General features: G+C 35.1%; 7 protein-coding genes and 1 long non-coding RNA gene across 16 annotated transcripts; 3 read left to right on the forward strand and 5 right to left on the reverse strand.

The window, feature by feature from the left end:
• Nucleotides 1-1,627: 1,627 nt before the first annotated feature.
• Nucleotides 1,628-29,473, reverse strand: LOC126966478 (sorting nexin-13-like). 3 transcript variants are annotated; one of them, XM_050810554.1, is made up of 23 exons: nucleotides 29,261-29,473; nucleotides 29,072-29,180; nucleotides 28,763-28,977; nucleotides 27,907-28,130; nucleotides 26,758-26,910; nucleotides 26,006-26,178; nucleotides 24,671-24,787; nucleotides 23,509-23,623; nucleotides 21,523-21,648; nucleotides 19,828-20,045; nucleotides 18,268-18,335; nucleotides 17,404-17,447; nucleotides 16,164-16,259; nucleotides 15,956-16,069; nucleotides 14,944-15,077; nucleotides 13,541-13,753; nucleotides 10,991-11,087; nucleotides 10,819-10,898; nucleotides 9,700-9,818; nucleotides 9,206-9,274; nucleotides 8,238-8,344; nucleotides 7,250-7,363; nucleotides 1,628-5,995 (listed from the first exon to the last, which is right to left on the reverse strand). In XM_050810554.1, exons 1-23 carry the CDS (start codon nucleotides 29,371-29,373, stop codon nucleotides 5,889-5,891), a joined length of 2,925 nt encoding a protein of 974 aa, XP_050666511.1. In that variant the 5' UTR covers nucleotides 29,374-29,473; the 3' UTR covers nucleotides 1,628-5,888. The 3 variants fall into 3 exon arrangements, with proteins under 3 accessions (XP_050666511.1, XP_050666510.1, XP_050666512.1); XM_050810553.1 differs by lacking the exon at nucleotides 16,164-16,259 and adding an exon at nucleotides 16,612-16,776; XM_050810555.1 differs by lacking the exon at nucleotides 16,164-16,259.
• Nucleotides 29,474-30,579: 1,106 nt separating this feature from the next.
• Nucleotides 30,580-32,265, forward strand: LOC126966562 (uncharacterized). The gene is made up of 2 exons (XR_007729751.1): nucleotides 30,580-30,770; nucleotides 31,836-32,265. It is a non-coding gene; the product is annotated as an uncharacterized LOC126966562 (long non-coding RNA).
• Nucleotides 32,266-39,201: 6,936 nt separating this feature from the next.
• LOC126966535 (protein rogdi) lies at nucleotides 39,202-53,354 on the reverse strand. Of its 2 annotated transcripts, none has more exons than XM_050810668.1 (7): nucleotides 53,174-53,354; nucleotides 53,031-53,102; nucleotides 52,783-52,914; nucleotides 51,878-52,035; nucleotides 49,988-50,108; nucleotides 49,013-49,222; nucleotides 39,202-45,701 (listed from the first exon to the last, which is right to left on the reverse strand). In XM_050810668.1, exons 1-7 carry the CDS (start codon nucleotides 53,207-53,209, stop codon nucleotides 45,633-45,635), a joined length of 798 nt encoding a protein of 265 aa, XP_050666625.1. In that variant the 5' UTR covers nucleotides 53,210-53,354; the 3' UTR covers nucleotides 39,202-45,632. The 2 variants fall into 2 exon arrangements, with proteins under 2 accessions (XP_050666625.1, XP_050666624.1); XM_050810667.1 differs by having other exon boundaries at nucleotides 49,013-49,234.
• An 18,347-nt stretch (nucleotides 53,355-71,701) lies between these two features.
• LOC126966476 (TBC1 domain family member 9) lies at nucleotides 71,702-100,025 on the forward strand. Of its 3 annotated transcripts, none has more exons than XM_050810548.1 (20): nucleotides 71,702-72,014; nucleotides 72,090-72,256; nucleotides 72,381-72,548; nucleotides 73,401-73,497; nucleotides 74,070-74,333; nucleotides 75,314-75,572; nucleotides 78,786-78,988; nucleotides 80,947-81,073; nucleotides 81,796-82,075; nucleotides 82,158-82,351; nucleotides 82,621-82,815; nucleotides 84,339-84,488; nucleotides 85,770-85,958; nucleotides 89,826-90,005; nucleotides 90,086-90,294; nucleotides 92,382-92,479; nucleotides 93,830-93,994; nucleotides 95,228-95,337; nucleotides 95,760-95,894; nucleotides 97,034-100,025. In XM_050810548.1, exons 1-20 carry the CDS (start codon nucleotides 71,971-71,973, stop codon nucleotides 97,094-97,096), a joined length of 3,297 nt encoding a protein of 1,098 aa, XP_050666505.1. In that variant the 5' UTR covers nucleotides 71,702-71,970; the 3' UTR covers nucleotides 97,097-100,025. The 3 variants fall into 3 exon arrangements, with proteins under 3 accessions (XP_050666505.1, XP_050666504.1, XP_050666506.1); XM_050810547.1 differs by having other exon boundaries at nucleotides 71,703-72,014; nucleotides 80,935-81,073; XM_050810549.1 differs by lacking the exon at nucleotides 93,830-93,994 and having other exon boundaries at nucleotides 71,705-72,014; nucleotides 80,935-81,073.
• Nucleotides 100,014-105,906, reverse strand: LOC126966509 (tissue alpha-L-fucosidase). 3 transcript variants are annotated; one of them, XM_050810623.1, is made up of 6 exons: nucleotides 105,810-105,906; nucleotides 105,146-105,419; nucleotides 104,846-104,981; nucleotides 103,843-104,450; nucleotides 102,478-102,836; nucleotides 100,014-101,164 (listed from the first exon to the last, which is right to left on the reverse strand). In XM_050810623.1, the coding sequence occupies exons 2-6, from the start codon at nucleotides 105,408-105,410 to the stop codon at nucleotides 101,072-101,074; spliced, it is 1,461 nt and encodes a 486-aa protein (XP_050666580.1). In that variant the 5' UTR covers nucleotides 105,411-105,419; nucleotides 105,810-105,906; the 3' UTR covers nucleotides 100,014-101,071. The 3 variants fall into 3 exon arrangements, with proteins under 3 accessions (XP_050666580.1, XP_050666579.1, XP_050666582.1); XM_050810622.1 differs by lacking the exon at nucleotides 105,810-105,906 and adding an exon at nucleotides 105,498-105,641; XM_050810625.1 differs by lacking the exon at nucleotides 105,810-105,906 and having other exon boundaries at nucleotides 105,146-105,491.
• Nucleotides 105,622-107,534, forward strand: LOC126966632 (zinc finger BED domain-containing protein 4-like). Its single transcript, XM_050810794.1, has 3 exons — nucleotides 105,622-105,647; nucleotides 106,005-106,120; nucleotides 106,628-107,534. The coding sequence occupies exons 1-3, from the start codon at nucleotides 105,622-105,624 to the stop codon at nucleotides 107,236-107,238; spliced, it is 753 nt and encodes a 250-aa protein (XP_050666751.1). The 3' UTR covers nucleotides 107,239-107,534.
• A 4,632-nt stretch (nucleotides 107,535-112,166) lies between these two features.
• On the reverse strand, nucleotides 112,167-116,003 carry LOC126966537 (uncharacterized). 2 transcript variants are annotated; one of them, XR_007729742.1, is made up of 3 exons: nucleotides 115,594-116,003; nucleotides 113,786-115,133; nucleotides 112,167-113,751 (listed from the first exon to the last, which is right to left on the reverse strand). XR_007729742.1 is itself a non-coding variant. In XM_050810671.1 (2 exons), the coding sequence occupies exons 1-2, from the start codon at nucleotides 115,918-115,920 to the stop codon at nucleotides 114,678-114,680; spliced, it is 783 nt and encodes a 260-aa protein (XP_050666628.1). In that variant the 5' UTR covers nucleotides 115,921-116,003; the 3' UTR covers nucleotides 112,170-114,677. The 2 variants fall into 2 exon arrangements, 1 of the variants encoding a protein (XP_050666628.1); XM_050810671.1 differs by having other exon boundaries at nucleotides 112,170-115,133.
• A 3,708-nt stretch (nucleotides 116,004-119,711) lies between these two features.
• On the reverse strand, nucleotides 119,712-163,097 carry LOC126966534 (polycomb group protein Pc). The gene is made up of 3 exons (XM_050810666.1): nucleotides 162,954-163,097; nucleotides 161,942-162,343; nucleotides 119,712-122,851 (listed from the first exon to the last, which is right to left on the reverse strand). Exons 2-3 carry the CDS (start codon nucleotides 162,008-162,010, stop codon nucleotides 122,087-122,089), a joined length of 834 nt encoding a protein of 277 aa, XP_050666623.1. The 5' UTR covers nucleotides 162,011-162,343; nucleotides 162,954-163,097; the 3' UTR covers nucleotides 119,712-122,086.
• Nucleotides 163,098-282,524: the final 119,427 nt, after the last annotated feature.

Genomic DNA, 282,524 nt, shown 5'->3' on the forward strand with positions numbered 1-282,524 from the left:
TGTCTGTGTATTGAAACAACTTGTGTGACTTTTGCCGAAATTGATACCCATACAAAGGAACTTTAAGGACACTTCCACTTGTCGACTCTATTCCGTGTACACACACTACTTTATATAATTTTTTAACAATTGATTATGACAAATCTAAATTGTGTCATTTATAAGAAGGTTGTGGGACAGAAGCGGAACTCCTGCCTTATTCGCTGTGTGTTTGTTTTTAGAACCCTTCCCATCCCTCTATCACTGCAAATCCGAAATGTGTTAATGAAAAAAATATTTTAATTTCCCAATAAAAAACATCTTACAGTGGTTTTGTAACATGCTGTTGATGGACTAGACTCATTTAACATTTACGGCGTTATAAATAAACTTGGTATGAAGTTATACCTTTTAATTTCCCAATAAAAAACATCTTACAGTGGTTTTGTAACATGCTGTTTATGGACTAGACTCATTTAACATTTACGGCGTTATAAATAAACTTGGTATTAAGTTATACCTGAGAATGAACCAAGAATATGTAAAATGTTGACTATATCTATCGATGACAACACAGTTAATACAATGATAGTTCTAAACTTTTACGAATGTCAAGAAGCCTTGCAAATAAACGCGGGAAACATTATACGTTCGAATAAATCAATCATAAGCAAAATGTAAACATTTTGCGTCTTTTTGGATTATTAACAGGTATAATTTTGTACCAAATTTGTTGTTGTGAAAGCCAAGAACCAACAATTTACCTACTTTAATTTTTTAGAGTATAAAATACTGATGGATACTGATTTTATAAATGATAATGAGAAACAGATGATATATGACGTTTAATGTAAGTATAAAACTATAAAATATTTAATATTATTAGAAATCTAATTTCATTTATTGACAATTTTATTCTTGTTTACTGACACCAAGAGACTTATTAATAATTAAGTATATCGAAAGAAAATTGCCAATTTAAATCCTTTTTGGAACCTGGGAAAGCAGCTTTTTTCCATTCTGCATGTATTTGATTTATCAGGTTTAGTTTATCTTTTACTTATCTTACTCCTATTTCTTCAAAATGGCTTTTGTAATACTTTTGAATTATTCAAATCACTGTAAATTGATTAATTAAATTGATGATTTAAAAGATGATTTGATTAAACTTTTATTACAATTTTGTACTTAGTAATTTTTAAATATATACTGTAGAATAAATTGTCATTTTCCTGAAGCCAGATTGATCTCAGCTGACAGATAAAAAAAAATTAACTAAAAACTGACTTCAAAAACACTACTCCAAAACAATAGATATATAGCACTAAAAAGTATAAAAATAATTGCGTATTTTTAAGCAATCTAATTAATTAATCTAATTCTAGTTATTGTTATTTTGTGAATGCGTGTCGTTCCGCCGCGAATCGCTCTCCCCTCTCGGCTCCTCATGTCGCGCGACTCAAGCACATCTCACCTATAACTATGTATCTAGTTACATATCTTGGCTGCCATCGACAAAAAAAAACAAATCAATATCACCACTCAACCGATATTCACCAACCAAAATACCACCACTAAATCCACTTTGGTTCCAACACAAACCTTCATGTTTCAGAATAAATTGGGGTTATAAAAATAAAAAATATCATCAATTTGAACGTTTTATTTTAATATTCGATAAGTTACTTACAGTTATTACAATAAATATTGGCATACAACTCAAAGTTGTATTGGAATGTTTATTTTATACGATGCATTCATATTAGGCACATTTTACTTTACAATTTCGAATTTATAGTAAATATAAAGAAAATTATACTAACTTTTCAATATATATGAAATATATAAAAATGAGTCTGTATAAATTTTGTGTGTGGCTTATTTTTAATAAAAGATTTACAATTTCATATTAAAAATAGAAATTTAAAAAATTACACTATATTATGTCAAAGGTTACAATAATTATATTTCATGTAAATAATTTTGTTTCGTCTAAATTTCAAAGGCGTTACTTCTTTACGATTATAGTATTGGGGAAAAAAACATAAATAGATTTATATGTCGCGAAGTAGAATTTGAGTTATGTCTGTATACGTTGCTATACAAATTAAATAAATGTAAGAAGGTAAGTAAATTTTAATTTCAACGCATGAGGATTTAAATTAGACAAATTATGGATTTTTTTTAACGAAAATCTCCAAAAATTTTACGCTACCCTCATTTAGACATCAAATAAAGTTTTTAAAAATATGAAACGAGAAACAAATGTATATTCATGTTGAACGTACATGTTATGTAAATAATTAAAAAAAAAACTAAATAAACATTGAATAATCTAATAAATCGCCGATAGGGAAGTTATTTGTTTGTTTTTTAGTTTGCAAAACATTGTAGCCTGTTACAATTAATTATCTACAAAATACATATGAAACATTAAACATGTATTGAAATATTTTCCTAATTAGGTACGTATTATCACATTTTATTAACCTATCATAATTTACAGTTGGCAACATTAATTTTTAAATATAGTAACAACAAAGATCTTAAATGTCTTCTGGGTTGGCTAAATGGGCTTGCACTTCACGCCATCAGAAATAAAAAAAATGCTCTTTGGATCTGGTTTTAGGGAAACGTAAAACTGATTCTTTAATTATAATAAACTTATAAGGTATATTAAACTTGGTAAAACGAAAATATGATAATTTGATTATGTCGAAGCTTTTGTGAACTTGTCTCATCAAAATTAATTCGTATATAATCGAATACAAAATAAATTATGTTTAGAGCAAAATTTGTTGCTTTTTATCTATGTAATAATCAAAATAGCTTAGATAATTTATACGTCTAAATAGAGCCTCTTGCTGTTAGACAACCAATGAAAGATGGCCAGGTTTGTTACTTAGTGTGCGTGACAAGCTACGTCTTACACTCGCGATTTGAATGTCACTTTGTGTTAGGGTACGTGCATTGCTCAAAATAGAAGGTACTGTAAACCTCTATTTTTTCGACGTTTTCACAGCTGTCACAGTATATCTATTCGTTTGATCTAAGCAAAATTAAAATAATAATAACCCATGTGACAATGGAATGTCAAAAGTGACATGATTCAAAATGTCGTCTGTAGTTCTCCTATTGGCCATGTACATTTTAGATCTTTATCTACACCCATACTTTAAATCCTCTATTAAAGATTCTGAAACAGTTAGCTTATTGCCAACATTAAAACACCCAATGTTCTAATAACCATTACATCACCCAAAAGAGTGTTGTAATGTTGTACTGAATTTCATAACAACACTCCTATGTTTTTTTTATCCCTTCATGCACAAAGAGTTTCAACTTACAGCCACATTCTTATTGCTCGATGCGTGGTATCTGTATGAATTTCAAAAAAAGAACATTTTCGTTTACGCGCGCTCCACACTGCCAGAACGTCGCGCGCTTAAAAAAAAATAGTAGGTTATTCGAAACCCCGCCATTTTTCTTCGATATTTTTATTGTTTTGTTTACAAAAAATGAGCGATTCATTTTAAACGCTGCAAAAGAACATTATATTCGAGTGAATTTTAATTATTGCACTATACAAAATGTAAATTACTACTAAAATAAATAATTGTTTCATTAATACTTATTTTATTTGTATATAATCAGTAACGAATGATTTAGGTTACTATTAGGACTGGTGTTTTAAAGTTAGCAGTAAGCTAACTGTTCCAGAATATTTTAGAGGATTTATATTCTGGGTGTAGATAAAGTCTTGTATGCAACTGTTAATAAGTAGGTATTAAAACACTCATGTGATACTATTATCACACTCGGCTTCGCCTCGTGAGATAAATCCACATTCGTGTTTTAATACCCCTTATTACACAACAGTTGCATAAATAACTATTACCGCACTGTACATTCTACTTTATACAATATATTAAATCTACTCGAAGTCTCTTCACGCAATACTTTCAATAACTACCACAATAGACGGTATCTTTAAAAAATATTACATATTGTTTAGTACAATTAGAAATCAAATGCATGTGTTAATACCAAAACAATAATATTATAATGACTTGACTGATGTTCACGTGTTTTGTCTTTTGGTAAGTTTTTTATGATGTTCAAATACAAAAAAAAACTAGAATGAATTACATAATATTCATTCGAAATCATATTTTATACTGTCGCATATAGAATAAAGTTTTTAAAAATTCATAATATCAATTTAAAAAACTTCCTAAGCTACGAGAGTCTTCATACATATTTGCCATTTTTATAATCAAAATATAATTTGTTAAAAGGATCTATTTATAATTATTAGAGCATAAAAGTTAATGGAAAACATAAATACAATAAAAAAATTGTTCATCATCAATATCAGAAATTCATATTATTAAAATTCATAATAATAATAGAAATCACTTTGATCAGAATAAAACCTACAATATACTAGTGCTCGAGAGAAGAACATCTCTAACGGAGATACAATCAAGAAAGAAGAGGAAAGCAAATCTATTGTTATCACTGACCTCTACTATTAACCACTGGGCTGGCGGATGTCAAAGTGCTCTTGGCCTGTTTGATATTTGCCATTTTGGTGCTGTTGGACATAGCGAGAGTCTGCGGTACTAAAATAATTGATGACGACCTCGGCTAACCACTCATCTATGATGGTGGGAAACTAACAAAAAATTATGTACTTTATTACGCTGAGTCCTCAAGTTTAAATAACACGGAAAACGAACGAAAATTAGTTCTCTGGACGCTCGCGAGTGACGCTTCAAATAGGCACAAAAAATTGCTGTCAAACATGTGGAACAGCCTGTCCAGTGGTATTTATACGGGTCAGTGTTTGTTACTGTAAAAAGTCAGTCACTCTTGGCATTAGCTCCTTCGAATTTTAGATATTAAACCACTAGCTAACGCACACATTGACAATTTAAAATTATTCACGCGTTATCGGGCTGTCAGTTGATGTACACGCTAGTATATTCTAACTCTGAGAACAGAATTCTAAAATAATGATCCGGTCGTCCTCAACATGTAACATAAACATGTTATTTATCATTTTGTAACATTAGCACCAAATGTTATTACCATCACATTAAACCGGACATACATACATGTATTTCCCTCATAGAGATCCGTGAATGGACATTATATAATAATATATGTATATAACATAGTGTGTTAAATTTTCGCCCGATTCAAAATTAACGGCTACTCTTTGATGCGGTCCACAATTATTAACCTTATTTATACCAGACCACGTTGTTATCAGTCTGGTTGTGTCCAGTAAGTCTACTACAAACATGGAAATTAGTTCTCAGGCTCCCAGGCGCAGTTTGTTTAGGCAGTTATATGATAGTAACTGTTCGTTCCATAATGATAAAAACCCATAAAACAAATATTTCTTAGATAATATATACGTCAAGATAGAGTCTCTTGTTGTCAGACAACCTATAAAAACAGGCCAGGTTTAATACTTTAGTGTGCGTGACAAGCTAAGTGTTACACTCGCGATTTGTATGACACTTTGTGTTAGTGCATTGCTCAAAATAGAGGCTAACTCTAAACTCATGTATTTTCGACGTTTTCACAGCTGTCATAGTCTATCTAGACGTATAGATGATATAAGAAATATTTATATTACCATCCCCTGAAGGCCTAATCTTCTATTTCATGACCTTTACATAGGCAACGTCGTGTAGAGTTCCTCGTTCCTTATTTATTATTAATTATAATAAAATATAACAAAAAAATGGTCACAGAATCACATTGATTCACAGCTGGGGTTGAACGATAGCTACCGCATAATAAAACATAATATGATGATACCTCTAGTACCAAGGCAGCATACATTCATAAAATTATTACAATAACATCTTTCAGTTTTAGATTTGGAATACCAACTAAACGTTAACAGATTTCTTCTGTGGGTTCACTCGAGGTGAATTAGCATACAGTTTCTTGAACAGTTCTGGTATGTTATTGTCGGGGAAAATATTACACAGTGTAACTGAAACAAATGTATATAAATATAATTTCAAAACGGAAGTTTCCAAATACCTTCTTATAAAATACGGTGATTAAAAATAGTGCAAGAAAGACCAGAAACACTCATATCGACACATCAATCATCATTCGATATGACAGCGCCGAGGAAATTTTGATTTTACCAAATTTATTCGCACGACACGCCACGAGTTAGGATATCATCCATCTGGATGTGTGGGCGGTCCTCCACAATGCGGTTTTCAAGGAGCTTTCTTCCTCGTACTACTAAGCTGTGGAATGAGCTTCCTTTTGCGATTTCGGGACGATACGACATGGGTACCTTCAAAAAAAGCGCGTACACCTTCCTAAAGGCCGGCAACGCTCCTGAGACTCCTCTGGTGTTGCAAGATAATGTGGGCGGCGGTGATCACTTAACACTAGGTGACCCGTACGCTCGTTTGCCCTCCTTTTCCATAAAAAAATGGTTTAAGGTCAGCTATCATTTACCGTGTATCTTGTTTATATCTTCCTTTGATTGACATTTAACGAGAGTGGATTTTAAAAATCACTAGGAATAGAACCACTACATGAATCATATTAAACATACTGTTACGTGCCAGGGTTCGGAGAACACCAGCATAATTCCGTAAATAATTTATTACACGGTTCAACACTAATACTGAGTTAAAGCGACGGCCGCCTTATTGAAGGTAGCTACTGAGAATCAGTGTTGGGCGATACCCAACTAATATGCTGAGTAGCAAACCTTTTTGGGACATAACACTGCAAAACCACCTTATTATGTTGATATAGAATAAGCCTTACTTTTAGTTACTTACTTAGTTTTTAATGTATGTTAGTATTAATTAGATTAGGCATACTATATTAATTTTTTAGATAAGTTTTTTCATATTATTTGTAATTATATTTTGTAAATGTTCACGTGTATTTGTAGTGTTTGTTCCAAATAAAAAATACTTACTTACTTACTTACTTACTTAAATAACAGCTACTAGTTATTTCACTTATCGCATAATATGTTCACTTTATACTCAGCTACTGAATTAATCAATTTGGCCTCCTTAAATAGGTACCTCCTAAGGATTATTCTCAAATGATATCAGTGTCTAGGTGTTTATATCATTATCGAACTTATTGTGCAAGTAATAGGTCGAGATTCCTTTTTACCGGTAGGGACCTAACGAATTCTCGCGAAAATTTGAGGCAATAAATGAATTTCATAGCAATAATAATTCAATATGACAAACTGAGTTACCTTCCAAAAGTACGTATATCAATCGCCTGTTGATTTCTTGCGTTTGGAACAAGTCGAAAACTGTGAGTAGACCTCTCCGCGCCGCGTCGGTACCCACTATGTGTTTGAGATCATCTGAAATTTTATAATAATATAAATACTACCGTTCGTAAGCACAAGAACTAGGGATGATGAAGAAGAAGGGATGTTATCAAACTTAGTCCATATTGCACAATGTACACTTAACATTTGCCATTATTGATATTGATTATATTAATATAATAAACCGCTCTGCGAATCAATTATAATAATTAATTTAGTGTAGTTTTTAGGGATGTCTGCCGAGGCGCGGGTGGGTTACTTTTATACAACAATGCGAAAACGTTACACGTCCTTGATACGTAGGATCCGGGGCAGCCGTAAAAGTATTCAGAATTCGTCCGCAAACCGATTTGACGTAAAAAAATATATAATGTTGATTTTTGCTGTTATTATTATCGAAATTGTCCAACTATTATGACTTACTGACTTATTTATAAATTCCAATCCTGTTATGTGACCGACCCAGGTTAGTTGAATAATTAAATAATAAAAATTTGTGAACGGCAATGACTGCCTCTGTAAGCTATAGTTCTCGGTGCAAACTCATATCATATTATATATCAAATACCTATATAGTCCCGTTGCTTTTAGATTATAAGAATTTGCGCTAAATTATGACGTCATAGCTTTCATTTCAAACATATTGAAAATAATATTTAGATATTTTACTACTATTTAACGATTTTATTCAAATTTGATCGAAATCGTACGTTACAATATTTGACAGATAGAGGTTGTTGACATTCCTATTCATATTAGAATCATATTGTATATACGACACTGCGGAAAAATTAACAGAGACCTTCATTCAATACGTGTCGCATTAATTCAAACTCAAGAATATTTTGAGCGTTGGTTGATTGTATTCATTAAAATCGGTAATTACAATATCCAGTAACAGATTTACCTGAAGCAGCTGCAAGGAGTGCCACTTTAGCTGCGACCCTGGTGCGCGCCTTGGTCTGTGAATCCCTCTCATTGGAAACTGGGTTGTTGCGATTTGTTAGCCATTGTCTATAACAGTTATTTATTAATAATTAGAAAGACAATCGCAAAATTATAAAATTAATGTACAAAACCAGAATGCCCAAATAGGTGGGCAAAAAAGAAGACAAGACGATAGGAATAAAATTGTGATAAACAAGAAAACAAAAGAGGGAGAGTAGTTTTATGTGGCTATAAGGCTGATTAAAAAAGAGATGCTAAAAGATGTAGGCTGTTTTTGTCAACTGACTAACAAATCTACAGAAATGAAATACGAATATGGCTCTACAATGCCGACATTAAATAAACACACGGGTAGAACTTGGTACTTAACCGTTATCATAATTCACCTAAATAAATCAATTTTCTATATCATTTCGAAGAAATCTAGTAGCCACGTGCTAGCGTAGGCACTGACACCTACTTCGTGTCGTCTTATGCGACCACGCATGGGTGATTAAAATTTTGTTTCTTAAATATATAATTTGTTTGAATGAAACTTCAAAATTTCAATTAGTAACTTGAAATTTTAGAATTATTTTTTCACGATTAAGGTTAGAGATTCAGTTCTACCCGTGTGTTCATTTAATGTCGCCATTATAGTGTTATGTTTAATTTTTTTAATGGATATAATGCATACCTAATTATCTGGACAAAATACTAAGAAAATTAATTTAATTGCAAAACGACAGAACAATTTCTTCCTTAACAATAAAGAAATATCAACAGAGCAAGAAATTTTACTTTACAACTTGCTTGTAAATATTAATAGTTGTACGACAAACGTAATTTCTGGTCTCCTGTTGAGTTATTGCTCCGGCAGTGATCACTTAACATCAGATGACCAATACGTTCGCTTGTCCTCGTCATCCATAAAAAAATTGTACTCACTTAAAATATTTCAAATACTGGACCACGTTCCGCGGCGACGTTAACGACGAGACCAGTTCTAGAACCTTCCTGTCAAGCAAACATAATATTATTTATTTCATCTAAAATATAGAATACGATTTGAAGAAACATTCGAAACCTCCGAATACTTCGAAACTAGTCGGTACCCGCATAGCCATAAGTTACCAACACAGCCCAGATGGCTGCGAAATTGAAGTGGCAGTAGGCAGGCACATTGTTCGACGGACAGATGGCCGTTGGAGCAATAAAGTCCTCGAATGCCGACCACGTACCGGAAGAGGTAGTGTTGGTAGGTCCCCACAAGATGGACCGACGATCTGGACAAGGTTGGAAGATAGCAGCACAAGACCGATCGTCATGGCGATCTTTGGAAGAGGCCTTTGTCCAGTAGTGAACGTCTTATTACTTGAAAACTTGACTAAAACGTGAGTAAATCCAAGTAGTTTTTAATAAAATTAGCGTAAACAACTCACTTATTAACGCGGTCTGCGATGAGAGTCCTGACGGGCGCCAGCAGACGTCTCCTGAGCCACAAGCCCCTGATTCCTAGGACTTCTTCAAGTAATTTTAGTGGAACACTTTCGTCGCCATCCTGTCAAAATTCTTAATACAGAATTGATACAACAGGTGGGATGGCAAGATTAGCAACCCAAACCTACCATAGGCGCACAGTAGACTTCTAGTTGCGTTAAATAGCCCGTGAATACCTACCTACCATACCTACCTACAGCATCGAAAGTAAAATTGTTTGTGTTGCTCAAAGTAAAAATTTTAAAAGTTTTTGATAGTTTTTGACAAACACTTATGAAATAACCTCAAATGACATTGAAAATATTATTATATTTTAACCTACGAAATCTATTTTTTTTAATGGAGCGTATGTAACCTGGTGTTAAGTGATCACCACTGTCCACATTCTCTTGCAACACCAGAGGAATCACAGGAAAGTTGCCGGCCTTTAAGGAAGATGTACGCCCTTTTTTGGACGGTACCCATGACGTATCGTCCTGAAAACACCGCACAAGGAAGCTCATATGAAGATGAATTGAAGATACAAAATAGTTGTTTCACCCTCAATATGTCTTGGAATATTCTTAATGCCATCAAAAACATAACCTGTAAAAAAACAAATCTCACAACTCAGTTTTCCTACCGTAAAAAGTCCCGAGAGATTTAAGGGTCCTTCTGTCATAAGCTATTACATATTCGGCTAACCTAACAACATCTTATAATGACTATATCAATATTAAAAATCCTTTAGGCTTCAAATTTCAACCAAAACAAAGTTATAGGGGGTCGAAAATGGCCTCAACTGCTGTGAGGAAAGGATGGAACGGCTTGATTTTGCTTAGATTGGCGGAGAGAGATACGAGAGATAATCACCGCATTATATTCTCATCAGAAAGTCGCGTCAGTTTCAGAATGTTTATGTTACTCATTTGTTTTCTTATTAAAATTTCCGTGGGGATTTTTAATTTCATTTTAAATAGAATACAACATATATCACAGTAGGTAAGCAACGTTGCAAGCAGCAAGTAGTATTACTATTACTCATATTTATTTACGTTAAAATAAAGAATGAAAATACTTACATCCTGACCTTCAGCGGAACTGTCACGGGTAATACTGTCAAAACTCCCGCCACTTTTACCCTGAAATACCTTTGATATGCCTACAATTGATTTGAAATTATTAAGATTAATAAAATAGTCGACCAAATACAATGAAATTACTTTGTAAATAATCTATATTGTATACAATTACCATCCATGACACCGTCGACAGTGTTCACAAACTGATCGGGCATGCTTTTCAGTGTCCTCATTCCAGCTTTTATAGAGTTTACTAATAATGCGTCGATCTAAAATCATTGACAGTTTCATCATAAGCTATGTATTAGTTGTTATAGTTAAGGTTTAGGTCAAATTTAAAGTTAACTGCAACACTGACTTTAACATAGACTACGGAATGTGTTGCACCATCGTATTCCTTGCCATAGTTAAAGTTAAAAAGCGAAATATCAAGTCAATATCGAATATTGATTTGAATCATTTGACAGGTCGCTATTTAACTATTTAACATTAACAATAGCTTTAACTGGCGAATATTGGATGATTGCGGTTAACAGTTACAGTTATGACGTCATCTAAAAATTGTCAAATGGTGCAACACTCTTTTTACTTAACATTAACTTTATCACATCCCAAAGTAAAAAGGACATGAAGGGAAAGTACATTAAATATCGAAGATAGGCTATTTTACTGAAAGAAGATTTTGTTATTTTTAAAAGTTAGTATTACTGCATTCAAAGATTTTCTAAAAATTACTTGCCTCGTCTGGGAATCGAACCGACTGAAATGTAAAAAAACACACCCCTACTTTTATAATGCCAATCGAAAGAATGGCCAAAAACTAATAACTCTTCTTAAGTAACATAATCTAATGGTGTAAGGTCCGGGGATCTGGCCGGCCATCTAATCGGTCCATTCGTACCAATCCAAGTAGGAAAACATTCATTTTACGTTGTTCCTTTCTTTTAAAATACTATGTTACTTAAGAAGAGTTATTAGTTTTTCGCCATTCATCCGATTGGCATCATAAGAGCAGAGGTGTTTTTTTTACATTTAAGTCGGTTCGAATCCCCGACGAGTCAAGTAATTTTTAGAAAATCTTTGAATGCAGAATTACTAACTTTTAAAAATAACATAAAGCCTTCTTTCAGTAAAACAGCCTATCTTCGATATTTAAGGTACTTCCCCTTCATGTCCCAGAACTTTGGGACACCTGTATACATACAGTGAAATCGTAGACCAGCTGTCTTTGTGCATTAAATATTTTAGATTTACATAGATTAATATGCAGCGCTTGAAAATACATAGATTTTTTGAAAAATTGCTTGTACAAAATTGTTGTAAAAATTTGTTGTGCCCATTAACCTCAGAAACGGCTCAGTCAATTTGAATTCTGTTTCCGCTGATGTAAAGTGTTGTAAACTCTCTGTATCATTTGATAGTTTCACTGCGATCAGTTCACATAAAATCAGTTAACTTAACACGCCTAAGTCACTGTAATATAACTCACATAAAAGGACCATAGATTCTAAGTAATTCTTAATTTTAAGTCCAATTTGAAATAAAACATCTTTATGATTAAGAAAGAGCAAATGTAAAATAGATACATAAAAAAATATATTTTTTTAAGTTTTATATATCTCAAAATCAAAATTAGCGATCTGAGACTATTAATTCAATCCATTCCGTGCTTTTGGCATTTCAATTGGTACCGTATTTGGAGCGTTCTGAATCTAACTATGGGTGACGTTTTGATATTTTTAGATTAGTATTTATATATTATGTGAGAGATGAGCGTTTTTTTTATACTATATGGATTTGAAAATTAGGATTAACCTTTGAAATGCAGATTCAGGATTACCTACGTCATGTAAAATTTTATATACATAAATAAAATAAAATCTAGTTGATAAGTTTTCAATCTTGTAAATGTTACAAATGCACTTAAGTATGAAGCTTTGTAATTTCAGTTGATAATCTACATGTGAAGGCTCATAAGTGGCCCTTACTTGATTACCCCTAATCTGAATAATTAAAAAAAATGTTTATATGAGAAAAATGTAACCACACACCACACATGTAGTAAGGCAATGTAGTGCTCAGGTATCTTGAAATACCCAAAAATTTTGAGCGGCACCGCAGCTGCGCTCGTCACTTTAAGACATAAGATTAAAACATGAACCACAATAGCTCAGATATATCACTAGTTACAACGCTCTTCAAACAGAAACACAATAATTCTTTCACATTACTGTTTCACGACATGACACCTTTACAGTGGTTCCCACTGGCCTCTATTATATACCACTGGACTGGCGGCTGTCAAAGTGCTTTTCTGCCTGTTTGATATTCACCATTTTGGCGCTGTTGGCCATGTAGCGAGAGTCTGCGGTACTAAAACTAGTGATGACAACCTCAGCAAACATCGATAGATGGTGGAAAACTATTTACAAAAAAAAATGTGTACTTTATTACGTTGATTGCTGAAGTATAAATAACACAGAAAACGAATGAAATTAATTATTCAAAATGCAAAAATATTTCAGTGTATTTTACGTTCCTTCGCAGCCATTTGTATTATACATACCTACTTCAAAATTAGTTCTCTGGACGCTGGCACAAAAAATTGCTGTCAAGCATATGGAACAGCCTGTCCAGTGATATTTATACAGGTCAGTGGTTGCTCCCCTGAGCAACCAACAATACAACTCTATTATAAAAAAACTTAGAGTAAAATTCTTACAGTGTTGCCATGCCTCTCAGTTTGTATCTCCGGACTCAGAAACCCTCCCAAATACTCTGGAGACAGCAGAGTGATGTACCTCGCATCCCTCGCCTTTATCGTCAGACTTTGTAAGTAACTATTTAACACTCGTTTGCGACTTTCGAGAACCGTTCTAGACGTATTTTGAAATGTTTTCTTTGCGGGGAACGGCAGGTTTGCTAGTTCAGGCCACTGTAAACAAATTATTTGTCCGTTTAGTCAATAGTTATATAAAATATCAGTCAATATTGGATTAACTCAGCATTTAATAGTTTTTTTTTAATTAGTTCATCTTTTTTTCTATACCTAATATGTTACGGTCACAGCGCAACTCCCGCACGCGCCCATCACCCGGGTCACACTATACTATATTACGCCGAGGAAGTAAATGGGGCTCCACTAATAAAAAATATATATTTGACCGTACAATAGAGACGAGGGGAAGAGAAGCAGAGGCGTAGGTCGCAGAAACAAGCCTTGTCTGCGCAACATCCGAGAGTGGACAGGAAATGCGAGTGCGGCAGAACTATTTCACTTCGCGTCAGAGAGGCACACGAAGCAGAAAAAGATCGTAAATGATCTTATCTCCTTCTATTCTAGCACGCAGTGCATTGGGTTCGAGCTCCCGCACCTGTGAAGTATAAATTCGCCCTCCATGGCCTCCGCCGCGCTTAGCTGGAAAAGCTGTTGAACTACCAGCATAGAGGAGGTTTTAGGTGGATTTAGATGAGTCCGTCATATGGGCCCCGCCTAAAAGCGTAAATGTATTTTTCTTCTCTCGAAGAAAAAAAAAAACGGGGCACGACACCTTCGGCCAGCAACTAAAGACAACAACGCATTCACGAGACTTCGCCTTCGGGAAGCAGACCTAAGAAGCCCTACGCCCCTTACGCCTAACCATACAGCAGTCCAAGTACAGACAAAAACAGCAGCACACCCCAGCTTCAACACCTTATAAAAGTTGTAATAATACCTACAGCTGCATTATACACCTTCGACACTAGGAAGGATTTCAATGATTGAAGATGACAATGAAGAGCTACTCTTCTTATCGGGGATCCACTTAGGATACTTGGTGAACGGCTTGATCGATTGTAGAGGGAGTGTTCCGAAGAGCTTCGAAATTGCCTCCAGTGCGCTATAAGCCACAATATCATCCTAACGCTCTGAACTTGTTGCAGTCCTTCACCGAGAACTCTCTTGCGGGGTCCTTCCAGGTTGATACGACATGTTTACATTCAAAATAAGATTTCTAGATCTCTTACCAATATCTATTCCACAGAAAACTGTGTCCGCTGAGTTCTATTTTTGGGTTTGTTGTTTTCTACAATAGAAAAGAAAATTATAAATACATCAAATTGACATAATAAGGTCTTGATTACCTTCTCTTTGACAGCAGAGTGCAAGTCATAAAAGTCACTGTATCTCCTATATATATGCCACACTTCATTGTCCGAGGCTCTAGTGACAGCTATTGCGTAGATACCAAACGTCCGCCCCTTGTCTTGTACTAAGGCTGTTTTGAAAATGAACAACATAATAAATGATAAAGTATACGTATTCATGTATAATTAATGAAAAACTTGTAACATAATAATTATAAATATAACATGTAGCAGCTGAAGAATTACTCTGCTTGCAACAACGGCACGTTTAGTACGGTATAATTTGGATAGATTTTGATGATCTCCTTCACTACTCCATGGAAGACAATTACTTCAGTTCTGGATCCAGATGGAGGGAGTAGTATACATAAGAAAACAGAGTTGTTTTCTGTCAATACTAAGGTTACTGAGACTCGAAGATTAATTTTTATGAGAAAAATTGACGAGAGAAAAAGACGTTCATTTATTGATGGTCGATGATACGCCTGATACGATTCTGCTCAAGTTACTTAAAAATCCCGAAATTCGTAGAGGAATAGCACTTACGATCGTCACTTTAAGGCACAAGATGATAAGTCTCCCTTCGAACCGAAACACAATAATGGTTGCACATTACTGCTTACAACAGAAAAAAGTGCCGCTGTATCGTACATCCAGTGCAAAGAAACCTCCTAATAATAAAAAACTCTTAAAATTAGTTAATTTTTCCACCACCGAAAATTACGTCAAATTGCTAAATTCCACCGCACGTTGACGTCTGATATTCTACAACCACGCGTTTTGAAAGAAATTTCTTGCCTCGCACAGCCACATTATGGAATTAATTACCGGCTGCTGTTTTCTCGAACCGATACGACTTAGGGATCTTCAAGAAAAGAGCATACTCCCACCCTCAAGGAATCTCTTAACACCTGTTGTTGCGAATGTTCATGGGCGGTTGCCTCACCACTTCCCATCCCTTGAGCCTCTTGCCCATTTTCCCCCTCTTATATATATAAAAAAAACAAACCTGTCTCAATAATATATGCGGTTAATGGTGACAAGAAATTTTTCGCACTCTGGCTTATCTCAGAATGTGAAACTGACAAGTTACTCGAATTGGCCGACGAAAGATTCGATGCTCCTAAAAAAATAAAAATAAATATTGCTTAAATCTTTAAAAACTAGACCAGCTCGGAGCTACCATATTTTGCTACACTACGGCAACTTCTACTAACCTACATTCTCATTGAGCATTTTCTGGGCGAAATTGCCTACAATGTCTGACCGGGACCTATTATGCCTCGAACCAGGTACTGGCAATACCACGTCACCTGGAAATTACCACTTGCGTAATGAATAATAGCTTAGTATGAAAAATAATGAATATAACTACTCTCATTCTACATGCACAACTATCATTATGATCTACTCTGAATAATACATTAATTATAACACATCAAGGCATTTCAACAGATAAAGAACCCACAGAATATACGTGCAATGGATACAGTATTTGAACAGCACGACAAAACTGTTGTGATTGGATTGAAATATAAAATACATAATACAGCTATTGTAAGTAAAAAGCGGTAAATATTATTAATTGTTAAAATGCTTGATAATTAATATATTTTATATAAGTATATGTGTACTAAATAAATACAGTAAATATAATAGCAATACCGCTGGCACATTTAGGCATAGTGTGGTTCTTGTTTATGGGTATACTTCGTGTGATTGAGCGGGGAAAGGTGAAGGATTTGGTTGGGGATTCATATCTGTACTTGGACTTTTGGAATAGTTTTGGCAATCTATTGAAACATGTCTTCATGAGTTTCTTGCATTTTTCTGTAAGCATTAGTGTGGTTAAAAGATATTAGTCTATTTATTTGTCAAATTATACTATGTTGAAAATAATAAGAGCGTAAAGGTGTGATGGTTTATTCGCGCCACACGCCGAGCGCCCTGACATAAACCGTAATCGTTTATCAAGGCAAAAAAAGTATGAAAATAAGATAAAATATAATAAAAAATATATTAAAGTACTTAACCTTATAACATTTGCATGGTAATACAAACAATTATTAAATCCGGCTTGAATTGATTCAAAGGCCTTTAAGACCAATAATAAAACTTGGCAGGCCTTGTCATACTCGATTAAATGTCATTTCTTTCGGCAGCGTCGTTGGCGGCTAATTAAAATATGGCGAAAAAAGATTGAATACGATACCTTTTATGATTATAAGTGTTATATTTGACCTATATGAAATATGATTTGATTTGGGAAAAAATGGTTCCAGAGATTACGGGGGAGCTCCTATAAAGATAAATATTATATCCATAAAATTAAGTAATCTTATGGTATACAAATACTTTTCATTTAAATAATAAATGCGCGGGTTTTGTAATTTGACATATAAATAGATAAATGCCCTCTTAAGCAACATCGAGCGTCTAATACACAATGCATCTTACCCCCATATTTCTTGCCATCACTCTTAGCCTCTTTTTTTAAGTCGCTGCAAACAGAAAGGAAGGTATTTAGTACACAAAGAAAAAAACTTAAATTTCGGTTTGGAGGCGTGATTGAATGCCTGATATTAATACCGATTGTTTGAAGTTCAAACCAGTAAGAGTACAACTCTTACTGGTTTATTGACTCAACGCTTATATGAATTATTGTTTAACTTAATAATTTTCTTACTAAAACTTATTTAAAATAATTCATCGTAATTTGTTAGATGTTACATCAGTTGTCAATGCTAGGTAAAACGTAAAAAAAGACGAGGTATTAGAAAAGCCTTCCGGGTGGGGGAAAGGCTCATATAAGGCGATGTCTCACCGACTTCCGGAGACCCCGTCCGTTGCAATGAAAAAGCTATAGTTCTTTCGGCAAGGGGAGGTGTTTAGTCGGTAGTGAACTTCGATTTGAGTACGACACATAAGCCCAGCTTTCGGCCTTAGTATGTTTTCTTCCTCTTGAAAACTCGACTTGGGCTGAAGCTGTAGTTTGTCAGTGTATTAAATAACGCTGTCGTTGGTAATATAAAAGATTGTGACGTGAGCGATACTGAAATAATTATTTTTTCAAAATCAAACAGTTCCAGAGACTTCATTATGCATTATAATACGCACACTTTAAGTAGTGCTGTCGCGCATCTGAGATAAATTCGGGCGTTGACCTCAAACTACCTGTCTCATTCGCTCGCGTATCACCGTCAGGAAGACGCGGTTTAATGCATATTATAAATATAGTAAGCTCATGGGTCTATATCGATATCAATTCGTTCTGGTTCTGTATGAGATTTAATTAATTAAATAGTATTAATTATTACTCACCTAGGACTTTTAACGGTACTATCGTTTTCACCATCCATCATAAAGTCGGATTGCCATGTCGGATCTTCCTAGAAAAATAAGCCACGATATACTTTTGTATTTCGTAATATTATATAACGCCTATATAAGACGTTTCCTCAAACGTTCCTCGACTCTATTCAACCTCAGTCGAAGAAATCAGCATTAATTGTAACAAAAAATACTCCACTTACACTCCTTCGACTCTACGAGCCAACTATCAAACTCAAGGTACGTATCGACATACCTTAAGATCAATTCGAGATTTAAAACCGTGTTCAATAATTGTTATTTCTATTTATTAAAATCCAGTTATGGTTTTCCATTTTTTTTTTATATTTATTTAAATGCGATAATAAGTACATACAGTTATCTAATTTTACCGGAATGAGTTCGTTATTTTTAGAACACATATTCATGTGTTATGTTATATGGATTCCCATTGACGACCTACATAGCCCAGTGGTTAATGAGCTAGAGGCCCTGCCTACTGAGCTAGAGGTCCCGGGTTCGAATCCCGGTAGGTGCAAACATTTATCTGATGAATATGGATGTTTGTTTTCGAGTCATGGATGTTTACATGTATTTATTTATGTTTAAGTAAGTATATTGAATTAAATATATCGTTGTCTTGTAGGTAGCCATAGATAGTACAGGCTAGGTATGCCTAGTTTGGGGCAAGATTATTTGTAAAAAAGTGTGTCAATATTTATGTATTAAAAATTATATATTTTTTTATTTAAGACACCTATTACTTTTATTCAAATTCAAATATTTTTATTCAAAATAGGATGTGATATCACTTATTAAAAGTCAAAAAACCACCACCCATTCCAAAATGAATGCCTCAGACCTGAGAAGAATGGGCGCAACAAACTCATTGGGCTGTTTTTTTCATCGAATAAATATGTTTACAAAGTAATATTGTACAATTAAACTTATTATTTAATAGCCTGAGGGCGGTCACTTCATTCCCAATCCTAGTATTTACGCTTCGAAATTGTTATTTAATACACCAACAGAAAACTTTTTGTTAAAAACCTCCTTGATGCATTTGGAGGTTACCTATATGCAGAAGATGAAAAAAAACACTAGTGCGGAAACTAAAAATCTCCGCTCTCTATACATACATGGACAAATCTTCTTTTGAATGATGACGTTCTTTATCCACTATTTATTTAATTTACCGGAGGATCCTTGAGATGCGTTAAATATTTGACTAAGAATGGTTTTGCAAAATTTCTTCATATATATATTATATATCAGTTGTATTTGAGTCGAGGAACTTTTAAAGGTAATGCAAGTTAGTAAGTAGTCTCCAGTGGAATCGTTTAGGATTCGGAGACTTTTTAAATAGAGACAGAAATATAAGACAATTCAAATAAACATTTTCCGCATTCGCCAGTCAACCCGCGTTCATAGCTCTTGCATCACTGCTAATTTATCGGAGGTCAGCATCGGCCCAAATCATGAGAAATATCCCGTAAATGACTATTAAAACGAATAGTTGTGTTTTAACAGTTTAATTATATGTGCACTTACTTCTAAAGCATCACAAACACATTTCTGCACTTCATCAAAGCAGGCGGGCGGGTTGTTGGTGAATTCCTCTCCCTCGGTGGTGATCTTCCTCACCATGTCGGCGTGGCAGCTCTCAGGCACGCCCATCACCGACCTATTGGGCGCCAAATACATGTCGCAGATCTCGAGCGCCGAAGAGCGCAGATTGTCGATAACTGCTCTCGAAGTCTGAGGTGCATCTGTACAGAAATATTGACTCAGTTCAGTTATTAGGAATATAACACGCGATACAATCCATTTAAACCTAACCCCTACAAAGCGCAGGTCCGGCCACACATGGAGTATTGCTGTCATCTCTGATCTAGCGCACCCCAGTATCAGCTCGATCAATTTAACCGCGTGCAACGTAGATCAGCTCGAATTGTGGGGGACCCAGTACTCTGTGAACGGGTGGATCACTTGGCGTTGCATAGAGAAGTCGCTTCATTGTGTGTCTTCTACCGCATTTATCGCGGGGAGTGTTCCGAAGAGCTGTTTAACCTGATTCCTGCCGCCGAATTCCACCTTCGCACAACACGCCACAAGTTAGGATATCATCCCCACCATCTGGATGTGTGGCGGTCCTCCACAGTGCGGTTTACAAGGAGCTTTCTTCCATGTATTACAAAGCTGGGTAAGCGACATGGGTATCTTCAAAAAAAGCGCGTACACCTTCCTAAAAGGCCGGTAACGCTCCTGTGATTCCTCTGGTGTTGCAAAAGATTGTAGGCAGCGGTGATCACTTAACAACAGGTGACCCATACGGTCGTTTGTCCTCCTATTCCATAAAAAAAAACTCATCAGAGTAGCTGTAGTATAAAGCATCATGAAGTAGTATAAAGCTTTTAAACTAGGTACTGCGATATGACAGCTCTAGGTATATTTTTATGAGAATAAGGGACGAGACCAGCAGGACGTTCAGCTGATGCTAATTGATACGCCGTGTCTATTAAATTGCAGTGCCGCTCAGAATTCTTGAAAAACCCAAAAATTCTGAGCGACACTTCAATTGCGTCACATTAAGACATAAAAAGGCATAAAAAAGGGATTTATTTTCTCAAAATTGATACCTTTGGAATTCTTTTTGATGTCATTTCTAATAACTACTAGATAATACTACCGCTTCGGAAACAAATGGCGCTCTGAGAGAGAAGAAGCGGCGCAAGAAACTCTCCCAGCATTCTTTTTTTGCGCTCTTTTCAAAAGGTGTTGAGTCTCAATTGCCCAGTAATTTCACTAGCTATGGCGCCTTTCGGACAGAAACACAGTAATGCTTACACATTGCTGCTTTATGGTTGTAAAGACGAGGTTGTGGAACCCATTATCTAGCCGACATCCTGTGCAAAGAAGCCTCCCACTGGTAAATACCCTTAGTTGCCTCTTACGACACCCATGACCTGGGGCTTCCCTATTCTCCTTATACCCCGGGGAAGCACAGGACAAAGCAGAGTAAGTCCAATTGCGCAATTAGGTAAGATTGCACAACCTAAAACAATTGAGTATTTTATGGATCCTACTAAAATTATTAACCAGCAATCCTTACTTCTCTTGTTATGTTGCTATGAATATCATTACATTGAGCAAAAAGACTTTTGACCTGATGTTTACACATATATATTAACTTTTAATAAACATACTCTGTATGTATATTTATTCCATTAAACTTGTGATACATACCAGCCTCGTTCATCTCAATTTCCAACAAGTACTGCGCGTTTGATCTCCAAGCAGCGGTTGCTCGCAGAAACTTCAACGATCGCAACACCTCCTCTGATACTTTGTCTGCGTTCGCGTTGTTGGAATCTGTACATGTTGAAATATTTTAGAATAGTATATTATGGTACCAGTGAACTAAGTTGTTAGTTGAGTTAGTGAACAAGGCTGTGGGTTGCAACCCTTGGACCTAAATCAGCCGAGTGTCTAGAAAGCAAGTTGCTCACGAGATTCAAACGCATTTTTCAACACACTAGCGAGCAAAAAGCAAACATGTACCTATTACATAAATCGTTTAAACAAATATAAACATTAGGGGATATGGCGCGAAAGTTTTTTCTTTTGCACGCGCCAAATGTAAGGTGATTGATTACATATAGCCATACAGCCTACTTTCAGAATAGTGAATTATAAATAATTTAATAACAATAAATGTTTTTCGTCTTAATTAAAAACACATTTATTTATTGCAAAAATGTAAATGGATTTTCAGCGGCATAAAACCTCTTTGTTGATACAAAAAAAAACTGTATCCCGGTTAAATTAAAAATGCTTTGCTTACTCTCATATAATTTGCAGTTAGGTGCTATATTAACTGTGTAGCCATTATCATATTATGCACTAGTGTGTAATACTATCATGCACGTGTGTGGTATAGTTCGGCTTAAGGCCCTAAGAACGATGTAATAAAGCTAACTTTATGCGCAAGCAACATTATTTTTATCACATACCTTAATAGGATGCAGCAGCGTACAATCAAATGCCTGTATTATTATTAGACAATTGTATAATTGGAAGGGTAGGAAGTGGCTTGCTCGATTGATTAGACGCATTTGACATATCGTGTGGTGGCGCGACGGTCGCATATTAACGAACAATACACGAGGTACATAATACTAGCGTATAGACAAAGAAAGTGTGCGAGAGAGAAGAATATCTCTTACAGAGATGATATTGATGATAAACCATGCACAGAAGCCCGAGATGACCGCTTCCTGGTGAACCAACTCTTATGTCAAGTTGTTGAAAAAATAACCCCTTATCGTGGAGGCTCAGTCATGTTTTGGGCAGCGATTAATGTATTGGACCGTACGGAGAACCGCATTAACGGTTCTTGGAGAAAATTTGATTTTTATGAACGATAACGTTCGCGCTCACCGTTCTGGCGATATGGAGGCGTATATTCAAGAGGTATGGAGGGATTCGTCGTTTGGAGTGGTCAGCTCGCCGTCCCGACCTCAATCCCATAGAGCACATTTGGGATGTTCTAAATCGAAGAGTAAGATCGGTGCAACCCGCTCCGCAAAATATCAGGGAGCTAAGGAATGTATCCTAATAATTCTATAATCATGGTTTCCACGGAAGATCAGCGTTGTGGATTCTTTCGAAACCACAACTATGCTGAGTTGGGGGCCCATTGGCGTCATTAGATCATAATTAGAATAGTATAACTTTAAGAACTATTATCAGAATGTATAATGACGTCAATAAACATTTTTTCTTTCTTTCTTTCTAATTGCTGCGCTATGGAAGCGCATTCCACAAGAAATAATCATATCAGCGATAGCCTGCCCGGATGAATACAAGTTGTCATTTTAGCAAAAGGGGGGGACCATTGGTTTTTAAACCTTTACTTTTTATTTTTATGTTAAAATAAAACTTAAGTTTTGAGCCTGATTTTTATTTAATGAACCAACGCAACCAGTTCTTTAGACTCAGGTATCATTTTTATTAATTCCATCGAAATGTAATGACGAACGAACATACCGACGAATTGAGAACCTCCTCCACTTTTGAAGTCGGTTAAAAATTATCAATACCCATTTTACATGTTTTCTGGCAAAATAAAGGATTTGTGATTGTGATTTGTGATATAACTAAATAAATAAAATTTGTACAAAACTCTGAAAGTAATGTTTTTTTTAATAAAATAATTAGATTCTAAAATACCTTCCTGGGGTCCTAAGGTGGCTCTCCTGGCTTGTATAATTCTTGTTAGATACTGCAACGATGACAGTTTCTGTCGATCAGGTAGCTCCCACTCACCGGCGCTGTCTCTTGAGTGCTATATAACAATAATATGTACAGAACCCGGCACAAACCTTGAATTATATGCAAAATCAATCTGTAGACAACGAATTCTAATGCAGATGCTATACCTCTGGTGTTCGAAGAGAGTATGGTTGACGGCAATAACTTTAAATCAAATCAAATCAAAACCACTTTATTCATGTAGGTCAAGGAAATGACACTTATGAATGTCAAAAGTTTTCTTTTCTTCGGAAAGATATAAGCTTTAATAAGAAGAAGTGGCAATAAAGTCATTCCCACTCTTGTAAATCAACATTTACAGCTTTATCTTTTTACAAATTATTACAGTAACAATATACTTATGTAGAGTAATGCAACAAAAATACTCAAACGTCAAATACTCAAAGTATTACACGAGTAAGTAAAAAAAAAATTAATGTAAATTAATACGTAAAAACAAGAGTTATTGAGTACAGTAGATGCATTAATCCACCCACACCGTAAATAAATAAACGTATTTTGCGAGCATTTTATTATTATCAGGTGACCAGTGCTCCATTTGCTCTTTCATAAAAAATTTTTGAAGCGAGGCGTTTTTCCTGAATTATTCAAATTGAAATATCAACACATAAACCAAACAGATCTTTTTTATTTTATGCAAAAATTATGAAAAAGATCACGGACGAGTAAAAAAAGAAGGACTCCGCGCCGTGATATTAGCAAGTGAAGTACCGGTATGCTAGTGTGTGTGCGGTTACGAGGGATACTAGTTATACAATTTTTTCTCCCTTAAATAATCATATATGGCCTCAAATATTTATATAGTATCGTTTTTACATATATTCACAACGCACGACGGCATTTTTAAAATATTTTATTGAGACGCAAACTGATCTGTCATAAACGATGACAATTCTCATAATGGCCGCCTATCGGCCTGTAGTAGTGTAAGTGTGTGCGTGGGGCTATGTATTTACACGTTAAACGGCCTGTTTTGGTTCTACACTGTTATGTAAGGTGACACTTTAGTTTTTTACTAGTCCGTGGAAAAGGATATTAAAAATTAAAAAAAAATACTAACTAGTTTTTGTATGTCTTTTTGAACCAGTTCCAATGTGGCGTCCAACTCTTCAGCGTCACTATACGTTCTTATAATCAAGAGAAATAACTCTGAGGAGAGGCACGAATCCCGGCAACACTAGAAACAATAAACATCAGCTGTTATTAATAAACGCAGTGTAAAATTACTCCAAGTTTAAAATTACTTAAACCTATCAGGTAATTTTGTAGTGACAAAGGTTAAAGACAAAAAGTTGGAATAACTTTACTTCGAGTTAATTTATGACACAGTAATATTATAATAGTTTTACTTCATTACAAAACTGAAATCACTCGAGAGCAAACTCTGCACAGGCTTTCCTAGTGAGCCATCCAGAGGAATTTTGTATATTAAAGGTGCCTCTTTGTTTTACTTAGAAAAGTTTTTAAAAATAATATTTTTATTTTATAATATTTTTTATGGCATTTCAATGCAACATTAAATTAAACAAAATTAAATGAAAATTGGTAGAAATTTCAAAAATACATCCAATAACATTTAAAATCATTTTAGATTTGGAACACTTAATATGTTGGAAAGGTTAAAGAAAATGTTTAAGTTTAAAACACTTGTAGCTCTTGACTTCTTGTCGCTTGATTGGAAAATTAATGAACAATAGGTATGACTAAGTAGTGTTTATTTTAAGAAATAGTTAATAAGTCTAATATGTTAAGGGTTATTTCGTGCATTTTAGCTGGTGAGGCTAGCATGAATGGCCTTAACCAAACAAGGATTATAAATGTTTTATTCACAGGTCTAGCTTGATGTTTATAGTGGCGAGAGAAGCGCAATTGGTGTTTTTTTAATAATAACAAAAAAATTAAGTTGAAAAAGCTATACAAAAGTTAAAATATGAATATTACACACAAGTTTTTAAATATGGTAAACGCCTAAATAAATTATTTAATATAAATTTTTGATTTACATTACATAGATATATTTAACTCTTAGATTTATTATTAACTTTAGGCTTATGTTCAATGACCATTTCTTATATAAAAAAATTAACATAAAGATTCCACAGTAAAAACGAAATTAGTTATATATTTAACAATGATAAAGGAGCATTGATCTACAGTTATACAAAAAACTTTTTATGTGTGTTACTTGTTTATTAAGTTAAATCAAATCAAAATCACTTTGGAATTGACACTTCTATATGTCAAAAGGTTCTTCAAAATTTACCACCGCTTTGGAAAAAGCTGAGCTATAATGAGTAGAAGTTACAACGAACTGATTGCCACTCTTTTAAATTTACATTAACAGCTATTTACAAAATAATTAATTTATTTATATAAAGTAATGCTAAATACTCACAGTTCTTATGATAGCTCTGTTAATAATGTCTGGGTCACTCAGCATGTTTATAACAGGCCGCAACACAACTGCTGATATCAATTCTATAGAGAAAAGCTTCAATGCATGACACTTCCATGCATCCTCTGGTGCCACTAAATATAGTATGGCTTCGGAGACTTCGCATAATAATGCTATAAAAATAAAAATTCTTAAATATTTCTGATAAACAATCTCTAAACATAAAACATATAAAATCTAAACATTATAGATTTGTCAGTACTGATACATATATTTATATAACAACTTGGGAATGGAGCAACTACCCTACTAAAATAGGCTATTTTATTAATAAGTGTTATTCTAACAAAGTTTTACTAAAATATTGTCCAAAATGTTAAATAAGAGGCACAGAGACGGTTGTCAAGGGGGATTAGTTAATGTTCTTATTGTTTTGTTTCTAGTACGAAATGAAATCGTAGCTGCCTGTAATGTCTATATCATATATAAATAGACGCTAAAAAGCAAAAACATGCACCTTGTGTTACATTCTTGCTAAATTTGGACTAATTCGTACTAATAAGTACCTTTTGGGTTTTGCCCAAACATATTGTAATACAATACTGAACTACTTTGTAGAACACACAACCAGTATTATTTAAAATGTAGTTGTTACTTTATTGCAATTTAAGAATCCTGAAAGATATTCACCACAATAATTATCCCTTAATACATCATGTAACACTGTATCATACACTGAAAAACAAACATACCATATTCTTTTTCAGATTCTGTGCAAAATGTGTCTCTGCATATCTGTTTATTTTCCATGGCACATTCCAAATCAAAAAACATATCTCGCAAATTGTTACTTCCTATGTTTTCAGAGCTGCCATAGAATTTCGACTTTCCAACCGATTGTGCATCTAGACAAAAAGAAGATTGGAGTTAACAAATCTTCATAAAAAAGTTAATACACAATTTTTACATAAAATAATTTATTGAAAAAGATATTTGTGAGAAAAATCTAAAGTTTATAAAGAACTTCAATCTGCTGTTTCACATGAAACCTTGATCTTCAAAAAAGGAGTGTGCTTCTTCAATACATGCCAGAAGTTATAACTTCATTATGGGAATATTAACAATATGAAATGCACATAATATTTTTTTAAGGAAGAGGATGACAAACGAGTATACGGGTCACATGATGTTAATTGATCACCGACACCCACATTCACTTGTAACACCAGAGGAATCACAGGAGTGTTACCAGCCTTTAATCAATGTGTACACACTTGTATGTAGGTATCTGAAGGCTCAGCTTGGTTGTATGAGTAAGAAAGCTCTGTGGAAGAACACCACTCATGCAGATTGTGGGACTGCTATTTGAATTCCTCTTCCATAAAAAATTCTAATACACCCATCCAATACAACCGGTAGAATTGCTACTCAGGATTATTGGTTCATCCAAAATTCATAGTAGGACTCCTGATTGTGCTTGTTACTTTTAAATTCATATTCATAAAGTGCTAACATTTATAATGCACATCATTATATTATCCTAAGTCAAGTCTAGCCGACTTTAGCTAAACTAGTGTAACATAGCATATGGGAGCTAAGTATCTTTCAATACCCACTAAATAATGTTCTCAGCACACCTGATATAAAGAAGCTTCACTTCATAAATCATGTGGTTGTCTCAAGGTTATAAACACTTGCAATTTCTCCTGTGGTGCAAGAGGTCATCGGTAGCAATGATCACTTACCTCAAGCCACAGGCTGACTTAAATCTTTTGAAATAATTTTTGTCATGCAAATACAGAAATAAGAGTTAGTGCTTTTATTGCAGGATTGGTCATGACTTGGTAGACTGACATTACAAATTTACATTTAATTAGAAATTAATTATTTCAAGAAAGTACCTGGAGACCATGACAAGTCAGTTTCACTTTTATTCCTGCGATGAGTTCTTCTATCATCACCTTTATTCGGACTCAATTTTGCTGTACCATTAGCAACCTCTTTGGCACTCAATAATTGAAGATGTTTTAATCTTACCCTTGACTGTTTAAATAATTTTAGATGTGATGTGAGTTCCTCAGGAAATTTTGTTGAGAGTAGATAAATCCAGTCCACACACTTTATTCTAGAAATTATAGCAATTTAAATTTTATTAAATACTTATTAAAATTAATATGTTATGTTGGCAACCTGCAAAGTGTTCTAATTAAAGAGCTTGTTGGTTGTTTGAGGCAAAAAAATCTATCAAAATTATGAATTTATTTGTCTAACTAAAATGGCTGTACTCACAGTTCGTCAGTGTTATGATTATTGACCCCAACAAAATGGTCCCAAAAATTATTAATAAAAATACAGTAAAAAATTTAAAAGAGTATATATATATCATTTTTTTTTAACATTTAGTAAGTGATAATTTTTTGGCTCAGTAAAGATGTGTGCCATTAATACAGTGAGATAATTTAGATTAATTGTTGTTTGATTCAGTAATAGTGGGAGAAAAAGCAGATGGCATTTGGATAATAGCAATAAATTTAAAGTGATTAATGAATTATGTTTTTGATTAAGGCTAGAAACACTCCTGTGAATCTGGTGACTCTCAAGAATCTGGATGAAAAACATGGGCAGATGTGAAGACTTCAAATCTTGTGACCCAAATGCTTCTTTCCCAACTATTCGATTACACTTGCAATACATTTTCTCTGGATTCGCAAGGAATATTAGTACTAAAAATATTTTATTCAAAAATATATTAATAACCTGTTGGCCAGTTTAGCACTAATTTCCACAACCAACTGTCTGATTGCATGTGATGTGAATTGCTGGTCTTTTGTCAAAACTTCGTACCAATTAGTTACATAGTCATTTATTATAATAGATATAATTTCATTCAAGAATGAGTCCACAGTTTCACTACCTGTTATTCTACTATCAAACTTAGGTGGTAGTTCTTCAGTTTCAAACAATTCAAGAACCTGGAAATAGATTTAAAACATAAAATAAAACAATATGATAAGTTTAAAAAAAACTATAATTTGAAATGTCAAAAAATAAATATTTCATAATTACTTTTTGGGGATACACTGGAAAGTTGTTATATTGAAGTGGATCCAGACAATCAATGTCTGTTGAGAATATCTTCTTTGGATCAAAACTAAGATGTAAAACTGTAACCACTCTGCAAATGTATACATAAATTTAATATAGCATATTTATATTATTCACGTTGCGTCTTTAACAATAGTACTAGAAACTTACCCGACTATAAATGAAACTATAAAAGCGAGTAATGCGAAATATAAACCAAAGCCTGCTAAAGCTATTGTTATGACGGAAATAAGGCCAAACCAAGACAAAACTCTATACGCCATCACAACAAAATAAATAAGGCGACATCAGATCGACAAATACATAAAAATAATCCACAAAAACAATACACAATTTATTCTTGCAAAACATAATTTTTCAACAATCAACAGCTGATTATTTTTGACATTGACAGTTTAGTTGACAAGAGTTTAAGACTTGCGTTCCGATTTACGATTGATTTCCAAGCTTTTATATGGATCTTTAATTAAGATTTTACTAAAAGGAAAAAAGCTTTAAAACGGCAAGAGAAATATGGCTTGTGATTAGTTATTTATTGGTTAGTAAATATGTTTAATCGCTACATGCTCTACTTCAGACATATCACTGAACTTCACTCTCCGACCTACTGACTACTTTCTTCACCTCTAAAAGAGATTACCAAATACCACATTGTCTGAATACGAAGGTTTTTTTTTTTTTTAATTTATTTAGTGGCACGGGATGCAAGTCCATAGGCCAAACTTATTACTAAGATAACAAAGTTAAATTTTTCCTATAGTATTTACAATAAATTTGTACAATGGCTTGTATAACGATAAATTACACAAAATGTCTTGTAAAGTGGAAGGTGTCGTTTGCATTTTCTTCTTATCATCCAATGTTATATTTTGAATGTCTGCTGCTAAAATTAAACGATGAAAGTTATACTGTTGACAATTCATGACCATATGTTCTAAATCAGCTGTGTTATCTGTTGTACAGTGTTTACATTTACTCTCTGATTCTGGTATTATCTTCAGTTTTGCTAGGTGTGCCGGGGTTCTACAATGACCAAATCTCAATCGGTTTATAGTGGTAATAAAATTTCTATTATTGACATCCTTGTGTTTGTGATACCATGGTAAAAGCGGCGGGGTCTCTTGTATTTTAGTGTACCATTTTCCTTTTTCTCTGCTAATAAGTGTCCAATAACTGTGCCACAACTCTCTCAACTTTGTTTGTAATGTTTCATGATAGTCTGTATAAGGAACTTTTAATACTTTGCTGTGATCTTCATCGAATTCACCTCGGGTTGCTTTATCCACCACTTCATTACCAGAAATACCACTGTGGGAAGGTACCCACTTAAATGTAACAGATTTGCCACTATTCTTTAACTCTAATATAATTTTAGTAATATCAAATAAAATATAATTACAACATTGCTTACTTGACATATTGTCCAGAGCTATAATACAGCTTAAGCTGAATAACCATTTACAAACTTTGCCAGGTATTCCAATGGCTGTGAGAATCTCAATTAACACTAAAGGATTAACATTATCAAATGCTCCATTAACATCAAGAAAGGCGCAAACTGTATGGGAATGGTTATGAAATGAGTTTTTGATGTCTGAAATTAAGGATGTAAAGCTTTCTGTGGCACTTCTACCTCTACGAAAACCAAACTGCTCTTTAGGTATGATGTTATTTCTTTCACTATAATGTTCTAGTCTAAACTTTAACATGCTACAAATAATTTTCCTATACATGACGATAATGAAATGGGCCTGTATGAGTTGCAATCATTTGCTGGTTTATCAGGTTTAATTATAGGGATAACACACTGTGTTTTCCATGAATCGGGGATAATTTCTGACAGCCGTAAGTGGTTATATATTTTTAATAAGATAGTTAAAGCATTAGGGTGAAGGTTCTTTATTAATTTGTATGTTATGCCATCAAGACCTGGTGTGGTGTCTTTCCTAGATTTGAGAGCAGTTTTAAACTCTTTCATAGTATAGGGTTCAGTAAGAAAGTAGCTATGAAGGTTACCAGTTGATTGAAACAGTTGATTGAACTTTTCTGTGTTTATATCTTTTTCAGGTGGAGAGATAGGTGCTAGCTTATCTAGAAAAGAAGGTATCCACTCATCATTTATTGGAGCTTTTCTGTGTGAGATTCTTTTAAACCTCCGAATGTAATTCCAAATCTTGCTAACTGGTGTATACCTATTAAATGAGTCACATAATGAAGTCCAGCCTGCCTTCTTTTTCTCGGATATTTACCTTTTTTTTTTGTGCATCAGCTTTTTTGTATTCAATATAATTATCTATTGTTGGAAAATGTCTATAAAAGGCTAATGCATTTTTACTTTTAAATACTGCCTCAGAACACTCATTATCCCACCATGGAACCGGTTTTCTAATTTTATAAGATTTTGTATTATTTGGTTTTTTAAGTTGAGGAATACAGTCTTGTTTAATGTTGTTTAAAATGTAACAAAATTTATTGTAAAGATAAATTGAATCTTGTGATTCTAAGTTTATTTTATTGAATGCTTTTTCACTTAAAGTGTGATATTTGCACCAATCTGCCTTACTATATATAAAGTGTTCAGTGGGACTACCAATTTCATATTTTTCAATTGATGTTTGAATATCTGTTATTGTAGGATAATGGTAGCTACCCATTGGGTCATTATGTACTTTCCATTCACATAAAGGGGCTATATCAGGACTTACACATGTTATATCTATTGCAGATGGATTATGACTTATGGTACCTACTGTGGTTGTAGAACCTGTGTTAAGAATACAAAGATTGGACTCATCTAATAAATTGAAAATATCATTTCCCCTGGAGTTTGAAGAATTACAACCAAAGGCAACATGATGTCCATTAAGATCACCTGATAACATTAAGGGTTTGGGCAAGTTATCTATAATTTGCTTTAATTTCTTGCATTTAAAACGACCCCCTCTTGGAGGACTATATGCACACAGCATGGATATTTGGCCAATGTTGAGTTTTAAAATAATTGCAACTGTTTGTAAATGGTCATAGTATGGTGTTTGAATAACTTTATATTTATATGAACTCTTTATCAAAATAGCTACACCTCCATGACCATTAGGTCCGTTTTGAAGTATTATATTATAGTCTGGTATATTAAAGCAACTGTTTTCTTTCAACCATGTTTCATTTAACATACAAATGTCTATATCCTGTTCAAAAAGGAATTGTAGTAATAAAGGTTTTTTGTTTTTAACACTTTGAATATTAAACTGTGCTACTGTAATGTAATTCTTTATATTTTGATTATTTTTATTAGAGCTATGATCCATATTATAATAAATTTTTCAAGAAAATATCTCTTATTCTATTTGTTGTAAGAGCTTCATTACTAGGTGAGTTGGCTAAAGAAACTAATGATTTCACAATGGCATTGAGAATAATTTCATTGTTTGCTATTTTTTCTAATTCTGTTTTATTATTTACTGCTATAGTGTCTCTTTTATTTGATGAGTTAGTATTTACAATAGACTTAGGGTTATTTACATTTTTTTCAATGGATTTAGATTTAAGTGCTGGAAAATTTTTATCATCTAAAGTATTGCTTCTTATAATAGATGCAAATGTACGGTTCTGGTTTAATATAAGTGTACGTTTTTCTTCTAATTTCTTTAATTTTATTGGACAGTCCCTTGAAATTGCTAGGTGAGCCCCTCCGCAGTTGATGCAACACATGGTATCCATTGTACATTCTTTGTATAAATGACTGCCAGCACAAGAGGAGCACATTTGTGTGCCTTGGCACACTTTGGCTGAGTGATTAAACTTAAAACACTTGAAGCATTGAATTATTGGTGGAATATATGTAAAAACTTGGTATCGAAATAGATTTAAAAATACATATTTTGGCAAAGTTGTTGAGGAAAAAGTTATAGCTAGTGTGGTCATTGGTGTTAACTTTTTATTCTCATCTTTCTTCATGAATCTTTTAACTGATATTATGTCTGCATCTGAAGTGATATTTTGATATATATATTCATTGGACATATCAGTTGGCACAAATTTGATTAAACCCACCTTCTCAACCAGGTGGGCAGGTATGAAGGCTCTATATTTATATTTTGTTAGAAAACTGTCGTATTTTAAAAAGCTGTTTGCTGCAGCAGCTTTTTGAAAAGTTACAGCAATTTTATATGAATTTATTCTGAATACGCTCGTTATGCCTTTCACATTTTCTGTAAAGAGTTGGGTAAGTTTTATAGGGTTTTTATTACCCAACTTTTCATCGTCCGTTGATGTAACATACACGGTATAGTCACTGTATGTGACATTTTCTAGAAATAATCTAGTATAATTTCTTTTAAAGTAAATTTTATACTTATCGTTATTTCTCTCATCTCTCTCCGAAATCCGCGCGTATTTTCTTTTTTTGTCCGAAGACTCCCCATCGCCATCTCCATCACTTTGAGACCCCATTCGTAGATTGGGATAATTAATTTACCAAGAAATATGAATTTTATTTATTAAGAAATTTTAAAATGACCGCCTTGTTTGACTTCCCGCCAAAAAGTCCTACGAAGGTTTTTAACCAGTGTGTGTTGCCAGTGATGTCTTCCAGTACGGAGACGTGATGGATAACTATGGGCCTGATGAGAGCTCATGATCGCTCAGAGGGCTATGCTCGGAGTATCTCTACGAGATCGAATCAGAAATAAGGAGATCTGTAGGAGAACCACAGTCACCGACATAGCCAAATGATTGTGAAACTGGAGTGGCAGTAGGCAGGGCACATAGTTCGACGGACAGATGACCGGTGTGGCAGAAAAGTCCTCGGATGGCCATCACGTACCGGAAGACGCAGTGTTGGTAGGTCCCCCTGACAACATGGACCGACGATCTGGTCAAGATCGCCGGAATACGTTGGATGAGATCTTTAGAGAAAAGGAATTTAAATTAAACGGATCTCTTTCACGTATAAATTTTGTAAAATATAAAAACAAAGAATGAACGCTTTTTTCCATCTGTTTAATAAATAACCAATAACCAAAAGAGGCAACATTAGTGTCGCTATATCAGATCTTCTCAAAATCTAAGTACATCTTGGTCTCTTGCTCTATATTATATTCATTAGTCAAAATTAATAATCGAATTTTAATAAAGGTCAACATTTACATGACGAATACTCCGATACATACACTTTCAATATACTAGCGTATGGACCACGTGACAATCCGAATGCATGACCAATTCTAATTTATCAATGTGCGTCAACTAGTGGTTTTATTTAAACTACTAAGTAGCTAATGCCAACCGTGGCTGATTGTTTTAAACTTATCAATCAAAATCGGTCACAGTAACAATAGATTCCCTTTCCTTTTCTATCTTGGCGTATCTCCGTTAGAGATGTTCTTCTCTATCGCACGTTTTGTTTGTATATACGCTTTTATATTGTAAGTCAGATATTACCGTTGTAATGAGCAGGTGATGCCACTAAACACCGGGCGAACCATCTGAATATGTTTTAGTCAGTTGTTCCATCAAAAACAATACAATTATAACTTCTTGTACCTACCACACCTTCCTAAAAGCCCGGCAACGCTCCTCTGGTGTTACAGGAAAGTGTGGTGCGGCGGTGATCACTTAACATCAGGTGACTCGCTCAACTGTCCTCCTCTTTCATAAAAAGAAGTACCAATTTGTACCTAAATATCACTAAAACAACTTTAACAGTATTGAATACGTTTATTAAAACTACAACACAATTACAATAATTATTGAGTTAACAGTTACGATTATAAAACCTAAGTAGACAATTTATTGTCAAAACATTAAAACACAAACTTGCATGCATTAAACTGTATACAACAAATACCACCTGAAAATAAACCTTTACAGAAACGGTCAAATAATATAATTTTGCGATTAGATATTATATCACTGTAGGTTTGGCCACTTATTTTGGTTGATAATAGTGTAATATATATTATTATGGATCAAGACTGGATTTAGTGCTCGACCGACGGTGACCGCTGACTTCGATCAAGCGTAGCGCGTACCCGTACGTGTGCGTGACCATTAGTGCACAGCTGACAACAAACTTGTTTGAATGTGTACAATTGCGAAAACAAAATGAATCCATTTGTAACCTCTTTAATATTATGTGCGTACTACTTTCGCAAACGATTACGGAATAAATGAAGGAGAAGATATCATGTTTACCCAATTATTATAGACCGCTTAATTGAAGTATAATTTTGTACAAACTACAACATATTCAAAATTGCGAAAACACGAATTTTTGATAACGATATTACGCACGTGCGTACGGTCGGTTGCTCTCGGTCGGCCTCATGATAATACACTATATACCAGGTCGGCGCTGAACTGAACGCGCTTATTTATCGTCATTCGTCAGCGCAACAGCGGACCGGCGAGCTCGACCGACGATTCTCGCCAGCGCGACGTAGCTGTACGCGCGTAGCAATTCATCAGCGCGGGTCTGTACGCGATCATGTTTTCATTGTTAAAGCTATGCTAGACCGACGTCAGCGCCCACCGTCGATCGAGTACTAAATACAGAAGTTCAATTTAATCTGTGGTTTAATAAAGTTGTCACACGAGACACCACACGCACACATTATTCGGCTTGTACATCATGAAAATATCTTTTATAGATGGGGATGGCCAGACTTAGAATAGGTATTCTAGCGTATATAGTCCACATGATTTGTGACCAAAATACATTTGTCAATGTTTGCATTAGCTAGTGATATAATATACAAAATACTAAGGAGTTATCAAATTATCAACCGTGGCTGACTGTTTATCGGTTATAGTAAGAGTAGATTCGCTTTCCTCTTCTATCTTGCTGTGTCTCGTTAAAGATGTTCTTCTCTCTCGCACTCTTTGTTTGTCTATACGCTAGTATATTGTAAGTCTGTGCATGACAGAGAATCTCATTGTTTATTTTTTTAAAGTTTTGCAATAAAGCACCCTTTTTATCCAACGTTATATTCTCACATTACAAAAAGGCATTCAATAAGCCGCGCAAATTAATTAAAGGCTTGATTTTGCACGTGGTTCAGCATCTAATTAAACGACTAACAAATAATTATAATACGCATTTAATAGTCTAAAATTGGTCGTCATCCGAATGAGCGAGGGTTAGTGATAGGGTTGACATAATTCAATGAGAATTTTCAAAAGATACATAAAATTCAAACATTGAACTTTATTATACTTAAGTATTACTTAATCATTTGAGATACAAGATAAACAATGAAAACAATGCACGTCACTCTCGAGGGCAGACTATTGTAGAGTTGTGTGGCACGATGTTAATTGTGGCAGTGAAGGCTGTTTTACCATAGAATATAGTGCTTTGCTGTTTGTGTGAATACCTGTACCTACATTATAGCACTGACTTATAATATACAAGGTTATATAGACAAAGTATGAAGAAAGCCTGTAAAATAAAACATCTCTTACAGAGACAGCTAGATAGAAAACGAATCTATTTTAATTGACAAGTCGTAAAAAGTCACCACGCGTGGTATTAGCTCCTTGGTATTTTAAATACCAAGCCACCAGCTAACGCATATATTGTGAAATCAAAATTTGTTAGGCATTATCGGGCTGTCAACGCTAGTATATACGTTATAGGTACATATTGTAATTACATGTAAATACAAATATTTTGAGGTTTTATATACTTAGTTTATTATATAACTCATTTTTGAGTTTATACAAGGTACATAAATTAATAAGCAACTTTAGTACGACCAATCAGACAACTGGAAACCGATCGTAAAAGTATATCTATATTATATATTTAAAACTGTTATATTTTATTCCAATCAATAGAACATGCTATATATTTTATTCAGAACCAAGTACAATATTATATTGAATCAGGAACTTTTATTAATCAATTCTTACTTTATATTAACTCCACACTTGCTGCCCGCGGGGCAATTATTTATATATATATATATATATATATATTATATCGACGTATGTAGCTATATAAAATTTAAAACAATAATATAATATGATTTGAAACATTTATCTTGAACATAGTTATTACTAATACTCACGAAATTATATTGTTTAATTGACGCCGGCGATGCGATATTCGAGAAACATCCATTCACGTATAACAATAAAGTATATTTAATTAAAAAGAGCGCAAAAAAAAGAATCTGGGAGAGTTTCTTGCGCCACTTCTTCTCTATTCTAGTATATTAGAATTGACATCAAAAATAATTCTAAAGGAATCAATTTTGAGAAAATAAATGCCTTTTATGCCTTTTCAGGCTTAACTAAACGAGAGTAAACTATGAAATTAAATTCCTTAGGCAGTATTTGAATTTTTTTTTTTATGAAAATAAGGGACACGACGAGCAGGATGTTCAGCAGATGGTAGTTGATACGCTCTACCCATTACAATGCAATGCCCCTCAGGATTTTTGAAAAACAACAAAAATTCTGAGCGGCACTACAACTGCGCTCGTCACCTTGAGACATAAGATGTTAAGTCTCATTTGCCCAGTAATTTCACTAGCTACGGCGCCCTTCAGACCGAAACACAGTAACGCTTACACATTGCTGCTTCACGGCAGAAATAGGTGCCGTTGTGGTACCCATAATCTAGCCGGCATCCTGTGCAAAGGAGCCTCCCACTGATGACATGGTTCCTCTGGTGTTACAGGAGAATATGGGATCTCTTAACATCAGGTGATCTGTACGCTCCTTTCTTCACCTCTCCCATAAAAAAAATGGAGTATCTCAAGTGCTAATAATTAATGAACATTCACACAATTCATGAACCTTGAACTTAACAGTAACCTTTGATTCTGCCGCGAAGCAGTCTGCAACGTGCAAAAATTTATGAACAATGCGGAACTCGAACCCGCGACCTCTCGCGTTCCCTGCGACTGCTATGTTTAGTACAAGGTTATCAACTGTATGTTAGATCCTGAGAGTTGAATAAGACATATACATAGATTTATTATCGATACGTCACTCGAACGGTTGGATATTTTCTTTATGGAAAGGAGGACAAACGAGCTTACGGGTCACCTGGTGTTAAGTGATCACCGCCGCCCACATTCTCTTGCAACACCAGGGGAATCACAGGAGTGCTGCCGATTTCCCGAGAGAGACCTGCATGGCCCGTGTACACGGCATCACCAGTGCTGTTGTCTGCATATCAATGATATGTTGGACACCTCCAATATAGCGTTCATGGGCTTGGTATCCGGGCAATAACTGTTGATAACGACCTGTATGCTGCGCCCAGTGAGGAAGTTGGAGGTCCACTTGCATAAGTTCTCGGGAAGCCCAAATGATGGAAGTTTTGTGCGAGAAGCACCTTGTGCCATACACGATCAAAGGCTTTCGCTATATCAAGGCTAACTGCCAGGCCTTCTCCCTTGCTTTCGATAGCCGCCGCCCATCTATGTGTTAGGTATACCAAAAGATCACCTGCCGATCGACCATGGCGAAAGCCGTACTGTCGGTCGCTGATCAACTGGTGACCCTCGAGGTATACCAAGAGCTGGCGGTTCATTATGCTCTCCATGATTTTGGAGAGCAGGGAGGTAATAGCTATAGGCCTGTAGTTTGCCGGATACGAACTGTGTCCTTTTTTGGGATCGGATGGACAAGGGCTGACTTCCAAGAGTCAAGGACTATGCCTTTTGTATAAGAGTGCCGGAATAAACGCGTTAGCACGGGCGTCAACTCAGGGGCACACGTTCTAAGCACGATTGGAGAAATGCCATCCGGCCCGCTCGACTTCCTGACGTCCAACGAAAACAGAGCTCTCCTAACAGTTTCCTGTCTGTACTGTACTTCAGGCATAGAGATCTGACACTGCGAGATGGTCGGCGGTGTTTTTCCGTTGTCATCAAGAGTCGAGTGGAAGAGTTTTATAACTTATAGCAAACCATATCACGATAGTGTGACCGCAACATCAGTCATTAATATAATTCATTACTATACTAGTATAAACAATTTATGACGTTCAAGATTTGTTAATATAACTATAAAGTGTGAGTAAAGGCTTTATTTCCAGGTTCTATAGCTGCAATAAAGGAAGAAATGCGCATATATAGGAAATAACAAACATATAATATTATGTAACTACAACCTAATTTACAGATTCTTTCGAAAGATCGCATTCTAAACATATGACTTTATATATTATGTTCGCATGTTAAATAAAAACGAGAAAACACTACTTAACACAGCAATATTAATTTTTAAATACTGTATTCTTTGGAGGTAACTCGTAAAGAATCGATTTTCATATATTATTATGGATACAATCACACAAAAGGGAAGTCGATACAATGTCCTTCTTATTAACACAATATATTATGCACAGCTTGTACCGAATTGCCAATGCACTTATGCAATAGCTTAATTGTTATGTAGGTAGGTTTAGTTTTTAGTATAATAGTTAGTTTTTTAGTATAATTAAAAAAAAGTGCACGCTTATTTCATGAAAATCGTTCATACTGAGTACAAGTCGAGCGTGAACACGCAGTATTTATATTATACTTAAACAAATATAAACATTTAACGTATACAAATTATTGCTGTCGATTCCACCTGTGTTTCCTCATTAATATCGAATAACATTAACAAGAACAACTTACGTTTATACATTTATTAGTTGACAATAGGTTTGACATTAAAATGTTCTTTACGAACGTTAAAAGTGATCGTAAAGAATTACAAATTCATCACGACTATTTATTTAAACTTTAAAGAGATCGTGACTGTTTTAAATATTTCAAAAGCGTAACTAAATAATACTCGAAACTTATTTAAAATCGAAAGTATCACCAAAATAACAATAAAAGGATAGTTACGAAAAAACTAACAATTAGAATCTGTCCCCCGCTATATTTAAAAAAAAATATGTATCCCTCTATAATAATTGGTAGGTAGTATAATATATATGTACAGAATATATAGGTATTATTGGTAGGTCAATATCCGAAATAGGCAGTCTCTGCTACGCGAGTAGAGAGAACGCCTTTACAACTCTTGTACAAACTGGACTTATTTTTGCAAAACTTCGTCCACTAAATTAGGTACTTATTAGACGAAGCTTTCACGTTGTTATTAATAAAATTACCTTACATAAAAATACAAAATAATTTGTGATAACAATGACTATGAGTTTTGTACCCGATACTAAAGACAATGCATTATCATTTCATGGTTAACAATTTAATATAAACGCTACTCGGCGATAGTAGGACAAAGGATTTTATTACATTTTTAGATAAAGAAATCGATGTGGCGACCTTTTTTGAGTGAGTTAGAAACTTTTGCAGTAAATGAACAAAATACATACATACATAATGATTTATTTCTTCACAAATTGCGCATTATTGATTCTACCGAACGTGGTGAATATTATAATATTGTCTGCTTCATTTTAAATTTATCACATTATAAATAAATAGGTACATATTTAATCTTCTTGTCAGTATTTGCGAAACATGAAGAGCAATATACTATTTCTCTATAGACGTCGGCATAGTTATTAAATATATTGTACACGAATGATTTTTGGTGTAAATTATAATATGTAAATTATAAATAAAAATCTCAATGAACTTGTCATTCGAACAGAATATCATAAAAATAAAATGTAAAAGCTTATTATTTTAAATGAAAAAAAAATTGACGCATCAAGATTTGAAAAGATAATTAAAATGAATGCAAAAATATAAATACAGACAGTTATAATATGAATATAATGTTCCTAAAATAAGCATTTTTGTCATATAAATGTCACGTCTACTAAAGTATTTATAATCTATGTATCACTGATGAGTGATTAGAAACGTCAATATCACCTTTAACATTGCGGAAGGGCGAAAGTTGATAAATATATCGTTGCATTTAGATTTAGATATCAAAACTGACAAGTTCAGAGAAGTTAAAAATTAAGTATTAATTCATCTTTCTTTTTTTTATTATAGAATGTATTTACCATGTATGTGTACATGGAATGTACATTTTTGTGGATGTCCTTTTCATGTTAATTACTTTATTTGTTATCTCTGCTTTTTGGTAATACCACCTTCAATCGTCATGTACCTAATACTTTTTTTTAATCACAGTTGCCAACTTAATGTTTTTTTTGTCACTTAAATACTGGTTAATCTTACCTATACATAAAATTTATTCAATTAATTTATCCTCTTTGGGGTTATTGTGGCTTTAGGATCCACCACAGAGCAATTTGATATTTGACACCTGATGGTTAAAATAATAAGTGCCTATATAATTTATTTTACTTCGAGCCCAGATAATAATAATGAAGCAACGGCTTCATACAAAACTATATTTAATTTTGCTTGAATTGGTAAAATCAATGTTAACGATAATAATAAAAATTTCAAATGTTGTACTTTGATGTATTCAATAGTTTAAGAAAGGCCATTTTTTACGAAATAAAAAAAAGCAATTGTGTGGTTTTATGAAACCACGATGCAAGTGAAGCTTTTTTCACAAAATAAATAGGTATTAATATCAGCATAGAAAAAAAAAACAAATTTAATATTATGCTTTACATTTAAAAAACAAATCTTTATCAAGTGTGTGGGGTTCGAACCTACTCTTCCACCCGAACGCATTTGCCTTCAATATTATGAGAACTATAGGCGCCGCCCGACCGTCACGCGACATGCGACACACAGACGAAAAAGTTTGAGACGATGTAATAAAAGTTTCACTTTAAAATTAAAAGGATAAACGTTTTTAAGAAAAAATATATGATGACAATATGATTCTAAAGAATGACACAGTTTCGATTTGAATATGGAGATGAATCAAAATATTATATTCAATGAAAAAATTGTATAAAATTCAATTAAGTTTCCAACAGAAACAGCAATGACGTCACGCTTCAAATTGTCATCACTGCATCGCATGAAGATTTGATTGGGTAATGAATGTAACATGTAACCTATTACCGTGTTATCATTGACTACTGAGGCGTTACGTGATCAACTACGCCCGCTCTCGCGTCTATCTCAAAGTAGATTCATAAAAATGTATTTCAATTTTTTTTGCATATTATTATAGTTTTGTTTTTGAAAATATGTCATAATACCTAATCTAAATGACATGAAAGGGCAGTGTGATTGTAGGTATCTTAGATACATATTATTTTTAAAAATTCAATATTAACCTGCAAATTTAAAACAAGTAAACAATAATAATAAGTAAGTATTTCGTTTGTAACACTTTTGACAACAAATTATGAGTCAGACCTTTGTTACATTATTATATGACACTTCTGGTAACTAATGTGACATTTATGAGACAAAATCTTAAAAACAAATCATCATCTTAAATAATTAATTTATATGTCTAGATACAACCTCACGCTGTTAGACAACCGGAGAAAACAGTCCAGGTTTGTTACTTTAGCGTGCGTGACAAGCTACGTCTTACACTCGCGATTTGTATGACACTTTGTGTTAGTGTGCGTCACTGACCTCTACTATATACCACTGGACTGACGGCTGACAAAGTGCTTTTGTGCCTGTTCGATAGTCGCCATTTTGGCGCTGATGGCTATGTAGCGAGAGTCTGCGGTACTAAAACTAGTGATGACAACCTCAGCAATCATCGATAGATGGTGGAAAACTATTTACAAAAAAAAATGTGTACTTTATTATATATATCTATCCTTGAAGTATAAATTACATGGCAAACTAACTAAATTAATTCAAAATTCAAAAATACTTCAGAGTATTGTACGTTCCATTTGTATTTTAAGTCAAAATTAGTTCTCTGGACGCTCGCGAGTTGCGCTTCAAATAGGCACAAAAAATTTGCTGTCAAACATATGGTATTAGCCTGTCCAGTGGTATTTATACAGGTCAGTGGTGTGCGTGTATTGCTCAAAATAGAGGTTAACTGTCAACCACATGTTTTTCTTTTACATCTGTCAAAGTCTATCTAGACGATTAAATGATATCAGAGTTTCATGTTAACTGATAATGTCGCCAGCTATATTAACACCAGGTTTAAAAACAGAGCACGATCGTTATAACTATCTATTGTTAATTATAATATACATTAATATACTTATAACATAGTCAACAAGAATATCAACAATGGACTCGACACATATTTATTTATCAATTGAACATTCACATTGAACTGGTGCTTACTCAAACTGATTTAAGAGCATTAATATATATTTTACTTTGGTGTTTAAAAGCCAATAGATGTTACGCTCATTTTCTACTTTGGACCTTTTAGAGCCAGAAAAATTGTGTGTGATAATTTATAGATTTGGGTTGATATTTTAATGTCACATGTGTACTATCGATAAAATTGATTCATGGCCCATTTTGCTGATAATACTTTGAAATCATAAAAACAGGTTAATTTCCACGAAAAAGATTGTATGAAAATTGGTGGACTGTGAGTGCCTAATAAAATGATAACAAATACTCAGTAAATTTATGTTCAAGCTAATTTCGACCTACTATTATGACTGTAGAAAAATGACATTTAAGCTGGGTCACTATTCAATTTTGTCGATAGTACATGCATGTATTTTGGGATAATTTTGCATTAGGCAGTAAATAAGTAATGACGTATCACATTTTTATCAATTTATTGTTAGTAAGTGCTTTTTTGATAACTAGGTCCATTTGCATTGGCGTATACATTAACTCAAACTGACACAGAAACGCAATGCAATCTGTACTTCACGGCTTGACAATTTATTAGAAATAGTATTCTAAATGACTTTCATATCCGTCAAATAATTCGTTATTAAAATGATTTACCAATATACCTTTTATGCAAAACATACTAGGCAAGCATAAGACACAAAGAAGTTGAAAAATGTATAGAATATACAGATGTCCCAAAGTTATGTTATAAGGACATGAAGGGAAAGTACCTTAAATATCGAAGATAGGCTATTTTACTGAAAGAAGACTTTATGTTATTTTTAAAAGACTTCTGCATTCAAAGATTTTCTAAAAATTACTTGCCTCGTCTGGGAATCGAACCGACTGAAATGTAAAAAAAAAACACCCCTACTTTAGTAATGCCAATCGAAAGAATGGCCAAAAACTAATAACTCTTCTTAAGTAACATAGTATTTTTAAAAAAAGGAACAACGTAAAATGAAAGTTTTCCTACTTGGATTGGTACGAATGGAACGATTAGATGGCCGGCCAGATCCCCGGACCTTACACCATTAGATTTCTTCTTTTGGGGATACGTGAAAGATATGCTATACAAAAAACAATACTAGAACGTGGGTGAGTTACAAACATAATTGTGCCATATCATATCGAGTATTCACCATAAAATTATGATAAGATGATAAGAAAATCAGCAGCGGACTCATTAAAAGAATGAATGAATGAACTCATTCAAGATTTTTTTTTATCATTTTATGGTGAATACTCGATATGATATGGCTCAATTCTGTTTGTAACTCGCCCACGTTCTCGTATCGTTTTTTGTATAGCATATCTTTCACATATCCCCAAAAGAAGAAATCTAATGGTGTAAGGTCCGGGGATCTGGCGGGCCATCTAATCGGTCCATTCGTACCAATCCAAGTAGGAAAACATTCATTTTACGTAGTTCCTTTCTTTTAAAATACTATGTTACTTGAGAAGAGTTATTAGTTTTTGGCCATTCTTTCGATTGGCATAAAAGTAGGGGTATTTTTTTTTACATTTCAGTCGGTTCGATTCCCAGACGAGGCAAGTAATTTTTAGAAAAATCATTGAATGCAGAAGTACTAACTTTTAAAAATAACATAAAGTCTTCTTTCAGTAAAATAGCCTATCTTCGATATTTAAGGTATATCCCTTCATGTCCCATTACTTTGGGACACCCTGTATAGGTCACGAGGATCTCGAACACCTAATATGTTTTGTATCACAAGGCAGTAAGTCCCATTATTAAGTAAACACCAGTCCCTAAAAAACATAAGCTCTTACATACCACTCAATCTTCACATAAATGAATAAACAAATTTATACAGCATTCTGGCCCGTATTCCTGAACCAATAGGGTCGACCTCAATTTTTATCGACGAGTACCTTTGTATTGCCGTATTATTCAATCCTTAGTTAATTTATACGTCTAAATAGAGTCACATGCTGCTAGACATCTGATAAAAACAGGCCAGGTTTAATAATTTAGTGTGCGTGACAAGCTATGTCTTACACTCGCGATTTTGTATGTCACTTTGTGTGCATTGCTCATAATAGTGGTAAACAGTCAACCTCAATTTTTGTAGACGTTATCACATCTGTCACAGTCTATCTAGACGTATAAATGATCTAGATTCAAACACTCAATTAAATTTGAGACAGTTTTGGAATACGGGCCTTCAGTCAACCTTTCCAATCAAATATCTCCAACATAAAACTAACAGACTAAATGCATCGCTACAAAATAAATTAAATTTGTAAATATTGACTTGCACATATAAATTATCGAAGTTTTAATAAATATTCACTTGTTACGTTTAATTAAATACCATGGAAGCAGATCTTGATCCAACCGTGAAATCCTTGTACTGCGAGAACACGCACAGCTAAAAAAAAACAAAAGGTTAATAAAAATATACTGGTTACATTATCGCTGGACCCGACGTAGATGACATCACAACGTCGATTTGTTACGGTGTGCAAAACGAACTTTACTAGGATATCTATCTTCTATATATATAAAAAAAATGCTGTTCGTTAGTCTTATGTAGACTGATAAGTCATAAGTTTGAGAGTGACAATGAAGTAGGTACATAGACTTAGAATGCAAAGAGTTCGTGCACATCGAACAGCCATATTATTGTCATTCGAGCTGACAAAACACCTGCCGGTGAACACACAAGGAGGTTTAATTCAACCACCATTGACGAAGTGGCTGTTGTTATTGTGAGAGAAAAATTACAATCTAAAGCAATTATTCTTATTTCCAATATTTGTTTTGTAAGGACATATTTTCTCTTATTGACAAATTCATAAAAACATTATTTTGTTTTTTATATACAGAACAACGTCTGTCGGGTCAGCTACTTATTAATAAATTAATAATTATTAATTTTTTTGTATAATATATTGATGTAAAGGTGTTCTGTTGTGATTATTATTATAATGATGACAGATCAATGAAAGAATCAGGGTTAAGTAAAGTAATATTTTTTCTGGCAGTACTATTATAGCGACACAGAACAACAGAAACTACGGAACTATTAACAACAAAATTCAAAACATAACAATGAAAACTTCGAAAATAAAGCAGTGATAGCATGAAAATATCACGACATGTACCTAACGGTGATGAAACTGCAAACCGTACTGACAATACTGGACGAGGAGTTGAGAGGGGAACGGAAGGGGGCTTCACGATCCAGCTAGGTCCATAGATAACGTGGCCGTGTGGTACTTTTGCCGATCTATTTAAACTAGACCTCGATATACAGGGTTACAGGAAAAGTCGACCTAGATCCGTTAAGGGCGTGTAGTACACATCATTTCTGAATGATTTCACTATGGAACCCCCCATCCTAAACTTAACCGTTTTCGAGATATTCGAGTTTTATTTTTTTTTATGAAAATGCCGAATTTTTCGGCTATTGAATTGAATTTTTTTTACTCTTATGATTATTTTTTAGGTTTTTTACATGAAGAATGAGATGCTTAATGACCTCAATGACTGAAATTGCACGTAAGTTAACTAAATAGGTCATTGTAGACGATCGAAACTTAAGAAAATAAGTACAAATTATATATATATATATATATATATATTTTTTTTTTCTGGATATCTCGTTGTATTTAAACTCATAGAAAAAAACATAGTTGAAAAGGTTCAGGTAGTAGGTCTAACGGGTCCCTCGGCTATTGTATATTGTATATAATGTGTACACATAATGTTAATACATACAAATATATAATGCTCGTTTAGAACTTTGTTTAGATAACCACCCTTTTCTACTTATATCACAGCGTTTCATCGTGTGTTCGTCACAACTGTAAATATATTTGTGGGAGGTGACAAAAATTTCAAAAGTTTAAGAAAGGTAATTGATACTCTCTTCTTCAAAAATGTTGTCAACCCTGTCAGGTAGGCAAACATCGAGCGGCTCTTTTTATTCGTATCTGATTGACTTTATACCGCCAATATATTGCCGTCAAAACCAATACACAACAACCTTATCATTAATAATACTGATAACGTGTTATCACTTGAATTATATCATATTACGTTAGTTTCACGGCTTTCGTGAAATGAAGGTCAGACTTAGGTACCTTTTTTTTTATGGAATAGGAGGACAAACGAGCGTACGGGTCACCTGTTGTAAAGTGATCACCGCCGCCCACAATCTCTTGCAACACCAGAGGGATCACAGGAGCGTTGCCGGCCTTTAAGGAAGGTGTACGCGCTTTTTTTGAAGGTACCCATGTCGTATCGTCCCTGAAACACCGCACAAGGAAGCTCATTCCACAGCTTTGTAGTACGTGGAAGAAAGCTCCTTGAAAACCGCACTGTGGACCGCCACACATCCAGATGGATGCATGTCATCTGTTGGTACCTATACTTCGTGCCCACTACCTACTCATCAAAATTAGTTCGCACATGTATAGAAGTAATAATAAAAGTCTTTATTCACCGACCATACCACATTTTAACTTATAGAGGTATACTACTAATAAAACATATTTTCTTAAATCTTTATAAAATTTAAAAAATATTAGTTCAGCAACCACGTTATCTTTCAACATAGGCGTGTAAGTTTGCACAATCATGTAAAGAGTATTTAAACATTTGCATGTCATCTGTTGGTACCCATACCTAGTGCCCACTACCAGCGCTGTTCTCTTGTCTATAAGATTTTATGTAAATAATGCTCATTTTAAGACTTGCATGATTTTTCTTTCCCTTCATTCTTATGCAAATAAATTATTGTCATGCCATTAGATTAATTACGTAATACGCCCTGGCTATAATAATGCAGAGCTGCTCAGGTTTCTTGCAAAACAAAAAAGGTTTGAGACATACCCCCTTATTCATAATAGTCTGCTAACTTAAAGCATTGCAAATTCTCACTCTGTCTTCTTCTATTGACCTTAGTCAGAATGAGAAAAAACACTCCTTAGCGGCTGTTTAAAGTTAGCGGACCATTATGAATAAGGGGGATAATGTATTAAGTACCAGTAGGATAGTAATTTTCCTACCTTCCTTCAAACCAAACACAAACAGCACTTGCACATTACTGCTTGGAGGCAGAAAAGGCTCAGCTGGGGACCTCCCATCTAGCAGGCATGCTCTGCAAAGCCTCAGAATATTTTTTTTTACAACCATACTTACAAACCCATACATTTAGTATGGGACTTATAGAAATGTCATTGTATCACACAACCAGGATGTCACTTCGAAAACAAAATTTGTACTTATTAAGAAATAAATAATATTATTCATTTAAAATATAGTTTTATTACATTGTTACATTAATAAACAGTTTCTTAACATCAGAAGTCAGTACTAAGCTGAAATAATATTTTAGAATATGGACCTCAAACCTTTCTACTAAATGTATGGGAGTGTTTAATACCAACATTTTGGATACTTCTTGTTTGATTTTAAAAAAGTTATTGATGTCATCTTACTTTTTACGTAACATACGTATTTTCATTTCAATATCAGGATAAAGTTTTTTGATATTTTGTAATAGTTAAGGAATAATCGCATGGTCACACTTGGCGATAACATTACACCCTGTATATTACACCAAAAAAATAAGTATTATTTATTCCTTATCAACATGTTTAAGTAAGGTGGTTCACATGTAATGCAGTTATTATTAGCACAGTTGTATTACAAGGTCAAAATTACGCTTCATACCTTATCTTTAAGCTGTTGACACATATGAAGGGCAGCTGTCATCATAAACAGCACATCACTGAGCCAGGGCACGGCACAGTCCGCTTGGCATGAATCAATCCTCATTGTGCCGTGCACTGAACTTATATGGTATGCCACAAATATCAACTTATGTGATTGCAGGTAAAAGGATATCGCTAAATCCTCAGGAAGATTTGGTGATAGAGCTTTCTGTAAAGAATCCTGCATTTCAAATTTATATGAAGAATTTATTTAATAGATTCTGTAGACTACTTTTTGAAAAACACTATTTATCTTCACTTAGGTGATCCTATGTTAATTTTGATGATGATGGTTTCTGTTGCTGTTTCACGGTACACATTCCTTATTAAGCAGGTATTTTATTTTATGAAAATAACGGACGAGACGAGCAGAAAGTTCAGCTGATGGTTATTGATACGCCCGGCCCATTACAATGCAGCGTCGCTCATGATTCTTGAAAGACCCAAAAATTCTGAGCGGCACTGCAATTGCGCTCGTCACCTTGAGACATAAGATGTTTAGTCATTTGCCCAGTAATTTCACTAGCTACGGCGCCCTTCAGACCGAAACACAGTCAGGTTTACACATTACTGCTTCACGGCAGCAATAGGCGCCGTTGTGGTACCCAAAAAGGTAAGGTACTTCGTAAGCAGCAACTGTTACAAAATACTTTGGAAGGTGTAATAAATCAACTGTTGTTTTTGTTTAATACCAACAATCTCAAAAGCCAATTAGAATTTAGAATATTAATACATTATTATCAATGGAGTTTAATTAATAGGTTTTTAAGAACAAGAATTTACATTTGTTAAATATTTGTGTAAGGCATTACTTCTATATTTTAACTGAATAGAAAAATTTGCACACTCGCTTATATATAAGTAATCAGTTTGTTAAACGAATAACTAGTAGTATATTAAATTTCACTAATGTAGCTTAATCTAATGTGCTCACCATATTTCTACTCTTCATGAGTTCATCAATTGCTTTCTTTTTAGGTAAAACTAATGCTGTACGAGCCCTTTGCAATGACCCAATTAGGCACTGTATTATATGTAAAACCTCTTCTGATGACCTGTGGTGTGTAAATAGATTTATATAAGCACATAGTATAATGATATAGATAACTTTCATGAATTCCTAGTATAGTAGCACCTATTTAAGTGTAACCTGGATAATTTGAAAACCACCCAAACCCAAATAATGTTTGTATTCCTTCCCTCTAAGCCCTAAAACGTCCATTGATGGAAAACTATCCCCTCTATAGGTCGAAATAATTATTAGTGAATGCATCAGTAAATACCACACATATTTTCCCTCTACTACTCAAAAATTAATATGACCTCCATATTTAGAACATGTTTGTTTAACAACCTTCACAACTCAATTATTTGAAACGAAGAACCTCTTTAGCCCAACAAAACGACTTTAAAAATAGGTAAATCATTGTTTCTTAGAAATTAATGTAAAGTAGGAATTATATTATATAGGTTATACACTAAAGCAGGTATATAATATAAAATTATTTATCCCTAGCAATAATATGCATGTTTACAGGTGTCAGGTGTTTGATTTCGGTACTTATCATTGTTATTGATTGCATTTGAACTTAGTGATAGATTGATTTATTTTAAAATTGCAAAAAAAAGTTTACTATCTGTGTAAATTTTAATTTATTTCACTTCTTTATTACTTTCTTATTTAACTCAAAAATTTTATAACATGAATTCATTTTCATCTCACTTCAAGTTCCACTTACAGAGGTTCTCCTGTAATTGGGTATTATTATTTTTGTAATACTTTTTTTTGGTGTGTTACAAAAAAGTTATCAGAGTGAATTTTTATACTAACCAAATTCAACACTTTGAGCCGAGTTGGTTGATTGAGTTGGTCAATTAGACTAGGTATTTATTGCCATACTACAGCTACCATAAGCCTCTTGTAACCAATATTGTCGTCTGAACTAATCGATGAAAATTAAATAAATAGCAATATGATTTGTAAAATAAAAAAAATCATTTATTTGTACTTGTATTCAAATAATTTAATAATATTTAACTAAATTATGTGCTATGTATAATAATTTTATCGATTATCTTTGGTTGTATTTAATACCTGTCTTAGTGCAATATTGTTATTTCTACAAACATAGCACAAGAATAATTTTTATTTAAGAATTTTTGTTTATTTACACCAAATTGTATAAGTACATCAGACATATGTTTAGTTTTAGTTATATCTTTAAAATGATTATTTTACTAGAGTACAAAGTTGGGTAAAGATAATTTTCATGAATTCGAAGATTTATTGAATCGAGTGATATATATTGAGTTAGCCAGCAACTTTAATATTTTCAGAGCCTATTTTTGTTCTAGTGATAAAACATTTTTTTGTCACTTAAGTAACACTATAGGTATATTCAAAATTAATATCTTATGCATTACATTAATAAACAGTTTAATACCAACATTTTGGATACTTGTCGTTTGATTTTAAAAAAAGTTATTGATGTAATTTTACTTTTTACGTTACATACGTATTTTCATTTCGATATCAGTATAGTTTTTTGATATTTTGTAAATAGTTACGGAATAATCGCATGGTCACACTTGACGATTATTACATCCTGTATATTACACCAAAAAAATAAGTATTATTTATTCGTTATCAACATATTGTAATGCAGTTCTTATTAGCACAGTTGTATTACAAGGTCAATGGCAATCGTAAGAATATTTCAGAATACATATAATAATTTTGGTATGGCTTCAGATTACTTTATATTATTTGTAGTATAATATACCATCCTATTTACAGACATGGTATGAACGTTTAATAAATTACCTAAAAACATAATGTTTATCGACATTATCAATATATCCTATTGCTTGTTGCAGATGGTTTGCAGCATCCTGTATTTGCTGAAGCTTCCATGGTCCATCTTGGTTAATTGATGTTCGGCAGATTGTATGCATTTGCCTGAGAACTTTGAAGCTGATGTCCTGTTTAAAAATATTAGATTATATTGTAGTATTTAAAGCATTTACTGCTGCCATTTTCCTAGTGTGATTGTACAACCATATAAGACCTTTCCACGATAAGCAATAACATTTAATAAAATTTATAACCCAATTAAAAATTGAATATTATTTTATTGAATTCAATGCAATATTATAATGATCAAAAAACAAAAATCTAGTGTTTACCCTAATATGCATAATAATGAGATCCTCCAATTAAATATATTTAGCTGTTAAATTAAAAGTAATTATGCAAGAAAGGGACAAAACAGTTTGATAGCAAACATATGTTTAATAAAAGGGGAAGTATAAAATAATTGTAAGTTATTATTTTCCTAGTAATCTATATTACATGACATTAAGTATATAGCAAATAAATATTATGTAACTTATTAAGGAAAAAAATGTGTATGATATTTTATAAGATGTTCATAATCTGCAAGCATTATTTTTATATAATATATTATATTATGTAAGTATATAGAATATATCTAGAAATGGGATTCAATACCATTTAGAAGTAATGGGCTGTTTATAGTTAATTGGAGTGTAGTCTGTAATAGTAGAGATAACTTAACACCTGTACTTATTGGTTCTAGTGACTTTATTAACTGTTAAACAATCAAGGTCTATGTGAACAGACAACATAATATCTAATGATGTCTATACTAGATATGGGAGATTACTGCATAATAAAAAACAATTTTTTTTACATTCATTTATACTTACAGCATGTGTTATACTGTCTCCTGTTAGAGTTACTATACATTTCAGCTGTTCTGGTTGGGAAGTAAGAATAAATTTATCCTGTTTTTGTCCTTCATTTCCATACAGTGGAACTGGAAATCTGTGAGCACATTCCTGAAATAAAACTATATTTTATTTAAGAACCAAATCGGCAATAAATTTTAAAACAATTGAATAATCATTCATGTAAGTGTAGTAGTACAAAAAATGCTTTTGTTTCTATAGCTTACCACAAGTACCGTATGTAGTTGGTGTAAAATTGCGTGAACTTCTTCACGAAGTACCCATTCAAATTCCTCTTTCTATAAAATAGAAAAGAAACAAATTACAAAAAAAAATAACAAGAATTATTGCATAGGATTGATTGAAGTACCAAATTGGCAGCCTCCTCTTTTTCGTTATCATTCATTGCAACTCTGTTAAGGAATAAAATGGCCAATCAAATATCCACAACCGTTAAATTATAATATAAATAGTTAATTGCAGCTAAAATTGAAAATAATAACTTTTAATCATACTGGATAATTGGTATCACAAATCACAATTATTGAGAAATGACAATTCGACAAATGAAATGTCAAATGAGTGAAATGTAAATGACAATAAATGTCTTGATTGCTGATAACCTTGTGTTAACTGACAGTGATAATCTCAGAATAGGTAATAATAGTCTTGATATTCTAAGGTTATTATATAACTGAATGACGTTCTTTACAATATAGGTAACTGACTAACAAGGAAACGACAAGTGACAGAATATTGTAGACAATTTGCCGCCCACTACAGACAAAAAAGAGGCACATTTTCTTTACGTACGGTAAACATAAAAGTATAAATTAGTATTTTTTTGTATGTAGTTACTAACATAAGAAGATTTAAGTATTAAATTGTCATGTTATACTGAAATTTTCAAAGATTTTGCATAAGTATATTATCGCGTTACCTATACATTACTGTCTTCAGTGGTTTTAGCCTTGCAATAGAACCTAGTACATAGGACCTAAGGCTGATCTATAGAGCGAACTTAGACTTTGCTCAACCTTTACATACATAAAACTTACCTGAGTGTGATAAAACGCGTACAAGATTTTTGCATTGGGCTGTCTTAGCGTAATTACATTATAATTTCTGCTGCTGACAAATGACTATAGAAACAAAACCAAAGATTATGCTTAGCTAATAGATATAGAGCTCAGCTTAAAACTCCAGAAACTTCGTGACTACTAAGGAATTTGTGAATTGATTTTAACATACAATGAAAAAAAAAATTTTTAATTTTTAATTTTTTTTTAATGATTACATAATAGAATAAGAAAGTGGTGGTAATTGTTTGGTGATAGCTTCATAGTGTTTTCCACTACAGCTTCCACAAATCCAGTCTAGCAGATGTCTTTGTACTGAACTCTTTAACAATGTCAAACTTATTCAATTAGGCTAAGCGTCAGTCGCACAGAACACTTTTACTCTAACGAGGTCAGTCGTCGTCACAGAAAACTATTATCGAGTCGTCACCGAGGTATCACCGAGGAAAGACACGATTTTTGTGTGAGTTACGTGGTGTGTGGCCCAAGTGCATAAGCGATGGCGAGTAACCTTATAACCTTATAAGTGAACTTCTGAATTTTTTTTACAGAATAAGGCCGATGTTCTCGATGAATTGAGCATTTAATACAAAAGTTGTGTTTCTTGTTTTTCTGATAACGAGATCGAAACTGGCAAGAGAGTTCTTTTTGAAAGCACAGAAGGAACAGCAAGAATTATACAAAGTAAAGGAGAAGACAAAAATAAAAATAATCTTAAAAACATCTTCAAAAGACTTAAATAAAACGGACCTGACGCTGCAACCAAATTTTGTTACTAAGGACTTAAACCGCCTACCTCCCGTTACATTCGATCATGTCGAGGCTTCTGAAAGACCTCACTGCCCTGAAATGCAAACTCCAGGATATCCGTAGTGAGACTAAGAAAAGAAGTAGCAAAAATTTACGCGGACATTTCACAGGTTCTATATTCCATTACAAAATCAGACCAGCGTCTGTCTTCCAAGGCAAGTGAATCTACTAAAAAGCCTACGAAAATCATTTTAACACCAACAAATAAGAATATTCAATCGCCTGTATTTGTACCACAAGGTATACGTACAAGTTCCGTTGAAACTGTGTACACGCCGACCTATCGTGCTATCAATAAGGGGAAAAATCAATTATGTCTCCACAGTACATAATTGGTAGTTAGTCGTTTACTAACATTTCCAATTGGATGTGCTTAAAGGTCTTTTAAAAAAGGCAAATAAATTTGCCATTTTGTTTCACAGAAATGAGTCGTAGCATGATTTTTATGCTTCCTATTATTTAATCATAGAAATAGCTAGAGAATAGTTAATCTGAGCTATATGAAAGAACAAGATAGTAAGACCAAGCTCACGAACGATCGGATAGTCCGTTCGTGACTATCCGTTCGTTCGTATCTATCCTACCACCACTAATATATATATAATAATATGTTCTCCTGGTGTCTATGTAGTAATACGTCGTGCGCTTGGAGTCAGAATATATTAAGGTATACTCGCGCCATACTTAAGACAATCTCTTCTTTAACTATGATCGCCTGGTACCAAAACATTTTATAGATATTTTTATATTATTATTTATTATATTTTTAGATATTATGCTTCCTATCTCATTATCTCCCATGTTTTAAATATTATGAATTGGTGTGACTGTTCTTTTTACTGTCGCTTTTTCGTTTCATCGACTTTCAAATCACAACGATGATAAAGAAGTTTTCACTCCAATAGTATGCATATTTCTGTCTCATTCTTTGCCGGCTTCATCCTACACATTTTTGTATTTGTGTCTCTTACCTGTCTTTTTTTTCCGTTGCATCCGGTTTGAAATCACTACGATTCTAAAGAAGTTTCACTTCAAAATCTTGGTTTTATTTTTACACCATACACCCTTTATACTGTTCATTTCTTCATATTTCATATAAATTATATAGTCAAACAGTCCTCAGTGTCGTTAACCTAGAAACGTTGTTTGACATTAGGTCATAGGTGACCAATAGATGACAATCTTTTTGATGGTCACGACGTGGTCGTAAAAATTACAAGCAATTTTATTTTTCTTTCCGTAGTGTTTCGTAGTAAAATTAAATATGGTTTATCCTCATGTTCTACGCGGATTGTACACAGCGATAGAAAAAGTGTTTTGGTCCAAAGAAATTATAGCTGGGTATTAAAATCACTACAATTATTTGACGTATAGTGAAATTTCAAGTTATTAAATACTTTTGTTTTTATAGCAAGTCTGGGAGACACATGAAGTTTCCATACACGTTTGCTGCTAAAGCCGCGCAATTTCCTTACTTTTTCTATTTGAAAAATAATGCAGTATGCATGTATTACCCGCTTGGATTTATAATATCATTTTACTTCATTCGGAAAATACATCTTATCGTCAATTCTGAAGAAAATAAACGGAGTTGGGCCGAAACACAAAGACGTATTGCAGAAAAAGAGCAACATCACTAATCAAGTACTAATGTTTAATATTTCCTTAAATTACCTAAGCATTTGGTGTTATACATAAATTATTTTGTTTTATTATACCCATCCCAAGTCATTGTGCATACACAATATCAATTTTATTAAGTCGATATCGTCTAAGAACAAATATTATAACCTCCCGTGAGCTGCAAAGTTGTAATAGAGCAACGGAGGTATCTTATTCCTCTTACAAAGTACTCCAACATAATGTGTTATTTGGAAATAATGTTTAATGAATCTGCATTTCAATATGTCAAACTTATTTTCCAGATTTAAATAGTATAGAAAACACTTAGGTATTTGTCACAACCCTAAAATTAGGTACCTATCGTCAATCCATCTACCAACAGAAATGTTTGCCTAGATGGATAGGAAAAAGTGATCATCAAAAAGTTCCATAGATGGATTATTGAAATGCAAAAAGTGATGAATGTATAATGAAATCAATATCAGCTCGCTAATTTAAGTCTGTGATTAAATATAGAAATCTGCAGTTATTAAATCAATCTCAATTACACAAATTGTTCATACAAGTGCTTTTAACTTTCAGAAGGCTTAAGGTCTTCTGTTTATTTAAACTGAATGAGGTTATTTAAGCGCCATTTTGATTGAGGGCTGTACTAGTTAGTCACGATAGACCTCAAAAATTTATACTTATATGTACCCTTCGCACATATTTGAGAGGACCTGGCAAGCCACGCCGCCGTTATTAACGCCATTTAAGTGAGCTTGACATATATTATTATACTCTTTGAGCTTGACCAACCGTTTTATAGCACCCGCATGATAACTACAAAATATAAATAAAACACTTTTTAAAGGTTTATCACGTGTTTAATGATCCATACATCAATTTGAATGTCCTGCTCGTTCCGTCCCTTAATGTCGTAAAAAAATTATCACCACAATGTACCGACATTTTTAATGGGTCCGGCTTCTTCCTTTATTATTTTCCAAGTCGTTTTTATACGTTAAAATTTTTAATTACTTTATCTACTTATATGCCTAGACTTGGTAACAGAACAATCGTTATTATTTTTTTTAGAAAATCATTGAATTATCATCATCATCATAATAATCGGCTGGAAAACTTCCACTGCTGGACAAAGGCCTCTCCCAAAGATTTGCACGACGATCGGTCCTGCGCTGCCCTCATCCAACGTATTCCAGCGATCTTGATCAGGTCGTCAGTCCATCTTGTGGGGGGCCTACCAACACTTCGTCTTCCGGTACGTGGTGGCCATTCGAGGACTTTACTGCCCCAACGGCCATCCGTCCGTCCAATTCAAATTCAACTATTTGTATTCAAAATAGGATGTGACATCACTTATTGAAAGTCAAAAAAAACTACCATCCATTCCAAATGAATGCCCCAGGCCTGAGAAGAACGGGCACAACAAACTCAGCGGGCTTTTTTTTCATCAAAATATGTTTACAAAGTAACATTGTACAATTTAACTTATTATTTAATAGCCTGAGGGCGGCCGCTCCATTCCCATTTTGTGATATCATTAAGAAAGTCATTTATATTAAAGTAACATTTACCACACAAACGTTTTTTATCAATTCTTTTGAATAACGCAATACTTTTGTTTTGAACATTTTCTGGCATCTTGTTGTAAATGCATATACATCGCCCCACAAAAGACTCACGAACTCGACTTAGCCGAGTAGTAGACATTATAAGCTTATGTCTGTTCCTAGTGTTAACATTATTGTTATGACAGTTTCTAGCAAATTCACTTATGTGCCTATGAACATACATTACATTATCAAGAATATATTGAGATGCAACAGTCAAGATGTTAATTTCATTGAATTTTGCTCTCAATGATTCTTTAGGACCTAGGTTATAAATAGCGCGAATAGCCTTCTTCTGCAGCACAAATATTGTATTAATATCGGCAGCGCTGCCCCATATCAATATACCATAGGACATAATACTATGGAAATAACTAAAGTATAGTAGTCGCGCCGTATCTATGTTAGTTAATTGTCTAATCTTTTTAACCACGTATGCTGCAGAACTAAGTCTGTTCGCCAATTCTTCAATATGTGGCCCCATTGTATTTTGGAATCCAGAGTAATTCCATGAAATATAGCAGATTCCACCGGTTTTATCACCTCTCCGTTTAACAAAACACTTGCATCAACATTTTTGACATTTGGTACGATATCGTTCACTTCGTCATGCATATCTTGGTTCCTTTTCACTTTGAAAATCAGTGAAGTGTCGTCCGCAAACAATACTACCTTATGTTTTTCTCTATAAGATTATGAAGATCATTTATATAGATAAGGAACAGGAACAGTCCGAGAATAGACCCTTGTGGTACCCCCATACTGAGAGGAGTCCCAGGAGATCTCCTAGCATTCACGTCAACCTTCTGAAATCTATTGTTTAGATATGAAATCAGAAAATCGAGTGCAGTTCCTTTTATGCTATAGTGACATAGCTTCCTGACCAGCGTTGAATGTTGAACACAATCAAAAGCCTTAGATAAATCACAGAAGATGCTAAGTGCATTCTGCGATTCCTCCCAGGCATCAAAATTATTCTTGATAAGCTCAACACATGCATCAGTTGTTGAATGTCTCCTAGTAAAGCCAAATTGTTTCAAATGAAGTAACTTATGAGAGTTAAAGTAAGTAAGCATTGGGCTTAAAATTATTTTTTAAACAGTTTAACAAGGGTTGGCGAAACTAACACAGGACGATAGTTATTCGGGTTAGAACAGCATCCCGATTTAAATATTGGTGTAATTTTACTATGCTTCAGGAGGTCAAAACAATTATTAAAGACAATTGCAAGATATGGTGCTATGTCATCAATTATTGAACTTATTATTATAACAGAAATGCTCCATATATCAGCAGTTTTTTCATGTCTAGAGATTTAAAAGTTTTAATTAATTTCTCCAGAGCCAACAATCCTAAAATTGAACTTTGTTGACATTCTCTAACATTTTCCAGAAGAAGTGACTCTGCAACACTAGTGGAGGAGACAATAGTGTTTTTGATAGAAACTGGAATCTCAGAAATAAAATTCTCAAAAGCAGTAGCAACATCCCGCTGAGATTGAATTATTGTATTGTTTATTGATAGATTGTATTCAATGTTGTGGATCTTCCAGATTCCTAGTTCATAACATTCCAAGTCATCTTTATTTTATTTGGTGCATTTTTAATTATTATCAGGAAGCGTACATTTCATGCCGATGACAGACGTATTACGCCAAGCTACATTTACATCTCTTCATTTAATTATGCGTGTTATTCAGATATAAATTAATTAGTTATAATTTATACCTAACTAACGCAATGACGTTCTATACGTATGGACATATCATTCGTAGTCTGACAGTGGAACGGCAAAAGTGTGCTTAAAGAGAATGTAAGCACAATTTTCTATTTAGTCGTGTGTCAACTGTGTGTCAATCAACAGGCCCATGTGTCAATCAATTAACGACTCAAAAAAAAGATTGTGTGACTTATCATCGGTAAGGTTATTTTATTTATATAAGATTCATATGCAAAAAGCTTAAGTAATTTAATAAAAAATATGTTTTAATTTAATATGGTATTAATTATTGACAAGTCCCCAGACAAGACCCGCTTGTCAGAATGAGACAGATGAAAGGACACAGTCAGAAATTAAAACAATAGAGTCGCACTTTTTAACCGACTTCAAATAAGGTGGAGGTTCTCAATTCGTCGGTATTTTTTTTATGTTTGTTACTTTCGACTGGGTGAACCGATTTTGATAATTATTTTTTTATTTGAAAGCTGATGTTTCCATGTTCTATGTTACTAAAATTAGATCTATTAATTATTAAATTTGTAAAAATATTATCAATACATGTGGCACTAGTACTAGTAGAAATTATTCTTGTTAGTTCCTTAATGTTATGTTAGAAGTTTATGTTCTAGCACATAAACTTCTTTTAACGATTCTTTTGAATTTCGTAAATAATTTGTTCTGAACAATTTCTCGGATCTTGTTGTAAAAGTACAAATTATATAGGTACCTCTTAAGTGATATCTTTGAGTTGTGTTATAACCTATGATTTCGTGACATTTTGTTATTTACCTACATAGAGTACCTATGAAGGTGGGGAACATGAATATTTATTTGTACTCACAAATAAATATTCATGTTCCTAGATATATGGGTAAGGTAAGGTTTCATAAATTCCTGTTCATAAAAACATTTAATTGGATAGATAGTCAATTTTAAGAAAAAAAATATACCTATCTGTAGTATTATATAGGATGGTTTTTTGAGGCGGTGATGGCCAAGTCGGAAACTACGAGACTTACAGAAATGTCGTGAAAGGAGCAATGCCCACGATTTATAAGTAATCAATAACTGCATATTTTGTTTTTGAAAATTTCTTGAACTTTTGACGAAAATCGACCCGAATGATTTTTCAAGAAAATTACATCTTGTCCTATTGGACCAATAGACTCTGTTGGTGATAAGGATCGATCTTTGCAAATAATACATTTATTTACATTATATTAAATTAAAATTAAAGAAATTACCAAATATTCGGCATTATTATTTTTACATGGAAGAAAACTCACCCCCTATTCGAACTTTTTGTTATAAAATCTTTCTTTTTTTGTTGATATTCTATCTAGGGTAAGTCCTGTATCAAATGCGGTAAGGTTATTAGAAAGACGTATAAACGTATGCATTGGAGTCAACGAAAACAATTTTGACCAACTTATTGTTAGTGCCAATCAGACATATTATGTGTGTTAAAAAAACTACCGTTGAGTGCTATATATTATTATACTCTTTGGTTGAGTGCCAATCAGACATATTATGTCTGCTTGGCACACAACGGTAGCAGATATTTTTTCGTTAAATATACACAGAGTAAGATAAGCTGCACGATATACCACAAGAAAGGTAATTTAACAGACTATAAAAGTAAGAATATTTAACTTTAAAACTTTATCAACACCAACAAATAAGAATATTCAATCGCCTGTATTTGTACCACAAGGTATACGTACAAGTTCCGTTGAAACTGTGTACACGCCGACCTATCGTGCTATCAATAAGGGGAAAAATCAATTATGTCTCCACAGTACATAATTGGTAGTTAGTCGTTTACTAACATTTCCAATTGGATGTGCTTAAAGGTCTTTTAAAAAAGGCAAATAAATTTGCCATTTTGTTTCACAGAAATGAGTCGTAGCATGATTTTTATGCTTCCTATTATTTAATCATAGAAATAGCTAGAGAATAGTTAATCTGAGCTATATGAAAGAACAAGATAGTAAGACCAAGCTCACGAACGATCGGATAGTCCGTTCGTGACTATCCGTTCGTTCGTATCTATCCTACCACCACTAATATATATATAATAATATGTTCTCCTGGTGTCTATGTAGTAATACGTCGTGCGCTTGGAGTCAGAATATATTAAGGTATACTCGCGCCATACTTAAGACAATCTCTTCTTTAACTATGATCGCCTGGTACCAAAACATTTTATAGATATTTTTATATTATTATTTATTATATTTTTAGATATTATGCTTCCTATCTCATTATCTCCCATGTTTTAAATATTATGAATTGGTGTGACTGTTCTTTTTACTGTCGCTTTTTCGTTTCATCGACTTTCAAATCACAACGATGATAAAGAAGTTTTCACTCCAATAGTATGCATATTTCTGTCTCATTCTTTGCCGGCTTCATCCTACACATTTTTGTATTTGTGTCTCTTACCTGTCTTTTTTTTCCGTTGCATCCGGTTTGAAATCACTACGATTCTAAAGAAGTTTCACTTCAAAATCTTGGTTTTATTTTTACACCATACACCCTTTATACTGTTCATTTCTTCATATTTCATATAAATTATATAGTCAAACAGTCCTCAGTGTCGTTAACCTAGAAACGTTGTTTGACATTAGGTCATAGGTGACCAATAGATGACAATCTTTTTGATGGTCACGACGTGGTCGTAAAAATTACAAGCAATTTTATTTTTCTTTCCGTAGTGTTTCGTAGTAAAATTAAATATGGTTTATCCTCATGTTCTACGCGGATTGTACACAGCGATAGAAAAAGTGTTTTGGTCCAAAGAAATTATAGCTGGGTATTAAAATCACTACAATTATTTGACGTATAGTGAAATTTCAAGTTATTAAATACTTTTGTTTTTATAGCAAGTCTGGGAGACACATGAAGTTTCCATACACGTTTGCTGCTAAAGCCGCGCAATTTCCTTACTTTTTCTATTTGAAAAATAATGCAGTATGCATGTATTACCCGCTTGGATTTATAATATCATTTTACTTCATTCGGAAAATACATCTTATCGTCAATTCTGAAGAAAATAAACGGAGTTGGGCCGAAACACAAAGACGTATTGCAGAAAAAGAGCAACATCACTAATCAAGTACTAATGTTTAATATTTCCTTAAATTACCTAAGCATTTGGTGTTATACATAAATTATTTTGTTTTATTATACCCATCCCAAGTCATTGTGCATACACAATATCAATTTTATTAAGTCGATATCGTCTAAGAACAAATATTATAACCTCCCGTGAGCTGCAAAGTTGTAATAGAGCAACGGAGGTATCTTATTCCTCTTACAAAGTACTCCAACATAATGTGTTATTTGGAAATAATGTTTAATGAATCTGCATTTCAATATGTCAAACTTATTTTCCAGATTTAAATAGTATAGAAAACACTTAGGTATTTGTCACAACCCTAAAATTAGGTACCTATCGTCAATCCATCTACCAACAGAAATGTTTGCCTAGATGGATAGGAAAAAGTGATCATCAAAAAGTTCCATAGATGGATTATTGAAATGCAAAAAGTGATGAATGTATAATGAAATCAATATCAGCTCGCTAATTTAAGTCTGTGATTAAATATAGAAATCTGCAGTTATTAAATCAATCTCAATTACACAAATTGTTCATACAAGTGCTTTTAACTTTCAGAAGGCTTAAGGTCTTCTGTTTATTTAAACTGAATGAGGTTATTTAAGCGCCATTTTGATTGAGGGCTGTACTAGTTAGTCACGATAGACCTCAAAAATTTATACTTATATGTACCCTTCGCACATATTTGAGAGGACCTGGCAAGCCACGCCGCCGTTATTAACGCCATTTAAGTGAGCTTGACATATATTATTATACTCTTTGAGCTTGACCAACCGTTTTATAGCACCCGCATGATAACTACAAAATATAAATAAAACACTTTTTAAAGGTTTATCACGTGTTTAATGATCCATACATCAATTTGAATGTCCTGCTCGTTCCGTCCCTTAATGTCGTAAAAAAATTATCACCACAATGTACCGACATTTTTAATGGGTCCGGCTTCTTCCTTTATTATTTTCCAAGTCGTTTTTATACGTTAAAATTTTTAATTACTTTATCTACTTATATGCCTAGACTTGGTAACAGAACAATCGTTATTATTTTTTTTAGAAAATCATTGAATTATCATCATCATCATAATAATCGGCTGGAAAACTTCCACTGCTGGACAAAGGCCTCTCCCAAAGATTTGCACGACGATCGGTCCTGCGCTGCCCTCATCCAACGTATTCCAGCGATCTTGATCAGGTCGTCAGTCCATCTTGTGGGGGGCCTACCAACACTTCGTCTTCCGGTACGTGGTGGCCATTCGAGGACTTTACTGCCCCAACGGCCATCCGTCCGTCCAATTCAAATTCAACTATTTGTATTCAAAATAGGATGTGACATCACTTATTGAAAGTCAAAAAAAACTACCATCCATTCCAAATGAATGCCCCAGGCCTGAGAAGAACGGGCACAACAAACTCAGCGGGCTTTTTTTTCATCAAAATATGTTTACAAAGTAACATTGTACAATTTAACTTATTATTTAATAGCCTGAGGGCGGCCGCTCCATTCCCATTTTGTGATATCATTAAGAAAGTCATTTATATTAAAGTAACATTTACCACACAAACGTTTTTTATCAATTCTTTTGAATAACGCAATACTTTTGTTTTGAACATTTTCTGGCATCTTGTTGTAAATGCATATACATCGCCCCACAAAAGACTCACGAACTCGACTTAGCCGAGTAGTAGACATTATAAGCTTATGTCTGTTCCTAGTGTTAACATTATTGTTATGACAGTTTCTAGCAAATTCACTTATGTGCCTATGAACATACATTACATTATCAAGAATATATTGAGATGCAACAGTCAAGATGTTAATTTCATTGAATTTTGCTCTCAATGATTCTTTAGGACCTAGGTTATAAATAGCGCGAATAGCCTTCTTCTGCAGCACAAATATTGTATTAATATCGGCAGCGCTGCCCCATATCAATATACCATAGGACATAATACTATGGAAATAACTAAAGTATAGTAGTCGCGCCGTATCTATGTTAGTTAATTGTCTAATCTTTTTAACCACGTATGCTGCAGAACTAAGTCTGTTCGCCAATTCTTCAATATGTGGCCCCATTGTATTTTGGAATCCAGAGTAATTCCATGAAATATAGCAGATTCCACCGGTTTTATCACCTCTCCGTTTAACAAAACACTTGCATCAACATTTTTGACATTTGGTACGATATCGTTCACTTCGTCATGCATATCTTGGTTCCTTTTCACTTTGAAAATCAGTGAAGTGTCGTCCGCAAACAATACTACCTTATGTTTTTCTCTATAAGATTATGAAGATCATTTATATAGATAAGGAACAGGAACAGTCCGAGAATAGACCCTTGTGGTACCCCCATACTGAGAGGAGTCCCAGGAGATCTCCTAGCATTCACGTCAACCTTCTGAAATCTATTGTTTAGATATGAAATCAGAAAATCGAGTGCAGTTCCTTTTATGCTATAGTGACATAGCTTCCTGACCAGCGTTGAATGTTGAACACAATCAAAAGCCTTAGATAAATCACAGAAGATGCTAAGTGCATTCTGCGATTCCTCCCAGGCATCAAAATTATTCTTGATAAGCTCAACACATGCATCAGTTGTTGAATGTCTCCTAGTAAAGCCAAATTGTTTCAAATGAAGTAACTTATGAGAGTTAAAGTAAGTAAGCATTGGGCTTAAAATTATTTTTTAAACAGTTTAACAAGGGTTGGCGAAACTAACACAGGACGATAGTTATTCGGGTTAGAACAGCATCCCGATTTAAATATTGGTGTAATTTTACTATGCTTCAGGAGGTCAAAACAATTATTAAAGACAATTGCAAGATATGGTGCTATGTCATCAATTATTGAACTTATTATTATAACAGAAATGCTCCATATATCAGCAGTTTTTTCATGTCTAGAGATTTAAAAGTTTTAATTAATTTCTCCAGAGCCAACAATCCTAAAATTGAACTTTGTTGACATTCTCTAACATTTTCCAGAAGAAGTGACTCTGCAACACTAGTGGAGGAGACAATAGTGTTTTTGATAGAAACTGGAATCTCAGAAATAAAATTCTCAAAAGCAGTAGCAACATCCCGCTGAGATTGAATTATTGTATTGTTTATTGATAGATTGTATTCAATGTTGTGGATCTTCCAGATTCCTAGTTCATAACATTCCAAGTCATCTTTATTTTATTTGGTGCATTTTTAATTATTATCAGGAAGCGTACATTTCATGCCGATGACAGACGTATTACGCCAAGCTACATTTACATCTCTTCATTTAATTATGCGTGTTATTCAGATATAAATTAATTAGTTATAATTTATACCTAACTAACGCAATGACGTTCTATACGTATGGACATATCATTCGTAGTCTGACAGTGGAACGGCAAAAGTGTGCTTAAAGAGAATGTAAGCACAATTTTCTATTTAGTCGTGTGTCAACTGTGTGTCAATCAACAGGCCCATGTGTCAATCAATTAACGACTCAAAAAAAAGATTGTGTGACTTATCATCGGTAAGGTTATTTTATTTATATAAGATTCATATGCAAAAAGCTTAAGTAATTTAATAAAAAATATGTTTTAATTTAATATGGTATTAATTATTGACAAGTCCCCAGACAAGACCCGCTTGTCAGAATGAGACAGATGAAAGGACACAGTCAGAAATTAAAACAATAGAGTCGCACTTTTTAACCGACTTCAAATAAGGTGGAGGTTCTCAATTCGTCGGTATTTTTTTTATGTTTGTTACTTTCGACTGGGTGAACCGATTTTGATAATTATTTTTTTATTTGAAAGCTGATGTTTCCATGTTCTATGTTACTAAAATTAGATCTATTAATTATTAAATTTGTAAAAATATTATCAATACATGTGGCACTAGTACTAGTAGAAATTATTCTTGTTAGTTCCTTAATGTTATGTTAGAAGTTTATGTTCTAGCACATAAACTTCTTTTAACGATTCTTTTGAATTTCGTAAATAATTTGTTCTGAACAATTTCTCGGATCTTGTTGTAAAAGTACAAATTATATAGGTACCTCTTAAGTGATATCTTTGAGTTGTGTTATAACCTATGATTTCGTGACATTTTGTTATTTACCTACATAGAGTACCTATGAAGGTGGGGAACATGAATATTTATTTGTACTCACAAATAAATATTCATGTTCCTAGATATATGGGTAAGGTAAGGTTTCATAAATTCCTGTTCATAAAAACATTTAATTGGATAGATAGTCAATTTTAAGAAAAAAAATATACCTATCTGTAGTATTATATAGGATGGTTTTTTGAGGCGGTGATGGCCAAGTCGGAAACTACGAGACTTACAGAAATGTCGTGAAAGGAGCAATGCCCACGATTTATAAGTAATCAATAACTGCATATTTTGTTTTTGAAAATTTCTTGAACTTTTGACGAAAATCGACCCGAATGATTTTTCAAGAAAATTACATCTTGTCCTATTGGACCAATAGACTCTGTTGGTGATAAGGATCGATCTTTGCAAATAATACATTTATTTACATTATATTAAATTAAAATTAAAGAAATTACCAAATATTCGGCATTATTATTTTTACATGGAAGAAAACTCACCCCCTATTCGAACTTTTTGTTATAAAATCTTTCTTTTTTTGTTGATATTCTATCTAGGGTAAGTCCTGTATCAAATGCGGTAAGGTTATTAGAAAGACGTATAAACGTATGCATTGGAGTCAACGAAAACAATTTTGACCAACTTATTGTTAGTGCCAATCAGACATATTATGTGTGTTAAAAAAACTACCGTTGAGTGCTATATATTATTATACTCTTTGGTTGAGTGCCAATCAGACATATTATGTCTGCTTGGCACACAACGGTAGCAGATATTTTTTCGTTAAATATACACAGAGTAAGATAAGCTGCACGATATACCACAAGAAAGGTAATTTAACAGACTATAAAAGTAAGAATATTTAACTTTAAAACTTTATCTGTGTAAAATACGACAAGCCGTCAAAATGCGGTCAGCCGTAAAAATGATCTGTAGCAGTCGATTTAAAAATTCTTTTTTGTATTATCTATGATGTTTTAGTTACTATTCTATGACTAATTAGTAACTTTGAAGTATGTTTTAGTTATAAAAAATTACTAAATTCATTAGTAATAATCGAAATGTAATCTGTAGGTAAATCTAAAAAAATCATAAAAAATGCATGACAGCCCTACTATAAACGAAATTTGTTTAAATTACGCAGTATCTATTGTTTATGTAATCTAACAAAGCGCTAGTTTGTTTAATAACAAAAGCATTGACGTTCGTTTTTATAAACAAGCCGAAACACTTCAAAAGCAATAAATTTTATTGTAACACGAGCCCGTCGAAATTGGCGTCGGTAACGCGCGGCGGCCTAAGACGGGTATGGGTGCCACGCGCTTTGTGACAGCTTTACCACGGATGGGATGTAAAAGTGAGATAAGAAAAGCAATTTGTAAATTTTTTCTTTTTGCTTTCATTATTGGAAAAACAGTTCTTTGCAAAGTTTGATCCTAATCAGCATTCAGAGTCCATTGGTCCAATTGTAATATTTGTGTGCGTTTGCAATCTCGCTGTAGTCGATCGTAGGTGACATTGGTGGTGTTATTGTTTCTATTCGACTTAATGCGTCGGCAATAATATTGTTTTTTCCACTGATGTGTCGAATATCGGTTGTGAATTCACTGATGAATAATAATTGGCGCGTTCGGCGTGGCGTTTCATTTGTAGTATGTGTTTTATTCATAGCGAATGTGAGGGGTTTGTGGTCTGTGAATATAATTAATTCACGTCCTTCAAACATCTTACGGAAATGTTTCACTGACTCATAGACGGCTGAGAGTTCTCTGTCATACGCTGAGTAGTTCTTCTCCACCTCTGAGAATTTCTTTGAGAAGTAACCGAGTGGTTGCCAATTATTTTCTATGTATTGTTGTAGGACTGCACCTACTGCATTGTCAGACGCATCGCAGAATATTGCGATAGGGGCATTATGTGATGGGTGAGCGAGTAAGGTAGCTTTGGATATACTATTCTTGCACTCTTCGAATGATTGTGATGCTTCGTCGGTCCATTCAATTATTATTTTATCACGTTTCTTGACATGGTGTAGGTAAGCGTTTAGCGGAGCTTGTATTGATGCAGCATTCGGTCACGATAGAAATTTAACATGCCTAGAAATCGTCTTAAACCTTCTATAGTTTTCGGTTATGAATATTCGGTAATGGCTTTAATCTTCTCTTCTGGTGGCTGTATACCGTTTTTTGATACGATGTATCCAAGAAATTTGACTTTCGTTTGGCCTAAGTTACACTTCGCGGAGTTGATAGTGATACCGTTTTCTTCCAATCTTCTAAGAACTGTTCTTAGGTGATCAAGATGCTCAGTCTCGTTTGCTGAGGCTATGAGCAAATCGTCGATGAATGGGAAAACGTAGTCTAATCCACGGAGCACTTCGTGAATAAATCGCTGAAATGTTAGTCCCGCATTCTTCAGACTAGGACACATGCGAGGAAATTTGAATTAACCCATTGGTGTGATGATAGCTGTTTTCTCTATGTCCTGTTTCCTGGTCTTCAATTGTTGGTAAGCGCGGTTGAGGTCGATTGTGGAGAATATTGTTTTGCCAGACAGATGATGGGTGAAGTCCTTGACTCTCGGCACTGGATAACGGTCGGGTTTGGTTATGCTGTTCAATCGTCTATAATCACCGCATACCCGTATAGCGCCATTCTTCTTAGGTACTATATGGAGTGGTGAAGACCATGGACTTTTACTCGGTCTGCAGAGTCCTTGTTGCATCATGTTTTCGAATTCTTTCTTCACTATTTCATAACGATGAGGTGGAATGGGACGAGCACGGCAATGTAATGGAGGTCCTTGTGTTTCAATATAATGTTCCACGTTAATTTTTGGCGATAATTGCATCGATGTTAATCTCGTGGTACCGGGGAATTCGGCGAGTATCGCGTGGTACGGGGCCTGTATATCGATACTTCGTATTGTGGGTGAGGTCGTTGACATTATTGGCACGTTGACTTTAAGACTTGTGACGGCATCAATTAATCTACCTAATGGCACCTAATACTGGTTTCGTGACGTCAGCTACAATAAACTTCCACTTGTATGGTCGACGGAGGTTGAGATCGAGTTCTAATGTTTTCTCACCATAAGTCGACATTGTTGTATTGTTTGCAGCGTACAATTTAAATGGTAGAGGCGTTGCTTTCAGGCCTATTTTTCTTGGTAGGACGGATATATTAGCACCGGTATCTACTAAGAATGACATCTTTGTTTTCTTGTCTGTGACAAAAAGGCGGTATGAAGTGTGAAGGACGCCGGGTTCCGCCACAGCTAACGTCCGTTCTAGTTTCCCGATGGCTCTTTCTTGAAGCTGCAGGGCGTAGTACAACGTCGTGCTTCACTACCAAATGCGATGGTAATAGCAGTAAAGTATTGGTGAGCTATTGAGTGTGCGGGAACGGTGTTGTGACGAAGTTCTATTGCGAGATGACGAGCGAAATCGGTGGCGATAATAGTGTTGAGATGGCCTTGACTTGAATTCGGCGACTTCTAGTGATAGTTTTCGTATCTCGTTAATAAGGAATTGTGTGTGATCTATCTGATTTGACGTCAATGATTCTGGACCTAATGCTGGTGGCTGGCTGGAGACGGCTGCTACCTCCTGGATTTGCTCCATCATCGTGTCAGCAAGCAACGCTAGTTCCTCCAGAGCGGACGTGGGCTGACAGCAGCTTACTCCACATCATGCGGAGGGTGGAGTCGGTAACCTTGTCCCTTGCAAGGTTACGCATGCGTCGCAGTAGCTGTGAAGGCTTCTGGTTTCCAAGCTCCATCTCGGCGAGTAGCTTCTGGAACTTGCGGCTGTCGAATTCTTCATACACTGATATGAGACGTTCCTTGATTGCTGAATATTGTTTGTCTCTCGGTTTGTTAAATAGGATGTCGGAGATTTGTTCGATGTCAGACTTTTCCAATTGGACGAGCACCATCTGTGTCAGCTGGGCTTGACTCCTTTTGAGATCATCGGTGGCGGCTTCAAAGCTGTGATACCACAATCGCGGATTTTCCCGCCAAAATGGTGGTATGCGCATCGACAGTGAAATGCTGGAGATTTCTGTCGCGGTTGGCGCTGGGAGTTGCTGAGCCTGGTTTGTGTCTTCCATTTCTTCGTCGGGTTGATATTCCTCGAGCAGAGTTTCGTCGAACAGGAATTCGTCGAGCTGGTGAAGCTGTTCTTCGATGTGTAGCTGGGCAGAGGTTCGGTGTATTCTGTTCTGGCTTCCTTCCGTCGGCGTTCTTGTTCGGGCTTCCTGGCTTCCTTCCATCGGCGTTCTTGTTCGGGTTCCTTCCGTCGGTGTTCTTGTTCGGGTTCCTTCCATCGGTGTTCTTGTTCGGGGTCACCACTTTAGAGACTGAGCATTTGGTGATTAAACAAAACGTCTGCTTGACTGTGAGGAATATGTGGAAGATATTAGACTTTTGTATTAATTGATATTATTGGTTGTAGGTTACAGTTATGTGTACAGCTACAGAGGTATCCATTTCGATGGATTCTCGGCATAAATTCTCTTCTCTCTTAATTCAATTCACGCAGAGTATTTCTTATTCATGATTATATTATGCCACTAAACTAATTCCCGTGGCTATTTAGCGGAGAAATCATGACATCATCAACCTTTCGATTGCTGAGTACGTTTTGATGTAATGTCGAACGAAAGTGCGTACGTTAGTCTTAATTTTTACAGCCATTTTTAAAGCTTAAAAAAAGCGAAGACACAGTTTTCGTGCTACTTTTTCTAGATTGCTTTCGAATTTAAAAAAAAAGTACCTATGTCATCTCCATTGCATACTTGAGAAATGATTTTCTAACATGATTTATTTCGTTTGCTTATTGAGCTGAAAGACTCGTTGCCAATGTTCGAAATAAATAATTAAATAAAAAGGTGATGTCAAACCTCAAAATCATAAAATTTGATTTACAAAATGAAATTTACAGAAGTCCGAAGTTAGGAACAACAAGACGTTCAATAATATTTTGTGTTTATAAACTTGTTTTCGACTTATTTTAAAATCAAGATTATGTTGTTTAATAGTAAAATACTATGTATTAAATAATTATTTCTACAAAGTGCAATTTTATTAATATTTCTGATTAATTAAAGATGTGGGTGAAACCTCAAGAAGTTATCGTAAAGAGTGCATTATGGTATGCATTTTATCGTCCAAAAGGAACATAAAAACCGTGATAGATATTACTTTAACTTTTCCTTTTTATATTTAGGGATACTGATGAAACATCGCTATATTTTGTTCTTCAACGAAGAAAAGGACATGGAAAATCAAAGAGTCTATCATCTCTTTTAGTCGGCACATTCGATAGCATAAGAGATTCTAAGCCAGCGCCTTTTAGAATATTGCACCAAACCCCAAATTCGGAAATTTATTATGGTGTGTATTAACATAAAGAGTACAAATAATGTGGTATAATTACAAGAACTATGCTCAAAATATGCTTAAACATATTAAATATTTAATGTCATACACATTATTATTTAAAATAACATTATTTCAGTAATTGCCACGGCTCTAACGGAACAAGAAATAAAGCAAGATTGGGTATGGTTGTTCGAAAATGTGAGCCCAACTCTACATTCTTTTGATAAAGAGGAAGAAGTAACTGAGTTTGTTCTATGTAAAATTAATTCAGTGATTGCGACAGCACAAGATATATTTACAGAAGGTAGTGCAAAAGTTGATTATATAAAATATATAGTGTCTAGAGTTTAGTTTTTTACCTTCCACCAGGTGAGAAAATAAATACTTATTTGTAGAATAAAATTATGTGACTTTGCTTTAAGGAACTTGTATCTTATGGTTTCCCTGGATGTTCCTTGTGAGTAGGAACTGCTTACTTTTGAGAACTTTTCAGCATCATTCTTACAATGGTGGAATTAAACTCAGCATAGAGAGGTTCTACAAATTCTTGTCTTTATAAGATACTCAATGGGAGTAATAATATAAATTAAGTTTTCAGTCTTCTCAGAACAGTATTTTTTTCAATACCATTGTGTGGGGTTTTGATGATTGGGTATTTGAACCCAAATAAGTGTGACATCCCAAAGTTAATTTTTAACACACTTTTTAGATTGGTATGTATCTATGTAATGTAATTGTTTTTATATGTGACACCAGGTAGTGTCTTTGTACCAATGATCAAGGGGCATGCACACCAAAAAGTTGTTTGTTAGTTGCTGCACAATTATCATAGTTCATAGACTAAAAAAATAAATATAACTAATAGAACACCAAACTAAACAATAAAAAATATTTTTCAATAAGTTTTAACTAGGAATAGTGTGATTACCAATATAATTTTGTTTCCATCACACAACGATAAAAGTAGCTGTTTTAAGTTACTTCCACTCAAAATTTCTGATTTCTTAATCAATTTACTAGTGAAGCTATTGTACTATCAAGACATTTTACACCATGATAACACATGATTTTTTTTAATTTTTTCTATTTTAATTGCTAGTGGTCAACTTTCAATATTTTTTTTTATATAATATGTTACACAAATGTATATTTTTAGATGAGGACACAATAACCTACAATAATGTCGATTATGAATTTCACCAAAGATTTAATTTGCCAAAGGATGAGAAACTGGTTTGCTATTACTCATGCAGGTAATTATTAGTATTTGTAATAATGCATTTAATACTTACTATTGGTAATACTATTATTTATTTATTTTGTATTTCATAAAATGTACAGCACTTTACATTGCTTATAGATAATATAATACAAAACAATGGTCAGCTGTGATTCTATACATTACTAGCTTATCTGACAGATGTTGTTCTGTACATAATAAATAGAATACTGTTGTTTATTAATTTGTAAATGGTATTTCATAACTTCAAGAATTATTTCTTAAATTAATAATGAAATTGTTTTACACCAGAACTGTCAAACTGTGTGTCAATAAATTCTGTCATAGGAAATATGTCCCTAAAAAAATAATTATGGGTTCCAAATCGAAAAAAGCTATACTATCTCTCAAGTTGGACTAAACTGTAATCTAATCTAAACTGTAATAAAATGTGTTTGATAAAACTAAGTTTAACCACTAATGGCTTAGCAAATTTTGCTGTTCATCTTACTTATTTAAATTAATATTTTTTTCTTTCTCTAAGAAATTCCATGCACCTCAAAGCACATGCTTCATGACATAATTTTCAATTCAATGTACTTTCAGTTACTGGAAAGGAAGGATGCTACGTCAGGGTTGGATGTATCTGTCTGTGCATTACATGTGTTTCTACTCTTATATATTTGGACGTAAAGTTGATGTTAAGTTACGATGGGCTGACGTCACAGATCTCTCAATATCAAACAGCCTGCTATTTGCGGATTCAATAAAAATTGTAACTCGAGATGAGGAGCATTACTTTACAATGTTTGCAAAAAAATATGAAGTATTTGCTCTTATGCAGCAGTTGGCCAATATTGCCATGAAACAGTGAGTATATAAAACTATGTTTGATCATATTGAAGTAATATAATATTTACAAAGCTTCGTCTTTAGGTTCTATATGTAGTAGTGACATGAACACAAAGTTTCATGGGGCCACTTGTGAAGTATTTATAGTTCCGGTGAGATGAACCTTTATGGTCATACTACAACTTCTCCCAAAGAATTAGTTAATGTCCTAACAGGAGTCCTTATAGGCTAAAACATCTTAGTATGATCCCACAGGCGGATATAAGGAATGTGTTTGTTTGTAAAGATCTATTGTTTTTACACAATATTTTTAACAGGAACACAGATTCTCCATACTTACAATCAAGATTTCTTATAAACATTCCTGCAAGACTAATAAAAGAAATGTCTATTCAAGATTGTAGTACCAATATCCAGAACGAATTTGGGACAAAACACATATATCTCCAGGTTCTGATGGTCATAGAAATCACTGACCGAGTTTCAGGATTCCGATTTAAATTCTATCCAATAAAAAAAAGTTACAAGTTTTCACATTACATTTTCATTTTTCTATATAATACTAGCTGACCCAGCAAACGTTGTATTGCCGATATTAAAATCGCGATACAAAAGTAACTGTTGATCGTAGATGGGTAGTCGTAGTAGGGTAGGATGGGATAGTCATAATCAAACAAATTTAAAAAAAAATGTAAAAAAAATTAAAAAATAGATTCGTGTGTTCTGTCTTTTAATATTGATTTAAATCATGAATGCAGTGATAACTCTTATACATATTATTACTGCTTATATAAGTGTGCATGTAAAGGGTTTAATTTGTTAGTTGCCCTTATAAATATATCAGAATTTGACTTTGGTATGGAACTTTCCACTCAAACAGCTCTTAATCACTTTTATTGTTTGTTTCACACATTCTTATCTGTCATGTTTTTTGTACCACTAATTGTATATACATAAAGCTAATGTTTTATAAATTGAATATTAATGTTTGTTTAAAGGTTGATCGATGACAAATCTGGTTTCAATATAGATAAGGATTTGTTAACAAAACTGAGCAAGAATGTTCCGAAGAAATCCTTTCTGAAAAGGGATTTGGACGCAAGAAAACAATCTAGTTTGTATACTCTGAGGTTTCGATTGCCGCAAAATGAGAAACTCGATGGTACAGAGGAGTGTACATTGTGGACTCCATACAATAAGAAACATGTGTCGGGAAGATTGTATTTATCACAGAACTTCATTTGTTTTGATAGTCGGGTAAGGTTCACTCTATTCATTTCAACAGTATTTACGAAATGCGGTTATTAATTTGTTCATTTTTTATTTTACACAAAGTAAAATTTTTGTATAGGGAGAGTTATACTAAAGATCATATTATATGTGGTTAAAATGATCGAAAAAGGGGGGGTGAGTTTTGAGTTCCTAAATTCCAAGAGTTCAATGAATTCAATTCGAAATCCAAAAACTTTCTGTCACACATATCATATCTTTATCAGCATTGGAGCTTGTACAGCAAATGTTCCCCGGAGAAGTGACTTCGAAAACTCTTCTACATTGAGTGGCCAGAACATAGTCCAGAATAATCGCCTACCAACTTCTTTATGTGGGTTTCGAGGCTAGAGTTTTTGATAAAAATCCGAAAATAATTCAGTTCAAGAATTGGCGTTGTTCAGCTTTCAAGTGCGAAAATCTAAAATTACGTTTGCAAAAGTCCACCAATCTGGACAACAATTAGATGATATAATATTCAATAAATAAGATAAACACTTACATTTGTATTTTAAAAAATTCTAATTATAAGCCTGTAATTTTTATGTTCCTACCCTGTAATATCAATACCAGTAGCAGGCTCCTTTCCACAGGAAGCCTTACATTTGTATTTTAAAAAATTCTAATTATAAGCCTGTAATTTTTATGTTCCTACCCTGTAATATCAATACCAGTAGCAGGCTCCTTTCCACAGGAAGCCGGCTAGATTATGGATACCACAACGACGCCTATTTCTGCCGTGAAGCAGTAATGTTTAAAAATTACTGTGTTTCGGTCTGAAGGGCGCCGTAGCTAGATAAATTAATGGGCAAATCAGATTTAACATCTAATGTCTCAAAGTGACGAGCGCAATTGTAGTGCCGCTCAGAATTTTTGGGATTTTCAAGAATCCTGAGCGGCACTGCATTGTAATGGGCAGGGCGTATCAATTACCATCAGCTGAACGTCCTGCTCGTCCCTTATTTTCATAAAAGAAATCTATAACAGTAAATTTTATTACGGCCTACCTGTATAAGAGGCAAAAATCAAGCTATTCTGTGAGAGATATTGGACCGTAATTTTGTTTTAAAATTAAATTTTTCAACTGTGTTACTGAATTAATTTTCTCCATGAACTTGTATGAGAATTAATTTTCTATTTGAAATAATTTTGTCACAACGAAACTTAATGGCATATATTACCACATTCAAAGTGACAAATCTGTAAGACTTCTGTTATCTTGCAGATATTCATGAACGACTACTCTCATATTATCATTAATGTCAGTAATAACTTTTAATCTATACTTAGTATATTAGTGCATCAGATAATGCGAATGTAAACAGTAATACAAAATAAGTCACGCAAAAGTAATAATTAGAAATAGTTGCCTCACTTGCTTTGAGTAGATAATTACAACAAAGTATTTTTTTTCTTCACATTTAATTTTAGCATTACATTGTTAACATTGTCAGTTTTTTAAACCGAATAAGTTAGTTTAGAGGTTCATAAGAGTGGAAGTAAATTGATATAAAACTAGTCACTACAAAAAGCAACGAAAAATATCCTTATGAAATGAATGAAAATTATTAATTACACGTAAAAAAATAATGTTACAATTTTTACCGTTATGGAAGCACAATTAGGCGACCTTATCGCTAATTAGCGATCTCTTCCAGGCAACCTAAATATGTAGAAAATGCATTGTTAAAAATGCATGCTATGCAGCTATAATAAGCAATTCAACAGTACTGAACTTTTTAATAACTTTATAATGTAATAGCTTTAAAAGGAGTGTTAATAAAAATCTAAAGGAAGTTTAAATTTAGAGTAATTCACATACACACTCACACACGCACACGCACGCACGCACGCACTCTCAGCAAACCACACACGCACAAATATCATGTGTTATTATAAATATTGTAAATCCGTTATTAGATGTAAGTCCTACAAAATAGTATTATTATAACCTAATTTAAATTCTGTCGATTTTGTGATGTTTTAAATAAATAAAAAAATTGGCAAGGAAATATATAACTTACTGTAAGCTATATGTATTATGTACACACATATAATCACAAATACATATACTTATACATACACACAACATAAACTTACGTTATTAGAGACCATACGTATCTACACATAAAGAGGAGAAAAAAAAATAGATTTAACGTTTACAAAAATAATAAGATAAAGTAGTTATTTTTGTAATATTTATATTCAATAATGATAATTATAAATTTACACTTATTTCGACTTGTTACAAGAAATACTTTCTATTAAGTTTTTGAATGCATTGAGCGTCTGAGTATGGCTTATATAAATCGGTAGGGCATTCGGCAGTCTGATAGCCTCAACAACAAATGTTTTGTAAAATGGTAGTGTGATAGGGAACACATAAAATTTGGTAAGCTTAGACCACAGCTTGAGCTGATGAGAATGTCACAGTAAAACAATGCTTTTCTTTCAATACTAAGTCTTTGGATAGAATAGAATACAGTATAGAAGAGTGTTCCGGCGAATCACTTGAGCCTTGTCCGAAATTCAGATACATGAAAAACTTTATCCAAAATTATGAAGATGCTAATGAGTTAAATTCCTCGTAAGAAAAATTTAAATAGCTATATACTAACATTTTGCAAGGAATAAGTAAAAAATCACCAAGTCTACGTAAGCCGCGGTAGCAGAAATCTTTTATATTTATTGACTATTTTTAGACGCTTGAAACGACTATCGAATTTGTTTTTATGTCCGTTTCATTTTTTTTTATGGAATAGGAGGACAAACGAGCGTACGGGTTACTTTGTGTTAAGTGATCACCACCGCCCACATTTTCTTGCAACACTAGAGGAATCACAGGAGCGTTGCCGACCTTTAAGAAAGGTGTACGCGCTTTTTTTGAAGGTACCCATGTCGTATCGTCCCGGAAACACCGCACAAGAAAGCTCATTCCACAGCTTTGTAGTATGTGGAAGAAAGCTCCTTGAAAACCGCACTGTGGAGGACCGCCACACATCCAGATGGTGGGGATGATATCTTAACTTGTGGCGTGTCGTGCGAAGGTGGAATTCGGCGGCAGGAATCAGGTTTTTCCGAAGAGCTGTTTACTCTTCGGAACACTCCCCTTGATAAATGCGGTAGAAGACACACAATGAAGCGAAGTCTCTACGCAACGCAGTGATCTACATTACGATATTACACTTACTATATTTTCAGGTGAAGAACCTTGTCCGCCTGACCATACCACTGAGGAACGTTCACCAAGTAGAACGAGCTGATTCAGGTGGAACAGGAAGCTCAGGTGATTCAGGCAGCATCCTCATCACAACATCACACCACACAAGTTTTCTGTTTGGTAACATTTCCGACAGGGATTTTCTTGTGCTCAAGATATCTGAGTTACTGGCGAAGCTTCCCAGGTTAGTTGTCAGCATTTTTGAGTAACTTATAATAATAATAATATTGACACACTTTTTACACATATTATCTTGCCCCAAATTAAACATATGTAGCCTGTGTTATGGGTTGCAACCCAACGATATATTTAATACAATATACTTACTGAAACATACAAATAAACATACATAAATACATATAAACAACCATGACTCGGAAACAGACATCCATATTCATCATATAAATGCTTGCACCTACCGGGATTCGAACCCGGGACCTCTAGCTCTGTAGGTAGGATCGCTAACCACTCGGCTTAATACAGTTCGTCAAAAACTTATAATTCCATACATTTTATTCCTCCTAAAAATAGTATCGCTAATGTATAAATTGATATATCAAAAAAATGTTTTTAAAAATTGTTTGGCCAAGATTTCGCATTCAACGTAATTGTAAAAAAATAGATTTCATAAACAATTTTAATGGCATCTAATTAAATCCAGATAGACACGCGAAAATCAAAACTCTCAAATAGGTTTTACTTGTTTCCTTCTCACTGAATGCGATCAAATTGGTGGTAGTTGATGTCTGTGAATATTATCTACTAGCTGACCCGGCAAACGTTGTTTTGCCATATAAAGTATAATTCACGCGATAGTTTATAAGTAATAAAATATTGCCTATATTATAGCCTGTACATCATTTTGCTCTATTGTCAATAGTTTTTGCAGCGCACGCAAAAATAGGTTTTCGATTTTACACCTTGTGTTACAAAATAGCAATTTTATTACGGATCCCTAATTTTGAAAAAAAAAACATAGCCTATAGCCTTCCTCGATAAATGGACTATCCAACACTGAAAGAAACATTCAAATCGGACCAGTAGTACCAGAGATTAGCGCGTTCAAACAAACAAACACTGCAGCTTTATAATATTAGTATAGATTAATAAACTAGTTAAGTAGTTACAGATTGTTCAAAGTTAGTCTTACATTTTTATGTTTATATAGATAAACTAGCAGACCCAGCTAACGTTGTATTGCCATATTATAAAATATTAAAAAAATTCAATAATTAAAATTTTTGGGGTATAAAACATAGACGACGCCCGATTCTCAGACCTACTAAATATATCGTACTACAATAATAACTATATTTGATTGCCATATTGCAACCCTATTGCGGATCTATGGATGAAACAGAATAATATAACAATCGCGATACAAAAATAGGTATTGATCGTAGACGGGTGAAAATTTGAAGTTGTATGTTTTTTTTTAATGCTAAATCATTATAAAATTAACATTTATTTGAAGAGTAAATAAGAAGTTTACATACAGGTTCTAGGTCATGTTATGTCCATGCCTTTATAACACCAAGGGGTTAACAAGATATCATATAATACTAGCTGATGTCCGCGACTTCGTCCGCGTAGATAAAGGGTTTTATAAATGATAAGCAAGGAATTGAAGATTATCTTATGTCCTATTTCAGTTTCGGTTCCCGTTTTACGCTCCCGTTCCCAACATATCTATATGAATCTTATTTCGAGGAAGATTGATATGGCAAATTAAACCTACTTTTTGGTATAGTTATATAACTCATCGACGTGAATGTCAGTTTTTCTCATTCCCACGGGAACCATGGATTTTTTCGGAATTAAAATAACCTATATCCTTTCCTAAGCTCCAGTCTATCGCTGTACCAAATTTCATCAAAATCGTTTCAGTTGCTCCGGCGTAAATGAGTAACAAACAAACTTACATTCACATTTATAATATTAGTAGAGTATTATATGTTAGAAATTTCAAATTTATTTCAAGCTTTATTGTCTAAATATAATAAATGTATGATTATGAACAATAACATTTAATAGCATAGGCAAACAATATGAATAGGCAAGCTTCTAGTAATACATGGCTAGCGGCAATATCTGTTTTTGTATAAATTTCTAAATATCGTGAATGGACAGTGATATGTATAGGGAGAAGGCAACCCGAACAGTGGGGGAAGTGAAGACGGAGGAACCCTCGTGGACACCACAACCGCCGCTGATGACACTGTTCAAGACTCACCAGACCTCAACAATCAAGCAGATCCAGGAGAAGAAAGTGAGTTGAAAATCGATGTAGATATATCTACAATGTGCAATCATATGTTTTACTAGTTAAACCCGGCTATACTTCAATGTGGCTATGAATGAAGTTTTACTGATAAAAAAACACCATGACAAGAAGTTTAGCCTTTGGATTTATGGTTGTCTTTTTTTTTGGGTCTTAAAATATACTTACAAAACATTGACGTTGAATAAACCACTAGACTCACAATCATGCTAAAAATTTTTTGAAGCAAAATTTTGCGTACGCGTCTTTTAGGATAAGTTTTCGTCCGTTTGTGTTTCGACCGCGCTTTGAACGCAACGCCACGCAATGACAAGTTTAGTGAAAAACTGTCCAAATAACAGCATATCCAAACTAAAAGATTGTCGTATTTCAGGTAAATGCCCCTTTATATTAACAAAATTGTGCAACTAACTTAACCCTTTTAATTATTTTGCTAAATAATTACATTACAATTGATAAAATGTTCTTGCATCGTGTTTACGTCCACAATGACGTAGTGTTACTACTTTTAATGAACGTATAAGATAGACTTTGAACATTACTGCCATGAAGTAAGGTGTTAATTTGAATGAATGTTTTAGTGTTATCTGTATACGTATATACAACGCGGCTCGGACTTTTTTTGACGACCTTTTAATAGGCTATTGGGAGGAGCGACAGCTGTTTATTGTACGTCAATATCGTACGCCAAACGAAAGAACTATTTGCAGGAGAAACAATGGGAGGACCACATGTCAGATGTTGGCAGAGGCGTCAGTATGTATCGAACAACGGAGGGCAGTGAGCTGGTGGTGAAGGGTATACCGGAGTCTCTGCGTGGAGAACTATGGAGCGTGTTCTCTGGTTCCATCCTTCAAAAAGTACAGAACAAAGGGCTCTATCAGGAATTGGTGAACGAGGCTCTGGCTTCGAAGAGTCAGACCAACGACGAGATTGAGAGGGATTTGCATAGGTCTATGCCAGAGCATCCTGCCTTTCAGAATGATGTCGGTAAGATATTAAACTTCAGTGTTATCATTTGGCTTTTCATAAGCTTTAGAATATTTACTTATTAAAAATGATAAATTTGCAGGTATATCCGCATTACGCCGGGTACTATGCGCATATGCACGTAAGAACCCAGCCATTGGATATTGTCAAGGGATGAACATCGTGGCTTCGGCCCTACTTATCTACTGCCCTGAGGAGCAGGCATTTTGGTTGCTTGCAACCATATGTGAAACACTCCTACCGGATTATTATAACACAAGGGTTGTTGGGGCTTTAGTGAGTTTATTTAAATATTCTAGAAATTATATAGTTATTTCACTTGTAACATAGCTTAAGATTAATATCAACAAAAAAAATTGCGGCGAGTATCTTTTCTTTGCGCATGCCTCGTACTTCGTAATTTCCTATGACATATTTTTACCAGTTACCTACTGGACAAAATGTTCTCACTAAGGTTTAGAGAATCATTGTTTTTCTTAAACATCAAAATAGCTGTTGCACTTATGCACCAAGCTAATGTTTATTTTCCTGAATATACCTTCCAGGTAGACCAAGGTGTTCTCGAGGAACTAACGAAGTCTCAACTGCCAGAGCTTCACGCCAAGTTAGATGAGCTGGGTATGATGAAGATGATCTCACTCTCCTGGTTCCTGACTCTTTTTATAAGCGTGATGCCGTATGAGTGTGCCGTCAACATAATGGATTGCTTTTTCTATGAAGGCGCTAAAGTTATATTTCAAGTATGTTTGCTTCTCTTCTTTTTACACGCTTTATAACGCTCGTAAACCTTCCTTAAAGACCGGCAACGCTCCTTTGATTCCTCTGGTGTTACAAGAGAATGTGGGCGGCGGTGATCACTTAACACCAGGTGACCCGTACGCTCGTTTGTCCTCCTTTTCCATAAAAAAAATCTATAACGAAATCTTTAGACATGATTTCACTTGACATGTTTTATGATATCTTCAAAATGACTCTACTTTTGCTAATTAAGACTATAAAACAATTATGGCACAGTAATAAATTACTTACATTTTTTTGTTATTAATAACACAATTCGTAGTTTATATTTATTCTACAAAATCAATCATTCATTATTATGCGTGCACGTCCATAGGTTAAGATATTTTTATTTTTAAGTTGATGTTGCCACTTATAACAGTGTTATTGTATTTTTTCTTTTTCTAGGACTGTACCTTTACAATAAACCCCACGAGAGGTCTTATATCTGTATGGTGTAAATATGTAAAAATGTAGCACACTAATAGACTAGTGGATGGATAGCTCCCCTATAAACTGAGAACCCCCTTTAACCTGATTCCTGCCGCCGAATTCCACCTTCGCACGACACGCCACAAGTTAGGATATCATCCCCACCATCTGGATGTGTGGCGGTCCTCCACAGTGCGGTTTTCAAGGAGCTTTCTTCCACGTACTACAAAGCTGTGGAATGAGCTTCCTTGTGCGGTGTTTCAGGGACGATACGACATGGGTACCTTCAAAAAAAGCGCTTACACCTTCCTTAAAGGCCGGCAACGCTCCTGTGATTCCTCTGGTGTTGCAAGAGATTATGGGCGGCGGTGATCACTTAACAACAGGTGACCCGTACGCTCGTTTGTCCTTCTATACCATAAAAAAAAAACACCCTCCCACGCACACGCATGATGCACACACACTCCGTGTTTAACCTTATCTAATATATAAAATTCTCGTGTCGCGGTATTTGTCACCAAACTCCGCCGAAACTGCTGAACCGATTTGTATGAATTTTTGTAGGTCTGAGAATCGGCCAATATCTGTTTTTCACACCCCTCAATGATAAGAGTAACCCACGCTTAAATATTTATGTTTAATTTTTTTTAACAATTTATTTTATTATGATTCAGTATTAAAAATATGTACAACTTCAAATTTTCACCCATCTACAATCATCCCCTGTCTTAATATCGCGATTTTAATATTATTCTGTTCCGTCCACAGATCCGCAATAGGATTGTAAGATGGCAATCGAAAATAATTATTATTGTTGTACGATCAATTTAATATACGATATATTTGGTAAATCTGAGAATTAGTTTTCATCTATTTTTTATACCCCAAAAATTTTAATTATCCAATTTTATTTTGTTACTTTATATGGCAATACAATGTTTGCTGGGTCAGCTAGTATTGTATGTAATTTTAGTTGAGAGAAATAAAGATATATTATTATTAATTACAATCTTGATAATTTAATTTATAAATAATAATTCTTAAAATTTTTCAGGTGACATTGACAATTCTAGATATTAACAAGGAGAACCTATTGAAGAGTACAGAAGACGGTCACGCGACTCAAGTACTGACGAAGTACCTTGATGGAATATACAACGACGAGGCTACGGCTTTGTCTACCGAGCCACGCGCTGCAGACAAGGTAACATTTAGTGCCCACTGTTTCTCTGCCATGTTTACGATATCGTCTGCGAATCGAAGGTGAGTGATGTATTCGCCGTTCATATTGATGCCCAGCCCGTTCCAGTCCAGAAGCTTAAAGACATCCTCCAATGCAGCGGTGAACAGCTTCGGCAATATAACATCGCCTTGTCTGACTCCCCGCTGCAGTCGGATAAGCTTCGAGAGCTGACCCTGGAGACGGACTGACATGGTGGCGTTATCATACAAACACTTCAACGCTTCGATATATCGATAATCAACGTGGCACCTCTGAAGAGACTGAAGCACCGCCCAGATCTCGATCGATTCAAAGGCTTTCTCACGCGCTGCAGACAAGGTAACATTTAGTGCCCACTGCCCATCACTATAACTTATGCAATCATTTGATGGATGGTCAGTGCTGGAAATATTATTGTGATGTAAGGCAACAAAAGAAATAATAAACTCCCATTCATTTGGCTGAATGTTAATAGATGGAATGAACAATTTGTTCTTTTTTTAAGTACCCTCACTTCTGGGATAAATTACACAAATTAAATTTGAAAACTAAACAACAAAAAAACCTGAGATTTGAACAAAGACATATCGAGATTTATCAACATTACGTCGCTAGAAGAGTTGGCTAAGTGGAAGAGCGCTTGCACGAAACGCTCCTCCACTGAGCCAACTGGAGAGATCGCGGGTTTTTTTTTAATTTTGTTAGAAAAATGCTATTACATAGTCACATGTCAAGCTAGAATAAAACTTAGAACCTAGATATAGAGTCAAAAGTGTGTTCCGAAGTGATGTAATAAAAAATTCAGACTGTTTAGAAAAAAAAATACAGGAAAAAATTAAAAACATGCAATGCCATAATGCTCGAATTATTTAAAAATATGTTATCAAGGCTATTATTATCCCAATTGGACGCTTATGCCTTATCCATTTAAGCGTGCTGGGTTGTTATGTACTATGACGTCATAGATCATAAGAAAAAGATAATTGACGTATGAAGTTTTTTTTGAAGACTTTAGCGGCGTTGAGCACATTTCTTGGTATAAAATGTTGAATCGCGTCAAAACTCGTGACCTAATCGAAAATTAATATCACGGCAGAAATAGGCGCCATTGTGGTACTTATAATCTAGCCAGCATCCTGTGCAAAGGAGCCTCCTACTTGTGTTTGTCATAAAGAGCCTCCAATGATAATAAGCAGTGATTCCTCTATTTAGGCGAACTATGAAAGTGCAGGAACAAACGAGTTATTATAACAATAATTTCAGGTAACTCGAATCCAAGATCTAGTCTACCAATCGTACCGACGGTTTGGAACCAGTGTCAGTAGCGAGACCATAGAGCACCTGCGGCTCAAACAGAGGCTGCGCGTTGTGAGACAGCTAGAAGACAGTCTGGAGAAGAATACCCTTCGAGCTCTGCAGCAGGACAACTTACTGAGCCCCAATGAGTTGCAAGTATGTACTTTTTATTGGAATAAATCAACAAAATACTCCACCCTGATTAGAGGCGTCATTTTGTACCCTTCATCATATCAGCCGGAAGACGTCCACTGCTGGACAAAGTATTCCGGCGATCTTGACCAGATCATCGTTCCATCTCGTGAGGGGCCTACCAACACTAGGTGTTCCGGTACATGGTCGTCATTCGAGGACTTTACTGCCCCGACGGCAATTTTTTCGCAATCATTTGGTCTATGCCTAAATGTCGGTGGCATGGTTCTCCTACAGATTTCCTCATTTCTGATTCGATCTCGCAGGGAAATCCCTGTACCCTTAACAGTGTTAATAAGCAGACACGATTAAAATCATAGCGGGCCGCGATAAGACTTCAGTAGATGGAATCTTCTTCGATTCGATGGAATCGAGTTTTCAACCTACACCTAGGAAGCAATTGGTAGTTGTGAGATAATTTCGTTAATTGATTTTCTAAAAAATTTTGCAATGTGCAACTTTATAATCACTCGGAAGTACAGAAGCTATAATAATTGTACGAGGGAATCGAACCGGATACCGGTAGCTAGTTTTTTCGACAATTTGACCAATTTTGGTCATCATCTTATTGAAAACCAATGGCTCTCACAAAAGAAATACGTTTTTATGCCGTTGCTAGCTTGTTCATAGTTCACAAAATTAAAATATAACATGTAATTGCCTTTGATTGAAACAAGCAGTTCGAAAAAAAATATATAGTATTCGCTTTAATATACCATATTAACACTTATAATTAATTCAAGCTATTTAACAGACAAAATGATAAAACCTATGTTAGGCGCCTGTACAATTCAAATGCTACAGATGGAACCTAATGGACACACTGTCTCTTATACTCCAAACGAAATTCATCATCATCATTTCAGCCGGCAGATGTCCACTGCTGGTCAAAGGCCTCCCCCAAATATCGCCATGACGATCGGTCCTGCGCTGCCCATCCATCCTACTCCGGCGATCTAGACCAGATCGTCAGTCCATCTTGTGGGGGGCCTACTAACACTACGCCTTCCGGTACGTGGTCGCCATTGGAGGACCTTACTGCCCCAACGGCCATCTGACCGCCGAGCTATGTGCCCTGCCCACTGCCACTTCAGTTTCGCAATCAATTGGGCTATGTCGGTGACTGTGGTTCTCCTACGGATCTCCTCATTTCTGATTCGATCTCGCAGGGAAACTCCGAGCATAGCCCTCTCCATTGCCCGCTGAGCAACAGCGAGCTTCCTCATAAGGCCCATAGTTAACGACGACGTCTGTGTTTGTATGTCATCACTGGCAACACACATTGGTTAAAAACCTTCGTCTTCAGACACTGTGGTATTTTGGACGAGAAGATTTTACGGAGCTTCCTGAACGCTGCCCATCCGAGTTGGATTCGACGAGTGACCTCTTTCCCGAAATTGGACCTGCCCAACTGGATTATTTGTACAAGGTAGACGTACTCGTCAACAATTTCGAGAGTACAGTTTCCAAATGTTACGGGAGTATGTGTGACATTGGCATTAGACATGATCTTCGTCTTGTCCATGTTCATTTTGAGACCTACTCCTTGGGAAGCTGTATTGAGGCCATCGAGCATATGGCTTAAGTCCTCCATGGTCTCTGCCATGATTACGATATCGTCTGCGAATCGAAGGTGAGTAATGTATTAGCCGTTGATATTGATGCCCAGCCCATTCCAGTCTGACGGACTGACATGGTGGCGTTATCATACAAACACTTCAACGCTTCGATATATCGATAATCAATGTGGCACCTCTGAAGAGACTGAAGCACCGCCCAGATCTCGATCGAATCAAAGGCTTTCTCATATTCCACGAATGCCAAGCATAGTGGCTGGTTATACTCCTCCGTCTTCTGTATAACCTGCCGCAGCGTATGTATGTGGTCTATGGTACTAAAGCCTTTTCCGAATCCGGCTTGTTCGGGAGGCTGGAAGTCGTCGAACCTACGCACGAGACGATTCGTAATAACCCTAGAGAACAGCTTATATACATGACTCAGAAGTGTTAGGGCCTATAGTTCTTCAAAAGCGTTATATCGCCCTTTTTGAAGAATAGCGCCACTATACCTCTGTGCCATGCTTGCAGCGTTTTACCCTCGAGGATAACGGAATTGAATAGCTTCTGGAGACTCTTCAGCACAGGAGTACCACCAACTCTCAGAAGCTCGGCTGTAATTCCATCATCACCCGGCGCCTTGTTGTTTTTAAGCTGTTTTAGGGCCATACTAATCTCGGTACTGGCTGACGTCTGGGATATCTTCGGTATAGTGTCTGGTTAGTTTGGCTCTTGGGTCTTCAGTCTTCAGCCTTGTTTGTAACAGGTGCCCGTGCAGTCGTGTATAACTGTCCGTAGAACTTTTCGACCTCCCTCAATAGTTCTGGCTTAGACGAAATGACCCTTCTGTCGCCTATCTTTAGCCTCGTCAGTTGGCTCTGCCCAATAGACAAATCTCTTGCGAATACTTTGGAGCCTTTGTTACGCTCTATGGCCGCCTTCACAAAATCTGTATTGTGGCGGCGAATGTCGCGAGTCAATGACTTGGAGATTTGTCTATTTAGCTGCCTATACTAGGACGCATCGTCCGGCGACTGAAGGGCCATTTGGCGTCTTACATCCATCAATTTGAGGGTAGAGTCTGAGATTTTTCCGGTTCTTTTTGAACGGCTAGTCTTAAAGAACTTAGACCCTGCCGTTTGAACAGCTACCACGAACCTGTTATTAAACTCGTCCACGTCAACGCATTCACCGAGGCATTCGAAGTGGTTTTGCAATTCGAGTTGAAACTTTTCCGGGTTTTGGTTCTGGATGGGTGCAGGCCAGGGGCGTAGACTTCACCAGTCGAGACCGCTACATTTTTGGATTTATATTCAATGTGCCTCTTACTATGCGGTGATCACTCCCAGTTTTCACTGAGTTTATCACAGAGACATCATTGAATATATGTCTTTTGATCGCCATGATGAAGTCAATCTCATTTTTGGTGGCACCATCGGGGCTTATCCAAGTCCATTTGCGTTGTACTGGCTTCAAACGAAATTAATACATTAATAAAAAGCTTTTTGTGATATCATTTATACCTATACTGGATAATTTTACAATTTGTAAAGACCATAAGATCCAAAAACAAACCTTAAGTGGGATGTGAATACACCAGATTATAATTAATAACAAAACTAAATGTTTTCCACATATAACATTTTACATTTGCAAAATATGTATATATATATTTTAAATAATAACAAGGAAATACCAATATTTGCCGAACAAATGATCCCAATCGCCTTTTCTCGCCTGCACCATTTCATTCTGCTTTCGCTACAAAGTACCTGTTCCTTGAAACGTCAAAATTATGCAGCTATTTGAAAATTGAAATATTTTTAGGGTACTTCTATACGTTTTTAAAATAGCATGTTCACTAAAGCAAATCAGTTTCAATTGTTCGCATATAACGAAGAGCGATTCAAATCGTCGACGATCAAGTTATCTCCGATCGGCTTGGTTCTTTTGGATTGCCTAGAGATGTGGGATACCTTTACATCTTTTACCGTATTTAGCACTGGAATGCTCAGATGAGCTGTTCGGGTTCATGTTGACTTTTGGCATTCTACAACAGCATTTCTTGCCTTGCACAGGCCCTTTGTGGAGTCAATTACTGGCTGCAGTTTTTCGGCACCAATATGATTTAGGGGCCTTCAAAATTAGATCATAATCCCGACTTAAAAGCGGGCAACGCATGTCTTGACCATTGGGCGATTGCTTCACCACTTTCCACTATGGCTCGTTTCCCCCTTCTTATATGAAAATAAATAAAATTGAGTATTTTTTGCAGGAATTATTGAGTATAATTCGTGAAGAACTGTTTTGGGCGAAGCGCGTTCCCTCCGAACGTATGGAGGCGCCGGACGAAGCATACCGGCTGGATTATGTTCAGTTCAAAAATCTATTCACGGCCTTGTCACCTTGGGCTAAGGGCGATTACGCTGAACAAATCTCTGTTAGGTTGTTTAAGGTAAATACACTTAATTTTATTGTTTCGCCTTCGCGTTGTTGTGATATTAATAAAATGAATAATACTAATACCATCACCAGCTGATGGACCACGACGACGACGGGCTGGTGAGTGCCCGCGGCCTGTCGCTGGCGCTGGGCGTGAGTGCCCGCGCGGACGCCCAGTGGCGCCTGCGGCTGTTGTTCTGTGCGCACGCGCCGCCGCTACTGTCGGAGCAGGAGCTGCGGCCCGCGGACTTCACGGACACCGGCGAAGAACTTGCCGCGGATGCTATATCCTTCTTTGACAGGTCACATATTTTCAAATACTATATACACATGAGTAAACAAAACGATCCAGAGAGAAAGCTTCTTAAAAGCGGGCAAAATTTTGGAAGACTTGTCACAAAAAGTTAAGAAAAAAAGAGTTATCGTATCGGAGTCTCAATCTTAAAACTAGCTGACCCAGCAAACGTTGTATTGCCGATATTAAAATCGCGATACAAAAGTCAGTTACTTTTGTATCGCGATTTGATCGTAGATTGGTGAAAATTTGAAGTTGTGTTAATTTTTTAATGCTGACTCATAATCAAACAAATTTAAAAAAAAAATAAACAAAATTGCCATGGACCACCCTTAACATTTAGGGGGATGAAAAATAGATGTTGTCCAATTCTCAGACCTACCCAATATGCACTCAATTTCATGAGAATCGGTCAAACCGTTTCGAAGGAGTTTAACTACAAACACCGCGACATAAGAATTTCATATATTAGATTAAAACAAATAACATTTTAAGAATTTTAATTTTAATAAAGTGACATATTTAATCGTTATTTTTTTTTTATATCATCACACACATATCTATGGTTCCAATGCTAGTTTATATCACTTCTTTCCTTGGCTGTTGATAGTTTTTTTTAATTTTGCTTTGAATATTTGTTTTCTTTTTATTTTAAGTTAGTTTTATATATAATAGCATAGCTTGTTGTTTTTTTTATTATTATTTATTTATTGGAGAACAAACAGTTAAGTTAAGTTATATACACATTGTAACACATAATTTATATTATTCAAGCCAATAAAGTTTCCACTTAATTATAAACAAAATAGGAGTGAATATAATACAAAACATAACGATTTGACATACAATAAAACATAAGGCGAAAAAAGTACACAAAAATACAAATGAAACAAAATTTATCAAATTTATTTGTTGGGCATATTTTAAAGATGTTTAAGATATCCTTTAATTTTTTTAGCAAATGTTCGATAGCTGCTATGAAAAATGTCTAAGTGACTATAATTATTATTATAAGTGTTGTAGTTCTTACAATAAAACAATTGCTAGTATAATTAGTATTACGAACAGGGATAAAGAATGTATCTATAGAACGTGTATAGTGTTTTGACAGTTAAGTTTAATGTTACTTAAAATTCGATTGTAATTAATTAAGTCATGTAATATTTTGAAAAGTAAAACTTGATCTCTGTATTCTCTACGCTGTTGTAAAGATAGGTAATTTAATTGAGGAGTATTACAATTTTGAAACTTATAATATAATCTTTAAGAAAAATTTATTTTGAACACTTTCTAAAGCATCTATATATTTTGTATACCGTGGGTTCCAAGCAGTCGAAGCATATTCTAAATATGGTCTGACATAAGCATTATATAAAAGAATAAGAGTACGAATATTTTTGAATATAAAACCAAGCTTTTTATAAGCTTTTGCTGTCATATTATCTATATGTTTTTCAAATAAGAGAGCCGAATCTAGCGTTACCCCAAGGTCTTTTATTTCTGACACCCTTTATTTTATAATTGAATAAAATTATTGGCATTTTTTTCCTCGAATACAATAGTTCCCTAACTCAATTAAATCGCTTTGTAGTTCAACACAGTCCTGTTTTTCTTTTATTATTTTAAATATATTGGTGTCATCCGCAAAAAGTAAAATATTAGAATTTTGAAAAGATTGCAAAACATCATTAATAAATATGATAAATATCAATGGTCCAAGGTGAGAGCCCTGAGGAACGCCAGATGTAACAGGGACAAAACTAGAAATAAATCCTTTAACAGCTACCGCTTGTGTTCTGTTACGGAGATACGACTCAAACCATCTTAGAAGGTCTCCTTGAATACCGACACGCTCAAGTTTAAATAATAGTCGGGCATGCGAAATTTTATCGAACGCCTTTGAATAGTCGGTATAAATTGTGTCTACCTGGAATCCGTTTGTTATGAAAGCATACAGGTTGTGATGTGACAAATGAATGTGTTAAAAATAAATAATTATACTAATTAAAAGGAACTAAATACATTATTGGTATAATTGTATATGGTGTGATTAATAAATAACTAAAAAAATGAGGGTGATATTGTATTTTACAGTGTTGAAAATCCTTCGCCGGATGCTACTCATGGCGTGAATCGTTCCATTAGCGAAATATGTGATGGAAGCCAAATTGAGAAATCTATTGACGGTCAAGGTAACGCAAACTATATTTAAAAAAAAAGTGTGTGCATGTTATCTTTACGCGTGATTGAAGTAAAACTTAACTATAATTAACTTTACGAATAATCAACACATACCTACATATATATACTTTTTTTGCTTATCTGAAAGCTTATACACAAAATATGTTATTTTCTTTTGCCCTTGTTTATCCCACCTATTCTAGGACATCTATAACAAATATTCTTAAAAAGTTAAAAGACAAGAAGATTTAATTTATATCATTAAATATATACTTACATTGATTAAAGCCGTGTTATTAATAAATAATTGAATAAAAATAATTACATTATTAATATCACACATATCAATATAACGTTGTTATTGAATATTAACGAATATGGCTCTATGGGCTCGGACCTTTTGCCTGTCCGATGGACGAAGAAAAATTAACGAATGTCCCAACGTCAGACTGAGAACTTTTATTTATTACAATGTAGTCATAAATGAACATATACACTTGGAGATTTTCAGAAAATCAATTTTTTAAACCATTTACTTATAATGGTTGAAAATTGTTTCTGCCGGAAGTATTAACGTTACTTACGTCAGAAAAATATTCTGAGTTACCCCCAAGTCACGCCTAAAGAAGTTTTACTTCAAAAACTAAAAGCGCGCCCTATCACATTCACACTGTCTTTATTAAACGTGTCTTAGCTTATAATATAATGTGCTGTATCTTAAGTTTACATAATTAAACTGTTATCTTTAGAAAGTTACCACATTTAACACACAAAACGAAAATGTAGTGCAACCATAGACTTACAATATGCTAGCGTATTGAAAAACAAAGCGTGCTAGAGAAAAGAACGCGAATCTGTTGCGGCTATAATTTTGATAGAAAAGTCGTAAACAGACAGCCACATTTGGCATTAGCCACTTAGCATTTTGAATATTAAAGCACAATTTAGCACACATTGACAAATCAAAATTGGTCATGCATTGTATACGCTAGTGTATTCTTAGTCTTTGGTTGAAAGACATATGGCCTGATTGATGCTGCACAGTTATATCTTTTTTTATGACAATAAGGGACGAGTGGGACGTTCAGCTGATGGTAATTGATACGCCCATTATAATGTAGTGCCGCTCAGGATTGTTGAAAACCCAAGATGTCTGTGCGGCCCAACAATTACGTTCGTCAGCTTGAGATATAAGATGTTAAGTCACATTTCACTGGCTACGGCGGCTTCAGACAGAAACACAATAATGCTTGTACGTGAGTGCTCCACGTCAGAGAAAGGAGCCGCTGTAGTATCCATGATGTAGCCGGCATCCTGTGCAAAGGAGCCTCTAGCTAATGTGTATCGCACCCGTCCGGTAGCGTGGCGCGCGTGTGACGCCGTCCGCGGCACCGCGCTGGCGGGCGCGGCCGGCCCCGCCCCCCGCGCGCCCCGCCTGCCGCGCACACACTTCCTGCGCCTGCTGTCGGCGCTGCACTCGCTCGACCACTACTCGGCGCCGCTCTACGACGCGCTGGCCGCCGCAGGTATACTATACATACTAAAGTACTACCATTCTGATCTGTGGTATAATAAAACACTGGCAAAGTATATGTATATGCCTTGCCGAGTAGATGACATGTGCACTGACTTTAAGAAAGCATTTGATAGAATTGACCATTCCATTCTTCTTGACAAATTACTACAAATTAGGATTCAAGCCAACTTATATCAATGGTTTTCAGCTTATATCGCCAATAGATGTCAAGTTGTTGTTCTGAATGGTTTTAAATCTGCTACTATGTCTGTTCCTTCAAGAGTCCCACAAGGATCCATTCTGGGCCCCCTCTTATTAAACATTTTTGTAAATGACATATCCTCTACTTTTAAACATTCCAAAATAATATTATACGCCGACGATAAGAAAATACTTTGCCCAGTTAATTGTTTTAAAGATGCTGAACTTTTACAAACTGATCTAGATAAATTTGTTAGTTAATATACCAGGAATCAGAATGTCATAAATGAAAATTACTCAATATCTGGAACATCAATAACAAGAATACCATCCATTAAAGATCTTAAAATTATCTTTGATTCAAAGCTAATAAAACATTAGGATTTATTTTAAGGATGTGTTCTGAACTAACGTCAATTAAACTGATGAAAATATTATATATTAATAAAATCGTATTAATTAAAAAATCAAATAAATCCTTAACGCTCAAAATATGTCAGGAAATGCCCAAACACAACTCCTGTTAAAATCGGAACTCAAAATTCCAATTTTAAAAGGTCCATCAAGGAAGTTTAATGTTGGCACACTCTAATAAATCAAAAAATCAAAATCAACACACATACACAACTGAAAAGTGAATGGTGCGCGAGAAATGATGCGCACTAAAAACGTTACTATCCCATATGATGAGTAGGTTTTACTCTACATATTTTTCTCATACCGGGCGCCTTAAATGGAAAAAATATTCTTGAGGAGTAAACTCCAAAAAAATAGTACTCTATTTGAAACTATATAAATACATATGATCGCGCGCGACTCTGTTGGCTTAAATTTAAATTGTTTGTTTGTGATGCGATTGGAATGAAACAAACATAAATCAGCATTCAAATCGCTAGACTGTTTGTTAGATTAGCGTGCAAAGAGAAACAGATCTCTTTATAAAAACTACTTCTTTAGCCTCGGTTACATATATCTGCGCAAGTCTCTAAATATCTTCGGCGTTGCAAGTGAATGTGATTCAGTGTTCGAAACAATGTTACAGGGACGTTGCTGCTGCAGCTTGGAGAACTGAACGTGCGACCACGTCTGGACCGCGAGGTGTCACAGGACAGTTTGTTCTTGGCTGCTGCAGCGCAACCTCATCCTCCTCAGGTATACTGAAAAGACTCTTGAAGTACTGAATTTAGTAGTAACTCCGCACTCGTGTTCTCTAGTGTTGCAGTTGCTATGGGCTTCCCGTATAATGGTCACCAATTTGTCCGCTTACTCCCTTCTAATATACTTATAAAAAAAACTACAATCTATTACCAAAATGGAGAAATTTACACGGTAATAAAAACAGTGACAGTAACTCCCACTGTATCTCTCACACTCCTCTTTATGTATAAATTAATATAAAAAATAATAATCGTAAGTGAAAAAATCTATTCAAACAAACCAAGTCCTGGTGTCCAGTTGGATTTCCAGCAACATCGTATAATAATGTCAAAAAGCTTAGCGAAAAGATACAATTTGCGTAGATCTGTCATGGGTTTTTTTGTAGAATTAAAATATTTTTCATGTTGTGACGTCAGTTGGATCCGAACGGTAATACGGTGGAGGAGAATATTCCTCAAGACGAGGAAGATGGAGAGTGGTCCATCACCCTGGAGCAGTTCTTGGCTACCATGCTAGCCCAGCCCGCTGTCGAGGAGTTCTTCAACAAGCAGGTGATTACAAAATATTGTTATACAATACTTACAAGCAGGAACCTCGACCTAGTTATTTACAAAAACATGTTTTTCATTATTACTACTACTACACTGTTCAACATGTAGAATGATCCTTACCGGTATTTGAAAGGCCGCGTATTATTCATTGATCATTCCTCGCCGCACTTAATATCATGATCCAACTGCTGATTCCTTCAATATTCACATAAATAAAACCATGACAAGTAGAAAGAACATTGAATAGATATTGGTTAAATACAGTTCGCGGAGAGTTGATTAATGGAATTCGAATGGAATAAAAGTCGTTATTTTGAGATGTTCAGTATATTTTTCTAGTTTCATCGGAGACGTAAATTAGACTGATGGAATCAAATAATATAATAAATTTGAATGAATCTGAATAACAAATATTTTACACGTATTAGGTATTTTAATACTTATGTAATTCAATATATTGATGGACCTCCATTAAATGTTAATTTTTTTATTTGATACACTAATCAATTTGTTATTTTTAAAGTGATATGATAGCTCACTTCTCGGATTAATTATAGAAATTAAATTTGTAACCAAAATTTATGAACGATGCGCGACTCGAACCCGCGACCTCTCGACCTTCAGTCCGAACCCTCTTTCCAAGTGAGCTAACCGTTCGAGTACGCATGGTTCATCTTGTTCAACTCTCGGGTTGTGGCTAACAACTGAGCCTGTAAATGCGCTCGGACGGAAGCCGAGAGGTAGCGGTTTCGGGACCCGCATCGTTCATAAATTTTGGTTACAAATTTATTTTGAAAAACAAAATTTTATGAATGATGCGGGACTCGAACCCACGACCTCCGGCGTTCCGTGCCGGTGCTCTAACCAACTGAGCTAACCGTTCGAGTACCGCCTCGTTATAAAATTCTGTTTGCTTTGTTCAGTTTGTGGCTTCATCTACAGGATCTACTTTACAGTTGATAACCTGCTCAACCCCAATATTTGCATATTAGGAAATTGACTTGAGATGTCGCTCTTGTAAATCTAAACAATATGTTATGTTTTTAAAGTGATAACCCTCACTTCTAGGATTAATTTAATTTGTATGATACACTAATGTTTATTTTAATGTGTTGTTTGTATTTGTTACGTCCGGACAGACATCGCTGTTGCCACAGCTGGAGGCCCTGAGGCAGAGGGATAGACTGCACTCTGTGTCGTAGATGAGTGACTCCGTGTCGCACTGGTCATTCGTAAGCATGGAAAATTTTATCAAAGTGGCGACTAAATTACACTTCTATAAAAGTATCACATGATTGTTTTAATATCTAATAATCAACAGTTGCATACAACACTTTATCTACACCTATAATATGTTATGTGGCAATAAGCAGTTTTAGAATATTTAATAGAGGATTTAAAGCATGTGTGTCGATAAAGTATATTAAACATTTAATTGATCCCTTACAGTAATAATTGTATTTTAATAACGGCGCTCAAGTCTCGTGTTATCGCGCACGAGTAGAACGATCAAACACAGTTTAAAATAACAGCGACCTCCCGGAAATGCGATCAAGTAGTGTATTAAGTTATGAGATCTAAGTTCTACAGCTATTGTTCCTTCAATTTCAGGGTGAAACAAAATATACCTTCTTCAGTATCAACTAAGTAAATATAACTAAAATCTTAACATTTGAGTGAATATTTTTTATTTCCAACATTCCAAGCCACTTGATATTGTGTGAATTTTAATAATTCGTATTGTAAATATGTATTAGTGTATCAATATTGTTAATTAGATAAATAAGTCTGCCATATTATGTATAATATATTCAATAAGTATTGAATAGTAGTACAAAAATAATTTAGGATATATTACAACAAATAATGTTAATGCTGCCTTTATAATTTTTGTCTGTACTGGGATATATTTATTAAACTTATTATTTCTTCACACACAACAATTAAGCTATCTAGTGTAATTTAATATTTTATGAATTCGTTTTGTACATATGCCTATGTATATAGCTGTATGGCTTGTATGTTATATTATTAAAAATAATTTGAATTTGACATACATTTTTTTTGTGTGAACGGATTTAAATAAAACACTAATATTTCATTAATCTTTTGAGTTTCCTCGAATATCTTATATGTATAGACATCGAGCTATTGGTGCAATGGTAGAAAATTACCAAACTAATTGAGCGATATATTTTTCGTTGAACAAGTAGAATCATGGTTTTGTTTCCCTGTCGCTGTTTTAATGTGGAATATTTACCGATGTGACTTACTAGTACGCTCGTGGGGTGGGTACGTTAATGACGAGGTTTTGAAGGTTTTGCGTCGTAGCGTAAGCTTTTAAGGAAAATATATGTTCGTCAAATCACTTGAAATTATGCATAGAAATACACTATAATAGAGTGGATTTGAAGATACAATTACCTTGTATCTAGTAGGTATGTGTAGTGTGGTGACGTCACAGCGGTGAACGACCTCGCTCCGCGGCGCCTAGCTAAATATCTACTTCTAAAATTATACCTCGTATGCATACTGTAAGTTAAATCATCGATTTGATGATATTGTTCATTGATATTTTAGAAAAATATCGTGAAACTCTTAGTTCCTTGGAGCCATCCAATGGCAGGATATGTGCTCCCATTATCCAATTGGACGGTAATGGGAGGATGCTATTGGGCAACCAACCATCTGTGAGTATCTTGAACGAATGTTTGAACGATTCGTTTGAAGTTTCAGGGTAAGAGAATATAAATAAGAATATGAAATGAGAATGAACAACAATAAGTAGAGTTTGTCGTAGGTCGTAGTTCGTAACGAATGGTGCTTGGCTTGCAGTTGATATTATAATGAGTGATGCTTGTATTTTTGTTACACATTATTCTAACTAGATATCTTATGTTACCATAAAAAAGCTAATTATGTAATAAAATATTTAAATATAATACTAATTGTAATATAATGAACAGCAATCTAGCTTGTATAAAAAAATTGTATTTTATAAAGATTAAGTTCTCAGGTTTAAAAAAATATGACAAAAGGAGTATACAATATATTATATATAACTATATTCCTAATTCATTCATTCATTAAAATGATACACGGGTAGAGCTATCTAACGTTAATCGTAAAAAAATAATTCTAAAATTTAAAGTAAGTAAATGTAATTTTGGACGCGCTGTATGATGTGTCCGGGTATGACTTAATACCGTTGTTACAGGATGGTGTTTTTCAGATAAGTATTTTAACTGACTTAAAAAATGTCGGCTGTTTAAAGGGGTTGATAAGTGAAATTACTTGACAAGCCTTGAGATATCGGTGCGTCATGACCCGACACATTGTACACCAAACTCACAAATCCACTAAAAACTAACGAAAAAATATTCTTTTAAAAATGTTCACCGATAATTATTATCATATTTATATAATGTATAAATAATTTGTTATTTTTGTTTGTACAGATAAGGCTTAGTTATAATTTGGTTTGTAGATAATATAATATGTATATTACGCTTTAAGGAAAACAAACGGACCTTAGTTTAATTCCTGAAATGTATGTAGATAGGTATAAATATTTTCCCTTCGAAGTTATATTATAATCCGTATATTTCCATCATCATGCACTGTTGTCGCTTACATTTAACGAGTTATCGTTGAATTATTGTCATAAAAAAAATATTTTTAAAGTGATATTCCTCACTTCTGGGAATAATTATACAAATTAAATTTGTAACCAAAATTTAATTCGTATTTCCGAAATATTTACATAAATTATTCTTATTTAACCCTATGATAGTAAATTTTTGAGCATAAACAAACTGCTTACGTTAACTTTGAGAGCGAAAGAAAGTGATCAATGTTGATTTAATGTTCGTTATAATTTATTGAAGAGTAAATCACATCAAAATTACTTTTGAACGTAGGTACCTGAAGAATTGGTTAGTTATTTCATTAAATCATCCATATATTCTTACTTTTTATAATCTCTTACACAGATGAAGTGTCTATAGTTTTATATTAGTTTCGAATATTTTATTGTTATCCATAATATCGCACATTATAATAAAACTGTGCGGCCCCTGTATCGGCCACACGTAGTTGTAAGTCTGAATAATAAACACATTCAACATTAAACACAGTTTTATTTAAAAAATAAGTTGATTACAATTACAATTGTTTTATACATCACAATTGGTCGTATGCTATATGTATATTATCATTTTCATCATCATCAACTGGAAGACGTCCACTGCTGGACAAAGGTCTCCTCCAAAGATTTCCACGACGATCAATCCTGCGCTGCCCTCCAACGTGTTCCGTCGATCTTGACCAGATCGTCGGACCATCTTGGACCACCGTGGTCGCCATTCGAGACGTTACTGCCACAACGGCCATCTGTCCGTCGAGTTTGGTGCCCTGCCCACTGCCACTTCAGTTTCGCAACCATCTTGGGCTATGTCGATACCTTTGGTTCTCCTCATTTCTGATTCGATTTCGCAGGGAAACATCGAAAATAGCCCTTTCCATTTCCCTCTGAGCAACCATAAGCTTAGATATATATAAATTTAAAAATAATAGTATTTCACTGTCCAAGCATCTTCTTCAGCCCGGCGTACTCAACTGTGTCCACGAGTCCTAAGTACTGCTTGCCTACGTTTTAAGTTAACTGTGTCAATTTTGTTAAATCGACGAAGGCGTTATTTATGCTTATTACTACCGTCTTCGTTTTAAGTCAACTGTGAGCTGTGAATGAATTCGGAAAGAGAAGAGTACAAATCGTAGCATTTCCTATGATGTGAACAATATTCGCTGCCGTTTCCAAGTTGTCCAAGTTTCGTAAGGAAGCTTGCTGCAAGCGTCGAGAAATACGTCTCCGAAGCTAACGACTCCGTGGAAAGACAATAGACAATTTTAGAGTTGACATTAAATTAATTTATTGTATCCTAAATAAAATGTTGAATATTTAGATAATTTACTGACATGTACCGATAATTTACAATGGCTATTAACGTGAACTGCAGAATGCTTCAAAAAAAAAAGAATCAACTCATTCTTACTGAACAATTACATTAGGCAACATATTAATTTCTACCAGTATAATACAATATCTAACAATTAAAAGTATAATTAAATACAATTATTATTGAGTATGTTTTGATATAAGTTTCATGTATGTTAATTTATTTGGCAAATTTGAGAGACCAGGCGTAGTTTGATTTCACTCCAGCCTTGTTCGGGAGATTAATGTATGTTCTATCTTTCTCGATTTTCCACTGAAAAGATAAAAAAAATATTAAAAATATTTTCTTATGCATATGAGAGCTTCTTGTACCTATAACGCAAAAATGTACGGACGGAATGTTATCGGTACAATTCTTAAGGCGTTACTTGGTTGTAAACCTGGAAGTAAACCTTTAGTTATTGTCGGTCTTGGTACTTTTTTTTAGAGTAACTTTTAAATGTGAATTCATGTAGGTTATTTATTGAAATAAATAAAATTACATGAAAGGATTTGAAACGTACGCCAGCATATTTTTATTATATTCAAGTATTAACTTCAATCGCGCGTAAAGACCGACTATTGCGTACATTTTATCACATCCTATCATATTAAAATATAACTTAGATTACATTCTTCTTTCTCCCATTCAACATCCCATTTTATAAATTAGGAAATTTAGAATTCTGAACTGAATTGAATGAAACTGATTCTATCTCAAACACACTAGAAATATTTCAATAATTGTCAATGGAAAAAAAAAGTTTTACAACTTGACGTTATACGTTTTTAATCAATAGGTATTTTTAATAACATGAAATATTCCAACAGTAGTAAAGGCTAGCTGAATAGATTCTGATTAATTATAAAATTATAATCTTCCGATAAAATAAAATCGGAAATTAATAATTTCATCAAAAACATAACTCAGTGCTTCTACCGTAATAAGTTGTGAGATCCCTGTAATACCAAGTCGGAAAAACTTTTCAACACGGCTGGCAACGCTTCTATGATTCCTCTGGTGCTGTAAGAGAATGTGGACGGCGGTGATCACTTAACATCAGATGACCCGTAAGCTCGTTTGTCTTCCTCTTTCATATAAAATGCCTGGTGAGTTAATTAAAGTTGTGAGTAAAAGCTCCGGTCTACAGTACAATACATTGATATTACACCGCGATCTGCGCATGTCACCCCACAGCTGCCGAGTTTCTCTCGGCAGCTGTGGGGTGACCACGTTTTATCTTCTGCTCATTCATACAGATATACGCTATAGTTCTCCCGTACAGACATGACTTAGGAACCTTCAATCTTAGAGCATACTCCTAACTTAAAGGACGGCAACGCATATTTTCATCCCTGGTGGTGCAGATGTCAATGAGCACTTGTCTCACCTCTTGTCCATTTGCCCCCTGTTATATAAAAAATATTATTTACACAGATATTTCAAGTATTAACTAAGTGTTGGACAGACCTTGATGTCCTATGACGCTCACCTTATCTACGTATGTTATTGTAGTAAAGTACTTGACAATAAATATTTACGCTATCATTAAAAACTGCTAACAGCACTTAACACACATATCTGACCTGCAATTCTCCTTCATGGCCCAGCAAGGTCGCAACGATAGTACCGTCGTGAAGAAAAGTCGTGGTATCTGTAATATTCAGGACATTGTTTTCTGGCCATGTGAAGAATGTTGCGTATACTGCCAGAACTGAATCAGACTTGGTGGGTATCGATGTGGGGTTCAGTCCGTCGTATTCTGCTTTGTTGCAGGTGTACCACACATCACCATTTGTCGTGTCGTTCTGGTGGAGCCAGGGTGAGGTGCCATAGATGGCCTCTCCGTTAGTCTCCAACCACTCGCCAAGCGCTAGCAGCCGCTCTTGAAATATCGGCGCAATTGTACCTTCCTTAGTTGGGCCAACGTTTATTAACGCATTGCCTGAAAATGTTAACTAGTATAACATTTTTTATGATAGCACTCAATGAATACAGTCAATGGTTCCATTAAAATGCGAACTCCCATTATGACAGTATTATTTGAACCTATAAAATCTAAGTAATATTTATATTAATTAATGGCCTTTATTAGCCGATCTATGGATAAATATTAAAAAATTATAACACGATCATTATGCTTCAACATAATTAATTAAAACTTGGTTTAAAAAAATAATATGGGTGAATAATGGGGATGCCGGACAGTGAGCTGCTTCTGGGGCTTCTACTGTGTCTTTTAAGCAACATTCAATTTTGAGTTAAAGTTACAATAGTTGTTAAAACATAGATTTAACTAAATAATTTTATATGCTATGAGATTAATCATCAAAAATGATGACCATTTAGACTTTCGATATTTTTTCTTGCTATTGCAAATTTAAAATGATCATAACATGTTTATATTTATAAACAAGTTCATGGATAAATTCGTAAAACTATTTTAATGGCCGTCAGATATATGTAGGCTATGAATAGTGGAAATAACAAGGAAGATGATATAGTGGGTAATAGCAAAAAAAACAGGCAGAAATTAGATGAGCATTGCTACAGTTTGGAAGAGACAGAGAGAGGGGAGGATGCTTCCACTTTACGGAAACCAAATGATAAAACACTATAATGTGAAAAAAAAAATTTAAAACAAACTTATTTGTCCAGAACTGATTAACTACATTAGATCAAGGATCGCGATTTGTGATAATTGTGATCTATAATAAATGAAATGAAACCTGTTTTTAACATTATCTTCAGCCCACTGTTGTGGTAAATTGATTCATATTATGATTCATGTTTGTTCAAACATGGTTGAGAGATATACAAATACAATCTACACCCTAATCCACCCACAAATAGGATTACTCGCAGCAAGTGAACAATAAACTACTCCTATCTTTGCATCTGAATTTGTGCATGAAGAATTATTGCAGAAGACTTGTTAAGCAACATCTTACCTCCGCAGCTGACAGTAGAGACAACTTCTAGGAGTAATTTTTCTATGGTCAAAATATCTTGAATATCCATGTTGCGTCTGAAGCCCCATGACTTTGTGTCCACAGTGAATGCATTTTCCCACTTGTGGGATTGAAGCTTGCCTGGATTATATCTATCTGCACAGTTATAAAAATCTCCATGATGGCATGGTATACCAATACCCCATCTATCATTTACAACTATGTCATCTTTTACTGGACTATCATTATACAACCAAGCAAGGAGATCCGTAGAGTTCCAATACACATCTAAAGCTTCCCAGTCCCCATCTGACCACAGCACAGATGGTTTGTAGTCATTTATTAGCTGCTTTATGTCCGGCCACAATTTTGTTTGTGGGTAATTCTTTGATAAGAACAATGTTCGCTTATCTTCTAAGTATATTGGGTTGTACCATTCGTAGAGGGAGTGGTATACTCCAAACTTCATTCCTTGCTTTCTAACAGCTTGTGCTAGATCTCCTACAAGGTCTCGCTTCGGGCCAATATCTACTGAATTCCAACTGAAGGATCGCTTGGATGGGAACAATGTGAAGCCCTCATGATGTTTACTTGTAAGTACAATATATCTGTTAAATACAATGAATATGATTATAAGAACACTTTTAAATTAAATATTTAGACAAACAAGATAATAAGTCACCAGACGGGAAGTGCTCACCAACATGGTTTCCTGCAACACAAGAGGAATCCAAGACAGTTGTTGTACTTTAACAAGGTTGAACACACTTTTTGAAAGTACTTATATATGTATATATATAGATCTCTAGAAACAGCCAGATGAGGTTTATTCAATTTTTTTTCACCTAATATAATGAATTATAAGATTGGTTTTCCTGAAAAACCTTTCTTGGTTTTTCTATTTTATTTTTTCATATGTTATGATTTCAGCTGATGGCCTCATTGCATATGCTCAGAATAAATAAAGTATCTACTTTAAATTAAAAAATAAAATATGACATACTTAGCTCCAGCCTTATTAAATAATGCTGCCCACTCATCAGGATCAAAGAATTCAGCTTTGAACATGGGTGCAAATTCCTGATAAGTAAATCCAGGATAATTTTTTTTCATAAAGTTTACATATTTACTATTACCGCCTGAAATAAAAACGATTTTCTCAATATTTTTAATGCAACCAAAAAATAAAAACCAATGAATTAGCCGACATTTAACACAACTTACTGATAATATTTTAAACATTGTTTCATTATATTACAAATAATAATACACAATTTAATAGTTTGAAAGTGTTTTTACGTACCTATCCAGTTACTCCAAAACCATTCTGATCCAAAGCTTGGAACTGAATATACGCCCCAATGCAGGAAAATGCCTATTTTGGCTTTGTCGTACCATTCAGGTAAGGGTCGGGAATCTAAATCATTCCAGTTTGCCGAATATTTTTTAGAAACTTGCTCGTTATATGATTCTATTACGATATTATTTTGCTCTTGATCACCCAACGATGCACCGGTTATACAAAATATTAGGCAAGCAATAGAATACAACTTACGTAATATTCCCATTTTGAAGAACTGCAATTAATGTAATTTATTATTTAAAAATAAGGAAACCCACATTCATACATTTTTTTTACATGAATTATCATTTACCGCCGTTGAACTTTAAAATCTTGTCACAATCAATTCACACTTCACAGAGCCGGTCGTTGACATCACAATAATCTATGCTTTATGTCTTTGACCGTTTGACAACAATGTACAAACAAGAACAACAATGAACAAACCAATCAGCCACACTTGGTTAGAGTATGCACTGGCACTTATCCGTAAAATTAATTTAGAAAGTATCTTTTCTCAAAAGAACATTTTGACACCTTCGTAATGAGTATAGGTAATTATAATATGTAATTTTTTAATAATTTTGTATAGGTATTCAATGCTTCAAATTTCGTAGGTTCTTACCAATTTAGAAAAGCACGAATAATTATAATTGTAGTGTTAACTCTGCAGACACTCAATGATAACTGATTACTCACTAATGATTTGTAATGGAATAACAACATTTAACTTAGATAACTACTAGAACTTATTATATTATTTTGTAATTAATATAGTAAATTACTATGATTGCACTTGACAACGAGCCATTGTCCATAGTGGAAAGAATCGGCTTTACCAGACTCTTAGAACAAGCTTTAAATTGCCAAGCCGGACTTATATTACCAAAAAAATCGTTCCTGATATATATGACAGAATTTACGAGAAAATCAAATGTAACATTTCGAGTGCCTTCGCTATTTCAGTGACATCTGACATATGGACTTGCTTACACAATAATACTAGCTTTCTGAGCTTCACAGCTCATTGGATATCATCTGAATTTAAACTAGAACACGGAGTTCTGGCAATGAAGCCATTCTCAGGTTCACACACAGGAGAAAATATAGCAATGGAACTTAACATTGTCGCAAACCGCTGGGATATTGAGCACACTAAAATACATTTATTCATTCATGATAGTGGTGCTAATATGGTGAAGGGTATTCGTTTGGCTGAGTACGATTCTGCTAGATGTTTTATACATACGCTTCAAAGAGCTATAAATGAGTCGCTCAAAGTCCAGACTGAAGTGACAGCAATGATTGCTGCTGGAAGGCGACTTGTAACGCACTTCAATCACTCAGGTTTAGCTCAATAAAAACTGCTGACGATTCAAAAAGAGCTAAGTTTACCCAAGCATCAGTTAGTGCAAGATATTAGCACTAGGTGAAATTCCACTTATTATATGATTGAACGTTTGTTAGAACAAAAGCGGGCCATATCATTGTATGTTGCTGATCACGATACACTCATAAATTTGACAGCCCAACAGTGGAGTTTAATGGAGCAGTGTATCAATTTATTAAAGCCCTTCGAAGAAATTACTCGAATAACAAGTTCAGGACTATCCTGCGTGTCGGAAGTTATACCACACGTTACTGCTTTAAAAAAATACCTAGATAAAACTGAAACTGAGCAAAGAAGTCCTGATTTATCACATATGCGAGCCTCGTTAAAAGCTGAATTAGAAACTCGTTTTAACTCCATAAGTCAAGACACAAACTACTTGAATGCAACTTACCTAGACCCGAGATTCAAAACAAACTACTTGGGGGTGATTGATGCTGCAAGAGCACGCCAGGAGATATTATTGGGATATTTGAAAATGTCTTGTGAAGAGTCCTCAAGTAGCAGTTCATCTTCAACACCGGCTAAAAAGAGTAGAGGAGAGGAGACAGAGTCAGCTGTATCTCGCAAAGCTCATGACACGTTTTGGGATTGCTTTGATAAGGTAGCAAATGAAAACAATACTGACCAAGTTCAACGTGAAGAAAGAAACGCGATAACCTGAGAGCTGGATTTTTATCTCAAGTCAATGCGAATTGATCGCAATCGTGACCCTTATTCTTGGTGGGCAGCGAATGCCAAACAATACCCAAATTTAACAAAGTTTGCCAAAATCTATCTTTCAGCACCTTGCAGCAGTGTGTACAGCGAAATACTTTTTTCTGAAGCTGGCCTTATTTATGAAGAGAAGCGAAACCGCTTGCTACCTCTCAATGCAGAGAAATTAGTATTTATCCACCATAATTTGCCTTTAGTGCAGTATGAGTACTAATTAATTAATTTTTTTCTATTACATTTATTTACTATGGTGTGATTAAAAATTTACAACTAAAACTAATTATGTTTCTTAAGTGATACTTAAAGTAACTAAATAAAGCAAATAATTACTTAAAAATACATTTTTTTGTACCGATTATTTTTAATTCGGCCTTATGCCTATCCGGCAGAATAGTAGGTAGCTATCCGGTATCCGGCCGGATAGTATTAAGGCCGCCGGATAGGCCGGATACCGGATAGTTACCGGATATCCGTTTCATCTCTATTAGTAATGTAGTTGTGTTAGTACCTAAGCGTTAAAATTTCGCGCCTCAGATTGCAATACAAATATTAGTCAAAGGCCGAGAATTTTCTTGATAAACTACTTACTTAGCTTTCAAAAGTATATGCTTACCTAATATATAATTTTTTTAATAAGGGATGAGACGAGCAAAGCGTTAAACTGATGGTAATTGATACGCCCTGCCCTTTACAATGCAGTGCGGCTCAGGATTCGGCTCTGTGCGGCACTACAATTGCGCTCGTCACCTTGAAACATAAGATGTTAAGTCTCATTTGCCCAGTATTTTCACTAGCTACGACGCACGAAACACAGTAATGTTTACACATTACTGCTTCACGGCAGATATAGGCGCCGTCGTGGTACCCATTATCTAGCTGGCATCCTGTGCAAAGGAGCCTCGCACTGGTTATTATTAATAGGTATATTATGATATTAATTTTTGTTATTTGTATAAGTTACCAACGTCGAGTTTTAATGGTGAGCTTTTGCCTCAGTGCTTTAGCACATCACATCATGCTCAAATATTAAGCTCATACTAAAGAAGAAGGTCTACCCAGCTGTAGAACTCACTGTCTCGAGCACGTGCGTTAGGAACCCGCAAACCTCAAACTATGCAACAAGATACGCAAGAACATGAAAGCCTTTCGCCACACTAGTCATTCTTTATTCTTTCTACTTTAATTATCTTACACACGTTTTGTCTTGTCTATTTAATGTAATATGAGGCCAATGAGCGTAACAGTCAACGGATGGCAGGTAATTGTGTGTATCCAGCTTTACACGGTGCTGAGTCGTATTGGAAGAACCATTTTTGGTAATGGAACATGGTGTTGTTAAAAGGCTTGAGCACTATGTAAAGATTTGTATCTAGATACACCTGGTCAATGTTTTGACAGTTATTTTACAAAAATATGACTCAATCACTCACCAATCCATCAGTGAAGTCAGATAACGCCCAGCCCCACGTTGTACTCTGCTGACTAATCGAGAAGCTTCTATAAAAGCTTTGAGCATAGTTTTAGATAATTAACAATTTATTTGTGTCATGAGCTCACGCATCATACGGACTTTAATGGTTTTACATAAGTAGATGCTTTATAAATTTATTGGGATAATCTATATTTATTTCTAACACTTCTTTGATCGTCTTTTCAGTACCAATACCTACTATTTTTCTGCTACAAATAGCGAATAATTCATAATTCATTGTGCTAATTAATGGCACATATTACATTCGACCAAGCAATCCAAAGCGGATAGAGTTTCAAATATTTCATTTGACCATAACAACTTTCTTGAAATTCGATTATTTATTACACACAACAATAATATTGAATTGAAAAAAACACGCTATTACACACGAATAACAAGTAACAAACACGTACATAATATTGTGTTTTTTTAATATAAAAGTAGGTATTATTGCAAGACAAGTATATTACTTACATTAGAGTATAAATTAAGTACTCTAGTATATATTATAGAAAGGCTAAGTAAACAGTATCTGTTTATTACCTTTTCTATATACCAATACGGCGAGAAGATACTTGCTATCAACACTTTGTAGGCGTTAATAGTGCGTTTTGAAAAACATTTCAACAAACAACAACAAAAAACGGTTTTCAAGTTTATTGGTAAGTAACAAGTTATCATTTGTCCGCCATTGTTTTTATGCCTGCTAATTTGATGTAAATTTCATCTTTTTAATGGTTCCACGCAGTGTTGCCAGATACGAAAGTTGAAAATGCGGTAGCGGTACTTTAAAAATGCGGATTTTCAACAAAAAAAGCTGAACTTCTTGTTTAAACATTATATATTAACATGAACAATCGATAATGTGTATGTAATGTACCTAACATTATCGATTGTTCTTTATTCTTTTATATGTTTATTCATACCAAAAAATGTGAGTGTTTAAAAGGAATTTTATTCTTATTCCTTATTCGATGGAAAACACATTCTCAGCATTGTCTCCCGACTCTTCGACCTCTGCTTTTGGAATGTTGTAAATCTGTTTGACAGTCATCTTTGCCAACATGTTTGGAGAAGCTTTGAAATTTTTGGAACAGCCCCTCATTTTTTCCTACAGCCTAGTCCGCCAAATGAACTCCATTGACTGTTGGTGTAATTAGACGATTTCGCTTGTCAGTTTTTATATTATTTATTTTTGAAAATTTCCTCTCATAATCTGCATTTTAAATAAGAACTGACAGAGCTGTGAGCGCGAAGTTAGGAAGATTTGTGAACAGCCGTTCAGCATTTTCGTCTTTCACCATTCATTCAATAAGTCACTATTTTTTCGGGTACTACTGTTACAACAGTCTTTTCAGAATGGAAGTATTCATTCAACCGAGTAAATTTTCAACTTGTTCAAAGTTGAACATGACATGGAACTAACTAGCCTAAAAAAAAGCGGAAGGCGGTCCATTATCAAGAAAGGCGGTGTTAAAAGCGGAAAAGCGGTACATCTGGCAACGCTGGTTCCACGCCAAATTTTTTGCAGATTGACAGCGCACCGAGTAGCATAACATTAATAACATAGCATTAACATTCATAAGTGTCGTTTTGATCGAATTGAATAAATGATTTTTCTTTCTTTCTTTGTTATTAAATTCGCCTTGAATTCACAGCTGTCGTGTGAGCTTCTTTCATTTTGTATTTTTATAATTATTCCATTTTTCGTTTTAGAGGCACGAAACACTAAAAATGTTCTGGCCAGATTATATAAACAAGCAAGATGAAGTTAAGAAAGATATATTTATGTGGATTGAATAGGACAAAATAACTTACAACAAATAATATAACTTTATTTAAAATGGACGAGGACAAACGAGCGAATGTCACTACCGCCCACAGAAACACTAGAGGAATGAAGCACATTGCCGGCCCTTTACATAGTAGGTAGTAGCGTAGGGCGTACATTAATTTGAATGAACCTACTACTACCCATGTCGTATCGACCTGCAAACAGCTCATTACACAGTTTATGTTGAAGAAAGTTGTTAGACAACCACACATCCAGTACTGTTAGATGATATGTATTTAAATAAGCAGCGTGCAGTGTGGTTTTACACTTCGGCCGCAGAAAAATGTTAAAACAGATCTTCGGAAAACTCCCGCTTTTTAAATTTCAGGAGGTATGTACGGTATGCAGGTATATACGACAGTTTATGCCAGTTTCGTTGAAATGAAATGTATTTATTGCATCGAATACAGCATAGGTACATTATAGATCTTAAATTTATTTATTTTTATAAGTGAATTTGCCAGAAACTGTCATAACCATAATGTTAACACCAGGAACAGACATAAACTTATGATGCCTACTACTCGGCTAAGTCGAGTTAGTAAGTCTTTTGTGGGGCGATGTATATGCTTTTACAACAAAATCCCAGAAAATGTTCAAAACAAAAGTATAACGTTATTCAAAAGAATTGTTAAAAAACGTTTGTGTGGTAAAGGTTACTATAACATAAATGACTTTCTTAATGATACCACAGATTGGGAATGGAGTGACCGCCCTCAGGCTATTAAATAATAAGTTTAATTGTACAATATTACTTTGTAAACATATTTATTCGATGAAAAAAAGAAGCCCGCTGAGTTTGTTGCGCCCATTCTTCTCAGGTCTGAGGCATTCATTTTGGAATGGGTGGTAGTTTTTGACTTTCAATAAGTGATGTCACATCCTATTTTGAATAAAAATATTTGAATTTGAATTGCAGTGTCTTCGATCGTTGATGTTTTGGGACAGTGGCCATAAACCCGTCTATCCAGTAATCTGGTGATGAATGATTATTGAAATGATTATTTTGTTTTACAAATTTACACGCTTACAACGCTTTTTGCAATAAATGCTTATGTACTCTTGTACCATTTCCCCAGATGAGGAGACCGTCTCTGAGTACTGACGCGACATATCCATGGTACGCCATTAAAGATAACTTATTAGAAGCCATTCTGCTCAGTCTTCTAAGGACATACACAAATCTATCAATTTTAGAGCAATCTTTATCAATATGATCAGAGAGATTAAGGTCCTTATCTGAGATAACACCTAAAAATATAGTACTGTAATTTTTTTCAATATTTATTCCATTATAATTAATATTTAGATCAGTTTGTCTACGTCCTTTTACACAAAATTGCATAAACTTCGTTTTCAATAAATTCATAACTAATTCATTATTATCAAGCCAATTAATAATATTTTTCCAAGAACAGTTAATGTCCGATTCATATTCATTTAAATTATCAGTATTAGAGGACATGAGGATCGATATATCATCAGCAAACATAAAACAACGGTGTTGAGTTATTTTTTCAAAATCATTAATATAAATAATAAACAACAAAGGACCCAAAACAGTTCCCTGAGGAACTCCACTTTTACAGTTGGAATAGGATGACTGATGAGTTATTACTTCTTGCTTTAAGTTTACCACGTTTATTTGCGTACATTGCCGTTGCGTGTAGAAAATTCCTTGAAAACCACTGAGGAAAATGTCACACTTCCAGCTTGTGGATGTGAAGAATGGTGGATTCGGCAGCGGGAATCAGGTAATATAGTTCTTTGGAACACTTCTCTTCGTAAATATAACACCAAGCAATAGAGACATTCATAGAGTACTGGATCCAGATGATATGAGCAGCAGTTGCATGTGGTCAACTGGATTGAAATGATACTGTGTGCACTAGAGGAGATATCAGAGCTATTTATACACTATGGTGTTGTATACTAGGACTCACTGAGCACAAATTCAAGATATATATTAAAGCTTCTTTGACAAAGAAGGCTTACTATAGTATAGTAGTTTATATAGAGGATAATGATGCATGGTTCTTGTCTGATTCTACACAGGCCACCTAAGATATTATATAGTGTATTTCAGTTATTTTCACAGCATCCGGTACTTTACTGTGGGGTCATGCTGCTGTCATTGATATAGTGTTTGACCTGCAAAAGCTGTTCGTGCTATATATCAGCTTGGTTATAGACAGTCTCTCAAAGAAAAATTTAAAGAAATGAATATTATGACTGTTCATTGTCAGTACATTTATGAAAATTTAATATACGTTCAAAAAAATCGTCACCTTTTTGCTCTTTATAGTGATTTTCATTATTATAACACTAGAAATAAGGAAATGCTTGTAACTAATTCTAGTAGGCTTCATAAGATACATAATAGCTTTAAGGGTAAAAAATTTTCTTTTTTAATAAAGTCCCAGCCACTGTTCAGTAATTATCTATAAATAAATTTAGGTATTTTATAAAAAAATGGCCCTGTCGTAAATCCTATTACTCCACAGCGTAATATCTAAGTGATCGCACAGCCTGGGACTAGATTACGATTATTTTATAGCAATAGCAAAGAAAGTACAATATTGTATATTTTTATTAAAAAGAGCGCAAATAAAGAATGCTGGGAGTTTCTTGCGCCGCTTCTTCTCTCTCAGAGCGCCATTTGTTTCCGAAGCGGTAGTAGTATCTAGTATATTAGAAATGACATCAAAAAGAATTCTAAAGGAATCAATTTTGAGAAAATAAATGCCTTTTTTATTTTATAATGTTATTTTAAGTAGACTAAGTTGTTATATGATTTGAAAGATGGGCTGGGAGTTTCTTGTGAGTTCTTCTCCCCATCTCAAAGTCCCTTTATGGTAAATAAATATTACTTATTCTATTATCTGTGACCCTGCACATCATGCAATGCTTAAATGTGGGTTAATGTGGCTTAATAAAACAATTTAATTTGTAACAAAAAATAATTTATTATTTACACATTGTATAAATAAAACAAATAATCTAACTTCATCATATAAAGTATCCTGGAAACAATGTGCTATCAGATAGATAATTAATTCTGATACACATTTGATCACAGTTTCAGAGTCATCCATTACACAAATTAATTTGAAAACAAAATCTATGAACGATGCGCGACTCGAACCCGCGACCTCTCGCGTTCTGTGCGAGCGCTATTCCACTGACCCAACCGTTCGAGTGACGTAAAGTTCATAAATCTTTGTATTATGTAGAGGAGCCAATCTAATTCCTATTCAAGCATTTAAGCAAAAAGCAATCATATATCATGAACTTATTATGTCAAATGTCTTTGTTCAACTCTCAGGTTGTGGCTCCATCTACAGGATCTACTTTACAGGTGATAACCTGCTGACTCGAGATGCCACTTTTTCAAATCTAAACAATTTGTTTATTATGAACCCCCATGTCCTAGTTTGGGGGTCGAGGGTAATTTTAAGCAAAATTGTATTTTTTTTTGCAACAAATAAAGATTTATTATTATTATTATCATCAGGTTGAACTCAAGATTTGAGCAAAGACATATCAAGATTATCAATGATATCTCAGACCAATATCATCTTATTAGTATAGTTTATTACTATTGATGAAGGTTTACCACATTTATCAACAAACCACAACAATTGCACACATTATTTCACAATAGGTACATTGCTATGTTGTGATTTTCGGTGAATAAAAAAAAATATATTTATCATATTCATGCTATAAACAAATCTGTTCCTGATAAGGTTTAAGAATAAACAGATAATTGACCATTTGCATCGACCTTCACATGAGGTAGTGGATAGTACTGCTATGTGGTGCCAACTTTGTATGTTGAATAATCACATAAGTTGCTTATGATTACAGAAATATATTTATTTACAATAAGGGAGTGGCAATAGGAATGACTGAGAAAAAACTGCCATCTTTTAAATCATATAACAACTGAGCCTACTCAATATAATATTATAGAAGTTTAGGTGGCCTGCGCAGAAGTAGTCTACTATCTATCTACTGTAAGCCTTCATTGTCAAAGAAGCTTTAATATATTTCTTGAATTTGTGCTCAGTGAGTTCTAGTATATTATTATATCGTTCATAGCTGAAGAAGGTTGTGAGTGGGAGGGGGGAAGGCTATCTCCGATAGTGTTTATTGATGGCTGGTTGTTTGCATATATCTTATCACTAGACATTGATGTGGGTTCAGATTGTGATGCTCTATACCCAACACATGGTTGATCAATTCTATTCTCCCCAATCATTCCCATTTTTACTTCAAAAATTACATCTAATATTTTTTTCTTTGCAATCAAAAAATGTTTCTCATCTTTTAATGGTCGCAACTCATTTGCAATGTACTCTGCAAATACAGCATATTCATCTTTGGTTGATATTGAAGCTGAGGTCAATACTTCTGGCTTAGAAACATTTCGGTCTGTCACTTTACTATGGGACAGAAGTACATCCAGTTTACTTTCATAATTGTATGCCACATTTGACTTTGTTGTTCTATTTTCATCTCCATTATCAGACTGCAATAAAATGAAAAAAAATAATTTGACGATGGTACAAAATTGGAAAATATACATTTTATTTAGAATCAAAAAGATATAGGTACTTAATCAATACTACATTTTAAAATGTTATAATTACATTGTTTACATGAACATGCATAATATTTAATTATTTTTTATAAAATCATGAAAGAAAATAAGATTGGAAACATGGATATAAGGCACAAACTGGTCTGTATTTATAGTGAATGCTAAAGAAATTAAAAACCCTCATAATTCTATCGTATTTTAGTAATAAAAATGATCGATAAGTAGGAAAACAATATTAGTAAGTAATAAATAGTAGTCAAAGGATGGGTTTAGGCATTCTAGACTTTATTTACTCATTAATTTTACATAGGGCCGTTGCATTTCAGTCACGAATTAAACACTCTATTTGCACAAAAAGCTTGTTCAAATCGATCAATATGGTACTTACCACTTGTACAATTCTATACGGTTTATTCGGATCTTTCAGAAAGTGTAGATATTCGAACGCGTACCAATTACTGACATAGACGTAGCTAGGGTCATCCGCTGTAGTGCGCGATTCCCGAGCGGCCTCTCTGTTATATTGCGTACGAAGATGCTGTATTTTTTTAGTAACATCAAATACACTTATTCCTAATATGTCAGAAATGCCCAGGAGCTCCTCTTTTCGTCTCTGCTTGCTTTTCCTCGAGTCACAAAGTGAAGGATTCCACAAGGATGCATTCAATTGCAATAAGTCGATCAGTTTCAATGTCTTGTCTTTAGTCCACTCCATAATCCACTAGTTTATCAGATTTCTTGGGCTAAATTATAAGATTTTACAATGTTCTACGATCGATCGCTAAACAATTTGCTCGACTTGTTTGTGGGGCTCATTGTCATTCTTGACGTCTGACTTTCAATACCGCGAGTGTCAATTTCAATTTGGTATGACATATAATATGACATTTGGCAGATATAATAAAAGATGCTACTCACAGAGATAAACAAATTATATTATAATTATTCATTATAAGTAATCTTTAATAAAACTTATAGATCTGTAAATAATCACAACTGATGTATTGGCATTGATTTTTATAACCCCGTTCACTGGTATAACTCACAAGATAAATTTTAATAAGATGATGGGGATCATATTGTTCATAGCATGTGGTGCGATAGTAAAATTCTTCTTTAGAAATCAAGTCAATCTACTCTTCGGGACACTCCCTGTGATAAATGTGGAAGGAGACCTACAATAGCTAGGCTTGCACGATTTCGTATCGCCTAAGCAAGGCTCCTGAGATTATTCTGGTGTAGCAGGGGAATGTGGGCGGCGATGATCACTTAAAAGTAAATACGTTCGTTTGTCCACTTCTTCTATATATAAATAATAGTTAAAAAAAACTTAAAACATGCATTTATAGAAACCAAACTAAAATGTACAAAATTATTCGATGTATGAGTTAGTTTGAGACACCAACCAGTTTTATGAAGAATAAAAAATAAATCACTTATCCTGAAGATCCTTGTAAAGAAAATGTGACAGACTATAAATTATTAAATTGATATCCGTCGGTGACCAGCGTGAAGAGGTTCAAATCAATACGTTGTTGTGAAGATTCGAAAATCAAATTCTAAGATTCCGTTTTAAACAAACAGACATTCATATGAAGCAAACAAAGGTGGGATAGACTGTTTATATTATTGTATTGTCATCGGTCCTTGATAAATGTGCAGTTTTAATTCAATCCGACATTTTGTAGGAGGTCAAAATCATCCTCCAAGTTTCCGTTACATACTAACAAAGGTAGGTACGTAGGTACCTATGCCGCTAATAAAAGCGTTACAACAGGGAGTTTTTTAACTTCGGGATGTTGGTTTTACCCCTTTGTTCTAAAATCGAGTTTTTATCAGATCTCGACGTTTTAATTTGCTAGGAAGCTTCCCTGACTTTTCCCGCGATGGTGTCCGTACGTCTGTATGTATGGATGTATGTCGATCGCAATAGGTCACTCTGTAAGGATAGGGGCTTTATTGGTTAAATAAATAAATAAATGTTTTTTTTTATATGAGGGCAAGAGGCTCACGGGATGAGGAGAGGTGAGGCAACCGCCCATGGATATTCGCAACAACAGGTGTGTCAAGAAATGCGTTGCCGGCCTTTAAGGTGGGAGTATGCTTTTTTCTTGAAGGTCGTATCTGTTCGGGAAGACCGCCGCCGGTAGTTGATTCCACAAAGTGGCTGTGCGAGGCAAGAAATTTCTAAATAAACGCGCGATTGTGGAATGCCAGACGTCTACGTGATGCGGATGGTACTTTGCACGTAATGTCCGGTGGTGGAATTCGGCCGCTGGAATCAACCCGAACAGCTCCTCTGAGCACTCCCGTGATAAATACGGTAGAAGATGCAGAGAGAACCCACATCTCTACGCAATGCTAAAGAATCAAGCCGATTGGAGATGATTTGATCGTCCATGATTCGAGTCGCTCTTCGTTTTATGCGGTCAAATGGAGAAGCTGGTACTGGGGAGCACCCGCCCAGAGATGAGAACAGTAACTCCATGTGAGGCCAAATTTGCGTCTTATAAAGTTGCAGGCAGTGGCTTTTAGTGAAGTACTGTCTCGCCTTACTGAGTACACCAAGCTTTTTAGAAGCCAGTTTGGCCTTCTCTTCCAAGTGACCACGGAACTGAACGTCGCTCGATATATCGACGCCAAGTATGCCAATGCAGGCTGTGGCAGTTAGGGGAGTGATCTCGAATCGAGGGGATACGACAAAGGGAGACTTTTTAGTGGTGACAGCACAAACTTGTGTCTTCTTGGGGTTGAATTGGACTTAATTTTGTCGGCCCCATTTCGAGACTTTGCAAAGCATAGTCTCGATTTCAGACACAATTTTTTCCGGTTTTGTTCGACCGGTTTGTTTTTGTTTTTTGTTCCGTTTGTTCTTTTTTTTCCGTTTTTTTCAGTTTGTTGTGGTTCTCGTCGACGCTATCCCGGGACATGTTGGCACGGCCAAGAGATAGAGTAGATTAGTGTACTTCAGTTATTTTCACAGCATCATGACATACGGTATTTTACTATGGGGTCATGCTGCTGACATTGATATAGTGTTTGCTCTGCAAAAGAGAGCTGTTCGTGCTATATATCAGCTTGGTTATGGACAGTCTCTCAAAAAATTTAAAGAAATAAATATTATGACTGTTCATTGTCAGTACATTTATGAAAATTTAATATACGTTCACAAAAATTGTCACCTTTTTGCTCTTAATAGTGATTTTCATTATTATAACACTAGAAATAAGGGATTGCTTGTAGTTATTAGAAATGACATCAAGAAGAATTCTAAAGGAATCAATTTTGAGAAAATAAATGCCTTTTATGATGATACTGATCAGGCTTCCCATGTGCAACATCAAAGGGACCATTGACTGTCAGCACGGAGCGCACGTTTCGTACGGACGTCGTTTATGCAATGCTTTATAAGGTCGGCAACGCTCTTTCGATTCCTCTGATTCCAAAAGAGTGTGGGCGGTGCTTATCACATACTATCAGGTGACCCGAATGCTCGATTGTCCTCATCTACCTTACCATACCTGGTATCTTTGGCATGTGTTGTCAGCACAAGATGTAATATAGACGGTAAGGGAAGATGAAATATCGCTACAACAAAAATATGGACTAAGAAAGCAATAAACAAAAGAGGAATTGTACAAAGCCTGAACAAACAGACGTTGATGTCATTGTCTCACCAAAGTACATAAATCTGTTATAAATACTTTTTAACTTATTGCATGAATATAACATAGGTATCTAAGGTTTATATTGTTACGAGTATCAATATGAAAACCTATTATTCCTTTAGTGTTGCTAGAAAATATTGCTTTTTTTATGAAAATAAGGAACGAGACGAGCAGGATATTCAGCTGATGGTAAGTAATACGCCCTGCCCATTACAATGCAGTGCCGCTCAGGATTCTTGAAAAACCCAATAATTCTGAGCGGCACTACAATTGCGACATAAGACGCATTGAGACATAAGATGTTAAGTCTCATTTGCCCAGTAATTTCACAAGCTACGGCGCCTTTCGGACCGAAATACAATACAACTGCTTACACATTACTGCTTCACGACGGAAGTAGGCGCCGTTGTGGTACCCATAATGTAGCCGGCATCCTGTGGAGCTTCTCACTTGTTAATTACAGGTACTACACGGCACTAATCAAAGTGACACTGATCATTATTATTAAACAATTTGTATCTGTCTGAATAAAAGGCTTCATTATGTAATTATTTCATTTTTGTTCTTCATTTGAAATGATTTGTAAAACAATGAATATGTAAATCTGGATTTAAAAGTATGGCAATGAGTTACTTGCTACTTCTTCTCATCAGCTCAACCCTTTAGGTAGTGATGCAGCGGTAGATTCAATAAGAAACAATATATTTTTTTTGACATTCATTAGTGTCACTTGATTGAACTACATGAATAAAGTGATTTTGATTTGACATTACAAATGAGATATATTAACAAGATATCAACACTAATATAAAGTCTCGTTGTAAATAAAAGTATTAAGTACTAATTAAATTTCATTTATTTACAGAGTATCATAAGTGAGAACTATCACAATATAAAACAAGTGCTCCCTATCAATATACAATATAATATATACACTATTTACAACATTAAATATAAAACTAAAAATGCGTTACAATTAAATAAAGTACATTTAACATAAATGACACTTGAAATCATTGAAACTTGGAATAATAGCTTACCTAATGCAACATTTGACTTAATAATAAAGGAACAATTAGGGTTTAAATAACAATAATGAAAGGGACAAAATATGTTTTTTCTATTTTAATAACTTGTATAGTTTATTTAGATTGTATGCCTTACTATAGGCCCTTTCACAGGACTCTGTGGTTTTGGTTAATACATATTTATAAGCTTTCACTGCTATATTTAACGTTTAAATATGGGGTATACAAACTGAATATTTCATTAAAATTTAGGGTCGGTATTACGGCTGTTCCCAATATACTATCTACAGATAGAGATAAATTACTAACCTTCTACTGTCAGTAATTAGCTGTCAATAATCTGAAGCTGTCCCAATATATCCGATAAGTCATTCTTATCGCCTTATATTGGGACGCGTGAATTGAAATTTCAATAAAAACTTCTACCGCTGGTAAGCTATCATACGTCGTCCCATTGACAGACAGCGTGTACGGATAAGGTGAGTTACCGTCGAAAAGTTTATTGCGACAGAAAAGTCAACGATAGTTACGATTATTATCTCAAGTAAGAGATAGACTGAATATTGGGAACATCCGTTAGTCTCCACAATAATTTAATTTCACACAGATTAGATGGTTGTAATGTTTTATGATATGTACTATAGTATGACTAATTAGTACTATTGTAAGTCTAACAGTTAATAATTATTTTACTCATTAACTGCACCTTATTATTGTTAGGCCTAAAGGAACTCCCAAATACCACTGTAATGTAATTAATTTAACAGCAAATTATATGAATATTCAATGTTATGCTGGATATAGCATCTTAATAATTCACTAATTATTGAGTTTTTTATTGACATATATTCGTACAGTTCATACCCAATATATTTACTAATTACAATAGGGTCAATGCAGGCATTATAAATCTACAATTACTATTTCAAAAATATTTTAATCAAACACGATACTACAATCGCTAATTAAATTTCATAATTTTACGTTTAGCGAAGTCAGTCTGTTGTCGGAATTTCGTCCACTTAATGTTCTATTAATTTGAATAAACGAATATGTCGTTGGGACAATAAACGTCATTAGAAAACAATTTTATCCCACATTAAAATATTAAAAAAGTATTTCAGTAAGGTCAATGTCACAATCACAATAATTTACTGTAAAAAGTTTACTGTACTGCATGTACCCTACTATATTGAAATACATATTTGTAAATAAACTAGTATGTACCATAATAAAACCTTAATTCATAAACAAAGGACCACAATTAATTAATATTAACACCAATTTATTGAAGTTGTGGCACTTACGATATAAATGTATTAAACTCAAATAAAACTAAGTTTATATTGTGCAGATAAGTATCACTGCTGAGGATTTAATTTGCTGACTGTGTCATATGTATGTTTGTATGAAAAAATAAAAATAAATTTAACCATAACAGACCAATAACATAACAAAATAATTAAAACAAATTCATCATAAATATAAATAATTAATATTTACACATAAAATAAGACTAAAATAATTATAAACTGGAGCTTAACTTATTTTGTCTGGATTAATGTTATAACTTAGATATATATATGACATTTTGAAGAAAACAAGTGTTTATTATAAGTTGATATTCAATATTAATTATACATATGCTTCTTAATTATGATATTAACACTATAAATTTAATTCATCTCTCTGTTTCTGGAAAATCATTCATATATATATATATATATATATCAATAATCGTTAATTTGCATAAATACAGTGAAAAAATGAATTGTATGATTTGCCAAAAAGTGTTTGAACCGTTAATATGAAAAGAAAACGTTTTTCTTTATCTGTTCAACTCAATTGTTTAAATGCTATATGTTCAGAGATTCTTTTTATAAGACAAGTACATTTAGAGTATATAAATTAATGACATGCCTTTAAATAAATACGCTAAAGTTATGATGTCAGGAGTGACACCGGGATCTGAACAGGTACCTGGCAGGAGCGAGCACCGGCTCACCGCTAATAATAGTTCAACAAACAATAGACCATCTATATTTAACAATTGACAATAAGTCGTCATATTTACAATGGCCGCTTCCACAGGCCGCGGCGCACGGTTCGGTCACATCACATTTCATCGAATAAATACACGCTAGATAATGTCCCGTCGTCGCAGAGCCGCGGGACGCGTGACGTCTTACGTGACGTCGAGAGGCCTGCCCTCGCGAGTCTTGAAGAAGCCGTCCTGCGTCCTGCACTCGCGGATCGTCACGGTCTGCAGGTTGACGGTCACGTCCGTGATGAAGATCTGGTCGGCCACCGGCGACCGCGACGACCAGTAGGCGGCCGGGCGCCGCGCGGGCGCCGGCGGCGGCGGGGGCGGCGCCGCGGGGGCCCCGGGCCGCGCGGGGGCCTCGGGCCGCGCGGGGGCCTCGGGGCGCGCGCCGCGGGGCTCGGCGGGGGCGGCGGCGGCGGGCTGCGAGTCGGTGCGGCGCTCCCGCTCCGGAGGAGTGTGGGCGTCCGCTTGCTCCGGCGAGTGCGGCCCGCGGCGGGGCCCCGTGCGGGGCGCGGCGGCCTCGGCGGCGGGGGACGCGGGCGCCGGGGCCCCGCCGGGCTGCGCGGCGGCCGGCGGCCCGTGCGGGTGGCTCCGACTGCCGTTCACTTTGATAGAGTCGTGCCGGTGCGCGGGCGGGCTCATGGTGATGGTGACCCCGATCTTGCCCGACTCCTTCGACAGCACCTCGGCCTTCCGCTTGCCCGGCGGCGGGGGCCCCTCCTCGGAGCCGCTCCGCGCGCGCTCCGCGGGCGAATGCTCGCGCTCCCTCTTGCGGCCCTGGCGCCTCGAGTCCTCTCCCCGCTCGAAGCTCTGGATGAGCCTCGGATCGAGGATGTTCTCCTCGGGCTCCCAGGTGTTGTGCTTCGGCTTCCACCCTTTCCATTTGACGTAGTACTCGACTTTGTTCTGAAAATGAGAAACGTTGTTGTTACTGGTTGTTTCGTGTAGTGAGTCGCGCGGCCGGGCCGGGACTGACCGACACCCAGGGGTCACCGGTGGAAGTATTGTCGGGAGGGGGAGGGGGAGGGCGACCCGACACGCAGCCCCGCAGATTAATTTGCGATTCATAAACCGTGAGCAAGTTTGGTAGGTGCGTCATTACCGACCACTACTGAAAGCGTTTTACTTGGAAGGGTTCCGCACAGTCAAGTACCAGACCGAACCAACAATACGATACATATTATATTAGACGAATTCAGAGAATACAATTAAAATTTATTAAGTATTTATATTTCCGACTCAAAAATTATTTTAAATCTCAAAACTATTATAATTTTTGCATACGATTTCATATACTTCGTCTCTCCATGAGAAAAGGATAGCAGATATATCTTTCCACTTGAAAATTACTTACAATTTAATTGTATAAACTGTAACTGTATAATTTGATAAACTGTAACGAGCTATTAAGATCAATAAAATTAAATATTCCTGTTAGTCTTTTGCGTTTCAATCCTTTTACACACATACACCATTAGTTTAATCCAAATACAGGCAAAATTCTTACCTACTTGTGGCGAGTGAGCAGAACTTTAATAAAATTAATAAGCGAGTAAGCATTAATCTATTCTGCGCAAACGTAATATCGGACAAACACATGTTGACTAAATATTTTAAACTAATAATTTGCTATCCGTGAGGACTTTCGACGTTTTCTTACAATTAGATTATTATTTACAATTATAGTAGGTACACTGTTGGTCTTCGTATATGAATTAAAAAAAAAGAATAAATAGTGGTGAGATTTTAAGCTGAACGATCGAAAATGGTAACCCTATTGTGTGTAAGGATATGTTTAGTAAAATTATAATTATCCAAAAAATAAACAAATCATAAAACTAAGATCTAAGCGGAATTTATTTAGACTCGAGAAGGCTCACAACATTTGGATGGCTATCCGCAAAATAACACCCGTAATTCTTTAAAACCAAAAAATAGACTATACCTAGTAGTTAAGGACCTAGATAGGAAAGACTTTACCAGTAAAAATGTAGTGTATACAGTAATTCTGGGCAGATGGCATGTTAAGTGGCATCATAAACCCGCAGCACAGCAATGTGATCCAGTCTGGGATATAAAAGTCAGCGACTACCAACTGAGACGCGAACCTGACATTTTGAGTTTTATGGCAATATTATCCCAGACTAATACTACTCACTCTGAACATAGCCCTACATAAATATAAATATTTTTCATGTTTCATTTAAGTACGGAACCCTCGATACGGCCGCGGCGGTTTAATACCAAGATAACATGAGTTGAGAGCGCGTGTATATCGCGGTAGGTTCGCACCTGCCGCTCACAGCTGTCACCGTATCTCCCCCGGGATCAAATCCACCCCCCGCCGTACCCACGAACCGTACACACTTCAAGTTGCCAGTGTGCATGCAAGATATCCAACGAAGAGACAAGCGGTTTATTGTAAGTAGGTATACGTTCACTGTCAAATTTATCGGTTGCTTTTTTAATTTGTTACTTCGGAACTCAGTCATTTAGAATTTTTTCACTTTGAAATGGAATATCTACTTCTGTAAAGGTCCAGGGAAATAAGAACCTTACATTAGATAAACATTTACACAAAGTATGTACCTATGCAACGAATTTTGTAATTTTATGTTTAAATTGGCACCAACTTCAAAAAATTATACAATTTTAATTTTCAGTTAATTTTGCTGAGTTACCTACCCCCATAATACTATGATATCACTCGGTGCACAACATTAGCGTGTTCCAGTACTGCAAATATTTATAAAGTTCAAATAAATATTCCCAAATAAGTCCAATATCGTAAATAGGTAAGGCTGCCTCATGGTTATGTTGATAATAACCGCGCGATTCACAAGTCACCTTTCTTTCTTCGTATCTTTTCGTTTCTTTCCTTTTAACGGCTTTGTGTGGGTTTAGCTACTAGGTATAGTATTCCCGAACCATCTTACAGTCATTTTGTAGATTCAATCGCAATGTTGACTCACAGAGTTAATTGGATCCATTACCTGCTATTGTCTTCTTAATAATTGGTCTATCAAACGTTTGGAGTTCTTCTTTCAAACTACCTTTGGTATCACGCATTGGACTTTTTTAGATACGTGGGTAACACTGAAAATGTTTAGAACTGGCCAGTTATAAACATTGGTAATGAAAACTTTTTTTGAATTTCAACTTTAGAACTCTTTGGTAACCTAATGTAGTATATTGCATTCATTTGTCGTTTGTTTTTGTGAATTGGCGGCAAATCTAAAACTCTTATTAACGTGAAAATGAACCTAACGCGAGAAAATTTTCGGTCAATGATTTATTATGACTTTCGTTGTGGGCTTAATCAACAACAAAACTATGATAGGCTGCGATTAGCATTTCTTAATGAAGCCCCATCTCGTGCCACTATTTACATATGGTTTAACGCGTTTAAGCGTGGACATAGAAATCTCAGTGCTGTGCAACATCAGTGCTGTGCGACGCATGATAGAGGAAGATAAGAGAGTGACCTATCAGCAGATACGGGCAAACCTAGGCATTGGTATGAGTCAAGTTCAAAAAATATTACACGAACATTTAGGCGTCAGGAAGCTTTGTACCAGATGGATTCCCCATACTTTAACCGACGACCAGAAACACCTTTGCACCGTACTGGTGTCGCCAAATGTTAGATAAGTTCAACGGCGGTGACTCAAATGCTGTATTTGTCATCGTCACAGGTGATGAAAGCTGGATGTGTTGCTACGAACTCGAAACCAAAAGTCAATCAGCTCAGTGGGTGTTTCCTTTCGAGGATCGGCCAACTAAGGTAAAGAAAGGAAGAAGTCAAGGAAAAAAGATGATTGCCTCATTCTTTGGTCGGAAAGGTAATTTCGCGACAGCTGTGCTAGAAGATGGAAGGACAGTTACTGCAGACTGGTATGTCAATCTCTGTTTTCCTGTTGTCTTGGAAAAAATTCGACAGCAGCGCCCTCGAAGCAGGATCCTCCTTCACGACGGCAATGCTTCAGCGCACTCCGCAAAACGGACTGTTGAATATTTGACTATGGCAGGTGTCGAGATAATGAGTCATCCGCCATACAGTCTTGACCTGGCGCCCTGTGACTTTTATGATTACCAAGAACTAAAGATAAAATTTGAGCCCTGAAGATGCAGTGAAAGGTGAAGTGCTACGAAAATGCCATAGAAGAGACCTCTAAGGATGAATGAGCCCACTGTTTTTCTCAGTGGTTCCATTGAATGCGACGATGTGTAGAGAGAAACGGAGATAGCTTCGAAAAACATTATTTCAAATACAGAATAATTCTATTATTGTACATCATCCACAAAATACATTGTTCCGGTAATAAATCAAACCAAGTGCCTTTATCGGGCTCTGGTAGCCCGAGCCGACACCTGTGGCGACTTCATTAAGTCCCACGAGAGCACGCGGGCCCGTCGTCAATATTTATTGCCAGCCTTTCACTTTGTTCCCGTCTCCCCTTTACAGTACTACACACCCTACTGCATTACGTTAGAGTTCGTTTTCGCTTGCAATAGAACGCTTATAGGGCGTTCCTGAACTCGGACAAACGTTGGAAGCCTGTCGTCTTATTGGTTTTAGTGTTGAAGGGTGAGTTGAACCTCGGTCGTGCACGTGGCTTTGTTGTGATGTCCGGATAGTTCTGGAGTTCATATTACTGGACTGATATTTGACAATATAGGTGAAATTAGTGAAAAAGGTGACAAGCGCAGTTGTAGCGCCGCTCAGAATTTTCGGGTATTTCAAGACTCCTGAGCGGCACTGCATTATAGTGGGCAGGACGTATCAATTACCATCAACTGAACGTCCCGCTCGTCTCGACCTTTATTTTCATTTAAAAAAAATGTAGGTATATGTCAACGAAGAGCGGCTCGAATCATCGACGATCAAGTCATCTCCGATCGGCTTGATTCTTTGACGTTGCGTGGAGATGAGATGTGGGTTCTCTCTGCATCATATACCGCACACATCACGGAGAGTGCTAAGAGGTATTCGAGATTATATCAGCAGCCTAATTCCACCAGCGGACACGTCGACCTAAATGCCAATTCCATCCGCACCATGTTGACATCAGATATTCTACAACCGCGCGTTTTGCTTGAAATTTCTTGCCTCGCACAGCCACTTTGTGGAATCATCTACTGGCTGCTGGTTTCCCGAACCCATACGATTTAGAGACCTTCAAGATTAGAGCATACTCCCATTTTAAAGTCCTACAACGCATCTCTTGAAATCCTCATCACGTGAGCCTCTTGCCTGTTTGCCCCCTCTAATATAAAAAAGAGTCCTATTCTTACGACTTTTATTCAAATTTAAATAGTTTTAGGATTTCAAATACCATTCGATAAATTATGCCTTAGTCCTGAGCAGAACGGGCGCATTAAGAAAATCATTGTTATAATTGTAACATTTACCATACAAACGTTATTTTTAATTATTTTTAATTTCGTTATACACATTCTCTGGGATCCTGTTTTAAAAGCATCGAGTAGTAGGCATAACAAGTTTATGTATGTTCCTAGTGTTACCTTTATGATTAACACAGTTTCTAGAATGTTCGTTAATGAGCCTATGTACCTATCTACATTACATTATTTGGAATATATTGAGAGGCAACAGCTAAAATGTTTAAGTTTTTAAAATTTATACTTAGGTTATGAGTAGCGCGAATAGACCACTTTTGCAGTAGGTAGGTACTTAGTAAGTAGGTACACTAAAATATGTGGTATTAATCTCAAGCTGCATTGCTTGATAATAACATAATATCTATCTTCACTAGAACAATTATGTTTTACGGTAGGTACTACCGCGCCGTATCTATGTAAGTAGGTAAATAATTGTCTAATCTTTTTAACCATGTAAGCTGCAGAACTAAGCCTATTATTAGTCAATCCTTCAATATAGAGACCCCCAACGAAGCTAGCCCCCAAGGAATGTATTTCGTGAAACAAGTTACGTATTCCTAGGAGTATAACAGTATATATCTAGATAAAATACAAGTATTAAGTGCATTGAGTTAAGTAAGTTTGAATCAGGGAACAAGCTTGATGATAGATAAACAAAAAAGTAAAAAAAAAGTTAAATAATTAACAATAGAACATAGGCACGCAATCTATTGGTAATAATAAAACAAAACAATAATAATATACTTTCCCGGACAATGATAGCATATCCGCCGACAGACACCGAACAAAAACTCCAAGCGTCAAAAAAATAAAGATCAAAGGGACGCATGAACGGCGTTAGTGTGGCGGTCGCCGCGCGCTCATTGGTCGGCGGGCGGGGGGCGGCGGGAGGAGGGGAGGGGCGCCCCGCCCCCCGCCTCGTCGCACTCCACCCCCGCGGGCCCGCGGCCGGGTTACTACAAAAGTAATGCCGCTAACTAAGTCTCTCCGAGACTGGGATAAAGTCGAGTTTCGTTTGACCGGGAGGCGGAAACAAGTTGGCCTCGTGAATGGCAGTAATTGTGCCATGGGCGGACCACTCGCTGAGAGTATAGCCTCTGTCACAGACACCACTTACAACCGATCGGAACTTGTGTAATTAACGCTTTTAACACAATTGATTTATACATTTCAACATTTTGTGCAATCATATTCGTACTCGACTTCGATAGATTTATCTTAGGTATTTTATCAATAGTTACCTAGTATACTTAACATGTTTCGAGTGACAGCAATTTATTGACCTCCTCAACAAAACCTTTAATATAAAAAAAATTAAGATCTGGTAATTAGTTTATCACGCGGGGAAAAATCTGACGGAACCACAAAGTATTGCAACTGTTTTCTAACCATCTTCTATGTTTGCTTGCTTGTGCTTCAAATAGATCAGAAATAACCCTAACACAAATTTAATATCGATAAATCTAATGATAGATATCTTGGAGACACGACAGCCACCTTATATCCGGAATATTAGCGCCACACTTTCGGCAGAAGCATGTTTTTCCGTCGCACATTCGGCAGATGATAATACTTCTCCACTCGATTAGAAACACACCACAATATACGAAATTGTGTTTAATAATTCTATACAGAGAATAATCATGTGAAGAAAATCGCTTTTGCAAATGAGATTTTTGTAAATAGTTACAAAATCTGAACACCTTCCTATCTGACCGCGGATCTTTACAACTGGAAGTCGTAAAATGCTAAAACTGTTTCTAAGCTGCAGAAATGACTACTTCAGTATTGTCTCCTGGTACTGTTTTTATAGTGAGAAGACTGTAATTTTCAGAAGTAGTTAACAGGCAGTTAAGCCGCAATAGTGTTGAAATAGCTATTGTTATTCCTTTTATTGAGAGCTCAACGTCATTTAAGGGGAGTCTGGCCTTAGCTTGAAGGTCTCTAACGGCCGTTACCAATATTCAGTCTATCTCTTCCTTTAGGTAAAAATCGTAACTATCGGTGACTTTTCTGTTCCAATAAACTTATCAACGGTAACTCACCTTATCCGTACATGCTGTCTGTCAATGGGACGACATATAGCTTACCAGCGATAGAAGTTTGTATGGAACTTGCAATTCACGCGTCCCAATATAAGGCGATAAGATTAACTTATCGGGTATATTGGGACAGCTTCAGGTTATTGACAGCTAATTACTGACAAAGCTAGCTACCGAAGAAGCTAGTTATTTATCTCTATCTGTAGATATATATTAGGAACGGCCGTAAGTCGTATCGGTTCGGCAATATCAATCGGCAATTCAGCTGACAATTGATAACACAAAGGGGCTGTGCGGAGCAGTTTCTTGCGAGACGAGCGGTTGTGGAATACCAGACACATAGTGCCAGGTCTAGTTATGCCTGTGCTAGTTATTAGGTACTAATTGTTACAGTAATAACGATCTTCATGTTCACGAAGTATCCTTACACAAACAATGAATTTAGGCTCTCAAGGTTAAAGGCATTCAATATACGACAATTTATATTTAAACACGACTCATATATTGGATGCAGCATCTTACAAACTAATCTGTTATGTATATATTACAGCCATTGTAAAATACTCTATTGAAAAGAATGACTGTTGAGAATCTTATATTATCTCACGAGCTCAACTTTTTACGAACATAATATGGTAAACTCAGTAAGTGAAAACAAATATTTGTAGTGACGATTTAAAAGCGCTTAGTTTAAGCCTAATTGAATAAAGTTTATTTGACTTTGACTATATCTCAAGGTGACAAGCGTAATTGTAGTGCCGCTCAGAATCCGGCAGTGAAATTTAGCTGCCGGTACTTGAACAACTCATGCAAACACACCCCTCTAATGAGTCGCCAATGCATCAATCATGCTGATCCGAGATGAACTGATGGTCGATGATTGAAACCGTGGTTCTTCCTAGTACCCAGTTCTTTCAATGGTTACAGCTACATAGACAACATCAGAGCCCGAAATTCATGTTTCTTACAGTTAAAGAATTTCGCTATCTATCTAAGTATATATATAAAAATTAATTGCTGTTCGTTAGTCTCGCTAAAACTCGAGAACGGCTGGACCGATTTGGCTAATAAAGTGTTCGGAATGAAATAAAAACAACAAATTTGTTTTTCTTTTGATGTGTCCCCCGTCGTCCGATATTTGTTTTGTATGGACATATTTTCTATGAGAGAATTTATTGACGCACGGTTTGACAGTTCGGCTGTGAAACAATCTCATTACAACAACAGGGAGCATATTTTACGAAATAATTCCAGATGTTATGATATATTATTGACAAATTCATATAAAAACATTATTTTATTTATTATATACAGAACAACGTCTGTCGGGTCAACTAGTTTTTTATATATATCTTGTATGAACCTCAAGTTATCAAACCGCAACTCGGAATGATGTCTACTGACTTAAGTACAATTACTAAATCTTTTTTCAGAGTCATTAACTTAATAGATCATTATTTATACTTCATTACCAAGTCTTCGTTATAATTAATTACTGGTTAGAGTTTGTTAAACAACGTTTTAATTACTACTAAGATGGACTACCAGTGTTACTATAATTATTGCTTCGTCCAACTTTTTGTACTTATTACCTACTGGTACTTATTTGAACACGATATAAGTCAGCTCCACGACTTGATCGATGATAACTTTGGGTCCTTATCTTAGGGATCTTTGTTTTTTTTAAACAATACAGCCCTTGTATTTTCTAATAATGTACCTAGCTTTTAACTGAAATAATTTCAATGTAAAATAGTATTTGAGTTAAGATACTTATTCATTTTAGATAGGATAGATAAGCCTTATGTATATCTCAAATTTGATGTAGTATAAATTTAACTTACATTTCAGCATATGTAGGTGTCTACTGCCTTCACTCTTAAGAGATGTTATCTATGATCTGAGGATTATGTTCCCCTATATATACCTAATTCAACATGATGACGGTAGTCTTTTTTCTGGTTGGTTTGGTAGCGTTGTGTTCTTTAGTAGCTAACGGCCGTTTCCAATATTGAAATATCTACAGATAGAAATAAATTACTACCTTCTACTGTCAGTAATTAGCTCCCCAATACACCCGATAAGTCATTCTTATCGTGAATTGCAATTTCCATACAAACTTCTATCGCTGGTTAGCTATATGTCGTCCCATTGACAGACAGGGTGTACGGATAAGGTGAGTTACCGTCGATAAGTTTATTAGGACAGAAAATTCAACGATAGTTACGATTTTTATCTCTGGTAAGAGATAGACAGAATATTGGAAACGGCCGTAAGAGTTTTTAGCGCACGGAAATACTAGACATAGCAAATATCCAAACATCAATAGATATACTGATCCTTACATATATCTTGTGATAAACCTTTAAGAATGTAATTGCATCGGAACTATTATTACTTGTATATATTCTTTGCCATTATTACTTAAATTACAAAAATCGCGACAAACCTAGTACTTTACAGGGCTAGTACAGGGCTTTTTTTGACTAAATACTGACGTTTAATCAGATTTTATAAAAATAGCAAAAGGTAAGTTTTAGATCTGTCTGGCGATCAAGTTATACTTAACTACCTATCGAGATCTCGATGTCGTTCATCAAATTAGGTTATAATGTAACAAGTCGTACCGGAGTGTTGTCGACCGCAGGATGAGAGGTTAGCACGACGGGTGGTGGGATGTATCCGGTATCGCTTCAGCAGATTCACCGTATCGGGGACTTTAAGCCATTCAATTATTTTAATACATAGGCTGCACTAATAGTATCGGGAATGGAATATTTCCACTGTTCCTGTCATATTAAAATCTTTTTAATTGAAAACTCCTTGGTTTTATATATCGAATACCATTTATAAAAAAAGATTCTCGGTCTTGTCACAAGGTCTTGTCAAACTTGTTTATTCGTTGAGAAAATGGAATTGACTCGAGAAAATTCTAGAGCCATGATTTATTATGACTTTCGAAGTGGTTTAACACAAAAACAGTGTGTTGACCGGATGATTTCTGAATTTGGTGATAAAGCCCTATACAAAACCACAATTTATCGCTGGTTTGCTGAATTTCCACGTGGACGTGTCAAGCTCAGTGATGATCCCCGTCAAGGTCGTCAAACTGCAGTCACCAACGAAAACGTTGATGCTGTGCGTAAGCTGATTGAGGAAGATCGACATGTGACATACCGCGAAATTCAGGCAACTTTAGACTTTGGCATGAGTAAAATACAAATAATCTTGCATGAACTAAACTTTAGGTGTAAAAAAGTTGTTTTCCCGATGGAAAAATGTGTCAAATTTCGCGGAGAATACTTCGAAAAGCAATAAAGACATTTTTAAATAGTAATGTTGTGGCACTTCCTTGATTCCCGAAATTTTCAGTGCCGCCCTCGTAGTTTGGTACGGCAAAAGACTTTTATCATTATAAAAACTTTTCGTACTTAATTAGAAATATTATTGATTGGATGGACTAGGGTATCATAAAGAGTATGGATATGATCAAAGTTTTTTTCTCTCATAATAATGGTATGATTTTGCCGTCTTTATATTTATGGTGTAGGTATATATATGAGACAAATCTTTATCATTGTGGTTTTATTAAATATCCGATTCTGATTTTTTTTGATATTATGAACTAATTTCGTCCCTTAAAACTTAAGAGAGTAAGGTATCTCGAATTAGGAAGAATACTGATTTTGCTTAATTTATTTTCAATAATTATAAGTATATATGTTTCATGAATTATCAATACAGGTAGATACTATGGTTTGGGCACAACAAGAGAGAAGAAGAACGATTGTTAAAGAAAATACTTATCAAAACAACAGGTCTGGTTAGATCTAGGCTCAATAAAATTAATATTGAAATTACTATCTAGGGAATTCCAGCGAGGGTGCTTGATGAGACTGACGATTTCAGTAAAGCTAAAAATTCACGTAAGAACCGTGATGCCTGATTCTCCTTTCGCCTACTCCTGCAGGGAAAAGAAGATAAGTAAACTATTGTGATTTGATAGTTGATGACCCGAAAATAAACACGATAGACCATAAATAAAAGTTTTTCCATTCCATTAGTGTTAAGACACAAAGAGTGCAAAGCCCATTATTACAGGAATATCGCGAGAGCCTTTTATCCGAGTGTCGAGTCAGCTAGAGGGCTCGGAGGGCGAGGGTCCAGGGTGGGGCAGGATTAATGTCGGGAGCGGCGTAGTCCGCGGGGAGCGATCAGATGTTTACCCGGACCGCTCGCAAATTGCCGGGAGCCGCCGGGAGCACTTGGCGCACTAATTAGTTCGCTGTGCGTCCGTCCATGTATCTATAATAACAAGTACTCTAGCGGGGATCTTATCTTGATCTATACAGCTACTAAGTACTTCATTTATCTGTACGGTGCCTGTTATTTTATTAATCTTATCCAATAAATTCCAATCAAAGTGACAAAGGTGAGATTATGAACAATCTGTTAGAATTATACGCAGAACCTTTATATGTATCAAAAGTAGAATAAATTTATCATTGTATAACACTTACCCGATTGAAAACAAATGAAATCTGACTATTTTAGACGAAATATTACTGTTTACAACTATTTCACTCTTTGTTGTCAAAATAAATAATGCAGTCATGTACTTTACTTGATCGACGTGTCACCACTGGTGGTCGTGCGATAAGTTCTTCTCTGTCGACGCTTTCTTTTCGATGTTTGATGTTTCTGCGTGCGGTGTATAGTTTCCGAGATATTTTGATTGCCCAACTAGCCCCGCCCTACCCTACCGACGAAGCTCTGAGAAGGCCACAAGACAGAAGCGATGAGCGCAGGGTAGGATCGACTGGGCAGATAAAAAGCAGTAGTAGTTAATATTAGTAGGAATGTTAACATTTAAATTAAATGAAAGGTCGTCAAGTGCGACCTGGCTGTTTTGGCTTTAGTTCCTAAATCTTCCCAGTTTCGAAGTTAAAATGAATACGTCGAGGCGCATTATTATCTCGTGAGCATGGATGGTCACCTACTAATCCAGTGAGTCCTATCCCTCATTCTTTGGATTTCATAAAGTTACAGTTAAAAATAAGCAACAGGAAAATGAGATCTATAGCGAAGGCAGCAAGGAACAAAATGGCGTGACAGAAATAACAATGAATGTTGTGGCTGAGTGAATGAAGACGAAACATTGCGTTACTCAATGTCTATATGTGGTAACTGGTCTCACAACAACTGAATGTACCATCTATTTTTAACTACTAAGAGTTAACACCTTACGTATATAATATTATGTCAGCCTAGGAGACGGTTGCTCGCACAAGAAATAAACCTTCAAATAATTTTCAACCATTTTTTTTTTTGTAATGGAATAGGAGGACAAATGAGCGTACGGGTCACCTGGTGTTAAGTGATCACCGCCGCCCACACTCTCCTGCAACACCAGAGGAATCACAAGAGCGCCACCGTGTTTATTTTGACCATTGTAATAACTAACACAGTTTGAAAATTCAATTAATAGTTATTTATGCAACTGTTGTGTAATAAGGGGTATTACAACACGAATGTGATAATAGTATCACATTAGTGTTTTAATACCTAATTATCAACAGTTGCATACAAGACTTTATCTACACCCAGAATATGAATCCTCTAAAAGATTCTGGAACAGTTAGCTTACTGCTAACATTAAAAGTTAAAACACCAGTCCTAGTAGTAAACTAATATCATTCATTACTGATTATATACATATAAACTAAGTATTAATGAAACAATTATTTATTTTAATAGTTATTTACATTTTGTATAGTGCAATAATTAAAATTCACTCGAATATAATGTTCTTTTGCAGCGTTTAAAATGAATCGCTCAAAAATATCGAAGAAAACTGGCGGGGATTCGAATAACCTACTCTTTTTTACGGCGCGCGACGTTCTGGGAGTGTGGAGCGCGCGTAAACGAAAATGTTCTTTTTTTGAAATTCATACAGATACCACGCATCGAGCAATAAGAATGTGGCTGTATGTTGAAACTCTTTGCGCATGAAGGGATAAAAAAAACATAGGAGAGTTGTTATGAAATTCAGTTCAACATTACAACACTCTTTTGGGTGATGTAATGGTTATTAGAACATTGGGTGTTTTAATGTTGGCAATAACTGTTTCAGAATCTTTAATAGAGGATTTAAAGCATGGGTGTAGATAAAATATATTAAGCCTTAAAAGGTATATTACTAATATACAAGCCTGCCTTGACAGTCCTTGATAGACCTTGATTAATCATGAGAGATTTAAAGAAATAGCCTGTTTTTATATCAGCCAGATGTTGTTCAACCTGGACCTAAGTAGGAATTTATTAATTACAGTCAAAGCCAGTGTTTTCGGTTTGTATTCTTTACCGTAACATTCCACATAATATCGCAAGAAGTTATTATATTTCATTATGATAATTTGAATGAGAAAACGAGACTGAGAAGCGGAATAGCCTAAACTGTGTTTAGGCTATAAGGCTTATTAGGTTAAGTCGGTAAGTAGATTAACTTTAGTTAAAAGGTGATGTTACGTAGAAGTTAAGTTAGTAGTGTTCCGAAGAGCTGTTTCACCTGATTTCTGCCGCCGAAATCCACCTTAATGATTATTCTCCAAATTAGAATATCATCCCCACCATCTGGATGAGTGCGCTTCCTTCCACAGTCCGGTTTTCAAAGATCTTTCTTCCACACACAACAAAGCTGTTGAATGAGCTTCCTTATGCGATGTTTCTGGGACGACACGAGATGGGTACCTTCAAAGGTGTACCCACCTTCCTTCAAGGGCCGGCAACGCTCCTGTGATTCCTATAGTAGTGCAAAAGTATGTGGGCGGCGGTGATCACTTAACATCAAGTGACTTATTGCCCTGCCCTCCTTTTCCATAAAAAAATCGTGACATTCCGAAACCGTAATCGAAATATCATTGAAATATTGGCCTACTGATACTAATAAATTAGGAATTTTGCATTTATAAGAATTCTAAGCGGCCCTGCATTGTAGTGGGAACCACAGACTTATAATATACTAGCGTATAGATGACTGACAGCCTGACAACGCGTGACCAATTTTAATTTGTCAATCAATCGGTTACAATAACAATAGATTTGCATACTTTTTTAACTTGCTGTATGTCCGTTGCAGATGTTTATCTCTCTCGCACGCATTGTTTGTCTATACGCTAGTATATTGTAACTCTATGGTGGGAACTAATGCGTACGCATCCCCTACCTACTTATCTCGTGAAAAACGTATTGTGTGTCTCGTCACTTCGTATCATAAAAAAAAACAGATATTATAGTTGGTTGGTATACGGACGATAGGAGAGTAGAAGAGATGGCGACAAGCGAGTGGGGCTGAGCGTTAAATCAATTAGCCTCCGGTATAGCGACGCATGCTAATTGGATTTAAAGCAGACAGTTGATTGTTATACTCAGCTGTGATTTATGTTACCAACACTTGAATATTGAAATGTTTGTATAATAGAATACTTTGGCGGTAAGATTTATACTAACTAGATAGTATAAACAAATATTCTGTACTTGAATTGAGCCAGAGCTTCACTTAATTTTAAAGTATTGATCAATAATAATTTAATTTAGACTCCGTTGTCGGTAACAAATAAAAGCTACAGAAAATGTTGAAAAAAAGAATTTAAAAAGTACAGTTTTACTTCTTGTACGAGTACGTAACCATAAGTAGTAGGGATTCGCCGGTTCTGGCTCACAGTAGTAGTGGGGATGAGCTGGTTCTGCCTCCCCGGTTCTGGCTCACTTGTTCGTGATGCCTACTAAAAAAAAAAAAAAGAAGTTTGGTGTCAAACTGGGGGTTTTGATGTATTTCCGAGCGATTGCGCTGATCCGTTTTTCGATATCTCTTATAGTTTCAAAGTTAGCTTTTTAAGTTAAACAGATCCATACTCATTACTAATCAGTGGTAATTAACCTAATGATTGGTGAGCGCCTCAATGTGAATTCTATGAATGTGATAGATGTAATTAGTAAATTACCTCTCACATTCGTTACTAAGATTAAAACGACAGTATTGTGCTGTGTGTCTTATTTATGTTAAAAGATTATAAAAATAAAGTATATAATAAAACATCGTTGTAGATTGTATCATTTTCAAAATATTTGATGAAATCATTCAAAATCTTCTTATTAAACTCAAAGTATAGATACATTAAACAGTACTCGCTAAATATACTGCGTCAAATAAATTCTTTACTCTTGTAGTATTGTAGATATACATTCTGCAATTGCTTTGTAAAAACCTCGGCTGGAATCCCTAAGCTGGACGATCATATGAATCGAAGTATTGTCCCATATCATGTTCATCAATGTGTATTGTAACAACCCAGTGAGAGCCTGGCTTATTTTCATTATCTATATCAAGTCAAGTGAAAAAAATCTTTATTCACTGTAAAACATTATAAGTTATTTAGTGCAAGTCAGGTTGAAGTACAAAAGTTACAATGGCATATAACAATATTCATTAACAAAATTTAGAAAATTAATTCCAACTATCTTTATCATTCAAATAATCTTTCACATTATAATAGGCCTTGGATGTTAATTTATTTTTTACGATACATTTAATTTTTTTAATAGGTAAGATTTAACTATCATTTGGGAGTTCATTATAAAATATAACACAATCCACATTAAAATATTAAGATATTTAATTTTACGGAGCCTAGTAGATGGAATTGCGAGTTTATGTGGAATTGCGAGTTTATGTGGAATTGCGAGTTTATGTTTGTCTCGAGTATTGACATTATGTACATCACTGTTCTTTTTAAATTGGCTAATATGTTCATGAGCGTATAGGAGGTTCTCGTATATGTACTGGCAGTGTAATGTCATAATATTAATTTAACTAAACTTTTCTCTCAATGAACCCCTTGAACGCATTTTATATATTGCTGACAATATAACAGGGCGTAACAACGTATATCGACTATCGGTTTGCTGCGTAAATATTATTTTGAATCATGAGATCAATTTTCTTCAAATAATTCTGTATCTCGATTGTATTCAAATTAGTTTAGAATAAGCTCTTGTCAGTTGAGGGATTGAATATTTATGCGGTTCATGTATTTTATTCATGTATTTAAAAGTTATTGTGCTACAACTTACAATAAAACAAAACATCATTTTATGTACTTATATTAATTCAAAATTATAAGGCAATATAGTAGTAAGTTTAACCAAAAATAATACACAGCCTTACAAACGATCAAACATAAACATAACTGCGGTAATCTATGGAAATATTGTGATTTTTATCAATTTTATTGTATAAGAGCTTATTCAAAACGAACTTTGCTTTTTGAAATATGTAACTTGAGTTAAATGATATAGCTCTTTGTCATTATCTTGATGTAACAAATTTTGAGATAAATAAAATAAACTTTGGTTTCTGTGATTACTTCCTTTCGTGAATATATCAACAATCCGACAATCAGACTTCCTCATCAGGTCATCAATTATTATTAGGATTAGTTTAAGATTTCCGTCAAACATATTATAGAGATCAGGCAGTTATATCTTGAAAGTAATTAACATGGTTGAGATTTTATAAAGGTTGCTATATATCATCAAAGCATCAAGTGATTTAGACAAAATTTGTGTCACTGACATCATTCAAAAATTTTATAAAATTATTTGCGAAAACTGATTATCCACATCCACAGACAATGCAACTTCTACTACAAAAAAGGTTTCAAATAATATAATGAGACGATTTATAGTTAAACAACCATTTATTGATTATATTTCAATATAATAATTTATAAGTAAACCAAAATACAGTACCTACATCGTAACTTACTCCACAAGTTATGTATCTAATCCTATTCTTTTCAAAAAAATTAATTCAACCTTAAAACTTATATAATATTTTTTTATTTTATGATGACTCCAAGCTAATGTATCAATATAATTTGCTTAGATATACCGTTTGGTATGACAAACTAGATTTATTTATTCGTTGAGTGAAAATATTATGCTTAATGACTTAAATCTATGCATTGAACAATATTCATTCTTATTTTCAAATAGGCATATCTTTTAATTTTCCATTTTCATATACTTACTTAGTTACACTTTTATTAAATTTGAATGTGAATTGTCCAACAACATCTAATGCATGCGTTTACATCTAAGTACTAGGAATTCATTAAATATGTTAACTTTGTTTTCATCTTTATAATTATGGTACCGCACTCTATTAATTGACTTTTGGATAGCAAACAATTTTTTCTGTAATCAGAGGTTTAGAAACGCAAATGTAAATCAAGTTTTATATCCATGTAAAATTTTTATATATCAGTGTACAATAATTTTAATTTATTTCGAAACTTATTTAACTAGTGAAAGTCATTGCATTAGAGTTTTAGAAATATTCAATATATAAAATCCCAAATTAATAGGTTTATTGAAGAACAATTTAGTTTTTCGTAATTGAACTGCAACCAAATTCTCATTTTAAAATAGATAAACTATGGAATTCTATCTTGGCAATTAAATCTTGTACAATTTTACATTTACTCTTTTTTCAATCTTTTCCATTGTTCTTTATACACTGATTTATTCATTAATTTATAAAAATATTTTCGAAATCAGCTGTAGGTAGCTTGTTTATGCATGTTCCTATTTAAATCTATGTAATATTGTAACTATGAGCTTTGTTTGAATTTTAAATTTCTATCAATATTTTGTAATTTCTGTGTGTGCGCGTGTGAAGGGCCCATATTGGCACACCTAAAGTTCTTTACCCGAAATTGTTCTTCCTAACTCTTTGTAATCCGAATGATCATTCTTCCTAAAGTTTTCATTCATACTATTTGTAGTGCTACCGGCGATGCTCATATCACTGATGTTTCCGAAAATTGTAATTAATAACATCATTAATGTAAATATATTTAAACTCCTACTGTTTTTTATCATAACGCTTTTATCCCTAAACATACTCACCATAATATTTTCACTCATACTCAGAATGAAACATTTACCAAGTGTAATAAAAAATATATGTGGGTAGAAGATTATATTTATAGTTTCAATGATTATTATTTTAGCTTGGTATACCTATAATCTTTTATCTTATTTAGATTTTGTTTTCTGAAATATTACTATAAATAATGGGTGTTGCCCGGCCTGCGGCCGGGGCTCATATGTATTTATGTTCTAACTTAACCTAACCTACCTTTAGTTTCTAGAAAAGGATATGGTTATAAGATCTAGATTCTGTTTTCTGAAATATAACTATTAATACTTGAGTGAAAAGAAAATACATCGACAAAAATGATAGAATTAAAAATATATTGATTATTTGAAAGCTATAGCCGCTAATATTAAACTTATTTAATTGAAATGTATATATGAAAACATGTATTTAACTACTTGTACCATGGTACTATTATTCTTATATGTCATACCTACATGTTATGTGAAAACAAAGTTAGGCAAAATTTGTGTATATAATATTGATTATTATGAATAAAAAGAAAGCTAAAAAATCATTATTATTTGGAAAATTTAGTCTTAAAGTTTGAAATTGTTCTTCCTTCAAATATTTGACAAGTTTGTCTAAACTGAATGAAAAAAATTTAATCGAATCAACATATTGTCAGTTGAATTTTACGATTATTTAATTTTATAGTTTTTGTGAATGCCTTGTATTTTTCTTACGTTTGTGGAATTATATCAATTACTTTTTCAATAGAATTTAATGCATGAACAACGGAAAATATATTATTCAAATCATCTTACAAGTAACATCTGTAAAAATAACGTAATGCAATTATATAGTACTTTAAAAAACGTCACAGTTAATGAATCAGCTTTTTGTAATAGAATAATTTCATATTAAATTAAGAGTAAGAACAAACAAGATAGGAAGAACAATTTCAATCTTTAAGACTAAATTTTCCAAATAATAATGATTTTTTAGCTTTCTTTTTATTCATAATAATCAATATTATATACACAAATTTTGCCTAACTTTGTTTTCACATAACATGTAGGTATGACATATAAGAATAATAGTACCATGGTACAAGTAGTTAAATACATGTTTTCATATATACATTTCAATTAAATAAGTTTAATATTAGCGGCTATAGCTTTCAAATAATCAATATATTTTTAATTCTATCATTTTTGTCGATGTATTTTCTTTTCACTCAAGTATTAATAGTTATATTTCAGAAAACAGAATCTAGATCTTATAACCATATCCTTTTCTAGAAACTAAAGGTAGGTTAGGTTAAGTTAGAACATAAATACATATGAGCCCCGGCCGCAGGCCGGGCAACACCCATTATTTATAGTAATATTTCAGAAAACAAAATCTAAATAAGATAAAAGATTATAGGTATACCAAGCTAAAATAATAATCATTGAAACTATAAATATAATCTTCTACCCACATATATTTTTTATTACACTTGGTAAATGTTTCATTCTGAGTATGAGTGAAAATATTATGGTGAGTATGTTTAGGGATAAAAGCGTTATGATAAAAAACAGTAGGAGTTTAAATATATTTACATTAATGATGTTATTAATTACAATTTTCGGAAACATCAGTGATATGAGCATCGCCGGTAGCACTACAAATAGTATGAATGAAAACTTTAGGAAGAATGATCATTCGGATTACAAAGAGTTAGGAAGAACAATTTCGGGTAAAGAACTTTAGGTGTGCCAATATGGGCCCTTCACACGCGCACACACAGAAATTACAAAATATTGATAGAAATTTAAAATTCAAACAAAGCTCATAGTTACAATATTACATAGATTTAAATAGGAACATGCATAAACAAGCTACCTACAGCTGATTTCGAAAATATTTTTATAAATTAATGAATAAATCAGTGTATAAAGAACAATGGAAAAGATTGAAAAAAGAGTAAATGTAAAATTGTACAAGATTTAATTGCCAAGATAGAATTCCATAGTTTATCTATTTTAAAATGAGAATTTGGTTGCAGTTCAATTACGAAAAACTAAATTGTTCTTCAATAAACCTATTAATTTGGGATTATATATATTGAATATTTCTAAAACTCTAATGCAATGACTTTCACTAGTTAAATAAGTTTCGAAATAAATTAAAATTATTGTACACTGATATATAAAAATTTTACATGGATATAAAACTTGATTTACATTTGCGTTTCTAAACCTCTGATTACAGAAAAAATTGTTTGCTATCCAAAAGTCAATTAATAGAGTGCGGTACCATAATTATAAAGATGAAAACAAAGTTAACATATTTAATGAATTCCTAGTACTTAGATGTAAACGCATGCATTAGATGTTGTTGGACAATTCACATTCAAATTTAATAAAAGTGTAACTAAGTAAGTATATGAAAATGGAAAATTAAAAGATATGCCTATTTGAAAATAAGAATGAATATTGTTCAATGCATAGATTTAAGTCATTAAGCATAATATTTTCACTCAACGAATAAATAAATCTAGTTTGTCATACCAAACGGTATATCTAAGCAAATTATATTGATACATTAGCTTGGAGTCATCATAAAATAAAAAAATATTATATAAGTTTTAAGGTTGAATTAATTTTTTTGAAAAGAATAGGATTAGATACATAACTTGTGGAGTAAGTTACGATGTAGGTACTGTATTTTGGTTTACTTATAAATTATTATATTGAAATATAATCAATAAATGGTTGTTTAACTATAAATCGTCTCATTATATTATTTGAAACCTTTTTTGTAGTAGAAGTTGCATTGTCTGTGGATGTGGATAATCAGTTTTCGCAAATAATTTTATAAAATTTTTGAATGATGTCAGTGACACAAATTTTGTCTAAATCACTTGATGCTTTGATGATATATAGCAACCTTTATAAAATCTCAACCATGTTAATTACTTTCAAGATATAACTGCCTGATCTCTATAATATGTTTGACGGAAATCTTAAACTAATCCTAATAATAATTGATGACCTGATGAGGAAGTCTGATTGTCGGATTGTTGATATATTCACGAAAGGAAGTAATCACAGAAACCAAAGTTTATTTTATTTATCTCAAAATTTGTTACATCAAGATAATGACAAAGAGCTATATCATTTAACTCAAGTTACATATTTCAAAAACCAAAGTTCGTTTTGAATAAGCTCTTATACAATAAAATTGATAAAAATCACAATATTTCCATAGATTACCGCAGTTATGTTTATGTTTGATCGTTTGTAAGGCTGTGTATTATTTTTGGTTAAACTTACTACTATATTGCCTTATAATTTTGAATTAATATAAGTACATAAAATGATGTTTTGTTTTATTGTAAGTTGTAGCACAATAACTTTTAAATACATGAATAAAATACATGAACCGCATAAATATTCAATCCCTCAACTGACAAGAGCTTATTCTAAACTAATTTGAATACAATCGAGATACAGAATTATTTGAAGAAAATTGATCTCATGATTCAAAATAATATTTACGCAGCAAACCGATAGTCGATATACGTTGTTACGCCCTGTTATATTGTCAGCAATATATAAAATGCGTTCAAGGGGTTCATTGAGAGAAAAGTTTAGTTAAATTAATATTATGACATTACACTGCCAGTACATATACGAGAACCTCCTATACGCTCATGAACATATTAGCCAATTTAAAAAGAACAGTGATGTACATAATGTCAATACTCGAGACAAACATAAACTCGCAATTCCACATAAACTCGCAATTCCACATAAACTCGCAATTCCATCTACTAGGCTCCGTAAAATTAAATATCTTAATATTTTAATGTGGATTGTGTTATATTTTATAATGAACTCCCAAATGATAGTTAAATCTTACCTATTAAAAAAATTAAATGTATCGTAAAAAATAAATTAACATCCAAGGCCTATTATAATGTGAAAGATTATTTGAATGATAAAGATAGTTGGAATTAATTTTCTAAATTTTGTTAATGAATATTGTTATATGCCATTGTAACTTTTGTACTTCAACCTGACTTGCACTAAATAACTTATAATGTTTTACAGTGAATAAAGATTTTTTTCACTTGACTTGATATAGATAATGAAAATAAGCCAGGCTCTCACTGGGTTGTTACAATACACATTGATGAACATGATATGGGACAATACTTCGATTCATATGATCGTCCAGCTTAGGGATTCCAGCCGAGGTTTTTACAAAGCAATTGCAGAATGTATATCTACAATACTACAAGAGTAAAGAATTTATTTGACGCAGTATATTTAGCGAGTACTGTTTAATGTATCTATACTTTGAGTTTAATAAGAAGATTTTGAATGATTTCATCAAATATTTTGAAAATGATACAATCTACAACGATGTTTTATTATATACTTTATTTTTATAATCTTTTAACATAAATAAGACACACAGCACAATACTGTCGTTTTAATCTTAGTAACGAATGTGAGAGGTAATTTACTAATTACATCTATCACATTCATAGAATTCACATTGAGGCGCTCACCAATCATTAGGTTAATTACCACTGATTAGTAATGAGTATGGATCTGTTTAACTTAAAAAGCTAACTTTGAAACTATAAGAGATATCGAAAAACGGATCAGCGCAATCGCTCGGAAATACATCAAAACCCCCAGTTTGACACCAAACTTCTTTTTTTTTTTTTTAGTAGGCATCACGAACAAGTGAGCCAGAACCGGGGAGGCAGAACCAGCTCATCCCCACTACTACTGTGAGCCAGAACCGGCGAATCCCTACTACTACCATACAAATGTATTTGAATAAGAAGATAGGAAACCTAACCTATCCGGTCGGATTAAAAAAAAGATATTAATAAGTAGAATTTAGCAATGAATAATCGTTAAAAAAGTTCTAATGCAAATATTAAGAAGTAGGATTATTACTAATGAAACTATAACCATGGTTTGTTCTCGTAACAGGCTTGAAAAAATTGTTTATACAACGTCTGTGGTAGGTTTTTAGATTAATTCGACAATGCACTTGATAATTTCACGGGATTTCTCAATAGTAGAACCTTATATAGTAAAACTTAGGTTATTTTAAGCTCTAAAGTAAGTGGTGAAATTCCTAATAAATTCAAAGCGTTTATTATTACCAATAAGTGCCTAAAAGAACAGGATCTAAATTCGCATAGGCGAAGTAAAATCGAGCCTAAAGCACTTTCAACCGAGGGTTGAGATTTAAATATAATTTAATTCTACCATTTAATTTCCTGTCAGCCCTCGCAGGCGTTGATAGGGAGGTAAAAGGGTGGGTGGAGGAATAAAGTGATAGGCTAGAGACCCCCTCTGCCCGAGGCGATTGACGGTAATGATGCTTTTAATAATATTCCTAGGTTAGGATTATCCGTATGCAGTGCGTTTTGACACGGCGTTAATAAATGATAAGAGGTATTCGTTAGTTACCTGTGTTCTAGTCTCCCTAGTAGATATTGTGTATAGAGAGAATAATTCTCAAAATTTTTACATTAGATCCTATATGACAGTCGACGCCGAAAAAAACAATAAGACAAATCCAGTATAATAAATATAAGATAGCCTCAAATTCAATACATATTTGACTGAAGAATGCCACGTGAAATTGAAAAAAAGTTTTAAAGGTATTCTGATTTAAATTAGTTAACTTCTGCGGCGTTTCACAGGCGGAAGTGCTGCATACCTCATGAATATTCGTATCACGAAAAGACCTCCGCGTTGATACCAAGTGCGTACGTGCTTACTGTTACATAAATATATCTACATACATACATATGTATATACCTTTTCTGTCAAATAAAATCATTGAAAAACATTTTGTGTTATAATGAAAAAAAAAAACTTTTTAGAAAAATCAAAAATGATTTTTACTCGCAAAAACAATATATTGAACAAGTCAGTCCGAATTGGCATAAATTAATAAAATTAATTTGAAAACTGATCCGACCCATGGTCGCGAATCACGTTTCTTTCGAAGCAAAAGTACTAGGCGATCAGAAGCAACGTGGAGTTGTTTAGGTACATAGCTTACGTAGCACGGAGCGAGTAGGACGGTGGTTGAAGTTGGAAGAGTACAGACGTACAATCTACGAGGCAATCAAATGATGCGGATTGAGTGAGAACGAGTGAGGTATAATAGTTATTTGAGACGGAGATATGATAAGAATGATGTGGACTACGTGCGACCGAGTAAGGTATAGAAAGTTGAGACGGAGATATTACGATAGATTGTAGCAATGCGAGGAGATCGTTTGGTATTTGTCGTCAGTAGCGAATATTCTCGATAAAATATTGGCTATTTTAATTATTTGTAAATTTATTTTTATTTAATTTTGATACTTTCTTATCTTAACTATAAGTTCGGACAGTTTATTAAGAATTCCAAGCAAGAGCCTTACATTCGGCAGCTAAGGAAGTTTATAGCATTAAGTTTAAGGATACAAAAATGCTTCTCTTCGAATTAGTTCAGTAGGCTTGTAGTTTTATGTATGATATTTCTGGTACTGGTTCCCTTTCTTCGCTTTATCTAACGTTATCCATTTAACCTTGAAACCTTTGGTTTGCTGATTTTAATTACTATCTCATCAGAAGAAAAAGTATCCAAATACCATAAATAATGTAAAATGGATACGAAATAGCATTTTACAATCGAAGAGCTGCATTGAGCGACATATTTATTGGGGCTAGGTTTATCGTGTTTCATTGGGTTAGTAATGTAAGTTCACCCGAGCCTTACACTTACCAATGTCAGAATATTGTAACTGCAACATTGTAATGAACACTGTCTATAATAGAAACGATTGTAGACTACAAAGGAGTCATAAATAACCTTATGTTGAATGTACAACAACGCCGAAATATATAAAAATGTGTTGGTTCCATATATTTTATAGTTCCAATTATTCAAATGAAGCAGGCGCTAATTGGCTGAAACCCATTGTAAGAGGCTTATCTTTGTAAGATAAAAGTTGTCTCCCATAGGGCCGTATAATTTGACCATAATCGAGGCTTCGATGAAACTGAGCGTTATTTACGCAGTAAAGCACTACTTTAAGCTAAGGGAGAGATTGCTCTCATCTCTGGTCTGGGGCACCTGGGCATGCAACACAGAGCTGCCCGAACTGTCGGGGATATAGTCCTCAGTGAACGGCTATATCACTTGGCTTTGCGTAGAGAATTCGCCACCGAATTTATGATCGGGAGTGATCCGAAGAGTTGTTTGACCTGATTCATGCTGCCTTATCACACATTTGCCACGCCACAAACTTGAATATCAACCTCACCATCTGCATGTGTGGCATTCCTCCACAGTGTAAATTTTTAACAACCAAGCTGTGGAGTGAGCTATTTGCATGGTGCTTCCAGAACAGTACGACACTGGGTCACCATGTACCCATACGTCAGTTTGACCTCCAAATGCAAAGACTCTTGTTTGGAATTGTTAAAAAAAACTTAACCAATGATTGAATTATTTTATAATTTGTCATTCATGTCACTATGTTATTCGTTATATATTCTGCACTACTCTTTCACTTTCCCAAAACTTCACTACCCCGTGCCCATCATTTTTAAAACAAGATCCAAGTATTCGCACGCGTAACAAAACGTCCGAGTCACGCATTATATATTGACGAGCCCGCCGAAGTGACAGTGTAGTGCTGTGTGTGTGAAGTATAGATGTATAATACTGCGTGCAACGAACGTTTACTCTTAAATAATGCTCAGGCTGAAATGCTTAGGTAAATATCCCGAAAAATATATCATCGAATTTGAAATGAGCAATTCTTGTACGTATGTATGTTTTGCGTAAGAATCGGCTGTAACGACAGCTGTTTCTGACAGGTCTTTGGACACGGGATTTACTGTATTGTGCGCCCTCTGTTGGTACACGTGCGATTGTCGATGTATAATTGATATGCTTATATACAATTTTAAATCATAATTTGATTTCTTATTTTGTTATTGTATTATATTCAACATTTATCGGAAGCAAGGCCGTTTCAAAGTGAACTGAAATCCTAATTCATCTCGACTCGAATGTTTCAAATTCAGATTTTAAATTAAGTTTATTATAACCTTCAACAGTATAACAATGAGATCTTATGCACGAATATGATCTCCTTACCTACTAAATATCATCAAATCAAATCTAAGTGCTCGCTCGTTGATAGTTGACATGAAATGATAAGTGGTTACTGAGATAGGTACACTACAATATCATTGAATGGTAGCTAACACCACATTTTATCGCCAGTTTTTTTGTGTTGACTTACAATTCAAACTTATGTTATATACGAGGAAGTAACTCTTTCACAGCAAAGCTGTAAATCCAATTTTGGTAAAATTTGATACGGACATCGCATTTGAAGTTATGGGAATAATATAATAAAGGCACACAACATACACGGACATAGTGGTGATCAGATTTTAAATAAATATTAAAAATATATAGGAAAAATATTTTCGACCATACTAGGTAGTTATCTAGCTATATAAGTTATCTTATATAAGGACTAGCTGACCCAGCAAACGTTGTATTGCCGATATTAAAATCGTGATATAAAAGTAACTGTTGATCGTAGATGGGTGAAAATTGGAAGTTGTATGTATTTTTTAATGCCACATTATAAAAAAATTTCGTCCAAAAATTAAAAAAAAAAATTAAGGGTGAACAACCCTTATTACAAAAAAATAGATGTTGGCCGATTCTCAGACCTACTTAATATTCTCACAAAATTTCATGAGAATCGGTCAGGCCGTTTCGGAGGAGTACGGGAACGAACATTGTGACACGAGTATTTTATATATAAGAAGATACTACAAAACGCAGATCCGTTTTAAGATTTATTTATTCTATGTTAGTGGAGAAAAAACCAAGAGTGTTTGTACAAATTAGGCTGTCAGTCGGGACTTGGAGACAAGAGGGTCATACACAAAGGATCGACCCTCGCGCGGAGTTAGAAAGCAAACGTTTGTAATGGGACATTGTTTGTTGAGGTCCCTGATCCCTCACATAGGTGCCTAGGATTTCCTTCACTTAATTTAGCTTCTTTACCAACATCTTCATGTCATCTCAAATATATTTTTTATCTGCTATTAAGAATGTTGATTCATAAAATTACCTGAATCCAACTGGGTAATTTCGTGCAATAAGTCTGCATTATAATGGATAAATAGTTCATAATTAATTGTAAGTAAAAAACCAAATGTTTTCCCGTTTCTTTGCCTGAGGATCCCTCTAGTAAAATCTTGCATCTTTACTGAAGTTAGTCAGAAGCGCTTCTGTTATTATTAGACAATTGCATTGGTTTGCCTCCACCCGCGAGACTAATAAGTAATTCAATAAAATCTTCGTGGGTTTCGTGTTCAGAGGTTAATTCGTCCAAGGTTACCTACATATTTAAAAGAATTAACATCTTAAACATACATTAATACCAATTAAACATTAATAAATATTAGCACCTACCAGAATTTGAAGACGTGACCCATATTGGATATTATGGTTACTAATACTAACACCCCCTTGGAAGAGACACTTTTGCATGTACGCTAGCGGACCAGTAATACCCTACGCAGATTTATGTAAGCGTATTAAAATATCAGTGTTAGTAAAATATAATGTTACCATAATACAGATTAGTATACAAAGCAACAATGGGATCGAAACAGGATTCAAAGGGATTAAACGATATAAAACAAGGGAATAAGAGGATCTCGAAACTTTAGTTACATATCCATGTTTACAAAAACGTTTGTCTCTTTCAAATAATTTCCACCAGGATAACAGAACCGCATCGGTTAAGCGCGACAGACACTAATTAGCTTGCAGAGAGACCGACAAAGCGCGCACAATCGTAACGAACGAGGGAACCAACAAGTTGCACTAACATCTGCTTAATGTAATCCGAAAATAAATACGTCACCAATAACTCAATTAAGGGGATCACACCCCGCCGAGCCGATAAGAGAGAAAAAAGGAACGATATCGAGCGGGTGGCTCCGAGGGGAGGTTAACTGGTGGTCTGTGGGGGAGGGGAGGGGAGGGAACTGCAGATACTCTGACCCTCGCTCAGCGCGGGCCCTTCGCAGCACTGATTACATTCCATTGTTATTGGATATTATAAGCAATGTGCAAACATAACTAAGTAATATGTCCATTATTGGTTCGAGACATCTGTCAAACGATGGTGACATTCTGATGATAAAAGGCTGACGATACATTAGTACAGAATAACACAGAGCACGGTATGCTTTCATTAAAAGATATAATAATAACAAAACTTTACCCGGGGCACAGACAATATACTATCAAATCAAATCAAAATCGGTTACTGTAACCGATTCTGATTGGCACAAAAAACCGTAAACAAACAGCTACTCTTGGCATTAGCTTCTTAGTATTTTGAATATTTAACCCTTAGTATATCATTGAATAATGATTGATGAAATGATATGAATTTTATACGTCTAGATAGACTATGACAGTTGTGAAAACGTTGAAAAAAATTTGGGTTTAGGGTTAACCACTATTTTGAGCAATACACGCACACTAACACAGTGTCATACAAATCGCGATTGTAAGACGTAGCTTGTCACGCACACTAAGGTACTAAACCTGGCCTGTTTTTATCGGTTGTCTAACAGCATGAGACTACCTAGACGTATAAATTATTTAACGCATATATTGACAGCACACACAGCAATCAGTTAGAGCCAAACTTACCAGAGTGATTGTAATTATTATATATTATGTAGATGATATTACTTTATAAACATAGAAAAATTTTGTATTCCCTATTACTAACATCGCTCTAGTCACTTTTTTCGTACCTATATTAAAGCATAAATAGTTTTTTTTTGGTAATCTAGTCCTGAACACACGAAATATTCCTCTTCCCCAAAATTTTCCCACTCTCCTTTTACGTCTGTCTGCAACTTTTTTTTATATCGTTCCTGCATATCGTCATCCACAATTTAGTTTTTTAATAACTATTCATTATAATTTTTCTGTATTTCTCTGCTTATCATAATTTATGTGTTCATTCCATTATTATTTTAGTTAGTGTGCTTGATATTGGTAACTTGTTTTGTTATTTTGAACTGAATATACCTAATCCATGCTTTAAATTATTTGATAGATGCTAAGTTATGTTTAGTAAGTTTTATTTTGATGACCACTTCTTTATTTTTCAATATTAATTCTTTTGGGGTTTGTCTCTAGGTGAATGTGTCCCCCGATGGGATTTCAAATTTCTGTTACAAGTTTACTGGTTGTCATTATTTCTTCTAGGTATTCATAATCAAGCCTACTTTGTGATTATCCCTGTCACATTCGTGGAGCAATATGTTCGATACAGACGAGTTAATAAGAACAATTATGTCCTCACTTAAAAATCTTACTTGTGTAAGGTTTACACAAATCGTAAAATTTTGAGGCCAACCTGGTCTCAATTTTAGTCTTAAATAAGTGAATGGTACAGATAATTATAATTTAATCAGCTTAATTAAGGAGCTGTCATAGTTTGGTGGTCAAAGCTTTTAGTTACACTTTCACCTACAACGTGTTCCAACGCCTCATAAAAAACAATTTGATCTTAAAGTTTTTATGAACAAGAATTCATCGTTTAATGTTATATATGATTTAACTATCACCCTTAAAAATCATGACCATTAAGATAGTTATCAGCTGAATTATTTCGATAATTGCCACCATAAGGTGTAAACAAAGACACCTGTGGCGCCTCTCCCATCAACTACACTTGCTATCAGCATCAGATAAGGGCCCACAAACCCCACATTTACATAATGATGCGCGGGGCCCTTAATGACCCTCCAACCGAACTCCCTTCCCTCCCTGACGAACTGCCAAAGAAATGTTTTGGTGATTAAAATATTCTTTATGTCGACATATGTTTAGATTGTTCTGGTGTTACAAGACTTTATAGGCGGCGGTGATCACCTACTATCAGGTGACCCGTATGCTCGATAACGGGTTTATATGACGGTAAGTCATTTTTGAAGTACAGTCCAAACATTAATGTAATAATATAATAATAATATTGACACACTTGTTACACAAATTATCTTGCCCCAAGTTAAGCATATATAGCCTGTGTTATGGGTTACAAGACAATGATATATTTAATACAATATACTTACATAAACATACATAAATTCATTTAAACATACATAAATACATTTAAACCTCCATGACTCGGAAACAAACATCCATATTCATCATATAAATGCTCGCACCTACCGGGATTCGAACCCGGGACCTCTAGCTTAGTAGGTAGGATAGCTAACCACTCCGCTATTCAGGTCGTCAATATCACACGTGTTTGCAATTATTCTTGCGTTAAAATTATTTGTGAACATTTTCCATTGGATACTATTCGTACGCGCTAACATAACATTATGTTACGACCCGGATTACAACGCGGGAAACGTCATACGTCCGAATAAACCAACCGTTAGCAAAATGTCTATTTGTAAACATTTTGCATATTCTTGGTTTGCTCTCAGTTATAACTGTATAATAATAAATAACAACAATTACTACCCAGTCTGTGCAAAAACGTTTATGAGTAACGCACTATCTCAGACTCGGATACAAGGAATTTCTAATTTGAATTCCCGCGGGGTTCTGCAACGCCGCACCGGTTACAAATGTGAGTCTTGCCCGCGACGTTGGTCCGTATTTCTCTTTAGGCACAGTTTGAGATGCACCGAAACGTGTAAACTTAAAAATATAAATAAAACAAATCGCACTCGTACAAGGGTCCTATATCCTACTGGATATCGTCCGAGGTTGCAGAATACACTTACCAACTACTCGAGGAGTGTTAGAGCAAGGGTTACCTACACATGCCACTATCAATCCACTATCATCATAATCCACTTCAGTTACTGGGCTACAGGATACAAAATGAATCTGTCATAATAGTCATTTATCATTTCGAAATCGCTTCATGTTCTCCCCATGACAACAATTCCAAACCACCCCTTGTTACAAAATATTCCGAGCTCCTCGAGCGGAATGTCCGACTCTTGAAGTAGGTTCTATTAAGATATCCAATGGAAAGAATATATTTGAGGACTTATACGAACAAAAACGCCATTGACTTTGTATCCGGAAGACGGCACTCGTCACATGATTCTACAAAGTGATGAAACAGGATTTACAATAGGATATCTCCGAGAGTAATTTAAAGGTAGTTTAGCTAAAACAGGTGAGGTGAAGTTATATTAATTTTTGTCACCGTCGAGGTGTCAAACCGTAACTACGGCATTTACATAGATATAAAACATCGGTTTTAACAAAATACATTAAAAATCAGGCCATACCCGAAGTAATATATTATGTTTAGATTTATAGAGATTAGTACTCACTATAGTGAAGCATCGTATAACGATAGCTAGCGACACAAACCCTCTAATTATACCTCACCTCGTCGTCGCCGAGTTAAAAAAATCGGGACCGGCGCATAAAGGTGTCGCGTTTCAAATACACCAACATATCGAACAATTATCGACTCTATATGTATACGCACAAAGCAACAAATATTAAATCTACTAGTCATTAGTTGATAAGCATGCCACGTATAACGGAATGCATCGCGTGCCTATGTGTGCGTGTGTGATAACACAGCTCGTTTGTAAGTGTGCGCGGGACGCAATATGACGTTTCCCCATTCACTGTAGTTTTAATATTCCATGCGTGCACGTATGCGATTAAGTGTGCTTTATAAATATGGGGGTCCCTTTCACATAGTATATTTTTTATATTGCGAGGGGTGAGACGGTACCTACAAATAGGGTAAATAAGAACCCCGTTAAAATAATTGATCTCGTAAAATAGGACATAGAAATCTTTAGATATGCTTTATTTGTTTTTTTTTTTTTTATTTGGACTAAAAAGACGATCAAGTCTGCCCTAGAAAAATTGAATTTAAGTGTACAATGTCACATCTCGCTGGAAATAATGCCTAACGCATTTCGATCGATACTAAGAAAATTTAGAAGGTGAGATTTTTTATAAATATTGTAATTTGTCAACTAGACAGCGACGACTATGGAATGTGATAACATCATCCATCCTACAATCGATAAATTCGTGTAGTGTACACTTATCCATTAACATTAGTATTTGTTATTATAAAGTTCGAAATTTACATGTTTTGTTGGTATCAAATAATTGTTCATCGTGCCTAAGAAGCGATAAATGTTGCTTCTTGTTTATTCATTAGGTCAGTACCTAACATTCAATTTAAATAATTTTATTGAAAAATAGGTTTTTCTTCTAAACGAGCATAAGTTTGGAAGTTCCTGCTTATATTATTGATATCTATTTCAGATTTTGAGATTGATTTAATTTAAATGAATATCGAGTATTTATAAATTAGAATTAAACAACACTCCATGTTTTTCCGTGTCTCTGTTCACACTTTTTTATTTCTTTTGAAATGGCGGCTGGATAAAATTACAAGGAGCTATTGTCTGGCGATTATTTATAGAAAATTCGGTTGCTTTGTGTCGCTGCTCGCTTCCGAGTGCAGCTATTCGTTTCAAATTGCTGCATCCGCGTCACGCATCACATGTCAAGGTTCTTTTGATGGCTGGCTGTCAACGGACGTGGGATCACTCGATGGTAGGTTTACAGCAACAGCACATTAAATATATTTTAACGTGAATTATGTTTTTCACGTAAATCGTACTAGGATACCCTCAAAAAATTCTTTGATAACGCATTACTCTCGAGGATCAGAGCTGGAATTAAGATAAATCGGACCATTGTACGCAATTATACTATAAACAAATACAGCCTACAAAGCCTACTTCTATTTCTCATAAATGATAAAAAAATATATCGACAATCTGTTTTCACGTGCTTTAATAAAGCTTGTGATAAGCGCCATCTATCCCAAAACCATTGAATCATTTGGTATCGGCATGCACTAGCACTGTGTTACGTTCAATACGAACAAATTGAATAGTTTGTAATACCTTTTTTAACTTCTATGTTACAAATAATAAATATGTCTATTTGTTATTATATTTATCGTGATACAGATATAATAAGTACCTCAATTCTTATTTTATTTGGTACCTCATGCAACTTGCAATGATAAAGATATTTTTACCAGGCGCTATCATGCTGAACGCTCATTGGTCAGAAATAAAAGTGGGGAGCATGCGCATTTGGCGTTTCGCTCTGTAACAAGCAAATACTGGCGCGTTTGTTACAAAATACCAGGGACACAGCACTTTGTAGGAGTTGCTACATACAAGTCAACCGAGTCGTTTGTTCGAATTTGAGCTTTATAATAAGCTGACAAAGTGTGCTTTCCTTAATCTATTATACTTGTTTTGGTGTCGAGCCATTTCAACTGATAACAAGTTGAAACCGTTTTATTAAAGAAGACCTTGCTGCACTGCGTTTAGAGTATATTTCAACTTGGACCGAGAAATGTTGTTGAAGTAGTTTCCCAAATTAGACACGGCGCTAGCGGAGGTCTCAGGAACTTCTCACAGCAACTGGCGCTTAGAGCAATTAATTTAAATTCACGACGTAGGTGTTCAAACGTAGTTCAATAGTAACTACAACAAAACTTGCGTTGGATAGCATTTTTGTATGTTACGTGTTTACTTCGTTGTGAAAATTTGTGACGCTTGTGATGGCTTCGTTGTGATATATAGCCGGCTGTGTGAATTAGAAAATGAATGCGTAGTGTAGGGAGTCAGTTCAATTTGTTTTCGACGTAAAATCACATTTTTTTAACTCTTTAAATTTGCTTCAATAGTAGTCCAGCTAACTCATCATAACAAAATCGGGAGCCCCTGGTGGAGGCAGGTAAGCACTCCCATTTTTAGGTGTTTGTGCTCCGTCAAGTAACGTCCGTTTTGGCGTCTATCATTTATGTTTCGATCGTCAGCTTCCGTTCTTCTCAAAAGCAATCTAACGATCCCTACAAACAATATATAACAGAGTGAAGTGAGCTAAGTAGAATTGCTGAAATTCTAATTAAAAAATCTCGATGTAGGATCTTAAACCTATGATTTGCGTCGCACTTTCAGTATCACAGACTACAATAATGTCTTTCTGTTGTTGCGATAAAAGTAATACGTACCGGGTTCAAAATTATCATGTCAAATCTGATGCTGAAAATAAATATCGATGTGTGCCACACGTTCACTACTTAAAACACCAATTTTATTGCCGGGACATTATGAACATAGTTTTTACGTAAGCCCTAGCTTTCGGATAGGTAGTTAGTTTAGCTAGCCAGTTTATAAACAATAGATTTTTCGATTAGGTACCTTAACATTACCGGTTTAAGCTTGTACGTGTGAGTTAGTAGATATTAAATTGTACGCGAAAGGATAAAATGCAGATATAATAATTATTATTAGACGTAAAAGCGAACAGATTTTTGAAATTTTGACTTCTTTATTTGAACTTAAATGCAAGTTATGTTCTCTTGGTATTTTGGCTCAATTTTAGTTCCTTGTTAGGACGTACAGACCATCCATTATATTCATTTCTTGGATCGTGATTACTTGATGCTGTTCAGCTCTCACAACATTGAATAAATATGAGTTTTAATCCGATAATCGTAACTGTATAAGTATCTTCCAATTTTAAATTATCATTGTTAGGCCGGTTACACATATTGGAAGTGAAAGAGAAAAAGTGTAGCGAGATGAGCGAAGCAGAAGAGAAACCTTTATCTGGCTTTTAGTTCACTATTATTTTTTAACTGGCATTAAAAAGGAAAGCATGTAGGTGACAAAATATCAAAAATCAATCACTGATCAACGTAGTTTGGAAATCTAAATGATTTGATAGAAGGTATAATCTATATATATAAAAATGAATTACTGTTCGTTAGTCTCGCTAAAACTCGAGGACGGGCGGACCGATTTGGCTAATTTAGGTCTTGAATTATTTGTGGAAGAAGAATAAATGGTGAAAAATGCTGCTAAATTAAATAAAAACAACAAATTTGTTTTTCCTTTGATGTATCCATAGGTACATAATTTCTATGAGAGAATTTATTGACGCACGGTTTGACAGTTCTGCTGTGAAACGATTTCATTACGACAGCAGGGTGCATATTTTACGAAGTAATTTTTGATGTTATGATATATTATTGACAAATTCATATAAAAACATTATTTTATTTATTATATACAGACCAACGTCTGTCGGGTCAGCTAGTTATTAATATTTATAAGTGATGTAAATTATTATAGCATTTTACGTGATGTTACAAGTGATTTAAAAATATTTTTGTAAATAAGAAAATGATAAACTTTATTTTATCAATACAGTAGGTATGGATATTCAACGAACCGTAAGAGCAATATCGTGGAAACGTAAAATTTTTAGTCAATGCGATCTTATCAATCTCAAACTAGGTTCAAAAATAAAAGTTCCAATAACAACTGGCCTCAAAAGTTTATATCTCATAGAAGGTAAACAGCATTGAATAAGTTAATTAAATATCAAACAAAAATATAATTAAATAAACAAGATATTACCTATTCTCGAATTTATATTAATTAGCTTTAAGGGTATTTGTAATTTATATATGCACTTTTATAATAGAGTCTCAGTCATCATCTATAGATAAATGTTTTAGAATTTGAATTTTTGTTTTGAATTTAAATATTTAAAAAAAACAGGCACTATATTGTGATTATTTTATAGCAATAACAGTCCTGAAATACTGTCGGTATATTTTATTAAAATGGATGCTGGGAGAGTTTCTTGCGCCGTTTCGTCTCTCTCAGAGCGCCATTTGTTTCCGAAGCGGTAGCAGTATCTAGTATTAGTAGAATTGTAAAGGAATCAATTTTGAGAAAATAATGTTATGCCTTTTATAACAGTCCCGTATACCTGGGATTGACACTGGAAAAGCACTTTCATCCTGTGAATCTCATCGTAAGCGGCGCAAGAAACTCTCCTATATAGACACTATAGATAGTCTAGTTGTAGTAGGTACCGACTCCTTAGGTATGGTACCTATACATTTTTAAAATATTTTATAAGTGGATAATAGAAATATGAGCTCCGTTGAGATTGTTGGTTATAAATATAATATTGGTAATAATCATAATAACATAATCAGATGTATATTGTTGAATAGCCAATAATGAGAATAGCGTACCTACATGTGCTTAATAAACATATATATATATCTACTTCTTGTCAGCCTATCAATAATATAATATTATACTATTTGTCAGATAAATAATTGTGACGAATTCGTCAAGATTGTCTTATTTTCAACATTTACAATAATCTCTTGTTTGTTTTAGGTAGAGCTTTCATATTTAAATGTGCAAGAGAGTTGTGTTCAGTCTACCCCGTAATAGGTGTTACCAAGTACATCTTAAAGCGAAAATTTTTAATGTTATCTATATTATTATCGAGATACCTTTACCAGGATATAATTGCAACAATAGCATTGAGTTTGTAGTAATGTTGCTGTCTCTACATTTTTTTAAATATTCCTCTCCAATGGCTTGTGTTCTGGCATTTTGTTAAAGTTTTAAATGGCAGACGAGGACAAACCAGCGCTCACCTGATGTTATGTGATCACCGCCGCCCACAGTCTCTTTTAACACCGGAGGATACACAGGAGCATTGCTGGCCTTTTCGAAAAGTGTACACGCTTTTTTTAAGGTAGCCATGTCGTATTGTCCTGGAACAGCTCAAGGAAGCACATTCCACAGCTTGGTTGTATGTGGGAGAAAGTTCCCTGAAAATCGCACTGTGGAGGAACGCCACACATCCAGATGGTGGGGATGATATTGTGATTTGTGGCGAGTCATGAAGAGGTGGAATTCGACGGCATCAATCAGTTCAAACAGCTCCTCAGAACACTCCCCGTGATAAATGCTAAAAGGCAATGACGTGACGTCTCTACGCAATGCCAAGTGATCTAGCCGTTCACAGAGAACTGGGTCCCCGACAATTCGAGCAGCTCTGCATTGCATGCGGTCAAATGGTTCGAGCTGATACTGGGGTGTGCCAGAACAGAGATAGCAGCTATACTTTATATGTGGCCGGACCTGCGCTTTTTACAGGGCTAGAACGTGGGCCGGCTTGAAGTATTGCCGTGCTCTATTAATGACGCCCAGCTTCTTCAAAGATAATTTGGCTTTGCACTCCAGATGGCCGCGGAATTGGCAATCGCTCGAGATTTCGAGACCCAGTAAACATAAAATAATACAATTTTTTTAGTTACGATTTTATTTCACGTTACGTTTATCATTTGAATAACAGATAAATAACAACATTTGTAATGTGTGTTCAACTAATTAGGTATCTTGAATTATCGTTTATTACAATAGACACATGAACTAAGTATCTTCCCCCCTAATAGAGACATTAGGAAAAGTGTTACGGCCCTTCCCAATCAATATTCAGTCTATCTCTTACTTGAGATAAAAATCGTAAGTATCGTTGACTTTTCTGTCCCAATACACTTATCGACGGTAACTCAGCTTATCCGTACACGCTGTCTGTCAATGGGACGACGTATAGCTTACCAGCGATAGAAGTTTGTATGGAAAATGCAATTCACGCGTCCCGATATAAGGCGATAAGAATGACTTATCGGGTATATTGGGACAGCTTCAGATTATTGACAGTTAATAACTGACAGCAGAAGGTAGTAATTTATCTCTATCTGTAGATAGTATATTGGGAACGGCCGTTAATGGTGTGCCCATTCTTAGTTTAGTCCATCTAGCAGTTTAAGTTAAAGTAGAATTATTAATTAAACTAAGTTGAGGCTAGATTATAATGGAAGTAATTGGGGGCTAAACAAATATCCGTTTTTATTAATAGAGTCAGAATATATTAATACTTAGTTTTCTATAATCTGAATAAATCTACCTGCAATGCAGTATCTCTAGTTAGTTAAAGACATCGAACACTATTTTTACTGTCCAGTTAATAGGAAACTCTTTGAAATATATGTAAATCTGAGCTACGGCGTGGCAGTTATAAACAAACTCCATCATTTGAACGATAACGTAATGGCAGGCTGCTGAAATATTACGTGAGATCGCTGACATTGTAAGTCCAGTGATATTAACCACCTTATTATTGCTGTATGTAAAAAATTTCGTAAAAGTAATAAAAATCCTCACTCTTTGACGGACTTGCTTTGCAAGAAGTTTTAGTGATGTATGACAGAATTTGTATTTTTTAAAGAAAATACGGCAGATCGTTCAGCTGATGGTAATTGATACGCCTTGCCCATTACAGAGCAGTGCCGCTCAAGATTCTTGAAAATTTTCTGAGCGGCACTACAATTGCGCTCGTCACAATAATGCATACACATTACTGCTTCACGGCAGAGATAGGCGCCGTTGTAGGACCCATAATCTAGCCGGCATCCTGTGCAAAGGAGCCTCCCACTGGTAAATAGAGCGGTGAAGAAACAGTCCACCAGTTACGTATGTTGGGATGATATAACTGGAAGCACAGTGTATTGGGTCAACATAACATACTCTTTAAGCATGATTCGCATAATTAAATAATATGGGAAACGATTTAGTCGCGTACACAAACATAACACTTAAGTCCACTTAACCAAATAACTCATTCTAAATTAGGTAATTGTAAGGAATTCATAACTGACTGCAGTTATTAGTTTACATTCATTCAAAAATCATGCAATAAAAATATAAATATAATTTTATTACTGATAAAAAACATTGAATGACCAGGACAACATAAAATACATATAATACACTAAGGTAATCCACTGTAACTTGATATATCTTACTAAGGCCAATATCATTCGCATACAAACAATGCATAAGTACCTACCTAAGTATAATATGTATAGGACATACATGCATATAATAACTCTAAATGTGCTAAGATATTAACAAATAAACATTTAAATTAAACGTAGCCAACCGTATCAAAAAGCATAGGAAGTAATCAAGGATAGTAGGTGAGTATAATTTGACAGATACCAGTGTCCGATTGAGTTAATATTTTATAAAGAACGGAAGATAAGAGTATAACGAGTTAGTAACAACCTGAAATTGTTAGTCTATAGAAAATCAAGCAAGGTTACCCATCAGACAAGACCTGAATGTTTGAAACTTGTTTACTTTGAAAAAGGAATGGCAATTCTGACAAGGGAGAGCGCTAGTCACAAAGACGCATTCAACATCTTACTGGGTCTCTCAGACTCCAAGCAAAGTCGTAGGGGAGCTCTCATAATAAGGGACGCAAACGCGTCAAAAGGAATCCAAAACCCTTGCAATAACTTCTCAACAGCTGCGAGATCACAAAGCTCGGATTAAATAAACATAATACATTAAATTCAGTGCATATTTCTATCTACAGAGCATTGTTATAGTGTTTGCAAACGAAGCAAGCGATTGTTTATTGCGGCACATGCGGTATTCAATACACAAAATACACCGGCGCCGTAGTATGTGCTCTGTGAATACAGTTTCGTAATCTGTACGCCGTGTATTGCACAGTTCGCTTTCGCAAAAGAAATAAGCTCACCTTTCTAATCCTCTTCTTCATGATACGCTCGGCGGCGTACACGCTGTCACCCAACTCCATCTTATGCATCCCCAGTTTGGAAGCTTCTTCCTCGGCCTTTCAATCCGAAAAAACACTGCAATCCAATTAGGTTTGAATCCTTTCACTGCATCCAATACGTTTTCACCGCAATCCAATATGTAATTTTCTCACACTCTGTTGTTCGTGCACTATCACTATTCAAAGTTGGAGCGCGAACTATGCTCGCCGCGCTACACACAGCGATACGTCCTCTCTACTAACTGTGTTGAAGGCGACTGAAGTAGGGGGGAAGAAGCCTCACCTCCCGCGCGTCTCTACCTCTCTCCGCCAATCGCCGACAGAGTGCGCTACGCACTCACGAATACCCGTTCGATATATTGTCTGTAAACAAGTTTTATTTTCATCATCGACTATATTTCATAGCTAGATTTAATTTTATCGTTACTAAAGTAATTTATAGATGTGTACAGGTGTACCGGTCATCTACGTTGATATTGGCAAGGAAGTTGTAATTTATATTAGCTGTTGTACCTACAGCGTAAAATTTACTACGATAAAAACGGTGAGGTGTTTTTCATAACATCGCATTGTTCAGTGCTTATCAGGAATCACAGACCGTATAGTTATTATTGGCAAAAAGTCAACATCATTCAGGCGAGTGTCGATACTCGGTGTTACTGTGTAGGTATATAACTGAACACGATTCCCCACGGTCGTGTCGCCCGCGGCCCGCCGCCGGTGGAGGTACGGTCGGGAGAGCGACGTTGCCGCACCGCGCCAGCTGCGAGAGAAAGACGAGCGCTACCCTATTATTTAAGCGCGCTGTTGCCAGCTCAACCGGCCTACGTTGATTACGAGGACACCGCTTTTACGTTCGATCATCCGGCAATAAATTAATAGCGTTCTACGTCATATTCAACCGATAGCGTGTATGTTTTTTTTTAATGAATAGGTTTTCTATCATATTATAAGCAATCAATCGTATAGTTACCTGTTATCAATGGTATATCCAGTAATACTTTGAAGCACTTCACAGTTAGCACTATAAACATAGATAAACAAAATAGGCGACTCTGAATTCAAGTTTTAAGACATTTCGTAAAAAAACCGCGAAAACGTCCTGCCAACACCACGCGCTTCGAGTAACTAAGGCATTTTCGGTCGTATCGAATCGGATCAGAATTCGTGAAAGGTCGGTGCTCTGGGGCTTGCGGGGCGCGGGGAGTGTGATGTACAGGCCAATCAGAAAGCCCGCGTGGCGCAGGCGGCGTGCGCTGTCTGACACTAACCAATAGAATATGCCGGATCGCGCCACGCCTGCCGCGGACCGGTCGCCGCGTTCTTCCGTCTCACTCTAAGCGTTCCACGGTGTTCGAACATTTTTTGTGACGCTGCTACATATAGAAAAATAAACCGACATTTTGGATTAGGCATGCAATGCGAGGGTCTTCGAATCCGGGCCAAATGTGGGCATATTTATATCGTTCCCGTTGTTAGATGTACGTAGTGTCGAGAATTGAGATATTGTAGCCGCATCGAAATCGGAGTACCTACATGTCTCTAAATACGGATTGATACGTGCAATCAGGTTTATTGAAATCACTTTGTTTGACTACTTACAAATAACATAAAGGATCTGATATGTAAGAATAGATTTAGCTCATACTTTATCGTTAACAAGTAGGTACTGAGTAGGAGTTATTATATAAGAGGTTTATTAGTTGTGGACACGAATCACGATAAAGAAAAAGTAAATAAAATTAGCTCTACCCATACCTACGAATGTCTTTTTCCGTAGATGAAAAACGCCTGGCGTTACTAAATAAGTATATTTTATTAAATGATCTTTTTGCTAGTAGGTAGGTAGTGAGAGACTTAGCAAAAATTACCCTTATAATAAATCATATCTGGGCACCTTGTTCCTACGCTCAAAGAACTTCCACGCGCCAAATTGTTTCCGGGTTTGGTGCAACAAAATATTTTTAAAGAAGCGCGAATTATACCATCTTAAAACAAATAATGATCTTGTAATTCCTCTGAGGTGGACAAAGAATATGGACAGTAAGAGAAATAGAGCCTACAATCTCATCAGCCGTGAACTCAATTGCGCTTTTCAAAAGCATCTAAGTAATTGAACGTTGAAGTAATATTCGTTTTATAAGTTGTCGTTCAGTTTCATTAAGGTAACCTACTGACTCTTGCATTTGTTTTGTGTTTGTTTTTGCAGAGGAGGAAAATACTTTAACGTATTGAAGACCCCGAAGGGGAGCCCATATGTCGGACTCGGGTGTCTGCGTAAACCCCTACCGACTTAAAACCTCCTCTATGCTGTCAGCCCTGAAGGCTTTTACAGCGACATAGGACGTGGGCCGTGGAGGCCGCAAATACTACGCAACAACAGTCGTGGGGCGTCTCCTAAAGAGACTCGAACCGACTGTTTGCTTGTTTGTGGGAAGGAGAAAAGATGAAGATGAAATTAAATGAAATGGGATGAAAAAATGAGAAGAACACACACGCCGGTGAGTGCTGCGATGGGTTGTTTAATGTATGTTTGTTTGTACGTATGTAAGTAGTGTATATGTTTGTGTGGATCTCTGTGTATATGGTGTAGGTATGTCAGGCCATCAGTCTGTCCTTGTGTGAGTGGAGTGAAACGATTACCCGACGAGGACTACCGTCTCGTTGGGTATCAAAACAGTGTGTGGGCTTGGCTGTGTCTAATTTTCGGGCCGCTAGCCATGGCTGGTCAGAGTGACGAGAGCCAGCGGTTTGCTTTGGTTGACAGCGCCTACGCCTGCTAAGGCGGTGTGTCTGCGTTGGTGTCGCGTTCGTGATGGTGATATCGTCATCAGGGTCTACGGTGACGTGCCGGGGACGTCTTAGTGGGTTGAGACTATGGTTAAGCGAGGTGTACCCACATGCCTTCCTAACCAAGATGTTGGGATGATTAGGCGCCTTGTCAAAAAAGCGTTGCGACATCTCTTTAAAGTGTTGACCGTAGACCACGTTTCGGATGAATCACGGGTCTCCGGTTGCCATGCGGGTGAATTTATTTTAAACTACTTGCAAACGACGTAAGTAGCTCGGTCGGGTGTGCGCGAACACGACGCTTGCGTATGACAGTATGGGCCGTACGATGGTTTTGTACAGCGTCACTTTGTGTTTGAGCGGAAGTTTGCTTCGCCCACACACAAGTGGATAAAGGCGACTGAGAACAAATCGGGCACTATTGCATACCGTATCGATATGTTTCTTGAAGTTCATATTGCTGTTGAAATTGACTCCTACGTATTTGTAATCCTTCACCCACGATAAGGGTGTTTCATATAATTTAATAACGTCAGTCGGTTTTTATAGCTCTGATGCTATTCGCGTCACCGAAGAGTGACGCTGCACTCTTCGTGGTGTTCACTTCAATCAACCATTTTGTGAACCAGTTTCCTAGTTCATCGACGGTGGTTTGAAGCACTTTATCCGACCATGTGTTTAAGCTATCACGACGTTTCATCATCAACATCATCAGTAGGGAAGACGTCCACTGCTGGACAAAGTCCTCCTCCAAAGATTTCCACGACGATAGGTCCTGCGCTGCTATCATCCAACATTACGACGTTTATCTAATGTTAAAATTAAGTAATACGTCCTGCTCATTATGATGCAGTGCCGCTCAGGATCCTTGATTGAACCCAAAATTATAAGATAAGTCACATTAGCCCAGTAATTTCAACAGTTGCACTTCGAACCAAAACACAATAACTCTTGCACGTTAATGAAAGAAAGAAATCTCCCACTGGGCTTAAAGCAACTCTACTCTATCTCTTACTTGAGATAAAAATCGTAACTATCATTGACTTTTCTATCCCAATAAACTTATCGACGGTAACTCACCTTATACTTACACGCTGTCTGTCAATGGGAGGACGTATAGCTTACCATGGATAGAAGTTATATAACGGCCGTTCCCAATATACTATCTACAGGTAGAGATAAATTACTACCTTCGACTGTCAGTAATTAACTATCAATAATCTGAAGCTGTCCCAATAAACCCGATAAGTCATTCTTATCGCCTTATATTGCGACGCGTGATTTGCAATTTCCATACAAACTTCTATCGCTGGTAAGATATAGGTACGTCGTGAAATTGACAAACAGCGTGTACGGATAAGGTGAGTAACCGTCGATAAGTTTATTGGGACAGAAAAGTCAACGATAGTTAAGATTTTTATCTCAAGTAAGAGATAGACTGAATTTTGGGAACGGCCGTAAGGCGATAAGAATGACTTATCGGGTATATTGGGATAGCTTCAGATTATTGACAGCTAATTACTGACAGTATAATGTAGTAATTTATCTCTCTCTGTAGATAGTATATTGGAAACGGCCGTTAGAAAACCTAGAAGAAAGTCTTCGACGGTAGGTAGGTAACCTATCTCTTATGTAGATATAAGTACCGACGTAATATCACTGATTTAATGTTGACATGAAAGAAAATAGTTGGCCGTTCGACAAATTTTATTGTATGTTAGTAACATAAACTTACAATAAACTAGCGTAGAGACAAACTAAGAGTACAAGAGAGAATAACACCTCCAACAGAGACTTATTTCTCACGCCCGTGAATTGTGGCTTCGATTTACGTTACGGCTTATTTTCAGGTGTGAATTCTATACGAAAAATAGGTTGGTGCAACACTCTATCGGTCCTGCTTGGTAATATCCAAACAACCTATCGGTATCGGGCGTTAGTCCACGTGACCTTATCCATCTCAACTCTGTGATATTAGCAGTAAGGACTCAAACCACACTTTGGTCAAAATAAGAGTGCCATCGTACTCCTGAAGATCGAATCTATCATGTAGTGAAAACCCTATTTTTAAAATATACACGGAAACTGTTTTTTTTTAAATATTTTATATAGAATATTTATATGAAAGATTATTTAGAGCTGATACTTCCAATACTTATAACTCCTGAGTTTGAGTCCTTTCTGATTAATTACGTCCAATTTACTGAGACAACACAAGTGTTTTTCGAAAACGAATTACAAAGTGTGAACCCTTTTTTATGGAAGAGGAGGACAAACGAGCGTACGGGTCATCAGATTTTAAGTGATCACCGCCGTCCATATTTTATCGGTCGCCGTTGCCGGTCTTTTAGATACGGTGTAGGTACGCACTTTTTTTGAACGTACCCATGTCGTATCGTCCCGGAAACACCGCACATGGAAGATCATTCCACCAGCTTTGTAGCACGTGGAAGAAAGTTACTGGAGAACCGCACTGTACATGAACACCACACATCCGGATGATATCCTTATTTGTGGCGTGTCGTGTGAAGGTGGAATTCGGCGGTAGCGATTAGGCTTAGGGCGGCGGTGAAAAAATTCAAGTGAGCCTTAATGATTGCCAACCGATAGGAGATGGCACTAGAAGAAGTTGAATCAGAGGTAGAAGACTCTTTGTCATGGGACTAAACTTGACTTTAAGCGTGAGGCCGCGAATGTGGTACCAGCTTAACATTATTAACATTAGTAGATATGTATAATTTCCATAGTAGGTTCTTAAAAACTATCTTTCAGTGCCTTACGGTTTGTTTCTCAGAATCCATAGCCGTTACTCCATTGAGCTAAGATGTTGTTATCTAGCTGGCAGCGATATAAGGTTGTTTCACATCTACCGTCATTATACTTAATAACGGTCGTGCGTTTTTTGCCCGCGCCGACCGAACCAACGCACCATGACCACCGATCCTTATCTCACATCCTCGCTCTTCATCCAGATATTCATGAATAATTAATTCACCTCAGCTATATTTAGTTATTATTATTTTGTATATTAATTACGTTTGATGAAGGCAGCGCAGGACCGATCATGGTGGAGAAGAGTGGTGCAGTGGACGGGTTTCAGCTGAAGTGATGGTATTTATTATAATATCGGACGCTCTTAGGGTTTCTTGTAAGTTATTAGTTTCCGAGCTTGGGGACCACTTGATGAAGGTTTACAAGCGACCAATCATTGTCGATAACGACATCGTAAGGCCACGGTACAAATGAGAAAGACTATGCGAAGCTAGGCGAGTAGGTACAAATCTGGTAAAACAGGCAGGCAGACCCTGTTATTCCCAGGATAGAAACGTCAACTAGATACTCCAAAGGCTGTAATCCACACATGTAGTAGCTAGCTGACAGTTAGCTAACAAGGAAAACGGGCGTCGTTTAAGTTGCCGCAATTTGCGACTACTCCGGCGGTAGCTAGTCGCAAGAGAGACCAATCCGTAATCTAAGACTATAAGTAAGTGCTATTTGATCTGATTCTTGCCGCCGAATGCCTCCTTGGCTCAACGCGCTCCATACTTTGCTACCCTCCTATAGAGACCGGTATTGCTATTTCTATTCCTGTGATCTTGCAGAAAAATGTTGGCGGCGGTTATCACTTAGCATCAGAAAACCTACACACTCGTTTCTCCTACTTTCATGTATATCATACATATTAAATGCTTAACTGCAAATGCATTGAAGTCGTTTCACAAAAAGAAAATCAAAATTCAATAGGATATTGAAATATATTTTTAAACAGTAACTGACACCGATTACTTGCGAAGGGCCAGAATACACCGGCGACAAACTGGGTTTAGTGGTTTTTGTTAACGTTTCTTAAAAAAGCTGATAAAAGTAATATATCTATTATATATAGGTAGTCTAGAACTAGTCTGACGAAAAATATTCTTACAAATCAAAAACTTCTTTTTTTTTTTGTTGCAGAAACCTATTCAAATTAGACATGCATTGATTACCTATGTAGAAACTTTGGCCATTTTCATATTCCTGTCATTTAATATATATTCGGTGCCTTATTCTGCCGCCAATAAGAAGAGATTCAGTTTGTAGGTAGTGAAATTACTTGGATAATGAGACTTAAGATCTTACGGCCGTTCCCAATATTCAGTCTATCTCTTACTTGAGTTAAAAATCGTAATTATCTTGGACTTTTCTGTCCCAATAAACTTATCGACGGTAACTCACCTTATCCGTACACGCTGTCTGTCAATGGGACGAGGTATACCAGCGATAGAAGTTTGTATGGAAATTTCAATTCACGCGTCCCAATATAAGGCGATAAGAATGACTTATCGGGTATATTGGGACAGCTTCAGATTATTGACAGCTAATTACTGACAGTAAAAGGTAGTAATTTATCTCTATCTGTAGATAGTATATTGGGAACGGCCGTTAATAATGTGTCTCAAAATGACGAGCGCAATTGCGATACAACTTTGAATTTGGAGTTTCAAGATTCCTTAGCTCCATTTCATTTTTGATGGGCAGGGCGTATCTATTACTTGCAATGAACCTATTGCACGTCTCGACTAAAGAGGATGTAAATACTACGTAATAAGAGGTGGGTCTGTCTAAGTAAAAATTGAAATTAAGTTTAGTATGAAACGTGTAATGATTGGACTTAAGTTTCCAATACTAGTAATTACAGTATGGCGATTGGTGACGAAGTATAATCCGGCTAAGTTTGAAAGCGAACAGTTGCTTAAAACGTTGTGGATTTCGGCTTTCTCTGATTTTATATAATTTTTATAATAAATTACCTTTAATTTGGCCGAATTTTCAATAAATACCTACCTTTGTAAAGTTTTTTTCATGTAAGTTTTATTAAGATTAACTTATTAAAAACTATGCTTCATAAGATACATAATAGGTAAACGTATACACTTTTATAATAAAGTCCCAGCCACTGTTCAGGCATTATCTATAAATAAATTTAAATGTTTTATAAAAAAATGGCTCTGTCGTAAATCCTATTACTCCACTGCTGAATATCTAAATGATCGGACAGCCTGGGACTAGATTACGATTATTTTATAGCAATAGCAAAGAAAGTACAATATTGTATATTTTTATTAAAAAGAGCGCAAATAAAGAATGCTGGGAGTTTCTTGCGCCGCTTCTTCTCTCTCAGAGCGCCATTTGTTTCCGAAGCGGTAGTAGTATCTAGTAGTATAAGATGAGACATCAACAAGAATTCTAAAGGAATCAATTTTGAGAAAATAATTGCCTTTTAATAGACGCATTATTGTTTGTAAAATCAACCTATGGATTTATAGTCAGTATGATCGTCCTTACCAAAGGACAATCCCCAGATCGTGGAGTTCTTTGGGGAAGGCAAAGGTCCAGCAGTGGACGTCTTCCGGCGTTGATGATGATGATAATGATAATGATGATCATTCTAAGGTTATTATTGTATTAATTCCTTCGAAAATTTTGATAGTTTATGCGCTTGCGACAAAATGATATTATGTAATCATATTTTTATCCAAACACTATCATAAATTTTTTTATACAAGATAGTAGGTTCACAGGATGCCGGCTAGATTATGGGTACCACGGCGCCCATTTCTGCCGTGAAGCAGTAATGTGTAGGTAAGCATTATTGCATTTCGGTCTGAAGGGCGCCGTATCTAGTGAATTACTGGGCAAATGAGACTTAACATCTTGTGTCTCAAGGTGACGAGAGCAATTATTGTAGTGCCGCTCAGAATATTTTGGGTTTTTCAAGACTCCTCAACGGCGCTGCATTGTAATGGACAGAGCGTATCAATAACCCTCAGCTGAACGTCCTGCGATAACAGACGACTCTTATTTTTATAAAAAAATCATTAATGATTAGGTAGAAAATCTTAAAATATCAAAGTTGCTATTTTAATTGAAGTCGTTAAAAATAACTCAACACACAGATGATTATACTTATATTTATTGTGCAAAGGCAGTCCACTAGCCAACAATACCGCATCGTAAAGTACTCCATTACAAAATACAAAGAACACAAAACAATGACTTATCACAGTTATTATCTGTTAACAAATCATAAATAATGGGACCGCCTTCGCACCGAAAAAAGGCAATAATTATTTATGGCAGACACAGAATTACTAGGTATGTATCCGAATGGTTGTAAAAAAATCCGGTATCCAATTTAACTCGATCCATGGCTCAAGGGAAAGGCAAATCTTCTCAAATACCCCGTCCCATCTAGCGCGACAGAACTACCCAACAAATTATAAAGCAAACAGCGCTTTCCAATTTGCAAAGCGCTTACAGCGCTATCTTATACAAACAAGCGTAAACCCAAATCAAATGAGTGACGGTTTCGAAATAGTGCGACTCAAGATTGCTACAGAAGAATGTGTTTTAACCGTACTGTTTTAAGATTCATTTTCATTTGGATAGCTCAACCCTTTGTTAGAACGGGCTTATATAGGGGATGGTATGGACAAAATTGCACGGCGTTATTATTCTGACAATAGGTCTTCTGAGAAAGGAGCCGGTTTTTGCAATGCCTGTGCAAATTTCTCAACGTCGGGAATCACCATGTGGTTTGAGGCGCCTTTCAAAGTAATGTTGGGGTATTTGTCTTGAAATTTCAAGAGGCCATATTTAGAGAATAATAATTTTTGCCTATAGTAAAATGTATTGTCTATACAATAAATTATGTAGTCGAATAATGTCATAAATAACATTTTCAGATATAAATACCGTCCAGCATGTTTGAAACAAAAGATGAGATAGAAGTCGCATCATAACTGGTGTGCCAAAATGGTAGGTTTTGGAAACATGGCTGATCCCCACCCCCAGGAAACCTTATGGTACCTTATTCTGTAATATGATTAGCTATTACTGGTAGATCTTTCTAATGCAACGATTTAACTTGATATCTTCGCCTTTGATTTAACTTACGACGCACAAAAGTGGGGCGTTATTGTTCTTTAATATTTAATTATCTCTATTTATTGTAGCTTTTTGTGTAAACGAAAACGTTTATATATTCATACTCAAAGCATCAAATTACAAAAAAACAAACGGGAGAGGTACTTTAGTTCATAAACAGGCGTAGGTATGGCTTTTTTAGTTTACCAATTTTAGGTCCTATTTGTTACAATAATTTCCTTTATCTGATAAAATGGTCCATTTTTTTATGGAATAGGAGGACAAACGAGCGTATGGGTCACCTGGTGTTAAGTGATCACCGCCGCCCACATTCTCTTGCAACACCAGAGGAATCACAAGAGCGTTGCCGGCCTTTAAGGAAGATGTACGCGCTTTTTTTGAAGGTACCCATGTCGTATCGTCCCGGAAACACCGCACAAGGAATCTCATTCCACAGCTTTGTAGTACGAGGGAGAAAGCTTTGAAAACCGCACTGTGGAGGACCGCCACACATCCAGATGGTGGGGATGATATCCTAACTTGTGGCGTGTCGTGCGAATTCGGCGGCAGGAATCAGGTTAAACAGCTCTTCGGAACACTCCCCGTGATAAATCCGGTAGAAGACACACAATGAAGCGACGTCTCTACGCAACGCCAAGAGATCCAGCCGTTCACAGAGCACTGAAGTCCAGAGATAATTCGAGCTGCTCTACGTTGCACGCGGTCAAATGGATCGAGCTGATACTGGGTAATGAATAATGGATAATGGTCCATCTAAATAAATTACTACTTTTATAGATATTGTAGTGTGTTTCTTTACTTTGCCCTAATATTTCAAAGATCGCAGCACTTAAATATAATCCTATAATAATGACTTATTCAAAAATATAATTCTTATACCAAAATACAGTGTAAACTGCAACTACTTTGAAAATTTTATTAAAATCATAAAATTTGCAGTTATTTAAAATATTATAAATCAGTGATTGAGTGGAGAGAAAGTCGCGTTCCAGTGTTTTGAGAATCAACAGCTCCTGAAGATGTTAACAATCAATGCCTCGTTGAGCGGTGAAACTCGCGTCGAAGTAATTTTGTGAAAGTTACTTATATTAACAATAAACGTCACATTTATTAAATAATAAAGTGAAGATTTTGTTAATAATTGTTATTAAAATTTGCAACAATTAACTTCGGTTTGGCATCAGTTCTGCATGATGGAAGATATACGATCAACAGTGACTAGATAATTGACGACCTGTATAGCCGAGTGGTTACCGAAAGCTAGAGGTCCCGGGTTTGAATCCCGGTAGGTGCAGGCATATAAATGATGAATATGTGTTTATGTGTACGTTTATATGTATTTCTGTATGTTTAAGTAAGTATATTGTATTAAATATAACGTTGTCTTGCAACCCATAACACAAGCTATATAAGCCTAATTTGGGGCAAGATAATTTTTGTAAAAAAAGTGTGTCAATTAGTAATCAGTAAGTCATTAATTACGAGATATAGTATCTTGGAACAGAAGCGTTACAAACACGATCAATCTCTATAGCGACAAAGCTCTAGACCAAAATACCAAACTGACAATAGGTTAATAATTTGTCTTCCGGAGGTATGGAATAAGTGAGTGATGTTTTGGCAACTTGTGACGTTTATCTAATACCCAAAATGAAAAAAAAACTCAAAGTAACACTTGTTTTAGGAATGAATTCTGAAGATGTGATCGCTGTCATCAAACGAACATGGAGTATATCCCGTAAAACAAGACTACAAACATTAAAAATGTCTAAAAAGAAAAAACTCCACGTCACAAGTCAAAACTCCTTAGTTTTACAAACGTGTTGCGGGGAAGTGTATGAAGAATACTGGCAGCATTTCCGCGTTAGATAGCTAGGCTGATCCGTTGACCGAAATAGCTGCCAACGATTGGGTTTCTAGTTACCCTACTGAAGCGCGTAGAAAATACGTACCTTGTACCTTCTTCGCGCCTCTGGGCCTCGCGGGCCAAGTGTCTAGACACCAAACGACACAAAGATGTAAAGCTCACTTCAACCAACGCAAAACCAACATATATGTGACGTTTGCAGTCTTCGGCAGTCGAAGCAGCACCAACTGACGTAACATGGACACGAGAAGGATTCAGAGTGTCACGTTCCACACCAGCGCCCTTCCCCGTGTCCAAGCCACCAGGGTCACTCCATCAGTACACTTGCTATCACATCGCAACTGGTATTAATACTTTTTAATAAATTACTTTTATTATAGTATTAATTACACATTAATAAATTTATCATCTAATGCGCTGTTTACACAAAAATCATAGATAAAAATATAATACAAAGATTTTTAAAATACAAACAAATTTATTAAAAAAAAATGGATACAGTCCAAAATTTCAATATTCTCACATTGTCTTCATTATTATCATCATAATAACTGATACTATAGGCTTATGGTAACTAAAATAAGACATGGAAATATTTGATTATATTTTCCAATTTCATTCAAGTATATTTAAAAGAAAGAGGCTTACCTATTCCTTTGAATTTTTTGTGTTTGCCTCTAACATTTTGTTACACAATCCCTCCCAACCTTTGATCTTCTATTCTCTATAGATTTCTACATTAGATTTTATATTGTAAAATACAATAATGATGAATGTAGATTACCTACATTGTTATATATAGAAATATAAATATAATAATATATTTGGGATTATTATCTTGGGATAAGGATTAAGAAAATGTTAATAGCATCGTAAATAAACGTATTTCTAGGATTTAAGACAAATTAATAACTATTAATAGTACTAATAATAATAGATCATCCTTATGTCTGGCGTTCCCCGACAGTACGGTTTTCAAGGAACTTTCTTCAAGGAAATTACAATCCAACTATGAAATGAGCTTGTTTCCAGGACGGTACGACATTAGAAAATGGAAAACTCCAAGAGAAGGTTACATTTTAGTTTGTGTGGTTGTCGTTTGGTTTTTCATTGTGGCATCGTTATGAATATTTAACAGCAGTGCAATGAATTTAACTCGAGTAGGTAAATATAGACTTCAATTTCCATTAAGTGATGAAAGTCCATCTCAAAGCTCTGGGTATTCCTGGTAGGGAAGGGAGGGTTTATTTTTCGGGAACTGGTTGCAGATCATGTTATTTTACGTATATAAAAGAATAATTTTAAGCTTTATTAACAGTATAACTTAGTCTGGTCATTAATAATGTTACAACTTAAACAAAATAAATATTTCATTTGAATTTGGAGTCTGTCAATTGTATATGATTGTTCATTGAGTTTTCTCATTTTGGCACCAATACATTGCACAATATTTTACGATATTAAAAAAATTTTAACAAAAAAACAACCGACTTCAAAAAAACTATTCCAAAACAATAGATATAATCGGTGTCCTTCCGCCGCGACTCGCTCTCGCCTCTGACCTCCTCACGACTCAAGCACATCTCACCTATAACTATGTATGTAGTTACAAACCTATCTTGGATGACACCGACTCCAAAAATTACAATAATCGTAACTAGAATTAGATTGTATAAAAATACGCAATTATTTTTATAGTTTTTAGTGCATATTATATCTATTGTTTTGGAATAGTGTTTTTGAAGTCGGTTGTTTTTTTGTTATTTTTTGATTTTTAGTGTATTTGAAGTACACTAACTAACAACTTGTCTAAATATGTGCAGATATACTAAATTTTTCAAAGCAGCAATGAACGTAAGCGCTTAATTAAAGAGTTCCGTTACATTGCCATTTTTCCAATAAAAAAAGAATCGTCATCGTCGAAATCGGTTGGCGCGATATTGAGTTATTCGTAAATTTATCATTCAAATTTAAGACTTTTATGATTTCTCTCGTGGATGTCATTGTCAGATACACGGGAAGCACCAGCTTTCAATTAAAAAAAGAATTATAAAAATCGAGGTAACAAACATAAAAAACAAAGTAGGTATGGAGCCAAATGTAATTTTTTAAACTCTCCATACGCTTTGTATTAAATTATAATTTGTAAAATGTTTGTGTACCGGGCTATTAATAGGTACAACGACATCCTCTGTTTGTGACAGAAAAAGATCTGGCTGTCCACGTAGTGTTCGTACGAAAAAGGCTGTCAAAGCAGTAAGAGAAAGAATTCGAAGAAATCCTGTCCGAAAGCAATAGATTTTATCTCGGGAGATGAAGATAGCACCTCTAACCATGTCGCGTATTTAAAAAGATGACTTAGGACTTGCAGCCTATAAGATAAGAGTACTGGTCATTTCTCAACTGATAATTTAAAAAAGAATAGGGTGGGAAAATCGAAACAACTACTGAAGCGGTACGCAAAGGGAGATCACACACAAGAAATGTTGTGTACGGATGAGAAAAATTTTACAATTTTACAATGACTGTATTGTAGCCAATAGAGACCACTTTAAATAAGCTGTTTATATATTTTTTTTATATTTATGTATTAAACTAACACACTGTAAAAGTAATAAGTGTTATTTGCAATAGAAAATATTTTTTCTTTGTTTCATTATTTATGGCAAGACAAGTGAAGCTAATGTTAATCGTTTAACAAAATTCAAATGAAACCCATTTATAGTTTTTTTAAGTTATGTTAAAGTATTGACCTTAGCATATCTTTAAGTCAATATTCCTATTTTTATAAACATCGTAGCGCATTTGAATCAATAAGAATAGATACGTATATGAATAAAATAACAATCCAAAGAAACTAAGTAAAAGTAAAATAAATGACTTTTAAAAAGTGAGCTTTAAATACCCCAAACCTTTTAACACTGACAATTTTGACATAAGCAGAAACGCGAGAATAAAACGGCTAAAAAGCATGACATTCTGCGTTTTAATAAAATTACTGCGGAAGGGTGGCGACGAGCGGCCGAAGGGTCCCTCGTACGACAGGGAGCGGAAATTGAAAACATGCTCCCTCCGCCCCGCGACCCTCTGAGAGGCACTCGTATGGGCTCGGTGGAGCACGACCTCGTTGAGTTTTCACTCCCGATCGAATAATTGGATGCCGGCCATTCAGATTGGATTCATTTATTATTTATTGAGCTGTCAGCTCACGTCTTTAGTTCAGTGCAATATTGATGATAATAAGTCGATTTTGTTTTATTTTTGAATTGAAAACTTCTTTAGCCGTATTGGGCACATTTTGATAGGGGAAATATTATGCGTTGCGCGTCACCGACACGTTCTTGACTGGCGCACGCGATATATGCAAAAATATTTACAAAAATAAATATAAATATATATATTTAGACACTTTTTGGATGGGTGAAATCTCGTGAGTTCACGTCAACGAAGTGCTTATAGCAGTATATCTGTAGCTATACAGCTAACGTATTCTGCATTAGTGCTGTTTATATCTTAGAACATTAGTGCTGTGTATATCTTTTATGGGAAATTGAATGGATTTAGTCAAAAGTTTATTGTGTATATCCTGTGCATTATTGAAATATTGTTTTTGTTTGATAAATGTATTAATAAAAATAAGTCTAAAATATAAATTCTATATTTATAAATAATTTAATTATAAATATATCTATATATATGTGACCAAGAGCTGGTACGTACCCCTGTCAAAGGATAAGTTTGGCTATACAAAGAGGTAACGATGCCAGCTTCATGGGCACCTTACCTGCCGATAGCGTTGTTTGTAATTAATTAATTTAATTTTTTTTGTTACATTATTTAAGTTTTATTTTATTATTTTTTATATAAATAGCGTTATTAATTATGAAGTCATCAGAAATAAATCAGAAAAATTTATTTTATGAATAATAAAAAAAAATATATATAAATATAATATAATTATATATATAATTAAAAACATATAATTATAAATAAAAGTCTTAAATTAATAATTTAATTGTTTTAAAACAATATGAAATTTCAAAATTTAATACTAAAAGTTCTAAATTTTCACTTCTAGCGGCAGTCTCTACAATAGCCTATTTGACTATGGATAAGGAGGACAAATGATCGTACGAGTCACCTGGTGTTTAATGATCACAGCCGCCAACAGTCTCTCGCAACACAGGAGTGTTGTCGGCCGACAAGAAAAAGGTGTACGCGCTTTTTTGAAGGTACCCTTGTCGTATCGTCCTGGAAACACCGCACAAGGAAGCTTAGTCCTCATCTTGGTTGTACGTGGAAGAAAGTTTGAAACCCTGAAAACCGCACTGTGGATGATCGCCAGACATCTAGATAGTGGGAGTCGTGTGTCGAAGGTGGAATTTGGCGGCAGGAATCAATTTAAACGCTCTTCCGAAAAACGAAAAATCCAGCGTAGTACGAAAACGAATCTTTTGTTACGGTAACTAATTTTGATTTACAAGTCCCAAACAGTGTTTTGTGTTTTTAGTTTTCTGTTTTCGTTCAGGATTCTGGATGCCCTGTTACAGAATAAGGGAAGCGATTTTTGAAAAAATAGAATAATATCAACATATCAGTAGTAAAGACATAGCTGAAGGAACTGGGAATTTACTAAAAAACAGCTTCGACCCATTTGATAAAAGCAAAACACAAAAAAACTCGATATTTATTTTTGTATTTTTTTACGATTCTTTGAGACCGAAACTTTTTTAAGATTGAGATGTCTGAAAAAGGTCGTGCTTATAGGTCGCTTAGACGTCATAGACTATGGAAAAACTCGCAACCACGCAATAATTTAATAATAATTTTAGATTCGGACCTTTACAACCAATAAATGATGAGGTTTAAGCCAGAAGTTGAAAGAAGCGGCCGGAGATGATCAATAGGGGGGATCAAGGGTGTCTTTTTCGGGAAAACGCTAGACGACACACATCTTTAGCTACTGAGCAAAACATAAAATAGTTTGGCTGGGAGATGTTAATGAATCTGCCATATAGCCCTGGCCACCTGTTTTGGTCTTTTCAGAATTATTCAGGCAGTGTCAAGTTAATATCAAGTGAAAACTGTCAAAACTACCTGCAGAAACCCGATTTATGACCTACAAGATGGCATACATATAATGGCACATCTGTACTGTAAATAAACTTTGAAATTTTTTAAATAATTAGAAAGTAACATATTCCCCAACCTATTAGATAATTACCATAGTTTGAAAATGGAAAAAGAGGGTGGCGTGAGCCTTTTGAAGAAAAGGGCTCAAACACAAGACCGTCAACTGTGGAAGAAAAGGGCCTGACACTGACGATTATTGATGACAGAACTGATATCATGATTACTGATGATAGAACTTCTTATCCTGTTTTTGAAAATTGTATACAACTTAATTTTATAGGTATTCAAATACATATAAAAATACGTGAAGCAGTAATGTACAAGCATTAATGTGTTACGGTTTGAAGAGCGCCATAGTTATAGTCCGATAACTTTATGCACGACCGTTCCACGGGGTGACAGACGGTGGCGGGGTCGGGGACGGGGTACTCAGATGTCAGCGGGTAGCGGGTGCCCCTCGCCACTCCTGTCGCCCCGTGCGACGGTCGCACACGAAGTTGTCGGACTATAGTGAAATAACTGAGTTAATGAGATTTAACATTTTATGTCTCAGTGTGATGAGCGCTATTGCGATACCGTTCTGAACTTTGGATTCAATCAAGAATCTTGAGCGGCACTGTATCGTAATGGACAGTGCGTTTCACTAACTAATATCAGTATCACTAAATAATCAACGTGATATATTATAAAAAAACAAATATAGTACTTGATGAGCTATCTGCCTGTGAAAGTCCTGTCCGAATCAGTTCTGCTTTTTTAACCGATTTCAAAAAGGAGGAGGTTATCGATTCGATTGGTATTTTTTTTATGTATGTACACCGATTACTCTGAGGTTTATGATCCGATTTACGTAATTTTTTTAGTTCGATGCAGAATAGATGCCATTTGGTCATATAAAGATTTTACACACTTTGGCCCAGTAGTTTTCATTTTATGAACATTTTTTATGAAAATGTTTGTTTACCTCGATGATATAATTGTTTTTTGTGTACGGCTTTTTTAGGAGTTTTCATTCAGGTTGATTATATATTATAATTTAACTGACACTAAAAAGGAAAAAATAAAAAAACTACGCTTAAAAAAACCGACTTTAAAAACTGAAAAATATCAAATAACTAAAAATTTAATATAATGCACCTTTACCTTTAATATTAATAAAATACTATTATTGATATAAGCTACATATTGATAGATTTGAAGTCGGTGCCAAGCCAAATGTAAATAGTAAGTAGTTACACTCGCCACGCGTGACTTTGAGCGGGATAGCTTCGTCTAGAACAAAACAACCCAAGCGGACAAACACTCGTGGCTAGACAACCTTAATAATAACAGTAAGTAAGCTGTTTATAATATTAAGTTTTATTTTGTTTAGGGCTTGGCACCGACTTAAAACCTATCAATAAGTAGGACCATATAAATACTAGCATTTTATCAATATTAAAGGTAAAGGTGTATTAAATTAAATTTTTATTTATTTGATACTTTTCAGTTTTTGAAGTCGGTTTTTTTAAACGTAGTTTTTTATTATTATACATAAACCTGAACAAACCAAAATTTAAAAAAACTATTTTGAGTTGTATGTTCCATCTAAATATTAATATGAACTAAATCCGTCTTTACTTTACAAACAGACACTAATTTTATTTATATCTGTTGTTATTTACTACGGGCTACCCACGTATAATTGATCTAAGACTACCCACGCAGTACCATATCATAACTTTATATATAAAATATTATTACAAATCTAACAACAATATGATAAACACGAGAGATTTGTTATAGTTTTGAGGGTTATCATTTTGTTGACAACTAGCTGATTTCTGCGACTTCGTCCGCCTACACACATGACTGAGCACGTTGTGCCACTAAAAGTAGTTGTTTCTTAAAAATTTAACAATATATTTCATGAATATATCGAATTTTATTTAATAAAGTACAAGTGTCTAAGGAATGAAACTTAGAAGACTTAATAGAAATCTATCCAATAGTTTTTCTTGATGCGGCACCAATAAAAACCTTATGATAACCTCTATCTTTTTATTTATATACATGTATAATTTTGCTTATATAGATGTGCGTACTTTTACACTCTTTTGTGAAAAAAACTGGCCCCTAGGTAAATTACCTATTTAATTGGCATCTTCAGATTATTTAATATCGTATCATCGTACGAGGGGCACACTGAAATGATCGGGAATAGAATATTTCCGATTGAGTTACAATAAAACCTTTTTTAGAATTTGAATACTGGCCTCTTAGAACCTTAATGACATTCATACAATTAAAAAAAAAGTTCAAAATCAAAAACTACGTTGGTTTAAAGTTGGCTCGTTGTTGACAGAAATGGAGTTCACGCGTGAACATTTCCGTGCCATAATTTATCACAATTTTCGTCGCGGCTTATCGCAAGATCAATGTCTCAGCGAACATGTTTCGATTTATGATGTTGAAGCATCGTGTCAAACGATAATATACCGCTGGTATGCCGAGTTCCGACGCGGTCGTGTGTCGCTCAGCACTGTTTCTTCTGCAGGTCGACCAAGAACAGCGGTCACGCCTGAAAACATCGCAGCTGTGCGAACTATAGTATTAGTTGACCGTCATGTGACATACGAGCAGATTCAGGCTGTTATCAGTATCGGAATGAGTGCAATTCAGTCGATATTACATAATGAATTTTGTGTAAGAAAGCTAGTTTCCCGATGGGTACCCCACAATTTGTCCGAAGAGCAAAAGGCGGCTCGTGTAGATTGGTGCCGGTATACTCTGCAACGCTTCAACGGAGGGAAGTCAAATGCCGTTTATAATATCGTCTCATGTGACTAATCATGGATGTATTCATATGAACCTGAAAGAAAACATCAGTCAGAAGTTTGGGTCTTCAAAGACGAGGTCTATCCAACGAAAGTGGTTCGCTCCCGCAGCGTGTCAAAGAAAATGTTCGCTACGTTTGTCTCGAAAAAGGGGCATGTTGCTACAATTCCTTTACAGGATCGCAGAACGGCTACCGCTGAGTGGTATATCATGGTTTGTTTGCCAGAAATGATAGCCGAACTCCGAAAAAATAACCCGAAACGTCGCATCATCTTACATCACGAAAATGCGAGCTCCCATACGGCTCGGAGACAAATGATTTTTTGAAGCAGGAAAACGTTGAGCTGTTGGGCCATCCTCCGTACAGTCCTGACCTGAGCTCAAACGATTTCTTTACATTCGCTAGAATGAAAGATTTATTACCCGGTCAATGGTTTGAAGACCCCGAAGCAGCTGTGGAAGCGTACAAATCAGCCATTTTGTCAATATCAACTTCAGACTGGAATTACTGTTTTAACGATTGGTTTGCACGAATGGAAAAGTGCATTAAGTTGAACGGAGAATACTTCGAAAAACAATAAAATACAATTTAGCTATACCGTGCATGTGGTTTTTATTATTCCCGATCATTTCAGTGTGCCCGTCGTACTACTATAAATAAATAAGCAAAAATTAGTTTCTGTCAACTTCGTCATTACATTTCGATGTAATTAAAATAAAATGATCCCAGAGTCTAAACAGCTAGTATATCTGTTCATTAAATAATAAATCAGGCTAAAAACTTAAGTTTTTTTAACATAAAAATAAATAGTACCGGTTTAAAAACCAATGGTCCTCCCCTTTTGCTAAAATGACAGCTAGTATTCGTCCGGGCATGCTATCGATGCTATTCTTAATTGTTTCTTGTGGAATACGCTCCCACTGCGTAGCAAATACATTCCTTACCTCCCTGATGTTTTGTGGAGCAGGCTGCACCGATCTTACTCTTCGTTTTAGAACATTTCAAATGTGTTCTATGGGATTATGATTTCGACTTCAGGCTAGCCAATCCAAACGACGTATACCTCTTGAATATACGCTTCCACTTCGCCAGAACGGTGAGCACGAGCGATATCGACCATAAAAATCAAATTTTCTCCAAGAACCATTAATGCGGGTTGTACGGGATAATTAGGACTTCTTGTGTGCATAGTGTCGTTTTCAATGAAGACTAACTCCGTACGGTTCAATACAATAATCGCCACCATAAGGGGGTTATTTCTTCAAAGCCAACTTCTGCGAAACGTTCCCTTTTCCTTCGCAGTACTCGTCGACGTCGATCCTCATCATATAGTGATATTCGGCTTCAACAGAGAATAATACTCTACCCCAGTCCTCTTGAGTACACTTCGCACAATTTCGAACGAAGCTAAGTCTACCAATCTGATCTCGCGGAGTAATTTAGGGCCATGGACTGGACGGAGACTGCATATATTAGCAGTCAATAAGCTGATTCAAACACCTCTCACTTCCTTTAGAGTCTTTTTGAGGTCGACATAAGAAGATTTGCGATTTCGAAAAACCTGTTTCACCAGGAAGCGGTCATCTCAAGCTTCTGTGCATGGTTTTCTTCCAGACCCAGGCCTTCTACTTACGCAACCAGTCTCTCGATATCGTTGCCAAGTCCTCTGTATAGTCGAACGACTCAAATTTAGCCTCTGGGACACATAACATTGATTTCACCCTTCCTCAAGTAGCGCTATAATTATATGAGTTATAGTTTAAGAATCATTATTTCTCATAAGAATTAACAATTCACTTACTGAGAAAACTTAAATTATCTTAAAAGTTAAAAGTAAGAAGAAAAAGTAACAAAAGAAAAGTTCATTAATATCTAATAGGTAGGCATTTCCTAATACCAACTCCTTTACAATACAACAAAATATAACAACACAATAGTAAGTGAGTAGTCACAATTATTAACTAACCACTAGAACAATAAATATAATATGGTAGCACAAACAATGTAAACAGAACCGGATCGCGCGTCACAGAATAGGATAACTGAATATGGCTTCACATTAGGAATTACCAGTTTGGAAAAATTTTAACTTTGATATCTGAAATTTTGCTTGCTGTTATCGTTCTATCAACCATTTTAGAAACCGGTAAAATAATATCAAGACTTAAAAATATCAAGAAAATAGAATATTATGAATTTATATTTATAAAAGATTCAGATTAATACCTACGAAATATCAACGATTCACGCCGCAATACGAAATTAACTGCAAATTTTGTTATTGTTGTTTTTTTATGGAAATGGAGGCCAAACGAGTGTACCCCGGCGTACACCTGGTGTTAAGTGATCACCGCCGCCCCCAATCTCTCGCAACACCATAGGAATCACAGGAGCGTTGCCGGCCTTTAAGGTAGGTGTACCCTTTTTTTGAAGGTAGTCAATGTCCGACTTTGTCTTAAATTCTCCCCTGTTAAAGGTTTATTATTCAAACAAAACAAATCTTATAACTATATTTACAATACTATGACTACATAAAATTAAAACTATCATTACGTGGAAGCGTACCAAGAATACTGGCAGCATTACCGCGTTGGATAGCAAGGCTGATCCGTAGACCGAAATTTCCGAAGGTTTCCAGTAGCCTTATTGAGGCGCGCTTCTTAAATTTGAATTTGGAATAAACTTTTTTATGCACCACAACACTTTTCTCAAATGATCAAAATATCCTAAATTCCTTGTATTTTCCAAAGGGACTTTTTTTACTGAATTTATTAAAATATTGATACTTATGGAAACTGTGTGCTTCAATAAATTGCAAAAAAAATTCAACATTTTCTCAAAGAATATTAATGATAAAGATTAGATTCAGGTAGAACCAACGAAACCTTTTGTGAAAACTAGTTAGTTAATTTTTTTTTATACTTCAGAATCAAAAATGTATGTGAACATAATCCCAATCAGACTTAATGTTACACCCACTCTAAATAAATCGTCCCCTTTTTAAAACTCCGCTTCATTACAAAGAAGATTAAAGTATTTTTATCTAATTTATGTTTGTTTGATTCTGATCACTTATACAACCTTTTAAGCCGATTGCTTTCTAATAATATCATTCTGAGCTATATAATATATCCTTTATCTTTGTGATCAGTTATTAATATTGACGACTAGCAGACGTTGTTCTGTATATAATAAATAAAATAATGTTTTTATATGAATTTGTCAATAATATATCATAACATCAAAAATTACTTCGTAAAATATGCACCCTGCTGTCGTAATGAAATTGTTTCACAGCAGAACTGTCAAACCGTGCGTCAATAAATTCTTTCATAGAAATTATGTATGGACACATCAAAGGAAAAACAAATTCGTTGTTTTTATTTAATTTAGCAGCATTTTCCTATTTATTCACCTTTTAAACCTTTTCTGGACTTCCACAAATAATTCAAGACCTAAGCCAAATCGGTCCAGCGATTCTCGAGTTTTAGCGAGACTAACGAACAGCAATTCATTTTTATATAGATATATAAGATTACCTGTCACTTGGCTGTGATGTAAGTTTCTCTTTATAAATGCCACTTAATATGTTTATGATATATTTATGATTTCTCAAAGTTCATCTTCTACCGCATTTATCACGGGGAGTGCTCAGAGGAGCTGTTCGGGTCGATTCCAGCGGCTGAATTCCAAGCACATCTCACCTATAACTATGAATGTAGTTACAAACCTATCTTGGATGACACCGACTCCAAATTTTACCATAATCGTAACTAGAATTAGATTAATAAATTAGATTTTTATACTTTTTAGTGCATATTATAACTATTGTTTTGGAATAGTGTTTCTGAAGTCGGTTGTTTTTTTGTTAAAATATTTTGACATAAAGTTCTATTCTGGAATTCAGCCGCTGGAATCCACCCGAACAGCTCCTCTGAGCACTCCCCGTGATAAATGCGGTAGAAGATGAACTTTCAGAAATCGAACGTGAGAAAGGTTAAAAGTTATAAGGTTACCAAAACTTGAAAATTAAAAATATTCTTTACAGCACTTTGAAATTGGTGGTAGGTAATTACTGCTTTCGACCAATATATTATTCAATTCACTCTAGTGATATGGATAAAGTTAAAGTTTAAGTGCCGTTTAACTGGGTGTCAACAATATAAAACAAATTATGAAACATAATTTATATCTTTACTACTATTTGAAACAAAGTCCTTCTCCGCGTGTGTCTGTCTGCCTTTTCACAATATACCTACTCAAAAACTAATGAACTGATTTAAATACGGCTTTTACTAAATGATGGAGTGATTAATCAGGAAGGTTTGAAATGTCTAATATGTTAACGTTTTCTGTACAATACTTGAAATATGAGGATAATTGTTGAAGATGTCTGAAAAAATCAAGCCGGCTAGGAGCTTTCATTGAAAACGCTGTCTAATCTCTTTGAGCTATAACATAACAATGTATGGTAGGATTGTTTCTCTTTTATAGGTTTAACAATTTCGATGCCAACAAAGCATATACATTTCTTATGCCCAAACGCATCGTTGCAACAACGAAGGAAGCATACAAAGTAGGTATTTTGTTGACAGCTACCTTCTTATCTCAACATAATAGGATTTAAAAGCATAAAATAAATCAAATAAAAAATCAAAATTAAAGTTTTCATTCGTAGTAATCCTCGTCACAAAGTTTAATTTAAATTAATATCAGTTTATTTTACACCGAATCATATTTCGAGGTTGATTTTATAGATAGATAGAATTGAGCACGTGTCATTTTAAAACTATGGTGACAAATCAATGTGAATCTAATGGTCTCTTCTCTCTACCGACAACCTTTTTTATTCTGTTCATTGAGTCTTCATCAATAAAAATATTATTTATATAATATATTTATTGATGATATATATACGGGACGGGGTATATACGAGACGTGTTGCAACAGTATCTAGAAACCAAGGTTACCTACGTAATAAATTTAAAAAAATTGCAAATAGGTGCAGCCTTCCACATACTAGTTGTAACTAACTGTAATATGTATCACACACAATATTTATAAACTGTTATTAATTGAGACTTATTTAACAGAACTTGTTTAGCAGTGTCACATAATGTTTTATATGTCGATACTTCTCGATGTATTTTTAAAAGTTATTAATGTTATTTTACTGATGAGGTAACGTACTTACGATATCAGTCCGTTAAAGTTTCTTGATATTTGTAATAGTTACGGAATAATCGCCTGGTCACACTTACTATTACATTCTGTATATTACCTGCTATACTGCTTAAGGCAACAAAACGCCAAATCACAAAAACAAACCCGATTAATAACAAAAAAAAACAATCTTATAAAGGAACAATGGGCCATTATTCGCCACTTACGGCACCAGCATATGGCTGGCATGTGGCTTGTGTGGCGTGTGACCAACAAACGACAATTAGTCTATTTTCAACAATAGTAATTGTCTATGCATCGCTGGACGAAACGAAGCCGTTTGCGGTCGCCGCAGCGCGCTCGGGTGATCCGGAGAAAGTTCGCTGTGGGCTGCGATATTAATTCGCGACAAGTGAAAGGTAATATGAATACTGGTGATGGAATTGATGCCAGTCAATCGTCCTGATATCACCACAGACTAATAATATACTAGCCCAGGGGCGTGCATTCAATATAGGCAAATAGGCATAGCCAACCACAATAAAAACCTAAATTAAAATAATATAGCACTAGTGTTATAGTTAATTTTAAATCCATTACTTAGTCCCGAAACTATACGTGAAACATAAAAAACTCCCAATATTTTGACCTCAAAACCTAGCGCTGTCTTCGTGCCTACCTTGCTGGAAAACTAATGCACGCCTCTGTACTAGCCTATAGATAAACAAAGGACATCTCTAACGGTGACACTCAGCCAAGATAGAAGAGGTGAACAAGCAAGAGATAAGTCGTAAACAGTCAGCAATTGTTTGACAACGAGATAGAAGAAGTAAGCGGTTCTATTGTTAGTGTAACCGATTCTGATTGACAAGTCGTCAACAGTCAGCCTTGATTGACATTAGATAGCTTAGCGTTTTTACCTTAGTGTTTATAATATTAAGCCACTAGCTATGACACACATTGACAAATCAAAATTGCTTACAGAATATCGGGCAGGCAAGTTTTGTGTACGCAAGTATATTCTATATATATCTAAATGGTTACCACGTAATACCACGTATTATGGTACTGGTCGTCCCCGCTCATAAGCCGGTTCTTCATTACTTCTGGCGTGGCAGTAATTACATCCAGTGACGTTCTAACTTGCCGCCTTACGCTCATTCATATAAAGAGCGGACTAGTAGAAGCCAGTGGGAGGCTCCTTTGCACAGGATGCCGCCTAGATTATGGGTACCACAACGGCGCCTATTTCTGCCGTGAAGCAAGAGAAATTACTGGGCACTAATGACTTAACATCTTACGTCTCAAGGTGACTAGCTCAGTTGTAGTGCCATTCAGAATTTTTGGGGTTTTTCAAGAATCCTGAGCGGCACTGCATTGTAATAGGCAGGACGTATCAATTACCATCAGCTGAACGTCCTGCTCGTCTTGTCCCTTATTTTCATAAATAGCCTAAACCGCGCTTCAATATTCCGTACAAACTTGTAATATCGAGTCGGCCTATCTGGAAGTCGCTCAACCGCCTCAGAGCAGGCGTGGGGAAATCTAGGGCAAACTGAGCGCGGTGGGTGTTCATCTCTGGACATGACACGGAGTGCATCTGCGGTCATCCGAGAGAGACCGTTGACCACATGACTGCCCTGCGTGCCCGATAACCTGTACTAACGAGGAGCTACACGAGGCTACCGACCGAGCTATCACGGTTGCGGCTTTTTGGGCTGCCCGTGTCGACTCGATTAGAAGAAGACGACATTTACATATTAGGTGCTATTTTGTAGAAATCCATTCCTTCACTTCAGCGAGTCAACATTTCCTGAGGATGCCTCGCGTAGAGGCTCACAACATTTAGATAATTATGGTTTTCTGCAAAATAAAGTCTACTTCAATAAAAAATTCTGTTCATCTGTGTTGTATAGAGTCCACTCGGGTGACACCGCGGGCAGCAGATAGTAACATTTTATTAAAACTATGTATAGCACAAAAGAGAATGGAGATCTCATACAGTTTTATAAATAAATTAATTAAATATTGAATAATTAAAATTTAAACTTACAGCTAGGTAGGTACATATTCAAATATAAAAACGCGAAACGATTTGCAAGTTTTCATAAATAAATACGAATTATTAAATAGTCATTTAAACCTACATTTAATTAACATAAATTAAATGACTTCCCGTCTTATATCAAATGTGTTTTGTCTATTATATACACAGTTATAATCAGTGGTATTTCTTTATTGCACAGAATGTTATCTAGGTGTGTACGAAAGCGGCCTCTTATCGCGGCTTGTTCTGTATGAAGCAGTAATTTACTAGTGTTATTGTGTTTTAATGCACTGAAGGTAGTGGAATTACTTTTCTCATGAGACTTAACATTTTATGTCTCAGAGTGATGAGCGTAATAGCAATGTCGCTTAGAATATTGGGTTCAATCAAGTATACGGTTGCCTTACCACTTTACATAGGTGAGCTTCTTCTCCTTTTGATCCGGCTTATGTATAAAAATAAACTGACCCAGCAAACGTTGTATACTATATTGTATTATTGTATATATATTGTTGCCCTACTATAAAGTAATAAAAAAAAATTTAAGGGTATAAAAACATAGGAAACGACCGTTTCTCATACCTCCCAAATATATCGTACATACAATTTATCGTACTTATAACAAGTGGAAAAGTGATAATTTGAAGATGTGTGTATTTTTATTGCTGAAACATAATTAAATAAAAAAATATGAAAAAAAAAAATTAACGGGTACCCTTATTTATACCTACCTATATTTAGGGGTATGAAAAAAAATTTAACAAAAAAACAACCAACTTTAAAAATATAATTCTAAAATAATAGGTATAATACGCACTAAGTAGAAAGTAGAATCGGTGTCCTTCCGCCGCGACCCGCTCTCGTCTCTCGCCTCCTCACGACTCAAGCACATCTCACCTATAACTATGTATGTAGTAACAAACCGTCAGCCAAGATAGCCTGACACCGATTCCAAAAATTACAATAATCGTAACTAGAATTAGATTAATTAATTAGATTGTCTAAAAATACGTATTTTTTTTTATACTTTTTAGTGCATAATCTTATATCTATTATTTTGGAATAGTATTTTTGAAGTCGGTTGTTTTGATGTTATTTTTTTTTAATTTTTTGATTTGAAGTACACTAACTAACAATTTGTCTAACTAAGTGTAGATATATATCAAATTTCTCAATGCAGCAATGAACGTAAGCGCTTTACAATTTGACTACAGACAGTTATAAATTCTGCCACAGATCGCACCCTTACTGTAAGTCATTAAGGAGTTCCATTGATCATCATATTTTACTACGACAATTACTTGACCATAATGACGTTACGGTAATTGACTCAAATATCCTAGTAGAATAAAAAAGATTCGGCCGAGTATAGTTAAATTGCTCCTAAGAATGAAGAGTTTCGTTACTTTGTCATGGATTCCGTAATCTGAACCTAACCAAACTCTCATCAAACTACCTTTGAAGTATATCATTTCCAATAAAAAAAGAATCATCGAAATCGTTTGGCGCGATATTGAATTATTCGTAAGTTTGTCGTCCACATACGTACTGCAAATTTAAGACTTTTTTGGTTTTCTCATGGATGCCACTGTCACATCTGGACCAAATTACAATTGGACCACACGAGAAGCACCAGCTTTAAAAAAAAATAAAGAATTATCAAAATCGGTTCAGCCAGTCGAAAGTTTTGATGTAACAAACATAAAAAAAAATATCGACGAATTGAGAACCTCCTCCTTTTTTGAAGTCGGTTAAAAATAGATGTTGGCTGATTCTCGGAACTAACCTGATATGCACACAAAATTTCATACAAACCGCTCCAGACGTTTCGGAGGAGTTTGGTATAAATCATAATCTATATATATAAAAATGAATTGCTGTTCGTTAGTCTCGCTAAAACTCGAGAACGGCTGGATCGATTTGGCAAATTTTTGTCTTGAATGATTTGTGGAAGTCCAGAGAAGGTTTAAAAGGTGAATAATTATATGAAAATGCTCGGAATTAAATAAATACAACAATTTTGTTTTTTCCTTTGATGTGTCCCCCGTCGTTCAGAAATCAAATTGAAAGAATAGTTTAAAATGAATAACTAATTAGAATCTTTCTATCTTTCTCAGGAGGTAAAACAAACTTAAGTTTAGCTGCCTATAGTTGGTAGATATTATGTACGATTTAATATTTGTTAGGCCTGAGAATCAGTCGTCATCTATTTTTTATACCCCAAATGGCAATACAACGTTTGCTGAGTCAGCTAGTCATAAATAAATCATAATTCCATTATTTTGCTAGAAAATATGTTACGATGGGTGTAAATAGTTTTAAGGTTAACAATTTAATTTAATCTAATCTGTCAACATTTCATTTATGGAATAAAAACATCCTTCTTAAATTGTTGGACAGGTAATACGTGTAAGCTTGGAGGGAGTTTATTAAATATTTTTATACACATGACATAGCTACATTTTCCGTAGGATGCATTATGAAAACTGTGTGCAATCACCTGGTGGTGACTGGTGTCTGTCACCGTTTCTTGTATTATACTTGGATAAATATCTCTTGCTTTTGTAAATAAATGGTCATGTTGTTTGACAAAGATACATATTTCGTATATATACATACAGGGAAATGGAAGAATACGCAATTCTTTAAACAGTGGTTCACACGAATCTAAGTAAAAAGCTCCTGTCATAGCTCTTAATCATCTCTTTTAGGCTATGAAAGCTCTATGAGCCTCGCTAGAGTTTCACCACAAGTGAGTCCATATCGAAGTACTGATGCGACATAACCATGATAAGCCAGGACTGTATTTGGTTCAGCCGTTACGTAATCTGTATAACACATAAACATATCTATGAATTTTTTGGCAGACCATGTCTACATGCTCTTTCTATTTTAGATTTTTATCAAGATGTAATGCTAAAAATTTAACATGCAGAGCTTCTTCTATTTGGGTATTTGTGTAATTTATTTTAAGGTTATAGTTATTACAGCGGTTACTTAAACTAAATTGCATAAATGAGGTTTTTATAATATTAACTTGAAGATTATTATCCTCTTGGTAACAAACACCACGAAATGAGAATTTTATATATAAGATAATCACGTACAGGTGCACTCATGTTCAGGTGTCTTATTGGACTCAGTACTTTTATAATAAAAAAAAAAAAACAGTGACATATCTCACTAATAAGTAATAACACACCAGCTTGGAATGAGCCTTGCTCCAGTTTATATTCTAATCTAGACATATATTTAAGTTGTCGTGTCTATCAACAGGTGTTTTCAAAACTTGCGAGCCTTTGAAATCAGTATATAAAATATTTGTAAGTAAGTAAGTAAGTAAGTATATCTCTATTTGGAACAAACACTACAAATACACGTGAACATTTACAAAATATAATAACAAATAATATGAAAAAACTTATCTAAAAAATTAATATAATATGCCTAATCTAATTAATACTAACATACATTAAAAACTAAGTAAGTAACTAAAAGTAAGGCTTATTCTATATCAACATAATAAGGTGGTTTTGCAGTGTTATGTCCCAAAAAGGTTTGCTACTCAGCATATTAGTTGGGTATCACCCAACACTAAGACACAGGCGGCCGTCGCGATTACAGCCACAAGTGCTTCCATTATTAAATACAGTAATTATGTAATAAATAATAAATAAATAAATGATAGTACTCAAAATATAAGGTAAAAATAATATTATAGTAGACGGCTAGGTCGTAACAGTTATTAATTAGATATATATTGATTATATGAAATATAAAATTCTCGTGTCCCGGTGTTTTTACGCAGCATGGCTTAGTTTTTACGTTTATATTATCAGGATTATCATACACAAATATTAATAAATACATTTCGTACCGACTTTATACAGCGAAAAATTAACGGAAAGGATCAGTTGTTGAATGAAACAAAAATATATAGGTATCCATAACAAAGCACGTTATCGTTAAGTTATGGTTATAATATTATGGATACAGTACCTACATATATAAGATAGCTGCGGTTGAAAGATAAAAAAGTAATTAAACGTAAAACGCCGCTTGGTATGTTCTCACAAATGTCTTCACTTTTACGTCAAATACTTCGACTGCCAGCTACGGTTTTAATTTGATTATTTAATAAGATCTAGCTGTTATTCGATACTTCGCTACACATATAATATATACAACAGCGTTCGTAAGAGATGTTATCGTTCAGCGGTTTTTTCTCCGACTTAGTTTGTAAATCCGACTACCTCGAAAAGTCTTTTCACTTTTCGTGTTGATATATATATCGAAAAGTCTTTTCTTTATATATATGTCAACACGAAAAATGAAAAGACTTTTCGAGGTAAAAGCCTGTGATGCAAGTAACGTGGCTTTCAATAGGTAACAGATTTTTTTTAATTGGTGCAGTAGATCAAGAGATTACCCCATACAACCTTACACACCTCTTATTTGTATAGATTCATGAATCTATGGCTGTATGATTTTCCATAAGAGCATCGGAAGAGGTGATTATTTAGCATGAGGTTGTATACTAGATTGTCTTACAATCTCACAAAAATACTTGTATGATTCGTCCAATTCATGTCCACCAATCGATAAAACATCAATCGATTTGTAATCATAAGTCATACCTAAACATGAAAAGACCACATTTTTACCACAATTATCTCAAAGAAAGTCAAACGCTCACCATATACACATATCCCAGTTTTTGTATCTGAAATGATTGAAAACTTTAAAACCTACTTCTAAAAGTAGGTAAGTCTTTGCCATTTCGTGATCATCTCATGGACTTTCGTTGGATACACCGTAACTAATATAATATCCACGAACATTATGCGATGAAAGCGACAAGTTTATAACTAAACTAACGCTGACTGTACCTGGTGACATAGCCCAGCTCTTGACGGGTTGAGAGCAGGATACCGTTACAACCCTGGCGCGGTCTGCCTGATCAAATATACATGTCCTGTGGCTTCGTGAGACCCTGCTTCGAAGAATTTGTTTACAACTTCTTCCGTAACATAATTTGAAGACCATAATATGAATAGAGATGTTCAATTTTTAGTTATTAATTAATACTAATGAATATTTATTGGGCGCATAGATACTTTCAGCTGGTGAAATTCTAAGATATAAAATTAGTCGTTATATTTGTAGTGTTACACATATAACTTGAATTTAAGTTTAATTACATTTTATCCATCATTTGATATTTTATATTTATAAAGTCCTACACCTTAATCTTTAGGCCACTTTGTGGAATCAATAACCGGCTGCAGTTTTCCAGAACCGATACGACTTAGGGACCTTCAATATTATAGCTCTCCTGATAACTCCAAATTTAAAGTCCGAAAACACATCTTTTGACCCCTGGTGTTGCGGATATGTTGCACCCTCTTATACATATATAAAAAATCATATGGATACTATGTTAATTATTTAAACTATCTTGTTCACTTATACATAGCATTATTACGCGTTGTGGAATACGGACCTAAGTTCGCACAACTCCGACATGCTTAACTTACATGAAAATAAATTTTATTGATATTATTGTAAATTGAAATGCTATTTATATAACTTATGAGTGAAGATATTGTTTTATATTTGTTAGTTCACAATATGTTGTACGTAATAAATAGGTAAACTCCTTATGTGAAAATATAAACGAAATTTGTTAATCGTAGTTTCGGTAAATATAAACTGCAAATCTTCACTAGCGTCTTTATAACAACATCTATGCATCTTAATCAGTATTTGAAGCACTTTTTGAACGCTGCCACCGCATCTTCCGACGATGAAAACCCATCCCATCCGGTTTTATTTTGTTTTAGGCAAAAAATGTGACATGGTCAGACTGTCTGTCCTTACAAACAGTGAACTATAGACGGTGGACTATATCTTCGAGTGGTGTAGTGATGTGTCCAGAATGTGTCATTTTGAACGCTTTGTGCGTTAGTTCGATAGTTTTTTCCCTTGTACAATGAGTACAGACTTCTGCCAGGCATTTCATAGTGCTGGCATTGATGTTGCTTTGGTTTTATAACGGAATCGACCAGATATACCGTTAAATAGACGAAACTGGCGTGCAAATTTACCTCTCGATCGCCTCACCTTGGTAGGCGTTGGCCCTTTTTTATATGGAAGAGGAGGACAAACGAGCGTACGGATTACCTAATGTTAAGTGATCACCACCGTCAACACCAGCGAAAGCACAGGAGCGTTGTCGGCCTGAGCTGAGCGTTGTACGCACTTTTTTTTTAAAGTTCAATGTCGGTTTGTCCCGGAAAGAAAGAAAGTTCCTAAAAACCGCACTGTTGAGGAATGGCGAACAACCAAATAGTGGGTGGATGTGAAGGTGGAATTCAGCGGCTGGAATCAGGTTAAACAACTCCAGTGATAAAAGCGGTAGAAGACACACATTGAAGCAATGTCTCTACGCAACTCAAGGTGATCTATCCCTTCACACTTCGTCTTCTTCTTCGACTTCGTCGACAATTCGGACTGCTCTACGTTGCACGCGGTCAAATGGTTCGAGCTCATACTGGGGTGCGTCAGACCAGAGATGACAGCAATTCTTTCGTCTTGAAACAGCCATGAATTTGACTAAAGTTTTTGCTGGGCACCTAGCTAACGTGAACGTAATAAGTACAAATCTTAATTTCATCTCGAACTAATATGAAGTGTATGCTGTACCTCTTCGGAAATAATTCACCTGTTTTCTTAATAAAATTTTGCTACTTGCACGTTTTCTTCGGCTACAGCTGTTGAAGGACGACTTTATCTTTCAAACTTATATAACTGCGATTGAATTGGTAATGGTAATGGTAGATGGTTGCTTCACATGAACTTGTTCTGTTTTACACTACATTCGAAGTCGTAACAATCATCACAAAATAATGGTTTTTTTACTCTTAAATAGTCAAATTGTATAAATAAACTAGCTGACCCGGTAAACATTGTATCGCCATTCAAACTTAATTTTGTATAAGTTACGTCCACGACTCTATGTTGTAGAACGATGAAGCAACATGTCAAAGTATCGCAACATCTGACGTCATCAATTAACATGTCCCGACACACAGTTGAACGCGGTAACCCACATGACATTAAAAGCAAACATCACATGCAATACATCGTCTCTTCAAACATCACCTGGCGACAAAATAAAGCTATTCACTTGACCCTTTCAGAACAGACATCGGGACGTAGAATAAAATTAAAATAACTATACCCTCACGTTTACGGGTTAACGCACACTGATAAGTGATAACCTTGTTACTGACGCACACATACGCACTCGGGTGATGCTCGGCTAAGATCGGGTAAGTTCGGTTTAACGATTCGGCTCGTAAGGCGGCATTAGCTTGGATACAGACGCGCGCAGTGTATTTTTAGAAGTGATGCGGCGTAATGTATCTAGCACTTAGCATTTTGTAAAGGAATTACTGCTCGCTCCGGGTGATCAGTGACTTGACCATATTGGGTGGTGACTGGTCCGTTGCGAGTTGCAAGCACTATCGATAACGATCTACAGACGTGCTTTGATTGCGTGTTATTGCTTTACTTGCTTATTAAGAGAACATGCCCGTGTCAGTTAGTGCGTAGAGTCTATACTAAGACCTCAGAATACTCAAGTTTACGCGTTTACCACTAAAAACTTATTTGTATCACCGTTCTTTGACAACACTTCCCTCCTAGCCTCACCTTGTACCGGAATATTGTGTTTCGAAATTGCCAATTTCGTCGTCATTTGGAAGATAAAGTCTATTTAGCTTCGAAAAAACTGGGCGTCATAAATAAACACGGCAATACTTCAAGCCGGTCTATATTTTAGCGCTCTACAAAGCGCAGTATTGCGGTCATCATTGGTCTGGCGCACCCCAGTATCAGCTCGTACCACTTGACCGCATGCAATGCAGAGCTGCTCAAATTGTCGGGGATCTATTGTTCTGTAAACAACTAGACGTTGGCAGTTTGCTTTGCGTAAAGACGTCGCTTAATTGTGTGTCTTCTACCGTCTCTATCACGAATTCCGAAAAGCTGTTTCACCTGATTACTTCTGCCAAATTCCACCTTCATGACACGCTACAATTTAGGATATTATTCAAACCATCTGGATGAGTGGCTCCACAGCGCGGTTTCACAGAATTTAATAATCTTTCACTTGCTTGTTAATGATACGCTCGGCCCAGTTGCATTGTATTTTTAAATTCTTGATCTTAATTCTGTAAGATTCTTCTTAAGAGAGGCACCGCGATTGCGCTCGTCAATTTGAGACATTAGGTAAAGGAAAAATACTGTTCAAGCGAGGCGGACACGCCGAAGGAGGGTTCCGTACCTACATATTATTAAGTAGAAACCTACCCCTACTACATAAATCGAAAAATATACATCATAAAAATCTATTTAAGGATTATGTACCAAAGAAGCCCTTTCATAAGGTACGGTAAAGAATCGAAATATACGGTCTTTTGCGGCATAAACGGCCGTATCTTTTTTTTTACGTTAATTTAGAAGTTTAATTTTTTTTCACGCCACAAAGAGACTATTAACTTAAGTATATAGTTTTTTCAGCTGGATCCCTACACCCTTTCCCGAGATAAAGGGTCTTGACAGACAGACCGATGGATGGAGGGACAACAAAAGGTTCCTTAGAAAAAGAAGCCGCTCTGGTCCGCCTAAAGAAAGTGGGAAGTGCCTGGTCTAGGGAAATTCTGAACAAAAGAATCTACACCCAGCATTTTTAACCACAATAAGTCGTTAACTAGCCATTTGACCCATTGGTAATATATAGTTCATTACATATTTTCAAGTAGCGGATTAAATCCTTGAGGAGAAAGCGACCTTTGTTAGTCTAGGCGTTTTAAATGTTATTAGAATATAGTTTCAAAGTTTTTTTAATTAATTGCGATGAGACTACGAGCTGCCGATAAGTTTTATTTTAACTTCGGGGTGGTTAAATAATTACAACTTTCATAAGACATTACTAACTTTATTTGATTAAATCGGCTGTACTCGTAATTCATCGGTGTAACTATACGATACGTTAACTGCGAATTGACGAAACTCCCCCGAATGATCTGATACTAGTTGGTATCAACACCGATAAATCGTAAGTAACGTGGATTTAAATAAATAAACATAGGGTTCTTGGAAGTAAACTAATATATCATCTTCGCTATTATCATTGCGTCATCTTCGAAGATGCTTTGCGTCATTTAAAAAGCAAATTCAAACCGGAACGCATTTTGGAGCTCTACAAGGCATGATGCCCTCCAGTATCAGCTCGAATCATTTGACCGCGTGTAACGCAGAGCTGTTCAAATTGTTGGAGATATAGAAGCTGGCGTGGCGCAGAGAATTTGCATCATCATCTGTCTTCGATTGCATTAATAACCAGGAGTATTTGAAAGTGTAGTTTGACCTGGAAATTAAATATTATCCTCACCATCGGTACGCTTAGTGTTCCTCCCCAGTGCCGTTTTCAAGGCATTTACTTCCACACACGAGAAAACTATGGAATGAAATTGATTGCGCCAAGTTTCCAGGACGATACGACATGGGTACTTTCATATAAAGCGCAAAGGTACATCTTAAAGGTCGCTCTGGTGATGCAGAAGAATGTGGGCGGCGGTGGTCTCTAACCTCTAGGTGACTCGTACGATTTTACTAATACCATAAAAAGTATTGTATAGAAATTGCATACAAAGTATTGTATTTTATGAATAGGTAAGAATCTTAAACGAGGCTTTACTTCATGTAACAGTTTTGTTTTAGTTTTATTTAAAATAAGTAGTTTCAGAGTATTCAAATAACTACTCTGATACTACTCTATAATATACGAGTAGTATAGTATAGAGTAGTATAGCTCGCGTAAATGTCACTGCTTGTGGCGGCGACATGGGACGGGTCGTTCCGTTCCCTAAAATATGGTTGAGGGAGGCGATGGCTGGCTCATGCGTCATGCTCGTGAACGGGCGCTGCTTGTTGTGGCAGGATGATCCTGTTGCCGGAGACTCGGTTTCAGATTCTTAAAAGTTTTTGTGTGTATATATATATATATATATGTATGGATATATACATATTTATTTATTTATAATCGCTTATAAAATGCTCACATAATACCTTTATTTATTTATGGAGTATGTGGATGATGCAGCTACTGTACTCAATAACTTTTGTATTAATTTACATTTCCTTTTTTGACTTACTCGTGTAAGACATTGACTATTTGACGTTTGAGTGTGTCTGTTGCATCATTTTACATTTTACATATTATATTGTAATTTGAAATGATTTGTAAATCGATTGGCAATGAGTTTCTTGCTACTTCTTTTCATTAGCTCAACCCTTTACGAAGTAGCGGTAGATTTTATTTTGACATTCATAAGTGTCATTTCCATGATCTGCGTGAATAAACTGATTTTGATTTGATTTAATTTTACTCTATAGTACACGTGATCTGAGACCTCTCCTGGCGACTACTCCTAAATTATCTGACTTGTACGAGTGCACTCGGTCTGAATGTACTCTGACAGTGAAATCCAGTGCACAAGCGACAAAACGAAAATCATTGCGTATACCGTTGTTTATATCCAATTTTAAAATATGTAAGTACTATGTATAATAGATATCTGACATGGAAGTGATAGATATCTTCTAAATTATCTGCTATTGTAAGCCTTCTTCGTCAAAGAAACGTTATATATAAAGAGAGAAATATATTGTGTGAAAATACATTGTGTAAACATAGTTAAAGATTCTTTTCTTTTGAAACCTACGCCGCATCATCGGGAGTTTGTGTTCTTTATGAAAGTTATCTGGAAATGCAGATTTTATTTTAAACTTTTATCACCTTATCCGAGCGACATCGAAATAACTGAGCCAGATTAAAAGTCTACGTAAAGTCTTTTCTCTACAAAAGGCGTTGAACTTTTAGAGATAATATTTTGTCACCATTTTCTTTTCAACATGCGAGGCATTAACGAGAACCGTATTATTAAGACTCCGTCTGTATGTACGTTTGTCTCTCACCGGGCTGTGTCCCATAAATCACAATAGCTGAAACTATGATATATAACAAAAAACAAGGTGACATATAACTGAAATATGGCTGAAATGCGATTAGATTTTTTTTTCAAATGTTTTGAGAAGGTTGTTCAATATACTAAATACAACATAGTGTTAAATGTTCTTCAGAACCCTTCATATTTCATCGCTTCTAACCCGTTTTCTTGCCAGGAGAAATCCACGCAGAGGAATAGATAGACGCGACCAGATCCAAGATTTTCCTTCACGGTGCTGATATACGGTCTTGAATAATTGGACAGATTTCAAAGAAATTATAACAGCATTCTATTAGTTTGGAAATTCCCATAATATGCACGTCATAATCCTCTTCTATACTGCCGGTACAAGTCTTATTTCATCAAATAAACAAGCTGTATAGCAAATTATTGCATTCTTATCATTATTCCCGGATGAAAACCGAGAGGCGCGGGTTCGAGTCCCGCATCGTCCATAAATTATAGTGCAAATTAAATTTGTATAAGTATATAATCTCAGATTTGAGGGATATCACTTAAAAATAACCAACTGTTTATCAATCTTCGTTGAATAGCGCTCGAAAATACTTGCCGGACCTCAGAATATAACAACCAAGCTTCATGCAGCACTGAAGATTACTGAGCTGTGACGTCATTTACTCAAATTGGTGTTTCTAATTGGGGTATTTTAAAGATAATGTATTAATTTAAAACTATTTTCTTTATTTCGTTGATATTGTCACCATTTCCATTATTTAAGTCTACTAAAGTACCTATATTTCTCTCGTGAATGGTATGCTAGTGTATGGCCACCAGTCCCGGTCCGGTATTGTCATCTTCCTACGCGTCTCCTAGAAATACGGTTCGTTCAATATTTATCTCCGTATTTAGAGCTCGGGTTCAAGCAATTTACATTGTATCGATAAGGAAGCGACGCTTTGTGGGCTCAAATTATTTCCACTCTTGTATGCATTTATTTTAAGTGATTCCTTATTTTGATGGCATGGTTTGTGTTTATACTTTGAATTTTATGATGTTTTGATTGTATTTTGTCCGTGCGATTGATATTATTACAGTACAAATTTACATTTTAAAGTTATTCTCTCTAGACTGTCAAAGCATTCGAATTCATTAGTACGATTCTTTTATTTGTTTTACTTATAAACTATCTGATAGATATTATCAATGCTGTAAATCACATTTTGTTTTTCAGTTGAATTGTTAATTCTTTATTGTTTTTGTCAATGTTTAAAATTGTCTGAATCTGAAAATTTTACCATAATCTTATAGATAGGATACGTTAGTGTATTGTGTCTGTTCACACTCGTGATTGTTAATTTATCGCTCTATTGTTGTATGTGATTTAATTGAACAGTTTTAAAAGAGAATTAATCCAAATGTATAGGTGTATAATTTAAAAACCAATCTAAATAACATATAGATATTGTTATATACTTACGTGGCATTGTGTGAGCCAGGTTATTGTATCTCTTGATAAGACGAACAAAGAGCAGTGAACAACCGCGGTGTTCACAATGAGTGACAAAGAGATGTATCAGCTCGTAATCTGAAAGCTTCTCATTGAATTTTAACAAGCGATCAGTGATCACACCGCTCCCCGCTCCACATCTCAAATTTGAATTTGTAATAACTTCGTGAGACCCTCCATCCATCATTCATTATCGTGCTTCTCAATTAACATGACTGCAACATTCTTCTTTGCCTTCCACTAATCAATTTAAAACACAGAGCCTTCAGCTCACCAGTAACCGCTCATTATTTCTCACACGTTTTTTTATTGCGGCAACATTATACGTGGGAGTGGTTGTAATTTCCTTTCACCGTCGTAAGGGCACACACGCAATCGATGCACCGATCGTATCATTCTCGACCTTAATTACGTTGTGCTATGAAGTAATTTTGTTTGTGGGTAACTTGTTGATGAGAAGATGACTGATAAAATATTAAGGCAGCCGTCCCTTTTCGTTGTATAGGTGCGGTCCTTGTCGCCCTCGCGTCGCGACGCTGTGTTCCCGCCGGGGGGCAACTGTTCGTTGTTTTGGCGGCAAAACGCTTCGGGGATCACGTAACTCAATAATGCGATCGCGTTGCCGTTCGACATGTTTTATTTACGGGTTTTCAATCGTACTTTATGAGGTTTTCCGTAGCTTGGCGTGGCGTGATTCAACGTAATGTTTGTGTCAGATGTGCGTGACGCGTGACGGATTATATTTAGATACTCAGATGTTTGCAATATCCACATGTCTTCTGGCACGCAAGTTTGGTACTTAAGTATGACAAATATTCGAACTGAAACAGATCGCACTATAGATGCTTATTGGGTCTATGTATATCTAGTACCTAGATTGAGAGGATTTGGTAAAATGTTAGATTGTAAATTAAGTGTTAGGGTAAATTAAGGTTAAGGTAATGTTTGTCTCAAGCGTCACCAACAAAATAATTGACGCAATCCTATAATATGGTCTCTAACCATAGAGTATAGACGATGTCATTATTCAAAAAATACAGATAGTTTGCAAAAAAATTGCAATCTACAACCGTAGAATACTATTTTATCTATAAGCATCGCCTTGGTATAAACTCTTTGATCATATAACATAAATATTTAATTATTGATGAATTCTAAACGTCCAGTTCCATTAATAAAAACAATAATTCTAATGCTTTCCAATTTCCAAATCACTTTATATTTAATGATATTATATTCTCCACAAGATGCTACAGTACCTAATAGAAATACTTGCTACAAACAACAAACATATTGGCTTAAAAACGGCTTCCAGTAATGACGATGCTTTGTAGGTAATTTAAAAGATTTTTATATAAATTACTATTCTAGCATTGCTATATCGCTAGCTATATCAAACAATCAAGTTATATTTCTCCAAAACGAAATAATGATCCCATTTTAGTATGAGGTTTTATATTATTTAAGTATTGGGTACCTACTATCTGACGTGACAAACTATATTCTGCCTAAAAATTGTGATGATCTATCTTATAAACTTGTCAGAAACCATTAGAAATAAATTTTAAGGAAGTTTAATTGTGATTTTGTTGTGGCGAACAAATTATATCGAGATGCCAATATCGGTTTTCCGGTTATTCAGCTGGGTTTTTTCATCATCATCACATCCCCATAAATCTCTTCGTCAACCTGTGGAATTCACATGGAAATCAGTTCAATTGTTTTGAGTTTATAGCAAGAAGACAGTCAGACTTTTTTGATAAAAAACCTAATCGTAGTGTTCTATCTAATAATATAAAAATCACAGGAATCGTAAATAAAACAAATGGCTGAGTTAAAATCTATGCTTCATCCTTTATTAAACAAACCCGTTTTATGTTACCCTAGTTTAGTCGCGCAATTAGTGGACGTAATCCCCCAGGGGTTGGGGAGGCGGCCACCCTCTGGGAGGGCGAGTGGGTGGAGGGGAGAACTACAACGCTCTTTATGAATCACCCTTTGTTCTTTCTGTTTCCAGCGCGCTTTCTGGACTGAGGAAATGGAATTGGAAAATCATTTCGCTTTTAGCTGATTGCTGTTTTAGTCTTTTTGTGATCGCAATTGTTTTCTTTTGTTTGGTTCTTGATTTATCTCTGATATAGTTCTGGAAATTTTCTCATAAGAGCAAGAAGGCAAACATAGTACCAAATTCTTAGGCTCGATTATCTCGTAAGAAGCAAGATATTATTATCTGTAGTTTTAAAGTTTTAAAGCAAGCTGATGACGAAACGCAGCGGAGACGGAAAGAGATGTTCAATCAAATATTATAGTTCAAAGAAAATAATCCTTGGTGGTACTGTACGAGACGGTAAGACTTTGGTCGTCGAACTCATTAAGCAAATAAAAAAATTATCTATTTACGGTATGATACTATAACAGACTTCCTCTCCCAAATTGATGTTCCTTTTTGTAAATCTGCAAGAGAACTATCAATTACGCTTCTTCAGAAATAATTCTTCTTTAAGTATAAGAAGATGCTATTTTTGTTAAATTGACATGACTGTCACTTCTGTCATTCGTGTCTGATCATGCTAAACTGTGCATATATCTCAATGGACGTCTATTTCATACGCAGCTCAGTTCCAGTCCAACCAGTTCACATAACTGCATAGATTGGCTTGGATACATTATCACAGCCGAAAAAACATATTTACCCAGCTTCAGACTTCACCGCACATCTCGGATTTACCTATATTTCCAATTCAACTATTGTGTGGTGGCGCGCAATTTTGTAGCAATTCTAAGATAGTTTTATTACATTAGGTAATAAACAGTTTCCTTTAGTATCAGTCTTAGCTAAAATAACCTTTTCAAATAAGAAAACTAAAAATTTTCTACAAATCTCATACTATATGTATGGGTTTGATTTTTATAAAGTTATTTTATTGATTAGGTAATATAGTATATTTTGTGCAACAAACAACTAAACTCGCAAAAAATATTTTTTGGAAAATGGCGCCAACCGTAAAATAAGAGAAGCAGAGATCGGAAAAGGTAAAGAAAAAGCTCGAGAATGTAATAGCCCACATCCCGAACGCTATACGTCCCTGCAATACGCCACTTTTTGAGCAACTGTATTAAAAAAGTACTTTCGATATGAGTTTAAAGTTACTTGATATCTGTAATGGTTACGGAATAATCGCCACGATTGGTCACCAGTCTCTTCATACTTAACGATACCACGTGTAGACTCTAGGTGTAATTGTTAACAGTGTAGAGTTATATGTAAACATATTGATACTTCTTGTGAAGTGAACGACAATATAAACGCTTAGGAAAAACATAATCTTGCGTTACATACAACTCGATACGACAATGCATATGTTTCTATATTAAACTTCCACGATAATGCAATTATAACAGCCAAGTTATGTACCAGGGCTTATTAATTTATAACTATTTAGATGTCGATACACGGTCATCTGGAATGCTAAATTGGCTTCGAAGAAACTAGGGGATCATAAATAGAGCACGGTACTACTTCATTTCAGCCCACATCCTAGCGCTTTACAAAGCGGAGGTCCCGCCAAATATACTCATCACAATAGTACGGTGCACCTCGGTGTTAGCTTGATAACCAATTAAACATGTTCTACAGAGAACTGCTCGAATTGTCGGGAATCCATCGCTAGTAAATACGTCGCTTCATTATGTATCTTCTATGCCATTTATCACGGGGAGTGTTCCGACTGTTTGACCTGATTTGAGCTAGATTCGAAGGTGCAATTCCACCTTCATACAGCATGCCATAATTTTAAATACTATCTCCATCTTCTGGACATGTGGCGTTCCTCAACAGTTTGTTTACAAACATAATTTCTGCCACGTACAACCAAACTGTGAAATGTGCTTGTACCTTCACGTACAACTTCCTGAAACGCAGGTAACGCTCCTGAGCTTCCTCTGAAGTTACAGATTGATACTCACCACTCGTCCATAAAGCTTTCCTACTAATAAGCTCTATTAAGTTAAAGTTCGTATCCTTTAACAAAAAATATACTTGACTTATTACGCATCTACATCAAAATACTAACTTAGCGCAGAAAATGTTTTAATATAAATTAAAAAAAAAACTTTATATATATTTGGTTTTGAAATTTCATTTCTTGCGATAATATTGGAACAATACCGTCAACTACTCATAGATTTCTAGAGCGTGATTTTCCATTAGTCTGGTTTTAGATTGGAACATGTAAATATCCTATTAAGTCAATCGAACTGCTAGAGTATCTACAGATGATGGTTATAAAGCTCTGAAAGTAATATGAGCTCTTTTTTAATTGCCGACAAAATAATAAATTGCCGCCGTAAATATTAATTCTGCGAGAGTTTAATATTGAATAATCATTATGTATTCATTTGAAATAAAAAATATAATACTATGAGATCGTTTCAAGCGATAAGACCAATTAAAACAATATGTATGTTGTATATACTTTTAAATATACTATAAATAAATAAATATACTTTAAGTTATTATTTGATAATGGTTAAATCCTCTGTTTTTTCCTTTTTTGTGCGAAGGTATATCTAACAGTAGGTGTAAATGGAAAAAGGAATAAAAAGGCATTTATTTTCTCAATATTTTTGAGTTAGTTCAAACACTACCACTTTGAAAACTAATCGCGCTGCATGAGAAGAAACGACGCTAGAAACTCACCCCAGCATTCTACTGCCACTGTTATTGCTATAAAATAATCATATTTTAGTCCCAGGCTGTCCGATCGCTTAGATATATGTTTGTGTTTATTTTTTGCCAAGCTATATACAAAATCTCTACACCCTTAGATTACCTGGAAGAGATCGCTGAGTAGCGATAAGGTCGCCTAATTGTTTTAGGTACCTACCATAACTCTTATATTTATAAATTTAAACAATATTTTGCATTCATTCCTTCATTCAAGACCACCCGTATAGGTCCGTATTTAGCACAAGATATTTTGATAAATTTTTATTTTTTAGTCTGCAACATATAATCCATCATACATTCCTACCACCGTGAAATTCCTCGTACAAACAGAAAAAAAGCAATTGCTTGACAATATATTTTCGAAGTAATTAAATGCTGAATAATTTATTAATCAATCTTATCAGCTACATTTCAGAGACATATAAAATGTATGTGAGGTTATTTAAAAGATTTAAAACCAGTTTCCTAATAAAATAATAGGTTAATAATATGCAGACTCACAAGAATTACCTTGATACCAGCTTGATACACGCTGTCTGCTGTCTATGGAGCGTTCTGACCTTTTCAATATAAACCAATTTATATAAATTGATTGCTTCGATTTTTTTAATTCGTATAACGTTTCATAATATCGTAGAATAAAGATTTTATAATTTGTGATGACCGTGGAATGTAAATTACTATGCAAGAAACGGAGATACTTATATCGTGAATAAAACATAAGATTCACGAGGTTTCACGGTGATATTAGAAATTTACACTCAACTATATTAATTACATTTAAAATAGGATTTTAAAATTGAAAATCAAAATATATTTTATGTATCAGAGTAGATCGGGCCCACAAACTCAGTATACATTTTTTTTATATATTTGTATTAAAATTAAATAAATAGCCCGGGGACGGTCGCTCTTTTGCTAAGGTTTTTTTTTTATGAAAATAAGGATCGGGACGAGCAGATCGTTCAGCTGATGGTAATTGATACGCCCTGTCCATTACAATGCAATGCCGCTCAGCATTCATGAAATACCCAAAAATTCTGAGCGACACTACAATCGCGCGCGTCACCTTGGGACATAAGATCTTAAGTGTCATTTGCCCAGTAATTTCACCAGCTACGGCGTCCTTCAGACCGAATCACAATAATGCTTACACATTACTGCTTCATAGCAGAAATAGGCGCCGTTGTAGAGCCATAATCTAGCCGGCATCCTAGGCAAAGGAGCCTCCCACTTGTACTGTATGGTGCAGTGGTTTCTGTAACCGATTTTGATTGACAAGTCGTATAAAATAAGCCACCCTCGGAATGAGCTCCTTAGTTTTTGATTATAGTTTTAGTATTAGTCATGTGATAATTTAGTACTTTCATTACTTATTTGTGGGGGCTCAAATAAACCGATAATCTGATCGCAACTCAAAATCGCAGCCATAAGCTGGATGAGGGCAGCGCAGGTCTGATCGACATGGTGATCTTTGGGGGAGAGCTTTGTCCAGCAGTGGACGTCTTCCGACTGAATGATGGTGTTTAGTCACATGAAACGCAAATTATGAATAAATAAATAAATAAATCAATTGTTCTTCTAAAATTATTGTAATAAACATTTCTTAAAGGATTGAAATTAAACATGATTAGCATTTTTGTGATCGTTTGAACGCAACTTAACAAGTTGTAATAAAATTTTCCGCGTTATAACTCCACAAATTACACTCAACTAATTAACAGTGTATACACTGACACGTAAATGAGGGTATTACACGTTTATGGTCTGTAAATTGTGATAATCAATGAATTCGTATGCGGCGCGTGGATTCCAATTATGTGACTGGTGTTATTTATATACAAGGATTTATACCTGATTTCTCAATCAGGATTCGTCTAAATTTGCAATTTATGAGATACAGTCTGTTAGTGTTGCAATGCCATCTACTAGTCTGCGTAAAATTGCTAAATCTTTTGTAATACTTCGCCTCGGCATACATACGTAAATCTATCAATGCCTAGTTGTGGCCAACGCTTGTAAAGTACTTTTCTCAAATAAAACTGAACGGTTCTGAGGCGACAAGAATCGTTCAGCAACCACTGCAACACCAACTGAAATTTCAGTTAATTCAAATTAATGATGAACATCTAACAACAATAATATTTCTCGCCATAAAGTGTTCATTTGTGTTTTTTTTAAATAAACAGGTTTCTATTTACAAGCCATGTCAAAATTTAAATAAAACCTTTTATGAGTTATCTCTTTGGATGCCATGTTTCGGAGTAAAAGATCGTTCCATTTTTAAATTACATGACAGTTTTGAGTTTCCTATATAATTCTATTGTTCGATTATAAGGACGTATCTCGAAGAACGTTGTCAAAATAATGCTAATTAATACTACAACTAGGTAATTATAATAATATATTGTAATAAACTCCTAAATGATATTAAATAATTACCTACAGATAATCTTAATGTATTTTCATGTAATTGAAAGATTATTTGAATGATAAAAATAGTTAGGAATAATGTTTGTTAATATATTATTATTGAATGATGTTATACTCTTACATTATACTCTTTTCTAAGTTACTTAAAATGTACTTCATCTTGCACTAAATAACTTATAAGTTTCAAATTGAATAAAGATTTTTTTTTAATTTAATTTAAGACTTAGTAATAGGATTTCAGCTGTTTTTCCTTCGGGAACACATAGTGACTTGACAGCGAGACACCCTAAATATGTACGTATGTATTTATTCACAATAAACCAATACTTATTATTGCATAAAGTTTAAAAATACCACAATGAGGAAGTGTACCAAAAATACTCAATTTTGACTGTATACCAAGAATTTCACCCTTGGATATTTAGGCCGATCCGTTGGCCGAAATAGCTGCCAGCGCTTGGGTTTCCAGTAAGCCTATTGTATAGTAGGTACTTTGTACATTCTCTGCGCCTCTGGGCCCCTAGTGTCTCGAGTCGAGATGACAAGAGACTTTCGAGACTTTCATGAAGATATAAGACTCACTGAAACCGACACATTTGTCATGTTTCCTGTCTTCGCCAGTTGAAGCAGCAAAGAAAACCAAGCACTAAAAATAACGTTGTACTTAGTTGTTTCTGTTGAAATACTGAAAATAAACTTTCAGCAACTTCATTTTTAAAAGAAACCACGGGAGTGAAAAAAGCGAAGCATAGTAGGGGACATCAGTGGTCAGATAAGTTAATACAGTGTAATTGTGTCGACGAAAATGGAGGCAGGTATGAGGTTTGTTGCAAGTATGTCGTCTGCTTAACCACTCATTCTTAACAGTGAGTATGTTATTTTTCTGGTGTGTTCAACATGGACAAATCTAAGCGATGTAAAGGACGCCCTGATTATGGAAAAGGAGGACAACCGACGGAACGCTCTTAGCAACACTACAGGAATTACAGGAGTATTGCCGGCCTTTAACGAACACGCTGTTGAAGAGAATCTAAGCATATTTAAATTTTTAAGTGATACCCTCACTTCTGGGATCAAGTATACAAATGCTAATTTGTACCAAAATATACGGAAGATGCGGGGCGGTTGAACTTTGTTGGTAAGAGCGCTGGGACGTAACCCGAAAGGAGCGGGTTTCGAATACGTCCATAAATTTTGGTACATATTAGGTTTGGGTACCCTGTCTTGTATTTATAGTATATTTGTGAAGGAGCCTTAATCTCTGCTCAACACTGTGGGAGGTAGGCGTATTTCTTTTAATCAATCGCAAAAAACTTTAACCGCCAGGGACCCTTGACAAGCAGTAGATTATACATATCGTTAGTATTACTATTTACTATGATTTATTTAATACTAATCCTCTTGTTATTATTTTATTCAAAATCACTAGCTACGGTAATGGGTGAATGGTGAAAATAATCAAATCAAACCGGTTTTCTGCAACGCATTTGTTTGAATCTATATCCTTCTTTAAATATAAATTATAATCAAAAAGTTAAAATATATAATCTCAACTCAAAAATATATATAAACAAGTCGACAAATAAAATAAAAATGTGTTCGCAAGAGGCGTGTTTGTCTATTAAGTTAATTTTATGAATGCCATCTTCTATATTTTCCTGTGGAAAAGAGGACAAATGAGCCGACCATAAGACCCGTATGGTCACCTGATATTAAGTGATCACCGTCTTGCAACACCAGAGGAATCCCAGGAGCGTTACCAACCCTTCAGAAAAGTGTACGCGCTTTTTTTGAACCCATGTCGTATCGTCCTGAAAACACCACAACAAGGAAGCTTTATTCCATTTCATTCCACATCTTGGTTGTACTTGGAATAATGTTCCTTGAAAACCGCACTGTGGAACGCCAGACATACAGATGGTGAAGATAATAATATCAAATTTTATGCCGTGTCGTATGAAGATGGAAACCGACGGCATTATTCAGATCAAACAGCTCTTTGGAACATTCCACATCCACCAATGAAGCGACGCCTATAAACAAAGCAAACTGATCTAGCCGTTTCCGGAGAACTGCATTATCGACAATTCGAGGAGGATCAGACCAGAGATGACAGCAATATTCCATATGTGACCGGACCTTCTCCTTGTAGAGCGCTAGAATGGGGGCCGGCTTGAAGTATTGCCGTATTCTATTTATGACGCCCAGTTTCTTAAAAGTCAGTTTGGCATTGCCTTGCAGATGACCGCGCCACTGGCAATCGCTGAGATTCCAACACAAGGTTTCATTTTTGTCGAATATTAGTTATGTATAAAACATAAGATTGATCCATATTAATAGAATTCCTCTCGTTGACAAATAAGTGTGCATAATATGGATATCTCCTGAATGTTTTACAATCTTCAATGAAGTATAAATAAATAATTCTCACTCGCTTCCGTAATCATGTCTCAGATCAAAGCGAGCGCCGAAAAAACACGTGAGGCTTGTAGGTTGTCCAACCAGTTCGGTGATTCGTAGAATGGACTCAAGAGAAAAAGAGTAAAGTCAGCTCGCCTCGAGAATGTCGTCAAGGTTTACAAGTTTGGAGCGAGCGTTGCTGAAATAATACGCACCATTTATTATAAGTTTTATTAATTACTAGTCACGGCCACATTGTCTACTTATGTTTCGCTTCTTATTTATTTCGTTATTACAATGTTTTTCTTTGGGCTGTATATAAATATTTTGTATTCAAGCAGCTAATCTTAGCCACGTTTTGATGTGGGTGTGTCATGTGATTTGAATGCTAAATAGGTGTTCCTACGAAGATTTTGAAGTGTTATAATTGTATCGTTGATTAAATATTGCATGTATATATTGTAATAAATATATTTGCAAATAACGGGCGGTTTTATTTTTTCCGTTCCTTAAGAAAATACAATACCAAAAAGAGGAAAACCTTTATCATATATTACTGGCACATTTATGAGGTGTTGTGGTGTAATATGTGAGTTTCTTGCGCCCATTCTTCTCAGGTCTCAGGCAGTCTCTTTTGAATGGGTGGTAGATTTTGACGTTCAATAAGTGATTTTAAATCCTATTTTGAATAAAAATATTTGAATTTGAATATAAAAAAAGTTTATTCCAAATTCAAACTCAAGACATTGTCGGACTTTAACAAAAATTGCAGTTTGCTTATCGTGGCGTGAATCGTCGATAGTTCGTATTAACTCTAACGGCCGTTCCCAATATACTATCTACAGATAGAGATAAATTACTACCTTCTACTGTCAGTAATTAGCTGTCAATAATCTGAAGCTGTCCCAATATACCCGATAAGTCATTCTTATCGCCTTATATTGCGATGCATGTATTGCAATTTCCATACAAACTTCTATCGCTGGTAAGCTATACGTCCTCCCATTGACAGACAGCGGGTGAGGTTAAGTGCGTGAAGGTGAGTTACCGTTGTCGATAAGTTTATTGGGACAGAAAAGTCAACGATAGTTACGATTTTTATCTCAAGTAAGAGATAGACTGAATATTGATTGGGAAGGGCCGTAACACTTTTCCTAATGTCTCTATTAGGGGGGAAGATACTTAGTACTTAGTAGCCACAACCGGGGATAGACTGAATATTGGGAACGGCTGTATATTATTTTTAGATAATTATTGTCGGATTCTCCTAATTCCTTGATATTTTTAAGTCTTGATACCATTATTTAGCAGTCTCTAAAATGGTTGATAGAACGTAAAAAGCGAGCAAAATCATAGCGCTACGTGAGGAAGGGCGTTGTCAATGTTGAGTCCCAGAGGCTAAATGTGAGTCGTTCAACTGTCCGGAGGACTTGTCAACGATATCAAGAGACTGGTTCCGTTAGTAGAAGGCCTGGGTCTGGAAGAAAAGCATATACAGAAGCGGTGAAAGCTTCCTGGTGAAACAGGCATTGAGAAATCGCAAATCTTTTTATGTCGCCCTCAAAAAGACTCTAGAGGTGTACAAACCAGCTTTTGGACTATCACGAGGAGGCTTCTCGCTGCCAACATATGCAGTCGCAGTCCAGCCCATGGGCCTTAATTACTCTGCGAGCACAGAGTTGCTAGACATAGCTTCGCTTGAAATTGTGCGACGTAGACTCAAGAGGACTGGGGTAGAATATTCTCAGATGAAGCCAGAATATCACTATATTCTGAGGACCGACGAGTACTGCGAAGGCAAGGGGAACGTTTCGCAGAAGATTGCTTTGAAGAAATAACCCCCTTATGGTGGAAGCTCAGCTATGTTTTGGGCAGCGATTATGTTGGACCGTACGGAGTTAGTCTTCATATAAAACGGCACTTTGAATGCACACCGGTACATATCAGAAGTCCTAATTCCTTACGTACAACCCGCATTAATGGTTCTTGGAGAAAATTTGATTTTTATGGTCGATATCACTCGCGCTCACCGTTCTTGCGATGTGGAAGCGTATATTCAAGAGGTGGGAATACGTCATTTGGATTGGCTAGCCTGAAGTCGAAATCATAATCCCATAGAACACATTTGACATGTTCTAAAACGAAGAGTAAGATCGGTGCAGCCTGCTCCACAAAACATCAGGGAGGTAAAGAATGTATTTACTGCGCAGTGGGAGCGTATTCCACAAGAAACAATTAAGAATAGCATCGATAGCATGTCATTGTACTTTTTATTTTTATGTTAAAAATAACTTAAGTTTTTAGCCTGTTTTTTTATTTAATGAACATATACGCAACTAGCTGTTTAGACTATGGGATCATTTTTCATTAATTCCATCGAAATGTAATAACGAAGTTGACAGAAACTACTTTGTTGCTTATTTATTTAAAGTATAATACTTGATGATACATGATGATACAGGAGTTATTTAGAATTATGAAATAATCTATATAGATATATATAAATCTGAAGATGCCAGTGAAACAGCTTATTTACCTAATAGCCCGTTTTTTTTGCAAAAGATTGAATGTAAAATAATCTATTATCCTAAGTATATACATTTATAATATGTTGTTTCTTTAAAACAATGTTTGCGCAAAGTAATAATTAAATCTAAAGTAGAGCGTCTTCGCGAAAAATAGGCGACGTAAGCGGAAAGAGGTGGTGCGGTGGGGTCGGAGGACGTGTGAGAGCAGACAGGGTTAGCACTTCTGACTTATAATTATTGATAATAATTTAATGATAAAATAATTTTGTCTCAATTTGCCCATTCATTAATAATTCAATATTTTCATATATCAAAATTATTTATAAATTTCATTGTTTTTGAAGTGAGAACTTCTTTTGTGGCGTTGAGCACTGTTCTTGGGATGGGTATAAAATGTAAAACTCGCGTCAGGACATGTGATCTGATCGAAAATTCGTCAAAGACAGTCGTTGAAATTATGAATGAATGTCGATTTTTCTGAGAGATAAAGTTTTTAATGTAAAATAATTGTAATAATTCTGAAGTGTTAAATTTTTATGTACCTAATATTAATTGTCATTTTAATGAATACTGTATTTAACCACATAAATGTTAGTACTTATATACTGATAAATAAAGCTATTCGTGAGAAATTATTCCCTAACCATTTCAAAATATTAAAAAATTCACAACGTTTATGTTCAAGTTTTCACTTCTGCCGGCACTCCCGTGCGACCCGTTATGTTTTTTGCTGTGTAGGTTTATGTCAAAACTTAATGGGTTAGTGACTTCTAAATGAAAAAGTGCCTAAAGGTTACAGGATCTTAAGACTTATAAATTAATCTTAACGAAGCTACCAACAAAAAATTTTGATCGAAGTTTTGTTCGTAGATGTCGACAGCCCTACACGCATTTCGTGCTAAGCTTGAATTAACTCTAGTAGGCAAGATGTTCTACTTGCTCAGTGCCGCGCGGAAAATACTTTGGTTTGATTAAACGATAAAAGAGCTTAAAAATATTGGGACGGCTCATACTGTTGGAACCAAAAAGGCTTTTTCATTTGTAACAGAACTATTGATCGGCCAAGGCGTGTATGTCTATGTAAGTGTATATCGGAAAGTTAAGTACCTTTTTATAAGGCTTCAAAGGATGGCTACGTTCTATCGAATCATGTTAAATGTTTTTATGGTTTCCTTAGTGTTAATAAAAATAGAGTTTTAATGGTTTAGCACACCAACGATGATGTACGCGGTGGTACGTACGTAATTTAATATTTATTTATTCCTGAAAAACCTGCACTCACGTGTGTTTACTTCCATGTTTCCTATGAGGCCCTGGTGTGTAAATAAAAACCAGAAAGTGGGAGGCTTCTTCGCACATATTGTTATTAAGGTAGCTAGAAATATCCCAGTAATTTACTGGGATATTGAGACTATCGTATGTCTCAAAGCAAGATAACGCAACTGCGATGTTGCATATGATTTTGGGTTCAATCAATAATCCTGAGCGGCACTGCATTGTTATGGACAAGACTTATCAGTCATCAGGCGATCATCTTGGTTATCTCGTCATTTTTTTCCATAAAAAAACAATAAAATCACAAATCGCAGTGCGATTTTTGACAGACAAAATTCAATTTTACAAAAATAACATACAATATACAAAAACGCTTTGTATCAATTCAAAAAAATTTTTGTCAATTCAGCCAAAAAAACATTTATCTATTTAGCGTCATTTGATTAATGAAACCTATGTAAGTTAATATTATACATTTTTCACACACTCAAATAAACACACAAACATTTGACCTACGTTTGTAATTAAAAAAAGGTTAATCTGAAAATAATAATAAATAGAACTTAACAGTAATTTGTACATATACTTTAGTGAAATAATTCGGAGAGATAATTGTAATAACAAGAGTTTCAGGAGTCACTGGATTGACCAGCAGTGCCCGTTTACGAGTAAGAGCCACAAGACCAGCTGTAGGTAATCCTCGCTATATTTTAAGAAAAGAACTGACCCGAACCACCATGCCACTGCAATCACCTTACACGAAATAGTACGATCCACACCACAGAAGGTAATGAAGAACTGATATGAGTGCCGAAGTAAAGTTTAGAGAACAGGTGGTGTTATCAAAAAATGTATGTGTGGTAAGGGTTACTATAACATTAATGATTTTCTTAATGATTCAACAGACTGGGAATGGAGCGAACACCCTCAGGCTTTTTAGTTTTAAGTTTTTGTTAGTGACACTACATATATTGTAACAAAATAATGAAGAATAAAAAAAGGAACGCCCACTGAGTTTCTTGCGTCCGTTCTTCTCAGGTCTGAGGCATACCATTTTCAATGGGTGAGTTATGTGACGTTCAAATGTTATTAATTATGATTTTTAGTATTGATTATTCTCCCTCGTTAGCTATATGTTAATAAACATAAGAACCAGATTATAACATAATAACTTTTTGTAACATTTTAAATAGCATATACTACGGAGTTGATAATTATGGTATTGCCTTTGTGACAAAGTTTAAATCCAAGCCTTATTATTATATTAAAATAAACCAACTCATAAAGTGATAACTATATGTGTACACTAGGCCGACTCAACTTACTAAAATGTTTAAAGTTTATACCTCCGTGAAATTGTTGGTGAATTATCGTGAAACTAATTTCCTCCAACTAGTCTCGGAAGGTGAGTCCGGCTTAACAGTACTGTTACGTTTGCGTCACAGTTCACGCTCCAGAGAGCACAGGTTCGATTCTCACGGGCGACACTCCGCGTCACGCTCTGCCTCTCCACTACAACCATTTTATTTATCTTCTCATATATCATTTGACGGTCAATATTTAGATAAAAATATGTGAACATACAAGGTCACTTTATGAGGGATGAAAAACCAAAATGAACTAGAATAACAACCGAATGATTCACAGAGTATATAAGAGGAATAGAGGAAGGTGGTTCATATTATGATGGGAGGATGAATTAAAACAAATAGAAGGACCACTGTTGACGAGAACAACACAAGATAGGAGAGAATTAAAGACTTTGGAGGAGGCCTCTATCTAAGGACAATCATTTAACAGAACTGCAAATAGTTAAGTTAATACAGTTAAGTAGGTTAAGTTAGCATATAAAAAATATTATGTATATCGCAAATACTACAACACGAATTGAAAACACGTGCACGTGCACCGAGCCTCATAAATTCGGCCACATTTCAAAACACGTGGATTAGCCCGTGCGCCGGGTCCTATAAATACAACCGCACGGTCGACACTTGGGTCAGTCGTGCTCGGTGCTTGCGTCGTACGGTACGGACCTCTCTGTGACGTCGTAACGCTGCCCGTTAAATAAACGAAAGTAATAAAATACTTACTCGTGTAGTTTTCTTTGGAAGAACCAATCAGTGATCTTCAGCAAGATAGCAATTGTGATGTCAACAGTAATGACGTCACACCTTTTAAAAACAATACAGAGGTTCTTTCCTCGTCATGTATATTATAACTGTAATAAAGGCTTTATTATTATTATGTAAATATTTAAAAAAATCTTTAAAAGTTGTACGCTTCGTCCTATTCCTGCTTTCAAGTTCACATTCTCGCACAATTTTTTTAAGATTTTTTTTAAATTAAACAACAAGAATACTAAACTTTATATAACTGTTTATAAAAAAACAGTACAATATATTATCTATTTATGCGCATTAAGATGCCTCTTTAAAGATGTCCTTACTTACGTGAAAATTGTAAGTCACCTAGAAAATCCTTTAATTCGTTTCTTTTTTCCACCACTTTTTGAAGACATCGTTTCCACTCTCCACCCAAATGGAAGAGATATGTATCATCCACCAAATGACGCATATTCCATCTGTTCACGAAGTATCCTTACACAAACAATGAATTCATTGTCTAAAGGTTGTTGCAAACAAACGACTTAAAACGCTTTTTAAACTTTGAATATGATTTTTATATTGGATATTAGCTGTAGTTACCAGTAGGAGGCTCCTTTGCACATGATGCCAGCTAGATTATGAGTAGGTACCACAACGGCGCCTATCTATGCCGTGAAGCAGTAATGTGTAAGCATGAACAAATGAGGCTTAGCATCTTATGTCTCAAGGTAACGAATGCAGTTCAGAATTTTTGGGGATTTTCAACAATCCTGAACGGCACTGCTTTGTAATGGACAGGGCGTATCAATTACCATCAGCTGAACGTCCTGCTCGTCTCGTCCCTTATTTTCATAAAAAAAAATGTAGCATCTAACAAACTAATTTTTTATGTAAGTATACTACAAATATTGTAAAAATATACTCATTAATTTAAAAGAGTGGCGTTAAGTTTCTTGTATGTTCTTCTCACAGGCTCTTCTTTTCATTCAGTAATTAAGATGAAATATTTACTATCACAATTCAAAAGCGCTTAGTTGAAGCGTATTTAAATAAAGTTTATTTGACTTTGACTTTAAGTTTCAGCTTTCACCGTTGCTCCTGCCTCCCTTAAGATGTTTTTAAGATGGGGCGCACGAAAAAGGCCTCCCATGTTTCACTCAGGTAAAATGACACTTATGAATGTCAAAGATTTTACCACCACTTCGGAAAAGTTGAACTTGATGAGGAGAAGTCCCAAGAAACTAATTGCCACTCTTTTAAAACTATACTTATAGTTTCAGCATTTTACATTATATCTTATACAATGTACGTACATAGATGCCCCAAAATTATTCAAACGTACTGACTTACTTGTGTAAATAAAAAAAATATTAATCATAAAAAAACTCAAAAGAGTAATGAGTACGTACATGTATCGATTCGCATTTTGTGAGTTATTATATATTTAAATTAATAATTTAAAATGATATATATTATCATAATAAAATTCCCCGAACACAAGACCGACCAGGCACCACAAGCAGCGACCGTTCACGAGCATCACGCAAAGACCAGCATCGCTTCATTCGCACATAATAATATCTTAGGAAAGGTAATGACTCGCCCGAGCCGAATGTTCATGTGCCCCGCGCTGTTATCTACGCGTATACCTAATGACCAGCCATCGCTTCCTTCTCACATAATATCTTAGGGAAGTTTGTCTTCCAGAGTTGTAGTCTCCCGCAGGCAGCTTTTCTTATCTCTGAAGAGTTTTTCAAGGCTTTTGCCATTACAATATGAAACTGGCATTTATCATTGTGGCCAACATTTTTCTATATTATCTTAAGTTCTTATATTCTAATGTATGCCGTTACATTTGTAATTTCGTGTCGTCAATATCTTTTGTATTCTTATATTGAACTATAAGAATCTTCGACGAATACTCCGTGTAAGATCTTCCATTAAACATTATCACCCTTATTCATAATGGTCCGCTAACTTTAAACAGCCGCTAAGGAGTGTTTTTTCTCATTCTGACTTAGGTCAATAGAAGAAGACAGAGTGAGAATTAGCAATGCTTTAAGTTAGCAGACTATTATGAATAAGGGGGTAAATGTTCTGTTTTTCATTATTTGTTGAACGTTACATTAAATTGTACTTGCAGGTTTTTAGTTTCGAAGTCGATGTGGCCGTGTCGAGTTGTTTGAAAGGTGACCGCGGTCAGATAGATATTTGTTACTTTACGCTACACCTAACATACTACCCTGGCTGATTCCTCTCGCGCAAACTTCAAACCACAGTTGATTTCATCTTCATCATCATATCAGCTAGAAGACGTCTACTGTCGGATAAAGGTTATTCAAAAGATCTCTACAACGATCGGTCCTGCGCTACCCTCATCCAACGCATTCCGTTGATGACGACCAGATGGTGGATTTTACTGCCGCAACGGCCATCTGTCCGTCTTCAGTTTGGCAATCATTTGGATTATATCAGTGACTTTGGTTCTCCTACGGTTTTCCTACGAATCTCCTTATTTCTGATTGAATCTTGCGAGATTCTGCGGGGAAGCTCTGAACATAGCCCTCTCCATTGCACTCCGAGCGACCACGAGCCTTCTCATCAGTCCCATAGTTAGCGATTTGAAGTATAACACTCACCTATTGTGTTTTTCATTATTCAGTTTAAGAAAGTTGGTGGAAATTCGAGTTAAGACTTATTTGACCTAAATTGATCGTGATACTCAATCAGAACTGTATTTAGGCCCTCATTATGAAGCAGAGATCTCTTTCGAAATTCTAGGCTCAATCCTCACTTATATGTGACTCAAGATAATTATTTTTCGATAAGAAAAACAACTAACCTTCTTTTAATTAGTCCAATAATGATTTTAAGAATTCATAATGATTCCACAATTAGTGCTTATCGGACAATAGCCTTTCAAACACATGCAATTACGTTTACTTTATTGCAGTATAAAATTACAGAACAAACTTTGTATTATAAGGCTCATTAGTGGTTTGTTTAATAGCTTTGTGAAATTATATCGCTCCCTTTTTGGTAATACGCCGCTCAAGAATTATGACATACATTTGTGTGGAGGCCGTGTGTCCTTAAAAGGTTTCTTAACGTCCACTTCAAATAAAAGTTATTTAAGATATACATATTTGGATGTGAGTTTGGTGTAATTTGATATGAAAAAGTTATGTTTATACTTTTACGGTTGGCTGATTAAATAAATTTGAAGTATTTTTACTGAATTTTTGTTATGGAAGACTCTGTTGTTCTCCACAAGCGAACGTACGAGACACGAGTCACCTGATATTAAGTGATCAGCGCCGCCCACCCTCTCTTGTGGAATGAGAGGAATCACAAGAGCGTTACTGGCCTTTTAGAAATTGTGGCCATTGTGGAAACACCGCTCAAGTAAGCTCATTTCACACAAACTTCACAAAAAGGAGGTTTTAATTAATTTATTTTGTCACTTAAGAGCTTCGAAGTTAGGTACTCATTTAGAAATATTTTTTGGATAGATACCTGGACAGCGTGGAAGAAATGAGAAAATAAGAAATCCCGCATTGAGCACAGAAATGTGTAATTTATGAATATAAAATTTAAATACGAGTAGGCACCTGCACAATTATAAAAATAACTTTACAGTTACAATATTATTAGTAAATAACATTATAAATATACGTTATGCTATTCTAAGCGATTTTAAAAAATAAATTGAAAATATTTTTTACTGCGATAATTGTTAATTGTAATGATAACATTCAATTTTAATGAAACAAAGCCAAGGACAAGATGATCTTTACGCTTGTTTTGGAGATGTGCACCTACAAACAAACACAGTACAGTTACAGTACAGAACACAGTTATATAATATAACTAGCTGACCCAGCAAACGTTGTATTGCCGATATTGAAATCGCGATACAAAAGCAACTGTTGATCGTAGATGGGTGAAAATTTGAAGTTGTATGTATTTGTAATGCTGACTCATAATCAAACAAATTTAAAAAAAATGTCAAAAAAATTAAAAAAAAAATCGTGTGGACCACCCTTATCATTTAGGGGGATGAAAAATAGATGTTGTCCGATTCTCAGACCTACCCAATATGCACTCAAAATTTCATGAGAACCGGTCAAGGCCGTTTCAGAGGAGTTCAAAGTTTAACACCATGACACGAGAATTTTATATATTAGATTATAAAGAGTACAGAATAGTCGATTAGCTGGATTGATCATACCTAGCGGCTCTCATCATTCACTGGTACACCACAATATTCTGTCAGATCAATGAACTATGTACAAACAATTTCATTGTTCATTCGGTAGGTATTTCTTAGCAGTTAAGATATAACAGGATGGGGGAAAAGCTATTTCCATTATAAAAACACAAGAAATTATTTCAATTGTTTGAAAATATCTAATCCTGCTTTTTTAAATACTTTGTTGTATGTATTTCTATCGTCTATTTAGTGGGGCGGCCTAGCCAAGGTTTACTCCTAGCAAATCATTGTATAAAATTCTTGCTAAATAAACATTTATCTAAATACTAACTTTAATAAGTTTGCAGCTATTATTGTTTTTACTTGTTGTTAGTGTTAGTTTTCTCAAATTGTTCGAAATTATTTTTTTATTTTTTATTTTATCTGTACAACTTGATTGTTTGAAGAATTCTCACACTTACATATAAATAATACCTTCTCGTATTTTGTGTTTACGTATAACGATTGCAGTTGCGCTGGCCAGTACAATTTTTGTTCTGCTAGAACTTAGAAGTTTAATTATTTCTTTTAGTTTGATATATTATAATCTGTTACCCGTTCAATAAAACAAAGTTTTCCTCGCAAACTTTGTCCCCAGCTCCTATAATTGTTAAATGTAAACTGGGAACTTTAGAAAAGACAAACAAACCGTGCGAGATAAAACAAAACCTCTAACGGAGATATAAATAATAATAATAAATCATGTATTTTCAGGCATTACCCATGGATATACAAACAATCTTAACTTAAATTAAATTACATAACACTGTTAAGTTTAATTTGATATTAATTAAATTACAGTTTAAAATTTAAGATATGTCATAATCACAAGTAAAAAGAAAATATTAAATTATAATAATATTACTTATTTAAATTCAGAAAAAAAGTCCATAATAATTGTTAGTAAAATGTCCTAAATTATGTTAGTATAATTATAACTAAACAGGCACATGAAACCGCATAAATGCCTTTATAATTGGCGCATCGTAATGACTAGCAATGTTTTGCAGAATGATGTTAGGGCTACCCCGCAACCTCCTCAGCAATGACGCGGTTCTTTTGCGTTGGATGGCATGGAAGCCGTCCGGAAAAGGAAACAGAATATATATTATGAAGTTATAATTGAACGGTTTTTCATAATTTCGGCTTTTCGACTTTTATACTGATAAATAAAGCAATTCGAAAATAGAAATTATTCCCTATTAGGGAATGGTTAAACCATTCCAAAATATTCAAAAATGCACAACGTTTATGTTCAAGTTTTCACTTCTGCCGGCACTCCCAGAGTGCAACCCAATTTTTTTTAACGCAATTAGCTTAATTCATTTTTTTTCCTGATAATGAACCGTTTCTACTTTTCTCATCAGATGTGATTTTCTTTTTGTCTGGTCGACATTGCAATTGCCCTCGTCATTAATATAATGTTTCGACAAAATTGTTTCACGGCAGAAAAAATTGCCGCTGTGGTACCCACCTGGCCCGAATCCTGTACAAAGAAGCCCCCGTGGGAAAGTTATTATCTCCCTTAACTGCTAGGTATATTCAGTGGATATGGTAGTGTATATACGTGATCATTATATCAAATCCAGTTATGAGTTGTTTCTGCCATACCTATTAGGCCACTATCATACCATAAAATAAGTCACAAAAATTTTTTGTCTTCTTGACCTGTTCTTGCCACAAATATACACACTCATGAAACCCTTCCCCCTGCTGTGACGTCACATTTTTTTTTTCACACCTATAGTGGATAGCTATTTTTAAAATTTTCCTATAGATCGGGCAGCGGGTAGGCTCTCACTAAAGACTTAAACCTACATAAGCCTAATATTTCTATAAATTTTGCTCTACATATAACTTAGAGTTTTAGTATTGTATGTGCCGTCACGAAGTCCCATCCCGTGTCACACAACATTTCATTAGCCCGCTCCCCCCTTAAAATGTGACGTAATGGATGGCCCCCTAAGACGAAGGTTATTCGTTTTGATTTTCACAGATCATGAGACAGAGAGATGTCGGACGACATCGCGAGTTACGCTTAATAATTTCTTAAAAGAAAGTGTCTGAACAAATGCCCACTAGTGAATACGCGGCTTAATATGTCGACGGTGTTACATATTAGAACCCCATCTATTACGCAAGAACCCTCCGTCACAGAGTAGAAACATCCCCTCCTCACCCGCGGTGTGATTTATGACAGCTCTCTAATCATTTGGTAGTTATTACTTTGTTAATGGGGCGCGATGTAACAAATTCCATCTGGAAATGCTACTTACTACCTGCACTAACTTACAGATCTTTTTCTATTCAAATAATAAAAATATTAATGATTTTTTAACTTTATCCAAAGCCAATGGAAATATTTAAGCAAAGTACAGTGTTTTTGTTAAGTGACTATAAAATTTTAGAAAGATTTTTGTTTTGAGTATTATTTTAAGTATTAATTTCCTCTAATAATCTTTCTTTAATCAATTCAACTCGTGTTTCGCCACTACACGAGGCATTCTCAGGGGATGTTGACTTTCCGAACTCTGGAACGGGATTGGTTTAATAAAAGGCAAACCTTAATGGAAATAACATTTAAGAGAACTCTTAACATTTGGATAGTTATGGATAAAACGCCTAATTCAATAAAAATTCTTTGAAGATGATATTTACCATATTTATTTACTTAAAGAGATTTTTGATTCGTGACTAATGTTACCTGTGTATACATTTTGAACTATACGACGTATATTTGTTTTTAATTATTTTATTATTGTAATTAAGTTGTTCTACTTACCTGCATGATACAACGCTAGTAGGGGAGATGTTCTACTTACTAGCGGCGCTATGTGCTTTTTGCTACGATCCCCTATCTCAAGCTCTCTCAATCAGACTCAATCGCTCTCTCCCTCTTCTTGGACAAAAAACATCCCTCATTTCGTGTCACTTATTGCGTTTCATTAGAAAAAAAATTACCCCCATGCGCGCAAAGAAGTTTCACTTCAGAAACCCTTTTTATTTACTCATGTGGTTAGTTACCTACCGCTCATGTAATCTGCATTCATTTTGTTTTAGGTTAACTATTCTGTTATCAGTAAATTTTTATTCTATTCTAATAATACTGCCTGATTCGTCAATCGCCCTAATTTCCATACATTGGTACTAAATTGTACATTGGTAGTTATTTGGGAACATCCGAATAATTGAAGAAAACATACTTATGTTCCCTTTGATATAAAAATAAGTTTGACTGTTTGTTTTTAATGCGGTGATAGCTAGCTATAGTTCATGCACGAATGTTATAGACATAGTTAATGTTATAATTCAAAATCGTATCCGCGTGAAGCAACTAGATAATATCATGCTCAATAATCCTTAAAATTTTCTTATAGATGGAGTTTATATTAGTGCACATCACATGAAATCCTTACGTTGAATGCTTCGTGAATTTAAAAAGATAGAAGCAGGGCCTTTTTTTGACAGCTTTCACATGGAACAGAGACCGTGCCGTGACCGCGTGTCGCCCGTGCTTATCTAATATAAACAAGGTTTTAATGCGGTAATGTATTGACTAGTATAGGCTCGTTTACACGCAACTTCAGTCTAGTATCTCGATAATACTGCGACCATTCCTCGCCGCCGCCGTGTGACCGTGTGACATGTGAAAGAGTTTATATGTACACAGTTTAGACGGCAACCGTATGTTGCATGCATGTAAAAAGGCACGCCGGTGACAGATTTGTCATATATAATATAGTATGATGCGTTTTTATGTATAAAATACTATTGAACATTTATTATCTTTGTATACACACATTATAACTGTTTAACAAACAATCGAATGATATTATCGGTCAGATATTTTATTATAAACTATATCCTCAGAATATATTACGTCATTTATTTCGTACAAACATGCGGGCAGGAAAGCTGTATGAGTAGCCATTTCTAACGTGTTTTCCATTTGTTTTTTGTTCTGGTTTATTAATATTTCGACAGCATTCGATACTGATCAGATAAAATATGTTATAGTAAACTCATTTGCAAAAAAAACGGGCAGGTTTAATTTTTTCCATCCCTTTAGAAAATACAATATCAAAAGATATTTTAATCATTTGAGAATATTAGTGACATATTTTTGTTTTTTTTCTTTTCATACAAAAGTTTATTCCAAATTTATATTTAAGACAGTCGGACTTTAACAAAAATTGCAGTTAATTTCGTATCGTGGCGGGAATCGCTGATAGTTCGTATTAACTCTAAATAATTTATTCATCAGTCTCTAAAATGGTTGATAGAACGATAACTGCGAGCAAAATTATAGCGCTACTTGAGGGAGGGTGTAGTCAATGTTATATGTCCCACAGGCTAAAACCGTCCAGAGGACTTGGCAATGATATCAAGAGACTGGTTCCCTCAGTAGGAGGCCTGGGTCTTGAAGGAAATCATGTGCAGAAGCTCGAGATGACCGCTTCCTGGTGAACCATGCATTGAGGAGTCGCAAATCTTTTTATGTTGACCTCAAAAAGATTCTAGAGGAAGTGAGAGATGTGCAAACCACCTTATGGACTGTCAGGAGGAGGCTTCTCGCTCCCAATATATGCAGTCACCGTCCAGCTCGTGGGGCTAAATTACTCCGCAAGCACAGAGTTGCTAGACTTAGCATCGGTCTAAATTGTGCAACGTGGACTCAAGAGGACTGGGGTAGAGCATTATTCTCTGATGAAGCCAGAATATCACTATATGATGAGGACCGACGTCGGCGAGTACTGTGAAGGCTAGGGGAACGTTTCGCAGAAGTTACTTTCAAGAAATAACCCCTTACGGTGGAGGTTGGAGGTTATGGTTTGGGCAGCGATAAATGTATTGGACCGTACGAAGTTAATAGAAAACGGCTCGTTGACACACACCGGTACATACCAGAAGTCCTAATTCCTTACGTACAACCCGCATTAATGGTTCTTGGAGAACATTTTATTTGTATGGACAATAACGCTCACGCTCATCTTTCTGGTGAACCTTAGTCCCGACCTTAATCCTTTAGAGAACGGAAGAAGAAGAAAAGAGTTAGATCGGTGCAGCCGATAATAATAGCATCGATAACATGCCCGAACGAATACAAGCTGTCATTTTAGCAAGAGGGGTCATTTTAGAACACTAGACATTAAACATAAGTTTTTAGCCAGCTCTTTTTTTTAATGAATAGATACGCAACTAGATGTTTAGACTCTGGGACTATTTTTCATTAATTCCATCGAAATGTAATGACGAAATTGACAGAAACTATAGCTTATTTATTTAAAGTATTATGATGATACAATAACTATTTAGTATTATGAAATAATCTGAAGATAGGTACCTACCAGGTAAAAAAGTTATTTACCTAGGTGCAAGTTTTTTTTGCAAAAGAGTGTATAATAAATAATGTGAGCGCCATTTTAAAATAAAATAAAATATTGCACTCTGTATTACATGGAAAAATGTGCCTACTCGGGTGTATTTAGGCCCACGGCTTCACCTTACGCCTCCTAACTGCACCCACGTAGGAAATACCAATATTCTACACTGGGTGAACTATGCAATGAGACAACCAAGTTTTTTAACCGTTTTTGACTGGCGAGTCGTAAACAGTCAACCACGCTTGGAATTAGCTCCTTCGTATATAGAATACTAAACGACTAGCTAACGTACACATTGACAAATCAAAATTACTAACGTATTATCGGGCTGTCAGTTCGTATATACGCTAGTATACTGTGACTTCTACCTACTGCGGTATTAAAATCTTTTGATGATGAAGAGCAACTTGACTTAATCTTTCCATACTGACAAACTGAAATAATCTTTCCATAGGCCGATATTCATTACATCATGTTAACCTAGTATCAAACCTTAGTATACAAGCCATGTATGATATTTTCACAGATTCGCTAACGCTATTTAAAATATCACGTTAGCTAAGTTAACTTATCTACTACTACGCGATCGTTTCGTTGGCACTACGCAATATAGCTCTCATGTCCTTGTGGGTTCCTAGTACACACACTCAGTTGCGTAACTGGTTCTACATGATTTTGTTCCGCTGCGCAATTTGCGCGGTCATGTGCATCTGACAACAAAAACATCTACTATTCCATGTTATCCTAATTATAGTTAATTGGATGTTATTACTTAAATTCGCAATATCAAAATTTCGCGCGCCATTTTAGTTTTTTACATTAACTATTTCAGTTTCATCACTTTTAATTTGTATGATATAAGAATTGAAATATTTGTTATATATATAAAAATTACTGTTATAAATGATTAATTTGCATATGAACCACGTTTTGATATTTTAAAATATCCTTCTGTTTAGTTACAGCGTATGTTTTTATCGTACCTACTTACGTTCCTATCGTCGTATTTTTTACCTAGATTCCGCGATATTAAAATAAAATCGCACAATAATAATTGATACCTAATAAAATAATATTTAGTGGATCCTACTGAAGTTGATCACACAATTTCATTCGATCGATTGATCAGATATTTAATTTACGTTTTTGGTTTCACTATCACTATTTCATTGATTGTGGAATTAAGCAAAGGTAGCAAAATATACCCTTAAATTACAAAAATCATTACAATCGATGTTATAACCATTTTCGAAATACATACATACATATCTCGTAATAGATTAATAATAAGAAATATCGTGTTTATACAATGATAACCCTGTAAGCGATAAAGAACCTTGGCGCCAATATATCTCGTAACGTATTTAATCTCATGATCCCGTGCGCCCTGTCGGACTTAGTGCCTTGCGTCACCGAACACTGCGTTCATAAGATTAATGTTGACTTACTGTGTCCCGCAGTATTATAGGATTAACTGACTCACAATATATAAGCTCTTTAACAGTTCGTTCATTTAATTAAAATACCCGGTGTTAAATATTCCGTGGTTCATTTGAAGTGAAAACTCAATGGACCCCGTCGACTTTATTGGCGAATATTTCGTTTGCATTTACGTTCTGAAAAAAATTGTTATACATTATCTACTTAACGTACCACACAAAAATTCATTTTATTGCAAACGTTCTAGTGTGTTTGGGTAATGCAAATTTGATGTACCAATTTTTTCACGTGAAAACGTTACGAGATGAGCAAATCGTTCGCCTGTTGGTAAATGATACGATAACAGTAATTACAAAGCAATGTAATTCAGAATTCTTTATTGATCCTTAAATTTTGTGTCTCTTCACAATTCAAACTGCTATAATTTATCTTCACAATTGCTATAGGTACATGAGCTTGGTTATAGACAGTCTCTCAAAATAAAATTTAAAGATATAAATATTATGACTGTTCATTGTCAGTTCATTTATGAAAATTTATTATATCTACGTTCACAAAAATCGTCACATATTTAATCGAAGACTTTTATAATACAGTCCCAGCTACTGTTCAGGCATTATCCACAAATAAATTTAAATGTTTTATTAAAAAATGGCTATGTCGTGATGATTTGATGATTATTTTATAATAATAGCAATGACAGTACATTATTGTATATTTTATTAAAAAGAGCGCAAAAAAAGAATGCTAGGAGAGTTTCTTGCGCCGCTTCTCCTCTCTCCGAGCGCCATTTGTTTCCGAAGCGTTAGTAGTATCTTGTATATTAGAAATGACATCAAAATTTGAGATACTAAATGCCTTCTTATGCCTTTTATTGCGCTCGTCACCTTGAGACATAAGATGTAAGACATAAAATGATTAGCCCAGTAAATTCGCCAAAAAAGGACTTGTTGTTTTAGGGGTAAATATTTGGGAATTCAAACCTAATTTTGGTTATTGTTAACCAATATCTATGGCCAAATTCCAACAATAGATCTCTACTATTAGGTAGGAATGATCGACTTACTATGTAGAGAGTAAAATATGCCAGTTTTATTTTAAGAACTGAATTAGGGTTCAGGATACAAAATGTGGAAAAGTTCGATTCAATGGTCAAATGACCAAGCCATGTCTTGTTTTGTCATAATTTCATGTACTTTTGTTGTTTGTCCGTAATATATTTTAAAGGAATGGCGGTTTCTTTGCCTATATTTTTCTCACACAGCCATCTCCTTAGAAACGCTATATTATTGGTCAACAATAGACTGAGTTATTGTCTTCAGAGCGGCGTTTTACTGACACGTTATGTCTGTGAGGATTATAGTGTCGTGTTGAAGAGTCGATGACGCAAATAGTAGCACTATACAAACATTGCCAGAATAAATCGGTCTGATTTAAAAATAATAGAATTAATTCATATAGAAAAATTTACATATACTTACCTAAATATCTATTACCGTCTGTTTGTCTATTGACAAAGGCCTTTTCCAACTTCTTCCACTCTTTTCTATCTTTAGCTATCCTTGACCATGTCTTGCCTGCTATCGTCCCTAGCTTTTCTGAACATCTGCTGTGTTGCCCTCCCCGTTTACTATTTTCTGGGACACTAGTCTATTATGTATTTGGTCCATTCGTCTATACCCCCAAGGGTGACTCCCGTTCAGCGCCATTTAAGTTTTCTTTTTAGTGACATTAGTTATTTTTTTTCTCTCTTATATCTATGTTTGAGTCCTATTTATCTTTGTATCGAAATGTTAATGAAGGGCATCGCTGGCTCAATAGATAGAACCGTTGACTCTCACCACGATGCACGCGGTTCGATCCACAATCAAATCTGTTTTACAATATGAATGAAAGCTTTATTAATAACAAAAACAAATCACACAGAATAATTCAAGTAAAAAAGAGTTACAGAAGTTAGAGAAAAATAATAAATCACCGTATAAAAATAATATAACAAAAACGACATAAGCAACATAAACATACAATTGCAAAATATTATAGTGATGTTCTTAATTTAAAAGTACTGTGTAGCAGTCATTGCTATCAAAGGCATTTTCAGCAGCCCACTGGTGACCATATATTACATAAGATTATGTTTATAAGACGCTTTATAAGACCGGCAGCGCTCTTGAAATACCTCTGGTGTTAATGTGGGCCGGGGTTCCAAAAAGAAATGTTTATTTTGCTAATCGACCATTTTGAAATTCTCCCTTAACGTCTAGCCATTTTGCAGTTTATATGGTGCCTGCTGACAGACAGCAGTCATAGTAATAGGGCTACCGCAGGTTACCCTTTGTGTCATCATCATCAGCCCGAAAAAGTCCACTGCTGAACAAAACAACCTCTCCCAAACACTATGAAATCGACCGATCTTGGGTGGTCTGTATCTATATCGTACCCTCTATGCACGGAACCCTACAAAGCCTAAAAGGCCGCTCCTGTAAGCTCCTCTGGTGTGAGGAGTATGAGTAACTATGGTTTTACTACCTAAGCAAAGCATAAGCAAAAGGAAAAGTTATATGGAACGATCAAGTTATCTCCGATCGGCTAGATCCTTTGGTATTACGTAGAGACTCTCTGCATCTTTTCCCGCATTATCAGGGGGAGTGCTCAGAGGAGTTTTTAAGAGCATTCTAGGATGCTCTTGCCTCGCACAGCCACCTTGTGAAATCAATTACCGGCTGCCGAACTTAGGGACATTCCAGAACACAAACCTAACTTAAAGCCGTATTTCTTAACCCCTCGTGCTGCGAATGTCCATGGGCGGTTGCTTCCCAACTTGAAACCACGTGAGCTTCTAGCCCGTTTGCACCTTTTATATAAAAAAAAGTCGCGTCGTCATTCAGGTAGCAGGCGATTTTAGTCGAATGCTCAATCAAAATCAAAATATCGAAAGCAATTGTCCACGATAATTGTTAAGATCGAAGTTAATAATAAATAAAATCAATGGCTATAACTTTGTCGGCTGATTTGTTAATTGTTTTACCGTTTTATAGTAATTCATGTTTTCTTTAAGAATAGAACCGCCGAGTGTACCCGAGCGAACCTTTCACCTCAAGAGCGTGACGGATCAGCCTAACTTATTACCTACGAAAAGATGATGTGTGAAGTGCGCCAAATGAAGTTTTTACTTCCAAAATTTACGAGATCAGCAAGATTTTTACCTGATACGCCCTGCTCATAACAATGATGTGCATCTCAGGATTCTTGATTAAACCTTAAACTTCTGAGCGTTGAGACGTTATAGTAACATATTGATGACCTGACTGCTCGATAACGCGTGACCTATTATGATTTGTCAATGCCAAGCGTGGCTGACTGTTAACTACATGTCAAACAAAATCGGTTACAGGAACTATGAGTCCGCTCTTCTCTTCTGTCTTGTTGTGTCTCCATCAGAGATATTCTTCTCTCTCGGACGCTTTGTTTGTCTATCCGCTAGTGTATTGTAACAATAATGGTTGTACATTTATGCTTCACACCGAAAAGGCACCTCTGTGGCCTGTCATCATCACCTAGCTGGTATCCTGTACAAAGAAGCCTCCTATTGTTACAAAAAAACAGCGAACTCTAAATACTACAATTATATTGATGATTTTTTATCTTACAGTAACGCTAAAATTATAGAAATCTAAATAAGAACTGTTTTATTAATAAACGCGAAGTAAAGTTACTCCAAATTTAAATCTTTTTGTCTTTATCTTACCTTTGTCACTACACAATTACATGACAGGAAGAAGTAATATCAAAGATGGAGTAACTTTACACTGCGTTTATTAATAAGAAAAGAAGTGTTTATCCTTGCGAGACGACTGTCTATAAAAAAAAATTACATTGCTGCGGACGCTTGCAACGCCCCGGATATTGAGCTATTTGTGCAGCAGTGGTGTTCAAAGATAAATTGAAAAAAAAAAAGCTGCATTTTAGTTAAAAAAAACTTACCGATCAAATGTGACGTTTTGGTTCGTATTTGCAGGTCGTGGAAGATTTGTAGAGAATGAAGTACACGATACCTACGCGTTATTTCACGTCCGCCGTTCTAGTAAATACTAAATCACTACTTACTCGTCAGTGGTCTATAAATAACCTGTATTTATAAAGCTTTAAGAAATAGAATGACTTCACAATCTGTTAAGGGTTATAGTGTTGTGTTATAAATTACGAGCTGAACCAGCAAACGTCGTATTGCCATGTATATAACATATTAAAAAAATCAATTATTAAAATTTTGATGCAACCGATTTTCAGACCTACCAAATATATCGTACTACAATTATTGTATTCGATTGCCATCTTGCAACCCTATATCGGTTTGGTGGATGGAAAAAAAATAATATAAAAATCGTGATACAAAAATAGTTGTAGATCTTAGAAGGGCGAAAATTTTAATGCTGAATTCAATGCTGACTTATAATAAAATAAAAATAAAATAAATTGTCAAAAAATTAAAAAAAAATTGGGGTGGACTACCCTTAACATTTAGGGGGATGAATATATAGTAGCCGATTCTCAGACCTACTGAATATGTGAGGGTAACTAACATTGTGACAAGAGAATTTTATTTATAAGATAGGTAATTATGTAAAACGAAGCCGTATCGTTTCAAATTTATTTATTAGGTTTATTTACAATAACTCACACAAATATAAAAAGTAGAACTAAAAACTAGGAACGAAATGTTGTGATTACTTACAAATAAACAGCATGCACAGAAATAATAAATTTTAGGTATTACAATTATAGAATAAGTTAAGAATTAAACGGTTTTTTTTTGTTAATAGATACGCCAAGGATTTTGTTCCATTGTGCGTTTCATTTTTTCCAATAGTTTTTGCTAAGAATTACTACCGCTCCCACCACGCCATAAATATTCATAAAGCCCGGAGTTTTTGCTTCCAAGTTCGAACGCATATCTCTATTGAACGCGTGTAGTGATCTTTTGTATTTTATTGTTTCCTAGTACAACCCCACACCATGCCGTATACAAATACCTCATTAGTACATAACACTTACATTAATTAAGTAAAGTATAACTTAATAACATTTTAAAACATTAACTTATTCATTGCTTAAGTAAACAGACACTTCAAATCAAGTCATTTGGTTTAATTTAGTGCAATGCAATGAGAATTACGCAAAAGTAATACACATTTAGGTGCCACTCTTTTACATCAATATTTACATCTTTAATAATAGTCAAATGAACTTAGGTACATGAGTAAGTTATGGCGAATTGTATCTAAGTATACCATGAACAGATTGCCAGCGGTCGCCAAGAAGTGGTATTTTTTGTATAAAACAGCTTTTTAGTCTTGATAGTTATGCAAAGGAATTTATATATAATATGAATTTATATGATACATGTGCATAACAGAAAATCAATAAAATTTTGTTTGTTGTTTCCTGATAATGTACGAAACATTTGCACCGCTTTTGAAGTGAGTTGTTACATTGTCAGATAGATTGGATATCGGTTATACGCCGTTGAATTAATTCTGAATTAGGTTTCCACTCAAGAAATACGTTTACAAACACATTGTTTATAAAACCCAGCCGTGTAAGTAAATCCAATTCAAATAATAATAGACTTTTAAAGATTAAAAGAAGAAAAACAGATTATAATACAATTTGAAACGGAATCCATTCAAATATCTTTATATATGACTAGCTGATATCCCGCGACGTCGTTCGCATACATATTTTTACATCTTGGGTTACATTATTGGACTTTTAGTAGCGATCCCTAATTTTTTTGAAAATGTAAATTACCGTATATCAGCCGGGGATAATGTAGCTTCCCAACAGTGAAAGAATTATTCAAATCGGTTCAGTAGTTGCGGAGCCTGTTCAATACAAACAAACAAACAAACATTTAAATCTTTTCTCTTTATAATATTAGTATAGACAACTAAACTCATTAACGCAATGAATGCGACTAGCTAAATATATAAATCTTTTCTCTTTATAATATTAGTATAGACAACTAAACTCATTAACGCAATGAATGCGACTAGCTAAATATATAACAAAAGAGAGAAACTTCCGTTTGAATGTTACCAACAAAACAATAGAAACAATACAATGGCTCCGGACAATGACGGCTCGGTAGCAGCTTCTGTATATTGTCGGTGAGGTGGACGCGTCATGATACTGCAACTGTATTGAAGTACTAATAGATTCCACCGTATCTACGAGCGAATGCTTTAAAGTGAAACAAAAGCGTTGTTTTAAATCATAAACTTATAAATTACAATATACTAGCGTATATAGAATAGAATCAGTGCAGAAAAAATTCGTGTCTAGACTCAGTTATATCGATAAAACCTATCATATTTATGATTACTAAAAAAGGCTAATTAATCTTGAAATTGATTCCCTGGAAATGCGTAGAAAGGCGGCCCAGTTGATTTTTCTTTACAAACTCATAAACAACCTAATAGACTGTCCAGATATTCTTCAAAATATTGGCATTTGTGTACCGTCATTTAATTGTCGAATAGGTACTTATTCCCCAATATTTATTAAATTTTATAGAAATAACTACGGATTAAACTCTCCCATTCAACTCATATGTGTAAGCTATAATAAAATATTTAAATTAGATCATAACATCGATATATTTTCAAATATTAACTTTTATAATAAAACAGGTTTCCTTGTCATTAAAAGGCTTGAATATAGATTAGTAACTATGTAATTAGTATTAGTAGTAAATTCATTATTGTTATTTTTCTAATTCGTTTTAAGCATTAGTTTTTTAGTTTAGTAACGATGTGAATACCTTTAATTTAGATATGTAAATAGTAACACTTATTAATGTTTAACTTTTCGTATATGTAAAATTATGTATCTAGTTGGTAAGCCTTAATAAATAAATAAATATACAAACAAAACTTGCGAGAGAGACAAACATCTCTAACGGAGATACAACAAGATAGAAAAGGACAGCGAATCTGCTTTTATACTATTAGTTGGTAATCAGTCAGACACACTTGGAATTAGCTCCTTATATCCTAAGATACCATTTGTAACTAGCAGCCATATTTTATCGTTAAACTATAGATACATATAAATAAAATTGGAGTGTCTGTTTGTAATATTGAAATAACCGTTTTTTACTACATATATATGAATATATGTACACCAAATTAACATTTTCTGTTCCAGTCTGTTTGTTCCGGCTAATCTCCGAAATGGCTGGACCGATTTTGACGCGAGTTTGATTGGCAGGTAGCTAATGTAATAAGGAGTAACTTAGGCTACGTTTATTTTAGAAAAATTATTTTATTTTATAAAGATAAAATAATGTTGCAATGTCCAAGAAACGGCCCAACTTTAAGAATAATTTATATAGCAAAACGACGTTTGCCGTGTCAGCTAGTAGTAAATATAAAACTTCAATGTTGTGTTAAAAATATAAAAAATACAGATGACTTCAAATTATTAACAAAACTGTGCTTGTTTACACCTGGCAACAATTATGTTGCGGCTATCTGTGAGCTGGCAATCATATATTTTTCAATTCTTTACATAATTTCCTTTATTTATTTATTCAAGGCTCACCAACACATAATACACATGTCAATTCCTAAGATTGTAACATAAAGTTCAAAAATCGTGTTCCTGCAATTACAGGTGAACACATCATGCACATAAACATACAAGCAATTTAGTTCTTAATTATATAAAAGTAAATTGAAGTCGTATAACGCTAACATGTTAAAACAATATAAAAAGATAAATTAATTCCACAAATCATTACAAGCTACAATACAGTCACTTTAATATAATCACTAAAATACAATATATTTATTATAAACTAGCTGACCCGGCAGACTTCGTACTGCCTCAATCGATAAATAAAAAACATAAACTTTTGTGTATAATAAACTTAAAACAAACAAAAGGAATCCTTTTTTATAAAAACAAATTATTATTTTCGATCAATTACACACAATATTCCTTACTTACAAAACAGAGTTTTCCTGAAATACTGGCTATTATAAGGTTTCAATTTGATATTGATAGACACACACAGTTATGATACAGTCTGTTAGTCAAAAATCAAATTATTTAATTCCGAGCATTTTCATATTCATTCACCTTTTAAACCTTCTCTGGACTTCCACAAATAATTCAAGACCAAAATTTGCCAAATCGGTCCAGCCGTTCTCGAGTTTTAGCGAGACTAACGAACAGCAATTCATTTTTATGTATATAGATTAGGTCATTACATTTAAAATGACGTATATACATTACAGGTTATGTCGGCCAATTTTTTATAGCCAACCTATCGCTAATACTTCCTAAACGTTCATTTAAAATTAGTTTAATCAAAATATACGTTACTGCAGAATCAAGCGGTGGGATCTTGGAATATTTGTATTTTGAATATTAAACCACTAGCTCACGCACACATTGACATATCAGGTTGTTTATACAGTTGTATATTCGCAGTCTATGGTCACATACGACGTTTAGACTTTAGCCGGCGCTGAGGGAGAGATACGGAATTTTTAAATAATTTGTTTAATGAAATTTGTTCATGAATTCCGTTCCTGAATAGATATTACTAAAGATTTGGTTATATAATTTATATACATCTTGTGTTATTAGCCTATAAATTATATCGGAAGCATAGTTAATAGTGGCTTCCTCGATAGAAAAAAGTGTGTTATACTTCTTTGGCCAAATTCGTTAGCATAAATCATTAAAGTGATTTATTCCTCGTGCTATTTTACGTTTTTAGAAAGCATATGTATACACGCAAGTAGTTATACTTCTTTAGCGTAACATAACAAATCCTTAAAATTATTTATTCGTCGTCCTATTCTACGTTTGTAGAAAGAACAATATTGTAAAAATCTTGAAATAAATTACTGAATATTAACGAATACCGCTGCATTGGCTTGAACCCTTTGCCTGTCCGTATAATGGACGAAGAAACCAAGAAAAATAATTAATGTCGCAAACGTCAGAAAATTTCTGAAAACTTTTATATTTAGATGTCGTTGTGCGCACGCAACGTATAATAAGTCAAAGAAATTTAGCTTTAATAATATCAAAAAGGTACAAACGTTATTATGTTTTGCTTTTATGTCAATGTAATTTTGCAGTTATAAGCCTTTTTAATACGATTTAAATATTCTTTTATTGTATTTTGGTTTGGTTTGGCCTTGTTACCAATGCTCTAAATATATAAAACAAATAATGAATCGCGCGCATCTTAAAATTTCACTCTCATAATTTAATTAATGAATTAAATAATTAAAACTCGTTTAAATTTCAATTTGAATTCAAAATTTGCAATTCATATGTTCTTTTCTCTCGTTTGTTTGTCTATGTGCTGAGTTTTTTGCGTTCGTTCTTCTCAAGTCTGAGGCATGCTTTTTCGAATGTGTGGTACTTTTTGACGTTCAACAAGTGATTTTAAATCCTATTTTGAGTAAAAAGAATTTGAATTTATACGCTACTAATATAATATAGTAATAGTCAAATTGACTCAGGGTGACAATGAGCTCTAACGTATACCGGTTATATATGATAATAATAAATAGTAACACAGAATCATCATTTATGTTTTCAGGAATCCTGAGGTTCGGTGCCATGTTTAGTGTGCAGAACGTAATACGTGGGTAACACTGAAAATATTTAGAACTGGCCAGTTAGAAACATTGCTAATGAAAACTTTTTTTTCAATTTTAAAACTCTTTGGTAACCTAATGTAGTATATTGCATTCAGTTTTCATTTGTTTTTGTGAATTGGCGGCAAATCTAAAACTCTTGTTACACGTGAAAATTAACCTAACGTGAGAAAATTTTCGGTCAATGATTTATTATGACTTTCGTTGTGAGCTTAGGTGATAGGCTGCGATTAGCATTTCTTAATGAAGCCCCATCTCGTGCCACTATTTACAATTGGTCCACGTGAGGGACGTCCTTTGATAGCGACTACTGAAGATAACATCAGTGCTGTGCGACGCATGACAGAGGAAAATAAGAGAGTTTCTACATTAAGCCGTTTTTAATTTTCACCGATATTAAGTTGAGATGATTGTTAATTTGTTCCTGTAGCAATCCTATACTAAAACTCTGCTTTAAATAGAATAGAATCCCTGTCCGATATGGTTCAATCTTTGTCCATTCTATCGATAAGTTATATTAAATGAGTTAGAATTACGAAACTTAAATCTAGAGAACAGACAATTTATACTTTAATTAACCTGCGTTATGACGATAGGACTAACAAGAAAAAAATATTAATATCCAATATACAAATTTTCATCCAATCTTTTCCAGTCTCCTCTTACCTTTTCTACTCTTGGCCAAAAGTTTCCTGATTGCCTGCAGTTTTTTTTATATCATCCTCATAATTATTATGTATTGATCTCCGCGATTTCATATTTTGTATATATGGTACCAATTCATTACATTTATCGGCTCTCCTTAAAAATAACAATATCGATACGCTTTTAGACATATTATCTTGTCCCAAACTAGGCACAGCATGTCCTATGGGATGCAAGACAACGATATATTTAGTCATGGATTTTTTATTATATTTTAGTTTATATGTATTTATGTGTGTTTAAGTAAGTATATTGTTTTGCCGTGCTCTATTAATGACGCTCAGTTTCTTCGAAGCCTAATTGGCTAGAGAAGGAACAAGGCTTTGCCCTCCAGATGGCAACGAAATTGGCAATCACTCGAGATTTCGAAACCCAGTATTCTGATACTAGGCGAGGCTTTAAGGGAAGTGTTGTCGAAGAGCGGTGATACGACAAATGGGGTTTTTTAGTGGTAAACGCGCAAACTTGAGTCTTCTGGGGGTTAAATTGGACAAGGTTAAATTTACCCTATTCCGCGACCTTCTCAAGAGAGGACTCGATAGAAGACACAAGTTTCTCCCGGCACTGGTCGACGATTTCCTGAGAGAAACTCTGGTCTATGGTCTCGAAATCTCAAGTGATTGCCAATTTCGTGGCCATCTGGAGGGCAAAGCCAAATTGGCTTCGAAGAAACTGGGCGTCATTAATAGAGCACGGCTATACAATATACTTACTTAAACATACATAAATACATATAAACTAAAATATAATAAAAAATCCATGACTCGGAAACAAACATCCATATTCACCTTAGAAATGTTTGCACCTAACCAGGATTCGAACCCGGTAGAATTTAGTAGGCGGGGTCATCAACCAGTCGGCAATATCCATCTTTAATGTACTGTTTGTCTAAAGTGAAATTGTCAGACAAACTACGAAGTACCATGATGCACGCAATGCACAAGAACAAATGGAGATGGACAGGACGCCCAGGCCGCTCCTGTGGGACGTATTAAATGTTCCAGGTAGGAGCTAGTACTTGGCCACGCGTGACTCAGCCGCTATCAGCTGTGATATGTTATCAGCTGTTATCAGCTTCCGCTCTCGCAGCTGCCGACAGATTTATGGGCGCTAATTCGCGCTGCTTCTCACCATTAACTTTTTATTTATCAGGAGGACAAACGAGCCTACGGGTCACCTAGTGTTAAGTGATCACCGCCCACATTCTCTTGCAACACCAGAAGAACTACAGGACAGCTGTCGGCCTTTTAAATAGGTGTACGCGCCATGTTGTATCGTCCTGGAAACACCGCACAAGGAAGCTCATTCCACAGCTTGGTTGTACGTTGAAGAAAGTTGCATTTATTTTAGAAAGAGAAACTTTCTGTATTTGATAGCTTAATTAATAAGCTTTATAAATACAATCTATTTGGTAAAGGTATTTGTAAAGGAAATCGGAAAACGCTACCCAAATTATCTTTCCACGTGGGACAACTAAAGATTTCTTCAAAATTAAATTATTAGATTATCTTTAATTTACTACTAATATAAGTAAGATCTAAAAAGAGAGTCTGTTGCGATGGGTTCCGTACCGTAGTGGAAGATATAACATTGTAACATATTTAAGGTGTACACCTTAAATATGTAACTTGGTTGGTGGACTTCATGGTAGCCAAGTTGAAACTCTCCATTGTGCTTTCAATATAAAAGAAAAATTACGGAATTTGAAAATGAAACACTCCGTGAGTACGTTATGTTTTAGTTTGTTTTAAAATTGTGTTGCACCATTGCAATAAAACTGATATGTATAAACATTAAACATAGTAGAGTTGACGAAATAACTATATGAAGTTAATTTTATTATCAATCGCGAATTGGTATCGGTTCTTAATATATCTGTAACAATTTACATAAAAACTTAGATATTTCCTGCAGTGGATACAAGTTATACCGGATATTTGTATTCCATTATTTTGTAACTGGAAAGGTCTGCGGTGAAAACGTCTAGAATGTTGTGTAAGGATGGCGCTAATTTTAAATCAATTTGTTACTGCCAGATTGGTAAAGTTGTGACAAATACATAGTAAGTAACACACATAAATAGATGATTTATGCCCTCGCCTACGGCTCGAGCTGCAATCCACCATAATACACTACATTAGACACTGTAAGTCCACTAATTGTCACACAATAGTTTTCTTGCTAATATAAATTTAAATGTCTTTACGATTCTAAAAGAATCTGCAGAGTGGGTCATGAATACAACAAATACTGTCGAATGTCGCATTTAAAGAAATCGCTTATTTTGAAGATTCTGGTAAGGATAATGGAACAGACTTCTAAATAACTATATTGTCATCAGTCCTCGATAAGTGTACAGTTCAAACTAATCCAACGTTTTGAAGGGGTCGAAAGTCATTTGCATAGATTGGTTAGTGTGGAAAGTTTCAATTCAATTTGACGTATAGAGTAAGTTTAAATTTAAGTGTTAAAAATAAAGAAAATTTATTTAAAGACTGATTGATTTACTAGTAAGTAAATTGTGGTGGGATGGCGCCTTTTGCATAGATTGCAGTTGTACCTAAATAATTCCGTTTATACGAAGCATGCCTAAAGTTAAGTGGCTCCAGGAAGTAGAGCTGGAAAGTAGGTGGATTTGTGCGAGAGCTTAAGATGTTGTGGATGAGAGAAGGAGAAGAAGACCCTATAACATCCTGATAACGAGGGGTAGGAAGGAGAATTGATCTTGTAACCCAGAGACGACGTAAGAAGAAGTCAGTAGCGATTGATTATGGTTTGTTGTGATTATTACCGAATGAGCGTTCAGTACCACCATGTCCACCTTCTTTGGTTGGATGAATTATTTGCTTTGCTAATATACAGGATGTTATATCCAAGTGTTACCAAGCGATTATTTCTTACCTATTACAAATATCAAAATCAAACTGATATCGAAAGGGCGTTACCTTATCAGTAAAATGACAACAATACCTTTTTAAAAAATAAACGAGAAGTAACCAAAATTTTAAATTTAATCACTGCCATGCATTTAGTATGAGATCAGAAGATTTATATTTAGAGGTTATTTTGTCTAAGTGATGATATTAAAAGAAACTGTTTATTAACCTAAAAAAGTAATGAAAACAATCTTTTAATTGAATAATAATAGTACTAGACCGCTAAAACTAAAACTTTTCTACTAAACTCATACTATATGTACGGCAGTGATTAATATCAAAATCTTGGATAGTTCGCGTTTGATTAAAAAAAAATATGTCATTTTACCGATTAGGTAACGTTCTTTTGATATTACATATATTTTTTTATATCTGTAATAGAAAGTATCGAAATAATCACCTGGTAACACTTCATGATTACTCCCTGTACACGTATTAGGATTCTACTGGGTCCATGAGTAACATAATTGCGTGATACTAGGTTATATTATACGTTATAGAAGAATTATTTTTTAGATGTTAATTCTCATTAACCCTATAATTTCTTTTGATATGGCGCCCTTCAAACCAAAACACTATAGCGTTTGCACATAACTGCTTCACGCATAAAAAGGCGCCGTTGTGATAACCATAATCTAGCCGGCATCCTATGCAAAGAAGCCTCCCACTGGTAATTGTCTTTAGTCGCCTCTTACGACACCATTGGGCCTGGGACTTCCTTATTCTTTTTCTGTCCCAGGGAAGCACAAGGCAAATACCTAAGTATCCATCCCTACCATCTGCTATCCAGACAGCCTGTTGAAGAACCTAAAAGGGTAACTTTACACCTTCAATGACACCGTTCAAGGTCCAAGCTGGGTGAATATGGACATTGCTGCAGCATTCGGAGTGTTAAGAGAACACAGCAATGATAATTTATAATGAGCGTGATGGAAACCGCTGTTCCTTATATTAAAAAAAACTACAAAAAAGAACCGCCAAATTATTATTCAGCCTTGCGCATCGTTTAAAGATAAGCCGTGATTTACTACTTCAATATTAATTACTTCTCATTATTTGCTTTAAAATTAATTATAATCTCGCTTCGCTGACATTATTTATATAAATTTATCACATACTTCAACAAATCAAGAGATTGCTATAAATTATTTATTAGGTAAATATGGACAAACTTCAATAATGTGATATTGTAGGTAATTTTTGTGTCAGTTATTAAGGAAAGAGAATCGGGTTCATTTGATGGAAGGACTTTGTCAATAGATAAACAAGAGTGGTAGATATATAGTGGAGGACATGGAATAAGGGCGTATCATATTATTATTAGCGGTATCACATGCAGTTTATACCATTCTCTTTAACTTAAAGATTGCTGCGCTATGGATAGATATTTACCTATTATTTCACCAAAGAGAAAAGACCTTTTCGTGCATATTGATGCAAATCTAATTCTAGAAAAATTTGCTAAATAAATTCCTTTTATGCTGGTGGTAACTAATTTTGGAATAGCCCAAGCACGCTATTCGTGTAATTAATAGGCAGATTGCAACTTTCAAAATTCAAAAACACTTTATTCATGTAGGAAATGACACTTATGAATGTCAAAAAAAATGAAAATATTTTGAATTTACCGCTACTTCGTAAAGGGTTGAGATAATGAGAAGAAGTAGCAAGAAACTCATTGGCACTCTTTTAAGTCAAGATTTACATCTTAATTGTCTTACAAATCATTTCAATTACAATATATGCAAAGTGACGCAACAAAAATACTCAAATGTCAAAAACTGAAAGGCTTACACGAGTAAGTCAAAAAAAGAATAAAATCCAATTTCATCTTCTGAGATCTTCTGATATAATTAATCATCCATCAAATTATGAGATTTCAAAGTAAAGTCTATCTGCCGAAATATATACAGGATGTCCCAAAGTGATGGGACATGAAGGGAAAGTACCTTAAATATCGAAGATAGGCTAATTTACAGAAAGAAGACTTTATGTGATTTTTAAAAGTTAGTACTTCTGCATTCAAAGATTTTCTAAAAATTACTTGCCTCGTCTGGGAATCGAACCGACTGAAATGTAAAAAAAAACACCCCTACGTTAATAATGCCAATCGAAAGAATGGCCAAAAACTAATAACTCTTCTGAAGTAACATAGTATTTTAAAAGAGAGGAACAACGTAAAATGAATGTTTTCCTACTTGGATTGGTACGAATGGACCGATTAGATGGCCGGCCAGATCCCCGGACCTTACACCATTAGATTTCTTCTTTTGGGAATACGTGAAAGATATGCTATACAAAAAATGATAAGAGGACGTGGACGAGTTACAAACAGAATTGTGCCATATTATATCGAATATTCACCCTGTATACTTTGAAATAAGCTGACTTGCAAAGTTGCACTTTACTTACAACAAATCTGTTTCTAATAACCAATACCTTCTTACCTCACTTACCGATGTATAAGAATATCCGCTTAAATCATCAGTAACATTACTTAGAGCAAGTTTGACTTAATTGTGCTAGTTATACAATAATTGTTGAGATGAGAATTCAAAGCAAAGTCTATTTTTAAAGTCATACATTAAAACATACCACAGATTTCATTGTTTCAGGACGATATGCTATTTTACTTAAAGCGACTCCTCTAGCGTTTGCAATGTCATTAATCGCAAGTAAATCGGAAGGAATGAAAATCCGTTTTTATGTCCGGCCTGTTGTAAGTCACCTATTATCTGTTTTCTTCTTCTATATATATAATGGTCTTTGTTTGAGACTCAATCACGCCTATACCACTGATCGTATAGACATGATACTACGACCATTCGATGCGAAATTTATCCTAGATAGTTTACTTAGTATGTATATTATATTATATATTATATGCAGGGGCGTGCAATGGTTTTCTAGCAAGTTAGGCACTGTAGATCTAACTAGGCGTAGTTGAGTTTTGGAATAAACAAAGATTGCTTACCGCGGGTATTTTGTATCGAGCGTAAGGCCTTGTTCCCACTATGCCGGACCGGTAGATATGACAGAAACCGGACACCGGACAGAATGTTCACATTACACCGGATCTTGGACAAGCGTAATTAAAGTTTCTGCTTGAATGTCAATGCTACACGTCTACTTTTAGCGAGCCGAATGACTTGACGCGAGCACGGGCGGGGCGAGCGGGGTAGAGATACCAGCGCAAATTCGTTCACATTACTCCGGTCCAGTGGTTTTACCGGCACTTCGCAGTGACAAAACGCTCGGTAAAAATGCCGGACTCGATATTTTTTCCGGATCCGGAATAATGTGAACAGCTTCATATATATTCTTTAGCCATTAGGTCTTCCGGCAGTTTTACCGAGCCGGTAAATCTGCCCGTCCGGCATAATGGGAAACCGACCTAAGGTAAAATTGTATGTGTGGGTGTTCAATAGAAGTTTGGTAGTGAAATAACGGAACCGAATTAAACTAAATCAACTTTAACACTAGTGCTATATTTATTTAGGTCCATTACGAGGTAGACACTGCCTAAATGCCTATAAGATATGCACGCCCCTGATTATATATTAAGGCGACACTAAATGCCGGCGACCTTGAGCGATATGAGTTCACGGCTCCTATGTAACAAAGCCAATATTTTAAAAACTCTTGCGTCGAAAATGTAACATTTTAACAGACGCAAACAGTTGAATTGCTTACAATCCTCATTATTGATTACTAATCTGAATAAATATACCTACACAAAAAAGTAAAAGCTATAAAAACAACTTTTATGAAAGTAGTATACTAAACAAATGCATCATGCCGAGAAAAAACTTGTTTAACTGCAAAGAAAACTGGTAGTTCATAATAGTTCTGGAGTGTTAACTTTAACCTACAGCAAGCATTAGCAACCTACAAGTAAGACTTAAGGGTATGTGTAACAGGATAAAGTAGTGTTCATAGCTCAAATTGCTATATTTTCACCTCAGAACTTGTCTAAAAACACCTTGATTGCGTGTTTTCTGTTAACCCTTCGCCTTAAATATACTTATTTTTTGAATTTCAGAGTTCCTTCCTTTTAAAATTCGCCCAGCGAAGCGGCCGCGAACGGCTAGTATACAGCCAACAAAACTAAGATAAATACCAGAAAATAAAACGTAGAATGTTGTGTATCATTAAGCATTAGAATAAGAAACACTTGGAGTATCTAATTTTTATTTATTTATTAGGTATACCAATCTGAATACAATATTCATTTACACAGGACAACGTCGTTCTGGTTAGCAATGTTCTACATTGTAATAAACAGTTTTTTTTTATGGAAGTGGAGGATAATTGAGCATACATACAGATCACTTGATGGTACCTATGTCATCACCGCGGCTCAAGCTCTCTGTAAGAGGAATCAAATGAGCATTGCCTTCCTTAGACCTGATTCGAAAGATTGTTACTTATATATTTTTTTTAAATTCATGGTAAAGAATTTCTGAAGAGTCACATCTCAATTTTATTATGTCGAGCTAACTCTATATTGGATAATTATCTATCTATATATATAAAAATGAATTGCTGATCGTTAGTCTCGCTAAAACTCGAGAACGGCCGGACCGATTTGGCTAATTTTGGTCTTGAATTATTTGTGGAAGTCAGGGATGGTTTAAAAGGTGAATAAATATGAAAGTGTTCGTAATTAAATAAAAACAACAATTTTGTTTTTCCTTTGATGTGTCCCCCTGTCGTCCGATATTTGTTTCGTATGGACATATTTTCTATGAGAGAATTTATTGACGCACGGTTTGACAAATCTGCTGTGAAACAATTTCATTACATCAACAGGGAGCATATTTTACGAAATAATTTTTGATGTTATGATATATTATTGACAAATTAATAAAAAAACATTATTTTATTTATTATATACAGAACAACGTCTGTCGGGTCACCTAGTATATATATAAAAATGAATTGCTGTTCGTTAGTCTCGCTAAAATTCGCGAACGGCTGGATCGATTTGGCTAATTTTGGTCTTGAATGATTTGTGGAAGTCCAGAGAAGGTTTAAAAGGTGAATAATTATATGAAAATGCTGGAAATGAAACAAATAAAACAATTTTGTTTTTCCTTTGATGTGTCCCCCGTCGTTCAGAAATCAAATTGAAAGAATAGTTTAAAATAATAACTAATTAGAATCTTTATATCTTTCTAACTTTCTCAGGAGGTAATAAACAAACTTAATTTTAGCTACCTGAACGTAGTGTTTAAATTCTCTTTGAACGTAACCATAATATCTGAAATTTGACAACCAATATGTCGATCGACCTTAGACAAAAAGTGCATCCTTCTATATTTGTGAGTGACGATTACCGCTACGTGCGCGAGAACTTTCATTACTTCGGTTATCCTTTGTGATAGTGACATCAAGTTATGTGCATTTTTTATTGATTTTTGTGATAGTGACACTTTACTGTTAAATGCGCGAGAACTTTTCTCACTTTGATTAATTACAATTAACGATGCCGAGGAGAAGACGACCTGACTTAGGTCGTCGCAGTCAATCAATTGTGCGAAGAGCTACCTCACTTGCTAACCGCAATGATGGCCAGAGAGAGACAGGACAAGAAAAATGTCGTATTGCTATGTCAGAATTGCGTTCTTTAGTCAGTGACAATGAAGTACATAGGCTTAGAATGCAACGAGTTCGTGCACATCAAACACAAGAACAGCGAGCACGATATAATGAAATTGAGCGATTCCGCAGACGCAGTGCTCCTGTGATTCTGGAACGAGCTGCATTCCGCTATGATCCGGCAATAGATTATTGTGCCGACAATCGTGTCTGTCAATATTGTGCCCATCCACTCATACGCAATAGAATATAGGAAGATGGCAATCGAATATAACAATTAACTACTAAGTACGATAAATTTTATGTACCTACGATATATTCAGTAGGTCTGAGAATCGGCCGTCATCTATTTTTTATACCCCAAAAATTTTGATAATTGATTTTTTTATTACTTTAGGTATATGGCAAAACAACGTTTGCTGGGTCAGCTAGTTTTGGATTGGATAAAATTTACGTCATTGCATATGGAATTTAATTATACATGGGGCGCACTAAAAGTTTTGCACTTCTAGCTGATCGGAACTATTTGAATTTTGAATGTTATATATATCTTTTGAAATGTTGCAACATTCTTAGTAATAAAATAAAACAATTGGCGGGAAATCATTTGTCAATTGTTTTTATCACACATCAAACTTCTACATACGCAACGAGAATGGAATTAAGTCGAAAAGATTTTAGAGTGATGATTTTTTATGATTTTAAATGTTCTCTCCCTCCGTAAGACTGTGCCGCTCGTCTTCAAACTGCTTTTGGAAGAGAAGCACCTTGCTTGGGCACCGTGAGGCGATGGTTTGCTGAATTTGAGAGAGGTCGGGTTTCTTTACATGACGAATTTCGTGAAGGGCGGCCCTCAACTGCCTTCAACGAAAATAATGTGGCTACTGTTAAGCGGCAAATTGAAGAAAACCCGCTGATTACCTATGAGACAATTCGAGGACTATTGGTGATTGGTATGAGCCAAATTCAGAAAATTTTACACGAAGAATTGAAAGTTCGGAAACTTTGTTGTCGTTGGATCCCTCATGAACTGACAGCGGAGCAGAAGCGGGCTCGCGTGGAATAGTGCTCACAGATGCTAATGAAATATTACCACGGACATTCTAATGCTGTTTATGAAATTGTCACAGGAGAAACGTGGATTTATTGTTTTGAACCCGAAAAAAAACAGCAATCTTGTGAATGGGTGTTTGAAAAGGAGAACAGGTCAACAAAAGTGAGGCAGGCGAGAAAATTTGGTAAAAAAATGATCGCATTTTATCTCAGCTACGTGTCCCATCTGCACAATTCCACTTGAAAATCGAAAGGGTGTTAATGCCGAGTGGTATTCTACCATCCTGCACAAAGCCCCGACCTAGCACCCTGTGATTTCTGTATTTTCCCCAAAATCAACCCAAAGATTTGATGAGAGGTTTCACTTTTACCAATTCCGAAGAGGCAGTTATAGCTTTCAATCAGCACGTAGAAAACATGCCTTCAGATCTGTGGTCCTAGTGTTTTAAGAAATGGTTCGATTGGATGAAAAAATGTTTAATGCGGTTTTCAAGGAGCTTTCTTCCTCGTACTACAACGCTGTGGAATGAGCTTCCTTGTGCGGTGTTTCCGGGACGATACGACACTGGTACCTTCAAAAAAAGCGCGTACACCTTCCTTAAAGGCCGGCAACGCTCTTGTGATTCCTCTGGTGTTGCAAGAGAATGTGGGCGTCGGTGATCACTTCACACCAGGTGACCCGTACGCCCGTTTGTCCTCCTATTCCATAAAAAAATAAATAAAAGAAAACTCGTTTGTCGTTATGAAATGTCGTTTTTGTTTTGTCATATCAATCCTCTTACTTGCATTGCACTAAAACTCATTGATAGTATCTTTCACGTACTGAAATCGATCAGTACAACAAAGGCACAGCATAGTCCGCTCAATTTATCTTATATTAAAAGGAAAAATTTATACAAAATTAAATAGAAATTAATGTCAGACAGATAATACTGCCTTTTACCGAATAATTCCAAATCAAATGGTCAGATAGTCCAATCCCGAAATGTTCGGTAATTTCTGATTAATAATACGCCTTAATAAATTATGGGGCTATCTTCCCATTTTTTTGCTTTTTCCCCTAGATTAGATAGATAATATAGATTCTACTTCTTTTCGCTTTAAATTCTATTTGTTATCGCTTTATATTCAATTTGCTATCTCTATATTTTTCTTATTAAATTACTTTAAATTCTCGTTGGAAGAACAAAACTTCCTCTTAGTCTCGCACAGTATTTTTTTAGAAACACAACCTAAAAACACACTACCTGAACCATATACATTCAAAACTTTGGTATCTTAGCAACAACCTTTAAAATGCCCGGTGGGAAAACCTTAAAAGCGGTATACATCCGATCTCGACTTGAGGTCAGAGAACACATTATTACGTACCAATGATAGAGCCTGACCCTCGCCAAACTGACCATTCGCGGCCTGCCCATGCCGTGTCTGAATTCTGATCAAAGCCTTAAAGCAACAGAAAGGGTATGGGTATGATTCACCGAAGGCATGTATCTAGCTTAAATTTCTTCTTCTTCTAGCTTCTTTATATGTGTGAAAGGTTTGATACTTAACGACCACAGAGAGGAATTAAATGACACTTCGTTGGTCATCTTTTCGATTGACAAGAGATTGGAAGGGGAAGGGGAGTGGGAGACTCCTTTGCATAGGATGCCGGCTAGGTTATGGGTACTACAACGGCGCCTATTTCTGCCGCGAAGCAGTAATGATTAAGCATTATTGTGTTTCAGTCTGAAGGCCGTAGCCAGTGAAATTACTGACTGAATTTACTGACTTAACATCTTATGTATCAAGGTGAAGAGCGCAATTGTAGGCTCGCTCAGAATTTTTGGGTTTTTCAAAAATCTTGAGCGGCACTGCATTGTAATGGGCAGGGCGCATCAATTACCATCGTCTGAACGTCCTGCTCGTCTCGTCCCTTAGTGTCATAATAAATGCCTCCAGTAGTTACCTAAGTAAAACAAATATTCCAAGAGAGTAGTTAAACTTTGGGTATAGGTACATAATAGTTTATTTATTACATCTGGGTGATTGATAGAATTAGTAGAACTTCAATTTTGCTAGTGTTATATAAAAGCATAGCTAACAATAAATGGTTTAAACATAATGAACTATTGTTTACATTTATAAAAGATACTATAGTCAGGTTCTTCAAGTCTTAAAGGCTGTAATAGACCTGTACGGAAAGAATCACAGAATTGTCAAAACCATTTTAAAGTGGATCGCGCATTTGGAAGAGACCCTGAGAAAGGCATGTTGCGTAGGAAACATGAGGATGCGTGGGTAAATGTCTCCTTTTGAGTGATAAAATGTACTTATATCTGTAATACTACTTAATGTTTTATATTTTATTTTGGGTAATTTATCTTTAAATTATTTTTTTACAATAAAGTAACTCTCGAATGATAGTTTGTAAATTTATGGAATATTAATAGCAGTAATAAGTTTCTATTAATATCTACAAATCTATATGTACATATACATGTTGTCTCATTGCCTAGTAATCTCAACCACAATCCATACAAGATAGACATAAATAAACGACAAAATATCTAAAACGAAGCGAAAGATTGTAATGAAAATGTTGTTAAAGTCTGTCTGAGTGCCGCGGTGTCGCTGTCGTGGAGTCATTGACTGCGACACAAGATTAGAAATGCGCTTTCTACGCAGGGGCGGCACAAACCTGGAGTAAGCGACGTTGCCACTCCGCGCACCAGTGGAAAAGTTTTATGGCGAGAGAAAAACGTTTGTAAATACAATTAGGTACTTGGAATGCTTGCTAATTATCTAACAATGTAACACTTATGAAAACAATTAGTCGGAGCGAAAGGTTTTGTATTTATTATAATATCAATTTCAGTTGTAATGTGATTGTGAAGTATTAAACAATGTTAAAAATGACTTGCTTTTGGTTTTTTTAATGCGAATTTAGCTACTGTTTTTAATTTAGGTACCAGTTTAAAAATGTGTTTTGATTATTATTTATGCTATATATATATATATATATATATATATATATATATATATATATAGGTAATAGATATAAAAAAAGAAGAATGTAAGATTGTTTGTATTTTACTTGATATTTCATTTGGCTTAAGTATAAACTTAAGATGGATGCAATGAAAACTATAGTAATTTTTAATAAGAGCTCGTAATAACAATGCTGTTTTTGAAGAGAATATGCGAATATGAATGTGCTTAGCTGGTAATAACAATGCTGTTTTTGGAGAGAATATGCGAATATGAATGTACTTATTAACGCACCGTGCATTTTTGTTTTATTCGCTTTTGGAGAGGACACGTCGACTTGAAGAATGAACCCCAATAAATACTATTAAGGTAAAGATTATGAATTGAATGCCTTGGATCCATCCAATTTATGTAAGCATAACCTCAATGTTGACATACTTGGGGCCAAAAGTGACGCGTGATAAAAAGTGTACTCTCTACGATAACCGCAAGCCAATATCACACTGGCTATCTCCAAGTGAAACGTCGCAAAAATGCTTAAATGCAAGGCTTTACCATAGAGGAGATGGTAACTTTTTCTTGGCTACTACATGGTGTAATTCACTACAACTTCCTCAGTTTTAGTCAAGCTATAACAGTAGATGTCTATCATAATAGATCCACCCAAACATAATCAATATTTCCCATGATAACGCAAGATATCATAAGGCTCAAGAAAACTTAACCACTATAACCACGCTGAACCTACATTTTGAAACATTCGATATCAGACCTTGCCACAACCAAATACATCCGTGATTTGGACTATTTTGCATATAAAAAGTGTTCTTGCCTTCACTATTCTCTGGGGCCTTCTTTGCTGAGCAAGCGCCAGAGAATGTTCTGTAGAGCACCCAAAATGAGATTACTGGCATGAATAGGCACATATCCTATTATGTATGCAGTTATGACGATGAATAACAATAAAACATGAAACTATATACAGATAAACTCACAAGACTTAATGATATGATACCTAATGGTAGACCTTATGGTAATCGTCTAAGTTTATTGAATCAAAAAAATGGTAATAACTATATTTAGAAAAGTATGATTAAATTAAAATAAGACTATCATTACCCCCGTAATACTCTTGGTACACTTGATGACGGGGAAGTGTTCCAAGAATATTGGCAGCTTATAACTACTTATAACATTAATGAAACATTATGTATGTAGATGTTATGTGTCGCAACCAATAGTGGTGCCAACATTAGGTCTTCACCTCATAATCACATAATCCTGTATGTATTATTCTATTATGTACAATCTACATTATTATTAAATTTGTAAATTATAGTTTTACAAATATTATTAATTGATAGTAACTCTATAAGCTACCTATCTATATAGATTTTATATACTTTGTAAAAAAAATATTTGTTTTATATTCTAAAGGACGTAGGTACCTACTTAATGGATTAGTGTATGATTGTTTAGTTTTGGAATAATAAATTAAATATACGCACCTATTTGAAGGTTTTTTAGGCAAATAGTTTATTAAGCCATTGGTCAACAAATTATGATCATTGATCGAATAAATCAAACACTTATCTCTTCAGGATAAACAAGGTTATCTAACAGGTCAGTGCCTTTATAAAATGGATTAACTTATGAAGCTCGATTTGATACCTAGGTACCTATTGGGTACTGTTTCATTGATTACATTTCCGAGGTTAAGCCAAAACGGCGAGTTTCTTTTAAACTCAATGTTTCTTGTTTATTTACTAACTAGCGACGTTCGTAGCGTTGGAGAGTTTGTTCAGCAAGAGAGGGCCAAATTGGCCTCTAAAAAGCTGTCAAGCTCGACAGTACTTCACTTCAAGCCAAGTATGTAAACGGAGCTCCCTAGTACCAGCTTCTTCTATCTGACCGGATAGAACAAAGAGGGAATCAATAAATATCAAGTTGCGTAGAATATGTAAGGTCTTTCTGAATTTTCTACCGAATATAATTATCACCATATCAATATGCATCAGCTGTCGAATTTCACCAACCCACATCATTACGACTTTAACATTAACGACAATCTAGCCGACAGCCTGTGCCAAAAAGCCTCAAGATTCAGGCATTTTCGCGAATGTCCATGGCACCTGTTTTTTACTTTCCTTCAGGTCAATCACTCGTCCATTGACAAACCTCTCAATCTCTCTAATATGATAAATAAAGACGATAAAGGTTAAGTTTTTTATGAACTTATTATAAATACTTTTAAGAACTACCTATTGGCCGTTTCAATGCAAATTAAAAGGAAAGGAAGATTTGGCTGGCTTTCTTTCATCGTCGTTATTTGAATGTTGACAAGGCCTGAAACGAAGTTTACTCATACACTGCAATCAATCTGCAAGAGAAAAAACTGTTAAATTAGGTTAGGTAAGTATATACTACATACATACTTATATCCAAAAAGTTGTAAGATTGTAAATTCAGCGTTCATGTTCTACAATATAGGTCTCAATCAGGTTCTGTCGTCAAAAAGCCTCGCTTGGTGTTAGCTAAATTTTAGCACCTCCTGCAAAAATGGACCAGCATATATTAGGTCCTTACATATGAAATTGGCATTTTGTCGTTTTGACCACTTTGATCTCAAATATTTGCACTTTAGTTAAGAATTTCAATATACAGCTATTTACTCATGCATTTGCGTTTCAAAAACCGTAATTCATTTAATTTTACATCTTTTGTTTTGCATTTTTGCGTCAGTCAGTTCTCAAAATTTAAAACTTGAAATATCGCGTTATTTGCGAGCATGAGTTCTACCGTGGCATCAGTGCTGCAGGAACGGCTCGGAGGACTAACGATGTGTATTGCTGCGGTGTCGCAAAAGAAAACACAGTGCATTTTTGAATCAAACGTTTTCGTTCTGGAAATTTCGACCTGCAGGACAAGCCACGGACGTCCGGAGACTAAAGTTGATAATGAAGAACTGAAGGCTATTGTGGAAGCGGATCCATCACAAATCTCGTTCGAGTTAGCTTCAGGCTGCTGTAGTAGTGAAAAAACTGTTTTAATCCACTTGAAGCTAGTTGGGAGGGTAAAAAGCTTAATAGGTTGGTGCTTGAAACAAACTGACAAACGCGCTTTGACTGCTGCGTTACATTACTTAACCGGCACAATAATGAAAAGTGGATCATATACGATAATCGGAAGCGCTCATCGCAATGGCTGAACCCTGGCGAACCAGAAAAACCCTGAGTAATGCAAAAATTGACTCAAAAAACGTTACTTGTGAGCGAATAGTGACTAGTGCCGGTGTAGTTCACTACAGCTTTCTTAAATCTGGCCAGATGGTTACGGCAGATGTCTATTATCAACAAATATAAACTATGATGGAAAGGCTAGCTGATAAACAACCGAGGCTAGTCAATAAGGCCACTTCTATTTCAGGGCAACGATGGTTTAGACACACACTGCACAACAGACGGCTACCTTTGCACAGGATGCCGGCTAGATTATGGGTACCACAACGGTGCCTATTTCTGCGGTGAAGCAGCAATGTGTAAGCATTACTGTGCTGCGATCTGAAGGGCGCCCGGCCCCAAATGAGACTAAACATCTTATGTCTCAAGGTGACGAGCGCAGTTGCAGAGCCATTTAGAATTTTTGGGGTTTTTCAAGAATCCCGAGCGGCACTGCATTGTAATGGGCAGCTTTTATTACCATCAGCTGAACGTCCTGCCCGTCTTGGTCCTTATTTTCTTAAAAAAAAAAACAAATAAGAGCAGCTTCAATTGTAATGTTTAAGACATCCACCGTGCTCCCCAATCCTTGCTCCAACAGATTACCATTTTTTTCGAAATTTGTATAACTTATTCAACTCCGGTCCGAGTCCGAACTGCCTTCAAAAATTTTATTGATTCCCGTCCGAATGGTTTTTTTAGTAAAGATATCAATAGGTAGTCCACCTATAAAATGGTGAAAGTGCAAAGATAGCAATGGTACAAACTTTGATTAAATAAATATATTTCACTATGAAAAAAAATCGACTTAATGTTCCGACCATACAAAACGCTAAACTTATATGTAAGGACCTAATATATAACATAGAAGGCAAATAAATATCCTCTACAAAGACCTAAGTCAATTCGATTGCAATATTGCTTCAGAAATGGAGAACTTTGTATGGAGCGGTGGTACTGAAATAAACATAAACAAAACATAATATGCCATTACAAACCATACTATTTTAGTATATTAACACTTTTAAACTTTGCTAGCTAGCGGGGTTCATAGGATATCATGGATTTTTAAATTTTATGAAAGCCGTTTTAGCAAATAATTACAAAATAAGATGTATTTTGTAATTGATTTCAATGATTTTGTAAGATTAAGACCAAACAAAAGTAGCTTAAAAGAAGGAGGAGGTTATTAGTAACTCGGAATCTTTTATCAAAAGAAGTCACAAAAAGAATAAAAAGGAAACAACAATTATTTTATAAACATTATTAATTAATTTCCTCATATTATACTTATTCTCTTATATTTTTTAATCGCAGAATAAACAACAATCAACTGGCGTTCGCAAATCACAAGTGAATAGAATCTTATGTTAAAGTGATAAACTATGATAGAAGTTACATTGACGGTTGACAGATGACATCGATTTGAGATTTACTGTCAGCGACATCAAATCGATAACTTTTATAAAAACGTTAGCTGATACTTTAAGCATCTGAACACTAAAAAACTGCAAGTTCATTTTTGTAATGACAAAATCGATAAATCGATTATATTATGGGCTTTCTCCACTAGCTGCAACTCCCTATTTTAACTCATTTTACTCGTAATAAATCCTACGATAATCTATATAGAATTTATAAATGTACAATACCAATTTGGTGGTTCTCCTTTACGACTGCTGCATTATGTATTAATCAACACCCAAAGTTGCACGGTCCAAAAGAATACAGTCATGATAGACAATTTAACAAGTTTAATACTATTTATACCAAAAAAAAATGCAATTATCTGTTCTTCTAATTATTTTATGACTTTTCTCGAACCAACACGATCGTGTTTAAGCTAACGTTAAAACCGTATTGTTAATTTAGACTAAAATAAGTTCTAGTTGTTATCACATTTTTAGTTTTACTTGCTTTCCAGCTTGTGGAATGAATGACGACAATAGTTAAGACAGGCAAGACAACAACAAGGAATATTGTTTTATTAAAGTACTGGGTAAGCGATACATTATATCTGATAGAATTGAAGAGACACTAGCTGCCTTTTTAGCATATTGTGAATAGATTTATAAGATGTGCTGGTCGATACATCGCATGAAAAAAATATGATGGGCAAGTTAAGAATCAAGGATAAGCATAGATCTATGTTTCAACAAAATTAATTATTGTTAGTAATAACAGAACTGAAGGAGGAGTTTTCTGGATAACGTCAATCAATGTAGCGTCTAATGACATGGTTCACCAATTAATACATTGTTGTATTTTCAGCAGAAAGCTAACGCATGGCCTCATTGTTGAGTACTACGCTTTGAAAAAGAAACAAAATCGAATACTTTCAACTTATTGGCTAATATAATAATTTATAAATTAAAACATCTAGTGGTAATAAATCATACATTATCGTAGAAGGAACCCACTCCTATAGTTACATGACAAACATAAATGATTGTCTTATAAATAACATAACACAAGATAATTATTATGCACCGAATCCAAACTAATGCCGCCGCTGTTGATATTGAACGGACAACCTATACATAGCCACCTGGACGGTCACATAGATAAACTTCTCAACGACAGAAAGTATTCACCGCTTTATATGCTACAGATGTGAACCTTAATTCAAGGGAGTAGGGTGCATGCTAATGTAGTACCTTTGGAATGGAACCGTGTCGCAGCAAGGGTTCGTCAGTATTGTGTTAATATACAATAAATATTCGGCGCCAGTTGTGCCAGGAATACACACATATACATAGAAACGGAACGCTATTGATGTAGGAGCGGCAACATCGCACGGCTGGTATCTAGCTGACTTCACTTTATAATGCTTCAGATGGAAAGATTCTAATTAAAGTTGTTTTTGAAAAATAAACCTTAACTCGTTCGTTTACAGTCTGAATTATTTTAAGAACTTGAATTGGAACCTTGTTGCACAGATTGTGTAAATAGTCGAAGGGTAGCGAGATTCGTGTTTTCGAAGCATTGTTCGTTTTTTACGAAGCGATCTAGAATTGATGTCAGCCTGATTTTTTAGATTACCGTTTCTTGGCCTTGTTAGAGATATCTTACAATGGAATAAGGCTATTGTGCAATTCTAGCTGATCCTATCACAAAGTTGATTCAATAGATGCGTTGCTCAATAGAATTACTGTATTTACGACCGCAGTTTTGCACTCAAATTTAGATTAACCTATTTTAATACATTAATTGTTTTCTCCTAATTATTAATTTTATCGTATAAGAATATGTAGCTTTGATTAGTCATGTTGGCAGGGCGGGCTCGCTTTTGAATATCTCAATGACGAAAATCATGGTTGCCACAAGATAGAGACCATAAATCCTGTGATCTCTGTAGAAGCCAAAGTGTTGGAACTGGGGGTAAAAGTGACTCTGATAGTGAGAAATAAATACGCGCATGGAAATGGCCGTAGTGTATTTAATAATGTGTGCCTTTCTATCTCAAATATCTTTACGAACTCGTCTACTGTATGTTATGCCGTAAATCGCCAATAAGAATGTGAGGCCTGGTTCTTACATAGACCCTTAAACAGCAATTCCGTAAATGTGTAGAAGTATTTAAAATATGGGACTATAGAAGCATGATGGTCATAAGCTGGACGTATCGAATGACAAGTGTTGTGGTCCTACGAAGAGTTGAGAGAAAACTTGAACTGATACAGACAGAGTCCTCCAGAGTCGATAATGATGGGCAAGGTGGCCCGAAGAAGAGCTGTTGTGTGTAGGAAGAAGACGTGGCTGCGCAATATTCGAATGGACCGGAACCACAATTGTCGCGGATCTTTTCAACCTCGCCAAAGAAAAGTTGGAGAGAAGCACTGGAAAAATAACTTTCGTTTTACGGATGTCGGAGGTTCTGTTGAGTAAAATATCTCCTACGTGTTATAATATAAGCGACCTCATCTGTTCTAATTAGGTTCTTAGTCACCTAAAAGTAGCAATGTCTGTCTGTTACTATTTCACGGCTGAACACAGCATGGTTTGAGAATGGGTTCAGAATCAATTAATCAAACTGAAACAGATTCCTGCCGCTGAATTCCACCTTCGCACGACACGCCACAATTTAGAATATTATCCCCACCATGTATGTGTGGCGTTCCTCCACAGTGCGGTTTTCAAGGAAGTTCTTCCACGCACAACAAAGCTGTGGGATGTGCTTTCTTGTGCGGGACGATACGAAATGGGTGGGACAAAATGAACGCGTAGGTACCTACACCATCCTTAAAGGCCGGTAAAGCTCCTGTGTTTCCTCTGGAGTTGCTAGAGAAAGTGGGCGGCGGTAACCCGTACGCTTGTTTGTCGTTCTGTTCCATAAAGAAATGCCCTACAATTTATCCCAATATTTTATGAGAAATGTCATGGGAAGCATCAAATCACTCGTGCATGTCATCTAGTTCACTCGGGCCTTACAGTAAGCCCCAATTGACCAAGATCTGATTCTCCACAACTCGTGTATTCCCTTGGGTCGACCTTTCCAAACTCTTCCATCCTTTTTTATGACATTAAGGGACGAGACGAGCAGGACGTTCAGCTGATTGTAATTGATACGCCCTGCCCAATACAATGCAGTGCCGCTTAGGATAGGAGACCATTATCTGGCCGGCATCCTGTGCAAAGAAGCCCTCTGGTAAAACGTCGCTTAACAATATAAATTTGAGTCATACAACTGTTATTCGATTCAAAGCATTTCAGTATATCTTGCCTACTGATTTGAAGATGTTTTGAGGCTGTCTAAATCATTTGGATGCTTGGCGTCCATTTTTAAAAGAACAAAAGAAGAAAGAAACGTATAGGTAGTAGTTAGTACACGTAGATATAAAATATTTAAACATTAATAGAAATAGACAAACAATAAACATGAAACGTTGTCGAACATTATTTCTATACGTAATAAAGGATACGTTCCAACTCAGCATGTTTGCTGGTTTTCAAACCAGCGCTGGTATTCCGCTGAGTCAGTTAGTCCGTAAAGTTAATAATATATTAAATAAATTTGGCAGGTACGTAATCTAAATAACGGGAGAGGATTTCTTCCGTGCTGTTTTAGATTATTAATAGACGCTTCCGAAAAAATTAGGTACCGTGAGAATGATTTTTTATTTCTCCAGGGGTTTCAACGATAAACATTTATGACCACTGACTATTATAATATAGCCAGCAAGCTGAGGATTGTAGATATTTATGTTTGAGCCATGTGGTCAGATAGTGTACAGGTACTGCAGAAGTCAAGGCTCTGCGAAACCACCAGCAGCTTGTAGAGAAACGGCATTTTGCTATAGGAGTCATGCTGCTGTTGCTAATACAGCTTTTGCGCTACATAAAATAGCTGTTCGTAATATAAATATTAGCTTGTATATATACAGTCACTTAAAGAAAACTTTAAATAAATAATGATAATATTATGGCTGTTCATTATCTTTATATTTATGAAAATATATGTGCACCTCTGAATAGTGATTAGATTTGTTATAAAACTAGAAATAAGGAATTGTTAATAGCCCACACTAGGAAACATAGTTTTAAACATTTTACCCTTTAAATAAATAGTTTTAAGGGTAAATGTATACACTTTTGTAATAAAGTCCAGCCACTGTTCAAGCGTCATCTAAATAAATAAAAATAAATGTTGCTTAGCGGATACTCGAGAACGGCTTCGGCAAATTCGGCAATTAATTTATTTTTGGAAGTACTCTAATAATAATTTTAATAGTTTATTATCTATTTTTTGCAGCAATGTAAGTTATATAGAAAATTGTTTAAATGCTATGAATTAAAAGTTTTATATTTATGATTTTAGTGGCATTAACCTGAACTATGAATGATCTGCGAAATAATCATTTTCAACATTTGGTGGAGCGATTATTTTATTTTATGCAGGAGATTTCCCTCAGACATTAGGTACCAGTGATTCCAGCGTGTAAAAGTCTTCCATTTTGTGGAAATACATTAAGATATTAAATTAAAGCAAGAATATGCGTGCCGAATTGCAAAATAATCGGAAAAATATATTCAGAACAACTCATTGACCTTGGTAATGGCAAAATCCCAGTTGACGACTCGACTGCATTACATTTCCCGTCGGTTATTTTTTCAATTTACTGAAACAACAACCGAGTTCATTCAAAAGGTGTTCCCAAACGTCGCTCAACATTACAAATCAAAGTTATCATCATTAGATCACTAGCTGCCTAAAACGCGGATGTAGATGACATAACTTGAAACATTTAAATGAAACACTTTTAAAGAATTAAAACGCGTGTAATTGTAACGGTTTTACATTAGGTGTTTGCGTAAAAGTTACATTTTTATTTTAGTTATTAGTTGTTAGTTTTCAAGACCTTTCCAGATCTCGTTTTCAGTCCCCCTGAAAACCTAATGTAAAACCGTTACAATTACACGCGTTTTAATCCTTTAAAAGTGTTTTATTTAAATGTGTAACACTTCGCTTTAATCAAAGAAAATACTATAACTTGAAACTTCAAAATTTAAAATGAAATTTCCGGTGAATTAATCATTAAATCATTGATAGCTCAACTAATCAACATGTCAACTATCCGGAAGAATTTTTATACTCATTGGATTTGCCAGGATTGCCATCCCATAACCTTCAATTAAAAGTAGGATTGGTAGTCATAATGTTACGAAATATCAACCCACCGCGTCTTTGTAAGACCCACCCATTGCACACGGCTGTCAGTGAAAAATGTACGTAACATCATAATCGAAGCAACAATTATAAATATAATGGAGAAGAAGTGATGATAAACCGAATCCAAATAAAAATGACTGACCTTGCTATAAGTAGGTATTAATAAATCACAGGGTCAGTTTTTACCTATTTGCGGCGTAAATTAGCTCTTAGGCATCAACTGTCCATGAGATATTATGTTGCCTGCTCCCGCGTTGGAATATCTTCAGCTTTATATGTTTACGCGCCAAGTAACCATACAAAAAATAACGTATATCATAATGCATTAGATTAAGTATCTCCAAGTTTATAAATTATTACAGTCTAAGAAATATAAAACTTATTTTTGTAAATAATCGTTCTATATTGTTGAGACATAAATATTTAACGGGATCACTCGGAAATACGTGTATACATTATTTCTTCTCTCGCACCGGTCCATTTATTTTATAACTATCCGATACGGTGGTAGTTCTTTAATTGACATCAGAGAGTATTTGAAAGTAATCAATTTTGAGAAAATAAATGCATATTTATTATACCGCGAAACAATCAAATCGTTCAATATGTACTTAAGAGCAAAGAGGTAATTTTTGTGTTTTGATCCCTTCCGAAAGCCTGAACTGAAAGACATTAGTTGAGATCGTTAATGAGTAGTAAGAGTGTTAGTTAAATTTAAAATACAAAATATGTGAAGTGAATATTATATTAACAATTATGAACATGGATATCTTTAAATTTATCATCCCTATTATCGAGAACTCTGCTTGATGGTTGCTTGTGGTGACTGGTCCAGTCACAGAGTAGAGTTCCAGTTCGTCCATGAGCTCGACGCATGGCTATGGGTATATGGTTTATAAATCAGCTTTACTACATTTGAGTGCAGCCATGTTCCACTGCGATTAATGTGATCTACTGTGATAGCCACTGCTAACTATAACTAGTGAGTTAAGATTGATTATTATCATGAATCTTGTTATATCTTTTGCAGTGAGCTGACGCGTCAAGTTGTTGAAGAATTGGACTTTCAAAAGAGATGCTTCGTTTACGCATTAAGGGACCACATTCAGGGAGGATGTGTAACGGGGTTTCATCTGCACTATTACAGAATCTACATGCTCTGCAATCTCTAAGACTCTATTGAGAGGTGTTTGTTTAATCTAAGTCTCTGTTTAATCTTAAAGGTTCGTGACCCTGTTAGAAAACACCAGCTATCGCTTTCAACGACAATATTTTAGGGAAGCATCGAATAATACACAATTTGAATGAGGTAAGCCAATCACATTTCTTTATCCTTTTCATGCCTTCTTTGCCTTTCTTTTTGCTGAAGCTGACGCGATACAGTAACGTTAATTTGAACAGTTTAATGTTTCTATGATAAACTAGTTAAAACCAGTCAATCTTTGCTCATTCTTGCAGCTACCTTAGCAACAAAGAATATGTTTATTCGACGGCTACTAAAATATCAGAGGATCACTCGCTTTATATACGAGCTAAGCGAAAAACTCACTCGAAGCCTAAAGACAAAATCTATATAAAAGTTAAGCAGCTTATAACCGAATCTACGAAATGTTACGTTGACCGAATCTTAATAGGTTAAACATCTTCTGGGTAATTCCGCGACGAGAAGTCATTCTCATTTTAAAAACATCTATTCGCATATTGAATACAGCGCCTTACAAACATATTAATAAATAGATTCTATTGTGATAAAGTTTTAGTGTAATAAGAGTGGAGAGAGAGCTAGCTAGTATCATGTACATTTTCTCTCTGACTCTCTGCCTTTTTTTTATGGAATAGGAGGACAAACGAGCGTACGGGTCACCTGTTGTTATGTGATCACGCCGCCCACAATCTCTTGCAACACCAGAGGAATCACAGGGGCGTTGCCGGCCTTTAAGGAAGGTGTACGCGCATTTTTTGAAGGTACCCATGTCGTATCGTCCCGGAAACACCGCACAAGGAAGTTCATTCCACAGCTTTGTAGTACGTGGAAGAAGTAGTACTTTTTCCAAGAACACTTCAGTCAGTTTAATGATAAACGTTATGAAGTATCAAAAGAGCTTATCTTAAGCCATAGAGATGATTTTTTGTTGTGAAAATTTATTTTGATAAAACACTTGACAGTAAAAAAAGACAAAATAAACTATTTGACATTTAGATTGCTAATACTTTTGGTTGCAGGCGGCGGTGAAAAACCCCTGAAGATAGCAACGTTTTTTGTTTTGGGTTGACGGTTGCATACTTTTTTTTGGAAGATGTAAAGCATCTCAATTTTTAAGAGAGGATAAATCAAGGGTACCTTAAGATTAATAAAAAACAGTATCCTTTATTTAATTATTAAGAACTATTTTCTCCTCCAATAATTTATCACTTTCACACTATATTTGTGAGACCACCGAACATGGATATCCACAACTCCAGGGGTCAAGGCATAAAAGGCATTTATTTTCTCAAAATTGATTCCTTTGGAATTCTTTTTGATGTCATTTCTAATAGCTACTAGATACTACTACCGCCTCGGAAACAAATGGCGCTCTGAGAGAGAAGAAGCGGCGCAAGAAACTCTCCTAGCATTCTTTTTTGCGCTCTTTTCAATAAAAATATACAATATTGTACAGTCATTCCTATCGCTATAAAATAATCACAATCTAGTCCCAGCCTGTCCCATCATTTAGATATTCAGCAGTGGAGTAATAGGATTAACGACAGAGCCATTTTTTTATAAAACATTTAAATTTATTTATAGATAATGCCTGAACAGTGGCAAGAAATGCGTTATCGGCCTTTCAGTTGGGAAGACGCTTTCTTTTTGAAGGTCCCTAACGGCCGTTCCCAATATTCAGTCTATCTCTTACTTGAGATAAAAATCGTAAGTATCTTTGACTTTTCTGTCCCAGTAAACTTATCGACGTTAACTCACCTTATCCGTACACGCTGTCTGTGAATCGGACAACGTATAGCTTACCAGCGATAGAAGTTTGTATGGAAATTGCAATTCACGCGTCCCAATATAAGGCGATAAGAATGACTTATCGGGTATATTGGGACAGCTTCAGATTATTGACAGTTAATTACTGACAGTAGAAGGTAATAATACATCTCTATCTGTAGATAGTATATTGGGAACAGCCATAAGTCGTGTCGGTTCGAGAAAACAGCAGCCGGTAATTGATTCCACAAAGTGGTTGTGTGAGGCAAGAAATTATTCGCAATTCGCTTTGGGCTATGTTTAGTTCTTACAGCAAATATAATGTATTTATTTCTATAGTGTTAATGAGTTTGGCTGGTAAAAAAGAAGCGCTGTAATTAAAAAAAAATAAGTAAACCAGTTCTAAAATGCCCTAATAATAATCTAGCAGTAATGTGTAAGCATTATTGTGTAACGGTCTGAAGGGCGCCGTAGCAAGTGAAATTACTGGGGAAATGAGACTTAACATCTTGTGTCTCAAGGTGACGAGCGCACTTGTAGTGTCGCTCAGATATTTTGGGGTTTTTCAAGAATCCTGAGTGGCACTGCATTGTAGTGGGCAGGGCGCATCAATTACCATGAGTTGAACGTCCGGCTCGTCTCGTCCCTTATTTTCATAAGAAAAATAGCATACCTAGTTAAACTATTCATATAAATATTATTTATTAAATATGCTAAACAAATGTGCTTTGTTGTCAAAAACCTATAAATATTGAAAACGTCCTTTAATGATCTGCCTTAAAATCAAATCTTATAACATTTTTTTTTTATAATGGGTAAAGTTTTCGAATCGGTCTATTACGACGGAGATGTGAGGTAACAAACTTTCAAAATAAAGAGTTGAACTGAGACACTTCTCCAGATTTTTAAAGGCAGTCGAAAACAAAAGCGATCAAGAATTATGTACCTATAGCTAAAATTAATTTACGAGTCAAGAAACATTGGAAAGGTAATGTTTTTCTTTATTTTCCAAGACTTAAACAACGGTGTTTATTATTCACCAACAGCATGTCATAAGTACGTTATCTAACTGAGGTGGTCTTACTAGTCACCACTACTATGAACACATTATCATGAGATTTCTTACAATTTTCTGAGTCTTGTATAACACATATTTAGAGCTGCTTAACAAAAATATTTAAAACATTAATCAAAGTCCAAGTCAATATATACTTCACAATCAATTTAACCCCCAAGCTTATCCAAATGCTGTGAGTGTTATTGAGTGATAATTTGTTTTGTATCGCCAAGTTCTGACTCGAGAGTCTCGTAAATTTACATTCAATAAAACTCACAATAGTTGGATAATTATGGATTTCCGACCCTAGCTAACTGAAGCCTCTTTTTTATAAAAAAGGAGGTAAACGGGCAAGAGGCTCACGGGATGGCAGTTGGTATGCTCTTTTCTTGAAGGTCCCTAAGTTGCATCGGTTCTCTATGCAATGCCAAAGTGTCAAGCGAATCGGGGATGACTTGATCGTCATTTCGAGCCGTTCTTCTTTGTATGTGGTCAAATGGAAGAAGCTGGTACCTACTGAGGAGCGTCCGCCCAGAGGTGAGAGTGAGTACTCAATGTGAGGCCGAATTTGCGCCTTATATTGCAGGCGATGGCTTAGAGTAAAGTACTGTCTCGTTTTACTGAGACACTAAGCTTTTTAGAGGCTGTTTGGCCTGCTCTTCCACGTGACCACGGAACTGAACGTTGCTCGACATATCGACGCCAAGTATGCCGATACAGGCTTTTGATCAGTAATCCCACCGAGTAATCTATCAATCTCGATTACCAGTCAATAAGTACCTCATTTGTCATCTAGTAGGGGGACAGCCACAGACGTGTGTGCAGGTGAAGAGGATGTTGGGGTCGAAGTTATAGTAGAATTGTTCTTCCGATTTATATACTAGGTACTAGCCACTTAGCCAGATATATACTATATCAAGTAAAGAGAAAGAGGTCACTGGTCGAATCCATCTCGGATGGGCAGCGTTCGGGAAGCTCCTTAAAATTCCCCCAAATACCACAGTGTCTAAAGACGAGTGATGACACACGGTACGTAGACGTGATCGTGGGTCAGATGAGAAAGCTCACGGTCACTCAGAGGACAATGGAGAGGGCTATGCTCGGAGTTTCCCAACGAAACCAGATGAAGAGATCCATAGGAGAACCAAAGTCACGGACATAGCTCAAATTGTTGCGAAACTGAAGAAGCAGTAGACAGGCACATAGTTCGACGGACAGCAGAAGACGTAGTGTTGGTAGGCCTACCACAATATGGACCGACGGGTAGGATATATATATATATAATTACCATAAGCACATTGATACTATTATTTGATTGCTTTAGGAGATGCAGCAAACATCTCAGATTTCAGTAGGAGTTTGGTGACAAACACTGTGACACGAGAATTTTATATATTAGATAAAACGCGATTTAATAATTTGAAAATAATTTCATTCAACTAAACGAACCATTTCTTAATTAAAAATCATGTAATTGTAACAGTTTGACATTAGTCTGTTGTTTGACATTAATCTGTTGTTTGACATTAGTTTTTGCGTAAAAGTTACATTTTTATTATTATTTTATTCTTCCCGGAATACGTTGGACGAGGGCAGCGCTGGACCGATCGTCCGCATCATGGCGATCTTTGGAGGAGGCCTTTGTCTGGAAGTGGACGTCTTCAGGCTGAAATGATGAAGACCAATTAGATCCCTATGTCGTTACATTATCACTAAATCAATTCTTAGTGAAATTCATCTTAAAAAAAATTTAGAACACCGAGTCTAAAGCAATAAAAAATTTCAAGTGAGTTTTTCAAACTCGGTCCCTGAGTAGGGGCCCCAGACCGCTAATAATATTGTAATTTTACGACGCATTGTGTGTCTTTACGAGCACTCAACCACGATTGACTCCCGCCACTAAAATGTGTTTTCTATGTTGCTAGTTTATGTTTTACTTCATTACTCATATGGTCACAGTAGCTTTGTTGTTATTTAATTATTATAAAGTCTGCCTTTTACGTTCCTATACATTATTCATTATTTTTTGTAAACTTGCAAAATGTGTTTTTAGCTTTTTAGTGCAGGATCATTTGCAAAAGGTTATTAAACTACATAATTGCTTTGTATAGTTATGTTAGTAGCATAAGGTCATCCGGCGTTTGTTTTTAATGGCGCTGAAGGACTAATGACCTTAAGGGCCAATTTCATCAGGGTCGGCGCCCTCTATAGGCATAGTCTACAGATAATCACGGGCTACTATTTCGCGTTGTGAAGTGGGCGGCTAATCCTCCAATCCCAACTGCTCAAGGTAGCTTATCAAGTATGTCGTCTGCCTCTGATGTCACCCGGAGAGTCCTCGGTGACCACCAGGTGTTCTGCCCGGTATGTGGCCACACTCCTACACTCTAGAATGATGTGTGCTGCCGTCTCTTCTGCCTCCATGCAGGTACACCTGCACAGGTGACACCTATGAGTTATTTACGTAACCTTGGCAGTGGGAGTTTAACCAGCTTGCGAGAGAGCCTGAAGCCATTTTTTGGTAGAACCTCTTTTGCTTGCTGCACCCACTCACTTCAGACCGTCCAGTGTTTATTATGTAGTTCCTTGGTATGTTGTCCTATAACCGTTGCAGGCCATGTAGAGGGGAGAGGGATGATTGGAGCTGTCATCTCCAAGCCCTACCTGGCCAGTTCATCAGCGGTATCATTACCTCGTGTGTCACTGTCACCCGTTATCCATTGAAGCATCCAGTCATGCTGCATTTACTGTTTACTCTGCAAAAGAGAGTTGTTCGTGCATGTATCAGCTTGGTTATAGACAATCTTTCAAAGAAAAATAGAATGAAATAAATATTGACTGTTCATTGTCAGTACATTTATGGAAATTTAATATACGTTCATAAAAATCGTCACCTTTTTGCTCTTAAAAGTGAAATTCATTATTATAACACTAGAAATAAGGGATTGCTTGTAACTAATTCTAGTAGGCTTCGATACATAATAGCTTTAAGGGTAAATGTATACACTTTTTTAATAAAGTCCCAGCCACTGTTCAGGCATTACCTATAAATAAATTTAAATGTTTTATAAAAAAATGGCGTAGTAAATCCTACTACCTACTCCACAGCTGCATATCTAAGTGATCGGACAGCCTGGGACTAAATTATGATTATTTTATAGCAATAATAATAACAGTACACTATTTAATATTTTATTATAAACAGCACAAAAAATAATGCTAGGACAGTTTCTCCCTCAGAACGCCATTTTTTTCGTAGTTCATCAAAGAGAAAATTCTAAAGGAATCAATTTTGAGAAAATAAGTGCCTCTATGCCTTTCTTTTTATATACTAGAGGTTTCACAGGAGCGTTGCCAGCCACTTTAGTAGATGTAGGTATATTTTTTGGAACGTACCCATTTTGTTCAAACAAGTTTGAACAGGTTTTCATACACACCACAACCGAGCCTTCATCTGCCGCTTAGCAGCTGATGTCCAAACATTATTATTATTATTTGACGACCTGTAAAGCCGAGTGGTTAGAGATCCTACCTATTAAGCTAGAGGTCCCGGTTTCAAATCCCGGTAGGTGCAAGCATTTATACGATGAATATGGATGTTTGTTTCCGAGTCATGGATGTTTATATGTATTTATGTATGTTTAAGTAAGTATATTGTATTAAATATATCGTTGTCTTGAAACCCATAACACACGCTGAATGTTTAATTTGGGGCAAGATAATTTGTGTAAAAGTGTGTCAATATTATTATTATTATTCTGTTTCGATTTGAACACTTCACTTTATCTCAAAGTGACAAGCGCAATCTGATGCTGCTCAGAATTATTATTTTTATAGACCAGGTCACGCTCATCTTGCCAATATTTCTCCAAAAATAAAACCACTTCAATAATTTCATCATCCACCGTATTATAAATATCGTAATTACCGTCCATTTAATTCCAACCTTTTAACGTTTCGTTAATACAAAGCGCACGGCCGTGATATTGAAAAGCAGTCCGCTTCAATGTCACTCACGTAATAAACCTACAGACAGACGATTTGATAACCTTTGACAACGCTGATAATGTCCATTTTTTATGTGTTTTATTTTATTGTATTCACTCTACATAGTTACAAAATATAAGCGGTTATACGACCTGGCAGTCCGGTATTGCGGAAACTAGTGGTTAGCTAGTTTAATATTCAAAACACCACACAACGTATTCCCACCGTGGCTGACTGTTTTTGACTTGTGAATGAAAATCGGTTACAGCAATAATAGATACGCTTTCCTTTACTATCTCGCTGTATCTCCGTTGCAGATGTTCTTGTCGCTCTCTCTAATTTTCAAATTCAAATTCAAATATTTTATTCAAAATAGGATGTGACATCACTTATTGAAAGTCAAAAACTACCACCCATTCCAAAATGAATGCCTCAGACCTGAGAAGAATGGGCGCAACAAACTCAGCGGTCTTTTTTTTTCACCGAATAAATATGTTTACAAAGTAATATTGTACAATTAAACTTATTATTTAATAGCCTGAGGGCGGTCACTCCATTCCCAATCTGTGATATCATTAAGAAAGTCATTTATGTTATTGTAACCTTTACCACACAAACGTTTTTTAACAATTCTTTTGAATAACGTTATACTTTTGTTGTGAACATTTTCTGGGATCTTGTTGTGAAAGCATATACATCGCCCCACAAAAGACTTACTAACTGGACTTAGCCGAGTAGTAGGCATCATAAGTTTATGTATGTGCCTGATGTTAACATTATGGTTATGACAGTTTCTGGCAAATTCACTTATTCTCTGTTGCTAGATGAAAATATAAAATAATAATGAAATTTATTTATCCAACAAAAACGAATTATTATGTACCAATCCTGTATTATTAGGTACTAAAGGCGCTAATCTTATAGAAAAATACACAAACGTTGTATGTTACTAAAGTTTTAAGTTTATTATTAGCTCAATTAAATAATTTTAATTACATTTATATAGTGCTAATACGTATTTTAGTGATAGTGATATTATAAATTCAAATGTTTAAAATATATTTGTTATAAAACTATACATTAAACTACTTCTAACAATTTTTCTGTCTCTTCATATGGATTTCCTTTGGACCTGTTGAATTTGCGGAGTTAGAAGAACGTTTTCGACTCAGATTTTAAGCTGCCTAGCGATCTGTGATACAAGATATTTTTTGAGTATATATGTGTGATAGACTCTCATTGAACGAAAATCACAAGCGCGTTGCTCGTCTTAAAACTGTAAAACATCACGCACAGAATATCATTTTACAGTTTGGTTCTGCGTGGAAGAAAATTCCTTCAAAATCGCATTATGGATGAAAGCCATGGTAATAATGATATGCTTGTCTATGGCGTCTCGTTCTCGTATACAACATAGGTACAATGAAGCGACATCTCTACGCAATGCTAATCAATCGTTCATATAGTCCTCTGGCCAGTCGTGATACTGGGGTGTACCATAAGTGAGTATATCATAGTCTAAACACATAGTCGGATTTGGTACGTCTGAACCATCGTCTGGACGCGGTCTGGTAGCGGACCATATTCGATGGTATGTCGTATTGTCCATCGTATAATTTGACGACCTGTATAGCCGACTGGTTAGCGATCCTACCTACTAAGCTAGAGGGGGTTCCGGGTTCGAATCCCGGTAGGTGCAAGCATTTATATGATTTTATGTTTGTTTCCGAGTCATGGATGTTTATATGAATTTATGTATGTTAAAGTAAGTATATTGTATTAAATATATCATTGTCTTGTAACCCATAACTCAGGCTATATATGCTTTACTTGGGGCAAGATAATTTGTGTAAAAAGTGTGTCAATATTATTATTATTATTACCGCCCCGAAGGTACTGAGTACCGACCGATGGTCCGGACATACCAAATCCGTTCATGTGTTTAGGCTATAAATACTCTATACGTGCTCGGAGGTGCATCTAAAACAGCGCTAGAAATATATTATAGTACCATTTAAAGTATCGCCTAAGAGACAGACAATTCACAATTTCATCGAAGACTTCCTTTGACTTAGACCCATTATTCCGGCTCTAGGAGAGGCACGAAGAGAATTATTCAATTATTAAAACTTTCCTGTGAATATAATTTTATTTATTAAAATCAGCTTTACTCACAATTCATCGGTGTTGGTATTGACGATTTCGCGGTTACTGTCTTGCACTACCAATTTGCACTCGTAGTGCGCGACTTGACAGGGCGAGGGGTGCGCGATCCGCGGTACAAACTTATCGGTACCAAATACCGATGAATCGTGTAACCGATTTAAAAAACTAAAGTATTGTCGAAAAGTGATAACACAACAAATACTCACACGCACACACATACACACACACACAGACATCCTGTTTGTATAATATTTTTCTTTTGTTACATTATATTTTTAGACTTAATTTGTTATCCCTACTTTTTGGTACTGTTAATTTTAATTGATATGGAAGATCGTGGCCTTCTGGCACAGCTGTTCCTCACTTAATAGAACATCCACTATTATGTTTGTACCATTTTTGTTACTGAAAAAATATTTTTCATTTTCATTTTTCAACAAATGCAGTGGCTAACGCACAATCTTGACTACTATAGATTAAACTTAATAACTAATATGGTCTGCAGAGAATTTTGTGCAAAAAATTTTAAAAAATAATCATATTTGAGAATCTTTATTGTAGTTGGTTTGAGTAAACTAACATATTTCGCGCTCATAATACCTATTGCATTAAAACATATTCCTAGTATACGAGTAATATGAAATATATTCATTATTTCAATTTATCCGTCAAATATCTTCACAGGAAACAATTCTCCATCTTAATAATAATGATATTAAAACAGGTTTTTCTACATTTATCATATAAAACACAACCTCGCTTATGCATTAATAAGGAAGTCCTAATTAAATTTATTCGTGATTGTTTTTCTTTAAATTAGAAGCTTATCGTTGTTTTTTTTGTGGAAGTTTGATTTATATTTATAAATACGATGAAAATATTGAAGTACTCATAAGACCAAAGGAACAGAACAAACATTGCCGAAATAAATGAGTCTGATATTACCTATATATGAAACTCTCGTGTCAAAATATTAGTTGCCATACTCCTCGGAAACGGCTTCATGGGCAAATGAGACTTAACATCTTATATCTCAAGGTGACGAGCGCAATAATTGTAGTGCCACTCAGAATTTTTGGGTTTCTCAAGAACCCTTAACGTACTGCTCGCCTCGTCCCTTATTTTCATTAAAAAAAACGATTTTTATGAAATTTTTTATGTATACTTGGTAGGTGTGAGAAGTATCTGTAAGTAAGTCTCTTGTAGTAAGTACCTAATCTATTTATTACACCCAAAATGTTTATTATAGGAAATATTTTTTACTAACTTATATGGCAATACAATGTTTGCCGGGTCAGCTAGTATGTAATGTAAATATATAAATTATTAAATCAATTTTATCTTTTGGAATGTTAAGTTAATGCTGGGCACCGGTGGCGCATCGGGAAGGACTGTTGACTCTCACCACGAAGACAAGGTTCGATCCTCGCCCGCCATGTTCTAAGGTGTTATCGGATTTCGAATTCATATGTATATTTCAATGCTTTTTAATTTTTATTTGTTTAATCTTGTGTTACAAAAGAAAATCGGCTGCGGTGATCTCACAGAATCTGGTGACCTGTAGGTATACCCATCTGTTCTCCTCTTACATGAAAAAAATATAACCAATAAGATAAAGATTACATATAATATACTAGCTGACCCAACAAACGTATAGCCGATATTAAAATCGCGATACAAAAGTAACTGTTGATCGTATATGGGTGAAAATTTGAAGATGTATGTATTTTTTAATGCTAACTCATAATCAAACAAATTAAAAAAAAATTAAAAACAAATTTGGCGTGGACTACCCTTAACATTTAGGGGGATGAAAAATAGATGATGTCCGATTCTCAGACCTACCCAATACGCACTCAAAATTTTATGAGAATCGGTCAAGCCGTTTGCCGAAGGAGTTTAACTACAAACACCGCGAGACGAGAATTTTATATATCAGATGTACATAGCTCAATACTTACGGCAGACTGACGTAACCTATAATTATTTGTCTTGTTGAATAAAACAATATTATTAAGGATCAATTTTGTTTGACAATCAATATAGCCCATGTTTAGTGAGCTTATGCAAGGAGCTAGAAGTCCAAAGACTCGAATCCCGGTAGATGCAAACATCTATATGTTTATCTGTATACACGTTGTCTTACACCCATAGTATTATACCTAGTTTGGGGCAATAATTATTATATTGTTGATTATAACAATATCTATGAATGTAATACAATGTAACAGCCCGCCCGTTAGTCGTCTCTGTGCCGTTAAATGTACCGCTATCGTACGGTGTCACCGTCACACTACATACCGCTATTGAGAACACTATCATGTATCGATCAAACTAAACTGAAATACTTACATTATCTATACTCAATCCAGCCCTTTTTATATGAAAGGAAGACAAACGCGTGTACGGGATGCTCACCTAATGTTAAATGATCATCGCTGCCCATTCTCCTGCAACACCAGAAGTATCACAGCTTTCTTAGAGAGTCGATTACAACATAACGCAATGAAAATATTCCTACGCAAAAAATACAGTGCACAAAGAAGGACTTAAAGAAAAATTTGAACCGAATAGAATGTTTATATATTTTATGAAATGTCCAATAAAAAATTTGGAAGTTGCTTCCCAAAAATAAACTTTGGAGTTTAAAATCTCTGAATTTTCAGCGATAACAACATTCTTTTTTTAAAGGAAAAGAAAGGATTTCTAAAAATTAAACCGAACAATTATTCAATTTAATATGTATTTTTTGAATAAACAAAAGAAAACCAGTAAAATAAATGCCCATTTGCAGCTTAGCCTCATGATCAACACAAATATTGTACTATTGGTTGTAGCGTTTACAATCCAAGTCAGTCCGCGCCTTAACGAAGGTGTAAGTGATTTTTTAGAGGTACACATTGAATTCGTATCGTCCTGGAAACACCACACAACAAAGCTTATTCTACAACTTGGCTGTACGTGGAAGAAAGTTTCTTTAAAGCCGCACTGTGGAGGAACGCCACATATGGTATGGTATGGTATAGGGGCTCCTGTTTCCGCAATTAAACCACTAGCATGGGTCCATTTTGCGTGCAGTAATGGCCAGTTACTCCAATCAGCCCAGCTCCTTCCAGAAGTTCAGAACATTCCTGGGGTGTTCACAGACTTCTTGGAGCGACCTCGACAAATTTACAACGCCACATATGGTGAGGATAATATTCGCGTCTCGTGTAGATTCCATCGTTTGACCTAACTTTTATGTTTGCGATTTCAATGTGAATAAAATAAATACTAAATGTTTGATGATTGTGAGATTAACTTGCACAAATAAGCAGAATAATATATTTTAAGACCTCACATAAGTTTGCACTCAATAAGGTACCTACTAAATAAACAAATTGTATTAAAAAATATATATTTTATTTACAGACACGCTTGCTTACGAATTATTAATTAATAATTAATTAGTAAATATAGCTTGCCGGAAATCCTTTTGTCCGTTTGTGTATCTGCTTAACAGCCGGAACAACTTAATTTTTAATACTTCTTTGGCATAGCGAAATAAGTCAATCAAAAAATGCTATCACGCACTAGCAACGAAAAATATAAAAAAGATGTTAAATACTAATTTGTAATCTTTTAATTAATATCATACCGTGGCACGCAGTAAAAGAGATAAGGGAATTATTATGAATGGTCAAAAATAAATTAATTGTTCCGTAAAATATTCCCTGTTATCGTTAATACACATTTTCATACAAATAAACTAAATTTTTAAGACATTTATGTAACACCTCCGTTATATCTTCGGACACGAGTTTTACATACTCTTCAGCAGTTTCTTCTGGTTATGAAAATAGTTGAAAGTGTAATTCTTAACTGAGTAGTAGGCATAAAAAGTTAACGTTTGTTTCTGGTACTAATATTACGGCTATCATAATTTCTAGGAAATACGCTTATCAGACTATATCCTCTGTACATACATGACATTATCAGGATGTATTGAGAGGCAATATTAAAAAACAGCTCATATATTGGAAATATTGTGAGCAGTGGCCAAAATAGTAATGTAACTATAACATCTACAGCTATGGTAGCTATTCTTTTAGAACGTAACACTAAATATAGCACATGAAAATTACGTTTGTTTATTGCTGCATTCCCATGCTCCCTGCTCATCAAGGCTCAACCGCAACACAAGCATGGTCTTTCATTCATGCAGTAAGTCATTTGAAATAGATTTTACTGCGTATCCACATTTCCTATTATTTTATTACCTACTGACTTCCGGAGAGTTTATAGTTTGAAATCATTTAATTAAAATTTCACGTGTCGTGGTTACTACGTTAGCGGTTCCTTCATAGGTCTTTAAATTTTATAATAAAATACCAGATAGTCCACAATATACTACATATATAGATTACATGTATAAGATAATAATGCATGGTTCTTAATGTTTCTGCGCGAGCCAACTAAAATTGTTTAGTATTATATCCGGTAGGCTAAGCAATGTTGATTTTCTACGATTTGAATGAGGAGGGAATTTTTCTTTGGGGGAGGCCTTTGACCACCAGTAGACGTCTTCCGGCTGATGTGATGATGTTTTAATAGATGGGCTGGGAGTTTCTTATCAGTTCTTCTCGACATGTCAAAGTCTCTTTACCGTCATGACGTTAACTAACTGTTCCTGCAATATTTAATAATGTTATTGTCACTTCCTATGTTAAGGTAAAAATATATATATATATATATATATATATATATATATTCTTTTCTGTTATCTGTTCCCTGTAGTTTAAGCACCTATTTGTAGTAGCTTAGTTAAAGGAAATATGCATTTGGTTTCCGGAAATTTTTTATTATATTTATTATTAGTCAATGAATGACAAAATATCTTGTTTTTCTATCGTATCTCTTACGGGACGTACTTTTACGATATTATTTTCAAATAAATGGAAGTTTTTGACGCTCAATAAGTGCTTTGACTCTATTTTGCATAAAAATATTGGAATTTGAACTCTATTGTAACTTCTGTTTTATCGACTCTTATTCATAGTGTGCAGTTATTTCCTCATCGAACGCTACCCGTTTTTATAACTCTTCCGTTAGAAACAACACACGAAAACTAAGATATTTGATAGTAAAATTAAATACACTACTGATATACATCTGGCTTCAGGTATTGGGCATGAATAGTGTCTTGACAATGATAATTACTTACTCGTACAATATTCAAATACCAGTCGGACTTTCACAACGCTCTGACTTTTAGAACCGTAAACCAGCAGTATTTTTATTAGTGTTTGCCCAGATGTGAAAACTGAGACAACCATACACTAGGTCATTAACTACATATTTATATTTATACGTTTTCTGGAAGATGATTAGCCTTATCCATAGGTTTTCACGTTTAAAAGTTTTGCACTTCTAGCTAATCGGAACTATTTGAATTTCGAATGTTATATTTTTTGAAACGTTGCAACCGTCTTAGTAAATAAAAACAATTGGCGGGGAATCATTTGTCAGTTGTTTTTTATTACACATCAAAGAAAATGGAATTAAGTCGAAAAGATTTTAGAGCGATGATTTTTTATGATTTTAAAAGTACTCTCTCTCGGCAAGACTGTGCCGCTTCTCTTTAAAATGCTTTTGGGAGAGAAGAACCTTGCTTGAGCACCGTGAGGCGGTGGTTTGCTAAATTTGAGAGAGATCGGGTTTCTTAACATGGCAAATTTCATGTAGGGCGACCTAACTGCCGTCAACGAAAATAATGTGGCTATTTTTAAGCGGTTAATTGAAGAAAACCCGCGGATTACCTATGAGACAATTGGAGGACTATTGGGGATTGGTATGAGCCAAATTCCGTAAATTTTACACGAAGAATTGAAAGTACGGAAACTTTGTTGTCGTTGGATGCCTCATGACCTGACAGCGGAGCAGAAGCGGGCTCGAGTGGAATGGTGCTCACAGATGCTAATGAAGTACGACCACGGATATTCCAATGCTGTTTATGACATTCCAATGCTATTTTGAATCCGAAAAAGAAACAGCAATCATGTGAATGGGTGTTTCAAAATGAAAACAGGGCAACAAAAGTAAGGCAGGCGAGAGACGTTGTTAAAAAAAAATATCGTATTTTTTTCTCAGCTACGGGTCCCATCTGCACAATTCCACTTGAAGTGTGGTATTCTACCATTTGTTTACCCACGCTGTTAAAAAAAGTTCGCAAAAGACGATTAAAAAGCCGCGTTCTTCTACATACAACGCTTCTTCACACACGGCAGACAAAACTAAGTCATTTTTGGCTTCCGTAAAAGTCATTCCTCACCCATCCTGCACATAGCCCCGACCTAGCACCCTGTGATTTCTGTATTTTCTCCAAAATCAAAGATGTGATGAAAGAATTCCGAAGAGGCAGTGATAGCGTTCAATCAGCACGTAGAAAACATGCCTTTAGATCTGTGGTCCTCCTGTTTTAAAAATGGTTCGATCGCATGAAAAAATGTTTAAAATGTAAAGGAGAGTTTTTTTTTAAAAGCAATAAACATACCTACGTATTGTCGTGATTGATTGAACTTTATGTGGTTTTTAATAATTAAAAACACATGGAGCTATATTAGGTGATTATACAGCTATCAGCCACTTCTTCAATTTTTCATCTGTGTTTTTCAAGGGAAGCTTTATAACTCTTTAAACATGAAAAGTGGAACCTAAATATCTATGATCATCAATTCGTCAAAGAAATGCCTTCACTTTTTCATTTCATTTATTCCATTTAAATTACAAATTAGGAAGTTTTTCGTGGGCTTGTGCGTTATTCTATCATTTATAAGCCAATGAAAGATCGATAGAAAGTAAGCGCATTATCTCGATAAATACTTACGTTTTGAAATCCACGCAAACGAAACTGCAGTTAAAAGCTAAAAGGTACCTATTATAATATGTTTTTAACGTATTTTGTTTTGTTTCAATATGTTAGCATATTAATTTCATGCTACACGATAAATTGCGAATACGTACTTATAATGGCGATGTTATGTCAAGCATAGTTTTTACTAACATAAGCACAAAACACTATTGTTTGGTAAACCGCCATGTAATTACTATGCATATGCTAATTTTAGCTCCATCGCGAAATTAAATAAAGAACCAAAAAAATTGAGTGGCCCGTGGCAAGCGGGGACCCTCCCGCCTCGGGGGGACCTTTGAAGGGCGAGCCACCCTTCGCAATCAATTCAAACCCTCGTTTATCATTAAGCACCATCTCGCTCGAGCACACACTACTTATATTAATCCGTCCTTTTCTTAAACACGAACGTCGAACGCACCGCTTCGAACGCCTCGAGATACGTATTATGGAGATGATATTTCTGTAATACGAACGATTGTTATTATTTTCGTATGGTTTCAATGAATAGTGCTCTATTGCTCAAGAAATAACGTTCAGAATTGAGCTTGTTATATTTTTCGAATATCATTATTGTGGTAATGCAGATTGCAGTGGTGTTGTGATGAAAAGAAGATTATGACTTGTTGACGCTTTGGGCGGGAAAATCAGAATATATCGAGGTTTATATTACTTAGCTGAGTCGTATTTTAGCAACAGAATAACGTAAAGATTTCGATTTTATCGATACGTAGAAGCAAAGTATTAAATATTATACTAGTTGACCCAACAGACGTTGTCCTGTATATAATAAATAAAATACTGTTTTTTATGAATTTGTCTATAATATTTCATAACATCAAGAATTATTTCGTAAAATATGCTCCCTGTTGTTATAATGAAATCGTTTCACAGCAGAACTGTCAAACCGTGCGCCAATAAATACTCTCACAGAAAATATGTCCATACAAAACAAATATTGGAAATAAAAATAATTATGAGTTCCAAATCGAAATAAAAACTATCCTATCTCTCAAGTTGGACTAAACTGCACTCCATGAAGTAATCCCCATTTAAATCCGTTCATTAGTTTAAGAGTCCATCGCGGACAAACAACGTGTCACGTAATTTATATATATTAAGATTAATATCTAATAATGCCAGTTAATACTCGTACTAGAGCTATTTTAAGCATACTTTATAATGAATGCTATGCGTTTAATTAATCTTACAAGGTTTTTTATTGAAAGTAACAAGCAATTAACGTTAAAGTAACACAAGCTCTTATAATAACCTTAAACCTAATATCAGTTTTATTTATAAAACTAAAATTCGCATTCGAAAATAGAATATTTATTTTAAGCAATAAATTTTATTGTTACTTAGATGATTTATGTTAAACCTAAAATCAAACACCTGCTTATTAAATAACGATCTACGTGAATTATTTTAATGTACAAATACAAGTTTAGTATGATTCAGTTCTCTCTTGTTGAAATCACAGCTTACTTCGGTCTACGCAAGAGCACAGAGTAAAAAGATTTCTACAGAACTTTATTACCTTTTAAAGAAATAGCTACCAGGGGCTAGAGGCACTACCATTAATATCAGAGTACCTACAGCTAGCTACACGCTTAGTAAGAATTTGGTCATTGTAACGAGGACATCTTTTATTTTATGAAAATAACGAGACGAGCAGAACGTTCAACTGATGGTAATTGATACGCCTTGCCCATTACAATGCAGTCCCGCTCAGGATTCTTGAAAAACCCAAAATTTCTGAGCGGCTCTACTATAATTGCGCTTGTCACTTTGAGACATATTATGATGTTAAGTCTCATTTGCGCCCTTCAGACCGAAACACAGTAATGCTTAAACATTACTGCTTCACGGCAACAATAGGCGCCGTTGTGGTACCCATAATCTAGCCGGCATCCTGTGCAAAGGAGCCTCCCTCAGCCCTCTGGTAAGGACTAGAGGCAATTAAGCTCAGAGTGTTACACGCTTAGTAAGAATTTGGTCATTGTAAAGAGGACTTTTATCTGACTTGAGAGGAAAAGAAAGCGTTGACGAGAACCGGAACAAACTTGTGTCTGAAATCGAGACTATGCTTTACAAAGTCTCGGAATGGGGCCAACAAACAATTCAATCCTAAGAAGACACAAATTAGTGCGTTCACCGCTAAAAAGTCTCCCTTCGTCGTTTTCCCTCGATTCTAACCTCTTGCCCGTGTGCCCCCTCTTATATAAAAAAAAAAAATTTGGTTACGATAGCGCAATAAATGAAAATTGTATTGAACCACATAAATGCTAGTAGGTACTTTTATACTGATAAATAAAGCAATTCGTAAGAAATTATTCCCTTTCCATTCCAAAATATTCAAAAATGCACAACGTTATTGTTCAAGTTTTCACTTCTGCCGGCACGGAGTGCAACCTAATTTTTTTTTATAATTTACAACTTAGTCTTAGCTCCCTATTTCAGACGTCGTATCAATGCGTATTCCATGATGGTACACTGAGACAATCAAGAGGTTCACCTGATGGTAGGTGCAGTGCCGCTCAGGATTCTTGATCGAATCTAAAATTCTGACCGATATCGCAATTGCTGTCGTCACTCAGCCCGAGATCTATAGAGCGTACTTACACTTTGCTCGGACTTTACTTACGTAAAACTTATCTGAGTGGAAGCTTAGCATACCTAATCTTTGATTTAGTTTTTCAAGACATTTGTCAGCTGAAATTATACTGACCTGAAGCTAAGACAGACCAATGCAAAAGTCAAGTTCGCATTTTATCACACTAAACTAAGTTTTATGTGAGTAAAGTCTGAGCAAAGTCATAAAGATTAAGTCTGAGTTTTTTTATGGAAGAAAGAGGACAAACGAGCGTACCACCAAAGGAATCACAGGAGCGTTGCCGGCCTTTAAGAAAGGTGTACGCGCTTTGTTTGAAGGTACCCATGTCGTATCGTCCCGGAAACACCGCAAAAGGAAGCTCATTCCACAGCTTTGTAGCGTGGAAGAAAGCTCCATGAAAAGCTCACAGTGGAGGACCGCCACACATCCAGATGCTGGAAATGATATCCTAACTTGTGGCGTGTCTTGCGAAGGCGGAATTCGGCGGCAGGAATCAGGTAAAACAGCTCTTCGGAACACTCCCCGCGATAAATGCGCGTAGAAGACACACAATGAAGCGACGTCTCTTCGCAACGCCAAGTGATCTACCCATTCACTAGCACTTTCGCCACGTTATCTCAGTTATTTCACAACACAGAAAATAAGAAGACTAAACCATTTAAGTTAGTGTTGCGCTAGTGAATTAGTGTAAGACAATATAAAAATTGTGATATTATAAAAGACAAGATGAATAAAGTGACTTTCCCAGGCATTAAGAAAAGTGTTAATGGACACATAATTCGTAATTCAATCTATCTATTAGTTTAGGTTAAAGTAAAATTACTTATTAGCCTACATTAAGGCTAGATTGTAATACAAGTGGGGCAACATTATAATAATTATATTATTGTGTTCCGTAGAGGAAGAAAAATTTCACTAGCTACGGCGAACTTCGAACTGGTACACTAATGCTTGTATATGACTGCTTCACGGCTAAAAAAGTCGTCGCTGCGGTACCCACCTGGGGACATCCATCGCAAAGAAACTACTGGTATTCTACCAGTTATTGGTAAAACTACTGGTAAACTACTAATAAACTACTGGTATTGTGACTGTCTTGGAATTATGTATCGAGCCTCCTGGACTGAGGACTTTAGATAATCTATTTTAAATTTTTATATACACACATCAAAAAAGTCCAAAGTCTAGATTATGTTTTGTTTTTTTCTTAAAATTAAATGAAAGGGAATTTGTTTTAATTCAAGTGCGTTTTTATTGGTACGTTTAGTCTTGATTTTATAATTTTACCACCCATTTAAATAAAGTTAGCGACAAAATTGAATTGTTAGATATTCTTTACGTCATGGAGCGACGTCATTTGACGGCAAATGAAATGCAAAGAGCTGTAGTGATGTTGCAAGCAATCAATCAAGGGAAGTAATCAATCTCAGGTATCTCGGCATTTGGCATTCATAGAAGTGTTATTTGGCGTCTTTGGCAGCGCTACAATAATACAAGGGAACCCGCTGAACAGCATTCAGGCCGTAAAAGGTGTACAACCACTCGACAAGACCGGTACATACAACGTACTGCAAGACGCCAGCCGATGTTAACCGCTCGAGAGATAAGTTTGAGGCTACAAAATTCAAGTGGTGTTGATGTAAGTCCCCAAACTGTGCGAAATCAACTGAATGAGTACGGCCTACGAGCTCGACGCCCAATCAGGTGCCCACCGATACGTCGCGAGAATCGCGCTCGTCGAAATGAGTGGTGTAGAGAACGCAGAACATGGACCCAGGAACAATGGGATAAAATTATGTTTTCCGATGAGTCGCGATTCGGGTTTAGGCCTGATACAAAAAGGGTGCGAGTGTACCGTCGGCCCGGAAATACTAAAAGGCTCAGGTGCATTCAGGAAGTTCATCCATACAGCGGCTCAACAGATATGGTATGGGCGGGTATTTAGAAGAATAGGCAGACTGAGCTCGTTTTTGTAAATGGAAACATGAACGCTGAAAATTACGTTGAGGATATTCTCAGACCTTATGTCCATCCATTTGCACAAACCTTTGGCTCCGATTTTACGTTAATGCATGACAATGCGCGTTCACATACAGCTCGGCGAACCAGTCAATACTTGGCAACGGAGCACGTCCGGGTATTGCCCTGGCCTGCACAATCGCCAAACCTCAACCC

This window comes from Leptidea sinapis, chromosome 10, assembly GCF_905404315.1.
Source record: "Leptidea sinapis chromosome 10, ilLepSina1.1, whole genome shotgun sequence".
Classification (NCBI taxonomy): Eukaryota; Metazoa; Arthropoda; class Insecta; order Lepidoptera; family Pieridae; genus Leptidea; species Leptidea sinapis.

Excerpts from the sequence above, each read along its gene's own strand:
- LOC126966478 (XM_050810553.1), bottom strand. The coding sequence starts at position 29,373 with ATGGCGTATAGAGTTTTGTCTTGGTTTGGCCTTATTTCCGTCATAACA. Across the intron at positions 18,336-19,827 it reads GTGTTTGTGATGCTTTAGAA|GAAGATCCGACATGGCAATC; the intron begins GTAAGTGCACAT and ends TTATTTTTCTAG. Across the intron at positions 9,275-9,699 it reads ATCGCAGACCGCGTTAATAA|GAAGGTTCTAGAACTGGTCT; the intron begins GTGAGTTGTTTA and ends TTTGCTTGACAG.
- LOC126966535 (XM_050810667.1), bottom strand. The coding sequence starts at position 53,209 with ATGAATGATAACGAAAAAGAGGAGGCTGCCAATTTG. Across the intron at positions 53,103-53,173 it reads AAGAGGAGGCTGCCAATTTG|AAAGAGGAATTTGAATGGGT; the intron begins GTACTTCAATCA and ends TCTATTTTATAG. Across the intron at positions 52,915-53,030 it reads AACTACATACGGTACTTGTG|GAATGTGCTCACAGATTTCC; the intron begins GTAAGCTATAGA and ends GTTTTATTTCAG.
- LOC126966476 (XM_050810547.1), top strand. The coding sequence starts at position 71,971 with ATGTGGGTGAAACCTCAAGAAGTTATCGTAAAGAGTGCATTATG. Across the intron at positions 74,334-75,313 it reads GCCAATATTGCCATGAAACA|GTTGATCGATGACAAATCTG; the intron begins GTGAGTATATAA and ends GTTTGTTTAAAG. Across the intron at positions 85,959-89,825 it reads TGAGCCCCAATGAGTTGCAA|GAATTATTGAGTATAATTCG; the intron begins GTATGTACTTTT and ends TATTTTTTGCAG.
- LOC126966509 (XM_050810623.1), bottom strand. The coding sequence starts at position 105,410 with ATGGGAATATTACGTAAGTTGTATTCTATTGCTTGCCTAATATTTTGT. Across the intron at positions 104,451-104,845 it reads TTTAATAAGGCTGGAGCTAA|ATATATTGTACTTACAAGTA; the intron begins GTATGTCATATT and ends TGTATTTAACAG. Across the intron at positions 101,165-102,477 it reads GCCATGAAGGAGAATTGCAG|TGGAAAATCGAGAAAGATAG; the intron begins GTCAGATATGTG and ends TTATCTTTTCAG.
- LOC126966632 (XM_050810794.1), top strand. The coding sequence starts at position 105,622 with ATGAACAAACCAATCAGCCACACTTG. Across the intron at positions 105,648-106,004 it reads AAACCAATCAGCCACACTTG|TGGAAAGAATCGGCTTTACC; the intron begins GTTAGAGTATGC and ends CATTGTCCATAG. Across the intron at positions 106,121-106,627 it reads AATTTACGAGAAAATCAAAT|ATTATATGATTGAACGTTTG; the intron begins GTAACATTTCGA and ends GAAATTCCACTT.
- LOC126966537 (XM_050810671.1), bottom strand. The coding sequence starts at position 115,920 with ATGGAGTGGACTAAAGACAAGACATTGAAACTGATCGACTTATTGCAA. Across the intron at positions 115,134-115,593 it reads CGTATAGAATTGTACAAGTG|TCTGATAATGGAGATGAAAA; the intron begins GTAAGTACCATA and ends ATTTTATTGCAG.
- LOC126966534 (XM_050810666.1), bottom strand. The coding sequence starts at position 162,010 with ATGCATAAGATGGAGTTGGGTGACAGCGTGTACGCCGCCGAGCGTATC. Across the intron at positions 122,852-161,941 it reads TGAAGAAGAGGATTAGAAAG|AACAAAGTCGAGTACTACGT; the intron begins GTGAGCTTATTT and ends TCTCATTTTCAG.